Genomic DNA, 232,500 nt, shown 5'->3' with positions numbered 1-232,500 from the left:
GCTCCAAGTTCCTGCAGCTGTATTAGCAGTGCTTTTATTTGGTTGGATTCTTTTTCTTTCACTGTTATCCACTGCTGAAGATCATGGCTATTAAAAGGAGTTTTCTCATGGGCTTCTAGAAGTTCACTTAGGATTTTTATATCTGCTTTACCTCCACGGATTTCTGGCAAGATGGACCCTAGTTTTTTCATGAAATCTTGCTTGTACTCAGTGCAGAATTTCTGAAAGTCCTGAACTCGATCATGAAATGTGTCGCATGCTTTTGCCACTGTGTCTTCCATCAGGTCACCACATTTCATTGAAGTGACATTTAAATTCTCAATCACTGATTCCACAGCTCTAATGAGATGTGTAGAGATGTGTCTTTGAAGTTTGGCTGCTTTTGAGTGCAGTTTAATCAGAGGATAAAGCCACACTTTAACAGGAACTGCATGTTCTCCATTTTCTCCAAGCATCTTTGGAAGATCATTGTAAAGCTTCATAGCATCCTCAAAGGTTATTGGATTAGAAGGCAATTTGAAATCACCATAAAATGTACAATTCAGTTTTTTCATTTCAGCCTTCTCATTTTCATTCATTGTTACGTCTACCTTTAACCCAGCAAAACAAATGCTCTTCAGTTTCTCAACTTCCATATTTACACTTCCATGTACTTTTGTTTTCTCCTCAGAGACATTCACCTCTTTATCAAATACAAAATGGGCACCTGCTCCATATAGAACTGCTATAACCACATGTGTTGCTACATCATGATCAAATACCTCATGGTGGCCGATTTGACTTTGTGCCAGATGGTTCATAGTTAACTGCTCGAACTTGGTGGTTGTTCTGTAGTTCAGAGTCAACCTTTGTTGTACGAATGACTTTTTAGTGTCATTGAAATATTTGGCTGCACCACTAAGATTGACATTTCCTCCCAAAAGACTCAGTTTCAGTTCACCATCAACATTTAGGGACTTTGATTTTTCCTCAATTGTGTCTGAAGTTGTAACTGTGAACTCTGTGTTATGTTGTGAACTAATATATGTGTTTTGCACCAGCTGCTCTCGATCCCAAAGTGTCATTCCTGTAAGCATTAAAAAGAAAAAAAATTATAATTATTATATTTTTTATTATTAATATAATATATATATACACATACACACACATATATATATATATATATATATATATATATATATATATATATATATATATATATATAGCAGGTAAAATAAGTATTGAACATGCCACATCACCATTTTCTCAGTAAATATATTTCTAAAGGTGCTACTGTTAACAACCTCTGCAATCCACACATGGAAAGATATTTGTAATAATGTGAAATGATACACGGAAAAAGTATCGAACACATGAAGAAAGGGAGGTGCAAAAAGGCATGGAAAGCCAAGACACCAGCTGAAATCAATCAGTAATTAGAAAGTAATCCTTGTCGGTGCAAATTAATATCAGCTGGTTCCGTCCCAACTGATGGCCTATAAAAAGGTGTCCCATTACCATGGTCTCACACAAGAAACATCTTAGGATGGGTAAAAGCAAAAAGAGATGTCTCAAGACCTTTGCAGCCTTATTGTTGCAAAACATACTGATAGCATTGGTTACAAAATGATTTCAAAATGTCTGAAAGTTCCATAAGCACTGTTGGGGCCATAATCCAGAAGGGAAAAGAACATCATTTCATCAAAAACCGGTCACAACCAGAGGAGTCTGACAGAGGTGTGAAAAGAATTATCAGAAGAGTTGTCAAAGAGCCAAGGACTACTTGTGGAGAGCTTCAGAAACACCTGGAATAAGCAGGTGTTTATTCCAATTGTTTTAAGAAAACAATGTCATTTATTCAACTGCCAAGGACTGTATGCACCCTCGCCATGCAAGACTCCATCGCTGAAGAAAAAGCATGTTGAAGCTTGTTTAAAAGTTTGCTGCACAACATTTGAACAAGCCTGTTAAATACTGAGCGAATACAATCTGGTCAGATGAGAGCAAAATTTAACAAGGCTGAACATTTCAGCAAGACAATGATCCCAAACACACAGCCAAGAAAACTCTCAGTTGGTTTCAGAGAAAGAAAATAAAGCTGCTAGAATGGCCCATCCAATCAACAGACTTGAATCTAATTAAAAATCTATGGAAAGAACTAAAGATCATAGAAGAGGCCCACTGATCCTTCAAGATTTGAAGACTGTTTGTGTGGAAAAATGGGCCAAAATCACACCTGAGTAATGCATGCAGCTAGTTTCTCCATACTGGAGGCATCCTGAAGCTGTCATTACCAACAAAGGCTTTTGTAGAAAGTATTAAATACATTTCAGAAAGCATGATCAATACTTTTTCCCTGTGTCATTTCACATTATTAAACATAATTTATGGACATCTATGGTTTGATTTCTTTGCATGTGTAGATTCCATGGTTACCAACATCTGGTGAAAATTTCATGTAAATAGCACCTTTAGAAATTTAGACGCTGAAAAAAATGGAGACATTAATACTTATATACTATATATATGTGGGTTTATAGAAATACTACATTATATTGTTAAATGTAGTAGAGCTGAGAAACTATAATTAAATATTGTTATACCTGGTATTATTGCATCATTTCTGCAGTCGTACAGCATTCCCAGTTGAATTGGCCTTCCCAACGCTGCAGTTTCTACTACATTTTCTTTTACACAAGCCATGTTCAAAGATGCTGAGCATTTGACTTTTAACTTCAAATCAACCTTTAAAAAAAAAATTGTAAGAAAAACAAGTGTTAATTTAGACATAAAGACATTTAGACAGTTAATTTAGATAAATTATTTTAAAATAAAGAAAAACACATTGCACACTCAAAAGGGATTCATTGTATTTTTTAATACCTGTGTATTTTTTCCCACTTACTTATGCTTCAGTCATGTTTGGGTCTTCAGTCACTCATTAGTTCAGTCACTCATTAGTTTGTAACAAGTGTTTATAATGTGCTTAAACATTATTTTTTGGAAATGTGTAAATTATGTGTAATGTACAGAAATGTACATGAAATGCTGTTTTTGTTTTATAAAATGTTTTGGTTTTTTTTTGGCATTTTTATTTTGCTAATTTTGTCTGCATGTGATGAATGTTCCTAAATGTTCCACTTAAATTATTTAAGGAAGCAATTCAAATATTTTTCTTAGTAAATTTAGTTTAAAAAAATAAACAAACAAACAAATAAGAAATGTAAAAAATACAATAACCCTGTTGTTCATCCCATTTTCTTAATTGACTTATTTTCTCTTGCATTCTTTTCACTTTCATATAATATATAAAACATTATATAACATAATATTCAAACATGACAGAACAATTATTTAACATCATTTCCTGTTACTATTTGTACACAGTTGGATCACATTTATCAACATCTTTCTTATTCACTTGCCTGGTCACCACCCACACTTCCCCTCTGTTCGTACACTTCCTCTGTGGCCACAAAATGTTATACGGAAAATTCTTTGTATGCTGTAGCATTGAGATTAACACTGCAAGGCAAGGTTTAGATAGTATTAATATCACTTTTGTCGAATATATCTGTTTTTTTCTCAGAAACACACACATACCACACCCATAGCCATCCCCTAAAGATTTTATAAATGAAAACAATGAGATACACTCCAGCATCATTCCTTTGTGTATTCCATGACCATAAATACCAGCAATATTCAGATATTGACTTACGCAGGCATTACAGTAATCCAAAACCTACAATTTCAACTTTGCAGGAAGTTAAATGTTGTCCCTAGAAACATTGGAATCTTGTTTGGCTATTAAAGTATATCTTAGGCCATCTTAATATACTTAGTATTATATAACACCACTATACAGCATACAATGATATATAGTATATCAGTATATCACACACACACAAACACATATTTAGCCACACACAGCAAACTTACAGTATGTGTTTCCTTCAAACTGTCCTTCAGACTGTGCACATCTGAACATCTGTATCTTTCACTTTCATTCTCAGTGTCTCGTGTTTGTCACCATGGACAGAAAACATGGCCGCCATGGACTCCAACTCCCAGCAACCATCAGCACTTCCACACACTCAGTCACTGGAATATAATTATGATTTTTTTTTTTGTTTGTTTCACACTACAGAGAAAAAAGTGATGTATTTTTATTGCAGTTTTGTTACTAGAGTGTGCATTGAGATTCCATGTGTTCCTAATTTTGCCAGTGATAACTTTTTTTTTTATTGTTATTAATAATAATAATAATAATAATCATTAAAGCCTTATTAACAGCCAGCTCTGAGTAATGTTAATTTGATAATAGCCAGACAGGGGTTCTTCAGGAGCAAGGTTATGTTTTTTTTATTGTGCATTCTTAGTAATATCAATCAAACTGGAGTTGGGTTGTTTTAATTAAGTAATAATAACTCAAAATAACACAGGTAACTTACAAAATTAAAGTTCATTGAAAGTATGTTTGTTTTTTTTTATCAAAAGTCTCAAAGAGAGATAACTCCAACAGTCATTTTTTGGCAAAAGCAGATAACTCCACATTTCATCTTTCAGAGTTAAACAAAACCAAGCATTGCATTTAAGTGCAATGTTTAACATTCTTTAACTTCAAACAAGTAGTTTAGGTAAAGAGCAGTAAAAATAGACTATTAATACGAACTATTAAACATTGTCAGCTGAGGAGATTACTCTACAATGTAGACACCTGACAAACATTATTGTTGTGATTACATGCAATACAGGGAGCTTTTCCCTCACCACTTTAACATGCTGCTTTAGCAATGTTCAGTGAAAAAGTTTCAGCTTTTCAGGGGGGGGGGGACCTCGGTAATGCTAGGAGGGGGGAAGGTACCGGGTCGGCCCCATCCTCTAGGAGGATGCCGAGGGGAGAGCGGACTGGTGTCCGGAGCAGATAGAAAGAGCGTGCGGCTGAACAGGGGGTGAGGAAGCGATGTATGGAGTTGTTGGGTGTACAAGTTATGAGGGAAGGGAAAATAATATAATGGACTAATTGGGCTAAAAAAGAGGGTTTAATGGACTGCAGATGAAAAGTGGAGCAGAGTGCTTGGTGTGTGGAAGGCGCGTCTGGAGCATGGTCCAAACCGAGAAGGTTGCAGCCTCTGGACGCGTACCCAATGCTCTACCGCTTTGCCAAGCGAACCCAGAAGAGTCTCTCGTGAAAATGTACAGAAGAGGTTCAGGAAGCTGCACCGGCACGCTGCTGAAACTCTCGTGCACAGCACACTTACGATATTATCTCTCGGAGTGCTGCACGCTCTGATACAAATTACCATGCTGAGACTTTAATGAAACCTTTCTTAATATGCCTTTGAGAAATTACCTCTCAGAGTGCCTAGCGCTCTGATACAAATACCGAGAAGAGAATTCAAGGGATGTCTTTAGTAATCCTAGACTTCTAGAAATGACCTCTCGCCGCGCTATGCACTTTGATACAGCATACCACCCTAACTCTAGCACAGGCTATGTCCGCATGCGGAGTGAAGGAATTCTGAGGTTTAAGTAGCAACGCGTGCAGGTGCCGGGCATTGCGCTAATTGCTGGCACGTGGCCCGGAGCGTACTAGTGGCCGGGGGTTTGCCTGAGAAGGCACAGGTGACGTTACAGATATATTAGTTTCTGTTCACAAACAACAAGGGCGCTTGTTGGCTTCTGCAGTAAAACGTGAATTTGTGATGCCTTGAAAGTGGACAATACCGGCTTTTTTGACAAAACATGTTAGGGTTCAGATCGTGCTATATGTGGAGATTAACTAACAACAGTCAGTTCATTTTTTGTAAATATGACGTTTATTGCTTTTCACAAATTAACTCTTTATATATATACACACACACAGTTGTGCTCAAAAGTTTACATACCTTGGGAGAATGTGTGCCATTTTTTTTAAAGAAAACATGAGTGAGAAGGCAAAACAAATTCATTTTATATTATTAGTTGCTATGCACAACCCCACATATGTGTTAGCTAAACTTCATTTGTATGCTGATAGATATGGCCAGAGATTCTCTTTTGAGCCTGCTCGAAATTAATCTAGTTCCAATCTCAGAAAAAAAAATCCTTCTTTTGTGAAAGTGCATGTGGTTTCACATTCCAGTGACTGTAATCAATTTAATCAATTTAGGTGAAATCAATTAAGGCCTAATAATGTTAAATGGTAACACCTGCTCTGTAAAGTATAATTAACACTATTATTTCATTGTGGCATCAGCACACAAGCTCAACCTGTCAGAGAATTGGCCCTACCAGCAGGATAAGACCCAAAGCATACAGCGCGAGTGGTCAAGCAATGGTTCAGGGACAACAACATAAATGTCCTGGAGTGGCCAAGTCAGAGGCCTAACCCAATTGAGAATTTCTGGAGAGAGTTGAAGATCCAGGTCAGGGCTGGGAAGCCTTCCAATCTCCATCAACTGGCTTCATCAAGAGGCTTTTGCGAAGCAGACCTGTAGAAATCTTGAAAAGACCTACAAGAAGCGTTTGCAGGCTTTCATTAAGAACAAAGGCCTCTCTATTGATTATTAAAACATTGTAAAGGGTATTAATAATTCTGAACATGGTGATTTTTGAATATTTGTCAATAAAAACGCATGAAATGTCATATTTCTTGAAATATCATGTTATTTTTTTTTTCATTTGTTTGTCACATATTAAATATATGAATACATTAAAACTCAAAAACTCAAAAAATTTAATTGCAGCAACTCAAAATGGTACTCAGTAGTTTGTATGGCCCCCACATGCTTGTATGCATGCCTGACAACGTATGCATTACTGAGCTCCTGGACAGTCTGAGGTGCAACCTGGAAGCTTCGAATGGACCGAAACATAATGTCCCAGAGATGTTCTATTGGATTTAGGTCAGGCAAGTGTGCTGGCCATTCAATGGTATTAATTCCTTTATCCTACAGGAACTGCCTGCATACTCTCACCACATGAGGTCAGGCATTGTTGAGCACCAGGATGAACCCAGGACCCACCACATTAGCGTTTTGTCTGACAATGGGTCCAAGGATTTCATACCGATACCTAATGGCAGTCAGGGTGCCATTGTCTAGCTTGTAGAGCTACCTCCATGGATATTCTTCTCCAGCCCATCACTGACCCACCACTAAACCAGTCATGCTGTATGATGTTACAGGCAGCATAATGTTTTCCACAGCTTCTCCAGACCCTTTCATGTCTGTCACATGTGCTCAGAGTGAACTTGCTCTTCTCTGTGAAAGCACAGGGTGCCAGTGGCGGACCTGCCAATTCTGCTGTTCAATGGCAAATGCCAATCGAGCTTCACGGTGCCAGGCAGTGAGCATAGGCCCCATTAGAGGATGTTGGGCCCTCAGTCTGTTTCTGAATGTTTGGTCAGAGACATTCACACCAGTGGCCTGCTGGAGGTCATTTTGTAGGGCTCTGGCAGTGCTCATCCTTTTCCTCCTTGCACAAAGGAGCAGATACCGGTCCTGCTGATGGGTTAAGGACCTTCTATGGCCCTGTCCAGCTCTCCTAGAGTAACTACCTGTCTCCTGGAATATCTTCCATGCTCTTGAGACTGTGCTGGGAGACAAAGCAAACCTGGCAATGGCAAGGATGTGCCATCCTGGAGGTGTTGGACTGCCTGTGCAACCTCTGTAGGGTCCAGGTATCGCCTCATGCTACCAGTAGTGACACTGACCCTGGCCAAATGCAAAACTAGTGAAAACCAGTCAGAAAAGACTGTTAACAACAGTCACATTAACAATTCCCTCTGATACTTAACTGACCAGATCAATATCCCAGGAGTTTAATTGACTTGATGCTATACTCTTATTACAAAATGTTCCTTTTATTTTTTTAATGAATATATACAGTGGATATCACTGCATTTTTAGAGAACAACCTACAATTTCCTAAATTTTAAGGTCACTGCTTAGTCATATTTGAAATTATCTAAACAGATTTTATGAGTTAATTACATTTAGAATAAAAAAACTTCAATTAAACCTCCCATTTATTGGTGTTAATTTGGCACCTGGTGCTAATTTCTTTAATTATCTGACAAACCCTATTTAACTGGCAGCCTAACTTTCCAGCTTTCACTGACTTTGCAAGACGGTGAGCCCTTCTAAAGTGACCAAAACCCTCCAGCAGCAGGTTGTCTGGATGAAGGCCAAAGAGATGGACATTAGGTTCAACACTGAAGCTGGGATTGCTCGGCAGTTCAGTGCTGAACAGAGTAAGGATCTGTCTCATTATACAGTGTCATTATACAGCAGTTCCTTGAAGCTGAAAGATAGATAGATTGATAGATAGATAGATAGATAGATAGATAGATAGATAGATAGATAGATAGATAGATAGATAGATAGATAGATAGATAGATAGATAGATAGATAGATAGATAGAACTTTGTCATTGCAAAGTACAGGTACATAGCAACAAAATGCTGTTTAGCATCTACCAGAAGTGCAAATAGTAGAAACTGTGCAAATGAACAAGTGCAGAAAAATATCTAAATATGTACATCGATAAATAAGGCTAAAGTGTGCATAAATAATGTTAGAGTGTGCAAAGAGAGGTATGTGCAAGTAGTATTTATAGCAGATAAAGTGTCAGGTGTAAATTATAATTGTGCAAAAAAGTGTGCATTATGTACAATATATGTATAACAGTAACATATAATATACCCTGTATATAGAGATAGTATATAGTATGTATAAATATAGTATATATAAATGTATATAAATAGATGGCGCCGGTGAGGTGGACTGCCGTCATGACTGCTCCGACCCCTTTTTCTTTGTTTCTGTTTTTTAAGTTAATCTACAGTACTTTTAAACCAGCAAATTCTTCTAAATGGAGTGCATTGGGTACGATAGAGATACTCTTATTTCTATTGGCATACAACGTACTCACAGTTCGACATTTTTCACTCCTCCAAGTTTTCTGACGACACCTTTGTGGTTGGATTGATCTCCGACAACAATGAGACGGCCTACCTGGAGGAGATTAAGACTCTGGAGGACTGGTGCCAGAGGAAAAACCTTTACCTTAACGTCAGCAAGACTAAGGAGCTGATAGTGGACTTCAGCAAAAAGCAGGAGAGGAATTACCAGACCCCTGTGATCAACAAGAGCCCAGTGGAGAGAGTGGACAGCTTCAGATACCTCGGTGTTCACATCATGCAGGACCTGTCATGGTCCTGTTACATCAACACCGTGGTGAAGAAGGCCCAACAGCGTCTCTTCCACCTCAGACGCTTGAGAGACTTTAGACTGCCTGCTAAGGTGCTAAGGAACTTTTATTTCTGCACCATAGAGAGCATCCTGTCGGGATGCATTCGTCATGCAGGACAGACGAACTCTTCAGAGGGTGGTGCGATCAGCTTATATATACTATATTTATACATACTACATCATCCGTACAAAGCTCCCTGACCTGCACTCAATCTACAACAAGCGGTGCTGGACCAAGTCCAGGAAGATCGTGAAGGATCTTAGCCACCCCAACAATGGGCTTTTCTCACTGTTGAGGTCAGGGAAGCACTTCCGCTCCCTGAAGGCAAACACTGAGAGACTTCTTCCCGCAGGCTATAAGGTCTCTCAATCAGAACTTCACATAGGACTCAACTGATTAGACCTACTATGCTCCTACACACGTGTTGGAAACTCAAACCAACCACACCGGACATTTGCACATTTGCACATTACAGGACTGTGAACACAATACAAAAACATAAACATGTGTTGCACAGCCTGCTCCCGTTTACACACAAAGAGGACTTATGCACATCTGCACTTTAAAGATGGAAAATACCACTGCTCTCATCACCTTATTCCACTTCGTGACCACCCCGTACTGCTACTATTGCACACTACACACTATTCACTTTATATAAATTTGCATTACATTTTACACTTCCTATACATATTCTATTTTATATACATATTCTATATACATATATACCCTGACTTACTTTATTTATGTTTATTATATTTGATTCTATTTTCATTATATTTTATTTTTACCTACTGTGAACTTGTTGTTTTTATATTTTATATTTCGTATTTTTCGTATAATTCATATTTTTATATTTCGTATTTTTACATTTTATACTTGTCTTTTTTTCTGTCCTTATTCCTTTTTCTTTTTTTCTTTTTCAAGGGTCAAAACAGTCGTGTAAGCATTTCATTGCATATTATACTATGTACGATTATGTATGTGACAAATAAAATTTGAATTTGAATAGATAGACAGATAGATTAAAAAAAACTAGGTGTAATCTATGAAGTGGACAATATGTACAATTAATTATATTACCCAGTGAAAAAATATTATATTATAACAGAATGTGCAGGGTGGAGCAGAACTGTAAAGTGATAAGTGTAGTAGGACATGAGAGTCCTAGTGGTGTAGTGTAGAGTTCAGAAGATTTATGGTTGAAGGAAAAAAAACAAAAACAAAAACTGGCCCTAAACCTGTTGGTTCTGGTGTGGATGGACCTGTATCTCTTCCTAGATGGAAGGAGGTTGAACAGTTTATGACTCAGATGGAAGGAGTCCTTGATGATTTTGTGTGCTCTGCGCAGACCTCTACTGTGGTGAAGAGACTCAGTGGCAGGTATTTGGGTGCCAATGATGCGTTTGGCGGTTTTCACAACCCTTTGCAGAGATTTCTTTTCACACACTGTGAAGCTGCCATACCACACTGTGATGGAGCTTGTCAAGATGCTCTCAATGGTGCAGCGGACTTTCTTTCATTGAACTTTCTTTAATCTTCTTAGGAAGTAAAGATGCTGTTACACCTTCCGAACCAGAGTTGAGGTGTTCAGATGCCAGGACAGATCCTCAGAGATGTGGATACCCAGGAACTTAAAGCTGGAGACATGCTCTACTTTAGACCTGTAGATGTAAATAGGGGAGTGTCTGCTGTTGTTGGATTTCCGGAAGTCCACAATGAACTCTTTGGTCATTAAAACGTTGAGGGTGAGGTTGTTCATGGAACACCATGCTGACAGTCTTTGGATGTCCTCCCTGTACATTCATCATTGTTGCTGATTCGGCCAACAACTGTGGTATCATCTGCATACTTGATGAAGACGTTAGAGTTATGTTACGGAACACAGTCATGGGTGAACAGGGAGTAGAGCAGTGGGCTCAGCACACAGCCTTGTGGGACGCTGGTGTTCAGGATTAGGGTTGAGGATAAGTGATTACCCAACCTTACAGACTGAGGTCGATTTGTTAAAAAGTCCATAATCCAGCTGCAAATAAATGTGCAGATACCCAGGTCACTGAGCTTAGTGATCAGGATGACTGTATTAAAAGTCGAGCTGAAGTCAATGAACAACATCCGAATGTATGTATTGTTATTGTCCAGGTGGGTGAGAGCTAGGTGAAGAGCAGTGGAAATAGCATCTTCTGTAGACCTATTTGGGCGATAGGCAAACTGGTGTGCATCCAGTGTTGGGGGGAGACATGCTATGAGGTGACTTCGAACCAGGTTCTCAAAGCACTTCATAACAATGGGGGTGAGTGCAACAGGGCAGACGTCGTCCAGACACTTCGCAGAAGAACGCCTTGGTCAAAGCGAGCAAAGAAGTGGTTGAGCTTGTCTGGGAGGAAGGCATTGCTGGTTGGTAAAGACTGTATTGTTGGTTTGTAGTCAGTGATGGTCTGGATGCCTTTTCACATGCATCTGGGGTTGGAGTTGCAGTGGAAGTACTCCTTGATATGCAGTTTATGTGCATGCCTGGCTTTCCTAGTGCCCCTTTCAGGTTGGCCCTGGCTCTGCTGTAGTTCTCTGCATTGCCGGATTTAAAAGCAGCATCTCTTGCTTTCAACAAGAGGCAGACCTCAGAGTTCAAATTCAAATTTCAAATTCAAATTCAAATTTTATTTGTTACATACATATACATACACAGTACGACATGCAGTGAAATGTTTTTCACAACTGTCCGGCATGTAAACATTTATAAAAAGTATTGAGAAAGAGATCCATAAAAAATAAAGATAAAAATAAAACTAGAGTATCTTAAAAGTATAAAAATAGAAAATAAAGTAAAATAAAATATAATATAGATAAATAGCGGTAGATATATTTAGAATAGATAGATATAGCGGCACTGTGTGCAGAGCCATCACAATATATATATATATATATATATATATATATATATATATATATATATATATATACACACTAACAAAGTGGTATACACACATATATACACATAAATGCAGACATGAACATGATGGGATGTATGTGTATATGGCATATATTGAGGTGATCCTGTGTTTATCATTAAAGTGTCCATGTGCTGGAATAATTGTATAAAGTGACTTGTGCCAGTCCAGTGTCAAAGTGTCAGTTTGTGCAAATGTGCGAGGTTGTGCAAAGTGATGAAAAGTGATGAAAAAAGCAGAGAGAGTTTCTGTGTCTGTATCAGGTTCTAGGTGTTTCCTGGTTCAGACTCCAAATGGCCTGCGGGAAGAAGCTCCTCCTCATTCTCTCTGTGTTTGCCTTCATGGAATGGAAGCGCTTCCCTGAACGCAACAGAGAAAAGAGTCCATTGTTGGGATGGCTGAGGTCCTTCACAATCTTCCTGGCTCTGATCCAGCACCGCTTGATGTAGATGTCCTGCAGGTCAGGGAGCTCGGTGTGGATGGTACGTTCAGCTGAATGCACCACTCTCTGGAGGGCTCGTCTGTCCTGCATGGTGCTGTTCCCGAACCAGGAAGTGATGCTACCCATCAGGACGCTCTCAATGGTGCAGGTCTAAAAGTCTTTAGGTGTAAATAGTCTTCCGCTGATCGTGGTCGGTTGGTATAACCGCTCCTGCTTTATACTGAAGTCCACTATTAACTCCTTAGTCTTGCTGTTCAGGAGTAGGTTGTTCACCTGGCACCAGCTCTCCAGGTTTTTAATCTCCCATAGGTAGGCCGTCTCGTCGTTGTTTGAGATCAGGCCCAACACAACAGTGTCATCAGCAAACTTAATGATGGTGGTGGAGTTGGAAGTGGCCACACAGTCATAAGTGTACAGTGAGTACAGCAGGGGGCTCAGAACACAACCTTGAGGAGCTCCAGTGCTGAGGGTGATGGAGGATGAGGTGTGTTTGCCCATCCGTACGGCCTGTGGTCTGTCCGTCAGGAAGTTGGAAATCCACTGGCACAGGGGTGTGCTGAGACCTAGGACCTCCAATTTAGAGGTGAGCGTGGAAGGAATTATGGTGTTGAATGCTGAACTGTAGTCCACAAACAGCATTTTTACATAATTCCCTTTTCTGCAGTCCAGGTGGCTTGTTGTTGTGTGAAGAAGGTGTGAAATGGCGTCCTCAGTGGAGCGGTTTTGCCTGTAAGCAAACTGTAGCAGATCCAGTGTGTCTGGTAGTGATGCAGTGATGAAGTCTCTGACCAGTCTTTCAAAACACTTCATCACTACTGAAGTCAGGGCTACAGGGTGGTAGTCATTGAGGCAGGTGGGCTGGGGTTTCTTCGGGACAGGAACAATGGTGGACTGTTTGAAGCATGAGGGGACTGTAGACTGTTTCAGGGAAAGGTTGAAGATCTCGGTGAAGACCGGTGCTAGCTGGTCAGCGCACGCGTTCAGAACCCGACCTGTGATGCCATCTGGTCCTGCTGCCTTCCTCATGTTCACTGTCCTGAATGTCCTCCTCACGTCATGCTCCGAGATGGTGAACGCGTTAAGCTCACCGGCTCTCTCAGCGTGCATGCTGTTTGTGCCGCTAGCACTGCTAGCGTGATTGGCTGCAGCCTCAAAGCGAGCATAAAAAGTGTTTAGCTCATCTGCCAGAGAAGCATCCACATTCCCCATTCTGGAGGAAGGTGTTTTATAGTCCGTGATGGTTCTAAGTCCCTGCCACAGGCTCCTAGAGCCGCCATGTTGGAATTGCGACTCTAGTTTCTTTGGGGCCTTACAACATGTATTGTGCAAAAATACAATATAGCAGCAGTTGAGGTAGTGCAAAATAGAAATAAACATAAATATAAATATAGCAGCAGATGAAAAACACAGGGGTTGAGGTAGTGCAATGAGTATTGAACAATATAAGTTATGTGTGTGTGTGTGTGTGTGTGTGTGTGTGGCCACACAGGTGAGAAAGAGAGAGAGAGAGAGAGAGAGAAAGAGAGAGAGAGAGAGAGTGTGGGTGTGTGTATGTGAGTGTGAGAGACAGAGAGTTATGTACAGTTCAGTCCTGAGTGTGTGTGTGTGTGTGAGAGAGAGAGAGTTTGTACAGTTCAGTCCCGGTTGTTGAGGAGCCTGATGGCTTGCAGAAAGAAACTGTTCAACAGTCTGGTTGTGAGGGCCCAAATGCCCCGGTACCTCTTCCCAGATGGCAGGAGGGTGAAGAGTGTGTGTGAGGGGTTTGTGGGGTCATCCATAATGCTGTTAGCTTTGCAGACGCAGCGTGTAGTGTAAATGTCCTTGATAGAGGGGAGAGAGACTCCGATGATCTTCTCAGCTGCCCTCACTATCCGCTGAAGGGTCTTGCGATCCGAGGCAGTGCAATTCCCAAACCAGGCAGTGATGCAGCTGCTCAGGACACTCTTGATGGTCCCTCTGTAGAACACGGTCAGGATGGTGGGAGGGAGATGGGCTTTCTTCAGCCTCCTCAGGAAGTAGAGGCACTGCTGGGCTTTCTTGGTGATGGGGCTGGTGTTGAGTGACCAGGTGAAGTTCTCTGCCAGATGAACACCAAGGAATTTGGTGCTCTTGACGATCTCCACAGAGGAACCATTGATGAACAGCGGAGAATGGTCACTCTGTGCTCTCCTGAAGTCAATACCCATCTCTTTAGTCTTGTCGACATTCAGAGACAGCTTGTTAGCACCTCCTCTCTGTAAGCTGACTCATCGTTCTTGCTGATGAGACCCACCAAGGTCGTATCATCGCGAACTTGATGTGGTTGGAGCTGTGCATTGCTGCACAGTCGTAAGTCAGCAGAGTGAACAGCATGGGCTGAGCACACAGCCCTGAGGAGCTCCAGTGTTCACTGTGGTGGTGCTGGAGATGCTGTTCCCGATCCGGACTGACTGAGGTCTCCCAGTCAGGAAATCCAGGATCCAGTTGCAGAGAGAGGTGTTCAGGCCCAGCAGGCTCAGCCTCTCAATCAGCTGCTGAGGGATGATTGTGTTGAATGCTGAACTGAAGTCTATGAACAGCATTCGTACATATGTGTCTTTACAGTCCAGGTGTGTGAGGGCAAGATGGAGGGTTGTGGTGATGGCATCGTCCGTGGAGCGGTTAGGACGATACGCAAACTGCAAGGGGTCCAGTGAGGGTGGTAGCTGTGTTTTGATGTGCCTCATGACAAGCCTCTCGAAGCATTTCATCACGATTGGTGTGAGTGCGACGGGACGATAGTCATTAAGGCAGGAAACCATAGACTTCTTTGGCATAGGGACGATGGTTGTTGTCTTGAGGCACGTTGGGATGATGGAGCTGCTCAGTGAGATGTTGAAGATGTCAGTGAAGACATCTGCCAGCTGCTCTGCACATTCCCTGAGCACTCTGCTAGGAATGTTGTCTGGTCCAGCAGACTTCCGTGGGTTAACTCTGCATAGAGTTCTCTTCACGTCAGCCGTGGTGAGACAGAGCACCTGGTCGTTAGGAGGAGGCATTGTCTTCCTCGCTGTTGTGTTGTTCTGTGCCTCAAGTCAAGCGTAGAAGTCATTCAGCGCATCTGGAAGAGAGGCGTCACTGTCACAGGCAGGTGAAGTTGTCCTGTAGTTGGTGATCGCCTGGATGCCCTGCCATATGCACCGGGAGTCACTGCTGTTCTGGAAGTGGCATGGATTCTCTGGGCGTGTGCGCGCTTCGCCTCTCTAATGGCTCGGGACAGTTTGGCCCTTGCTGTTTTTAAGGCCACCCTGTCCCCTGCTCTGAAGGCGGAGTCTCTCGACTTCAGGAGAGCACGCAATTCTGCAGTCATCCACAGCTTCTGGTGGGTTGGCCCTTATGTAAGTGGCGGGAATAAGATGTTGGAAGTAATAGAATCATTGAGCTGTGTTGCTCAGAGAATACTAGTATTTTGGAGGGGTGTTTTTGTGGCCACACCTAGGGTTGTGCTGTTATGTGTGTGTGAGTTATGTGTGGTTATTTTTTCCCCCTCTCTTCTCTCTTCTGTCTCTCTTACTCAGTCTTCTTTCCTCTTTTCTCCCATTGCAGAAAGCAATACAGTCTCCAGTCTCCTCAATCAGACAATTCATTCTAGATGATTGCTGACACTGCAAGTATGGGTAAAGGTGTATGCCTGATATCATGGAATACCAAGGGAATGAACATGGCCATTAAGGTCGGGAAGGTAATGACACAGTTGCAGCATTTGAAAGGGGGTATTGTATTTTTACAGGAAACACATCTTAGAACATCAGAAGTAACGACTTAAAAAAGGTTGGATGAGTCATGTGTTTCATTCCACATTTTCTACTAGGGCTAGAGGGGCTGCTATAATTATTAGTAAGACTATACCGTTTGAGCCAGCACAAACTATTGAGGACATTGATGGTCGTTATGTCATTGTGTCAGAACCTTCCAGTGGTTCTAGTTTCGATCTATGCCCGGAATTGGGATGATGAGCAATTCTTTATTAACCTCTTTGCTAAAATCCCAAACAGAGACAGTCATCACATTATGATAGGTGGCGACTTTAACCTGGTGCAAGACACAAGCCTTGATAGGTCGTCATCTATACAAATTAATATATCGAGTTCTGCTAAAGTAGTGCTTAGTTATTCATCCCATTTAGGAATTTCAGACCCCTGGAGGTTTAAAAACCCCCACAGCAAAGCTTTTTCCTTTTATTCTCCCCCACATCAAAGCTTTTCACTGATTGACTTTTTTCTGATTGATAATAAACTGCTACATCTGGTTACCGCCAGTGAGTACCACCCAATTGTTATTTCAGATCATGCTCCCACGTCACTTGATATTAATTTCCCACTTAGTGTTGCTTACCCACCTCTGTGGAAATTGGGTCCTTATGTATTAGTGAATCACGAGTTTAAGAATTTTGTTGCCAATCAAATTAGTAACTACATTGACTTCAATGATACACCTCAGGTTAGTAGTGTTTTTTTATGGGAAGCTCTTAAAGCTTTTGTTCGAGGTCAGATTATTTCACTTCACACTTGCGTAAAACTGAAAGGGTTAAAAGGCAGGACATTTTAGATAAGATCTTGGAACTTGATGAAGCATATGTGGTCTCCCCCTCCCCCACCCTTTGCAAAAAGCGACTTGTATTACAATCGGAATATGACTGCTTGATGACTCATGTTGTAGAGAGACAACTACGACAAACCAAGCAGCGTTTTTTTGAACATGGCGATAAGGCGGGTAGACTCTTGGCTCAACAGGCTCGTGCAGCTAGTGCCTCTAGATTAATTCCAAGAATTATTTCTTCTAGTGGCAATCTTACAGCAAACCTGGCTGTCATCAACAAGGCTTTTCTAGATTTCTATATTAACCTCTATACCTTCAAGCTCAGCGATGATCCATAGCCCCTTAAACTCATTAAATTATCCCAGAATTGACAAAGACACAGCTATGAAATTAGGCAGCCCCATTTCTTCTCAGGAGGTTCAAGAGGCCATTGGACTGATGCAGAATGGGAAATCCCCAGGCCCTGATGGGTTTACAGTTTAATTTTATAAGGCATATTTGGATTTACTCGTTCCAATTCTGGTAAGGATGTATAATGATTCTTTTCAAAAAGGTAGATTGCCACCAATTCTGTACATGGCCTCCATATCTTTGCTCTTGAAGAAAGATAGGGACCCCACTTATTGTGGCAGCTACCATCCAATTTCCTTGTTAAATGTAGATTGTAAGATTTTAGCTAAAGTTCTCTCTCTTCGCCTCCAGGATATTAGGCCATCCATAATTTATTTGGACCAGACAGGCTTTACAGTGGGGAGACATTCCTTCTTTAACACTAGAAGACTTCTCAACATTATTTTCTCCTCCTCATCCTCTATTCCAGAGGTTATGGTTTCATTGGATGCGGAGAAAGCGTTCGATAGGGTGGAGTGGGATTACCTGTTCTTCGTGTTGGCTTTGATCCTAAATTCATTTCCTGTATTCATCTTTTGTATGCTTTCCCAACTGCATCAGTGCACACCAATGGTGTTCGTTCTTCACCCTTCTTGCTCCAGCGAGGAACTCGTCAAGGGTGTCCATTTTCTCCCTTGTTATTTAATATAGCCATTGAACCTTTGGCTATTTGGCTTCGCAGCCATGATGCATTTAAAGGCATCATCCGCCATGGTCAGGTTCATAAACTTTCCCTTTACGCAGATGATTTGTTGTTGTACATCTCGGACCCAGTGGCTTCTCTCCCTCCAATATTGTCTGTTTTGGACCAGTTTGGCTGGCTGTCAGGATATAAATTAAATCTTCAAAAAAGAGAGTTATTTTGTATTAATCAAATGGCTGAATCTCTTCCTCTTTCTTCTTTCCCCTTTCAGTTAGCTTCAGACGGGTTCAAATATCTGGGCATATTTGTTACTAATTCACTTAAAGATTTGTTTTTTAAAAATTTTATACCACTTTTGGACAAATATGGCAAGGTGGAGGACCTTTTCCTTATCTTTAATTGGCCGTACAAATCTCATTAAAATGGTTATTTTGCCAAAATTCTTGTACCTTTTTTAACATATCCCAGTTTGTATTAATAAATCCTTTTTCGTTAATTTGGATCAACTATTGAATAGGTTTCTTTGGAGTAATAAGCCGGCTCGTATTAGAAGGTCAGTTTTGCAGCTTCCCAAATCTGAAGGGGGTTTAGCACTCCCTAACTTCCGGTTTTACTTTTGGGCATGTATATCAATACATCAATAAATTACTCTATTGGGTTGGCCATAGAGGTTGTGCTTCTAGCCCACCCTGGGTATGCATAGAGATATCTTCCTCTCGCTCCCTGCTTTCTAATATCTGTTCTTAGCTTCCTCTCGAGTTACATAAAATTTTGAGCAACCCTGTAGTTTTTAACACTATTAAGATTTGGCTTCAATTCAGGAAACAATTTGGTTTACATAAAGCTTCAATACATATGCCAATCTCAAATAATCATTTATTTCCCCCGTCCCTTTCAGATCATGTTTTTAATATTTGGGCAACTAAAGGTCTTTCTACTTTGAATGACTTGTATGAAAAAGAAGTATTTTCCTCTTTTTCTTCTCTGTCAGTTAAATTCGATGTCCCTAATAGCCATTTCTTTTGTTTCCTTCAGGTGAGGCACTTTATTCAGAAGCTATTCTCCTATTTCCCAAATCCGCCCCCCGAATCAGAAATTGATTTAATTCTCACCCTTGACCATGGTCAAAGGCGGCTGATATCTGCTATTTACGGTAAAATAGTTTCCTTTACATCAACTTCACTTGACCCCCTTAAACAAACCTGGGAACAAGATTTGGGTACCAATATATCTCAGGACCAGTGGAAGAATATTCTTAGTTTCATTCATTCTTCATCTATCTGTGCAAGACATGCTCTAATACAATGCAAAGTACTTCACTTAAATATTTCCTAATAGAAGTGATGCCTTTAATAGATGCAAACAATCTCCAGCGGATCATTTACATATGTTGTGGTCTTATCTGATGTTAATGGACTACTGGTCGGAGGTCTTCAGAACACTCTCACAGGCCCTTAATATACAGTAACTATTGTTCCCAACGCATTGACTGTCCTGTTTGGCCTTGCCCCATCTTCAGTTACATCAGTTGCAGCACGCTGTGTTATGGGACCTTTGTTGTTGTATTTGTTTCCTGATTTGTTTTTTGTTTTTTTTCTTTTCTACCAGGCATCTTGTGTCATTTTGTAACTCATGTAACACCTTTTCATATGTCTACAAAATTTAATAAATAAATGGGTAAAAAAAAAAATAAAACACAAGACATGGGGCAGACTAACCTGATAACAAAGACATGACGATAAACAACAACAAAAGTAACAATGACCGACAAAAGTATCCCTATATATAGGGAAGAACATTAGGGCTACTGGGGAACAGGTGACACGGTGGGAAATAAGAACATTAGGGAAGGTGTGGCACAAAATACATAGGGAAAACACACAACAAAGCAGGCTCTGTTGATTCACCTGCCAGCACTCCCTCCAGGTCTGGCAAGGAACTGTCCAGCTATTCCTGACATAATGTAATAAAATAGTTTTCCTTGGAATCTCTATGTAGTTTATAGACACACACTAATATACATTTTTATATTATCTCTGAGTTATGTACGCTATATATTTCAGGTCATAAATACGACCCTATTATTTTTTAGCTGGAGCCAACTCTTCTCACATGTTGCTGTTCTGTGAATCCTTACCATTGATGCCAAAGACTATGAAGTGGAGAGGATCTGTATATTATTTATGTCATTCACTTTATTATCTCCAGTATAGGTGCCCATGGTAAAGAGCAAGCCATCATATAGCATAACAATTATGTAATTAACTGTAACTACATTATCCACAAGACATGGCTAAAGATTTGTTTAGCATCAGTATAAACATGATTTAGTGATTTGTTATTTTTTTTTTCATGGGTCATTTAATTACTCCAGTAGTACTGTATATGGTTCAGTCAAGTTGTTATGTTTTGATTTCTTGTGATGCTTCACCTTAGTATTTTTGACTGGCATCACAGACAACTCAAATAATTTTCAAATGTTAAATGTTACAAACACATTCTCTGTCCATTCAACTTTAAATATTGTTTGTTGTGGCTTCTTTATTTTTTATATATGAGGCGGCATGGTGGGTGGGTTAGCACGTTTGCCTCACACCTCCAGTGTCCTGGGATCGAGCTGTACAGACAATGAAAAAAAAAAAAAAAATCAAATAATACCAGGAAATTATTTATTATAATATCCCATACACTTGTATACTGGTATTGTAAGGATCATCACGGTTACCTGACTCATTATTTCCAAACTCTTAGGGGAGGATTCTAGCCTTATTTATTTACTTACATGTGACATAGTTTTACTTATTGCTTAGTTGTTTAAACTTATTTGCTCTTCATATCGATGCTATGGTCTTTCTCATTCACACTATTGTCAGGAACAACTGGACAGTTCCCTGCCAGGCCCAGACAGGGCGCTGGCAGGTGAACCTTGGAAGCCTGCTTCTTTGTGTGTCTTTTGTGTTACGCCCTTCGCATTGTTCTAATCTTGATTGTGTCACCTGTATCCCATAAGCCCTAATGTCTACCCCTATAAATAGGGATCCTTGTGTTTGTGTCCATGATTGTTACCTGTACCGTGGTTTTTGTCTGGGTTTTGTTTAAGTTCCATGCCCGAGTTAAGATCTAGGTTTTGTTCTTGTTTTGTTTACCATGCCATGTCTTGTGTTACGTTTGTGTCCCTATGTCATGTCTTAAATGTAACAAAAGCAGTGCTTCGTTGAATCCTGTGCATGGGTCTCATTCCCCCATGTGCTGGCGTGTGCACACACACCACGGGCGTCCGGGTTCGAGCCCCGCATCCCGGACGTTACAACTATCTTATTTATTTCTGTTAGTTCAATCCCATTCCGTACTTCATGCACTGTATCACGTATCCTAGTATATAACTTGATAAACTGAATAAAATGTGAAAATGATCAGGGTTTTTTATTTTGCATGTTTAAAAGGAGTCCAATTCCAGAGCTTTATAGCATTCAGAGGTAAACCTGTATGTTTTCCAAAACAGGGTAAAGGAGAGTGGAAATAAAGAGGCTGTTCTCTCTAACTGATGTTTCTTTTTTTATATATAATTTAGATCCAGTTCATAAAGAGTTTACATTGATGAAAAATGTAGATTGGTATCTGATTCACGGCTCTCACTCAGCTGTAAGGAGATGTTTCCTTTGTCCAGCTCCTGAGTGAACAGACTCACTCTGCCCTTGTAGCCTCTCCCTTCTGTCACCTGTCTGTTCTTATAGAGACAAACACAGTGTGTCCCCTTAAATCGGATCTCCATGTCAATCGCACTGATTTCAGGAGACAGACTACACGAGAACGTGACTGCTGAGCCAAGCTGAACCCGTTTATCTTGGTGGCAAAGGAGTTTAAACTCGGCTGTGTGAAAAAGACAAAAAACAACACTCACACACACTCACACACACACACTAGCTTAATCAAATTTTTTCTCTGATATAAAATCTCTTATTTTAATTAACAATGCAGGCAGAAAACGATCACATTATAGCGTTCAAATTTTAATGTGTCATTGAACATGGATGTTTAGCATTTCAAAATGTCTTGAAGTGATCTTAAGCTTCAAATGTTTCTGTAAATTCTTGTTAATTCTTGCATTGTTATTTCTTCCTAATAAAACACTCTTAACTACACATTTTTGGGGTGGGGTCAGGGGCTTATTTAACAGGTTTTACTTGGAACTGCAGTCTGTTAGTCAGTTTGGATACTGAGATTAAGAAGCTGTCATATCTATGCATAGAAATGCTAATGTTGGAGTTGTAATGTGTTTAATATGTCATTGAACATTGATGGTTAAGCTGTTTAAACTATTTTAAAGTGCTCTTCAGCATCATAGGTTTCTCTAAGTGCTTGTTATTCCTTGCATTATTATTTCTTCCTAATAAAAGTGTCATAATTTTAATTTTAATTCTTAATATTAATTTTAACAGATTTGTAAGTAAAACTTACTCAATAAAATTTAACAGGTCAAGTTACATGTACTTATTTGGTTTGTTAATTTTACTTAACTTAGTTAAGTAGATTTACTATTTACTTTTCATATGTGTGAAATTTACTTGAATAATGTTCGTGACTTGCAAAATAAAAATTGAGTAAACTATTGAGTTTTATTTTTTTCAGTGTACTTTTTTCTGTGATGTTTTAAGGCAATGTCATAAAATGATCAGCATGAGTATTATTTTAATTTCACACATCAATAACTTGCAACAATTGGCAAACTACCTAAAAGGGTGCATCATCATTATCATCATCTTGAGCAAATCAAATGTACTGATATACAAAAAGCATGACTACTTCTAGTTAAAGAAAAAAGAAGTTTTGTACTTTATCCTGGTCTGGGTTGTTGTGGATCCAGAGTCTGTCTTGGGAACATTGGCAACAAAGCAGGAGAATTCATCATGGATAGCACACCAGATCACAAATTTACAAATTTCTTTGCACATTTTAGCATAGCCAGCCCACCTACCTACCTGCATGTTTTTAGACAATTGGAGGAAACCCGAGGGACCACACTCAAACATGGAAACAACGTAAAACTAAACTCAGCACATACCGCAACCCAAGCTAAGCATCAAACTGTGAACCTTGCACCAAAGTTTCCTGTTGCACCAAATGCCACAGTTTCATTCATTTATCTCTCTCAAATGGTGGGAAATGTCAGATTCAAACTTCTACTCTGACTTGATAAGAATTGAGCATATTTGAAGTCTTTCCTTGCTGCTTTGCTAAAAAAAATCTTCAGACTGCAATTGGCCACATGCACTATATTGTCTATTTTGCCTTATACAATATGTTGTCAAGTCAAAGTATAAAGTATAATTTCTCAATAAATATCGGTTTGGGCATGACAGGAAGTACACAGGAAATAATGTTTGAAGTGTCGATATCCATTTCCATAAAAATACTTCACTGCCTGTGTAACCTCACAAATAGTATTACCTATTTGTTACCATAAAATTTCAGTAATCAGGGTCAAAATGATTGAAATCTGGACTGGATTAAATTTAATGATGAGATAACAGCAGTTCTTAACTCTCTTGTACATCAACTGTGCCATTTAATGTTTTTATTCAGTACGAAGTAAATTGTTTTATTTTGAATCAGCAACACGGCAGGCCTAATAGGCTTATTGCAAGTTCAAAGTCTCTAAACCAGTCAGCTTTCAAGTTAATTCAGCTTTATTTTTATAGCATATTTAAAAAAACAGCAATTGATTTAGAAAAAAAAAACTAGTAACAAAGAAATGAAATTTAGATTTTATAAAGATTAGATAAAACAGGGGGGTAAAAAACAAAGACATCAATAACAAGGACAAAAACGTAAACAGATGATCAAAAGTCCTCAAGGTCTCGAATGCCGAGGAGAATAATGTTTAGCTGCTGAATCTAAAATGCTGTTGTGATCTTCAGTCTTATCCTGGTTGAAGTGCAGAAAGTTGTATGAAAGCCAAAATGCAATGTCCTATTCATGACCTGTGTTACTTCCTCTGCTCCGATAACTCACAGCGGCAGGGTAGCAGTTCGTTAATTCAGTGTTCGAAAAAGGATGAGACAGACAAAGTTAGCCGATGCATGCCATTTTACTTCCCGCTGTGGCAGTTGAAATTGTCAGGATACAGCTCAAAATTTACTCCGGGGTGGAATAGCTGACATGAACTCTTATAAAACAGCATACAAGCCTTTTTTTCCTGCTCTCCAAAATAGTTGAAAACGCGCACACACACCACACATTGTTCTGCACTTCACTAGCCATAAAGTGTATATAAACTGTATATAAGCAGATTTAACTAAAGCATATTTACTGTGAAACTGTTTGAAAAACAAGAACAAGTGTGATATGTTTACATTTTGTATTAATTAGTTTCAGTTCAGGTTTCAAATCTAAACTGAATGTTTTTATTGTTTAAAACTTTTACTGTAAATTATTAAAAAGTACTAAACAGAGTTTTTAAAAGATTAACCAGTGTCTGTGCTTAGCAAAAAGTCAGTAATTTTTCTGTCATGCAATTTTTTTGTAGTATGATAAACAGCAGTTTTATTTAATGCATCAGTGAGAAGCGAGAGAACAAAAAAAGCAGCTGAGGAAACAGCTGGTAATATTTTCTAGAGTGTAATTGATAACAAGAACTTGTTAGACAGAAATAAAAGCAAATAAGTGTATATGATTTATTTTTGGAAAATAAGAAAAATTTAATTGTTGCCAAAGTTTTGCAGTACAAGGTGCTTTTATAAAAAAAAATAAATAAATAATAAGCTTCACCGTTTAACAGTAACTGTTTAACAGGAGGCTGCATCACACCACCTCATCATTGAGTGTGTTACTCTTGTACTGAACTTCACCTTGATTCTCTCCATGGTTTCTGCAAGGAAAAAGAATATGTTATTACAGTTAATACTGTACATATATGAAACATGAATATCTATTATTGCACATAATATATATTAAAATTCTAAATAAACACATCTGCAAACACACAGCAAAAGGCACACCAGATTGAGAACATATTACTGATCTTACTGTTTTGAGCCATTGAACAACTTTGCACATAGCCGCTTTATTCTTCTCGCATTTACGTAATCCATAATCCTCGCTGAACAGACAGTCAACTGCGATCGTCTTGTCTCTGGATACAGCTCTTCTGCTCTCTGGTACAACACACTCTGGATCATTTGTACAATGGAGAACAACTAGAACAGCAGGTTTGGTATCTGTGAAGTCAAAGAAATGAATTTGAGCTCTGAAGCCTGAGAATATGCCGTCACGGTCCAAAGTTCTTAGTAATTTTCAAGAGAACTTAAATGAAAAGGTACGTACATGATCACGGTTAGGGCAGGGTTTAGGTTACTGATTACAGCTTTTATGGCACCATAAACCCTGAATATTTTTAAAATTGCTATACATTTTACAGAAAATATACAGGAATTTACTTGCACTTCTGATTTACCTGTATTTTTGTGGTCGGAATTACCTGATTTTTTGTTTAGTTGACACAGTGCTGCTTCAATTTCTGTTCCAGCTCGGGAAACCACAGGACAGAAAACCATAATGAATTTGAACTCCTTGTCTTTATCCACATGCATTAGATTGTCTATTTGTCTATGGAGAAGTTTCAAAAACTCCTCATGTGTATCTTGAGTGTTGCCAGTCTTGATGGTGATATATTTCCTACACAAAATGAGTTAATCGTTACAGCCTTTGGAAATTATTCAACAGCGGCATTATATTATATAGATCTGATCTGATCTGACAACATAAATATTCATATAAAGAGAAAAACATATCGTCAAACTAACAAACACAATGGTCAATGTGCTATAGACCAGGGGTGTCCAATCTTATTCACAAAGGGCCAGTGTGTGTGCAGGTTTTCCTATTTATCAAGCAGAAGCCAAACCTGATTCCACTTGTTTAATCAGTTGATCTTGGCCTTCGTTAGACTCGGGTGTGGCTTGCTGCTTGGAGTGAAAACCTGCACCCACACTGGCCCTTTCTGAATAAGATTGGACACCCCTGATATAGACCATTCAAAGCACTTTACCTTTTTTTTAAAAATCCGAACTTTTTATGTTCCTTGGCTTTTCTGGGCTCTTGCTGATCAGCTTTTGTCGTCTCTGCTTGTTTATTGTCACTTCTATCTTGACTACCTTTTCCTCCACTTTGGACATTTTCTTCATCATTTTCTCCTTCCTTAACATTGTTTATGGTTACTTTGCTGCTCTGATCCCTTGGTTCTATGGCTTTCTCATCGACCTGGCTTTTCTCCTTTTCACACACTGCTGTGGCCTCATCTGCTTGTATATTGTTTTCTTCTGGTTTATTGTTCTTTTCACCTTGATTTTCATTCTTCTGTACCTGTTCTATGTTCACCACTGTGTCTTCTAAATTATCGATTGTTACTTCACTTTTTTTTCCTCCACGTTCTCCAGTATATTGCTCTTTCTCTTGGCCTTTCTCCCTTTGTTTCCCCTCCATGTCTTCATCATGCTCTTCTCTTTTTTCATTCTGTGGGCATGGCTCCTTACAAGACTGTTCTTCACTTTTACTGTGACCTTGCTTTTCCTCCTCCTGACTTTTCTCCTTTTCAGACTGTGCCATCATCCCATCCACTGCTGTATTTTGTTCTTCCGGCTTGTCATTCTTCTCACCTTGACATTCATTGTGTACTGGATTTGTGTTATCGTCCTCGTTTTTTACACCATTTTCTGTTAGTCCGCTTTTCTTTTCTTCTTGCCCATTGTTTTTCTCCAACTGTTTCTGCACAGTGTCTTCATTTTGCTCTGTATTTTCCTTTTTTTGATTTGTCAGGCCTTGGTCCTTACAACACTCTTTGTGTTCCCTTTCACCTTGAGCTTGGTTTCCTACTTGATGAACATCCTGGTTATATTTCTGAGATTCTTCTGTTAATTGGGATATAATTTTGTCATTATAAATTACAAGTTAATAAACAGAAGAAGTCAGTGCTCATAAGCTTGCACTAAATTTATAATTTTATAAATTTATATATGGTAAACTTTAACTTTGGGCAAATATAAAAGGTTAATAAAAAAGATTTAGAATGAATGTAAATGTTTTTATTGTTTGATCATTCTCTTTATTTACTAATCCTTACAATTTTTTTCCCTTAAAATTTTATGCCTGAAATGTTTTTATAAATTTTATTTATTTATTATTTAATAAGTTTCACCTTAAATTCAAATATTTACATCCACCCAACCCCCTAATCAACCCCCACCTTTCTATTTTCAGTGTCTAGTGATTTTGACAGATCAGCTCCCTTTTGTACTGTTTTGGAATTTCAATTCTCATTAAAAAATAAATTTATCAGATTAAACCTTCTAAAATGTAACTGTTTCCTAAGATGGGTTTGTGCAGTTTTGAATGAATAAATAAATGATTTCTACATTTCTACAAGCTCAAGAGTCTGAAGTAAAAACACATTAACATTCTAAGTAAATATGTGATGGTGTTTCATTGTACATAATAAACTGCCTGTAAAAATGTCACTTACTTTGATGTTGACTCTGTGGCTTGTTTGAAATACCCTGTAAAATATATATTCTAGGTCAATTCTAGCAAGATCAATACTGATGCTTATCACTACTGTTATATGTAGCTGTTATATATAGAGCAAAACTATTACCTTTACTGTATATATGTACACTGCATTGGGAATGAAAATTAATCTACAGAGACATGTAGAAGAGAAGAGAAGAGAAGAGAAGAGAAGAGAAGAGAAGAGAAGAGAAGAGAAGAGAAGAGAAGAGAAGAGAAGAGAAGAGAAGAGAAGAGAATCTTTACCTCAGGATGCAGCCAGTTTGTTAATTTGGACAGTGCTTCATTTTACTACATTCCAGTAATCCCAGCTCTTCATTGAACAGACAGTCGACTGTGATTGTATTCTGTCTCTTTACTGATCTGCTGCTGTCTGGTACAATATGCTCCGGATCAAATGAGTGATGAAGCACCACCACAACTGCAGGTTTGTTACCTTTTCGTGAAAGCGTTTGTAAATAAGAATCATTTAACATTTTAATTCACACCTTATTAGTCACAAGCACAATATCAAAAGAAAACATCTGGAAAAACCATGGTCCCAGTCCCAAATTTTCACCATAATTAAGTCATTTAGACCAGCGGTTCCCAAAAGGGGGGTCCCGGCCCACAACTCTGTGGGGGGGTCGCATCATATTTTGAAAAGTGTTGAGCAGTGAGTATTAAGGAGAACGATCATATTACATTAGCTAATTTTATCCATGATCCCCTGGCTGACCAAAAAATGGACAAATTTGTAATTCGTCCTCCACAAAAACGACAGAGTCCCACTGATTTGCCTACAGCAACTGATAGTAATGACTTGGTAATGAATACCAAGAGAGTTACCTGAACTATGGTTTTATTTCATTTTCTCATAGCAAAGAGTCCCTGCCCCAGCCACAGTGCATTATCTGCACCAAAGTCCTTGCTAATGAATGCATGAGGCCGTCCAAACTAATAAGACATTTGCAGACAACTCATCCCCAATACCGCGACAAGCCCAGGGCATTTTTTGAGTGCAAGGCAAAAGAGTTGACAGACTCCCAAAATGAGATGAGGGAAATCACAGCTACTGACAAGAAACCTTTAAAAATATCGTATACAGTTGCTAAAAAAATCGCCAAAGCAGCATACAACTGCAGAAACTTTAATTTTGTAATAGCCTACGTTCATTCTTTTTTTCCTACACGCCAGTGAAAATACGGATATTTTTGTTATTGTATTTCAAATAGGGCCAATTTATAGGCTACTCCTAGGCTTACGTTTTTAAATTACAAATGGCCTGCTGATGTTTTTGTTATTGTATTTTCAATATTATATATAGGCTATTATTTGTGCATAAACATATCTGGTTATAGTAATAAACATACCGTTTGTTTGAAAACATATTTTTGTCATCCTTGCTGCAAGCCTACAAGAGCGATAATATCATTAAATGTGAAGGGGGGCCCTAAAATATTTTCTTGGGAAAAGGGGGGTCTCAGACAAAAAATGGTTGGGATTTAAACAACTGTCTGAACTCAGCAATTCAACACACAGAAAGTAGAAGATGTTTCACACATTGCACACTTTCACTTTGAACAAACATAAAAGGTAAATAAATGTTAATGAGATTCAGAATGCAAACAAGATAACTTATTTCTTATATTCCATAATCATGTAATTATTCCCTTTATTCTTTCATCTAATTCATGCATTTATATATGTTGCCGTTTGTCTACTTTTCCATATAACTATACATTTGTGATCCCACACTAATTCATGTTGATTAACAGGAATTTACTGAAATTATGAGGGTCGTACCTGTTAAGCTGTTAACCATCTTCTCTGCTGTTTCAATAATAACATCAGGGCAGAAAGCCATAATGAAATCACAGTCCTCTGGCTTCTGCACATTCTGCAGACCTCGTATTAGTTCCTGAAATTTCTGTTTTATACCCACAAGAGGTCCTAATGTGCTTCCAAGTGGAACAGTAAAATATTTTAGAAGAGGCTGCGTCTGCATCTGGTCACCTGTGTGGTCATGAGCTAAATATGTTAATCAACAGAAATGTGAAAGAATGAATTTAAGTAGCAGATGTAACCTGGCACCTGTACTCCATCCTAAATAAATAAAATCAATGTCCATTGTTAAAAGCACTATTCAAATAAAACTGAATTGAATTAAATTTACCTTCAGTGCACGAGGGTGTCCTCTGTACCTAATGAAACGAAACAAAGTTTTGAAAAAAGTAAACAAAGTGTATGGTTGAATTTACACTCTGAGAACCTTTTTTTGTTCATGTTGAGTTTTCCTTGCATTGTCAAATCTTAGTTTTATGTTATTAGTTTTATGTTCTTTTCATCAACAGACAATTAAACATGAAAAATGTAAAAAAGACAATTATTATATATAAATGCTATATTAATAATTATAGGTGTAAATATATATGTACTTCACTTTTAATAACATCACTGTTGAATTCTTTTTTTGTTTGTTTATTTTTAAAATGTGGAGTCCACTATCGTTAATCTGACAAACTCAGACAACTGTTTTAAACATAGTATTATTATATGGTCATATATAAACTGGTAACATATAACAGACATAGTATTGTAGCCCAAATATTACAGATGAACTTGTAAGATTAATTCACTGACAATACACACAGACACATGCACACATACACACACACACACACACACAGTTTCAACCACACACAGTTTATGGATGTATGCATTGTAAGAAATTAGATATTTAGCTTTTACAGTACACTGTCAAATTGGATATAAATTTATGTAAATTTATGTTTAGTAAATTTATGGATATACTATCCATAAATTCTTTGCTAATCTGGAAAAAATTTGATTTCATTTTAAAATCTTACCTGTACACCTGTAGCAAATGAGTGGGGGTGTGTAACTTTACTTGTTCTTTCTGTCACAAGAAAATACAGAATATTTTACCACCTCATTTAAAATGAAAATGCATGTATACAAATGGTAAATACATGTTATATTCTCCTAGCAAAATTACAAGGAAAAAACAATATTAATAAATTTTATCAGAGAAAACAATATTATTTTATTAAGGTTTTCCCTTGGTATATTTGGAACATTTTTCTAAAAAATTTTATACATACCAATCACCTGCTGGGTCGATTCACTTGTAGCTGCCTCCAGCTCCGTCTTGCTTTTTACCACAGACTGTGTTACATCACTTTCAACCATGTAGTCCATTGTTCCTACTGCTGCACATTTTATTTCATAATCAGTGCCTTCTTTAAGATTTGTCAGTGTAACTCTATCTTCAGTGACAGTCTGAGATTTCCAGTCAATCTCTTGTTTCATTTTGTAAAGTAGTTGCCTCTTCAGTGTAGCAGCACATGAAGACCTCAGCTGTACTGTTATGCTGTTATCTGTGACACATTCAGTGACTGGACATGCCGGCTTTGATGGAGGAACAAAACAGGTAGCTTCACTGCATCCATTCTCATACATAAGGATACAGGAACAGGGTTTATCTGGTGTTTGAGGCACACTCTCTACAATAAACTTCATGTTTTTGTTATTTTTATTTAAAGTGATCAAATCCTTAAAGATTTTCAAATTTTTCCTCATGCACATGAGCTCCTCAGAGGTCCATGATTTTTCCTGAAAATCTTCACCAAGTGTATTTTCACTGGGATCGTTTGTTTTTGAAGGGTTCAGGTAGATCTCTTGTTTGGTCAGGAGAGGCTCTGGGTGATGAAGACAGGTAAAAGTGTAAGAAACCAAATTCTCCACTTTCAAGTCTAATAGATATTTGTCTCTGTCAGCATGGACCTCTGCTCCAAGTTCCTGCAGCTGTATTAGCAGTGCTTTTATTTGGTTGGATTCTTTTTCTTTCACTGTTATCCACTGCTGAAGATCATGGCTATTAAAAGGTGATTTCTTATGGGCTTCTAGAAGTTCACTTAGGTCTTTTATATCTGCTTTACCTCCATGGATTTCTGGCAGGATGGACCCTATGGACCCTTCATGAAATCTTGCTTGTACTCAGTGTAGAATTTCTGAAAGTCCTGAACTCGATCATGAAATGTGTCGAATGCTTTTGCCACTGTGTCTTCCATCAGGTCACCACATTTCATTGATGTTTCATTTCAATTCTCAATCACTGATTCCACAGCTCTAATGAGATGTGTAGAGATGTGTCTTTGAAGTTTGGCTGCTCTTGAGTCCAGTTTAACCAGAGGATAAAGCCACACTTTAACTGGAACTGCATGTTCTCCATTTTCTCCAAGCATCTTTGGAAGATCTTTGTAAACCTTCACAGCATCTTCAAAAGTTGTTGGATTAGAAGGCAACTTGAAATCACCATAAAATGTACAATTCAGTTGTTTCATTTCAGCCTTCTCATTTTCATTCATTTTGAAGTCTACCTGTGCCCCAGCGGAGCAAAGGATCTTCAGCTTCTCAGTGGCAATGTTAACTCCTCCCTTTACTTTTCTTGTCTTAACAGACGAATTCACCTCTTTATCAAATACAAAGTAGGCATCCGCTCCATAGACAACTGCTAAAACCACATGGGTTGCTATATTATAATCAACTACATCATGGTGGCCGATTTTTTTTTGTGCCAGATGGTTCATTATTAACTGCTCAAACCTGGTGGTTGTTCTGTAATGCAGCGTCAAGCGTTCTTGTGTAAATGACTTTTTAGTGTCATTGAAATATCTGGCTGCACCACTAAGCATGACATTTCCTCCCAAAAGACTCAGTTTCATTTCACCATCAACTTTCAGTTGCTTTGATTTTTCATCAATTGTGTCTGAAGTTGTAACTGTGAACTCTGTGTTATGTTGTGAACTAACATATTTGTTAAGCTGCAGCCGCTCTCGATCCCAAAGCATCATTCCTGTAGGCAATTAAAATCAAATATATAAAAAACATTTATTATATATATAAATGTATCATAAGCAACATTTGTATATTCAATTAAACAGAGATCTGAGTCACAATAATTGTTATACCTGGGACTATTGCATCATTTCTACAGTCGTATAACATTCCCAGCTGAAATGGCCTCCCCAGGGCTGCGATTTCTATCATATTTTCTAGTACAGAAGTCATGTTTGAAGATGCCGACTTTTGGACTTTTAAATTCAGATCAACCTTTAAAAATGAAAAATCTGTAAGAAAAACGTGCAATTTGAGACAATACAAAAAGAACAACTTACTAACTAAAAAAGGATGAATTTGTAATTTTTTTACTGCCTGTGTATTTTTTCCCCACGACAAAAGAAAAAAGGAAAAAACTCCCACACTAGTTTGTTCTGAGTCCTTATAATGTGCTATTTATTCCTGCAGTGGAATTTTCCTGAAATAAATTAATTATTTAATGAAACATTTAAAAACAAACAAACAAGCAACAAATTAATTCATTAATCCTAATATATTGAAATGCAGTTAAACGTCATACACAGATCCCATTTAGTAAGATATTTCATATCCAGATGATGTAAAGCTCATTTTAAAGTAGCACATATATTTGCAGTGTTAAATGTGCAGTTTTTTTAAGGATTGTGTATAAAAAAAATTGAACTGGCCTGCACAAAGACAGACCTCAACCCTACTGAACACATTTGGGATGAGCTAGAATCCATGGGATGCTTTTCACTTGACATCTGTCACAGGCACACCGGACCCGACACCTCGCCAGCGCACTCATTCTCCTGAGTATTGATCTAGATCACCTGCACCTCATTAGTTAATCACCTCTACCCCCCTATTTAAGAACACTTCCTTCACTTCATCCCCGTCTGGTCTCGTTTGTGACACCGACTCGCGGCAACGTATCCTTACGTTAGCTTCAGCCTCCGCGCTATTCAGTCTAAGCCTATTCACCCTAACTGCCTTTTTTTCCTTCTCCTCATATTCAGCCCTATTTCTCCTCTTCCCGTTACCATTTACTTCCATGCACGGCGTCTTTTTCTCCCCTCAGCTCCGATTTCCAGAGCACCACTCCTACAGCTGAGTATACTCCTCTCTGCATTCCGCCTTAATAAACACACCCCTCCCGGGGTTTTGATGCTCCATTGTCTGTTCGCTTCTGGTGTCTTTATGAAAACATCCTTTGTGCCCAACCTCACTCATGCTCTTGTTGCTGAAGGGCCAAATCCCAATACTATATTCCAAAGTCTAATAGAAAGCCTTCACTAGAAAAGTGAAAGCTGATAAAGCAGCAAAGGGGAAAATGCCCCATACTAATGCCCATGGACCCCCACAAGTTGGTCCATTTCCTAGTTGCTCCATTCCATAAGTTGTATTTCACCTAGTGGTCAAAAATAGAAACTGAAACAAGTGCTAATAGGCATTAGTAATTTTCTTTCATGTTGCCTCATGTTCACTTTATGAACATTTTCGGTGGAAGAGTGTTGATAACAGGGCTGCCAGAGTGGGCTGGGTTATATTAGTCTGGAGCCACCGGAATCATGTTTCAATAAATTTGCAAACACTGAGAGAGCCCTGACCATGTGACCATTAATACCTGCATTACACAAAACCTACAATTTCCACTTAGCAGAATGTTTCATGTAGTCCCTAGAAAGCTGGAATCCTGTATGATTACCTAAATATATCTTAGGCCATCTTAATATCCTAAGAATTATATAACACCACTATACACCATATAATTGAATATGGTCAATCAGACATAAAATAGTTAACATGGTTGTAAGTGAGCGTTAAAAACAGGAAACACTAGTTACTTCCTGATTAAAGAAAATCAGAATTGTTCCATATTAGAATGAAAAAAAGGTAAGCCAATATCAAACACACACACACACTTAGCCAAACACAGCAAACTTACAATACGTGAGTCCTTCAAACTGTCGGCCAGACTCTGCAAGAATCCCTGTACTTTTCACTTTCATTCTTATTCATGTCCTGTGTTCTCTCTTAACCCTCTCACTGCCAGCTGCATATCAGCTTATCATCTTAAATTGCCTTAAACAATAAAACTACAGTTTGAATTCTTCAATTCTCAAATTCAAATGTTTCCTTTTTGCATTTATCTGAACCAGATATTTTTATCTGAACCAATTTGTAATATCTTGTTTCATCTAAAGGTTAAAAGGGAGGAAGTATTTACAGAAGGGTAAACAAGTATGATTCAATTCAGTTCAATTTTATTTGTATAGCGCTTTTAACAAAGAGCATTGTCTCAAAGCAGCTTTACATGAGAAACCACATAAGAAAACAACAAACATATGAACAGACAAACAGACAGACAGGCCTAGATGTTATCCCAAGTGAGCAAGCCTGAGGTGACTGAGGCGACTGTGGCAAGGAAAAACTCCCTTAGATGGTATGAGGAAGAAACCTTGAGAGGAACCAGACTCCAAAGGGAACCCATCCTCGTTTGGGTGACAATTGTGTGATGCCGATACAGCATGTGTATAGTGTTATGAAAATCAATAAGGAGGTTGTTGTCCATGGTGCTGCTTGAATATCCCAATCCTCACAAGCAGAACCCGGCTGGAGCTGGTCCATCTCCGGATGCCACTGGAGCCGGCACAGTCTCTGTATGCCTCGGGATGGGTAGAAGAAGGGAAACAATGGAACAGCATTAGCGTAGCTGCTGTTCATAATATTAGCAGTACTAGCTGAATGTGCATTTTATCAGATGTACTGGAGTGCAAGGTTATGGGAAGTGTTAGATGTATGCCTGGCTAAAGAGATAAGTCTTTAGTCTACATTTAAACTGGGAGACTGTGTCTGAGCCCCGAAGACTGTCAGGAAGACTATTCCAAAGTTTTGGAGCTAAATACAAAAACGCTCTACCCCCTTTTGTGGACTTTGATATTCTGGGAACTACTAGAAGTCTGGAATTTTGTGATCTTAAAGAGCGTGATGGATTGTAACGTGTTAGGAGACTGGAGAGATAGGTGGGAGCTAAACCAATTAGAGCCTTGTATGTGAGTAGAGCTAGTTTATAGTCCATTCTAAACTTCACAGGTAGCCAGTGCAGGGATGATAATATTGGGGTTATATGATCAAATTTTCTTGATCTGGTAAGAACTCTGGCAGCTGCATTCTGGACTAACTGTAGCTTGTTTATTGAAGATGCAGGACAACCACCTAGTAATGCATTACAATAGTCCAGTCTGGAGGTCATGAATGCATGAACTAGTGTTTCTGCATCATGATCCAGCAGGGTACACCCTGGACAGGAATCTTTTAAAGCTCTGGTATTTAACTTTGAGTAATCCTGTTTTCTTTCTCTTTTTTTTATTTTATGTTTTAGTAATTTATCCTTTCACTACAGGGAAGTATAGAAATGATCAATGTATCACATTTACATAATCACAAAAGTGATAGTACTGAATACATAAAATTATGAATAAATTCAAACAAAGAAACAGATTTTAATACATTTGACTTAGGTAAATCCTACACATTCCCTTTATAAAACTATTATTAAAGTTCGAAACAGAACAGAACATAGGTTAATTAAAAACAAAAAAAAAAAAAACAATCCCACCACACAACATTAATGATCCAATTCTTGCGGGATGTCACTTACTAGTGACTGTCTTTATTTTATCCATTTAAACAAAATCTGAAGGTGTAGGGGAAATACACTCAATCATTCCATAGTACTGAAAACAATTGAGACTTAAGTCTTAGAGCATAGGTTAGCTTCTCCACTGAAAAACTTTCATGTACTATATCCACCCAGTGTTCAAGAGTTGGCGAAGCTGGCTGTAGCCACTTTCTTGTAATTGCTTTCTTACTTGCTATTGTTATGATTCTGAACAGATATTTGTTTGTAAAATCACTTGAAGTCAAACCCAGGTAGATCACTTCAAAACTGAAGGGAATTTGAATCTTAAAAATAGTTTCTAGACATTTATGTATTTTACGGCAATATTGGTTAATAGAAAGGCAGCTCCAGAAAATGTGGAAATGATTTGCCTTGTCCACCCCACAGCCTCACCAACAACTGGATCTGTGTAACTCTAGAACCAAGCAATACCCCTCCACGCAAACTCTCTCCAGAACAGAGAATGAGTAGTTTTCCATTGTGACTCCTTCCCACTCCTCTACTGAAAGTTTGAGGTTGCCTTCCCGCTCCCATCTCTCCTTCATATATTGTGTATCTACCTGCTTAACTTGCTGTAGCCCATTAGACAACTTTGAGATAACATTTTTACAGATATCTAATTGGTAGGCTAGAAAAAAAAAAACTTTTGATAGCCCATCTTCTACTTTCTTGGATGCATGTCCTAAGGTATGTTTTAAATAGTGACGCAATTGGAGGTATCTATAAAAGTCTTGGTTCTCTAAGCATCTGAAAACTCTAAAGTTTCCCCTTTTTCATAAATGCCCAATAGGCTGTTAAGCCTTTAGTCGTCCATCTTTTAAACCTTTTGTCAGTTTTGTTGGGAACAAACTCAGTGTCATAGGCACACCAGCGCATCAGCATCATAGAATCTTTCAAAATGCCTAATTTCATTACTTTCTTCCAAACGTTTAAGGATACATTTAACCAAGGATTATTTGTAGTTAATCTCCCAATCTGTAGTATCTGTAGTACATATCCCAATGCTGCCTGAACAGGAACCTCTTGAGATATATTTCTATTTCCTTCCATCTAGATTGATATGCCAAGGTACATAAGTATACTAAAGGTTTTATCTGGGCAGCATAATAATAATCTCACATACATGGCAGTCCCATTCCCCCCTTTCCCTTTGATAGCTGAAGGGTTTTAAATCTAATTCTGGGTTTCCTCCCATTCCGAATAAATCTTGAGAATATTTTATCCCATTCTACAAACTGCTGCACTGTATATTCACTGGCAGAGATTGAAATAAGTACAGTAATCTTGGTAAAATGTTCATCTTGATTGATTCCACCCTTGGGCTCATGCTTAGAAAGGGGATAAGATTCCATCTTGTTATCTCTCTTTTAATCTTTAATATCAGGGGGGTAAAATTACCTTTAAATAATTTTGATATGACTACTTCCAAATATTTCACTGATGCTGATTCCCAGTTGAGGCAAAAATTCTTGGTAATGAGTCCAGGTGGCTTATAGTTAAAAGTAAGAACCTTGGTTTTCTGTATATTCACCTTTTAACCTGAAAAGGATCCATAAGTCTCAAGAAGTGACTGAGTTGGTTGTTTTAAGTAAACTAAAATGTCATCTGCAAAGGCAGCCACCTTATGTACTCCTGTCCTTATTTCTATACCTATAATTTTGTCATTCTGTCAGATCCATTGGTTAAGGGGCTCTATGAATAGGGCAAATAGAATACTAATAAAGCTTCAACATTATTTTTAGTTATATAGCTCATAATATGTAAAGAGTGCCTAATATTATCTTGAGTTTGTCTTTATCTTTTGATCCTGTCTGATCTAGATGAATAATCTCTGGGATAATTTCATCCAACCTTCTAGCCAGAATTGATGTAAATAGTTTGTAATCAACATTTAAGGTCTAACATTTCCACATTCAGTTTTATCTCTACCTTCATTTATAACTGAAATAATTGCTTCCTTCCGTAAAGGAGGGACCACCCCACCTTTAAACATCCAGTTGAAGGTGTCAAGTAGCATGGGGGTCAATGATTCTCTAAGGGTTTTGTAACATTCGGAGATAAAGCCATCAGGCCCTGGAGACTTGTTTACCTTCAACCTCGTAATAGCAATGTTCAATTCCTTTGAAATTGGAAGAGGAATTGAAACTGTTATTTCAGTTGATAACTGAAATATTATACAGGATATTATAATATCCTGATAATAATAATATTATACAGTTATTTCAGTTAACAGTCTCTTATTGTTTTCTGCAGAAACTGTGGGTAGATTCAAGGTGTCAAGAACCCCTATCCCCTGAGAATCATCATCTATTTGCTTCTATTTGATTTTTGTAAAATATCTCAAAATGTTTAAGAATTTTATTCAAGCCAGTTTTCTATTTTTCTGGTAATAGGATTGCGAATCTTGTAGATCGATTTATCTGCCTGTTGTTTACGTAATCTATAAGCCAAGAGTTTGATAGATTTGCCTCCCACTTCATAATATTTTTGCTTGGTAAATATAAACTTTTTCTGTATTTCTTGCATGTACAAATCATTCATTTCTTCCTGCGTCTTTTTAATCTCTTTTTTCACATCAGAGTCCAAGTTTCTCATATGTTGTCTTTGTAACTTCTCTAAATGTTGCTGTAATGTATTGAGTCTCTCCTGCCTAAACCTTTTGAGTAATGAAGTGGTCGCAATAATTTTACCCTTCATCACAGCTTTACATGCATTACATTTATCATTATTTTCCAAGTACATCAATTAATGTATTTGGAAAATAATGTAACATTAATTTCTGTCTTCAACTGTTCTTTAAGCCCATTTAAAATGCTAGAGTTTAATCTCCAAAGCGTAACCCTTGCTTTGTTATTCAAGTTGAAAGTCATATAGACAGGGCTATGATCCGAGATATCTATTGTTCTTATCTCGCAGCACTTGACCCTATTTCTGTCTTTACCAAAAATAAAAAAATTAGCCAATTGTGGAATAAACCGAGTGAGGGGAAGAAAAATGGGTATAGGTACGACTAGACGGATTAAGATCTCTCCACACATCCATGACCCCCAGCTCTTTCATAATCCCATTAATTTTCTTACATACAGGCTTGGGTTGAGTTAAACCACTTCCAGAAGAATCCAATCAGGGGAAAGATTAAAATCTCCTCCACAAATTCTAATTCCCTGTGAATTTGTAGCCATTAAATCAAATATATGTTTATAAAAAGACCAATCTGCTCCTGGAGGAACATTGAGGAGAGTAATAAAGGAGTTCTCTATATTTCCTATAATCATAACGTATCTACCGTCCTTGTCTATGATAGCAGATATATGTTCGAAGTTTATTTGTTTCAATATTAATATTGCCACTCCTCTCTTGTGGCCAGATTTATAAGAAGAGGAGAAAATATGTTTGTAGCCTGGCCTATTCAGTTTACTGTGTTCCACCTGTGAAAGATGTGTCTCTTGTAAGAAGCAATCTGGACTTTATCCTTTTTTAGTTTTGCAAAAATTTTGCTTCTTTTAATTGGATTGCGCACCCCGTTCACATTAAAAGATATCACCTTAATATTATTTAACATAATTTCTCATTAACACACAACATAACCTGCATCAAGTCCGACAATTTAGAAAATGAGCAAACCTTCCCCATTACTGCAGTGAACAGCAGTTGAACACTCCGGACCCAATTGAAACAACAAAGAACCATCAACAAAACAAAAACTTTAAGGACTTCCAATAAAGAGGTCTCTTCATTGACCTCGAGTGAGCCATAACAGAATGGCTCTGAGGGAAAACCTTCACGATGCAATAGGGAAGGGCCCCCTAAGCTGATCACCTTGGCAGTGCAGCTTGTGCTGTCTAATGTCTGAATATCAAGCTAACTTCACCGCGGTCTCTACTTATTGGGGACAGTCACTGTCATGTAGTGCTCATTCACAGAATCATAGTAATTCACAGAAGAAAACATTTTACTGAATGGAGGAGAACCGGTGATCACAAGAGGACATGGGGGTCAGTGACTGTCTGGTCAAACACGAATTTAATTTGATTGTGTAAGAATAATGCATGCATTACTTTTTTCACCAACAAACAAATAAATACTCTCTGCAAACAATACATGTGTCTGTTTAATAATTAATCATTTAAAACATACAGGTCATTGGAATTTGCACTGGTCTGAAATGGTTTCGATTTAATTTTCTGTAAGTTGACCTTTTTTAAGTTTTCCAACATGGGAACTTCTTGAGGACTTGTTTTTTTTTTAGTTTGTGTTTTTAAGAGACAAAAAAAAATTTTCTAGCTGCTATAAGCTGCTTTAAGAACATTTTTTGTTTTTCACAGAATAACAGGCAATAATTAGAACGTTATTGATTCATTAGTAAAAAATTGTTAGTGATGACCAGGTGCTGTGGTATAGGAGAAGAAAAACACTTCAAGATGTGCTGTTGTAAGAAAATAGAGTGATACTAACAGTAACTCTGTTTCCCGTCACACTGCATCATATGACTTGTCATTAATATAGCAGTATGCCCCCTAGTGTTTCATTCATGTAATATTCATTTTACCTAATGAAATGAAACAGCCTTTATTTGTCACATATACATTACAGCACAGTGAAATTCTTTCATCACATATCCCATCCTTGGAGGTTGGGGTCAGAGTGCAGGGTCAGCCATGATACAGCGCCCCTGGAGCAGAGAGGGTTAAGGGCCTTGCTCAAGGGCCCAACAGTGGCAACTTGGCAGTGCTGGGGCTTGAACCCCTGATCTTCTGGTCAACGACCCAGAGCCTTAACCACTTGAGCCACCACTGCCTTGATATGCTATTGCATTAAATCATAACACTCTGCTTATTATTATTATTATTATTATTATTATTAATATTATTATTATATATTTCATTTATTATTTATATTTATCATAAAGTACAATACATTGTCATACATTGCAGGAAGAACAGAGAGAGCCACCAATAAACAGTACACATGGAGTAAGTGTAGATCATTATATAAATGTAAATGTAAATCATAACGCAGGTTAGTCAGTTTTACATAATTAAGTCTTACGAGTTCTAAACATAATGGTGATTTATTTGTTATGTGTATGGGTAGTACGTTGGTCAGTTCTTCTCCGAAAGATCTTGAGAAGAAACCGAGGTCTTCAGCGTCTGGAAGATGGCCCAGGCATGACGTGGCCTTCTCTGGATCCATCACTCATCTTGTTTTATTTTTTCTATACTCGTTTAGATAAATACAAATAAAAGCCAATGTCACATCTAAAGCATATGGTTAATATTTTGTCTTTTTTACTCTACTGCTTATTCTTAGATTTATGTAATAATATCATATTCATCTCACATCTTTATTTATTATAAGAAGTACTTACAAAGTCACCTACTGTCTTTGAACCAGTCGAGCGGCCTTGCCACTTCCTTTCTGAATAAATCAAAATTCATAGATGTATTAAAATGTTATGTACTCATGTTTATCAGTAGTTTTCAGAAAATAAAGGTTCAGGTGTTTTTCCCTGAGTATGATATTCCATAATGAATATGTTCAGTAATGATCACACATTGTGACCACAAAATATTAATCTTTGTCTAAGTGAAAAGTCATTAATGACCTCAATTAAAAAAACAAAGCTGTAGCCAGACCTTTCTCAAAAAATGACATCAATCAATTTAATTTGTTTTAATTTGTAATTTGTAAATTTGTAAATTTGTTTTAAAAGTTTCCAATGTACTTACATTAGACATAATTCCTTTACTTATCATTGGTAATGCCTGTTTACCAAAGAAAAAAAGAAAAAAATAATAATAATAATTATTATTATTATATTAATAAATTCTGCAGTGTATCAAATCAGGTTCACCAATGATAGGAAAGTTGGGAGATGTTCTGCAAAAAATACAAATAAAAAGAAAAACCTCACCTCAGGATGCAGCCAGTTTGTTACTTTGGACAGTGCTTCATTGTTTTTACTACACCTCAGTAATCCCTGATCTTCATGGAACAGACAGTCGACTATGATTGTGTTCTGTCTCTTTACAGATCTGCTGCTGTCTGGTACAATAAGCTCTGGATTAAATGTGTGGTGAAGCACCACCAGAACTGCAGGTTTGTTACCTTTTGATGGGAAACATTTGAGTTTTAGTGAAGCAAACATTTCTTATATAGTAAACTTTAACTTCAGGTAAATATAAATGGTTAATAAAAACAAAGATTCAGAATGAAGGTAAATGAGGATGTGTCATATTTTCTTTCATTGTTTGATCGTTCTCTTTTTTTCTCATCCTTACAATTCTTTTTCATCCTTAAAATTTTTAAATATTATCAATTTTATTTATTTATTGGAATAATGAGTGCTTTACCTGCTTGGGTACTGAGCTTCTTCACTGCTGCTTCAATGTCAGTTCCAGCTTGAGAAACAACAGGGCAGAAAACCAGAATGAAATCAGACTCTTCCAAATTCACCACCTTCTGTAGATGTAGTATCACTTTATGAAGTTCCATCTGTATATCCACATGGTGTCCTAATGTCTTTCCAGTTACTAAAGTGAAGTATTTTAGGTGAGGATCCTTCATTATCTGCTTAGCAGGATGGTCCTGATCTAAATGAATAATAAATTGCAGAGAAACACCAAATCATCAGTCACCAACATAATATAATTGATTCCTGAAACTATTTTAACTATACTGAATGATTCAGGTTAATTATTGAGCAATTAAAGTACCCACTCATATTTCATGAGGCTAATGGTAAAGATTAAAATTGATGAAGCACAAAATAAATTAAATGTGTGGTGGTATTATATCCTGCTGTGTGTTAAAATGTGACTTACTTGGACGTTTTCTTGGTATCCTTCCTGAAATTTCCTGTAGAATATATTGTTAGAACATTTTCAACTGTTTTTACCATTTTAAAATCTAAAGATTTTTCCTATTTAATTTTTTTTGTAAAATATTAAAATCCCCATGATTTTAGAAAAAAAGCAACCTCACCTCAATCCAGTTTGTAACTTTGGACAGTGCTTCATGGTTTTTAGAACATGTCAGTAATCCCTGACCTTCATGGAACAGACAGTCGACTGTGATTGTATTCCGTCTCTTTACAGATCTGCTGCTGTCTGATACAATATCCTCTGGATCAAATGTGTGATGAAGCACCACCAGAACTGCAGGTTTGTTACCTTTTGAGAAAGACATTTGATCATCATTTCTTCATCATTTCTTCATCATTTCTGCATCAGTTAATCAGTCACTCTAAAATGTACTTGAACTGGAAGAAGAGCTGATAATCCAGTTTAGACTACTGTTCAACAGAGCTATACACTTTTGATTCCACATATATGTTAAATAGCAGGACTTTATTGGAATAATGAGTGTTTTACCTGCTTGGGTAGTGAGCTTCCTCACTGCTGCTTCAATGTCTGTTCCAGCTCGTGAAACAACAGGGCAGAAAACCAGAATGAAATCAGACTCTTCCAAATTCATCACTTTCTGCAGACCTGTTCCTTCCTGAAGTTTCCTCTCTATGTCCACATCATAGCCTAATGTCTTCCCAGTTTTTAGAGTAAAGTATGTTAGAGGAGGATGCTTCATCTTCTGCGCGACAGTATGCTTGTAGTCTAAAGAAAAATATGAATTTCAGAATGCAGAGAAACATCACATTCTCAGTCACCAGAGCATAATATAATTGGTTCCTGGGACTATTTAGCTGTATTGCATGTTTAAATATAGTGAAATATTTTAGAAGAGGATGCTTCAACAGTGGGTTAACAGAATGGTCATTGTCTGAGGAAACATAAATTACAGAATGCACAGAAACACCAAATCATCAGTCACTATAGCATAATAATTAAATAACTCTAAATAATTAAAATACATGTCTATATTATACCCAACTGAAACCTCAGCTTAAATTAAAACATTTACACACCCACCCAAAATACCTCATCTATCCCTTTTTTCAGTATATAATGATTTTGACTGATGAGCTGACTTTGTTACTTCATGTTTCCTAAGATGGGTTTGTTCAGTTTTGAATGATTAAATAGATTTCTACAAGCTAATTACTCAAGAGTCTCGTGTTAAAAACACACAAAACCTATAACAAGTAAATATGTGGATTATTTATATATTAGATATAGATTATTTATATTTATATGGGCATTTAATCTTCATTTTAACAATATGGAAAGATTCAAGTAATATAACTTAACAAATAAAACTAAAGAAAAGTCATTTTTTAAATGATCTGTAAAATGTCAATGAGTGTATGTTTGTGTACCTTTGTCCCTGTGTGGACTTTCCTCCTAACGTTCCACTAATCATGAAAACAGCAACAATCAAGAACCCGGAAGTGTCCTTAATCATTCCCAAATATCAAGGATGCGCTAGAGACCTGGACATTTTACTACCCCCGAGCCATGTCCGTCCCTTTTGTCTGTCTCTGTCCGGCAGTTTTTTTTTATTTATGTATGTATGTACGTCTGCACACCTTCACAATAATGTGTTGGAGATACTGAGTTAGCTGTTCACCCTCAAAAGTGTCAGCTCACGTAATAAGCCATGGACTCCTGAGTATTTATTTACTGAAGTCAGATGTAAAGCAGTGTGCTTTGTTTGTGAAATACAGATCACTGTGTTGAAGGATTACAGTTGGAATCTCCACCACGTGACTAAACACTCAGAGAAACACAAGAACCTGACTGATGCAGAGCGGCAGCAGCAGTGCGGTCAGTGAAAGGGACATTCCTGTGTCCCAATTCAGCTACTTATACTACGCACTAAAAGTGGGAGGTGTGTCCCAAATCACATACTTATGCACAATTCTGCACCATTTGTAGAATAAACAGTTTTGTGTCCACACAGAAAATTCCAACAAATAAACGTCCACTTCAGGAACCTGGATAATGCAGTTGTTCAACCAAACAAAACATATGTGTGGAAATTTGGACAATCACGTGGCGAAATAGGGGCGGGGCTACCAGGCACTAATGAGAAGAAATGTATAGATAGCCGACGACACTCCAATGGATAAGACATCTTAAAGTCATTTAAATTAGTATTCATACGCTGTAGGATTTTATTTTTTAACATTTCAAAAAAATTCACTGCATTCTGCTTAAGCTAATGGTGTCGCCTTACTTGTGTTTGACGTTATTTGACATTGACTAGTAAAAAAAAAAAGTGTGTATATAGTTGAGTGTGTTGCATTATACACTTCCGTAGTAAAAAAATCTTTTTTTGCTGTTCAGTATTTCTTTAATCATTATTCCTTATATAATTTATACTATACAGATTAATTTACCATTCCCTTGACTTATTTTTCCCCATATCATTTACACCTCTCTAAAAAGCATCTAAAATTCAGTATAACAAACCATCACAATACAACAACTACCTCGTACAAGGAGCTGTAGGCATTATCAACTGAAAAAGTATGGTTATGGTAAGGTTATTGATTAGTTAGTACAGATTGTTAGTGGTGACCAGGTGCTGTGGTATAGGAGAAGTTCAGGATGTGTTGTTGTAAGAAAACAGAGTGATACTAACAGTAACTCCCATCACACTGTATCATACCACCTGTCATTAATATAGCAGTATGCGCCCTAGTGTTTCATTCATATAATATTTATTTTACCTAATTAATATATGTAATTGCATAAAATCATAAGTCTGCTTATTATTATTGTTCTATATTTTATGTATTCCTTGTATTTATCATAAAGTACATTACATTGTCATACATTGTAGTAAGAACAGAGAAAGCCACCAATAAACAGTACACATGGAGTAAGTGTAGATCATTATATAAATGTAAATCATAACACGGGTAAGTCAGTTTTACATAATAAAATATTACAAGTTCTAAACATAAGGGTGATTTATTTGATCTATGTGTATGGGTAGTGAGTGGGTCAGTTCTCCTCCGAAAGATCTTGAGAAGAACTGTCACATCTAAAGCATATGTTTAATATTTTGTCTTTTTTACTCTACTGATTATTCTTACATTCATGCAATAATATCATATTCATCTCACTTTTTTATATTTACTGTATCTTTATTTATTACAAGAAGTAGTCACACAAGAAAACACCTACTGTCGCTGAACCAGAGAAGCGGCTTTGCCACTTCATTTCTGAATAAATCAAATTTTATAGTTGTATTAAAATGTTATGTACTTTATGTTTATCAGTAGTTTTCAGAAAATAAAAGATTCAGGGGTTTATCACTGGCATAACGGCCAGGTTAATTTAATTTAACTTAAAGGAATTAAAAACTCATCATACTCACTGAGTTTGTCAGTTGGGCCAATCTTTTCAGGATTTTCTTCAATCTGCAAACACGCAAAAAAGGGATGAACACTAAAACCTATGATAGCTATATAACCAACAACACCCATCACATGTGGGTGATTTCTACAGATCTTTTAAATACAGACATTTTTGTCCATAAAACACTTCTTTATTATAATTTACATCAGCTGAGTTAGTATATTGTGGCCACATGGAGATGGCATTTCATCCTAGAAATGACACATCTAGCTATACTAGAGATATTAATGTTGCCTCAACAGCAGATTCTGATATATGGTAGGATTTTTCACCTGTTCACACCAAAAATGGAGGAGACCATGTTCTGAGTATGATAGTGCATAATGAATATATTCAGTAATTATCTTTGTCTATGTAAAAAGTCATTAATGACCTAAATGCAAAAAAAAAAGCTATAGCCAGACCTTAATCAAAAATAGTACATCAATTTAGAAGCTCTATAGTGTTTTAAAGGTTTCCAACTTATTTACATTCGACATTATTCCTTTCTTTATCTTTGGTAATGACTGTTTACCAAAGAAAAATATATATAATAATAAGTATTATTATTATATTAATAAATACTGCAGTGTATTGAATCAGATTCACCAATAATAGGAAATTTGGGAGATGTTTTGCAAATTTGGGAAATGCATAAAAAAAGAAAAACCTCACCTTAGGATTTAGCCAGTTTGTAATTTTGGACAGTGCTTCATGGTTTTTAAGACATGGCAGTAAACCCTGACCTTCACGGAACAGACAGTCGACTGTGATTGTATTCCGTCTCTTTACAGATCTGCTGCTGTCTGATACAATATCCTCTGGATCAAATGTGTGATGAAGCACCACCAGAACTGCAGGTTTGTTACCTTTTGAGAAAGACATTTGATCATCATTTCTTCATCATTTCTTCATCATTTCTGCATCAGTTAATCAGTCACTCTAAAATGTACTTGAACTGGAAGAAGAGCTGATAATCCAGTTTAGACTACTGTTCAACAGAGCTATACACTTTTGATTCCACATATATGTTAAATAGCAGGACTTTATTGGAATAATGAGTGTTTTACCTGCTTGGGTAGTGAGCTTCCTCACTGCTGCTTCAATGTCTGTTCCAGCTCGTGAAACAACAGGGCAGAAAACCAGAATGAAATCAGACTCTTCCAAATTCATCACTTTCTGCAGACCTGTTCCTTCCTGAAGTTTCCTCTCTATGTCCACATCATAGCCTAATGTCTTCCCAGTTTTTAGAGTAAAGTATGTTAGAGGAGGATGCTTCATCTTCTGCGCGACAGTATGCTTGTAGTCTAAAGAAAAATATGAATTTCAGAATGCAGAGAAACATCACATTCTCAGTCACCAGAGCATAATATAATTGGTTCCTGGGACTATTTAGCTGTATTGCATGTTTAAATATAGTGAAATATTTTAGAAGAGGATGCTTCAACAGTGGGTTAACAGAATGGTCATTGTCTGAGGAAACATAAATTACAGAATGCACAGAAACACCAAATCATCAGTCACTATAGCATAATAATTAAATAACTCTAAATAATTAAAATACATGTCTATATTATACCCAACTGAAACCTCAGCTTAAATTAAAACATTTACACACCCACCCAAAATAGCTCATCTATCCCTTTTTTCAGTTTATAATGATTTTGACTGATGAGCTGACTTTGTTACTTCATGTTTCCTAAGATGGGTTTGTTCAGTTTTGAATGATTAAATAGATTTCTACAAGCTAATTACTCAAGAGTCTCGTGTTAAAAACACACAAAACCTATAACAAGTAAATATGTGGATTATTTATATATTAGATATAGATTATTTATATTTATATGGGCATTTAATCTTCATTTTAACAATATGGAAAGATTCAAGTAATATAACTTAACAAATAAAACTAAAGAAAAGTCATTTTTTAAATGATCTGTAAAATGTCAATGAGTGTATGTTTGTGTACCTTTGTCCCTGTGTGGACTTTCCTCCAAACGTTCCACTAATCATGAAAACAGCAACAATCAAGAACCCGGAAGTGTCCTTAATCATTCCCAAATATCAAGGATGCGCTAGAGACCTGGACATTTTACTACCCCCGAGCCATGTCCTTCCCTTTTGGCTGTCTCTGTACGGCTGATTTTTTAATTATGTATGTATGTACGTCTGCACACCTTCACAATAATGTGTTGGAGATACTGAGTTAGCTGTTCACCCTCAAAAGTGTCAGCTCACGTAACAAGCCATGGACTCCTGAGTATTTATTTACTGAAGTCAGATGTAAAGCAGTGTGCTTTGTTTGTGAAATACAGATCACTGTGTTGAAGGATTACAGATGGAATCTCCACCACGTGACTAAACACTCAGAGAAACACAAGAACCTGACTGATGCAGAGCGGCAGCAGCAGTGCGGTCAGTGAAAGGCACATTCCTGTGTCCCAATTCAGCTACTTATACTACGCACTAAAAGTGGGAGGTGTGTCCCAAATCACATACTTATGCACAATTCTGCACCATTTGTAGAATAAACAGTTTTGTGTCCACACAGAAAATTCCAACAAATAAACGTCCACTTCAGGAACCTGGATAATGCAGTTGTTCAACCAAACAAAACATATGTGTGGAAATTTGGACAATCACGTGGCGAAATAGGGGCGGGGCTACCAGGCACTAATGAGAAGAAATGTATAGATAGCCGACGACACTCCAATGGATAAGACATCTTAAAGTCATTTAAATTAGTATTCATACGCTGTAGGATTTTATTTTTTAACATTTCAAAAAAATTCACTGCATTCTGCTTAAGCTAATGGTGTCGCCTTACTTGTGTTTGACGTTATTTGACATTGACTAGTAAAAAAAAAAAGTGTGTATATAGTTGAGTGTGTTGCATTATACACTTCCGTAGTAAAAAAATCTTTTTTTGCTGTTCAGTATTTCTTTAATCATTATTCCTTATATAATTTATACTATACAGATTAATTTACCATTCCCTTGACTTATTTTTCCCCATATCATTTACACCTCTCTAAAAAGCATCTAAAATTCAGTATAACAAACCATCACAATACAACAACTACCTCGTACAAGGAGCTGTAGGCATTATCAACTGAAAAAGTATGGTTATGGTAAGGTTATTGATTAGTTAGTACAGATTGTTAGTGATGACCAGGTGCTGTGGTATAGGAGAAGTTCAGGATGTGTTGTTGTAAGAAAACAGAGTGATACTAACAGTAACTCCCATCACACTGTATCATACCACCTGTCATTAATATAGCAGTATGCGCCCTAGTGTTTCATTCATATAATATTTATTTTACCTAATTAATATATGTAATTGCATAAAATCATAAGTCTGCTTATTATTATTGTTCTATATTTTATGTATTCCTTGTATTTATCATAAAGTACATTACATTGTCATACATTGTAGTAAGAACAGAGAAAGCCACCAATAAACAGTACACATGGAGTAAGTGTAGATCATTATATAAATGTAAATCATAACACGGGTAAGTCAGTTTTACATAATAAAATATTACAAGTTCTAAACATAAGGGTGATTTATTTGATCTATGTGTATGGGTAGTGAGTGGGTCAGTTCTTCTCCGAAAGATCTTGAGAAGAACTGTCACATCTAAAGCATGTGTTTAATATTTTGTCTTTTTTACTCTACTGATTATTCTTACATTCATGCAATAATATCATATTCATCTCACTTTTTTATATTTACTGTATCTTTATTTATTACAAGAAGTAGTCACACAAGAAAACACCTACTGTCGCTGAACCAGAGAAGCGGCTTTGCCACTTCATTTCTGAATAAATCAAATTTTATAGTTGTATTAAAATGTTATGTACTTTATGTTTATCAGTAGTTTTCAGAAAATAAAAGATTCAGGGGTTTATCACTGGCATAACGGCCAGGTTAATTTAATTTAACTTAAAGGAATTAAAAACTCATCATACTCACTGAGTTTTTCAATTGGGTCAATCTTTTCAGGATTTTCTTCAATCTGCAAACACACAAAAGAGGGATGAACACTAAAACCTATGGAACATACTAGAGATATTAATGTTGTAATCAGCAGCAAATTCTTAAATAGGATTTTTCACCTCTTCATACCAAATAATGAAGGCATATTCTGAGTATGATTTTCTATAATGAATATATTCAGTAATGATCACAAATTTACCACAAAATATTCATCTTTGTCTAAGTGAAAAGTCATTAATGACCTCAATGTAAAAAAAAGAAGCTGTAGCCAGACCTTTCTAAAAAAAAATGGCATCAATCAATTTAGAGTCTCTATAGTGTTTTAAAAGTTTCCAATGTACTTACATTAGACATAATTCCCTTACATATCTTTGGTAATGCCTGTTTACCAAAGAAAAAAATAGAAATATAATAATTATTATTATTATATTAATAAATTCTGCAATGTATCAAATAAGGTTCACCAATGATAGGAAAATTGGGAGATGCAAATTTGGGAAATACAAATAAAAAGAAAATCCTCACCTCAGAATGCAGCCAGTTTGTTACTTTGGACAGTGCTTCATTGTTTTTACAACATCTCAGTAATCCCTGATCTTCATTGAACAGACAGTCGACTATGATTGTGTTCTGTCTCTTTACAGATCTGCTGCTGTCTGGTACAATATCCTCTGGATTTAACGTGTGATGAAGCACCACCAGAACTGCAGGTTTGTTACCTTTTTAATGAAATTTGAAAATGAGAATCATTTAACAATAATTTTAATTCATAACTCATCAGTCACAAGCACAGAATTAGTCCCAGATGGTCATAGTCACAGATTTTACCATAATTAAGTCATTTAGACAACTGTCTCAACTCAGGGATTCAACAAACAGAAAGGAAAAGATGTTTCACACATTGCACACTTTCACTTTGAACAAACGTAGTGAACAAAAGATAATCTTAATTCAAAGTTTAATGAGATTCAGAATGAAGACAAGATAACTTATTTCTTATATTCTATAATCATGTAATTATTCCCTTTATTCTTTCATCTAATTTATGCACACTGATATGATGCCATTTGTCTACTTTTACATATACGTTTGTAATCCCACAATAATTCATGTTGATCAATAGGAATTTACTGAAATAATGAGTGTCTTACCTGTTAAGATGTTAATCATCTTCTCTGCTGTTTCAATAACAACATCAGGGCAGAAAGCCATAATGAAATCACAGTCCTCTGGCTTCTGTACATTCTGCAGACCTGGTATTAGTTCCTGAAATTTCTGCTCTATACCCTCACAAAGTCCAAATGGGCTTCCAAGTGCAAGATTAAAATATTTTAGAAGAGGCTGCTTCTGCATCTGGTCACCTCTGTGGTCATGAGCTAAATATGTTAAACAAAAGAAATGTGAAAGAATGAATTTGAGTAGCAGATGTAAAGTATATTACAAAACATATACACGTTCTTCACAACTTCAACTTTTAAAAAATAAAAAATAAAAATGTATTTTAAAATGTATTTTAATTGTAAAATAAAATCTATAGCAGTGTTTTACAAAGATGATGTGTGTAAACTTCTCACACTCACACCTCTTTCTTTATTTTCAGTGACGGACAGATGACTGACTTACACAGTTACAGACTGGAAGTAAAATACTGATTAAAAACAAACATCTGGTATCATTCACATGGATGACAGTTAACCACTTTTTGTGTATTTAGTACTCAAAGCTGTAAGTTTCAAATCTTCATATAAGAGCAAAATACAACTTTGGAGGAGAAAAAAATGTAAATGTAGCCTCAATCAAGGGCTGTTTTTAGTATATTTGTAAAAACCACCTCCAGAAAACAAAATGACAACCTTTGAGGTGAAAAAAATGAAAACTATGAATGACATTACATACCCATTGTCAGCTTCTCAGATACGGGCGATTTCTCAGAATAACTTTACTTTCACTTTTGTTTCTGAGCTGAGACTGTTGGGTTGGGGCGGGGGGGGGGGGGGTCAATGAGTGTTTGTTTGTGTACCTTTGTCCCTGTGTGGACTTTCCTCCAAACGTTCCACTAATCATGAAAACAGCAACAATCAAGAACCTGGAAGTGTCCTTAATCATTCCCAAATATCAAGGATGCGTTAGAGACCTGGACATTTTACTACCCCCGAGCCATGTCCGTCCCTTTTGTCTGTCTCTGTCCGGCAGTTTTTTTTTATTTATGTATGTATGTACATCTGCACACCTTCACAATAATGTGTTGGAGATACTGAGTTAGCTGTTCACCCTCAAAAGTGTCAGCTCACGTAACAAGCCATGGACTCCTGAGTATTTATTTACTGAAGTCAGATGTAAAGCAGTGTGCTTTGTTTGTGAAATACAGATCACTGTGTTGAAGGATTACAGTTGGAATCTCCACCACGTGACTAAACACTCAGAGAAACACAAGAACCTGACTGATGCAGAGCGGCAGCAGCAGTGCGGTCAGTGAAAGGGACATTCCTGTGTCCCAATTCAGCTACTTATACTACGCACTAAAAGTGGGAGGTGTGTCCCAAATCACATACTTATGCACAATTCTGCACCATTTGTAGAATAAACAGTTTTGTGTCCACACAGAAAATTCCAACAAATAAACGTCCACTTCAGGAACCTGGATAATGCAGTTGTTCAACCAAACAAAACATATGTGTGGAAATTTGGACAATCACGTGGCGAAATAGGGGCGGGGCTACCAGGCACTAATGAGAAGAAATGTATAGATAGCCGACGACACTCCAATGGATAAGACATCTTAAAGTCATTTAAATTAGTATTCATACGCTGTAGGATTTTATTTTTTAACATTTCAAAAAAATTCACTGCATTCTGCTTAAGCTAATGGTGTCGCCTTACTTGTGTTTGACGTTATTTGACATTGACTAGTAAAAAAAAAAAGTGTGTATATAGTTGAGTGTGTTGCATTATACACTTCCGTAGTAAAAAAATCTTTTTTTGCTGTTCAGTATTTCTTTAATCATTATTCCTTATATAATTTATACTATACAGATTAATTTACCATTCCCTTGACTTATTTTTCCCCATATCATTTACACCTCTCTAAAAAGCATCTAAAATTCAGTATAACAAACCATCACAATACAACAACTACCTCGTACAAGGAGCTGTAGGCATTATCAACTGAAAAAGTATGGTTATGGTAAGGTTATTGATTAGTTAGTAAAAACTGTTAGTGATGACCAGGTGCTGTGGTATAGGAGAAGTTCAGGATGTGTTGTTGTAAGAAAACAGAGTGATACTAACAGTAACTCCCATCACACTGTATCATACCACCTGTCATTAATATAGCAGTATGCGCCCTAGTGTTTCATTCATATAATATTTATTTTACCTAATTAATATATGTAATTGCATAAAATCATAAGTCTGCTTATTATTATTGTTCTATATTTTATGTATTCCTTGTATTTATCATAAAGTACATTACATTGTCATACATTGTAGTAAGAACAGAGAAAGCCACCAATAAACAGTACACATGGAGTAAGTGTAGATCATTATATAAATGTAAATCATAACACGGGTAAGTCAGTTTTACATAATAAAATATTACAAGTTCTAAACATAAGGGTGATTTATTTGATCTAGGTGTATGGGTAGTGAGTGGGTCAGTTCTTCTCCGAAAGATCTTGAGAAGAACTGTCACATCTAAAGCATATGTTTAATATTTTGTCTTTTTTACTCTACTGATTATTCTTACATTCATGCAATAATATCATATTCATCTCACTTTTTTATATTTACTGTATCTTTATTTATTACAAGAAGTAGTCACACAAGAAAACACCTACTGTCGCTGAACCAGAGAAGCGGCTTTGCCACTTCATTTCTGAATAAATCAAATTTTATAGTTGTATTAAAATGTTATGTACTTTATGTTTATCAGTAGTTTTCAGAAAATAAAAGATTCAGGGGTTTATCACTGGCATAACGGCCAGGTTAATTTAATTTAACTTAAAGGAATTAAAAACTCATCATACTCACTGAGTTTGTCAGTTGGGCCAATCTTTTCAGGATTTTCTTCAATCTGCAAACACGCAAAAGAGGGATGAACACTAAAACCTATGATAGCTATATAACCAACAACACCCATCACATGTGGGTGATTTCTACAGATCTTTTAAATACAGACATTTTTGTCCATAAAACACTTCTTTATTATAATTTACATCAGCTGAGTTAGTATATTGTGGCCACATGGAGATGGCATTTCATCCTAGAAATGACACATCTAGCTATACTAGAGATATTAATGTTGCCTCAACAGCAGATTCTGATATATGGTAGGATTTTTCACCTGTTCACACCAAAAATGGAGGAGACCATGTTCTGAGTATGATAGTGCATAATGAATATATTCAGTAATTATCTTTGTCTACGTAAAAAGTCATTAATGACCTAAATGTAAAAAAAAAAGCTATAGCCAGACCTTAATCAAAAATAGTACATCAATTTAGAAGCTCTATAGTGTTTTAAAGGTTTCCAACTTATTTACATTCGACATTATTCCTTTATTTATCTTTGGTAATGACTGTTTACCAAAGAAACATATATATAATAATAAGTATTATTATTATATTAATAAATACTGCAGTGTATTGAATCAGATTCACCAATAATAGGAAATTTGGGAGATGTTTTGCAAATTTGGGAAATGCATAAAAAAAGAAAAACCTCACCTTAGGATTTAGCCAGTTTGTAATTTTGGACAGTGCTTCATGGTTTTTAAGACATGGCAGTAAACCCTGACCTTCACGGAACAGACAGTCGACTGTGATTGTATTCCGTCTCTTTACAGATCTGCTGCTGTCTGGTACAATATCCTCTGGATCAAATGTGTGATGAAGCACCACCAGAACTGCAGGTTTGTTACCTTTTGAGAAAGACATTTGATCATCATTTCTTCATCATTTCTTCATCATTTCTGCATCAGTTAATCAGTCACTCTAAAATGTACTTGAACTGGAAGAAGAGCTGATAATCCAGTTTAGACTACTGTTCAACAGAGCTATACACTTTTGATTCCACATATATGTTAAATAGCAGGACTTTATTGGAATAATGAGTGTTTTACCTGCTTGGGTAGTGAGCTTCCTCACTGCTGCTTCAATGTCTGTTCCAGCTCGTGAAACAACAGGGCAGAAAACCAGAATGAAATCAGACTCTTCCAAATTCATCACTTTCTGCAGACCTGTTCCTTCCTGAAGTTTCCTCTCTATGTCCACATCATAGCCTAATGTCTTCCCAGTTTTTAGAGTAAAGTATGTTAGAGGAGGATGCTTCATCTTCTGCGCGACAGTATGCTTGTAGTCTAAAGAAAAATATGAATTTCAGAATGCAGAGAAACATCACATTCTCAGTCACCAGAGCATAATATAATTGGTTCCTGGGACTATTTAGCTGTATTGCATGTTTAAATATAGTGAAATATTTTAGAAGAGGATGCTTCAACAGTGGGTTAACAGAATGGTCATTGTCTGAGGAAACATAAATTACAGAATGCACAGAAACACCAAATCATCAGTCACTATAGCATAATAATTAAATAACTCTAAATAATTAAAATACATGTCTATATTATACCCAACTGAAACCTCAGCTTAAATTAAAAGATTTACACACCCACCCAAAATAGCTCATCTATCCCTTTTTTCAGTATATAATGATTTTGACTGATGAGCTGACTTTGTTACTTCATGTTTCCTAAGATGGGTTTGTTCAGTTTTGAATGATTAAATAGATTTCTACAAGCTAATTACTCAAGAGTCTCATGTTAAAAACACACAAAACCTATAACAAGTAAATATGTGGATTATTTATATATTAGATATAGATTATTTATATTTATATGGGCATTTAATCTTCATTTTAACAATATGGAAAGATTCAAGTAATATAACTTAACAAATAAAACTAAAGAAAAGTCATTTTTTAAATGATCTGTAAAATGTCAATGAGTGTATGTTTGTGTACCTTTGTCCCTGTGTGGACTTTCCTCCTAACGTTCCACTAATCATGAAAACAGCAACAATCAAGAACCCGGAAGTGTCCTTAATCATTCCCAAATATCAAGGATGCGCTAGAGACCTGGACATTTTACTACCCCCGAGCCATGTCCGTCCCTTTTGTCTGTCTCTGTCCGGCAGTTTTTTTTTATTTATGTATGTATGTACGTCTGCACACCTTCACAATAATGTGTTGGAGATACTGAGTTAGCTGTTCACCCTCAAAAGTGTCAGCTCACGTAATAAGCCATGGACTCCTGAGTATTTATTTACTGAAGTCAGATGTAAAGCAGTGTGCTTTGTTTGTGAAATACAGATCACTGTGTTGAAGGATTACAGATGGAATCTCCACCACGTGACTAAACACTCAGAGAAACACAAGAACCTGACTGATGCAGAGCGGCAGCAGCAGTGCGGTCAGTGAAAGGCACATTCCTGTGTCCCAATTCAGCTACTTATACTACGCACTAAAAGTGGGAGGTGTGTCCCAAATCACATACTTATGCACAATTCTGCACCATTTGTAGAATAAACAGTTTTGTGTCCACACAGAAAATTCCAACAAATAAACGTCCACTTCAGGAACCTGGATAATGCAGTTGTTCAACCAAACAAAACATATGTGTGGAAATTTGGACAATCACGTGGCGAAATAGGGGCGGGGCTACCAGGCACTAATGAGAAGAAATGTATAGATAGCCGACGACACTCCAATGGATAAGACATCTTAAAGTCATTTAAATTAGTATTCATACGCTGTAGGATTTTATTTTTTAACATTTCAAAAAAATTCACTGCATTCTGCTTAAGCTAATGGTGTCGCCTTACTTGTGTTTGACGTTATTTGACATTGACTAGTAAAAAAAAAAAGTGTGTATATAGTTGAGTGTGTTGCATTATACACTTCCGTAGTAAAAAAATCTTTTTTTGCTGTTCAGTATTTCTTTAATCATTATTCCTTATATAATTTATACTATACAGATTAATTTACCATTCCCTTGACTTATTTTTCCCCATATCATTTACACCTCTCTAAAAAGCATCTAAAATTCAGTATAACAAACCATCACAATACAACAACTACCTCGTACAAGGAGCTGTAGGCATTATCAACTGAAAAAGTATGGTTATGGTAAGGTTATTGATTAGTTAGTACAGATTGTTAGTGATGACCAGGTGCTGTGGTATAGGAGAAGTTCAGGATGTGTTGTTGTAAGAAAACAGAGTGATACTAACAGTAACTCCCATCACACTGTATCATACCACCTGTCATTAATATAGCAGTATGCGCCCTAGTGTTTCATTCATATAATATTTATTTTACCTAATTAATATATGTAATTGCATAAAATCATAAGTCTGCTTATTATTATTGTTCTATATTTTATGTATTCCTTGTATTTATCATAAAGTACATTACATTGTCATACATTGTAGTAAGAACAGAGAAAGCCACCAATAAACAGTACACATGGAGTAAGTGTAGATCATTATATAAATGTAAATCATAACACGGGTAAGTCAGTTTTACATAATAAAATATTACAAGTTCTAAACATAAGGGTGATTTATTTGATCTAGGTGTATGGGTAGTGAGTGGGTCAGTTCTTCTCCGAAAGATCTTGAGAAGAACTGTCACATCTAAAGCATGTGTTTAATATTTTGTCTTTTTTACTCTACTGATTATTCTTACATTTATGCAATAATATCATATTCATCTCACTTTTTTATATTTACTGTATCTTTATTTATTACAAGAAGTAGTCACACAAGAAAACACCTACTGTCGCTGAACCAGAGAAGCGGCTTTGCCACTTCATTTCTGAATAAATCAAATTTTATAGTTGTATTAAAATGTTATGTACTTTATGTTTATCAGTAGTTTTCAGAAAATAAAAGATTCAGGGGTTTATCACTGGCATAACGGCCAGGTTAATTTAATTTAACTTAAAGGAATTAAAAACTCATCATACTCACTGAGTTTTTCAATTGGGTCAATCTTTTCAGGATTTTCTTCAATCTGCAAACACACAAAAGAGGGATGAACACTAAAACCTATGGAACATACTAGAGATATTAATGTTGTAATCAGCAGCAAATTCTTAAATAGGATTTTTCACCTCTTCATACCAAATAATGAAGGCATATTCTGAGTATGATTTTCTATAATGAATATATTCAGTAATGATCACAAATTTACCACAAAATATTCATCTTTGTCTAAGTGAAAAGTCATTAATGACCTCAATGTAAAAAAAAGAAGCTGTAGCCAGACCTTTCTAAAAAAAAATGGCATCAATCAATTTAGAGTCTCTATAGTGTTTTAAAAGTTTCCAATGTACTTACATTAGACATAATTCCCTTACATATCTTTGGTAATGCCTGTTTACCAAAGAAAAAAATAGAAATATAATAATTATTATTATTATATTAATAAATTCTGCAATGTATCAAATAAGGTTCACCAATGATAGGAAAATTGGGAGATGCAAATTTGGGAAATACAAATAAAAAGAAAATCCTCACCTCAGAATGCAGCCAGTTTGTTACTTTGGACAGTGCTTCATTGTTTTTACAACATCTCAGTAATCCCTGATCTTCATTGAACAGACAGTCGACTATGATTGTGTTCTGTCTCTTTACAGATCTGCTGCTGTCTGGTACAATATCCTCTGGATTTAACGTGTGATGAAGCACCACCAGAACTGCAGGTTTGTTACCTTTTTAATGAAATTTGAAAATGAGAATCATTTAACATTAATTTTAATTCATAACTCATCAGTCACAAGCACAGAATTAGTCCCAGATGGTCATAGTCACAGATTTTACCATAATTAAGTCATTTAGACAACTGTCTCAACTCAGGGATTCAACAAACAGAAAGGAAAAGATGTTTCACACATTGCACACTTTCACTTTGAACAAACGTAGTGAACAAAAGATAATCTTAATTCAAAGTTTAATGAGATTCAGAATGAAGACAAGATAACTTATTTCTTATATTCCATAATCATGTAATTATTCCCTTTATTCTTTCATCTAATTCATGCGCTCTGATATGATGCCATTTGTCTACTTTTCCATATAACTATATATTTGTAATCCCACAATAATTCATGTTGATCAATAGGAATTTACTGAAATAATGAGTTTCATACCTGTTAAGATGTTAATCATCTTCTCTGCTGTTTCAATAACAACATCAGGGCAGAAAGCCATAATGAAATCACAGTCCTCTGGCTTCTGTACATTCTGCAGACCTGGTATTAGTTCCTGAAATTTCTGCTCTATACCCTCACAAAGTCCAAATGGGCTTCCAAGTGCAAGATTAAAATATTTTAGAAGAGGCTGCTTCTGCATCTGGTCACCTCTGTGGTCATGAGCTAAATATGTTAAACAAAAGAAATGTGAAAGAATGAATTTGAGTAGCAGATGTAAAGTATATTACAAAACATATACACGTTCTTCACAACTTCAACTTTTAAAAAATAAAAAATAAAAATGTATTTTAAAATGTATTTTAATTGTAAAATAAAATCTATAGCAGTGTTTTACAAAGATGATGTGTGTAAACTTCTCACACTCACACCTCTTTCTTTATTTTCAGTGACGGACAGATGACTGACTTACACAGTTACAGACTGGAAGTAAAATACTGATTAAAAACAAACATCTGGTATCATTCACACGGATGACAGTTAACCACTTTTTGTGTATTTAGTACTCAAAGCTGTAAGTTTCAAATCTTCATATAAGAGCAAAATACAACTTTGGAGGAGAAAAAAATGTAAATGTAGCCTCAATCAAGGGCTGTTTTTAGTATATTTGTAAAAACCACCTCCAGAAAACAAAATGACAACCTTTGAGGTGAAAAAAATGAAAACTATGAATGACATTACATACCCATTGTCAGCTTCTCAGATACGGGCGATTTCTCAGAATAACTTTACTTTCACTTTTGTTTCTGAGCTGAGACTGTTGGGTTGGGGGGGGGGGGGGGTCAATGAGTGTTTGTTTGTGTACCTTTGTCCCTGTGTGGACTTTCCTCCAAACGTTCCACTAATCATGAAAACAGCAACAATCAAGAACCCGGAAGTGTCCTTAATCATTCCCAAATATCAAGGATGCGCTAGAGACCTGGGCATTTTACTACCCCCGAGCCATGTCCATCCCTTTGTCTGTCTCTGTCCGGCAGTTTTTTTTTATTTATGTATGTATGTACGTCTGCACACCTTCACAATAATGTGTTGGAGATACTGAGTTAGCTGTTCACCCTCAAAAGTGTCAGCTCACGTAACAAGTCATGGACTCCTGAGTATTTATTTACTGAAGTCAGATGTAAAGCAGTGTGCTTTGTTTGTGAAATACAGATCACTGTGTTGAAGGATTACAGTTGGAATCTCCACCACGTGACTAAACACTCAGAGAAACACAAGAACCTGACTGATGCAGAGCGGCAGCAGCAGTGCGGTCAGTGAAAGGGACATTCCTGTGTCCCAATTCAGCTACTTATACTACGCACTAAAAGTGGGAGGTGTGTCCCAAATCACATACTTATGCACAATTCTGCACCATTTGTAGAATAAACAGTTTTGTGTCCACACAGAAAATTCCAACAAATAAACGTCCACTTCAGGAACCTGGATAATGCAGTTGTTCAACCAAACAAAACATATGTGTGGAAATTTGGACAATCACGTGGCGAAATAGGGGCGGGGCTACCAGGCACTAATGAGAAGAAATGTATAGATAGCCGACGACACTCCAATGGATAAGACATCTTAAAGTCATTTAAATTAGTATTCATACGCTGTAGGATTTTATTTTTTAACATTTCAAAAAAATTCACTGCATTCTGCTTAAGCTAATGGTGTCGCCTTACTTGTGTTTGACGTTATTTGACATTGACTAGTAAAAAAAAAAGTGTGTATATAGTTGAGTGTGTTGCATTACACACTTCCACGGTAAAAATAATAATCTTTTTTTGCATTTCAGTATTTCTTTAATCATTATTCCTTATATAATTTATACTATACAGATTAATTTACCATTCCCTTGACTTATTTTTCCCCATATCATTTACACCTCTCTAAAAAGCATCTAAAATTCAGTATAACAAACCATCACAATACAACAACTACCTCGTACAAGGAGCTGTAGGCATTATCAACTGAAAAAGTATGGTTATGGTAAGGTTATTGATTAGTTAGTACAGATTGTTAGTGGTGACCAGGTGCTGTGGTATAGGAGAAGTTCAGGATGTGTTGTTGTAAGAAAACAGAGTGATACTAACAGTAACTCCCATCACACTGTATCATACCACCTGTCATTAATATAGCAGTATGCGCCCTAGTGTTTCATTCATATAATATTTATTTTACCTAATTAATATATATAATTGCATAAAATCATAAGTCTGCTTATTATTATTGTTCTATATTTTATGTATTCCTTGTATTTATCATAAAGTACATTACATTGTCATACATTGTAGTAAGAACAGAGAAAGCCACCAATAAACAGTACACATGGAGTAAGTGTAGATCATTATATAAATGTAAATCATAACACGGGTAAGTCAGTTTTACATAATAAAATATTACAAGTTCTAAACATAAGGGTGATTTATTTGATCTATGTGTATGGGTAGTGAGTGGGTCAGTTCTTCTCCGAAAGATCTTGAGAAGAACTGTCACATCTAAAGCATATGTTTAATATTTTGTCTTTTTTACTCTACTGATTATTCTTACATTTATGCAATAATATCATATTCATCTCACTTTTTTATATTTACTGTATCTTTATTTATTACAAGAAGTAGTCACACAAGAAAACACCTACTGTCGCTGAACCAGAGAAGCGGCTTTGCCACTTCATTTCTGAATAAATCAAATTTTATAGTTGTATTAAAATGTTATGTACTTTATGTTTATCAGTAGTTTTCAGAAAATAAAAGATTCAGGGGTTTATCACTGGCATAACGGCCAGGTTAATTTAATTTAACTTAAAGGAATTAAAAACTCATCATACTCACTGAGTTTGTCAGTTGGGCCAATCTTTTCAGGATTTTCTTCAATCTGCAAACACGCAAAAAAGGGATGAACACTAAAACCTATGATAGCTATATAACCAACAACACCCATCACATGTGGGTGATTTCTACAGATCTTTTAAATACAGACATTTTTGTCCATAAAACACTTCTTTATTATAATTTACATCAGCTGAGTTAGTATATTGTGGCCACATGGAGATGGCATTTCATCCTAGAAATGACACATCTAGCTATACTAGAGATATTAATGTTGCCTCAACAGCAGATTCTGATATATGGTAGGATTTTTCACCTGTTCACACCAAAAATGGAGGAGACCATGTTCTGAGTATGATAGTGCATAATGAATATATTCAGTAATTATCTTTGTCTACGTAAAAAGTCATTAATGACCTAAATGTAAAAAAAAAAAGCTATAGCCAGACCTTAATCAAAAATAGTACATCAATTTAGAAGCTCTATAGTGTTTTAAAGGTTTCCAACTTATTTACATTCGACATTATTCCTTTATTTATCTTTGGTAATGACTGTTTACCAAAGAAACATATATATAATAATAAGTATTATTATTATATTAATAAATACTGCAGTGTATTGAATCAGATTCACCAATAATAGGAAATTTGGGAGATGTTTTGCAAATTTGGGAAATGCATAAAAAAAGAAAAACCTCACCTTAGGATTTAGCCAGTTTGTAATTTTGGACAGTGCTTCATGGTTTTTAAGACATGGCAGTAAACCCTGACCTTCACGGAACAGACAGTCGACTGTGATTGTATTCTGTCTCTTTACACATCTGCTGCTGTCTGGGACAATAAGCTCTGGATTAAATGTGTGATGAAGCACCACCAGAACTGCAGGTTTGTTACCTTTTGAGAAAGACATTTGAGTTTAGTGAAATAAGAAAGCAAACATATATGGTAAACTTTAACTTTGGGCAAATATAAATGGTTAATAAAAACAAACATTCAGAATTCAGGTAAATGAGGTTATGTCATATTTTATTTAAATGTTTGATCATCCTCTTTATTTTTTCATCTTACAATATTTCATCCTTAAAATTTTATGGCTGAAAGTTTTTATAAATTTGATTTATTTATTGGAATAATGAGTGTTTTACCTGCATGGGTACTGAGATTTTTCACTGCTGCTTCAATGTCAGTTCCAGCTCGTGAAACAACAGGGCAGAAAACCAGAATGAAATCAGACTCTTTCAAATTCTGCACCTTATTCAGATGTGGTATTTCTTCCTGAAGTCTCCTCTCGATGCCCACATGATATTCTAATGTGTTTCCAGTTATTAGAGTGACGTAATTTAGATGAGGATGCATCAACATCTGATTAGTCTGATGGTCCTGATCTAAAGCTATATAAATTGCAGAGAAACACCAAATCAGACACCATAGCATAATATATTTTATTCCTGGGACTATTTTAAATGTATTGCATTATATAGGCTAAATATTGAGCTAATATTTAGCCACTAGAATTTCATGAGGCTAAGAGAGATTCAGATTGATAAAGAACTAAATAAATTAAAATACATGTCTATATTATACCCAACTGAAACCTCAGCTTAAATTAAAACATTTACACACCCACCCAAAATAGCTCATCTATCCCTTTTTTCAGTTTATAATGATTTTGACTGATGAGCTGACTTTGTTACTTCATGTTTCCTAAGATGGGTTTGTTCAGTTTTGAATGATTAAATAGATTTCTACAAGCTAATTACTCAAGAGTCTCGTGTTAAAAACACACAAAACCTATAACAAGTAAATATGTGGATTATTTATATATTAGATATAGATTATTTATATTTATATGGGCATTTAATCTTCATTTTAACAATATGGAAAGATTCAAGTAATATAACTTAACAAATAAAACTAAAGAAAAGTCATTTTTTAAATGATCTGTAAAATGTCAATGAGTGTATGTTTGTGTACCTTTGTCCCTGTGTGGACTTTCCTCCAAACGTTCCACTAATCATGAAAACAGCAACAATCAAGAACCCGGAAGTGTCCTTAATCATTCCCAAATATCAAGGATGCGCTAGAGACCTGGACATTTTACTACCCCCGAGCCATGTCCGTCCCTTTTGGCTGTCTCTGTACGGCTGATTTTTTATTTATGTATGTATGTACGTCTGCACACCTTCACAATAATGTGTTGGAGATACTGAGTTAGCTGTTCACCCTCAAAAGTGTCAGCTCACGTAATAAGCCATGGACTCCTGAGTATTTATTTACTGAAGTCAGATGTAAAGCAGTGTGCTTTGTTTGTGAAATACAGATCACTGTGTTGAAGGATTACAGTTGGAATCTCCACCACGTGACTAAACACTCAGAGAAACACAAGAACCTGACTGATGCAGAGCGGCAGCAGCAGTGCGGTCAGTGAAAGGGACATTCCTGTGTCCCAATTCAGCTACTTATACTACGCACTAAAAGTGGGAGGTGTGTCCCAAATCACATACTTATGCACAATTCTGCACCATTTGTAGAATAAACAGTTTTGTGTCCACACAGAAAATTCCAACAAATAAACGTCCACTTCAGGAACCTGGATAATGCAGTTGTTCAACCAAACAAAACATATGTGTGGAAATTTGGACAATCACGTGGCGAAATAGGGGCGGGGCTACCAGGCACTAATGAGAAGAAATGTATAGATAGCCGACGACACTCCAATGGATAAGACATCTTAAAGTCATTTAAATTAGTATTCATACGCTGTAGGATTTTATTTTTTAACATTTCAAAAAAATTCACTGCATTCTGCTTAAGCTAATGGTGTCGCCTTACTTGTGTTTGACGTTATTTGACATTGACTAGTAAAAAAAAAAAGTGTGTATATAGTTGAGTGTGTTGCATTATACACTTCCGTAGTAAAAAAAATCTTTTTTTTGCTGTTCAGTATTTCTTTAATCATTATTCCTTATATAATTTATACTATACAGATTAATTTACCATTCCCTTGACTTATTTTTCTCCCCATATCATTTACACCTCTCTAAAAAGCATCTAAAATTCAGTATAACAAACCATCACAATACAACAACTACCTCGTACAAGGAGCTGTAGGCATTATCAACTGAAAAAGTATGGTTATGGTAAGTTTATTGATTAGTTAGTACAGATTGTTAGTGGTGACCAGGTGCTGTGGTATAGGAGAAGTTCAGGATGTGTTGTTGTAAGAAAACAGAGTGATACTAACAGTAACTCCCATCACACTGTATCATACCACCTGTCATTAATATAGCAGTATGCGCCCTAGTGTTTCATTCATATAATAATTTATTTTACCTAATTAATATATGTAATTGCATAAAATCATAAGTCTGCTTATTATTATTGTTCTATATTTTATGTATTCCTTGTATTTATCATAAAGTACATTACATTTGTCATACATTGTAGTAAGAACAGAGAAAGCCCACCAATAAACAGTACACATGGAGTAAGTGTAGATCATTATATAAATGTAAATCATAACACGGGTAAGTCAGTTTTACATAATAAAATATTACAAGTTCTAAACATAAGGGTGATTTATTTGATCTATGTGTATGGGTAGTGAGTGGGTCAGTTCCTTCTCCGAAAGATCTTGAGAAGAACTGTCACATCTAAAGCATGTGTTTAATATTTTGTCTTTTTTACTCTACTGAATATTCTTTACATTCATGCAATAATATCATATTCATCTCACTTTTTTATATTTACTGTATCTTTATTTATTAACAAGAAAGTAGTCACACAAGAAAACACCTACTGTCGCTGAACCAGAGAAGCGGCTTTGCCACTTCATTTCTGAATAAATCAAATTTTATAGTTGTATTAAAATGTTATGTACTTTATGTTTATCAGTAGTTTTCAGAAAATAAAAGATTCAGGGGTTTATCACTGGCATAACGGCCAGGTTAATTTAATTTAACTTAAGGAATTAAAAACTCATCATACTCACTGAGTTTTTTCAATTGGGTCAATCTTTTTCAGGATTTTCTTCAATCTGCAAACACACAAAAGAGGGATGAACACTAAAACCTATGGAACATACTAGAGATATTAATGTTGTAATCAGCAGCAAATTCTTAAATAGGATTTTTCAACCTCTTCATACCAAATAATGAAGGCATATTCTGAGTATGATTTTCTATAATGAATATATTCAGTAATGATCACAAATTTACCACAAAATATTCATCTTTGTCTAGAGTGAAAAGTCATTAATGACCTCAATGTAAAAAAAAGAAGCTGTAGCCAGACCTTTCTAAAAAAAAAATGGCATCAATCAATTTAGAGTCTCTATAGTGTATTAAAAGTTTCCAATGTACTTACATTAGACATAATTCCCTTACATATCTTTGGTAATGCCTGTTTACCAAAGAAAAAAATAGAAATATAATAATTTATTATTATTATATTAATAAATTCTGCAATGTATCAAATAAGGTTCACCAATGATAGGAAAATTGGGAGATGCAAATTTGGGAAATACAAATAAAAAGAAAATCCTCACCCTCAGAATGCAGCCAGTTTGTTACTTTTGGACAGTGCTTCATTGTTTTTACAACATCTCAGTAATCCCTGATCTTCATTGAACAGACAGTCGACTATGATTGTGTTCTGTCTCTTTACAGATCTGCTGCTGTCTGGTACAATATCCTCTGGATTTAACGTGTGATGAAGCACCACCAGAACTGCAGGTTTGTTACCTTTTTAATGAAATTTGAAAATGAGAATCATTTAACAATAATTTTAATTCATAACTCATCAGTCACAAGCACAGAATTAGTCCCAGATGGTCATAGTCACAGATTTTACCATAATTAAGTCATTTAGACAACTGTCTGAACTCAGGGATTCAACAAACAGAAAGGAAAAGATGTTTCACACATTGCACACTTTCACTTTGAACAAACGTAGTGAACAAAAGATAATCTTAATTCAAAGTTTAATGAAATTCAGAATGAAGACAAGATAACTTATTTCTTATATTCTATAATCATGTAATTATTCCCTTTATTCTTTCATCTAATTCATGCGCTCTGATATGATGCCATTTGTCTACTTTTCCATATAACTATATATTTGTAATCCCACAATAATTCATGTTGATCAATAGGAATTTACTGAAATAATGAGTTTCATACCTGTTAAGATGTTAATCATCTTCTCTGCTGTTTCAATAACAACATCAGGGCAGAAAGCCATAATGAAATCACAGTCCTCTGGCTTCTGTACATTCTGCAGACCTGGTATTAGTTCCTGAAATTTCTGCTCTATACCCTCACAAAGTCCAAATGGGCTTCCAAGTGCAAGATTAAAATATTTTAGAAGAGGCTGCTTCTGCATCTGGTCACCTCTGTGGTCATGAGCTAAATATGTTAAACAAAAGAAATGTGAAAGAATGAATTTGAGTAGCAGATGTAAAGTATATTACAAAACATATACACGTTCTTCACAACTTCAACTTTTAAAAAATAAAAAATAAAAATGTATTTTAAAATGTATTTTAATTGTAAAATAAAATCTATAGCAGTGTTTTACAAAGATGATGTGTGTAAACTTCTCACACTCACACCTCTTTCTTTATTTTCAGTGACGGACAGATGACTGACTTACACAGTTACAGACTGGAAGTAAAATACTGATTAAAAACAAACATCTGGTATCATTCACATGGATGACAGTTAACCACTTTTTGTGTATTTAGTACTCAAAGCTGTAAGTTTCAAATCTTCATATAAGAGCAAAATACAACTTTGGAGGAGAAAAAAATGTAAATGTAGCCTCAATCAAGGGCTGTTTTTAGTATATTTGTAAAAACCACCTCCAGAAAACAAAATGACAACCTTTGAGGTGAAAAAAATGAAAACTATGAATGACATTACATACCCATTGTCAGCTTCTCAGATACGGGCGATTTCTCAGAATAACTTTACTTTCACTTTTGTTTCTGAGCTGAGACTGTTGGGTTGGGGCGGGGGGGGGGGGTCAATGAGTGTTTGTTTGTGTACCTTTGTCCCTGTGTGGACTTTCCTCCAAACGTTCCACTAATCATGAAAACAGCAACAATCAAGAACCTGGAAGTGTCCTTAATCATTCCCAAATATCAAGGATGCGTTAGAGACCTGGACATTTTACTACCCCCGAGCCATGTCCGTCCCTTTTGTCTGTCTCTGTCCGGCAGTTTTTTTTTATTTATGTATGTATGTACATCTGCACACCTTCACAATAATGTGTTGGAGATACTGAGTTAGCTGTTCACCCTCAAAAGTGTCAGCTCACGTAACAAGCCATGGACTCCTGAGTATTTATTTACTGAAGTCAGATGTAAAGCAGTGTGCTTTGTTTGTGAAATACAGATCACTGTGTTGAAGGATTACAGTTGGAATCTCCACCACGTGACTAAACACTCAGAGAAACACAAGAACCTGACTGATGCAGAGCGGCAGCAGCAGTGCGGTCAGTGAAAGGGACATTCCTGTGTCCCAATTCAGCTACTTATACTACGCACTAAAAGTGGGAGGTGTGTCCCAAATCACATACTTATGCACAATTCTGCACCATTTGTAGAATAAACAGTTTTGTGTCCACACAGAAAATTCCAACAAATAAACGTCCACTTCAGGAACCTGGATAATGCAGTTGTTCAACCAAACAAAACATATGTGTGGAAATTTGGACAATCACGTGGCGAAATAGGGGCGGGGCTACCAGGCACTAATGAGAAGAAATGTATAGATAGCCGACGACACTCCAATGGATAAGACATCTTAAAGTCATTTAAATTAGTATTCATACGCTGTAGGATTTTATTTTTTAACATTTCAAAAAAATTCACTGCATTCTGCTTAAGCTAATGGTGTCGCCTTACTTGTGTTTGACGTTATTTGACATTGACTAGTAAAAAAAAAAAGTGTGTATATAGTTGAGTGTGTTGCATTATACACTTCCGTAGTAAAAAAATCTTTTTTTGCTGTTCAGTATTTCTTTAATCATTATTCCTTATATAATTTATACTATACAGATTAATTTACCATTCCCTTGACTTATTTTTCCCCATATCATTTACACCTCTCTAAAAAGCATCTAAAATTCAGTATAACAAACCATCACAATACAACAACTACCTCGTACAAGGAGCTGTAGGCATTATCAACTGAAAAAGTATGGTTATGGTAAGGTTATTGATTAGTTAGTACAGATTGTTAGTGGTGACCAGGTGCTGTGGTATAGGAGAAGTTCAGGATGTGTTGTTGTAAGAAAACAGAGTGATACTAACAGTAACTCCCATCACACTGTATCATACCACCTGTCATTAATATAGCAGTATGCGCCCTAGTGTTTCATTCATATAATATTTATTTTACCTAATTAATATATATAATTGCATAAAATCATAAGTCTGCTTATTATTATTGTTCTATATTTTATGTATTCCTTGTATTTATCATAAAGTACATTACATTGTCATACATTGTAGTAAGAACAGAGAAAGCCACCAATAAACAGTACACATGGAGTAAGTGTAGATCATTATATAAATGTAAATCATAACACGGGTAAGTCAGTTTTACATAATAAAATATTACAAGTTCTAAACATAAGGGTGATTTATTTGATCTATGTGTATGGGTAGTGAGTGGGTCAGTTCTCCTCCGAAAGATCTTGAGAAGAACTGTCACATCTAAAGCATATGTTTAATATTTTGTCTTTTTTACTCTACTGATTATTCTTACATTCATGCAATAATATCATATTCATCTCACTTTTTTATATTTACTGTATCTTTATTTATTACAAGAAGTAGTCACACAAGAAAACACCTACTGTCGCTGAACCAGAGAAGCGGCTTTGCCACTTCATTTCTGAATAAATCAAATTTTATAGTTGTATTAAAATGTTATGTACTTTATGTTTATCAGTAGTTTTCAGAAAATAAAAGATTCAGGGGTTTATCACTGGCATAACGGCCAGGTTAATTTAATTTAACTTAAAGGAATTAAAAACTCATCATACTCACTGAGTTTTTCAATTGGGTCAATCTTTTCAGGATTTTCTTCAATCTGCAAACACACAAAAAAGGGATGAACACTAAACCTATGGAACATACTAGAGATATTAATGTTGTAATCAGCAGCAAATCCTTAAATAGGATTTTTCACCTCTTCATACCAAATAATGAAGGCATATTCTGAGTATGATTTTCTATAATGAATATATTCAGTAATGATCACAAATTTACCACAAAATATTCATCTTTGTCTAAGTGAAAAGTCATTAATGACCTCAATGTAAAAAAAAGAAGCTGTAGCCAGACCTTTCTAAAAAAAAATGGCATCAATCAATTTAGAGTCTCTATAGTGTTTTAAAAGTTTCCAATGTACTTACATTAGACATAATTCCCTTACATATCTTTGGTAATGCCTGTTTACCAAAGAAAAAAATAGAAATATAATAATTATTATTATTATATTAATAAATTCTGCAATGTATCAAATAAGGTTCACCAATGATAGGAAAATTGGGAGATGCAAATTTGGGAAATACAAATAAAAAGAAAATCCTCACCTCAGAATGCAGCCAGTTTGTTACTTTGGACAGTGCTTCATTGTTTTTACAACATCTCAGTAATCCCTGATCTTCATTGAACAGACAGTCGACTATGATTGTGTTCTGTCTCTTTACAGATCTGCTGCTGTCTGGTACAATATCCTCTGGATTTAACGTGTGATGAAGCACCACCAGAACTGCAGGTTTGTTACCTTTTTAATGAAATTTGAAAATGAGAATCATTTAACATTAATTTTAATTCATAACTCATCAGTCACAAGCACAGAATTAGTCCCAGATGGTCATAGTCACAGATTTTACCATAATTAAGTCATTTAGACAACTGTCTGAACTCAGGGATTCAACAAACAGAAAGGAAAAGATGTTTCACACATTGCACACTTTCACTTTGAACAAACGTAGTGAACAAAAGATAATCTTAATTCAAAGTTTAATGAGATTCAGAATGAAGACAAGATAACTTATTTCTTATATTCTATAATCATGTAATTATTCCCTTTATTCTTTCATCTAATTCATGCGCTCTGATATGATGCCATTTGTCTACTTTTCCATATAACTATATATTTGTAATCCCACAATAATTCATGTTGATCAATAGGAATTTACTGAAATAATGAGTGTCTTACCTGTTAAGATGTTAATCATCTTCTCTGCTGTTTCAATAACAACATCAGGGCAGAAAGCCATAATGAAATCACAGTCCTCTGGCTTCTGTACATTCTGCAGACCTGGTATTAGTTCCTGAAATTTCTGCTCTATACCCTCACAAAGTCCAAATGGGCTTCCAAGTGCAAGAGTAAAATATTTTAGAAGAGGCTGCTTCTGCATCTGGTCACCTCTGTGGTCATGAGCTAAATATGTTAAACAAAAGAAATGTGAAAGAATGAATTTGAGTAGCAGATGTAAAGTATATTACAAAACATATACACGTTCTTCACAACTTCAACTTTTAAAAAATAAAAAATAAAAATGTATTTTAAAATGTATTTTAATTGTAAAATAAAATCTATAGCAGTGTTTTACAAAGATGATGTGTGTAAACTTCTCACACTCACACCTCTTTCTTTATTTTCAGTGACGGACAGATGACTGACTTACACAGTTACAGACTGGAAGTAAAATACTGATTAAAAACAAACATCTGGTATCATTCACATGGATGACAGTTAACCACTTTTTGTGTATTTAGTACTCAAAGCTGTAAGTTTCAAATCTTCATATAAGAGCAAAATACAACTTTGGAGGAGAAAAAAATGTAAATGTAGCCTCAATCAAGGGCTGTTTTTAGTATATTTGTAAAAACCACCTCCAGAAAACAAAATGACAACCTGTGAGGTGAAAAAAATGAAAACTATGAATGACATTACATACCCATTGTCAGCTTCTCAGATACGGGCGATTTCTCAGAATAACTTTACTTTCACTTTTGTTTCTGAGCTGAGACTGTTGGGTTGGGGCGGGGGGGGGGGGTCAATGAGTGTTTGTTTGTGTACCTTTGTCCCTGTGTGGACTTTCCTCCAAACGTTCCACTAATCATGAAAACAGCAACAATCAAGAACCTGGAAGTGTCCTTAATCATTCCCAAATATCAAGGATGCGTTAGAGACCTGGACATTTTACTACCCCCGAGCCATGTCCGTCCCTTTGTCTGTCTCTGTCCGGCAGTTTTTTTTTATTTATGTATGTATGTACGTCTGCACACCTTCACAATAATGTGTTGGAGATACTGAGTTAGCTGTTCACCCTCAAAAGTGTCAGCTCACGTAACAAGCCATGGACTCCTGAGTATTTATTTACTGAAGTCAGATGTAAAGCAGTGTGCTTTGTTTGTGAAATACAGATCACTGTGTTGAAGGATTACAGTTGGAATCTCCACCACGTGACTAAACACTCAGAGAAACACAAGAACCTGACTGATGCAGAGCGGCAGCAGCAGTGCGGTCAGTGAAAGGGACATTCCTGTGTCCCAATTCAGCTACTTATACTACGCACTAAAAGTGGGAGGTGTGTCCCAAATCACATACTTATGCACAATTCTGCACCATTTGTAGAATAAACAGTTTTGTGTCCACACAGAAAATTCCAACAAATAAACGTCCACTTCAGGAACCTGGATAATGCAGTTGTTCAACCAAACAAAACATATGTGTGGAAATTTGGACAATCACGTGGCGAAATAGGGGCGGGGCTACCAGGCACTAATGAGAAGAAATGTATAGATAGCCGACGACACTCCAATGGATAAGACATCTTAAAGTCATTTAAATTAGTATTCATACGCTGTAGGATTTTATTTTTTAACATTTCAAAAAAATTCACTGCATTCTGCTTAAGCTAATGGTGTCGCCTTACTTGTGTTTGACGTTATTTGACATTGACTAGTAAAAAAAAAAAGTGTGTATATAGTTGAGTGTGTTGCATTATACACTTCCGTAGTAAAAAAATCTTTTTTTGCTGTTCAGTATTTCTTTAATCATTATTCCTTATATAATTTATACTATACAGATTAATTTACCATTCCCTTGACTTATTTTTCCCCATATCATTTACACCTCTCTAAAAAGCATCTAAAATTCAGTATAACAAACCATCACAATACAACAACTACCTCGTACAAGGAGCTGTAGGCATTATCAACTGAAAAAGTATGGTTATGGTAAGGTTATTGATTAGTTAGTACAGATTGTTAGTGGTGACCAGGTGCTGTGGTATAGGAGAAGTTCAGGATGTGTTGTTGTAAGAAAACAGAGTGATACTAACAGTAACTCCCATCACACTGTATCATACCACCTGTCATTAATATAGCAGTATGCGCCCTAGTGTTTCAGTCATATAATATTTATTTTACCTAATTAATATATGTAATTGCATAAAATCATAAGTCTGCTTATTATTATTGTTCTATATTTTATGTATTCCTTGTATTTATCATAAAGTACATTACATTGTCATACATTGTAGTAAGAACAGAGAAAGCCACCAATAAACAGTACACATGGAGTAAGTGTAGATCATTATATAAATGTAAATCATAACACGGGTAAGTCAGTTTTACATAATAAAATATTACAAGTTCTAAACATAAGGGTGATTTATTTGATCTATGTGTATGGGTAGTGAGTGGGTCAGTTCTCCTCCGAAAGATCTTGAGAAGAACTGTCACATCTAAAGCATATGTTTAATATTTTGTCTTTTTTACTCTACTGATTATTCTTACATTCATGCAATAATATCATATTCATCTCACTTTTTTATATTTACTGTATCTTTATTTATTACAAGAAGTAGTCACACAAGAAAACACCTACTGTCGCTGAACCAGAGAAGCGGCTTTGCCACTTCATTTCTGAATAAATCAAATTTTATAGTTGTATTAAAATGTTATGTACTTTATGTTTATCAGTAGTTTTCAGAAAATAAAAGATTCAGGGGTTTATCACTGGCATAACGGCCAGGTTAATTTAATTTAACTTAAAGGAATTAAAAACTCATCATACTCACTGAGTTTTTCAATTGGGTCAATCTTTTCAGGATTTTCTTCAATCTGCAAACACACAAAAAAGGGATGAACACTAAAACCTATGGAACATACTAGAGATATTAATGTTGTAATCAGCAGCAAATCCTTAAATAGGATTTTTCACCTCTTCATACCAAATAATGAAGGCATATTCTGAGTATGATTTTCTATAATGAATATATTCAGTAATGATCACAAATTTACCACAAAATATTCATCTTTGTCTAAGTGAAAAGTCATTAATGACCTCAATGTAAAAAAAAGAAGCTGTAGCCAGACCTTTCTAAAAAAAAATGGCATCAATCAATTTAGAGTCTCTATAGTGTTTTAAAAGTTTCCAATGTACTTACATTAGACATAATTCCCTTACATATCTTTGGTAATGCCTGTTTACCAAAGAAAAAAATAGAAATATAATAATTATTATTATTATATTAATAAATTCTGCAATGTATCAAATAAGGTTCACCAATGATAGGAAAATTGGGAGATGCAAATTTGGGAAATACAAATAAAAAGAAAATCCTCACCTCAGAATGCAGCCAGTTTGTTACTTTGGACAGTGCTTCATTGTTTTTACAACATCTCAGTAATCCCTGATCTTCATTGAACAGACAGTCGACTATGATTGTGTTCTGTCTCTTTACAGATCTGCTGCTGTCTGGTACAATATCCTCTGGATTTAACGTGTGATGAAGCACCACCAGAACTGCAGGTTTGTTACCTTTTTAATGAAATTTGAAAATGAGAATCATTTAACATTAATTTTAATTCATAACTCATCAGTCACAAGCACAGAATTAGTCCCAGATGGTCATAGTCACAGATTTTACCATAATTAAGTCATTTAGACAACTGTCTGAACTCAGGGATTCAACAAACAGAAAGGAAAAGATGTTTCACACATTGCACACTTTCACTTTGAACAAACGTAGTGAACAAAAGATAATCTTAATTCAAAGTTTAATGAGATTCAGAATGAAGACAAGATAACTTATTTCTTATATTCTATAATCATGTAATTATTCCCTTTATTCTTTCATCTAATTCATGCGCTCTGATATGATGCCATTTGTCTACTTTTCCATATAACTATATATTTGTAATCCCACAATAATTCATGTTGATCAATAGGAATTTACTGAAATAATGAGTGTCTTACCTGTTAAGATGTTAATCATCTTCTCTGCTGTTTCAATAACAACATCAGGGCAGAAAGCCATAATGAAATCACAGTCCTCTGGCTTCTGTACATTCTGCAGACCTGGTATTAGTTCCTGAAATTTCTGCTCTATACCCTCACAAAGTCCAAATGGGCTTCCAAGTGCAAGAGTAAAATATTTTAGAAGAGGCTGCGTCTGCATCTGGTCACCTCTGTGGTCATGAGCTAAATATGTTAAACAAAAGAAATGTGAAAGAATGAATTTGAGTAGCAGATGTAAAGTATATTACAAAACATATACACGTTCTTCACAATTTCAACTTTTAAAAAATAAAAAATAAAAATGTATTTTAAAAAGTTTTTTAATTGTAAAATAAAATCTATAGCAGTGTTTTACAAAGATGATGTGTGTAAACTTCTCACACTCACACCTCTTTCTTTATTTTCAGTGACGGACAGATGACTGACTTACACAGTTACAGACTGGAAGTAAAATACTGATTAAAAACAAACATCTGGTATCATTCACACGGATGACACTTTTTGTGTATTTAGTACTCAAAGCTGTAAGTTTCAAATCTTCATATAAGAGCAAAATACAACTTTGGAGGAGAAAAAAATGTAAATGTAGCCTCAATCAAGGGCTGTTTTTAGTATATTTGTAAAAACCACCTCCAGAAAACAAAATGACAACCTTTGAGGTGAAAAAAATGAAAACTATGAATGACATTACATACCCATTGTCAGCTTCTCAGATACGGGCGATTTCTCAGAATAACTTTACTTTCACTTTTGTTTCTGAGCTGAGACTGTTGGGTTGGGGGGGGGGGTCAATGAGTGTTTGTTTGTGTACCTTTGTCCCTGTGTGGACTTTCCTCCAAACGTTCCACTAATCATGAAAACAGCAACAATCAAGAACCTGGAAGTGTCCTTAATCATTCCCAAATATCAAGGATGCGTTAGAGACCTGGACATTTTACTACCCCCGAGCCATGTCCATCCCTTTGTCTGTCTCTGTCCGGCAGTTTTTTTTTATTTATGTATGTATGTACGTCTGCACACCTTCACAATAATGTGTTGGAGATACTGAGTTAGCTGTTCACCCTCAAAAGTGTCAGCTCACGTAACAAGCCATGGACTCCTGAGTATTTATTTACTGAAGTCAGATGTAAAGCAGTGTGCTTTGTTTGTGAAATACAGATCACTGTGTTGAAGGATTACAGTTGGAATCTCCACCACGTGACTAAACACTCAGAGAAACACAAGAACCTGACTGATGCAGAGCGGCAGCAGCAGTGCGGTCAGTGAAAGGGACATTCCTGTGTCCCAATTCAGCTACTTATACTACGCACTAAAAGTGGGAGGTGTGTCCCAAATCACATACTTATGCACAATTCTGCACCATTTGTAGAATAAACAGTTTTGTGTCCACACAGAAAATTCCAACAAATTAACGTCCACTTCAGGAACCTGGATAATGCAGTTGTTCAACCAAACAAAACATATGTGTGGAAATTTGGACAATCACGTGGCGAAATAGGGGCGGGGCTACCAGGCACTAATGAGAAGAAATGTATAGATAGCCGACGACACTCCAATGGATAAGACATCTTAAAGTCATTTAAATTAGTATTCATACGCTGTAGGATTTTATTTTTTAACATTTCAAAAAAATTCACTGCATTCTGCTTAAGCTAATGGTGTCGCCTTACTTGTGTTTGACGTTATTTGACATTGACTAGTAAAAAAAAAAGTGTGTATATAGTTGAGTGTGTTGCATTACACACTTCCACGGTAAAAATAATAATCTTTTTTTGCATTTCAGTATTTCTTTAATCATTATTCCTTATATAATTTATACTATACAGATTAATTTACCATTCCCTTGACTTATTTTTCCCCATATCATTTACACCTCTCTAAAAAGCATCTAAAATTCAGTATAACAAACCATCACAATACAACAACTACCTCGTACAAGGAGCTGTAGGCATTATCAACTGAAAAAGTATGGTTATGGTAAGGTTATTGATTAGTTAGTAAAAACTGTTAGTGGTGACCAGGTGCTGTGGTATAGGAGAAGTTCAGGATGTGTTGTTGTAAGAAAACAGAGTGATACTAACAGTAACTCCCATCACACTGTATCATACCACCTGTCATTAATATAGCAGTATGCGCCCTAGTGTTTCAGTCATATAATATTTATTTTACCTAATTAATATATGTAATTGCATAAAATCATAAGTCTGCTTATTATTATTGTTCTATATTTTATGTATTCCTTGTATTTATCATAAAGTACATTACATTGTCATACATTGTAGTAAGAACAGAGAAAGCCACCAATAAACAGTACACATGGAGTAAGTGTAGATCATTATATAAATGTAAATCATAACACGGGTAAGTCAGTTTTACATAATAAAATATTACAAGTTCTAAACATAAGGGTGATTTATTTGATCTATGTGTATGGGTAGTGAGTGGGTCAGTTCTTCTCCGAAAGATCTTGAGAAGAACTGTCACATCTAAAGCATATGTTTAATATTTTGTCTTTTTTACTCTACTGATTATTCTTACATTTATGCAATAATATCATATTCATCTCACTTTTTTATATTTACTGTATCTTTATTTATTACAAGAAGTAGTCACACAAGAAAACACCTACTGTCGCTGAACCAGAGAAGCGGCTTTGCCACTTCATTTCTGAATAAATCAAATTTTATAGTTGTATTAAAATGTTATGTACTTTATGTTTATCAGTAGTTTTCAGAAAATAAAAGATTCAGGGGTTTATCACTGGCATAACGGCCAGGTTAATTTAATTTAACTTAAAGGAATTAAAAACTCATCATACTCACTGAGTTTGTCAGTTGGGCCAATCTTTTCAGGATTTTCTTCAATCTGCAAACACGCAAAAAAGGGATGAACACTAAAACCTATGATAGCTATATAACCAACAACACCCATCACATGTGGGTGATTTCTACAGATCTTTTAAATACAGACATTTTTGTCCATAAAACACTTCTTTATTATAATTTACATCAGCTGAGTTAGTATATTGTGGCCACATGGAGATGGCATTTCATCCTAGAAATGACACATCTAGCTATACTAGAGATATTAATGTTGCCTCAACAGCAGATTCTGATATATGGTAGGATTTTTCACCTGTTCACACCAAAAATGGAGGAGACCATGTTCTGAGTATGATAGTGCATAATGAATATATTCAGTAATTATCTTTGTCTACGTAAAAAGTCATTAATGACCTAAATGTAAAAAAAAAAAGCTATAGCCAGACCTTAATCAAAAATAGTACATCAATTTAGAAGCTCTATAGTGTTTTAAAGGTTTCCAACTTATTTACATTCGACATTATTCCTTTATTTATCTTTGGTAATGACTGTTTACCAAAGAAACATATATATAATAATAAGTATTATTATTATATTAATAAATACTGCAGTGTATTGAATCAGATTCACCAATAATAGGAAATTTGGGAGATGTTTTGCAAATTTGGGAAATGCATAAAAAAAGAAAAACCTCACCTTAGGATTTAGCCAGTTTGTAATTTTGGACAGTGCTTCATGGTTTTTAAGACATGGCAGTAAACCCTGACCTTCACGGAACAGACAGTCGACTGTGATTGTATTCTGTCTCTTTACACATCTGCTGCTGTCTGGGACAATAAGCTCTGGATTAAATGTGTGATGAAGCACCACCAGAACTGCAGGTTTGTTACCTTTTGAGAAAGACATTTGAGTTTAGTGAAATAAGAAAGCAAACATATATGGTAAACTTTAACTTTGGGCAAATATAAATGGTTAATAAAAACAAACATTCAGAATTCAGGTAAATGAGGTTATGTCATATTTTATTTAAATGTTTGATCATCCTCTTTATTTTTTCATCTTACAATATTTCATCCTTAAAATTTTATGGCTGAAAGTTTTTATAAATTTGATTTATTTATTGGAATAATGAGTGTTTTACCTGCATGGGTACTGAGATTTTTCACTGCTGCTTCAATGTCAGTTCCAGCTCGTGAAACAACAGGGCAGAAAACCAGAATGAAATCAGACTCTTTCAAATTCTGCACCTTATTCAGATGTGGTATTTCTTCCTGAAGTCTCCTCTCGATGCCCACATGATATTCTAATGTGTTTCCAGTTATTAGAGTGACGTAATTTAGATGAGGACGCATCAACATCTGATTAGTCTGATGGTCCTGATCTAAAGCTATATAAATTGCAGAGAAACACCAAATCAGACACCATAGCATAATATATTTTATTCCTGGGACTATTTTAAATGTATTGCATTATATAGGCTAAATATTGAGCTAATATTTAGCCACTAGAATTTCATGAGGCTAAGAGAGATTCAGATTGATAAAGAACTAAATAAATTAAATGTGTTAGTATTACATTATACATAATGAACTGACTGCAGTAATGTGACTTACTTGGACTTTTTCTTGGTGGCCTTTCCAAAATGTCCTGTAGAATATATTGTTAGAACATTTTCAGCTGTTTTTGACATTTTAAAATGTAAAGATTTCCCTATTTCATTTTGTTGTAAAATATAAACATCACAATGATTTTAGAAAAAAAAAAAGAAATCCTCACCTCAATCCAGTTTAAAACCTTAGTCAGTGCTTCATCATTTTGAGAACATCTCAGTAATCCCTGACCTTCCTTGAACCGACAGTCGACTGTGATTGTATTCTGTCTCTTTACAGATCTGCTGCTGTCTGGTACAATATCCTCTGGATTTAACGTGTGATGAAGCACCACCAGAACTGCAGGTTTGTTACCTTTTGATGAAATTTGAAAATGAGAATCATTTAACATTTATTTTAATTCATAACTCATCAGTCACAAGCACAGAATTAGTCCCAGATGGTCATAGTCACAGATTTTACCATAATTAAGTCATTTAGACAACTGTCTGAACTCAGGGCTTCAACAAACAGAAAGGAAAAGATGTTTCACACATTGCACACTTTCACTTTGAACAAACGTAGTGAACAAAAGCTAATCTTAATTCAAAGTTTAATGAGATTCAGAATGAAGACAAGATAACTTATTTCTTATATTCCATAATCATGTAATTATTCCCTTTATTCCAACAGCATTGTGGCTGACCCCACACACCCCTCACACACACTCTTCACCCTCCTGCCATCTGGAAAGAGGTACCGGAGCATTCGGGCCCTCACAACCAGACTGTTGAACAGTTTCTTTCCTCAAGCCATCAGACTCCTCAACACCCGGGACTGAACTGTTCTACACTCTCACACACACACACACACTCTCACTCAGGACTGAACTGTATATTAACTCTCTCACACACACACACATACACACACTCTCTCTTGACTGTGTGGACGCACACACACACACACATAATTTATATTGTTCATTACTTACTGCACTACCTCTACCTGTCATCCGCTGCTATAGTTATATTTATGTTTATTCTATTTGCACTACCTCATCTGCTGCTGTGTATTTTTGCACAATATTTTTGCACAATACTTTTTTTTATTTTTTACATCATTTCACTTTACCTATTTTATTTCACTTACATTCCAGTACACATTCTTTTATTTCTTTTCTGCGCTAAGTGTCCTGTGTTCTTTTGTGTTGTCTTTATTGTATTTATTGTCTTTTTTGCACTGTCTTGTCTATGCTCTGTTTGCACCTAGCTGCACACTGTGCACTTTACGTGGCTAAGACAAACTTCTGTCCTAGCTCTGTGGTGGTGTTTGTTGTTTTGTATTGAACTTGTTGTTGTATGTTTATGTAGCACCAGGTCCTGGAGAAACGTTGTTTCATTTCACTATGTACTGCGCCAGCAATATGTGGTTGAAATGACAATAAAAGCTTCTAGAATCTTGAATCTTGAATCTATTCTTTCATCTAATTCATGCACTCTGATATGATGCCATTTGTCTACTTTTCCATATAACTATATATTTGTGATCCCACACTAATTCATGTTGATCAACAGAAATTTACTGAAATAATGAGTGTCTTACCTGTTAAGATGTTAATCATCTTCTCTGCTGTTTCAATAACAACATCAGGGCAGAAAGCCATAATGAAATCACAGTCCTCTGGCTTCTGTACATTCTGCAGACCTGGTATTAGTTCCTGAAATTTCTGCTCTATACCCTCACAAAGTCCAAATGGGCTTCCAAGTGCAAGAGTAAAATATTTTAGAAGAGGCTGCGTCTGCATCTGGTCACCTCTGTGGTCATGAGCTAAATATGTTACACAAAAGAAATGTGAAAGAATGAATTTTAGTAGCAGATGTAAATTACATTACAGAAAATATAGACATTCTTCACAACTTCAACTTAAAAAATAATAAAACCTGGTGATGATGTGTGAAAACTAAAATCTCACACTCACACTTCTTTCTTTATTTTCAGTGACTGACAGATGACTGACTTACACAGTTACAGACTGGAAATAAAATACTGATTAAAAACAAACATCTGGTATCATTCACATGGATGACAGTTAACCACTTTTTGTGTATTTAGTACTCAAAGCTGTAATCTTCAAATCTTCATATAAGAGCAAAATGCAACCATGTAGAAGGAAAAAACATTAATTGTAGCCGCAGATATTTATTTATTTATTTATTTTTAAATCAAGGGCTGTTTTTAGTATATTTGTAATAACTACCTCCAGAAAACAAAATGACAACTTCTGAGAAGAAGAAAAAATTTAAACTACAGCTATTATATAGTTACATTAAAAAGAATGACATTACATACCCATTGTCAGCTTCTCAGATACGGGCGATTTCTCGGAATAACTTTACTTTCACTTTTGCTTCTGAGATGAGACTGTTGGGGTGAGGGGGATGGAGGGGGGCGGTGTCAAGGAGTGTATTTTTGTGTACTGTACCTTTGTCCCTGTGTGGACTTTCCTCCTACGGTTCTATTAATCATGAAAACAGCAACAATCAAGAATCCGAAAGTGTCCCTAATCATTCCCAAATATCAAGGATGCACTAGAGACCTAGTCATTTTTACTACCCCCGAGCCATGTCCATCCCTTTGTCCGTCTCTGTCCAGCCCACGTGAGGTCAATCAGAAATTAGAAATCAAATGTATATAAGTGTACATCATGCATGCAATACTACTGCATTGCTTTTATTTTGAAGGCGACTGATGTATTTTATGTGTGTGTGTGTGTGTGTGTGTGTGTGTGCGCGCGCGTGCGTGTGTCTGCACACCTTCACAGTAATGTGTTGGAGATACTGAGTTAACGGTTAACCCTTAAAAGTGTCAGTTCACGTAACAAGCCATGGACTCCTGAGTATTTATTTACAGATGTAAAGCAGTGTGCTTCGTTTGTGAAATACAGATCACTGTGTTGAAGGATTACAGTTGGAATCTCCACCACGTGACTAAACACTCAGAGGGATGTGTTCATGCAGGTAAACGCATGCGGGACTGAAATGAGACAAAATGGCAGGAGTTATAAAGGATGGTTGTCCAAATCTGACGGGAAAAAAATGTCCCTTTTGAGGCGGATGCAGGACTGAAATGAACCCTGAACAGAAACTGGAATTTTTACACCGGAGCTATGGGAATTATCAACTGAAAAAGGATGCGCAAACCTACTGGTAATAGTAGACCATCTGCATGCCTTTACGATACTCATTTCAACATACTGTGATTTGGGACACTAATTCCGGGCCTGGAACTGGTCATCTCCATCTCAAGAACTGAACTTCATGTCACCAACAGCGTCTCTACTTATTGGGGACCGTCACTGTCATGTAGTGCTCATTCACAGAATCATAGTAATTCACAGAAGAAAACATTTTACTGAATGGAGGAGAACCGGTGATCACAAGAGGACATGGGGGTCAGTGACTGTCTGGTCAAACACTGGAATTTAATTTGATTGTGTAAGAATAATGCATGTATTACTTTTTTTCAGTGTATATATAATCCAACAAACAAATAAATACTCTTTACAAACAATATATGTGTCTGTTTAATCATTAATCATTTAACACCTACAGCTCATTGGAATTTGCACTGGTCTGAAATGGTTTCTATTAATTACAATTTAAAAAAAAAAAAATAGTTTTATATGGTAAGATTTTCTGTAAGTTGAACTTTTTTAAGTTTTCCAACACGGGAACATCTTCAGGACCTTGTGCTTTCAGGTTTTTCTGGATTAGTTTGTGTTTTTAATTTCAAGAGGCAAAAAATCATTGTTGCTGAAATCACTTTTTCTAGCTGCTATAACCTGCTTTAAGAACATTTAGTATTTTTCACAGAATTACATGCAATAATTAGAGTGTGTTGTTGATTAATTAGTAAAAAAGTGTTGGTGATGACCAGGTGCTGTGGTATAGGAGAAGAAAAACACTTCAGGATGTGCTGTTGTAAGAAAACAGAGTGATACTAACAGTAACTCTGTTTCCCGTCACACTGCATCATACGACTTGTCATTAATATAGCAGTATGCCCCCTAGTGTTTCATTCATGTAATATTTATTTCACCTAATTACTGCATGTATTTGCATATACTGCTTATTATTATTATTCCACATTTCATGTATTCCTTATATTTATCATAAAGTACAATACATTGTCATACATTGCAGGAAGAACAGAGAGAGCCACCAATAAACAGTACACATGGAGTAAGTGTAGATCATTATATAAATGTAAATGTAAATCATAAGGCAGGTTAGTCAGTTTTACATAATTAAGTCTTACGAGTTCTAAACATAATGGTGATTTATTTGAGTTATGTGTATGGGTAGTACGTTGGTCAGTTCTTCTCCAGAAGATCTCGAGAAGAAACCGAGGTCTTCAGCGTCTGGAAGATGGCCCAGGCATGACGTGGCCTTCTCTGGATCCATCACTCATCTTGTTTTATTTTTTCTATACTCGTTTAGATAAATACAAATAAAAGCCAATGTCACATCTAAAGCATATGGTTAATATTTTGTCTTTTTTACTCTACTGCTTATTCTCAGATTCATGCAATAATATCATATTCATCTCACATTTTTATATTTACTATATCTTTATTTATTATAAGAAGTACTTACAAAGTCACCTACTGTCTTTGAACCAGTCGAGCGGCCTTGCCACTTCATTCCTGAAAAAAATCAAAATTCATAGATGTATTAAAATGTCATGTATGTTTATCAGTAGTTTTCAGAAAATAAAAGATCCAGGGGTTTATCACTGGCATAATGCCCAGGTTAATTTAATTTACCTTAAAAGAATTAAAAACTCATCATACTCACTGAGTTTTTCAATTGGGTCAATCTTTTCAGGATTTTATTCAATCTGCAAACACACAAAAGAGGGATGAACACTAAAACCTATGGAACATACTAGAGATATTAATGTTGCATCAGCAGCAAATTCTTAAATAGGATTTTTCACCTCTTCATACCAAATAATGAAGGCATGTTCTGAGTATGATTTTCTATAATGAATATATTCAGTAATGATCACAAATTTACCACAAAATATTCATCTTTGTCTAAGTGAAAAGTCATTAATGACCTCAATGTAAAAAAAAGAAGCTGTAGCCAGACCTTTCTAAAAAAAAATGGCATCAATCAATTTAGAGTCTCTATAGTGTTTTAAAAGTTTCCAATGTACTTACATTAGACATAATTCCCTTACATATCTTTGGTAATGCCTGTTTACCAAAGAAAAAAACAGAAATATAATAATTATTATTATTATATTAATAAATTCTGCAATGTATCAAATAAGGTTCACCAATGATAGGAAAATTGGGAGATGCAAATTTGGGAAATACAAATAAAAAGAAAATCCTCACCTCAGAATGCAGCCAGTTTGTTACTTTGGACAGTGCTTCATTGTTTTTACAACATCTCAGTAATCCCTGATCTTCATGGAACAGACAGTCGACTATGATTGTGTTCTGTCTCTTTACAGATCTGCTGCTGTCTGGTACAATATCCTCTGGATTTAACGTGTGATGAAGCACCACCAGAACTGCAGGTTTGTTACCTTTTGATGAAATTTGAAAATGAGAATTATTTAACATTAATTTTAATTCATAACTCATCAGTCACAAGCACAGAATTAGTCCCAGATGGTCATAGTCCCAGATTTTACCATAATTAAGTCATTTAGACAACTGTCTGAACTCAGGGATTCAACAAACAGAAAGGAAAAGATGTTTCACACATTGCACACTTTCACTTTGAACAAACGTAGTGAACAAAAGATAATCTTAATTCAAAGTTTAATGAGATTCAGAATGAAGACAAGATATATCTATATATAGACTAATTCATGTTGATCAATAGGAATTTACTGAAATAATGAGTTTCATACCTGTTAAGATGTTAATCATCTTCGCTGCTGTTTCAATAACAACATTAGGGCATGAAGCCATAATGAAATCACAGTCCTCTGGCTTCTGTACATTCTGCAGACCTGGTATTATTTCCTGAAATTTCTGTTCAATACCCTCACAAAGTCCAAATGGGCTTCCAAGTGCAAGATTAAAATATTTTAGAAGAGGCTGCTTCTGCATCTGGTTACCTGTGTGGTCATGAGCTACAGATGTTAATCAATGGAAATGTGAAAGAATGAATTTTAGTAGCAGATGTAAATTACATTACAAAGAAATATACACATTCTTCACAACTTCAACATAAAAAATAATAAAACCTGGTGATGATGTGTGAAAACTAAAATCTCACACTCTCACTTCTTTCTTTATTTTCAGTGACTGACAGATGACTGACTTACACAGTTACAGACTGGAAATAAAATACTGATTAAAAACAAACATCTGGTATCATTCACACGGATGACAGTTAACCACTTTTTGTGTATTTAGTACTCAAAGCTGTAATCTTGAAATCTTCATATAAGAGCAAAATGCAACCATGTAGAAGGAAAAAACATTAATTGTAGCCGCAGATATTTATTTATTTATTTATTTTTAAATCAAGGGCTGTTTTTAGTATATTTGTAATAACTACCTCCAGAAAACAAAATGACAACTTCTGAGAAGAAGAAAAAATTTAAACTACAGCTATTATATAGTTACATTAAAAAGAATGACATTACATACCCATTGTCTGCTTCTCAGATACGGGCGATTTCTCGGAATAACTTTACTTTCACTTTTGCTTCTGAGATGAGACTGTTGGGGTGAGGGGGATGGAGGGGGGCGGTGTCAAGGAGTGTATTTTTGTGTACTGTACCTTTGTCCCTGTGTGGACTTTCCTCCTACGGTTCTATTAATCATGAAAACAGAAACAATCAAGAATCCGAAAGTGTCCCTAATCATTCCCAAATATCAAGGATGCACTAGAGACCTAGTCATTTTTACTACCCCCGAGCCATGTCCATCCCTTTGTCCGTCTCTGTCCAGCCCACGTGAGGTCAATCAGAAATTAGAAATCAAATGTATATAAGTGTACATCATGCATGCAATACTACTGCATTGCTTTTATTTTGAAGGCGACTGATGTATTTTATGTGTGTGTGTGTGTGTGTGTGTGTGCGCGCGCGCGTGCGTGTGTCTGCACACCTTCACAGTAATGTGTTGGAGATACTGAGTTAACGGTTAACCCTTAAAAGTGTCAGTTCACGTAACAAGCCATGGACTCCTGAGTATTTATTTACAGATGTAAAGCAGTGTGCTTCGTTTGTGAAATACAGATCACTGTGTTGAAGGATTACAGTTGGAATCTCCACCACGTGACTAAACACTCAGAGGGATGTGTTCATGCAGGTAAACGCATGCGGGACTGAAATGAGACAAAATGGCAGGAGTTATAAAGGATGGTTGTCCAAATCTGACGGGAAAAAAATGTCCCTTTTGAGGCGGATGCAGGACTGAAATGAACCCTGAACAGAAACTGGAATTTTTACACCGGAGCTATGGGAATTATCAACTGAAAAAGGATGCGCAAACCTACTGGTAATAGTAGACCATCTGCATGCCTTTACGATACTCATTTCAACATACTGTGATTTGGGACACTAATTCCGGGCCTGGAACTGGTCATCTCCATCTCAAGAACTGAACTTCATGTCACCAACAGCGTCTCTACTTATTGGGGACAGTCACTGTCATGTAGTGCTCATTCACAGAATCATAGTAATTCACAGAAGAAAACATTTTACTGAATGGAGGAGAACCGGTGATCACAAGAGGACATGGGGGTCAGTGACTGTCTGGTCAAACACTGGAATTTAATTTGATTGTGTAAGAATAATGCATGTATTACTTTTTTTCAGTGTATATATAATCCAACAAACAAATAAATACTCTTTACAAACAATATATGTGTCTGTTTAATCATTAATCATTTAACACCTACAGCTCATTGGAATTTGCACTGGTCTGAAATGGTTTCTATTAATTACAATTTAAAAAAAAAAAAATAGTTTTATATGGTAAGATTTTCTGTAAGTTGAACTTTTTTAAGTTTTCCAACACGGGAACATCTTCAGGACCTTGTGCTTTCAGGTTTTTCTGGATTAGTTTGTGTTTTTAATTTCAAGAGGCAAAAAATCATTGTTGCTGAAATCACTTTTTCTAGCTGCTATAACCTGCTTTAAGAACATTTAGTATTTTTCACAGAATTACATGCAATAATTAGAGTGTGTTGTTGATTAATTAGTAAAAAAGTGTTGGTGATGACCAGGTGCTGTGGTATAGGAGAAGAAAAACACTTCAGGATGTGCTGTTGTAAGAAAACAGAGTGATACTAACAGTAACTCTGTTTCCCGTCACACTGCATCATACGACTTGTCATTAATATAGCAGTATGCCCCCTAGTGTTTCATTCATGTAATATTTATTTCACCTAATTACTGCATGTATTTGCATATACTGCTTATTATTATTATTCCACATTTCATGTATTCCTTATATTTATCATAAAGTACAATACATTGTCATACATTGCAGGAAGAACAGAGAGAGCCACCAATAAACAGTACACATGGAGTAAGTGTAGATCATTATATAAATGTAAATGTAAATCATAACGCAGGTTAGTCAGTTTTACATAATTAAGTCTTACGAGTTCTAAACATAATGGTGATTTATTTGAGTTATGTGTATGGGTAGTACGTTGGTCAGTTCTTCTCCAGAAGATCTCGAGAAGAAACCAAGGTCTTCAGCGTCTGGAAGATGGCCCAGGCATGACGTGGCCTTCTCTGGATCCATCACTCATCTTGTTTTATTTTTTCTATACTCGTTTAGATAAATACAAATAAAAGCCAATGTCACATCTAAAGCATATGGTTAATATTTTGTCTTTTTTACTCTACTGCTTATTCTCAGATTCATGCAATAATATCATATTCATCTCACATTTTTATATTTACTATATCTTTATTTATTATAAGAAGTACTTACAAAGTCACCTACTGTCTTTGAACCAGTCGAGCGGCCTTGCCACTTCATTCCTGAAAAAAATCAAAATTCATAGATGTATTAAAATGTCATGTATGTTTATCAGTAGTTTTCAGAAAATAAAAGATCCAGGGGTTTATCACTTGCATAATGCCCAGGTTAATTTACCTTAAAAGAATTAAAAACTCATCATACTCACTGAGTTTTTCAATTGGGTCAATCTTTTCAGGATTTTCTTCAATCTGCAAACACACAAAAGAGGGATGAACACTAAAACCTATGGAACATACTAGAGATATTAATGTTGCATCAGCAGCAAATTCTTAAATAGGATTTTTCACCTCTTCATACCAAATAATGAAGGCATGTTCTGAGTATGATTTTCTATAATGAATATATTCAGTAATGATCACAAATTTACCACAAAATATTCGTCTTTGTCTAAGTGAAAAGTCATTAATGACCTCAATGTAAAAAAAAGAAGCTGTAGCCAGACCTTTCTAAAAAAAAATGGCATCAATGAATTTAGAGTCTCTATAGTGTTTTAAAAGTTTCCAATGTACTTACATTAGACATAATTCCCTTACATATCTTTGGTAATGCCTGTTTACCAAAGAAAAAAACAGAAATATAATAATTATTATTATTATATTAATAAATTCTGCAATGTATCAAATAAGGTTCACCAATGATAGGAAAATTGGGAGATGCAAATTTGGGAAATACAAATAAAAAGAAAATCCTCACCTCAGAATGCAGCCAGTTTGTTACTTTGGACAGTGCTTCATTGTTTTTACAACATCTCAGTAATCCCTGATCTTCATTGAACAGACAGTCGACTATGATTGTGTTCTGTCTCTTTACAGATCTGCTGCTGTCTGGTACAATATCCTCTGGATTTAACGTGTGATGAAGCACCACCAGAACTGCAGGTTTGTTACCTTTTGATGAAATTTGAAAATGAGAATCATTTAACATTAATTTTAATTGATAACTCATCAGTCACAAGCACAGAATTAGTCCCAGATGGTCATAGTCCCAGATTTTACCATAATTAAGTCATTTAGACAACTGTCTGAACTCAGGGATTCAACAAACAGAAAGGAAAAGATGTTTCACACATTGCACACTTTCACTTTGAACAAACGTAGTGAACAAAAGATAATCTTAATTCAAAGTTTAATGAGATTCAAAATGAAGACAAGATATATCTATATATAGACTAATTCCTGTTGATCAATAGGAATTTACTGAAATAATGAGTTTCATACCTGTTAAGATGTTAATCATCTTCTCTGCTGTTTCAATAACAACATCAGGGCATAAAGCCATAATGAAATCACAGTCCTCTGGCTTCTGTACATTCTGCAGACCTGGTATTAGTTCCTGAAATTTCTGTTCAATACCCTCACAAAGTCCAAATGGGCTTCCAAGTGCAAGATTAAAATATTTTAGAAGAGGCTGCTTCTGCATCTGGTTACCTGTGTGGTCATGAGCTAAATATGTTAATCAATGGAAATGTGAAAGAATGAATTTTAGTAGCAGATGTAAATTACATTACAAAGAAATATACACATTCTTCACAACTTCAGCATAAAACATATAACATTATATCCTAATGTTGTTTCAGTTAATAGAGTGAAGTATTTTAGATGAAGATGCTTCAACATCTGCTTAGCAGGGTGGTCCTGATCTAAAGAAACATAGACAGAATCCACAGAAACACCAATTCGTCAGACACCATAGCATAATGCAATTGATTCCTGGGGCTATTTTAACTGTACTGCATTATTCAGGCTAAATATTGAGCTAATATTTAGCCACTAGAATTTCCTGAGGCTAAGAGAGATTCAGATTGATAAACAACTAAATAAATTAAATATGTGTTAGTATTACATTATACATAATGAACTGACTGCAGTAATGTGACTTACTTGGACTTTTTCTTGGTGGCCTTTCCAAAATGTCCTGTAGAATATATTGTTAGAACATTTTCAGCTGTTTTTGACATTTTAAAATGTAAAGATTTCCCTATTTCATTTTGTTGTAAAATATAAACATCACAATGATTTTAGAAAAAAAAGAAATCCTCACCTCAATCCAGTTTATAACTTTAGTCAGTGCTTCATCATTTTGAGAACATCTCAGTAATCCCTGACCTTCCTTGAACCGACAGTCGACTATGATTGTGTTCTGTCTCTTTACAGATCTGCTGCTGTCTGGTACAATATCCTCTGGATTTAACGTGTGATGAAGCACCACCAGAACTGCAGGTTTGTTACCTTTTGATGAAATTTGAAAATGAGAATCATTTAACATTAATTTTAATTCATAACTCATCAGTCACAAGCACAGAATTAGTCCCAGATGGTCATAGTCCCAGATTTTACCATAATTAAGTCATTTAGACAACTGTCTGAACTCAGGGATTCAACAAACAGAACGGAAAAGATGTTTCACACATTGCACACATTCACTTTGAACAAACGTAGTGAACAAAAGCTAATCTTAATTCAAAGTTTAATGAGATTCAGAATGAAGACAAGATAACTTATTTCTTATATTCCATAATCATGTAATTATTCCCTTTATTCTTTCATCTAATTTATGCACTCTGATATGATGCCATTTGTCTACTTTTACATATACATTTGTAATCCCACAATAATTCATGTTGATCAATAGGAATTTACTGAAATTATGAGGGTCGTACCTGTTAAGATGTTAATCATCTTCTCTGCTGTTTCAGTAACAACATCAGGGCAGAAAGCCATAATGAAATCACAGTCCTCTGGCTTCTGTACATTCTGCAGACCTGGTATTAGTTCCTGAAATTTCTGCTCTATACCCTCACAAAGTCCAAATGGGCTTCCAAGTGCAAGAGTAAAATATTTTAGAAGAGGCTGCGTCTGCATCTGGTCATCTCTGTGGTCATGAGCTACAGATGTTAATCAACAGAAATGTGAAAGAATGAATTTTAGTAGCAGATGTAACTTACATTACAAAGAAATATAGACATTCTTCACAACTTCAACTTAAAAAATAATAAAACCTGGTGATGATGTGTGAAAACTAAAATCTCACACTCACACTTCTTTCTTTATTTTCAGTGACTGACAGATGACTGACTTACACAGTTACAGACTGGAAATAAAATACTGATTAAAAACAAACATCTGGTATCATTCACACGGATGACAGTTAACCACATTTTATATATTTAGTACTCAAAGCTGTAATCTTCAAATCTTCATATAAGAGCAAAATGCAACCATGTAGAAGGAAAAAACATTAATTGTAGCCGCAGATATTTATTTATTTATTTATTTTTAAATCAAGGGCTGTTTTTAGTATATTTGTAATAACTACCTCCAGAAAACAAAATGACAACTTCTGAGAAGAAGAAAAAATTTAAACTACAGCTATTATATAGTTACATTAAAAAGAATGACATTACATACCCATTGTCTGCTTCTCAGATACGGGCGATTTCTCGGAATAACTTTACTTTCACTTTTGCTTCTGAGATGAGACTGTTGGGGTGAGGGGGATGGAGGGGGGCGGTGTCAAGGAGTGTATTTTTGTGTACTGTACCTTTGTCCCTGTGTGGACTTTCCTCCTACGGTTCTATTAATCATGAAAACAGCAACAATCAAGAATCCGAAAGTGTCCCTAATCATTCCCAAATATCAAGGATGCACTAGAGACCTAGTCATTTTTACTACCCCCGAGCCATGTCCATCCCTTTGTCCGTCTCTGTCCAGCCCACGTGAGGTCAATCAGAAATTAGAAATCAAATGTATATAAGTGTACATCATGCATGCAATACTACTGCATTGCTTTTATTTTGAAGGCGACTGATGTATTTTATGTGTGTGTGTGTGTGTGTGTGTGTGCGCGCGCGTGCGTGTGTCTGCACACCTTCACAGTAATGTGTTGGAGATACTGAGTTAACGGTTAACCCTTAAAAGTGTCAGTTCACGTAACAAGCCATGGACTCCTGAGTATTTATTTACAGATGTAAAGCAGTGTGCTTCGTTTGTGAAATACAGATCACTGTGTTGAAGGATTACAGTTGGAATCTCCACCACGTGACTAAACACTCAGAGGGATGTGTTCATGCAGGTAAACGCATGCGGGACTGAAATGAGACAAAATGGCAGGAGTTATGAAGGATGGTTGTCCAAATCTGACGGGAAAAAAATGTCCCTTTTGAGGCGGATGCAGGACTGAAATGAACCCTGAACAGAAACTGGAATTTTTACACCGGAGCTGTGGGAATTATCAACTGAAAAAGGATGCGCAAACCTACTGGTAATAGTAGACCATCTGCATGCCTTTACGATACTCATTTCAACATACTGTGATTTGGGACACTAATTCCGGGCCTGGAACTGGTCATCTCCATCTCAAGAACTGAACTTCATGTCACCAACAGCGTCTCTACTTATTGGGGACAGTCACTGTCATGTAGTGCTCATTCACAGAATCATAGTAATTCACAGAAGAAAACATTTTACTGAATGGAGGAGAACCGGTGATCACAAGAGGACATGGGGGTCAGTGACTGTCTGGTCAAACACTGGAATTTAATTTGATTGTGTAAGAATAATGCATGTATTACTTTTTTTCAGTGTATATATAATCCAACAAACAAATAAATACTCTTTACAAACAATATATGTGTCTGTTTAATCATTAATCATTTAACACCTACAGCTCATTGGAATTTGCACTGGTCTGAAATGGTTTCTATTAATTACAATTTAAAAAAAAAAAAATAGTTTTATATGGTAAGATTTTCTGTAAGTTGAACTTTTTTAAGTTTTCCAACACGGGAACATCTTCAGGACCTTGTGCTTTCAGGTTTTTCTGGATTAGTTTGTGTTTTTAATTTCAAGAGGCAAAAAATCATTGTTGCTGAAATCACTTTTTCTAGCTGCTATAACCTGCTTTAAGAACATTTAGTATTTTTCACAGAATTACATGCAATAATTAGAGTGTGTTGTTGATTAATTAGTAAAAAAGTGTTGGTGATGACCAGGTGCTGTGGTATAGGAGAAGAAAAACACTTCAGGATGTGCTGTTGTAAGAAAACAGAGTGATACTAACAGTAACTCTGTTTCCCGTCACACTGCATCATACGACTTGTCATTAATATAGCAGTATGCCCCCTAGTGTTTCATTCATGTAATATTTATTTCACCTAATTACTGCATGTATTTGCATATACTGCTTATTATTATTATTCCACATTTCATGTATTCCTTATATTTATCATAAAGTACAATACATTGTCATACATTGCAGGAAGAACAGAGAGAGCCACCAATAAACAGTACACATGGAGTAAGTGTAGATCATTATATAAATGTAAATGTAAATCATAAGGCAGGTTAGTCAGTTTTACATAATTAAGTCTTACGAGTTCTAAACATAATGGTGATTTATTTGAGTTATGTGTATGGGTAGTACGTTGGTCAGTTCTTCTCCAGAAGATCTCGAGAAGAAACCAAGGTCTTCAGCGTCTGGAAGATGGCCCAGGCATGACGTGGCCTTCTCTGGATCCATCACTCATCTTGTTTTATTTTTTCTATACTCGTTTAGATAAATACAAATAAAAGCCAATGTCACATCTAAAGCATATGGTTAATATTTTGTCTTTTTTACTCTACTGCTTATTCTCAGATTCATGCAATAATATCATATTCATCTCACATTTTTATATTTACTATATCTTTATTTATTATAAGAAGTACTTACAAAGTCACCTACTGTCTTTGAACCAGTCGAGCGGCCTTGCCACTTCATTCCTGAAAAAAATCAAAATTCATAGATGTATTAAAATGTCATGTATGTTTATCAGTAGTTTTCAGAAAATAAAAGATCCAGGGGTTTATCACTGGCATAATGCCCAGGTTAATTTAATTTACCTTAAAAGAATTAAAAACTCATCATACTCACTGAGTTTTTCAATTGGGTCAATCTTTTCAGGATTTTCTTCAATCTGCAAACACACAAAAGAGGGATGAACACTAAAACCTATGGAACATACTAGAGATATTAATGTTGCATCAGCAGCAAATTCTTAAATAGGATTTTTCACCTCTTCATACCAAATAATGAAGGCATGTTCTGAGTATGATTTTCTATAATGAATATATTCAGTAATGATCACAAATTTACCACAAAATATTAATCTTTGTCTAAGTGAAAAGTCATTAATGACCTCAATGTAAAAAAAAGAAGCTGTAGCCAGACCTTTCTAAAAAAAAAATGGCATCAATCAATTTAGAGTCTCTATAGTGTTTTAAAAGTTTCCAATGTACTTACATTAGACATAATTCCCTTACATATCTTTGGTAATGCCTGTTTACCAAAGAAAAAAACAGAAATATAATAATTATTATTATTATATTAATAAATTCTGCAATGTATCAAATAAGGTTCACCAATGATAGGAAAATTGGGAGATGCAAATTTGGGAAATACAAATAAAAAGAAAATCCTCACCTCAGAATGCAGCCAGTTTGTTACTTTGGACAGTGCTTCATTGTTTTTACAACATCTCAGTAATCCCTGATCTTCATGGAACAGACAGTCGACTATGATTGTGTTCTGTCTCTTTACAGATCTGCTGCTGTCTGGTACAATATCCTCTGGATTTAACGTGTGATGAAGCACCACCAGAACTGCAGGTTTGTTACCTTTTGATGAAATTTGAAAATGAGAATCATTTAACATTAATTTTAATTCATAACTCATCAGTCACAAGCACAGAATTAGTCCCAGATGGTCATAGTCACAGATTTTATCATAATTAAGTCATTTAGACAACTGTCTGAACTCAGGGATTCAACAAACAGAAAGGAAAAGATGTTTCACACATTGCACACTTTCACTTTGAACAAACGTAGTGAACAAAAGATAATCTTAATTCAAAGTTTAATGAGATTCAGAATGAAGACAAGATATATCTATATATAGACTAATTCCTGTTGATCAATAGGAATTTACTGAAATAATGAGTTTCATACCTGTTAAGATGTTAATCATCTTCTCTGCTGTTTCAATAACAACATTAGGGCATAAAGCCATAATGAAATCACAGTCCTCTGGCTTCTGTACATTCTGCAGACCTGGTATTAGTTGCTGAAATTTCTGTTCAATACCCTCACAAAGTCCAAATGGGCTTCCAAGTGCAAGATTAAAATATTTTAGAAGAGGCTGCTTCTGCATCTGGTTACCTGTGTGGTCATGAGCTACAGATGTTAATCAATGGAAATGTGAAAGAATGAATTTTAGTAGCAGATGTAAATTACATTACAAAGAAATATACACATTCTTCACAACTTCAGCATAAAACATATAACATTATATCCTAATGTTGTTTCAGTTAATAGAGTGAAGTATTTTAGATGAAGATGCTTCAACATCTGCTTAGCAGGGTGGTCCTGATCTAAAGAAACATAGACAGAATCCACAGAAACACCAATTCGTCAGACACCATAGCATAATGCAATTGATTCCTGGGGCTATTTTAACTGTACTGCATTATTCAGGCTAAATATTGAGCTAATATTTAGCCACTAGAATTTCCTGAGGCTAAGAGAGATTCAGATTGATAAAGAACTAAATAAATTAAATATGTGTTAGTATTACATTATACATAATGAACTGACTGCAGTAATGTGACTTACTTGGACTTTTTCTTGGTGGCCTTTCCAAAATGTCCTGTAGAATATATTGTTAGAACATTTTCAGCTGTTTTTGACATTTTAAAATGTAAAGATTTCCCTATTTCATTTTGTTGTAAAATATAAACATCACAATGATTTTAGAAAAAAAAAGAAATCCTCACCTCAATCCAGTTTATAACTTTAGTCAGTGATTCATTGTTTTTACAACATCTCAGTAATCCCTGATCTTCATTGAACAGACAGTCGACTGTGATTGTATTCTGTCTCTTTACAGATCTGCTGCTGTCTGGTACAATATCCTCTGGATTTAACGTGTGATGAAGCACCACCAGAACTGCAGGTTTGTTACCTTTTGATGAAATTTGAAAATGAGAATCATTTAACATTAATTTTAATTCATAACTCATCAGTCACAAGCACAGAATTAGTCCCAGATGGTCATAGTCCCAGATTTTACCATAATTAAGTCATTTAGACAACTGTCTGAACTCAGGGATTCAACAAACAGAAAGGAAAAGATGTTTCACACATTGCACACTTTCACTTTGAACAAACGTAGTGAACAAAAGATAATCTTAATTCAAAGTTTAATGAGATTCAGAATGAAGACAAGATAACTTATTTCTTATATTCCATAATCATGTAATTATTCCCTTTATTCTTTCATCTAATTCATGCGCTCTGATATGATGCCATTTGTCTACTTTTCCATATAACTATACATTTGTGATCCCACAATAATTCATGTTGATCAATAGGAATTTACTGAAATAATGAGTTTCATACCTGTTAAGATGTTAATCATCTTCTCTGCTGTTTCAGTAACAACATCAGGGCAGAAAGCCATAATGAAATCACAGTCCTCTGGCTTCTGTACATTCTGCAGACCTAGTATTAGTTCCTGAAATTTCTGCTCTATACCCTCACAAAGTCCAAATGGGCTTCCAAGTGCAAGAGTAAAATATTTTAGAAGAGGCTGCTTCTGCATCTGGTCACCTCTGTGGTCATGAGCTACATATGTTAAACAAAAGAAATGTGAAAGAATGAATTTTAGTAGCAGATGTAAATTATATTACAAAACATATACACGTTCTTCACAACTTCAACTTTAAAAATAATAAAACCTGGTGATGATGTGTGAAAACTAAAATCTCACACTCACACTTCTTTCTTTATTTTCAGTGACTGACAGATGACTGACTTACACAGTTACAGACTGGAAATAAAATACTGATTAAAAACAAACATCTGGTATCATTCACACGGATGACAGTTAACCACATTTTGTGTATTTAGTACTCAAAGCTGTAATCTTCAAATCTTCATATAAGAGCAAAATGCAACCTTAGAGGAGGAATAAAAATCTTAATTGTAGCCTTAGTGTTTGATTTTTTTAGTATATTTGTAATAACTACCTCTAGAAAACAAAATGACAACCTTTGAGAAGAAAAAAAATAAAACTATAGCTATTATATAGTTACATTAAAAAGAATGACATTACATACCCATTGTCTGCTTCTCAGATACGGGCGATTTCTCGGAATAACTTTACTTTCACTTTTCCTTCTGAGATGAGACTGTTGGGGTGAGGGGGATGGAGGGGGGCGGTGTCAAGGAGTGTATTTTTGTGTCCTGTACCTTTGTCCTTGTGTGGACTTTCCTCCTACGGTTCTATTAATCATGAAAACAGAAACAATCAAGAATTAGGAAGTGTTCTTAATCATTCCCAAATATCAAGAATCCACTAGAGACCTGGTCATTTTACTACCCCCGAGCCATGTCCGTCCCTTTGTCCATCTCTGTCCAGCCCGCGTGAGGTCAATCAGAATTAAAAATCAAATGTAAATAAGTGTACATCATGCATGCAATACAACTGCATTTATTTTTATTTTGAAGGCGACTGATTTGTTTTATTTGTGTGTGCGTGTGTGTGTGTGTGTCTGCACACCTTCACAGTAACGTGTTGGAGATACTGAGTTAACTGTTATCCCTTAAAAGTGTCAGCTCACGTAACAAGCCATGGACTCCTGAGTATTTATTTACTGAAGTCAGATGTAAAGCAGTGTGCTTTGTTTGTGAAATACAGATCACTGTGTTGAAGGATTACAGTTTGAATCTCCACCACGTGACTAAACACTCAGAGAAACACAAGAACCTGACTGATGCAGAGCGGTCAGTGAAAGGGACATTCCTTCTTTTTTTTTAATTATTTCATAAATAGAAAAAAAATACAAAGACAGTATAAAACATGTGAAACTCGTATGAATACAACTCATCAATAAGCCAGGGGAATACAAAAAATAATGAAAGAAAAACAAATAAATTAAAAAAAAGACTAGAATCATATATAAATTTGTAAAAATAAATAAATAAATAAAAACTTACATATGTTATATGTGTTCACAGCTTTTTTTGATTAGTGCAAACAACTACAGATTCAATATACTGTTAATTATTAACATTCAGCTAAAAAAAAAAAAAAAACTGGGCAGTTTCTTCACAACTTTTGATTTATGAATATAGAATTTGGTCAGAATTAGAATCAAGTTAATCTGAGAGCAATCATTCCTTCCAGTGGTAACAAAACTAAACAAGCATTTTTCCACTGTAGTGTAAACTGGGGGTAAATGTTATCAATAATAATAATTCCCTAGTGATGATGAAATGAAGCTTTATGAAGCAACGAGGCTTTCCACTCAACTGTATCGTAAATTGGTTCATTACTCGAAGCTTTTCAACACAGTGCACAGTAGTGACATCTTGTGGTCAAAACGTTTAATAGCTGCCGTTGGGCCCCTGAAGAAGCAGCCATTTTTGATTTTTACATGTAATAAATCAACGACTTTGTGCTCTTAAAACAATAAAGGCAATAAAAATTATTATTGTTTCATGTGTCAGTGTTGATCTACCTACACTTTATATGAATAAATTAATCTATGAATGAATTAATGAAAGAACTGATAAATGGGAGGCATGTGTAGGCGTATATATATTATCAAAATAAACACATTTATTGTAGTATGGTCAGCTGAAGTGCTTGTAAACTGGGCAGTGAGGTGCTTGCTTGTACACTGGGGAATCTTTTATTAATTGTGGAATGGAAGACATTAAAGATTTTTATTAAAGAACAGAACTTGTTCCACTGTGCTGGGGCTAAGTCTATTTCTGTTTTTATTTATTACTTCCCCTGCCTTTAAGAATATTCTCTCACATGGGACTGAGGAGGCCGGAGTGTACAAAAATTCCAGGGCAAGGTGATGAAGAATTGGATAGACAACCTTTTGAAGAGCCTTCTATAAACACTGTAATAGACAAACAATAAATGACTAACTTGAAGTCTTATACCTTGGTTGCTTGTAGCTGTTGGTCCATCTTCTGAAGACATGTTCTGGTGTTTAGCTCTGAAATGGATCAACACTGACGAGGCGTTGTTAATAAATGACAACTGTTGAGAAAAATTAAGCACTCAACCTAAAGAAGAAGCCCACTTTTTTAATGATTACATGTAATACTTCCATATAAATTTTGTAATATTTTAGATGTGTTTATAACATAAACACATCATATCACATTGAAATTGTAACATCGGACCTGGCATTGAGCCAACAGAGGGAACAATCTCCCACGACGAACACTTTCTTCCAGGTTTTTAGCCTTCTTAAGCTGCGTGTTTGTGACGCCACAACGCAAAGTATTGTTCTGTGAATTTACCAAGCCGTGCTGGTTTACTGCCATGTTGGATTTTCTGTGTATGGGCCCTATCGTCACGTTTATTGGGAATACGAGTTTCGGTTTCGTTTGCTGTGGGGACTGTTTTTGACCCTTTGCCTTGCCCATTCGGTTTTTGTCTTTGTATTTTCGTGTCTCCTCTACATTAAAGATTGGGCTCATGGATCCTAAACCCTCTGCCTCGGGCCAGTCATTACAGAATATGTTACAGAATACTCCCCCCCGCTCCTGTTTTAGCTACCCCATGTTGTGAGCCTTTTTGGATTGCGCTTCCTGAAAAATTTGATGGCTCCATGGACCGATGCTGAGGCTTCTGAGGCTGAGTCTGAAAATTACTTCGCGCTCCAGCCCGATACATATCAGGAAGAGACTGCCAAATGTGCCTTCCTCCGCTCACTGCTGACTGGGAGAGCACTGGACTGGGCTTCTGCAGTTTGGGATCACGATCCTCAGGTAAGGTCTTCCATTACCTATTTTGCGGGTCTGCTAAGGGAAGTTTTTGAGTATCCAGCAGGGGGTCAAAACGTGTCTGTCCAGCTTTTGGAATTATGCCAAGGGGCTGACTCGGCTGTGGATTACGCCATACGTTACACTGTTAGCGGTGTTTCGAGAAGGGCTACATCTGTCGCTGCAGGACGGAAATGCTGTGTCGGGACACCAACGTATCCCTCTTCATCTACATTACCAGCACTATTTGGCTGGATAACTTGCTGCGACAACATCGAGGCCCATGCAGCTGGGCCGAATTTCGCCAGAGGAGCAACAACGCCGCGACCGCCTGAGGCTGTGTTTTTATTGTGGCGGCTGGGGACACAGAGTGGCGGAGTGCCCGGAGCTACCCACAACATCTAAGGTGTGAAATTTGCATCACTCCTCTTTGAATCTACCTGTAAGGCTGTATGTTGAGCACATGTCCTATGTTGTCACAGCACTGACTGACTCGGGGCCGGCCGTCAACCTAATCGACCAACGTCTTGTGGAGAAACTCAACCTTCCCACCATTCAGTGCACAACCCCTCTACGAGTGACGGCCTTAGACAACCAACCCATCGGGGAGGGATACTTGACCTGCCAAACCATCCCTCTCACTCTGCAGATCGGGCTGTTCCACACAGTGTCATCACTCTATGTTATCTCTTCCCCCAAGAACCCTATTATCCTCGGTTTCCCCTGGCTTCAGCACCATAATCCCAATATATCCTGGAAAGAGGGCACCTCATTGTATTAAGAATTGTTTCCAGAACCCTGTATCGTGTGCTTGTTTCACTACGTCGGTGGAAAGCCCAGAGGGAATAGGAGTGGCTAACATCCCCAGAGAGTACAATGACCTCAGCGAGGTGTTCAGTAAGCAGAAAGCCTTTGGGCTTACCAATGCTCCAGCTGTGTTCCAAGCCTTTATCAATGAGGTATTTAAGGACTTGTTGGACAAGTACGTCATCACCTATATAGATGAGATATTAATATACTCCCCCACCTATCAGGACCATGTGCAGCATGTCCGCACTGTACTCACATGCTTGCTGCAACACCAGCTCTATGTCAAGGCTGAGAAATGCGAGTTTCACTGGGACACCATCACGTTTTTGGGGTACGTGATTTCCCGAGGGGGAGTGGAGATAAACGCGAGCAAAATAAAAGCAGGGTGGGACTGGCCCGAACCTGCCACAATATGGGATTTACAGTGTTTTTTGGGATTTGCTAACTTCTATCGATGATTCATATGGAATCATAGTATGATCGCAAGCCCCCTCACCTCCCTTTTGAGAGGGAAACCCAAGAGACTTTCCTGGACCAAGCAGGATAAAGCGGCATTCCAGCAATTAAAACAGCAATTCACAACCGCACCAATTCTCCGCCACCGGGACCCTAATCGTCCCGTCGTAGTTGAAGTGGACGCCTCCAGTTGTGGAATACGGGCGGTCCTATCACAACGCCATGGGGACCCTGGGAAATTACATCCGTGTGCGTACTTTTCTAGAAAGTTGACCACCTAACATTATCTTACTTGGTGATTTTAACATTCATGTGGATGACACTGTAAATGAGCTCACAAAGGACTTTATGTATTTATTTTTATATTTCTGACCCACTCAAAAGGCCATACACTGGACCTTGATTGTTGCTCAGGTGTTACACCTTTTGACTGTGTTGCATCTGAGTTGCCTATATCAAATTAATCTCATTCATTGTTAATGTTCCACTATACAAATCTCCTCAGCAGCACTCAATTTCCTTCAGTAACTTAAAAAACATTGATCCTTTCACTTTGTCCACTGTAATCAAGAATCTTCCAGACGCAAGCTCAAGTGTTCTTAATTACAGGCATTTATTAACATGTTGCACCACCAACCATCTTAACATGCCGGATCATGCCAAATGCCAATGACAATGCCGTGAGATCTCATTGGCCACGTTAAGTCAAGGGGAGGTAAAATTTCAATGGTTAGGTCTTCACAGCAAAAATATCTTCCAAGTGCAGCTAATAGTTTCACAACAGCTTCGAATATAAACAACAGTTTTCTCTATTTTTGATATTACGGAGCACAGGTAATAATGACCCCCACCGAACACGGTGGCAAAACAATTAGTTCCTCTTGAGAAATGAAACAAGCATATGATCTCAACAAACAAACAAGGAATTTATCAACGTAAATTATTCTTATTTTTAAATCAAATACTTTAAGAATTAATTAACTGCAACTAACTCAGATAGCAGTTACAGTTTATTTTATTTATTTATTTATTTATTTATTTATTTATTTATTTTTACTAGTATACCCTCATTGAGGGCTGAGCCCCCCTTAAATGAAAATCCTAGAATCTCCCCTGGGTAGCAGAAAGCCAGAAGAGCTAGTCAGTACACAGTTATACAGAGTTGTTAATGCACAGGCTGAACAGATGAAAACGACTTCTAAAGTATTTCGAACAGCTTACAAAGAGGCAAAATGCAATAGACCTGCCCATGGATTCAAGCACGAAATAGATTGACAAGAGATAAATGGCTTCAACTTGGGGCGTATCTTACATTGTAATGTAAGATACGCCATAATTATAATTAATCTCATCTCATAATTAACATAATTAATATCTCAAAATTAGCCTTATTATTGACGAGGCAACAAGTTTATATATATATATATATATATATATATACACTATATTGCCAAAAGTATTCGCTCACCTGCCTTGACTCGCATATGAACTTAAGTGACATCCCATTCCTAATCCATAGGGTTCATTATGACGTCAGTCCACCCTTTACAGCTATAACAGCTTCAACTCTTCTGGGAAGGCTGTCCACAAGGTTTAGGAGTGTGTTTATGGGAATTTTTGACCATTCTTCCAGAAGCGCATTTGTGAGGTCACACACTGATGTTGGACGAGAAGGCCTGGCTCTCAGTCTCCGCTCTAATTCATCCCAAAGGTGTTCTATCGGGTTGAGGTCAGGACTCTGTGCAGGCCAGTCAAGTTCATCCACACCAGACTCTGTCATCCATGTCTTTATGGACCTTGCTTTGGTCACTGGTGCACAGTCATGTTGGAAGAGGAAGGGGCCAGCTCCAAACTGTTCCCACAAAGTTGGGAGCATGGAATTGTCCAAAATGTCTTGGTATGCTGAAGCATTCAGAGTTCCTTTCACTGGAACTAAGGGGCCAAGCCCAGCTCCTGAAAAACAACCCCACACCATAATCCCCCCTCCACCAAACTTTACACTTGGCACAATGCAGTCAGACAAGTACCGTTCTCCTGGCAACTGCCAAACCCAGACTCGTCCATCAGATTGCCAGATGGAGAAGTGCGATTCGTCACTCCAGAGAACGCGTCTCCACTGCTCTAGAGTCCAGTGGCGGCGTGCTTTACACCACTGCATCCGACGCTTTGCATTGCACTTGGTGATGTATGGCTTGGATGCAGCTGCTCGGCCATGGAAACCCATTCCATGAAGCTCTCTGCGCACTGTTCTTGAGCTAATCTGAAGGCCACATGAAGTTTGGAGGTCTGTAGCGATTGACTCTGCAGAAAGTTGGCGACCTCTTCGCACTATGCGCCTCAGCATCCGCTGACCCCGCTCCGTCAGTTTACGTGGCCTACCACTTCGTGGCTGAGTTGCTGTCGTTCCCAAACACTTCCACGTTCTTATAATACAGCTGACAGTTGACTGTGGAATATTTAGGAGTGAGGAAATTTCACGACTGGATTTGTTGCACAGGTGGCATCCTATCACAGTTCCACGCTGGAATTCACTGAGCTCCTGAGAGCGACCCATTCTTTCACAAATGTTTGTAAAAACAGTCTGCATGCCTAGGTGCTTGATTTTATACACCTGTGGCCATGGAAGTGATTGGAACACCTGATTCTGATTATTTGGATGGGTGAGCGAATACTTTTGGCAATATAGTGTATATATATATATATAAACTTGTTATATATATATATAAACTTGTTATATATATATATAAAGCAGCCATCTTGGATCCAGTCCTGAAAGGGACGTTCCTGTGTCCCAATTCAGCTACTTATACTACGCACTAAAAGTCGCATACAAATCGCATACTTCTGTGCCATTTTGTAGTATAAATAGCTGCGTGTCAACACTGAAAATTCCAACAAAAAGTCGTCTAGATCAGGAACCTGGATAATGCAGTTGTTCAACCAAACAAAACAAATGTGTGGAATTTTGGACAATCACGTGGCAAAAGAGGGGCGGGGCTACCAGGCGCTAATGAGAAACAATTTATAGATAACTGACGACAGTCCAATGGATAAGACATCTTAAAAATGTCATTTAAATTAGCATACACTCTAGGATTTAATTTTTTTAACATTTTTGAAAAATTCACTGTATTCTGCTTAATGTCTCCATATAGTTAAGTGTGTTGCATTACACACTTCTGCAGTAAAAAAAAAAAATCTTGTTTTTCATTTCAGTATTACTTTAATCATTATTCGTTATATAATTCATATAATTCATAATTTTAATTTACCATTCCCTTGGTACCATTTATTTTTCCCCATATCATTTACACCTCTCTAAAAAGCAGTGTGCCAAACCATCACAATACAACAACTACCTCGTACAAGGAGCTGTAGGCATTATCAACTGAAAAAGTATGGTTATGGTAAGGTTATTGATTAATTAGTAAAAAATTGTTAGTGATGACCAGGTGCTGTGGTATAGGAGAAGAAAAACACTTCAGGATGTGCTGTTGTAAGAAAACAGAGTGATACTAACAGTAACTCTGTTTCCCGTCACACTGCATCATACGACTTGTCATTAATATAGCAGTATGCCCCCTAGTGTTTCATTCATGTAATATTCATTTTACCTAATTAATACATGTATTTGCATATACTGCTTATTATTATTCCACATTTCATGCATTCCTTCTACTTATCATAAAGTACATTACATTGTCATACATTGTAGACAGAACAGAGAGAGCCACCAATAAACAGTACACATGGAGTAAGTGTAGATCATTATATAAATGTAAATCATAACGCAGGTTAGTCAGGTTTACATAATTAAAGCTTACAAGTTCTAAACATAACAGTGATTTATTTAGGTTATCTGTATGGGGAGTGAGTTTGTCAGAAAACTCTGACATCTTGAGAAAAAAACGAAATCTTCAGCGTCTGGAAGATGGCCCAGGCATGACGTGGCCTTCTCTGGATCCATCATTCATCTTGTTTTCTTTTTTCTATACTCGTTTAGATGAATACAAATAAAAGCCACAAATAAATGTCACATCCAAAGCATATGTTTAATATTTTGTACTTTTTTTTTTTACTTTATTGCTTATTCTTACATTTATGCAATAATATCATTTTCAACTCACTTCTTTATATTTACTATATCTTTATTTATTACAAAAAGTAGTTACAAAAGCAAACACCTACTGTCTTTGAGCCAGTCACGTGGATTCGCCAGCTTCGTTTCTGAATAAATCGAAATTCATAGTTGTATTAAAATTTTATGTACTCATGTTTATGAGTAGTTTTCAGAAAATAAAAGATTCAGGTGATTCTCACTGGCATAATGCCCAGGTTAATTTAACTCAAATTAAATAAATAAACAAAATTTCATACTCACTGAATTTTTCTAATTTGTCATGCATTTCATCAACCTGCAAAACATACAAAAAAGGGTTGAACACTAAAACCTATGGAAAAACAAAACACATCAACTGTGGGTAATGTCTACATATCTTTTAAATACAGACATTTTTGTCCATAAAACACTTTGGTATTATAATTTACATCGGCTGAGTTAGTATATTGTGGCCGCAGGATAAGATAAGCATGGAGATGACATTTCATCCGAGAAATAAAACATCTAACTACACTAGAGATATTAATGTTTGTCTCAACAGCAGATTCTGATATATGGTAGGATTTTTCACCTCTTCACACCAAATAATGAAGGAGACCATGTTCTGAGTATGATTTTCCATAATGAATATATTCAGTAATGATCACAAATTTACCACAAAATATTAATCTTTGTCCCAATGAAAAGTCATTAATGACCTTAGTGTAAAAACAAAGCTGTAGCCAGACCTTTCTCAAAAAAATGACATCGATCAATTTAGAGTCTCTATAGTGTTTTAAAAGTTTCCAATGTACTTACATTAGACATAATTCCTTTAGTTATCTTTGGTAATGCCTGTTTACCAAAGAAAAAAATAATATATTATTATAATAATAATAAATTCTGCAGTGTATCAAATAAGGTTCACCAATGATAGGAAAATTGGGAGATGTTCCGCAAATTTGGGAAATACAAATAAAAAGAAAAACCTCACCTCAGGATGCAGCCAGTTTGTAACTTTGGACAGTGCTTCATTGTTTTTACTACATGTCAGTAATCCCTGATCTTCATGGAACAGACAGTCGACTGTGATTGTATTCTGTCTCTTTACAGATCTGCTGCTGTCTGGTACAATAAGCTCTGGATTTAACGTGTGATGAAGCACCACCAGAACTGCAGGTTTGTTACCTTTTGATGGGAGACATTTGAGTTTAGTTAAATAAGAAAGCAAACATTTCTTATATGGTGAACTTTAGATTTTGGCAAATATAAAAGGTTAAAAAAAAATGAATGAATGAATGTAAATGAGATTGTCATATTTTCTTTCATTGTTTGATCGTTCACTTTTTCATCCTTTAAATTTTATGCTTGAAAATGTTTGTAAAATTTATTTATTTTTTGGAATAATGAGTGTTTTACCTGCTTGGGTACTGAGCATCTTCACTGCTGCTTCAATGTCAGTTACAGCTTGAGAAACAACAGGGCAGAAAACGAGAATGAAATGAGACTCTTCCAAATTCACCACCTTCTGAAGACGTGGTATCACTTTCTTGAGTTTCATCTCTATTTTCACATCATGTCCTAATGTCTTTCCAGCTATCAGAGTGAAGTATTTTAGGCGAGGATCCTTCATCATCTGCCTAGGATGGTCCTGATCTAAATAATTATAAATTGCAGAGAAACACCAAATCATCAGTCACCAGCATAATATAATTGATTCCTGAAATTTTTATCTATATTGCATGATTCATGCTAATTATTGAGCAATTAGCCATTCATATTTCATGAGGCTAATAATAAACATTTAAATTGATAAAGCACAAAATAAATGAAATGTGTGGTGGTATTATATTATACTGTATGTTACAATGTGACTTACTTGGACTTTTTCTTGGTATCCTTTCTGAAATGTCCTGTAGAATATACATTTTCAACTGTTTTTAGCATTTTAAAATGTAAAGATTTCCCTTTTTTTTGTAAAATATAAAAATCACCACGATTTCAGAAAAAAAAAAATCCTCACCTCAATCCAGTTTATAACTTTGGACAGCGCATCATGGTTTTTAGAACACGTCAATAATCCCTGATCTTTAGAGAACAGACAGTCGACTGTGATTGTGTTCTGTCTCTTTACAGATCTGCTGCTGTCTGGTACAATAAGCTCTGGATCAAATGTGTGATGAAGCACCACCAGAACTGCAGGTTTGTTACCTTTTGAGAAAGACATTTGATCATCGGTTAATCAGTTACTGTAAAATGTACTTGAACTGGAAGACGAGCCGATAATCCAGTTTAGACTACTGTTCAACAGAGCTTTACACGTTTGATTCCACATATATTTTAAATAGCTGGACTTTATTGGAATAATGAGTGTTTTACCTGCTTGGGCACTGAGTTCCTTCACTGCTGCTTCAATGTCAGTTCCAGCTCGTGAAACAACAGGGCAGAAAACCAGAATGAAATCAGACTCTTCCAAATTCATCACTTTCTGTAGACCTGTTCGTTTTTTAAGTTTCCTCTCTATGTCCACATCATAGCGTAATGTCTTCCCAGTTATTAGAGTAAAGTATTTTAGAGAAGGATGCTTCAAGAGCCGGTTAACAGAATGGTCCTGATCTGAAGAAAAATAAATTACAGAATGCACAGAAACACCAAATCATCAGTCACTATAACATAATGTAATTGATGCCTGGGACTATTTTAACTGTATTGCATGTTTCAGCAAATTGAAAAAAAAAAAAAAACTCAAAGTAATTAAAATACATTTATTATTTATACATTTCTATTTTACCCTACTGAAACTTTCACCTTAAATTAAAACATTTACACACCCACCCAAACAAGCTAATCTATCCTTTTTTTCAGTATATAATGATTTTGACTGATGAGCTGACTTTGTTACTCCATGTTTCCTAAGATGGGTTTGTTCAGTTTTGAATGAATAAATACATGATTTATACAAGCTAATTACTGAAGAGTCTCAAGTTAAAAACACAAAAATCTATACAAGTGAAATATGTGGTGGTGTATCATTGTACATAATAAATTGCCTGTAAGAATATGACTTACTTTGATGTTGACTTGGTGGCTTGTTCGAAATGCCCTGTAAATTATATATTATAGGTCAATTTTAGCAAGATTGATGCTTTCCTACATTTTTCAGCTGTTATTTTCAGAACCAAAATTATTAAATTTAATGTATATATGTACAGTACACTGCACTGTTAATCAAAATCTATCTGCAGAGTCATCGTTCAAACAGAAAAGAAAAGAAAAGAAAAGAAAAGAAAAGAAAAGAAAAGAAAAGAAAAGAAAAGAAAAGAAAAGAAAAGAAAAGAAAAGAAAAGAAAAACTTTACCTTGGGATTTAGCCAGTTCACAGATTGGCACAGTGCTTCATGGTTTTTAAGACATGGTAGTAAACCCTGACCTTCATGGAACAGACAGTCGACTGTGATTGTATTCTGTCTCTTTACAGATCTGCTGCTGTCTGGGACAATAAGCTCTGGATTAAACGTGTGATGAAGCACCACCAGAACTGCAGGTTTGTTACCTTTTGAGAAAGACATTTGAGTTTAGTGGCTTCATCATTTCTGCATCAGTTAATCAGTCACTGTAAAAAACATTTTGAACTGGCACAGGAAGTTAAGCTCTGTCACTGTTTATTTTGTATCACAAGAAAACATGGGGGGGAAAAGGATGTTTTCAGCTGGAATTAATTCAATTACTTCCACTCTTTAGCAATTCCAGAAAGAAGTAAGCAAATGTTTCTTATATGGTAACCTTAGACAATTATAAAAGGTTAACAAAAAAAAACCTCAAGGTTGAACATGATAAATGAGGTTGTCATATCTTCTTTAATTCTTTGATCGTTCTCTTTATTTTTGTGACACTTCCACCAGCTGTGTCCCCCCCCCACCCCAAGAGGAAACCCTTGCCTGAATACTCATGTTACACTGGTCTAAAGTATTGTTTGCTCACGCTACATACCAAGCCATTCATTGTTCTTTGTTCTATTGATTCACTGTGTTTATGTTTAATGATTACTGTGTTTTTGTCTTGTGCTTTTGGTTTCGTTTTGCTCTTCATGTTTTGGAATCTTTGCTTGCTTTTTCCAACTTTGTTTGCTGGACTGTTTTCTGTGTTCTTTTATCAAATTTAAACACCATGTATGTATTCCACTCCAGCCTGTGTCCATCTCCATGTCACAATTTTCTCAATCCTTTTTCATCCTTAAATTTTAATGCATGCTAATTATTGCAAATTTTAATTATTTATTAGAATAATGAGTGTTTTACCTGCTTGGGTACTGAGCTCCTTCACTGCTGCTTCAATGTCAGTTCCAGCTCGTGAAACAACAGGGCAGAAAACCAGAATGAAATCAGACTCTTCCAAATTCAGCACCTTCTTCAGATATGGTATTAGTTCCTGAAGTTTCCTTTCTATTTCCACATCATGTCCTAAAGTGTTTCCAGTTAATAGGGTGAAGTATTTTAGAAGAGGAGTCTTTAAAATCTGCTCAGCAGTATGCCCGGAATCTAAAGAAAAATAAATTGCAGAATGCACAGAAACATCAAATCATCATTCACCATTGCATAATATAATTGATTCCTGGGACTATTTGAACTGTGTTGAATGATTCAGCAATACAGTTAAATTACTCAGCAGTGAAAATAGCCACTATTAGATCATGAGGCTAATAATAAAGATTAATATTAATAAATAAAGATTAATATTAATATTGATAAAGCACTAAATAAATTAAATATGTGGTGGTATTACATCCTACTGGCTGTGACAATGCGACTTACTTTTACTTCGTTTCCATTGCAACAGGTCCTGTAGAATATATTGTTAGAATTATTTCAACTGTTTTTGCCATTTTAAAAATGTAAAGATTCCATATTTTAATTCACCATGATTCTAGAAAAAGAAAATCCTCACCTGAATCCAGTTTATAAATTTGGACAGTGCTTCATGGTTTTTAAGAAATGTCAGTAATCCCTGACCTTCATGGGTCAGAGAGTCGACTGCGATTGCATTCTGTGTATTTACAGATCTGCTGCTGTCCGGTACGATACGCTCTGCATCATACGTGTGATGAAGGAGCACCAGAACTGCAGACTTGTTACCTTTTAAGAAAGACATTTAAGTTTACTCACTTTCATCATTACATCATTTTTACATAATTTAATCAGTCACAGTAAAATTTACTTAAACTTGCAGAAGAGCCAATAATCCATTTTAGACTACTGTTTAACAGAGCTATACACTCTTGATTGTATTTTTTATTGGAATAATGAGTGTTCTACCTGCTTGGGTACTGAGCTCCTTCACTGCTGCTTCAATGTCAGTTCCAGCTCGTGAAACAACAGGGCAGAAAACCAGAATGAAATCAGACTCTTCCAAATCCATCACTTTCTGCAGACCTGTTCGTTCCTGAAGTTTCATCTCTAAGCCTACATCAGGTTCTAATGTGTTTCCCGTCATCAAATTGAAGTATTTTAGACGAAGATGGTTAGCAGGATGGTCTTGATCTAAAGAAATACAAATTGCAGGGAAAAAAACAAAGCATCAGTCACCAAAAATAATGTAATTGATTTCTGGGACTATTTTAACTGTATTGCATGATTCAGACTCATCATTAAGCAATTATAATAGCCACTCATGAGGCTAATAATAGAGATTAAACTCGAAAAAGCACTAAATAAATTACATATCTTGTGGTATTACATCCTACTAGCTCTGACAATGTAACTTACTTGGACGTGTTCTTGGTATGCTTCCTGAAATGTCCTGTAGAATATATTGTTAGAACATTTTCAACTGGTTTTACCATTTTAAAATGGAATGATTTCCCTATTAATTTTGTTGTAAAATATAAAAATCACCACATTTTAAAAAAATCCTCACCTCAATCCAGTCTGTAACTTTGAATAGTGCTTCAGGGTTTTTAAAAAAAGGCAGTAATCCCTGACCTTCATGGAACAGACAGTCGACTGTGATTGTATTCTGTCTCTTTACAGATCTGCTGCTGTCTGATACAATATCCTCTGGATTTAATCTGTGATGAAGCGCCACCAGAACTGCAGGTTTGTTACCTTTTGAGAAAGATATTTGATCATCATTTTTTCATCATTTCTGCATCAGTTAATCAGTCACTGTAAAATTTACTTGAAAAGACAATAATCCAGTTTAGACTACTGTTCAACAGAGATTTACAGTCTTGATTCCACATATATGTTAAATAGCAGGACTTTATTGGAATAATGAGTGTTTTACCTGCTTGGGTATTGAGAATTTTCACTGCTGCTTCAATGTCAGTTTCAGCTCGTGAAACAACAGGGCAGAAAACCAGAATGAAATCAGAATCTTCCAAATTCTGCACCTTATTCAGATGTGGTATTACTTCCTGAAGTCTCCTCTCGATGCCCACATCAGTTATCAGAGTGAAGTAATTCAGATGAGGACGCATCAACATCTGATTAGTCTGATTGTCCTGATCTAAAGCTATATAAATTGTAGAGAAACACCAAATCATCAGACACCATAGTATAATATAATTTATTCCTGGGACTATTTTAACTGTAATGCATTATTCAGGCTAAATATTGAGCTAATACATAGCCACTAGAATTTCATGAGGCTAAGAGAGATTAAATATGTGTTAGTATTACATTATACATAATGAACTGGCTGCAGCAATGTGACTTACTTGGACTTTTTCTTGGTGCCCTTTCCAAAATGTCCTGTAGAATATATTGTTAGAACATTTTCAACTGTTTCTGACATTTTAAAATGTAAAGATTTACCTATTTAATTTTGTTGTAAAATATAAAAATCACAATGATTTTAGAAAAAAAAAGAAATTCTCACCTCAATCCAGTTTAAAACCTTAGTCAGTGCTTCATCATTTTGAGAACATCTCAGTAATCCCTGACCTTCCTTGAACAGACAGTCGACTATGATTGTATTCTGTCTCTTTACAGATCTGCTGCTGTCTGGTACAATATCCTCTGGATTTAACGTGTGATGAAGCACCACCAGAACTGCAGGTTTGTTACCTTTTGATGAAATTTGAAAATGAGAATCATTTAACATTTATTTTAATTCATAACTCATCAGTCACAAGCACAGAATTAGTCCCAGATGGTCATAGTCACAGATTTTACCATAATTCATGTAATTATTCCCTTTATTCTTTCATCTAATTTATGCACTCTGATATGATGTCATTTGTCTACTTTTCCATATAACTATACATTTGTGATCCCACACTAATTCATGTTGATCAACAAGAATTTACTTAAATAATGAGGGTTGTACCTGTTAAGATGTTAATCATCTTCTCTGCTGTTTCAGTAACAACATTAGGGCATGAAGCCATAATGAAATCACAGTCCTCTGGCTTCTGTACATTCTGCAGACCTGGTATTAGTTCCTGAAATTTCTGTTCAATACCCTCACAAAGTCCAAATGGGCTTCCAAGTGCAAGAGTAAAATATTTTAGAAGAGGCTGCGTCTGCATCTGGTCACCTCTGTGGTCATGAGCTACAGATGTTAATCAACAGAAATGTGAAAGAATGAATTTTAGTAGCAGATGTAACTTACATTACAGAAAATATACACATTATTCACAACTTCAACTTAAAAAATAATAAAACCTGGTGATGATGTGTGAAAACTAAAATCTCACACTCACACTTCTTTCTTTATTTTCAGTGACTGACAGATGACTGACTTACACAGTTACAGACTGGAAATAAAATACTGATTAAAAACAAACATCTGGTATCATTCACATGGAAAAAAAAGAATGACATTACATACCCATTGTCAGCTTCTCAGATACGGGCGATTTCTCAGAATAACTTTACTTTCACTTTTGCTTCTGAGATGAGACTGTTGGGGTGGGGGGGGGGCGGTGTCAAGGAGTGTATTTTTGTGTACACTGTCCCTGTGTGGACTTTCCTCCTAACGTTCCACTAATCATGAAAACACAAACAATTAAGAACCCGGAAGTGTCCTTAATCATTCCCAAATATCAAGGATGCACTAGAGACCTAGTCATTTTTACTACCCCCGAGCCATGTCCGTCCCTTTGTCCGTCTCTGTCCAGCCCACGTGAGGTCAATCAGAATTAAAAATTAAATGTATATAAGTGTACATCATGCATGCAATACTACTGCATTGCTTTTATTTTGAAGGCGACTGATGTATTTTATGTGTGTGTGTGTGTGTGCGTGTGTGTGCGCGTGCGTGTGTCTGCACACCTTCACAGTAATGTGTTGGAGATACTGAGTTAACGGTTAACCCTTAAAAGTGTCAGTTCACGTAACAAGCCATGGACTCCTGAGTATTTATTTACAGATGTAAAGCAGTGTGCTTCGTTTGTGAAATACAGATCACTGTGTTGAAGGATTACAGTTGGAATCTCCACCACGTGACTAAACACTCAGAGGGATGTGTTCATGCAGGTAAACGCATGCGGGACTGAAATGAGACAAAATGGCAGGAGTTATAAAGGATGGTTGTCCAAATCTGACGGGAAAAAAATGTCCCTTTTGAGGCGGATGCAGGACTGAAATGAACCCTGAACAGAAACTATAATTTTTAGATTTATAGGTTATTACATTCAACCAGACTACAGTGTATTTGTTCAAGCCCAAGACAGACTGGATTTGGAAAACATTAAACCTATTATTAATTTTTTCCTATAAATCAGTTGCTGGTCTTTGACATTCTTTAAAACATACACATTTTCAGTATTGTTTTGGTGAAGTATGTTACGTTAAGGATAAAGTAAAATAGTGATGTAATTATTGACGTTTCTATTTATTTTATTGCTATTTTTAACCTACCCCACAATCAAAACCATATCATCCATCCATTTTCTAGCATTTGTTAACATACAGCACACTGATTTACACAAATTTGTTTCATATTGGATTTATAAAACTCTATTTAAAGTACGTATTAATATTTATTAAAGCCTGTTGTTGTAAAGAGAAGAGAGCAGAGACCTTATGTGGTGCTGTAGGGTTTAAAAAAGCAAAACAATTCCAAACAACAGGCGCTAATGTGATAAAATTTTCTGGATAGCCGACGGCAGTCCATTGTACAAGACTTCTTACAAATGTCATTTAAAGTAGCATACACGTTGTGTGATTTTATTTTTCAACATTTATTTATTTTTCAACATGCTTAAGCTAACAGTGTCGCATTACATGCATTTGGGGTTATTTGACATTGACTGGAAAACAGCATAGATTTCTGTTTAGTAAACAAAAAATATTGATCAAATATTATGTATAATTTATAATATGCAGAAATAGTGTTCATACAGTAGAGTGTGTTGCAAACATTACACACACTTTCACCGTAAAAAAAATTGCATTTCAGCATTTTTTCATTCATTATTCTTTAAATAATTTATACTATATAATTTAATTTACTATTCCTTTGATTTATTTTTCCCCCATATCATTTACACCTCTCTAAACAGCATCTAAAATGCAATGCAGCAAACCCTCACAATACAACACCTCCCTTGTAATAAAGAGCTGTGGGAATTATCATCTGAAAAAGGATGCGCAAACCTACTGATAATAGTAGACCATCTGCATACCTTTACGATACTCATTTCAACATACTGTGATTTGGGACACTAATTCTGGGCATGAAACTGGTCATCTCCATCTCAAGAACTGAACTTCATGTCGCCAACAGCGTCTCTACTTATTGGGGACAGTCACTGTCATGTAGTGCTCATTCACAGAATCATAGTAATTCACAGAAGGAAACATTTTACTGAATGGAGGAGAACCAGTGATCACAAGAGGTCCTGCTACAGGAAATTCCTGTCCTGCTACAGGAAATTCTTGTTACTGAGAAACGCCCATGGTTTCCACACACTATTCAGTTCTTTGTGTTATGTCTCAATGACACAAGCATTACTGCCCCGTATTGTGTCTTCCTCTTATACAGAATTCAGGACAAATCTGTTTCATATGCTGTTTACAAAACAATATGAAGTTATAGAAGATATACGAGATCATTCCTAGTCTTGAAGGAAACTTTTTCTTTTGATGATGATGTAAATGCATCAAATATCAATCGACAACAAAGCTGAGTTACAAATAGCAGCCACATCAGAACAGGGGTCACAGATACAATCTATCAACAAACTAAATCATGCACAATTCCATTCATAACATCATATAATTGAACCGATTTAGGCTTTTCTGGAAAAGTTTATCAGTGAGACATACTTTAAGAAGAAAATATCAAACTTGGGTGTGACTGTAGAAGATTTTGGACTTCTGTTTATAACATTTATACAATAAAACAATCCTGTATTAACATTTATACCTTTATATGACAAGTAACACATTGTTTAACATAACTTTAAAGGGTTTGGATACTGAATATTCTGATCATTTCCTTCAACCTCAGAGGAACATTCTAAACGCAGTCGCGTGGTTATTACGAAACGCGTCTGATTTGTCCTGTTCGGGTCGCCGTAGCGGGACTTCATGAAAATGGCGGAGAAGAAAATTGCAGGTAGGTGTGTTTATTTATTTATTTTATTTTATTTTATTTTTTTTGTTTATTTGTTTATTCTTTTCGAGCTGCTGTAGATAACATGGCTTCTGTACTCTGTGTTATAAAGCTCTGTTAGCTCGCTAGGCTAAAGAGTATTCATACTGTAGCGGACTTTTTCTTCTGGCTAAAAATGCTACTCCGTTAGCTAGCGTTAGTCAGGTTGTTTAGCTAGTACTAATGAACTTTAAACGCTAGATGAATTAGCAAACTATTTGAAAATAATAATAATATATAAGTTTTTATCGATGCAGGTGACATGTTAATTAATGTTTGTGTTTCTTCAGTGCGCTCTCAGGACCCGGGTCAGAGGCGCGTGCTGGATGTAGCGACCCGGCAGCGGAGGCTCACGCGGCAGCTCGAGGCGCTCGAGAAGGACAACTTCCAGGATGACCCTCAGTCCAGCCTCCCGCCGCCGGTCAAGCGCCTGCCGCATTTCGACGAGAATGACGAACCCGGTACAGATGCGTTCACACTGCTCCGGTTCTGCTTCTTAATATGACTAGAAACACACGTTCCCAGCGCACGCTTCCGTTTTTATTCCGGTGAACCTCCCACACAGGTTACTGTGGAGCAGAGCTGTTGCTTTGTTGAAATGTTCACGATATGATAACCTGATCTAAGAATCACGGTTTCACGATTTTACTCGAACGTTTATATTTATAAACGAACACACAAGATTGTAGTGAAAATATTTGTGTGCCCAGTTATTTATGATGAATCTCCACAGAAGCCTTGTGTATGTGAAGTATTTGTAGTACTAAACACAAAGTTCCCACTGAAAAAGAGCGTTTCAGACAAAAGTCCATAAGTAGGTGTGTAAGCAGAGAGTTTCTGAGGCCGTGTCCACACTAATACGTTTGCATATCCTTCTATCCATTTATTTTTCGGCTCCGTTAACACTGAGACGCCGTTTTTAGTCAACGAAAACGTCTCTTTTTGAAAACGCTCTCCAGAGTGGATGGATCTGAAAACGGCGTGTGGACTGTGTAAACGGAGGCTTTCGAAAACGACGGCGCATTTTAAGTCATGTGACCAACTCACCAATACATTCTCGCACGATTTTGCGACTTTATACTCTCGTGTTACTCGCAGCAACAACTCCGCCTCACTATCAGTCCATTTAAAAAACTCTCTGCTTTTCCTCGACGTATTACTGTGACGTTTCAAAGAGCCTCTTCTTCTTCTTTCGGCTTTTCCTTTCGGGGGTCGCCACTGCGAATCATCTCTCTCCACCTATCCCTATCTTCTGCATCCTCAACACTTCCACCCACTAGCTTCATATACTCTTTTTTTGACGTTTGAAAGAGCCTGAAAATAAATAAACGGAGGGAATTATGCAGGTCGAAGCGTCATAGGTTTTACTCACACGCAGTACATCGGACATTTCAGTGTGGATGACCCACTTTTGGGAAACGATTGAAAACGATAATGTGGGACGAAAAAGCCATTTTCCAATTTATCTGAATAAGTGTAGACGTAGCCCGAGGTTGTAGAAAAATTAGAAAATAGTACAAATCATCTGTAGTCAAAGTCTAACATTCATTCCTTAAGTTCTAGGAGCGTAGATAAGCTTTATGTTTCCTCACTTCATTCCCTCTTAACAACAACTGGTGATGTCACCACAGTTGTCAGTAATGTTTTGTACATTGCTGTTGATGTGTCACATCACCGGAAAAGAGAAATCCTCTATTCAAATCGTAGGAAAGTCCTCAAAAAAACGATCATCCAGTGTTAACTTGGTTTCTTAGAAAGTATAGCTGATTCACAGGAAGGACAATAAACAACGTCTGTGTTGATGGAGTGATGGGAACTATTTCGATTGTAATGTCTTTGTTTTTTAGTGGCTCTACACAACAAATCATTCACTCTTAATTTGCATAAGGCAGATTTCCAGTCATATGAATTCTAAATAAAGTACTGTTTCCCCACCCAGAGGACATCTGTAGAAATGATCATCAGATTGTACAAATCTGACAGATGGCAGTGTCTGCATGAGTTATGTCTGGTTCTCACACTAAAAATGACATTCTACTACAAATGCTGATGCAGTAATATAAATAACTCATTCCCAGTCATGTGTTGGCATCTGTTCGCTTATTAGATCTCGTAGATGTGTAACCTCTCTTCTTTAACTTGACACGTCTGTGTTTTGTATTGTAACTCCTAAGGGAAACGGAGGAAGAAGACCAGAGGCGATCATTTCAAACAACGCTTCCGGAAAAACTTCCAGGCCCTGCTTGAGGAGGAGGTGAGGCTTTGCACACAAGCTCTACCCTATTAAATCCAAACAGAGTTAATAATAATCAGGTACCTACATTGAGTTGGAAAAGGTTTGGGACTGAATTCTATAGGAACATGAACACCAGAAATCCACTGCAGAGTTCCTTTTCCTACTGGACACGCTCCTTTCTGCCATCTTTTTGCTGGTTTATATTCATTCTGTCAAAATTCACATTGTTACAGGATGACGTAATGGCAGAGTTCTCGTAAAGGCTTGTGAGCACAGAGCTAAACACCATGCTGATGGTGGCAACCTGACAGCGCTAATTAATAACATGCTATTAGTTAGAATAATTAAACACACTGGTATATATCTATATATAAACATTGTCATTACTACAGTACTAGATATATTTCTGAAAATTATGTTAACTTCTATAGTGAAAAGGGAGAAAATTATTCTAAAGATTTAATTCTGGCTACATCACAGGAGCATCGCTGACATTTTATTTTTATTTCAAAATAAATATATATACACTGATCAGGCATAACATTATGACCACCTGCCTGTCCCCCTTTTACTGCCAAAACAACCCTGACCGATTGAGGCATGGACTCCACTAGATCCCTGAAGGTGTGCTGTGGGATCTGGCACCAAGATGTTAGCAGCAGTTCCTTTAAGTCCTGTAAGTTGCGAGGTGGGGCCTCCATGGATCGAACTCACTGTTCATCAGTCGAACCATTCCTCCTTTGTGGCACGGCACATTATCCTGCTGAAAGAGGCCACAGCCATCAAGGAATACTGTTTCCATGAACATGTACATGGTCTGCAACAATGCTTGTATAGGTGGTATGTGTCAAAGTAACATCCACATGGATGGCAGAACCCAAAGGTTCCCAGGAGAACATTTCCCAAAGCATGACCTGTCTCTGCTGGCTTGTTATGCCTGAGTAGTGTATATGGTTGCTTGAAGTCGATATGCTAAAATGTTATAGACAGAACAAAGCACTTTTGGTTCCCACTTTATTATCTAAACGTAAATAACAAGCTGTCTCTGTTGAAAGAAAGGATGAGTATAGGAATCATTTGAGCAATTAAAGACTGACATGACAGGAAAGGAAGATGGAGGGTTGGAAGACAGAAAATTAAAAATGAAGAAATTCCAGAAATGAAGTGATTTGAGGGATGCAAGAAATCATATATGGATAGAAGAGAATAAAGGAAAGGGATTACATATTAGCTGTAGGGGAAGAATTTATTTTCTTTTAAGAATTATTTACTTTCTCTATCCAGGACTTGAGTGTGAGCGAGGGTCCGAACTATCTGACCGCATGCGCCGAGCCGTCGAGGTTTCCTCAGCGTCACTTCTGTGCTGTGTGCGGTTTCCCCTCCAACTACACCTGCGTGTCCTGCGGAGCTCGCTACTGCTGCGTACGCTGCTTAGCCACACATCACGAGACCAGGTAACACACACAAGATTATTATGTATGAAACAACGACGTGATCAGAAATATTAGATATGGCAGGGACTGTCCATGAACAGAGTTTTATTTATATAGGTAGTGCAAGGCTTGCATATGTTTTTGCTACATTTATGTCTCAAATTTGACACAACTTGCTCTCAAACCTTAAAATATAAGTCTGTTTCAGGATGATCTTTCTCTGTGGTTCTCGGGGCTCTACCCTGATTTTTTTTTCTTTTTTCTTTTTTTAAATCAGGTGTCTGAAGTGGACCGTGTGATCACACATACTCAATGGTTGAAATTCCACTTCACCCTCGATCATAATCTGTTTGATGGGCAACAGTGCTGATGGTCCGAGGATCCTGGCGTTTAAAGTTTTCAAAGTAGGAGTATGTCCAGAAGAGAAACCCAGGTTCCTTCGTGCCGTTTGGGATCGCGCAATGGCACGATGACTGCAGCAAGAAAGCTTGCAAAGTAATCGTGAACAAAAAAAAAAAAAACTTTGAAACGATCATCTCAAATGCCAACGGTAGCGTCCCTCATGCTCTAGAAAAGCCATGCAGCTGGACTGCAGCTTCACAGGATCAGATTTTCTGCAACACCACTAGAGTTGGTCGTTTCACTCTCAAAACCCTGCAGAGACATTTTGTATTTGTGCAAGGCTGGATTAGCTTCTCTGAAGAAATATTTATTGAACTGTATTTTACGCTTCAGTTTCTCACACTGTCAATTTCCTTCTGTCAGCAACAACTTGTTTTGTACACAGCAGAATGATCTAATGAATAACCTCCAGTCTTTTTCCTTAGACATACAGGTATGTAGACAGTAGGCAAGCTGTAGGCCCGTTAGAGTAAACTTTTAGTTTCAGGTTTTGCCTTCTTACTTTATTGGTGCGGAAATAACTCCAAATATAAATAAATACTGGAAAAGCATGCTTGTTTGTATTCACATAATGTTATACCCTTCTGCAGGCAACATATGATGAACTTTGCCAGACAAGAAGATTTGAGCAGGCTTAAAAAAATATCTGGAATTTTACCACAAAATGAGACGCGTGTTTGTTTTGTTTAAGTTACGCCTGTCCACCTTTTTAAACTTTGTTTTTGTTGGAGCACAAAGCAGAGTTCACCTGGATGTAGTCGGTGTAGGTCTGTGTCTGTTATCATGGTGAGTGGCCCAAGTGAGTCTTAAGAGCAGATATGTTTTTATGGTCAGTTATTTTATTTATTTTGTGCAGAGCAAGTCACATGTAAGCATAATTGAACATAAGCATAAAAAAGACAACATAGTGCACATCTTTTCAGTTCCCAAAGCTCAGTCTACGAAGTTTAAACATTTTTTAAAAAATATTTAATAGCATCGGAGCAAGAGCTTCTGATCATGATATCTTTCAATGGTGAATACAATTCATGTTTAATATTACATTTATATTTATATACTGCACATCAAAGCACACCCACCAGTGATATGCCTTTATGAATCATTTACATTAAAGTCATGTTAAAAACCACGCAGTTACAAACTAGACAAAAGCAGTGAACGTCATTTTAAAAATCAGCGATTTACAAATTTTACAGGATTAAAATTCAAAATGTACGTGTGTGTAGTATTCAGATGAAGCGTATCTGGTGCGTGTCGGCCAGACCGCAGCTGATTTTGTGCGCATGGAAGAGTTCGGATAGAGATTCCATGTACAGATTGTGATAGTGGGCCACCTGCTGTTCGGATGGATTGCATATGTGAGGCACAGAGATGGGGCTTCCAACTAAGACAGAGAGGGCAAGAGAGATCATTAAGCATGAAGCATCGCAGGCAGCTATGCTTTTTAAAACATGTTCTGTCCAACATGTACTGCAGAGTGCGAAGAAGCTTTAAGCTCTTCAGACTGGATTACTTTCACATGAGGAAGTGAGTAATACAGTCATTATCAGAGTATCTCTGGGACTGTAGTCCTGTCTGAATCTGAATCTTTCTTTACAGGCTGTGTGTGCATCCGACTGGAAAGGTTTCACAGTATTTTGGGTTTTATTTAATGACCAGAAAATTATAACCGCATAATCAAAGACAATCTAGGAAGCAATCCTTTTTCCTTCCTATTGATTTCCTAGCAGAACCTCAGCCTTTATGCATATATATATTACGGTCATATGGTCTACTGATGATCAAGCACAGCCATGATCCCAGAAACAATGCACAATTTGTAGTAATATGAGATTTATTTAGAACTCCTGGCACTACATTGTGAAGACTTGTACATCTCTATGGTTTATCCAGAGTGCAGTTATCCAATGTGAATTAAACTTCTTGCAGACACCCTCCGCAATGTCACTGAACACACACGGGAAAACTAATTCTGTCCAAGCAGAGCTTTAAACATGCAAAGAGAGAACGCCATTGCTGTAAGGTGAACGGAAAAGCTTCTCTGCATCAACATACCCAAACTTGAAGTCAGAAAGAATGTGACTATACAGGTTGCACTGTGTTGTTAGACTTACCCACAGTAGTGACAGGTCTCCTGTAAGGCAGGAGCAGCCAGCGCCCCCCAGTGAAAAGGCATGGTGCAAATCCCATCACCCGCTTAAACAGAGCTTGAAGCTTACGGCCTACGCTGCCCTCGGACAGCAGCACCTGTGGAAAGAGCTCGTTCTCCCCGAACGAGTACACAGGAACCAGGTCAGCGCTGAAAAGACAACCAGGATTCATATACTACTGTTAATAATATGTAAAGAATAAAATGTGGAGGTATGATAGAAAAGCAGTCGGCGATGCAGTGCTGTGATGAAGCAGAGTTACTTGAGCATTAATCAAGCGTGAAGGAAAAGTTTTCCGGACCGGAGAGTTTTCTCAGTAAAATGCTGCATCAGCAATTTCATATTATAGATAATATGACGTGTGACCTCCATAACTAACTTGTTTCACAGGTATTCCACAACATTGAACGGATAAAAAACTATGACTGGTTTTCTTGAATGAAATCTACCATGTTACCATTTTACCATGTTATAGTGAGAATAAAACACTTTTAACACTAACCCTGCTTTTTTGTGTCAGATCTCATCACACCATTACTCTGATGATTATCTTCCTGTCACATTGTGCCCACAAATAACCAAATAATGTGCGACTTGTGAGATAACTTCTCAGATGAACACAAGTTGAAAACATTAAAAAATCTATGCATTAAATAGCAAGATCTCACTAGAAATTAGAAACCTAAAGGAAGTTCCTTGCTATTTCTAAACAGAGATATTCTAACATGTCATTTAATTATAGCACAGTAACTTATGATTTGATCCTAGGCCAGTGGTGACACCAGTATGACTCTCATGAGGAAGTTATATTTCGTAATTCTAAAAGATTTCTGAAACAGGGAAGACGACTGAATCAAAGTGAGTAATCACTGTAATACATCCCTTTAAAATGCGTGTAGTTTCTTCATGATCTGTATTTCACATTTGGCCTTGTGAATTTGTGACAAAAAAAGTGACTTGTGTATTTTCTCTCCTTACCCGTTTTCCAGAGCGAGACGCACAAAGCCTTTCCTATGCTTCATGACCACGGTGTTCACTCCGGGAGAAGAAGCTAGTGATTCCTCAGCTCCTCCGACAATGATGACCACCGCATTGCCCACGCCGGCTCGACTCAGCATGTACTCCAAACTTTCTTTACTGACCGGCAATATTCCTGAGAGAGAGAGAGAGAGAGATTTGTTAGAGTCTTGGAGGAATTTCCCCTTTCTTCCTTTTCTTTTTTTCCCCCCTATTATTTTGATTTCTTTAATGCATCTTCCTGTTAAACACTTACACCATTAATGAAATCTGTGTTTATTGAAATATAAACAGATTGCACACAGGAAGTAACTGTATTAAAAATTTTAGTAAAGTGTAATCACATTTTCTGCACGTGTTTTGCAGAAACACCGGCTTTTACCAGCTTTTGGGGTTTGTACTCATGCTTGTTGTTTTCATGTCATTAAAGACACAGCAAAATACATGATGGTATCACATAGTAATAAGTGTGTGAGATAAACAGTGGTAAGTAATTGGGCTTGCGGTGTGTACCACATTCTATTTCATGTCTATAGACTTTATACACTATACTATATGTAGTATGACCACTGCAATTCATTCAAATTTCCTTATCATGGTGTCTCATCATACCCCTAGTGTGAATTAAATGCTAGAATGCACACATGCACTGACCTGCAAACATGAGGTATTCCCTGAAGAGAGGCATGCGGAAGATGCCGGCGAGCATGGCCAGAGAGGCGCGCATTCCCGGGAACGCCTGCGCAAACCCGCCGGCTTCCGTGCTGAAGCAGGAGACGGCGCCTATGCTCATGATGCCATGCGGGTGGCAACCCAGAATATAGTTCCTACTGGGACTCAGCTCTGCAGTCTTCACCAGCTGAAAGGGAGAAAGATTTGATTTGTATAACGAGAATATGCAACCATCATGAGGCTACAGCATGCGGAGTTTCTGTTGTAATCTAATAATATTTAGTGTGATGTACATGAAATTCTGAAAATTCTATTCAGAATATTATTTTTTTATTGAACAGTAAGATTTTTTTTTATCTGTTTAGTAGCTGATGATGATATAATGAAGAAGAAGAACTGAGGGCACGAAGGCTTAATTATCGCCACACATACATTACAGCACAGTGGAATTCTTGTCTTTGCATATGCCAGCTGAGGACGTTGGCGTCAGAGCACAGGGGCAGATATGACACTGTACCCCTGGAGCAGTATTCAGAGGGTTAAGGGCCTTGTTTAATTGCCCAACAGTGGACCTTTGTCATTCTGGGGCTTGAGCCCCAATCCTCCGATCGACAACCCAGAGCCGTTAACTGCTTGAGCCATTGCTATCCCAATGTTGTTGACTTAAAATTTTATCTCTAATGAAACTAATACAACTCTTGAATAATTAGAATAACAGCCCATACAAAGGCTCTAAAATGGCTTGGGGGGCAGAAATCAGGAATAGTAGTGGAAATGGAGGCCAGGTCTAGATTACCTTTACGGGGAAGTAGTCTTTTAAATGTTTCCACACTTTCCAGTTCCTCACAAACTCAGATCTTCTACCGCCTGGTTAAAACACAGAGATGCAATCAGCATGGGAACTTGGACAGTTTTGTATGTAATTTTAGTCATCTGAATGAATTCAGTCTTATAAGATGGCTTCTAAACAAAAATAAACAGTTGAAAAAAAAAAAAAAAAGCAAGGTGAAAGAATAAGACCATTACAAGTGTCCTGAGAAAAGAATAACCGGAAAAGATTAACTTCGCCATGTTAAAGGAAAAAATAAAAATAAACTAATAACAAAGGACGTTTTTATTATTTGATGCGATCACACCTTCCAACACTTTCGGCAGACACTTTTTTTGTATTGTTTAACCATCACAGTTACATTAAAGTGCGGCATAAGCAATGAGAAGCCTGACTCCAAAGACTGGGAAAAAGTTTTTTAAAAATTTTCACACAGAATGCATAGTCCAGGATGTGTTGAGTAAACAATCATGTAGTTTATCATGGAAAGCGGAAATGTGAGAATAGCCTGACTCATGAAAAGAGGTGTGTTACGATTAGACAGTGTATGCTGACAGTTCATGTGTGTGTGTTTGTTTATGCGGCAAGGAAGTGATTATGTGTGTATGTAAAAACCTCTCTCAGGTGTGTTCCAGTCAAAGAACTGCCAGGTGAAGTACAGAGTGGGAATCGGCCACAGCGAAGTAAACATCAGATAAAGCATCAACACCAGGCATGACACACCTAAACAAAAATATTATCTTAAATAATTAGCATCTTAGAATTAGACATTACACAGCAAATTTAATCCAAATGAACAGAACTGATAAAGAAGGCATGAGCTGCACGCCTGAGTACTGTATCTCACCCACAAGCAAGAAGGACAGCACAAGCTGTAACACACTGATATCCTCAATGAACAATTTCCATTGTGATTTCTTGCTGTTCTCCCCCATCTCCTCAACTGCAGCAACTGAGAGATAAAGAGACATTTAACACACAAACATCCAAACACAATAAACATAGTCATGTGTCAGATCTGACGAAGCTCCACAGATGAGCCGTAAAGGATCTTGAAAAATTAAATTTTCCTGTTTCATAAGCGGCCATGAACACACTGGGCTTTAGCGTTTAACGCAAGAGTTGGGAAACAAATCAACATTACAAAATTGTACCCTTTACCCAAAATGTAGCTGATTAACCAACTTGTCTTTGGTCTCTAATGTTTCTCTGGTGAATTAGTTAGTAATGCCAAACTTGCTCATGTGGTTTCTGACACTGTGTGACATACTGATATCTACAATAATGGGCTAAAAACTATAGTAGCAGTAGCAGTAGTAATCCTAAAGGTGGAAATCTCCTCAGCAAATCACTCCATGCAACAATCAGATTATTGATCATTTTTCTTGTTTACATTATCAGCATGCCTCCAGCACTGTTGTCTAGTTCAAAGCCAGACAAAGTGATTTTCGTGAAAACCTGGCAGAAAACTGAATACTATGTTTAATTTTTCAGATCTCATGAAACATTTTACGTACAAACAGGATCACTGAGCCGAACGATGCCATTGATTATGACATGGAGTTTGTACCTTGCTAAACCGGAGGTCTTCCTTTACTCACCTGAACCATCCCTAATTACCTCTGATCCGTACACGTGGATGTCACTTCATAGTGCGATTGATTCATCGGACTAACCTCTGCCCGAGTATGTTATCATATCTGCCAGCACGATTGACCTTCTCACCTTGTGCAGTGCATTTGAGTATGATATTAGGTAATACATTCAGATAGCAAGTCGTTACACACTGCGCTCACGTTTACTGAAATACTTAAAACCATACATTTGTATGCATTCTGCTTGGTTAGAAAACACACACAGGAGACACAACATGCATTCTTCTTAAAAAAGAAAACACAGATAGGAGACACAAAAGAGATAGGTTAACAAAACAGAAAAACGAACCAGGATGTGACAGAGGATACGTGAATAAGTATGAGTGAAAGCAAAAAAAAAAAAAAAAAGACAGATAGAGACAAAGTACATGTGAGAAAAAGTAAAGGGGAGGGCAATAAGAAGAAGTGATCAAAACTGGGAGACAGACAGAATGTAGGGGGTCTGAAGCAATAAATGGAAAGCTGACAGACAGACAGACAGACAGATAGACAGATAGATAGATAGATAGATAGATAGATAGCAAAGGCAAAATAAGATAGAGAGAAGTAAAAGTGAGGGAAAGAGGAGTGTGTATACCTGTTCCATTCATGTCTCTCCGGTGGGTTGGTATTGTGGAAATCCCTGCACTTCACTGCTCGTTCAGCTGATCGCTTGGTGTCATCCCCGCGCGCGCCTCTCTGCACTTTGATCCACGTGCAGCAGATAAGAGAAGCTCGCACCGCAAACCGCCGCAACTTCCACACACACCGGAACCGGAGAGCACTCGGTAAACCTCCGACTACACACCTCGCGCCGAGCCAGGAGTGTCATACTGTTGCTGAAATGAAGACTGAAATCATGTCTTGAGAAGTTCTCGGTCATTAGTAAACATAGTGCTAGGGTCAAACGCGTGCCAGGAGGAAGCGCTGGTCCGAAAAAAAAAGGAAGTAGGTCGCGAGCGCGCGCGGGCATGGGCGTGGCCAAACAGCTCCTGGCGTTTCAATGAGTGACCAGTTGCACGTACAGTGTATGGCAACATAATATGACATATACAAACTGACCATAGAATAAACCTCTCGAACATGTAGTTAATTGTTTTGTCTTAAATGCAAAATTCTTCATTCATAAATAAAGATTTCAAATGGCACAACTGTCTTTCCCCCTTGTTTACGATAGACATGAACTCACTGCTTAAATCCCAAATAATTCGATTTCATAAGAGGAACAATAGACTTTTACAATTCTATGACATTTTGTTTAATTGAAGAAAACGTGTCTCTTAGTATTAACTCTCAATGTTTGTATCACGTGACTGTCCTCTTGTGTCTTTGTCCCTTGTTGTGTACTATTGTGTTTTCGAATCTGTATTGTCCTTTGTTTTTCCTTTTCTGTAATTATTGTGTATTTTGTATTGTCATTAATGTATATTGTGACTGTAATTGATGCCCATTGTGTTCTATTTCGTATTGTTTCATATATATACGTATATATATATATATATATATATATATATATATATATATATATATATATAAAGGAGTAGTATAAAAGAATAAATATAAAAAGAAGACAGTATAAAAGAAATAGAAGAACAAACAAATCAGAATGGGAAAAAACAGAACGGAATAAAATCCAAACTGAACATAGATAGATAGACAGACAGACAGACAGACAGATAGACAGATAGATAGATAGATAGATAGATAGATAGATAGATAGATAGATAGATAGATAGATAGATAGATAGATAGATAATTTATTCATCCCAATGGGAAATTTGCAGACTATAAGAACAGACTGGAACCACCAAAATAAATAATAAAACATAACAGAATTTTAAAAAAAACTATAAATAAATAAATGTATTATAAAATAAATAACAAAATAAAATACAAATCAACAAAAATAAACAGAATAAACAGTATAGAATAAAATCAAATAAACAGAATAGAATAAAACAAATAAAATAAAACATGAAAGAAACAGGATAGATTATCCATTGTAACATAACAGCAGAGAAAAAAAAAATGAACAGAATAAAATCCCACCAGAACTACCACAAGAAAACCTAGATAGATGGAAACACAGCAAAGAATGGGCAAACAAACAAACAAACTAGGAAACAGGAAAAACAGAAAACAAGAAAGCAGAAACGAGAAGAGAAGGAAAAAGGGAACATTAGAACCATATTGACAAACAAACCAGAACAGAAGAGAATCATATGAAACATCAAAACAAACACAAAGCAGAAAACAGAACAGAATCAGTGGAACCTGAAATAAACAGTGAAAAACATATGAACAAATAATTAAGAATAATAAATAATAAAAACAGAATAGAACCGAACCAAGTGGAGTTAAGATGGGATGCTCAGCAGGGGGAGCCAGATTTCCACTGGTCACCACTAAGAACCAGTTTCTATAAGATTGTCTAGGAATTATACTTTCTAATGAATATAAGTGAAGAGTTAAAGGAATAAGAATATTGTATATATTAGTTATTTGTGGCTATTTGAATAACTTTAGCTGTATTTGTTATTCCTTAAACTATATGTACAACTCTCTCTCTCTCTCTCTCTCTCTCTAGCTCGCTCACTCGCTCACTCGCCCTGAATGCACATTATGTGGCCTAATAGGCTCCTAAAAGCTTTCTTACAGCCTATTAAATATGGCTCTTACAGCCTTTTAAATATAGGCTAGGATATAATAATTACTGTAGTATGCACTGTATACATTACATTTTTATATTTTTCTTTCAGTGCTGTAGGTAACATCAAAATAATGACATACACCCAGGCTAATTTAATAAGAAACAACAAATTGGCCTAGGCAGTGCATTGAAAATATTTATTACCAAGAAATAACTCTAATAGTTACCAGTGTCTGGCTTCATCTTTAATGCATTTGTTAGCAATATTCTGTTGATGCAATATTCTGGCCATGCATTCAAACACATAGTACTTGGATCTTTAGCACACAGGGGAAACTTATAAAGCAGAACATTTTGTCTTGAGTTTTAGCTTTACTGGAGCATTAATTAATACCATGCATCAGAGAGCATTCCAATTACAAATACAGTGGCTTAATTTTTTTCTGCCTCTCCACCTGGGATGTCCTGGCATCCAAAAAGAGATTGCCCCTGCCCCACCAGAGAGAGGTGTAGAGAAAAATCATATACAATTCACAAAATAATCTAAATATTTCCAAATCTGATTATGGGAGTAATTTGCACCAACCAGGCATAACATTATGACTAATATTGTCTTGGTTCTTTTGCTGGCAAAGCAGCCCTGACCCATCCTGCACTGTGTATTCTGACAGAACCAGCATTAACTTCTTCAGCAATTTGAGCAACAGTAGCTCGTCTGTTGGATCGGATCACACGGGCCAGCCTTCGCTCCCCAAGTCCATCAATGAGCCTTGGCCGCCCATGACCCTGTCACCGGTTCACCACTGTTCCTTCCTTGGACCACTTTTGATAGATTCTGACCACTGCAGACCGGGAACACCCCACAAGAGCTGCAGTTTTGGAGATGCTCTGATCCAGTGGTCTATCCATCACAATTTGGTCCTTCATCAAACTCGCTCAAATCCTTACGCTTGGCCATTTTTCCTGCTTCTAACACATCAACTTTGAGGACAAAATGTTCACTTGCTGCCTAATATATCCCACCCACTAACAGGTGCCATGATGAGGAGATCATCAGTGTTATTCACTTCACCTCTCACTGCCCAGGATGTTATACCTGATCGGTGTATGATCACATAATATATATATATATATATATGAAAAATATGCCCTACACGTCAAAATAAAATTAACAGTGTGAGAAAATAGTAAAAATTAAACTTACAAACTTATTAAACACATACATGAAAATAAACAAATATTGTACAAATCGCATGTGAATAAGAATAAAACATGTAAACACCACATGTGAAATAGAATTTTATTATTAAAATTGTATGTAAAAATTAATCTTGTACAAATCACATGTTTGTGTAACATAACATGTGAAAATGAATGAATAATGTGAAATAATAGGAACTATGTGAAATCACAAGTGAAAAGAACTGAATCATGTATAAACATTACACTGGAAGAGAAATCATGTAACTATCATGTGAAAGTGTATGAACTGCATAAAAAACATGCTTTCATAAGACATCATAAAGACATGCTTCTTGCGAATGTGATGTGTCTAAAAACCATGTGTTAAATTTCACGTCAACCATGTCCTTATTAACATATGACTAAATTCAAATGCTCATTTAAAAAAAAAAAAAAGGTTAGCTAATTTCAGCGCCAATGAGGCCGCAAAACATTATATTGTTACTTAAGAGTTAATTTGGGATTCAGTCAAAGCAACAGAACATATCCTATATACTGATATGTGCCGGAAGCTATACTTTCAGACTATATAGACTTTATCCAATCTAATGCTTTTAGTGACCTTACTTTTACATAACACATTAAATAATTTTTGTACGATTTAATTATAATTCAATCATAATGGAGTATATATAATTTCGGGGTAAAAAATTAGTGTTAAGACGATTTAACAAAGTTAATTAAAAAAAATCTCATTTCACGAACATGTCTGTGTTATTGTCTCATAAGGTGTAAGAGCCAGTCATTGTTTTAATATGCAAATGTAGACCCTATAACACCAGGAACTGGGGTGAGTGTATACACAGATCAGGCATAACATTATGACCTCTGACAGGTGCCGTAAATAACACTGATGATCTCCTTATCATGGCACCTGTTAGTGGGTGGGTTATATTAGGCAGCAGGTGAACATTTTGTCCTCAAAGTTGATGTGTTAGAAGCAGGAAAAATGGCCAAGCGTAAGGATTTGAGCGAGTTTGATGAAGACAAATTGTGATGGCTAGACCACTGGATCAGAGCATCTCCAAATCTGCAGCTCTTGTGGGGTGTTCCCGGTCTGCAGTGGTCAGTCTCTGTCAAAAGTATCCTTTAAGTCCTGTACGTTACGAGGTGGGGCCCATAGAGTCTAGGGTTAGTCCATGCCTCGACAGGTCAGGGCTGTTTTGGCAGCAGAAGGGTGACCAACACAATATTAGACAGGTGGTCATAATGTTACGCCCGATCGGTGTATAGTTTTCTAATTTATATCCATCTTCAGCTTCATCTGGATAGTGGTTACTCCAGAGGGAGCGTGTGAGCCAGAAATAGATCATGAATAGGATATTAAGTCCATCAGCAGTTAATATACTGGCGTGTTTTGTGGGAGAACGGAGAACCAGGAGGAAACCCACACAGACACGTAGAGGACATGCACAGAAATTCCACATGGACTGTATCCAGAGCTCAGGACCAACTCAGGGACCCCAGAGCTGTGATGCAGCAAAGTTACCTGCTGCGTCACCACGCACGAACAAATAAATAAATAAATAAATAAATAAATAATCTGGAGTTCCTTACTGACCCTGATGTGTCTTAACACAGCCATATTTGGGCATAAACGTTCTGCGCTGTGCTGGACTGCAGTTTTAATTCAGGTTGCACCTGATGATTCAGGTGTACCGCATGTAAGTCATACACATTTCCAACTAAACATGAGTCAGATTTCTGAAAAATGTTTTCTAACGATTAATTATACCAAATGTTTAAGGTTTTCCCCTAATGCTTATAAACGCACTAATAAGCAACACTGAACAGGGGTTCAGTTAAGGTGCTGCGTGTGTGTGTGTGTGTCTGTGTGTGTGTGCCCCTGACGAGAAAATAAAAATAGACTGTCTGACATCGAGGGGTGTCTAGACATGTCCTCCGAGTGTGTATAAGAACGAGAGAGATAGAGAGACAGAGAAATCGAGAGAGAGAGAGAGAGAGAGAGAGAGAGAGAGAGATGGGAAAATAAAGATAGTCCGTTTGATATCGCGGGGTGTCCAGACACGTTCAGTGTGTGTGTGTGCGTGCGCGCGCGTCATCAGGGGTTGGGGTTTCGGCGTGCGCGCCCGCGCGCTTTCTCCCGACGCCTCGCACTGCTGACCGGCGGATCGCGGAGGAAACCTGTCACATCGGCGCGACGAGTCAGTCAGCGGACGGACGGAGACCGGGGAGGATGGAGGAGATGAGGGCGGGCTCGTGCACGAGGTGAGCGCAAACAACAGCGGTGTACCTGTTTAGCATGGCGGAGCAGATGAAATGTCCTTCGGTGTAATAACGAGAAGAACAAAATGTATTATTGTTATTGTTAATATTATAGCAATAAAATAAAAGAAATGACGTGCGAGTGACGGGAACGAGACGTCTTCTCCTCCGCGAGCTCCTTAAGGAAGAACTGCGACATTAAAATTCATGTTCATGCAAATTCGCTGGTTTGTCGCTTCTGCTTCATCTTCTCCTTCATTCATCGCTGCGAAAAGCTGCGCACGGGAACGCCGGTACGTCACGAGACCACCGTATATTCAAAACATATATTTAACACGCTGATGTTTATCTTCGGGGGTTTTTTTTCGTGTGCTGTTTTTTTTTCTTACGCAGTGAAGTGCAGCGCGGATACCGGAGTGTGTGTGTGTGTGTGTGTGTGTTTTCGTGAACGGGACTGTTGTTTACAAAACGCCGCCGACCCACAGACACCGAGACGTCTCCTTATTCTGTCACAGCTTATTATTATTATTATTATTATTATTATTATTATTATTATTATTATTACGTTTGTCTTCATCCTTTAAAAGGCGATGTCGGTGTCGGTGTGAGCATCCCGCCGTGGATTTGTTGTGATTTTTTTTGGCCTCTGCATTAAAGTGTGTGAGTGCGTTTTATTTCCGCGCATCATTTCATTAATGGGTTTTCATTTTCATGAGGGAGTGAAATACAGCCACGGGACGTTTTTATGGTCGCGAAGCTCGTTGTGGTGAAATTCTAGCGGCTTTCATATCGATTTGTGTATGAATATAAGGTTACAAACATGCACGCGCGCGCGTGTGTGTGTGTGTGCGCGTTGGGGAGTTGTTGGGGTTTAGAAACATGAGCCACCTCGGAGGAATTCACTTGACACTCGTTTTTTATTCTCATTTAGCCATAATTGTGTCTGTGGTTCACGTGGATGCGCGCGACTGCTGCGTAAACACCTTGCGCGAGCCGTTTCTGTCGTGACTGCCCGTGTGTTATTTTGCCTTGCTGGAAAAAAAAAAAAAAAACAAGTCAGCTGATCATTCCCGCGGATATTCAGCCTGAAAACCCGACAGCGGTTGTCGGTAGCCGTAGCGGAGTAAACACAGCGAGCGTCTCACCGGTCCGGTGTTGTTTATTCGAAAGGGGAACGCGCGTAACGCGTCTCCGCCAGTTACGTGTCGCGCGCGTTCTCAGACTCGGTGCGTCAGATTAAAACCCGTCAGAAAGACGTTTCAGTTTTATTTTGCGTTTGATCGTGTCGAGTGTACAGAAACTGAATGGGCGTTACGTCGGCGTTCCGCCATGTTCTGCTCGCGCGCCGTCTCGCCTGCGTGAAACGCGCGTTTCAGGAGTCGGGGTTGCCAGATTGTTGACACTGTTTCCACTTCTCCTTCCAAAATGTAATTATCTTGCCTATACTGTGAATGCTTGAACCGGACAAATAGCCTAGATGTATATAATCAACAAATTAAGAAACCAGTAATCAACTAAATTAAACCAAATTATTTCGAATGAAGGTGGCAATCTGTTAATATAAACAGGGTACTAACCTGTACCTTTCCTTGTCAGCAATACATCTTTTATGTTCTTTTACGTTAGCATATGAAGTCTAATACATGTCGGTAACTACACGTACACGTACTCAAGATTGCCACCGTGCTATCATGTGGTCATTCGGCATGTCGCTTGTGCAGGTCCCCAGTGATTAATGCAACACATCTTCATGATGAGATAACAAAGTAAAAGGTGGAGTCAGTGTGTGACCTCAACTTAGATGAAAGCTAACATCATGTCTCGAAAATGTTGTATAACCCTTGTACTATAGATTCAGCTTGTTTTCAATTTTAAAAACCTCCTTAAACCTACTGAAAGGTCTGTTTTGAGCACAAGTCTTGTGTATTTTCTAGGGTACTAAAATATTTCTGAATGTACCTTTGAAGCAGATCATGACAACAGCAGCAAGTTTTAAAGAGAAATGGAGCTTGTCAGTTTGTTTAAAGTTACCACTTATGAAATCACTAAACAATTTGACAGAAGGACATAGATGTTTTGTTTCTGACATGCCATCTGGTGGACGCCACTATTTAATCCTGCAGATGTACATTACATATGCAGCTATGTGAACAATGCTGCTCGCATAGCAGCTGCATGCATGCGCATACACATGGCGAGAGTCAAGTATTTGCACCCTTTCAAAGTTAATTGAAGTAGGCCTTAAGATCAAATTCACTAACACTTTTAGTCACTGCTTCATCGTTGTCATGGTTTTGATAGAACCAGAAGACAAGGCATAAAGCAGGAACACACTCTGAATAGGAAGCCAGTCCATCTCAGGGCACAGGACACACCTTGGGGAAATTTAGTGTAGCCGGGTTGTTTTGGGAAGTGGAAGATGAAACCCAGACAGATATGTGAAGAAGATGTGCCACAAACCTTTTTACCAAGTGTGTGCAATTGATTGGATGAATGTATAACATGCTGTTGTTCATAATATGGTCTTAATCTGCCTTGTAGTTGCTTGCATACTTGTCCTGTGAAGGACATTTTGTGTTACTTTTACGACGACAGCTTTGCATGGTACTTTGCATTAAACGTGGGCAGTTTGGGAAGATCTCAAAAAACAGATATGTCTTTATTTATAACCAAGCCTTTAGCAAATCTGTGTATGAGACTTATTTAATTTGGACTAATGCACTAAATCAAAGAGCAGCTAATGAAGTGCATGAATATCAGACACATCATGATGATACAGAACCCATGTTACTTTTATAATAATGTTTTTTAACCTGGAGTGGAAAGGTGAAGAAAAATGGGATTGTGCCAGTGGGACATGTCTCAAGGTTTAACACAATATACCACAAAACAGGCTACTGTGGAGAACTCTATGGATCGGGTGTGTTTTGGAGAGTTTATTACGGAAATTCCTTCAGATATAATATTGTTTTTTTTGTTTTTGTTTTTTTGTTTTGCCAAATCGTCGAGCTTTCCCAGCTAAAAAAAGTGTATTAATATGTTTGCAAAATTCCCAATCTGGCAACCGGGAATTGGCACGCGGGCATCGAGCTGTAGCCTACTATTGCGGCCGCTTGTCACGCTCGCGACGCCGTCGTGGAATGAGAAAGTGGGCGTGGCCGTGCGCGGTTCACGCGCGTGTCTGTGTCTCCAAATATGCATTAAATGTTGAATATCACATACAAAAAAAAATCCTATACCTCACGTAGTAAGGTTTACGTCACGGCAGTGCGGTAGTAGCATGGACATGCGGTTTGGAGGGTTACCATGGCGACCGGTGAGCACCGATGGTGACGTGCTGTTTTGACGCGCTCGAGCCGGTCATCGATAAATCATGATGATGCAGGATAAATGATGCATGAGATATGATGCAGTATTGACGCACTTAGACGGACAGATTGGTTGTTTATATTAATTACATAGATGAATGCATAATGCATTGGGCTGAATTTGTATTATATCTGATTTTGGCCTTATCTGTTTAAGAAACAGAATCGATTATGAAATTCAAGTCATGTCACGGTGGATCATCTTAAAGAGTGTGTAAGCGTGTGTGCGTATATGGAGCACTGGCTTGTGTAGAGACGCTTAGATCGTCCACTTGTTCGCTGCATGTATCACAGAGTAGCCATTGATTTCTGGAGGCACACTCATGCTGAATTCTGCAGCACCCTCATCTTAATCATTCATCATTCTCAATCTCTCTCTCTCTCTCTCTCTCTCTTCCTCTCACACACAAGCGGCTCATTCACAACCAACGCGGACCTGCAGTGCCTTCTGTGTGATTAGTAGCTCATTTGAAAGAGGAAGAGAGGGACTAAGTGTAGGAGACTGGGGTGGATAATAAAGAGAAGCTGGGATTTGAGGGATTTCAGGTGAAGGTGTGCAAACAGGATGAGAGTAGAGACTCAGTATTTGGAAGGTGAAGCAGCAGGTGCCAATCAGTAAGAGTGATGGGGGGAAATGAGACAGAAAAGAGAGAGAGAGAGAGAGAGTGTATATGTAGCAGCCTAAAGAAAATATTTACCCAACGTTCACACTAGCAAGTGACATCGTTTGTAGTTTGTATCTTGTGGACATGACAAATGGTTGTACCTACAGTATACAGAGCTTCTAAAGTTAACTGTGCATCTATCTGTTTTCTGTACCATTTCTTATCCTCATGGGGAAACTACGCTGGGCACAAAATGGGGGACACCCTGGATGGAGCCAACCCATCTTATGGAACAATTTCAACCAATTTAGACAATCCAATACCCAGACAAAACCCTCCAAAGCATGGGGAGAACATGCAAACTCCATGCACACAGGGTGGAGGTGGGAATCAAACCCCCAAACCTGGAGGTACAAGCCACCATGCATTGCTTTGTGCCAGCTTCAATGCAGGAAGGAATTGAAGAATAGAGCCATAGGATTGGTCTGAGGAATCGTTCAAGCCAAGTGTTTGGATTTCTTGCTTTGTGAAAATCTCATTTCAAATGTCACTTGTGCTGTCGCTGAAATCGCAGCTCCATCCATGAGATGGAAACACAGAAAATAGGCACCTGTCACTTTGTTGCTAGTGTGATTGCACAATACAAAGTAAAAGTCTTGCCTTCTGACGAATCGTTCGAAGCAGCCGTAGCTATGACAGAAAGAGTTCAAAGTTATCCTACCATTTTAAATAGCTAGTGAACTAACTTACATTTGTCACGGGAAAATCCGAGCGGGATTTCAGAATCACTGTCTATATTGGACGTCATCCTCTGTTCTCAAAAGTGATTGGTTCGGTGTTCTTACATAGTAATTTGCATGAGTTACACCATTTCTTATACTTTCATAAAATAAATAAATAAATAAATAAATAAGCTTTAGCATTTACATACTATGGCAACTCAAGAGTTAGCAATATTACTTCTTGTCATTCCCACAAAGTGTGCTGTAATTAAAATTGAAATTTAGCTAGAGAGAACGAGAGAGAGAGACAGAGAGAGAGAGAGAGAACGAGAGAGAGAGAGGGATAATGGTGATTAGACTTTGACAAAAAAGCTCATCTTTAAAGGCTCGCCTTTCGAGTCTGTCTGCCTTCTCACTGCGTATTTCTCGGGAAACCCAAATTAAATTATTGAATTTTGTCGTGTATGCATGTTTTTTTCCCCCGTCTATACACCAAGAGAGAAAAGAAAATAAGGCTGAAAGGGAGAGATGAAGCGTGATTAGTGGAACAAGACAGAAGGAGAGATAAAATAGGAATAGAGAGAGAGAGAGAGGGTAAAGGATATAAATACAATCAGGTGTCTTCCTGCCAGCATAGTATTCAATTTACTAAGCATACGTTTATATGGACAGACCCGAGATTAAGCTTTCAATTCCGATACTAATTAATTATAATTATTTTATCATTTGTGTATCAGTAAACATGCTAAGACTGCTGGGTTTAGCTTGTTTACTTGCTGCTAGCTGCTTCGAACAACTTTCAAATGGCTCGTGATGTCAATCTAGGGACTATATCTTGCTATGCAAAAGATAATACAGGATAAAAACATGCCTAACTGAACATACCAAGCATTTCAACTGCATAGCATTTGTAAATAAACGCAAAATGAAACAGAATGTAATATCTGGCATCGCTAGCTAAAGGTAGAAAGAAGAATTTAGAAAGAAATTTAGCTAGTCAGTCTGTCAATGAGTGCCAGCTCTAGGAAGAAATTGGGGCTAGTAGATTGCTAGCTAGAAGCTGAGTGTTAGACAAACTGGTAAAAATATTCAACTTCTTTGTAATCTATTGATAAAATCAAGCAAAACACACCATTAAGTAGCTAGCTAGTAGCTCAGCTAATATTAATAACCATATCAAACTGTCAGTGTGTTAAACTTCCTAATTTCTATTTAGTAACATTTTCGAATCAGCTAAATGGTATATAGTTAGCATGGAGTCTGACTTTCACATTCATGTGTGATTTCAGAGTTGAAACTGATCGAGGCAGCAGGTAAAGCATGTTTTTCGAGGCTAGGTTTGTAGCATGCCAGAGACAGCAATCATGAATGTTTCAGAGAGAGCTGTAACCAAATATAAACGATAGTGAGCAAGAGAAAAATGTCATTAAATATTAAATCTGTTGGTTGATTTCGGATCACGTCTGATGTGCTAAAAGTACAGCAAAGTGCTGTCGGCTTGTGTTGTGGTTGTGCTTGTGCTGAGATAAAATACCTCTGTGTAGTGTATCATCTTACCTCAGTGACACGGAAAGGCATGCTATTGTGGGAAGTACAGTATGTTGCTAAGCTAATGCACAGCCTGAGGAATGTGTGTGACAGATATTACGTTCCCTAAACACGATAATTCGACTAGCGTCTTCCCACAACAATGGTTTATTGTATTATGGCAACATTACATTAAAAAAATTAATTTTTATCCGTTATTAAAGCCTTGAAGACAGTGCTGTGGTTGGTAAGATGATATTTATCCCGGTGTAATCTTTCAGCTAGGATAAAAATAATTTTCAGTTCGCAATTATAGACAATTTGCTGTGGTATAAGAGGAATAAAACAATTAAAACAATGCTGTAATAAGACATTTATCCCATTAAGTCATTTGACTGATTGACAGCACATCCTGAAGCGTTTTATTTCCTTACATATTAAATTTTCCTGCCTAAAGACAAGCTGTCACAAATCGTCCCAGTAATCCGTGCTTCCTGAGCAACACTGTCCTGAATGGAACATACTGTTATACGTCATATAAATTATTAGCTTCAGAGACCTGAGTGCACTGTACAGCCAAATGTATGTGGTCACTGGACTCTCACACATAACTATTGCCACACAAGTTAGATAAAACAAGATTGTATAGGATACACAAGTTGTTCACTTTACTGGACATGACATGACACGACAATGCCCCTGTGCACAAAGCTAGCTCAATAAAGACATAGTGTGGAGGTTAAGGTTTCACTGGAAGAACTCCTGCACAGAATCCTGACTCTAGCCCTTTTGGGGATGAACTCGAACTGGAGCTTCCTCATCTGACATCAGTGTTTGATCTCACTCATAATATTGTAGCTGAATGAACTCAAATCCACACGACCATGTTTCAAAATCTAGTGGAAAGCCAAATAATCCCAAGTGATTGGAGTGTATCACAACAGCAAAAGATTAAATCAGGAATGGGATGTTCAACAAAAACATACAGTACACTGCTGTTCAGGAGTTTGGGATCACTTGGACATTTCCTTGTTTTACAGTTATACACCAGTGCCTCACACTCCTTTTCTGGTCTATGAAGGGATTAGATGACAGCATGGTAGGATAGGTTCTTCCCATGAAAAGAAAGAAAGTCCAGGCCATATTGAGCCTGTAAACAAACCCACAACTCCTGGTGATACTAATAGATACTAACCCAACCTAATGAAGGCCACTTTTATTGCTCCTTTAATCAGGACAACATTTTTCAGCTGTGCTAGCACAACTGCAAAAGGGATTTCTAATAATCAATTAGCCTTATAAATTGATTAGCTTGGATTAGCAAACATTACATGAGCTTGAAACAGAAGACTGATGGTTGCTGATAAAGATAATGGGCCTCTGTGCGACAATATAGATCGTTCTTTAAAAATCGTTTTTCGAAATGGATAAAAATTGCCTTTTCTTTGGAAAACAAGGACATTTCCAAGTGATCCCGAACTTTTGAAAGGTAGCGTATGAGCGTTATTGTGAAGTGTCCACAAGCTGTATCTACTGTCTATATGATACCGTCGGAATTATCATATATATCAGTTCCTACAGATAAAAACTCCACATGATAAGCCCTTCTAGGTGGAAGTTTGACTTGCTATCATTCTGGCAGAGGAAGAGACAGTTTCAACTGGTAAATCTTTGTTTCTCTAAACAGTTACTTTTAATAACCAGCAATTAGGTCACTGACGCTGGCCTATATCTCTAAAACAGAAGGAAGTAGCTCAGGCTAGTAACTGGCTAACATCATAATAACACTTTATAACTATGGCTTGAGACAAGGGGAAAATATACACATAGCATTAACGTCTAGAAAATAATGAAGAAGCTAGTGTGTGTGTGTGTGTGTGTGTGAGTGACAGGTGGATTTATAATTAGGCTACTTGAGTGCTTTGATGTATTTTTCCCCACCGTCATCGATATGTGCACTTGTCCTTATACGAACTCTGCACTCGTTCTCACACACGCACACACACACACACACACACTTCCTCTCTCACAATGTAGGAAGTAATAATCAAATCATCAATCCCAGTCCATGCTCAGAATACACTGGAAGAGTGCAGTACGTCAGAGTGTCTTCCTGAGTGTTTAGAAGTGTGTCTGGTGACTCTTAGTCACATCTCTCTCTCTCTCTCTCTCTCTCTCTCTCTCTCTCTCATACACACACACACACACACACACACACACACTGTCTCTCTCTTTCTGTCTCTCTCTTGCTCTCTCTACTGCATGTTTAATCAAAAGGGGATGCCATCAGGGTGCGGATGCCCCATCTGAGGAAAATTTGCAGCTGTGTGTGAAGACAAGGCTGCCCATTGGGTGTAGTGTATTCATGTATGCACACACACACACACACACACACACACACGCAATTTAAATATTCTGCATGAAGATCACACAAAACATTCATCTTTGCTTTTGAGTATTTTGTTCATGCATATAAGTGTGTGTGTGTGCATAAACATGTCTGTATGCATGACACACATGTGCATGTGTGTATGCATGTGTGTCTCTCAGTTTTTGCGTTTGCATAGTTCCTCGTGTGGGCGTGTTAAGCGCATGCGCATGTGTGTGTGCACATGTGTACAGCGTGTTGCTGCGTGTGCATGGCATGCAGTGTGTCGCCTTGCTTACTGCTGAGTCCTGTGAATAATGGCCAAGGACAGAGTGGGAAGAGAGGAGGGGGGTGTGAAAGGAAAAGAAAGGTCAATGAGTGCTTCTGTGCATCTGTGCATGCAGAGAGAGAGAGAGGGAGATAGAGAGAGCGAGGGAGAAAGAGAGAGATGGGAGAGAAGGAGGAAAAGGAGACAGGGAGAGAAGGATGGAGGACAGGTGGAGGGCTCTGTATTCTGTCAGCTTGCAGAATCAGACACAGAGCGGATAATCCACGGTGACGCTACAGCCATTGTTACTGTACCTGGGAGCAGTGGGTTTGAGGTCAGAGCTCACCTCTACCTGGCAGTGTGCTGCAGTATCCTACACACACACACACACACACACATAATTAGTAGCAGTGGTGTGTGTTATCACTGCAGCACACACATGCACACACACACACTGCTACTAATTAGCGGAGTGCGGTGTACTTGGACCCACAGTGTGTATATATTAGCGCCTTTTCACTGGACAGTATGTTATGGCAGGACACGGTGACAAAGTCTGCGATCTCACATTTAGTCATGATTTTCGCTGGCACGTGAGTCGCTCTGTAACCGACCGTCCTGAATAATGGTTCCAAGCCTTTATAGTGGAAAGTAGCCACAGCCCCATCAGAATGCTGATGGAATTCGATATTATTTTTCAGCGTGGCCAAATTTGCATATTCATGCAAACGGCATGATCATTCGCATAATCAGAATGTGTTTACAAGGGCAAGGAAGAATTTCTGAAGATGGTTTGAATAGAATAGAATAGAATTACAATTTTTATTACAATAGAATAGAACAGAATTATATTAATAGTATAGAATACATAAGAACAGATATATAAAAAAAGAATAGAGTTTTATCATAACAGACTATAACAGTATGATAGTAAGAGAAACAGACAGAGTTTGATCAGAATAGAATGTAATAGAATTGTTTTTTTTATTATAGTAGACTAAAACAGAATTATAGAAATAGTATAGAATACATAAGAACAGATTTATAAATAAAATAACAGAGTTTGATTAGAATTGAATAGAGTAGAATAGAGTTACATCATAAGAGAAAGAGAAACAGACTTATATAAAAGAACAGTTTCATCAGAATAGAATAGAATAATAGAATTGTGGGGGGGTTTCCACCATAATAGAATAGAAACTCTATAGAATAGAAATTCTATTACATTAGAGTAATTCTTGAATTACATTAATTCTAATAAACAGATTTGTTTTTTTGTTTTTTGTAAAGAATAGAGTTTAATCAGAATAGAATAGAGATTTGATCAGAATTAAATATAATGACAGACTGGAATAGATTACAATGTACTTAAAGAAAAGAACAGAAATTTTAATAGAATCTTTAAAGAAGAATTTCTAGAAATTTTAGTACATAGAATAGCGCTTTATCAGGACTAAATATAAATTTGGAAGTAGAAAATAGAGTTTTATCAGACTAGAATACTGTTAGAATACTAGAATACTAATAGAATAGAGCAGATTTATAGAATTGAATGAAGTTTTATCATGAGAGAATATAGTAATATTATAGTAATAGAACAGAAGAGATTACCACTGACCCACTGAAAACAATCAAGTTGGATAAAAAAATATATATAATTTCTTAAAATGGAATGGAATTAACATAACAGAATAGAGTCAAATAGAATTAATAATAGGATAGAATAGAATGTCACTTTATCAAACTGAATATACCTTTATAAGTATAGAATAGAATAGAGTTTCATCAGAATGGAATATAACAGTATTATACTGACAGCATAGAATAGATTTGAACAGAAGAGAGTTTTATCACAAGAGAATAGAATATAGCAGTGTTATATTAATAGAACGGAATAGAATAGATAACAACAGACCTGCAGAAAAGAATAGAATTGTGTTGGAACATTATATATTGGAACAGAGTTCTTCATGTAGAGGAGAGTAGAATAGAATTTTATCAGAAAACTGTAGAATAGAATACTTTTTTTTTTATCAGAATAGATTTGAATAGAATTTTACCAGGATAGATTATGGATATATTTATTTCTATCAAGAACTCAAACGACAAAAATGCAGCCGTGGTAGAGAGCAGATGGGAAATGAATTGAATTCTACACACATGCAGGGCAGCCGCTAATGTCTGCGCAAAATATCCCCAGATTTGTCACTAGGCTCTCTAGATTTGTCTCACTAGGCTTTTTTTAATTAAGTTGCTAAAGGGGTCTGAAGTCACCATATCTCTAGTGACCATATCTGTCCTCTTAATAGAATTTTTACAATCTGCTTTTTAAATGAAGTAAAACTGGAAGTTTTCGTCTCGTGTTAATGGTTCTCGCCGCGAGTCAATTTGAAACTCGGCCAAACAGACGCAACGTTTCAGCTACATCAGTGTCCACAGCAGCCATTACATGTAACACACAGGAGCCGTAATGCAGCCGGCCAGCGCCGAGTCTCTTTATTAGGACATAACTGAGAAGAATGGTCCAAATCCACAGCTGGGGTCAAAACTGAGGCACCGGCTGCCGGGTCAGACTGAGGCAAATCCTAGCTTGTGCTTGTATAAGGGCACTTTCACATATGCAGGCAGGCAGGTGGCATCCTCGCAAATCCCCTGGCTATTTTATAACATGATATGATGCAGTCAAATTCTAAAAAAAGGACAAATTGTCGCCTTGTCAAATGAGTAAATAGTGCAAATTTGATATACGCTTCAGAGCATCAATGTCTGACACGGGAAATCTTGCCATTCATTCATTCACACACACACACACCTGTCACTATTAGTTGCAGTAGCTTTAACGCGGTCCCATCCGTCTGCATTGTCTGTGTCTCTCTTGTCTGTGCGACTCTGACGGTCTTCATTTGATATTTTACAGCGCGATACTCTTAAAGCTGTAGACGCTTCCGTTCACTCTCAATGAGTAACACAAAACACACTGCAGACACCCACACACACCTACACACATCCACTCTTCCTTCTTTCTCTTCCGCTGTATCATTCTTTCTTTTTTTTTTCCTTTTTTTTCCCGTGCCCACAGTCCGTAGCTTTCTATTAGCATGGCTGAGGAGGAGGCCAAGATCTGCAGTAACCCCCTCCTTCCTATACACACTCATACATCACTATCAGGCTCACACACATATGTTCCCTGAGCAATGCTGCAGCCTTACGCACACAGCCGGACCTCAGGGAGACAACGCATGTACTGGTATGTTATGAGGCCAAGTGTGTGTGTGTGCGTGCATGCATGCAGCACTTCATTCTTCATTACAGTGCAGCTGTCATGCCAGGATAAGCAGCTTGACGCAAGTGCAGGGTTTATTTAAACCAAAAGGAAGTAAAGATTTATTTTTTTAGCGAAGTCCAAACTTCTTAATCCAAAATCATTGGCCACTTTTATGCTATAGGCGACTTTGTACGGTTTAAAATGACTCAGTGTAGCTCATCTATCGCAACGGACAATTTTAGCCCCCCGTCTCCCCATCCATAAATGGAAAGGGTCAGGCTACAGTCTGTAATTGTACACCTAGAAAGTGTAGGCCTATATGTGTGGTGGGGTGGGAAAACCCTTCAGACATGACTGTGGTTGAATTCTGGAAAACAGCCAAAAACAAACCTGATAATACACGCTGCAGGGCCAAAAGTATGTGGACACCCTTCCATCACACCCATATGTGGTTCTTCATCAAACTGTTGAAGCAGACGGTTGTATAAAATGTTTTGGAACGCTGTTATGTTTCAGTTTCCATTCACTGGATCCAAACCTGTTCCAGCATGACAATGCCCCCGTGCACAACGCCCCTGAGCTGAGTGTGTTAAGGCCAGAGTGGAAGAACTCGAGTGTCCTGAACAAAACCCTGACAAAATTTGGGATGAACTGGAGCACCGACTCCACCCTAGACCTCCTCACCTGATATCTGATGCTATTGTAGCTGAATCCTCACAGTCACGCTCCAGTGGGTTCTATTCAACAAGCACATACGAGAGTGTTATAATCAGGTGTCCACAAACGTTATCAGGCACCATAGAGAACATTGGAGTGTCTGTTTCATGAATACGTTAAAACTCCATGGTAATATTTTTACTTAACTTTGATTAAGTGTCAGTCACGTCACTAGCTGAGTGAGATTTCTTCACACTCTTCGTGAAACTGTCTGTCAAAATACCCATCATGTCCCTGAGCCATCATACAGAAGAGCGCTTTAACACTCCGTACAAGATAATGCTTTAAACCACAGCTGAGATCTCAAATCTGATTGGTCAGAAGACGTGGCTTAATTTTGTCTAACCGCACGACTCTGGCTGTAACATAAACGAAAAAAAGGTTTTGAACGTGTGCAAGGTTTTCCCACTCCACCACACACTTATTGAGGAGGTTTACTTGATACAACAGCTGAGAGTTTTCACTTTTTTTTTCTTTCATTCTCTGAATCTCCTCCATCTCCAGAATCCTCACCTGAACCGGAAGGTAACGCATGCTAATTTTCAAAATTAATTATAGCAATTCTGGCGCAGTTATCAGGGTTCTGTCACATTTTGACACGCTTTTACAGTTGTGTGTGGTTCAGGCACGTTGAACACACATGCAAGCACAAACACACACACACACGTTCATATTATTTCACCTACCCCCACATATATAATTCCTGTCATCATGAGGACTACAAAACCCGGGTGTGTGTGTGTGTGAGATAATGCAGCAGTGCACTTTGCTGAGTGCACTCACAGGAAAAAAGAAAACTTACAGCGAGTGTGTGAGGTCATTATTTGCTTTTGTCTATTGCATGATAATGAAGCTTGTGTGGGCTTATGTATATGAGAGTGTGTGTGTGTGTGTGTGTGTGTGTTTTAAAGTCAGCACTGACGTCTGTTGAGTGTCAGTGAGTGGGCTAAAGTATGAAGAAAAGTGTTTAGACGTAGACACACAGACACAGACACACACAGAGTCAGTGACTGAAAACCTTCAGTTCAGATGTGCAGCTTGGCAAACGAGAGAGAGAGAGAGAGAGAGAAAGAGAGAGAGAGAGAGAGAGAGAGAGATGGAGAGGGAAGCAGGAGGCAGACAGTGTTGCTAGGAGACCACACACGGTGGCTGGGGTGAGAGACTCGATTTCACATCACACCGCCATTCCTACACACACCCCTACCTCCCTCTCTCTCTCTCTCTCTCTCTCTCTCTCTCTCTCACCCTCTCTCTGTCTCTCTCTCTCACCCTCTCACACACATGCTCTCTGTCTATATATATATACATCTCTCTCTCTCTCTCTCTCTCTCTCTCTCTCTCACTGTCTTGCTCTTAGTCTCTATCCTTGTTTCTTTTTTTTCCTTTCTCATCCTCTTGTTATCACGTCTCCTTCAGACTTCTCTGTCATTCCCGCCTTCTCAGTGTGTATCTCTTAACACGGATTTCTCCTCCTCACCCATCATGGATTCCCCTCTTCTCTCTCACTCTTATTCTTTCTGTGCACTCCATCTCTCCTGTTGGAAAGAGTCTCTCTTGCTCTCGCTCTCTGTCTTACTCTGTGTGTTTTTATTTCTCCCTCTCCCTATAGTTCTCTCTCCCTCTCTCTAAACTGATTTCTCCATCTCTCTCTCTCTCTCTCTCTCTCTCTCTCTCTCTCTCTCTCTTTCTTCCACTTTGTTTCTGTCTCTCTCCTATTCTTTCTTCTCTCTGTTGTTTCTCTCACTCCACTTTTGTTTTCTCTCACCTTCTTTCTTTTCTCTCTCTCTCTCTCTCTCTCTCTCTCTTTCTCTTTCTCTTTCTCTCGCTCTCTCTCTCCATCTCTCTGCATGCTGTCACTCTGCGCTATACTGTTTTCCCACTCCAGACTGACAGTAGACCAGTCACCACGACAACAGCCAGGTGCAGTGTGAAAGCATATGACAGGGAGGGATCTCTCTCTCTTTCTCTCTCTCTCTCTCTCTCTCTCTCCAACACACACACACACACACACACACACACATACATGCACACAGATGCACAGCTGGTGGCTTTTAGGAAGAGTCAGAAATCCCCTTTCCAAATCCTCCAAATCCTCCAAATGAACAGTTCAAAGATCATTAAAAGTCTGTAACGAGGAAATGGCCAGTGTGTGTTTACGGGTAGAAAATGGTGCCTGTTTGTTCGGTGTGCACATAAACCACTCAACCGACTTCAAATTCAAATAACATTTTAATAGACATTCACGGAAGGTTCAAACTTCAAAGTATTTCATTTCCATATGTTTCAGATCACTGAAATGACCCATGTGTAGGTCATACCTCTGAGGTCATCATTTTTATTTTATTTTTTTTTTTTTTAGATCTCCTTCCCGTAAACAATTTTCACTCTTAGAAAATTTCAAACTCTTAAGTGTTTGTCTGTTGTATCTCCGGGGGGGACCATCAGTACTTCACTATCATAAAGCAGAACCCTTTTTATGAGGCTAAGAACCTGTAATTATCCTAGGAATCATAAAAGTGTGTACCAAAGACCAAGACTAGCCAAGGTTAGCAAAATTTTTATTCACCTGCCAGGTTCTAGGTATTGAAAAAAAAAAAATTAATTACCATTAATTTGGAGTTTGGAGCACACACTTATGCAGAAAATGCACACAGCTTGTTCTTCAGTGGTTCTTGTGGGGTTTATCCGATAGTTACATGCTCTCAGCTTCCAAAATGGCTCTGCTTACTGATAAGGAAACCCTCCATAGTAGGATTCCTCTTAGGAGCATTGTACAAACAAGCGATCTAAATTTTTCTCATAGGGTAAAGTTTAATTGTCATCTCTCCAAACTTCTTATGCATCCGATAAAATACCCCAGCAGATCCTAATCGAAAGAGAACTCCAGTTTTTCACTCAGCAAACTGAAAGTGCTTATCAAAACCACCAGATCCCAACATCTCCGGTGAAATCACTCTTGACTGTACTCGATGGAAGGCTTGAGCATGGCGTGTACGTAATAAGGTCAGGAGTTTGTTTTTGTGCAGGACAACATGACTTTTCTCTATCTTCTAGTCACACGGTGATTTGCATCTCATGCAAAGAAGGAGTCACTACATCTACTTCTACTTTATTCCACCTTATTGATTATACCTTAAGAGATGGAAGGTTGTAGTGTTTTCCACACGGTCCACAAGGAGTGTAGTAAACACCGGAAACTGTCGGCTGAACTTCAAGAGAAGGTAGCGGTCAAAGTAGTGGAACAAGTCATTGTGAGTTACAATATATTTATTAGAACGTATTACAACATATACACTCCTCTTCTTCTTCCTGTTCTGTATACTGTGGTACATTTAATATAATGTACAAGGATTTTGAAGGTTTAGCTAATATAATGCTTTTATGCTACTTTTACGATAGAATTTTGTTATTCAGTTTATGCTAGTCTGAAGAAAACAAGTGCTAGTCATTTTTATGTATTTGTATTCGTTAGTTGTGGAGCACTTATGGATGTGAGATTTGTGCGGATATTGAAAGATTTGGAGTTACAAAACATCTTGACTGCCATTGATGCACCCACAAGGTTTCTCAACATTTCTATACTGAACCCTACAAGAGTTCCAAGTTGCTTAGCTAGAAACCATTCAACTGCTCTGAACCCTCAAGGTGGAACCCTTTTTTTCTAGGGTACCAAGCACCAAGACAATTTAGCTCAATTTTAATAACCTGACAGATGTTAAATATTAAGAAGAAAATAATTACTGATAAGAATAATAATGAATAATTAGACTCTTACCATTTAAATAGCTCTATTTGGAGCCCTTACTGTTAGTGATGGCAGAGGTGGCATGGCTTCACAGCAGATCCATGATTCAATTCTGAGCTTGTGGAGTTTCTTATGTTCCCCCCCATGTCCACATGGGGTTCTTTGGTTTCCTCCCATCTCTACAAAGCATGCCAGAAGGTGAATTGTTTACTCTAAATTGTGTGTGTGTATAATATTCCTAACTCGCTCCTAGTTCCCCAGAACAGGTTTGGGATCAGCTGCAATCCTGATGAGGCGAACGAAAGAAGAAAACGAAAACTAAAACGTGAATTTCAGACGAAAAAAAGGTCCAGAGATATTTCAGTGTTTCATAAGTACATTATGCTCTAACTGTTAGTGAGTTGTATCTAACTGACCACCTCACCTCCTGACATCCTCTCATATCCTGTGTGTTTGCATGTGTGCATGAATGTTGGACTATCTGTAATGTGTGAAAGGCCCACGGGTGTATTTTGAATTAATGTGTGAGTGGGCAATGCATACATCTGCATATATGAAGTGTGTGTGTGTGTGTGTGTGTGGATGGGTGTGTTTGGCTTTTGAGAGAGAAATAAAAAAGTAAGAATGTGTATAATACTGTGTGCATTTGTTACAGATTTATTCTCCACCATTCACTCCCCTAACCATACACTGTGTCGTGAGTATTGTGTGTATTTGAGGGTGTGTGTTGGTGTCTGCCCTGTCGCTATAATTGCACTCCGCGTAACTGTAATTGCTGAGTTGTCTGCTCCAAGGAAGAATAGTAGATGAATACAGTGTGGCTGAAAGCAGCACTGATGTACTGAGACCGGTGCAGAGAGAGGATGTGAATGGCTACTGAGAGTAGTAGTCTCAAGGAGACATCAACAAATGATTTGTATATATATCAGGCTAACCAGTGTACATTACATCACAAGTCACTTCTTTTGTCTTTTATGTTACAATACAGAACTCCACAAAGAACCTCTGGCAATTATGATGGGCATATTATTCTAGCATAGAATAGCCATAGTATGCTAACATGTTTGTACTGATTGACTGACTGACTGACTCAGGTTATCTGTACAGGTGGTATAAACCTAAAGCAAACAAATAACACAGTTGGGTTACAAGGACCGCAAAAATCATTTCTCGCCTAGTCTTGTTGAGGTACAGTCTTTGATACAGTAATAGAATAGATCTCAGGTAGGGTAGCAGATCTCTGTGTTTGATAAAGTAGTAGATCTCTGTGTTTGGTAGATCTCTGTGTCTGGTAGAGTAGTAGATCTCTGTGGTAGAGTAGTAGATCTCTATGTCTGGAAGAGTAGTAGATCTCTGTGTATGCTAGAGTAGTAAATCTCTGTGTTTGGTAAAATAGTAGATCTTTGTGTTTGGTAGAGTAGTAGATCTCTGTGTATGCTAGAGTAGTAAATCTCTGTGTTTGGTAAAATAGTAGATCTTTGTGTTTGGTAGAGTAGTAGATCTCTGTGTATGCTAGAGTAGTAGATCTCTGTGTATGCTAGAGTAGTAAATCTCTGTGTTTGGTAAAATAGTAGATCTTTGTGTTTGGTAGAGTAGTAGATCTCTGTGTATGCTAGAGTAGTAGATCTCTGTGTTTGGTAGAGTAGTAGCTCTCTATGTTTGGTAGAATAGTAGATCTCAGTATTTGGTAGAGTACTAGTGCTCTATGTTTGGTAGAGTAGTAGATCTCTATGTCTGGAAGAGTAGTAGATCTCTGTGTATGCTAGAGTAGTAAATCTTTGTGTTTGGTAAAATAGTAGATCTCTGTGTTTGGTAGAGTAGTAAATGCCAGTGTTTGGCAGAATAATAGATCTCTGTGTTTGGGAGATTAGTAGATCTTTATGTTTGTTAGAGTAGTAGGTCTCTGTGTTTGGTACAGTAGTAGATCTCTGTATTTAGTACAGTAGTAGACCTCTGTGTTTTGTGGAGTAGTAGATCTGTATGTTCAGGAGAATAGTAGATTTCTGTGTTTGGTACAGTAGTAGACCTCTGTGTTTTGTGGAGTAGTAGATCTGTATGTTCAGGAGAATAGTAGATTTCTGTGTTTGGTACAGTAGTAGACCTCTGTGTTTTGTGGAGTAGTAGATCTGTATGTTCAGGAGAATAGTAGATTTCTGTGTTTGGTACAGTAGTAGACCTCTGTGTTTTGTGGAGTAGTAGATCTGTATGTTCAGGAGAATAGTAGATTTCTGTGTTTGGTACAGTAGTAGACCTCTGTGTTTTGTGGAGTAGTAGATCTGTATGTTCAGGAGAATAGTAGATTTCTGTGTTTGGTACAGTAGTAGGTCTCAGGGTTTGGTAGAGTAGTAGATCTCTATGTTTTGTGGAGTAGTAGATCTCTGTTTGGTAGATCTGAAGATTTCTATTTTGTGAAGTAGTAGATCTCTATGTTCTGAATAGTAGTAGATCTCTGTGTTTGGTGCAGTAGTACATCTCTGTGTTTGGTAGAATAGTAGATCTCTGTGTTTGGTGCAGTAGTAGATCTCTGTGTTCGGTAAAGTAGTAGATCTCTGTGTTTGGTAGAAAAGTAGATCTCTGTCTTTGGTAGAGTGAAACTATGTGTTTTCTAGAGTAAAAGATCTCTATTTAGTACAGTAGTAGATCTCTGTGTTTGTTAGAGTAGTAGATCTCTGTGTTTTGTAGATTAGTAGATCTCTATGTTTTGGTAATGTAATAAATCTCTGTGTTTGGTAGAGTAGTAGATCTCAGTGTTAGGTAGAGTAGTGGATCACTATGTTCGGAAGAGTAGTAGATCCCTGTGTTTGGTACAGTAGTAGATGTCAGTGTTTGGTAGAGTAGTAGATCACTATGTTCGGAAGAGTAGTAGATCTCTGTGTTGATTACTGTAGTAGCTCTCTGTGTTTGGTAGAGTAGTAGATATCTATGTTCAGAAGAGTAGTAGATCCCTGTGTTTGGTACAGTAGTAGATCTCAGTGTTTGGCAAAGTAGTAGATCTCTGTGTTTGATAGATTAGTAGATCTCTATGTTTTAGTAAGTAGTAGATCTCTGTGTTCTGTAAAGGAGCAGATCTCAGTGTGTGTTAGAATAGTAGATCTCTGTGTTTGGTAGATAAGTAGATCTCTATGTTTTGCAGATTAGAAGATCTCTATGGTTGGAAGAATAGTAGATCTCTGTGTTTATTACTATAGTAGATCTCTGTATTTGGTAGAATAGTAGAAATCTATGTTCAGAAGAGTAGTAGATCTCAGTGTTTGTTAGAGTAGTAGATATCTGTGTTTGGTAGAGTAATGAATCTCTGTGTTTGGTAGATTAGTAGATCTCTATGTTTTGTGGAGTAGTAGATCTCTGTGTTCGGTAGAGTGGTAGATCTCTGTGTTTGGTAAAGTAGTAGATCTCTATGTTTTGTGGAGTAGAAGATCTCTATGTTTGGTAGAGTAGTGGCTTTTCATGACCTCAGAAATAGTAGACCTTTTTGTTGAATACTGAAGAAATTGTTACATTGAAAACATTAAAGGTGTATCATCAGGACATGCCAGAACCGGACAATGATGAAATAAAACAGCACAACCCCCTGACCAGGTAGATATGCAGGACGAATGAATGAAAGTTGTAACTGCATCACATTTATCTTAAGGCACAGTGTGTTTTTCTAAGCTTCAAACCTCATTTCTGACTGCTCACATGCACATGAATGAAAGTACAAAACCCTCTTGCGTGTGCAATTTTCTTCTTGCATCCTGTGGGATCCGAGTCCATCGCTAGTCTACATCTCTAGTCTGAACCAGATTACTGTGAAACAAACATCTGGCAAGCTGGCGAAAAAACAGTGAATAGTGAGCTTTTGTATTCGGCCGCATCATTCTATAGCATAAAAATCATCTGACAAAGTTATACAAGGTATTACATTTAAGGAATTTAAGGGTGCCAGTAAATTGATTAATCCTAAACAATAAAACTAACGTACCAGAATGGGTTTTATTTTTTTATTTTTTTATTTTTTTCTTGCATGTGCAAGGCTATATTGTCTTTGGTACAATATGAGGTCTGGTGTAATAGCAGAGGCTTTGTACCTTTTTTTCTAAAAATTGGCACAGATTTGTTTAATTGGTACAGTAAGTTTGCGGTATTGCTTTTTATCCTAGTCACAACTCTGATCTGACCCAGTTTCCAGTATTTTGACTTACAGAAGCAATTTCAATGAGTTATTATGTAAATATTTTTTTCTCTCTTACTGCTTTAGTGGTGGGACAAAAACATAGGAGGCTATACATATCTCCTCCAGAGTTTATATATGCACACACATTTTCACACACAATCAGCAACTCTCTGGTCTTACAACACCACCACCACTACCACCCCCCTCCTTCCAGAATAGCACAGCAGCTGACAGCAGTGTCCTTCTCAGCCAATCAGAGCTCTTGCTTTCACTAGTTAGTGCTCAAACTCTTCGCACTCTGTAGCATATCTGCCTCACAACAAGGCTTTCTCTCTCTCTCTCTCTCTCTCTCTCTCTCTGTGAGCTCCAACTGACAGGCCGCATTAGGAACTACAGATTCAGACAGGCACAGCAAGGGCAGCCCCTGAAACCTACAGCCAACCCTGCTTGCTCAGATATTCTTCTTCTTTTTTTAAGAGAAAGAGAGATGGAGAGCGAGAGAAAGGGAGTCAGGCAGAAAGATAGAAAGTAAACATGAGCATCTCTCAGAATGAGATGGAGATGGAGATATAAGTTAATTATGGAGATCTAGAACAGTGATGGAGATGATGACAGAGATCAAGATAGAGTGCAGTAGTGATGGAGAGCTAGAGCAGCAATGATGGAGATGGGGATATACAGCATCAGTGATGGAGACACTGATAGAAATGTAGAGCAGTCAGGATGGAAATGAGGATAAAGAGTAGCATATCCTGGTCAGGATCCACGGTTTAAATGCGTAGTTTAGGATGTAATGTTGAAATCTAGTGATCAGAGCCAGAACCACAGGCAGAGTGTGATGCAAATAGTTCAGTGATGTTTGAAATATGAGTGTTGATGATGAAGACAGTGATGCAGAGCAATAATTATGGCAGTGATGATGAAGATAGTGCTTCCAAACACTAATGAATGGAGATGCAACTATATAACAGTGACAGAACAAGAGGTGTCTGTGATCTCAGATCCAGCTGTGGATTTAATGTTTAAGACCGTTTGCACAAAAAGAGCTTTTTTATTTTAATTCCATGTCATTATTTGAGACACATAGGTATTAGCCATTATACTGCAGATTCATTATGAAGTGAGATATTTTATTACAGTCTGTTTGAATCGTATACATTGCTATTAGAAACAGAATTTCCTGCATATGGTGCAGTTTGGCGTGAACTGGTTCGCTCGCCGTTGTGTCGGTTTTTGGTCCCTTACCAAGTTTAAGGTTACTGATGGTGCTTAAAGCTGTTTGGCTTGTGCGTGGGTGAATAAGGCCCTACTGTTCAGCACTTCGCTGTGGAGAACGTTCGGTGACTCACACATTGGCTTCATTCAGCGATGCTACCTACATGTCCTCGATGTTCAGGAAAAAGTTCGAAATTGCATTGTGTAATATTCCTGCGCGATGACTGCTGACCTTTCTTACACATCTTCCCATCTTCTCTTTCGGGAAATGCTTCAGGATGACAAGGCGCAAGACCACAAGACAAAGAACTGTTTTTTTTTCCCCCTCATGCACCGTCTCTTATTATTCATATTGATTTCTAAGCTCTACAGAGAATTCAGGTTGACTGACGGCTGTTATTTTGTTCTTGCGCCGACCCCGAGCAATTTATTATGTGTGGTTAAAGAGAGCAAATTCTTTGTGTATGTCTTTTTCTTTTAAATACTTTGTAGTGCTGCTGATCTTTATCCCACTCACCACAGCGAATTTCTCATATGTGAAAATTTGGCTGGTGAGGCAGCACTGATTCTGATCCATGCACGCATTCAAATTGGACTCCGGATCACGGTATATAACGAATGACTAATCACATGATGTGTTTACTTCCTGTGAGAATAACGGTTATGCAAAGGCACTAATCATCGTTTTATCATCTTCAGAGCTGTTGATCTCTGACTGCATAATACTTCCTTTAATCAACACAATGTTTTGTTGTTTTGGGTGGTTTTTTTGGCAGGGTTTATGAATAGGTTCATATTTAAAGAATTATTTCTGACATTTACATAATTTATATGCTTTCCCACATGTAGGAGATCAGCCAAGATTTGGTTGGTGTCCATATTAGAAACAATGTTAATTTAAAGCTAAATTTGCAGCCAGTAAGGGCAAGTATCAGTCCTGCTGTTCTTCTGACCAATCAGAATCAAGAATTTAACAAGCAGTGGTTATATCTACATGTCACCTCATAAATGCTTTCCTTCATTTTTAGCGAATCCTCAGGCACTAAACAATTTCTTTAATATCCCTTTTTCTCTCTAACAGGTAACTGAGGTGGGGCAAGTGGCACGTAACCCCCCCCTTCCCCTGCCTCTCCTTGGTCTTCTATACCATGAACTCTGGCTCTGCCCAGGATGTGGCGGTGGAGCATTTCCTGCGTGACATAGAAAGGCGGGGCCAGCGGTTGCACTGCGCTGTGATTGGCTGTGAGGAGGCGCCTATCCGTGGCGACATGAACCTGCTGTACCGCAAGAGTCGACTGGACTGGAGACACCGAGATCAGGAGGGCAAGAAGAGGTGAACATGCCCAAGCTATATAGATTCAGAACTGAAAGGAAAAGGCAGCAGCTCAGAAGGAGAGATCGTCTTTCATATTTCATGCCAGGCCTCTGAATTGTATCCTCCTTCCACGCAGGACAGATAGCAAGAGAAGAAAGTGTAGGAGTATGGCCTATATTCCAGGGACAAGCTGGCCCTTTGGTGTCCCAGTAGATCAGAAATGCACTCACATACGCACACAAAACGCTTGTGTTCACATACACACTCACACACACACAGTCTCTTACGCACAAGCATTAAACAGTTAACTAGTTCTTCACAAAGGTACACCTGCACTGTCATATTTACCCCCAGTATGTTTCAGTCAGGAAAAGGTTATTAGCAGGAGATGATTTGTGAAACAAATTTTGAAGGTAAGGTCAAATGACAGATGATTTAAATGAGCAATGAACATGTTAGCACTGGAAAAATCCTGGTTAGATTTCTGCTCAAAAGTTGACCGATCTCATTATAAAAGGTGTCTAATATTTTCACACAGAAACGAGTCTACATTGGTCAGTTACTTAGCTAGGTAGTTTAGACTAACTATGTAGTTTCAATAGCCTAAATATTTTTAGCCTTATCTCTTCAGCTATATGTTTTTCCTCCAAATCTATTCATTCATACATTCGTTATTGGAGCCTGCTGTTGATTTTCAGGTAAAAAAACGCCAAAGGGGATAGCTGTCTTTATGCAGCTTCATGTAGTTTTCAAATGTTGCTGCTGGAAAAGAATTGTTCCACTGTGAGTTAATTAAATGTAATGTAGTTACATGAAGTCTAGTAATTATGAGAATTAATATAGGTTTTGTTAAGTGTGTGATTTGACACAGACCGGGGAAATCTGGTTAAGCTAATGCTTATAGGTGAAGATCAGCATTAAGTGATCGTTTGTATTCATCCGGCTGGTGACTTCTATAGTGTGTGTGTGTGTGTGTGTGTGTGTGTAAGAGCCATGTGTGGGAGATGTTCTGGATTCATGACACATAGAGAGCTCACATCCCATCCTGACCTCAAAAAAACAGGCCCGCTTTTAGCTGCCTCTGGTGAAACCTCACACACACGCACACACACACACATATGCGCTTGACACACAAAGTAAACTCCTAAATGAGCTCTTTGATGCATGCTTGGGAGCACAGCATCTATTCACACATACTCTCTGTCTTACCCACTCCACACAATTATACACACACACACAAATGCATAGGCCTAGTAACCCCTTATACGACCACACTACCTTTACCTCTTTCTATGACACACACACACACACACACACACTACAGGAAACAGGCTGTTCACTCGTTCTCTCATCCTCCCACTCCTCCTCCACTCAGTCATTCCATCCTCCTCCGTCCGGCTGCTGAATTTAAACAGCACCATTTTGCCCATTCATCTATCCGTATAGTTGTACATTCGTCCACTTATCCATTCGTTTAGCCATCTATCTGTCTATCACCAGTCTTCATTCTGTCCTCATTCATCACAGCTATATTTAAACAATTCATCTGTGGAAACAATTAAAACCCTCCATCTATGCATTCATCCATTACTGATCCATCTGTTGATCCATCCATCCATCCATCCATTTGTCCACTCACCCATCACGCTTATTTCTAATCTATCCATCTGCCCATTCATCCATCCATCTATTCATCCATCCATCCATTACCATTATTTCTAATCCATCCATCTGTTCATCTATCCATCAAGCCATCCATCCATTACTCTGCCCATCTGTCCATCCATCCATTTACCCAACCAACTATATATCTCCTTAATCTATCCATCAATTCTCCCCTCAATTCCTCATCCATCTTCTATTCATTCATGCATCAAGCCAATTGTTTGATTTTCATCCATCCATCCATCCATCCATCCATGTATTCATCCATCCACTTATCTTCCTTTACTTCATGTATTCATGTATTAATCAGTCAATCCTCTATTCATCCATCCATCCATCCCTATTTTCTCCCTGTCTTACCATCCATCCATCCCCCTTTCTCCTATCTATCCATTCTTCCTCTATCCATGCATTCCTACTACTACTCTTCTATTCACATAATACCCTTTCACTTCCCTAATCACTCCCCTAAATCCATCCATTTTTCCTCCCTTCATGTATTCTTTCATTGATCCCTCATACCATTGTCCATCTATTAATTGATCGTTCTATTAGTTCATCCGTACTTGATTCCATCCATCCATCCATCCATCCATCCATCTATCTCTCTTACATCTGTTCCCTCTTTAACCTTTTAATACCGCATTATGTCATTTTTATGGACCATTAATTAATTCATACGATATCAGTTCTGCTCACTTTAAAACAATCATCTTCAAACGCTCAACATTTAATGTCAGCAAAGTAAAGTAAATTTTCTTGAGCCACCTCCTCGCATCCTTCTCTTCTTCCAAGCACAGTCCCCCTCTATAATATCACAGCTTTGTGCTGCCTGAAATGAAAAGAATTTAGCTGAGAACTGGCTTTTGAGCTATAGAAAAGCGCAGCATGCTGAAAAATAAGGCAGTGTGTTGGTGGAAAGGCATTAAACTGTTGTGGGAAGTCAGTCTGACCTACTGCAGATCACAGATAACACACACACACACACACACACACACAAGCGCTACTATCAGGTGCCAAGAGGAGAATTTCACATTTAAAGAGCAGGAAGAGATACCGTCCAAATTTACACAATGTTGTGCGTTGCCTACTGTTTTTGTTTAAGAAGCAGCTTGTAAGAAATGTCACGCATATAAAATGCTGTGACATTAAAACAGAGCATACAGCGGTTTTGCGTCCCTCCTTTGGGGAAGTGTGTGAATGTGTGTGTGTGTTTCTAAATATGACTGAGTGCAGTGTGTGTCTGGTGATGGTAGTGTTTGTGTACCGTCACACAGGCGCCTGAAGCGGGGCCGTCTATGTTGCCTGTGTATTGATAGGTCCCACTGTGTGTGTGTGTGTGTGCGTGTGTGTGTGCGTGTGTGTGCATGCTCGACATGTGCTGCCTGTGCATGACCCCACCCCCCCTTTTCTTCTGCCCATCTGTACCCAATATTCACCAGTCAGAGAGAAAGATGAAGAGAGGGAAATAGAAAGAAGATGAGAGAGAGAGAGAGGATGATATTGAGAATGAAGACAGAAAAAGAATGGGTGTTTTCTGAATATAGAAACATGCCTCTCAAAATGGAGGCCTGAAAGGCAATAAAAGGGAAGAAAATAAAAATCCCCAAAAAAGTGACACACCCATTGAAAAAAAAATGCAAAAATGCTTTATGAGAATGTGAGTGAGCATTATCACTTGTGTCTCATGTGTGTGTGTGTGTGTGTGTGTGTGTGTCTGCATGTTCCATTGATGAAAGCATGTTGCCTTGCCAATATGCTGCTGTGCCACACCTAACAAGCCAGACAGGCAACATTTGGCTGTGTGTGTGTGTGTGCGTGTGTGTGTGTGTGTGTGTGTGTGCGACTACATGCCAGACAATGTGTACATGAAATTATATGTTTGAAAAAAAATTATTGGTAAACAACAACCAAACGGCGGTCTAGTTGCCGTGGTAACAGATGGGTCCAGTGTTTGTGAGGAAAGGAGTTTGCTGCAGGGAAAGATGGAGGGAACAGGGGGACATGCAGAGAGGAAAAGAGGGATGGAAGGAATGGAGCAGTATAAAGAGAGAAGGATGTGGAAAATGGGTGGATATGGGAGAGAAACTTAGAGATGAGAAGAAAAGAGAGAAAGTGGATGGATGAAAGGATAAGGGGGAGGATGGGTGGATGAGAAGAAAAGCACAGAGAGAGGAGCAGAGAGAAAACAAGTGGATGAAAGGATAAGGGAGGCAAGTGGTGGGATTAGAAAACAAGAGATGAATGAGTGGATGAGAGGAGAAGGGAGGAGAATGGTGGATAGATGGATAATGTGGGGATATGGATGGATGCAAATGAAGAGAGGAAACTAGGTGGAGAAGAACAACAGAGACCAAAGTGTATTTCTCACTGACTAGGCTGCACAGCTTGTTCTTATCACACTGTCAGTAAACTGGAGATTACACTACACAAGCCAAGTGTGTGTGTGTGTGTGTGTGTGTGTGTGTGTGTTATTCAGGAAGGAAAAGCGCAGAGGTGTGTGGGAACAGGGAGTCCAAAATGAAATTGACTGTGATATATTTAAAACACATTTTAGGTGCAGAAGTGCGGAGTGAGGGACACAGTGTGGAAGGAAATAACAGGAAGATGATACTGTAAATGATGGTGACTTTTATAGAATCTGATGGTTATTGAGAGAAATGTTTTCCCCCTCTTTCGGACAGCTGTAAAGATGCCTCCTCGGCGACGGTGGGGAAGGTGCGCGACCTGGCATCGTTCCGTCGTCATTTCCGCATGGGCTTCATGACGATGCCCGCATCTCAGGACCTCTCGCCGCATTCCTGCGCTGCTGCCATGGCGCCACGCTCCCAGTCATGCCACGCCGTGGGTACTGGTGAGGGAGAGGGCCTTGAAAATGGCGACGACCCTGACTCGGATGCTCAGATGCCCTCTCACGCTGGACGATGCCCCCCAGCTAAGCCCAAACGTCACCCGAGCACCCGCCTGAGCTCCACGCCACAGCAGGAGCACTCAGTCCGTGGTGGACACGCACCACCTGATGCCCCTCCACCTCCACCACCCCAGCATCCACCCAAACACCCTGAGAAGAAGAATGGTGAGTGCATGAAGACTGTGTGTGGACTGAGCTGTTTTTCAATATTCTTAGTTTCTGGGCAAGTCCCTGTTTTTGTTTTATGCAAATCGTATGCAAATTCTTGATGTTTACGTTGAGCATGAGGCAAAAGTTCAGCAGCACAATGAACATGAAGTTGGTCTTTATTGTTTAACCTTATTTGGCTTGTCAACACAAATTTGATGTTAACATTAATGTACCTTTTTCACCCGGCTGCTTGCAGAGTTGCCAGGTTTAAATCCATTTTTTTCATTTGTTGCAAGTGAGATAGCAAAAAAAAAGCATATAACAACACTGCAGAGCCATTCCTCTATCAGTCTTGTTGACCCTGATATGAAACTGAAGGATAATTCTGTGAAGGTTGCTTTTTATGTGTCCACTCCAGTGCTTTAATTAAAAAGATCTGAAAGATGCCTTTTGTCTACACATACATCATAACTGGCCATGGTTCCTTGATTTGCATGATCAACACAAAGAAAGCAAAAGAAGCAAAGAAAGAGACTGACAAGAGACAAGTCAAGAAGGTCCCTTTATACCCTCTGATTTATTCTTTACAGATTGTGTTACATTCTCCATCCAGAGAGTCAATAAAAGTTAGCAAGTTGTGATGAAAGCAAAGAGAAAGTCAATAAAACCAAAAAGTACCATTTTTTATTATTGAACTGCACTGTGGAGTATCTGAAAGTGAATTTGTAAAGAGTGTCCTGCCATTTTGTAACACAAAGTAGATACATTTGGTCTTTGACAAATCTTTAACAGGCTGTTAATGAAGTCGTAAAGTCCGCAATCACATAGAAATGAAAAAAAAATAGACATTAAAGCATTAAAAGGCATGTTTAAAGCTTCAGAATTAGTAAAGCTGAATCTACAGCATATGAATTGTTTAAATAAGTAACATATACAATAATACAAAGTAACCAACACTTAGTAGGATTCTCTTCCACTTGAATAATTCATAGTCCATTTGTGGCTAAGATAATTACTTCAGTTCACACAGTAAAAAAAAAAAAGGCTTCTTGTTGGTTTCTTCTTCTAATCACACCCTCTTCTGTCTCTATAGCAATGAAGAAGTCAGACTCTGGTGAATTACTAGGCAGGAAGGTGCCTCCCCAGAAACCCAAACGGAGCCCGAGCACCCAACTGTCCTTTGATGCTCCACCCCCTCGGCTTCCACCACCAGCCACACCCCTGCCATTCCAGAGTGCCGAGAGCACCGGTGATGAGGAGCCTGTATACATTGAGATGGTGGGTCAAGTATTCACCAGAGAGACGCCTGGTGTGCCAACACCATCAGCCACAACACCTGATTCTGACTCAGATCCAGGCGAGGAGGCTATCTATGAAGAGATGAAGTACCCAGTGGCTGATGATGCCCACCAACGACGCCTCCCACCCAAGCATGAGCGTGCCAAGTCATCAAAATCCTACACATCCTCCTCTGTCTCTTCATCCTCCACATCTTCTTCGCTCCCTCGGCCCTCATCCTCCTCACCCTCCTGTCCTTTGCCATCCTCTAAGCCTAAATCTGCTGTCTCCATCTCTCACTCTTCCCCCTTACCTTCATCTTCCTGCTCTGCCTCCTCCACACCTGTACCTCAGCCTCTCTCATCCTCGCCACACCCTCCTCGAGCCCCTACCCCCTTCCTCCTACCAGGCACCAAATCAGAGTCAGAGATTGGATCCAGCAAGATTCCTGCACCTTTCCCCAACCTGCTTCAACACAAGCCACCTCTGCTGGCTTTCCCGCCCCCAAAGAGTGGCTCTTCCAAGATGGGCTCCAGCAGCAGCCCATCACCAGCCAGCCTGCCACCCACCATTGGCACTTCTTCTTCAAAGGATGCAACTGGTGGAGACAAGGAAAAGGAGAGGAAAGAAGGGCCAGCACCAGGCCTACGAGCCCGGAGCCACTCAACACCTTTGCCTCCATCCTCCAAATCTTCCTCACCATACTCACACCATCATCACCATCACCACCCACACCACCGGCCCTCACACTACCACCACTATCGCAAACCTGAGAAAGAGTCCAGTAAGACCTCACAGGGTACCTCGCAGACCTCGACACAAACTCAGACACAGGCCAAAGAGGGCAAGTCCGTCAGTTTTCTTCTGAAGTCAGACAAAGCTGAGAGGGAAAGGGAGCGAGAAAGAGAACGAGACCGAGATCGAGACCGTGAACGAGATCGAGACCGTGAACGAGATCGAGACCGTGAACGAGATCGAGACAGAGAGAGGGACACTCCAGTCACACAGTCGTGCAGCCAAATTGATACGGCTGCCTCTACTGCTGCCACCACAACCACTAGCCTTCCTTCAGCATCATTGTCTTCATCCACGTCATCAGGAACACAGTCTACATCCTCAGCATCACAGAGGCCTCCATCTCGCTCAGTTCAGCGTTCACACACTCCTCACACACACCTCCCGGCCTATAAGCCCCCACCTGCAGACAGCCCTCTGCTTTGGACATACCCATCTGCAGGATTTCGTCGGCCTCCAGCTTATGACAGCCTGCGGGCTGGCACACCAATGCCCTCCTTGCAGCCAGAGGGTAGTACCAAGGCTGGGAGCACCCATGTCCCACATGCCAAGGCGGGGTTCCTGCCCTGGGATGCCAGTGGGAGTGGCCTAGGCTTCACTGATGATCAGGCCTACTGGCCCATGCACAGAAAGCTCTCCTTCAGCCATGGCAGCAGAGACACAGAGAGTAAGAGACTGGGTGGAGGGAAGGTGGAGTAGTAGATAGAAGATGAAACAGAGAGATGAGGGAAGCAAGTGTCAGAGAAAGATATCTGGGTGGAAAGGAAATAAGGGAGGAAATTGAAAATGGATGCATTTAGATAGTATATTTTCATCCAATAGCATTCAACTTCCAAGAATTATACATGGAGCACGAGTTTCATGACTAACTGTGATCTAAAAGTGATCGATTAAAGTAGCTAACTTACACTTCATACACCTTAAAAAGATTTGCATGATTTTTTATACTTGCTTTCCAGTGAGCTCTTGTGTACAAATTCACAAATTGTGTAATAATAGGCGAATGAAAACCAAACTGTGGACAGAGAGTGAGGGAAAGGGAGGGAGTAGAAGGGAGAAATTGTGTCAGCATTAACAGCAGGGGTGCCAAACTATAATCCTGGAGGACTGTAGCCACTATACTGTGCTTTAGGATTTTCCCAGAACCAACACCTGAGTTGGTGATTCCTGGCTTCCCCAGGATTTGAGGATGATATGTAAAATGTGGTGGGGGTTGTGTGTAGCAATAAATGACCTTGATATTCTACTTGCATTTTTTTAGAATTGTTAAACGCCCCATCTTTACTTTAATGTAAAACACCTTAACAAGACCAAAGTAACATGTTCTTTCTTCATGGTTTGTAGAAGAAGAAGGCCGTGTCTGGAACGGCAGTACGGATGCTCTGTTAAGAAGAGACAGAGAGGACGCTGGGGGTAGTAGTCGGGCTGGAGGAGTTTCTGGAATCCCTGTACGGGCTTCAGGAAGAATTGGACACAGTGAGAGTCTAGCGGGGGCAGATGGGCCACCAGGCTTAAGAGTAATGCCTCGCACAGGACTGCCCCTTCCATGCCAGACCTTCCCTGCCTGCCGCAATGGAGGTCATTTGATTTTATTAAAGTATTAACTATTCATATCCAGAGAGCCAATTACTACTGAATAAAAATCTGTATAAATGGTGAGCAGTTGCTCTAGTAATATGCACTAGAAGGAGTTTGACTTTTGATGGAGTGGTTCTTTAGTTATTCTAGAAACATTGTGAATTTTAATATAGACAAGTCCTTGGCCCAATTATATACAGAAAGTAGAATTAGGCCTTAAGGATCGACTTGCCATGGCTTTTTGAAAGCAGACCAGAAAACAGTAGACATGCTGAATATTCCACCAGGGGGCCTGTGAGGGTTTTATTGCTCATTACTTGCTAGGGTTATAAACACATTACATGGTTCTGCTGATCCTGAGGCAAAAAATAGGATTGAATAGGACCGAAGTGTGTGTGTGTCTGTGTCTGTAAACAGAGCTCGGACGGCTGGGCAGATCATCTTCCACATCTGGAGTGAAGCAAGCAGGAGGGGATGTTCAGAGACAAAGTAGTCTGCCGGCTAGAGAAGCTCTCACCCAGGTAACTTTTGCTTTTTAGCAAAAAAGGAGACAGGGATTTGCATGCAGTTATAGGGGAGGGGTGACCCCAAAGGTGATTTTCTTTTTCCAGTAACAACAAGTTCCAAAGTGTTATTCTTCAGCAATTTGTCGATGATTAAGGATAAATACACACTTATTAAAGAACAACATTTTTATATATAGTTACATTTACATGGTATGACATATTTGAAGCAAGTTATTCATTATGTCCGCCTCTTTTTTCTGTCTCTCATTTTGAAGCCGATATAATGAAACAAATCCATGGGTGAAAATTAAGATATAGTTTTTCCTCCATTACAAAAAGCTAGATCAATGGAAAACTCTGAAAGAAAAGAAAATACATTTCTGTGAAGTATCTCTCATAAGTCCCTGTGTAAGTTGTTACTGTGGAAACCATAACGCATAACGAGCACATAAATAAATGCAAAGCTGTGATTTGCATTACACAGCCGGCATTACTATCAGAGCTGCCATATAAAAAAAAAAAAAAATCCACACCTTCTGACTAATCACATTTAAGAATTCAGCATATTCCCTATCGCTACCTTTAATAAAGGTTATATTGCCGAGAGCAGGCAGGAAATGAATGCTGAATACATGATGAGACTGTGATGCATGTGTGATCACATCGTTACCCCAGACATTTATGGTATATGGCATCGGTATTCGGTGTAATGAGTGCTGAACGCAGTAGGTGGTACAGGATGAGATTCTCCTGATTCTCCAACGTCCCCACCCAAACGTGTCTGCAGAGGAGACGAGCAGCGGGTGTGCAGCTGTGGGTTCACCGAGTCCAAAGAGAACGAGGGAAGCATACAGAAAGACAGAGAGAAAGACAGGAGCTGCATTGGGATAGAAAGGGAGGGAGAGAGAGAGAGAGAGAGAGAAGAAGCAGGCAGCTAGAGGGAGAGAAAGGGTGTGTAGTGACGTTGGCGTAGTGTGTGGGTGTGTCTGCGGTGTAACAGGCAGACGGTAAATACAGATGATCAAACATAGACACGGCTATTAAGCTTCCGTCCTTTTTATTTTCGATGAATGTTGATACCTGGCATCTGCTTGAAGAGAACACGGTGTGTGTGTTTGTGTGTGTGGGTGGGTGCATTACAGTTCTACAGCAGCTCTACCTGGTGTTTTGACGATTCTGCTGCTTCTTCTTGCTTTTTTTGCTCCTTTCCTTCTTTTCATGTGCCGCCGTCTCTTGGCAGAAGCTCAGATGCTGACGCAGACGCAGTGTGTGTGTGTGTGTGTGTGTGTGTGTGTGCTGCATAGCCAGACTGTGTGCTGATTTGACCTTCCGTCTTGCAGCAGGAGGGGTAGGACTGGGGGAGGCTGTGCAATACCTCCATCTGCTGGCTGCGTGGGAAACAGCAAGACTTCAGTTGCGTTTAATCCTGACTCAGTGTGTGAAGGTTTATGAGGTCAAAAGGTCACTGAAGTCAGAAAGCATGGGTTGCACCATCACTCCATCTCTACCCCCCATGTCTCTTTGTTACTTTTGCTTTGTTTCCTTTATCTCTTTTTATTGCTTTCTTTCCTTTTTTGCTGTCTCTGTTAGGTGAATATCATCAGAGTTATGCACATATATCAAAAAGTTAAAAAAATAGGGTTGGTACATTCCTAATCTCTGTAATGCTGATGAAATCTCGACTCTGATTGGTCAGAAGGTGTTGATTAATTAGACAGAAAGGAATGGAAAAACTCCAGGGAATGTTTATATTGGACAGCTCAACATATCTTCATTCTTTCTTTCCACTCCTGTCTTTAACTCTGCAGTTGCAAGCTCTCTCTCAGGCGCCCTGCAGTCCCTCTCTGGCTCGTGCTCAGGCTCAGACCTTGACTCAGGCTCAGGCTCAGTTCCACCTGCAGCAGCTCCAGCAGCACCACCTGCAGCTACAGTTCCAGCACCTGGCCCAGCTGGCAGCACAGGCTCAGGCCATGCCAGGGACAGGTAGCACCTCCGCCGGCATGACAGCCAGCACAGGCACGATGGGCACATCCACCCAGCGTGACGGTAAGCTGCTGGAGGTGATCGAGAGGAAGCGGTGTCTGTGCAAGGAGATCAAAGCTCACCGGCGGCCAGATAAGAGTCTGTGCAAGCAGGACAGCATGCCCATCCTGCCCAGCTGGAGGAAAACGCCCGAGCCGCGTAAGACAGGCACACCGCCCTGCCAGAGACCGCAGGCCGTGGTGTGGGACACAGCTATCTGACAAAGAAAGAGAGGCCGAGAGACTGAAATACACTGATCTTGCCACTTTATTAGGTACACCTAACTCCATTCACCTGACATTTTATCACGTAATCCTACCATGTGGGGGTATAGCGCAATACATTCACAATATGTTTAGTGTTTCGTTGAAGCTCAACGTCAGCATGGCTTTTTTTGTTCTCATTCATAAATAATATTAATATAAAATATTAATTTAATGAGATGCTAAAGAGATGATATTGCTTGAGCATTTATTATTTTCGCCTACCTAACCACCCCTCCGATTTTCGAACAAATTCTTAAAAATTTTGTATCCTAATTTAAACCCCCATGACCACCACATGTCACATGTTTGGCGCTCAAGCTTCATTTCTGACCAAACGAAAGTGTTTTTGGTTTGTTTTTGCGTCCCACAGGATCCCAGTGACGATGCACTGAAAAATAATATCAGACAACGTGCCTCCTGTTTGTACTTACATGTGCATCTATCTTTTTGTTCTGTCCTATCTATTCGTATTAGGTGACATCCCAAATTTGTAGATATAAAGTTACTGACTGTAGCCCATCTGTTGCTATGCACCAAACCTCAACAACACTGCTGTGCCTAATACACTTACCACCGCATCACACCTGTTGCTGCTGTCCCCGAGAAGATCCACTACCCTAATAAGATCTTCTTCTTGGTCATCCTATGGTTTTTATTTAATGGACAAAGTTCGAGGGAGGCTGATACATTGAGCCAGAATTAACGCTACAGTTAGTAACTTTATTTCCTACGAAACGCCGTTATATGGTATGGTATGGGTACGTGTACATGATGAAATGGCAACCGAGTGTAAATACAACAGAGATGTACCTAATAAGTTGGCAAACAAGTGATACATGTGATATCTGCAAGACAGAAAGTTTAAAGGAGGAGAAAGAGGATGGAGGGAATATTAATAATCTCAGACTGACAAGGAATCTGTGAATGTTAAAAAAAAAAAAAAAAGACGGGTGTATTATAAAAAAATGTAGAGTTCGTATTGTATATCTCTGGGGTTTTGTTTTTTTTTTTGTTTTTTTTTGCTTTGTTTTTTTGGGAGTTGGGGGCAGGGAAATGGAGGGGTGATAATATCACACAGCGTTTTATGTGCCATATAAAGACAATATATACATAAACACACGGGAGAGACACGTTTCAGTCGGGACTCTCTTTTACCTACCATGCCTCATCGCGACTACTAAGAGAACTACACTGAGTTTACAGGCTTTTAAAAAAAAAACAACAACAAACAAACAAAAAAAAAAACACATACTGGACTTCTAACACAAACGTTTGGAGCTCTCTATACATGTTCTTGAGCGGATGGAGAATTTCTCCAGCCAGGACGATGGAGGGATTAAAAGAAGACGAAGATGTTTGACACGTCACGAAGGACACGGAAATGCAGCCGGGTGATTCTACATTCCAGGGAGGAGTGTGTTTGGGTGTGTGTGTGTGTGTGTGTGTGTGTGTCTGGAATGTGGATATGGAGGACAGGACAGACCTAAAATGAAAGACCTGGAAAGCGATATTTTGCTGTAGATGAGCACATAGTGTGTATAGAATTAAAACTAGTCAAATTCCAAGGGAAAAAAAACATATACACACCGACACAGACCAGAAGGTATCATTCAAACACACACATGCACTCAGTACATACTTACACTGCTTAAGCAAACACACACTCTCTCACACACACCAGAATGTACATTTCAAACACACACACACATACTTACACTGCTAAATCAAAACACACACACACATTGTAAAGTATGGAGGTGTGTAGTGCTGGTGTCGTTTGTATACGAGTGCTTATTTGCCGGGTTTCTCGTTACATTGATGTTATTGATCGAGCGTGAAGGTGACCAAGTCTCGGGTGCGGCTTGATTTGTTTATACTACCTAAGAGTTAAAAACGCAAAAATCAACGATTCTCACACGCTCTTTTTGACTTTCGCAGTAGCTTTTTCCGGAAACTGTAGTGCAATCTGTTCACGCAGATCAGAAAAAGAGCTTCATCACATCGCGCACGCTAAGCAGCAAGACCACGGATGTCCACTTTAGATGCGATGGAGACGTCAAACGCACAGATTCCAGATGGGAGTCTCATTGCTTAGCGTACTTACGTAATGAACAGGATAATAGACGGGAACGAGAAGCTAGAGGACGATTAAAGGAAAACTTCACTGTTTTTTTTTAACTGCATCTCTAGCCGACGTATCTGCACACGAGGCTTTGTGAAGATATTTCTTTCATAATCCAAGTCCTTTGTTGCTGAAGTATAATGATTGAATTGATTTCATTGGTGGGTAGCATGTATGCCTGACGCCTCTGGGGTCGGGGGTTTGATTAGTGCCTCTGCCTCTGCGTTTCCGTACCCAATCCAACAACATGCTGATTTCTAAATTAAACATATTGTGTGCCCAGTTTTGGGTTGGAAACCCATCCAGGGTGTCCCCTGCCTTGTGCCCCATGGCCCCTAGGATATCCTCCAGACTTCCTGTGACTCCATGTAGGTACAGAAAGTGGTTACATATTTGAAATGTTTATCGATATAACTCAAAGGCTTCTCTTAATTTTGAATAATTGAATTACAATTCATTTCAAGTATTGAACAAAAAGCTTCATTTTTGCCCGAACAAGGAATTTGTTTGTCTATGAAAATCAAACAGACAGTTGTGTCGGATGGAAATTCGACCCGAAAAGCCCTGAAGTATTCCTTTATCATCAGATATAGCCATGCTGAAACCCACAATCTTATTTCGATCTGCTCGGTTATGGTTTGGCATTTTCACGATTCCGACAGACTCGTCTTTGTAAATGAATCGGTTCTCGTCGTCATTTTCCGTGTCTGGCATCAGTGCTTGTGTCATTTGTTTACTTAACCCAGACCTAAAGTGTAGATCGGCACCTTTGCGTGTTTCAGGATGGCGTAAGCAAGGTCGGATAATCTGTATCGCGATGGATCTGCAGACTGGATCCGTGACTCGGATGTATCGTGTATCATATGCTAGTCCATGTACATAAGTTTAAAGTATTATTGCCTCTCCATATCAGTGACAGCGTCATCATGAGTGTCGATCGTATGGAATTGTGACAGAGATTCGTTTGAGGTTGGTTAAGGTTCCATCACTCTTACACGCACGCACACACACACACACACACACATACACAGACAGACACACACACACACACAGGCTCTGCCATTCATATCAGACACTAAGAGGCAAACCAAGATCAACTTCTGTCCCTTTGCTGTGTGGCCTGGATGATCACTCACGCTCCTCAAACGAATAAACAAAATGCTGGAACTAACCGCACAATACAGAAACGACAACAAAGAAATGCGAAAACCACACAGGATGTGCTAAAATAAACACACAAGGGTACGAAATTGTAAAATAGATATGTAAAACTGTATTGATTATGTAGCAAATCTTTCCACTTTCATACTTGTAATCGACAAGTATACTGTAGCATACGATGTATAAAAAAAAAAAAAGTACAAGGTGTTTAATTGTTTTATAAAGGAATTTAGTAGTTATATCTGTGGCAACCTGTCTACACTGTACCGAATGGTTTGGCCCGTCGAAATGCAAGCCCTCTTACTAAAGGCACGGTCACAGACACAACAATACAGTATCTCCTGCTAGAATTATGCAAGTCCCTTTAAAACAGGTCTACTTTTACTGCTTTTTTAATCTATTTGTTTATTTATGTACAGGAACCACCAGCCCAGTTTGGTCACTGTTTGGATATTTTGGAATACTTTTGCTGCTATTGAATTACTACTGCTGTTATAAATAGTTTGTCATATTCCTCACTACTGGTAACAGTTCTCTTATTATACCTCTTCCTCTTTTTATTTTGCTGCATTTGAACGTTCCTCTGTTTTTTATTTCCTCGAGGTCAGAGTAGAACGGAGTTTGGCCTATCTAGTGACGAGTAGATCTTTCCGTGATTGTACTATGGCACGCAAGTGGGTTGTTTGTTTTGTTTTTTTTTTTGTTTTGTTTTGTTTTCCCGTTATCTTCTCGTGGTTGTGTTTAAACTTTGTCGTTTCTTTCTAAACAGTTATCACCAACTTGTACAGTTTTCACTTTATCAACACTACTGAGAAACGGAAAGGTCACGTCGCAGCGTCGTCAACGCCGTTACCGTCTTCATGGTGTCATTATGGTGTCGCCCTGGTGTGGTCATGGAGCTAGCATAACGTTACTGTGTTTCTATGGTGTCGATCATGGTAACACCATTCGAGTACTTTTTAGCCTGATGTTGTCATGGTGTTACAGGGAGGTTACATCATGATGTTCCAATGATGTAACAGTTCTGTTTCTAGCAATCACAGTAATGCCACATGGCCCATTCTGTTATGGGGGCATCTCATGGTGTTGCCTTGAGGTTACTGAAGTGACATCATGATGCTACTGGAAGGTTACTGTGCTGATATTACGGTGTCACCATAATCTTTCTAACAGTCCTGGTAGCACCATATGACCTGGTTGGCCACTATGAGTACTTTATCAGTGCCCTTGTGTCACCATGATATCATCATGAGGTCAGAGTGGTGACATTATAGTGTTACTGTGGTTACATCATGGTGTTCCCCTGCCATGTTACCATGGTGTTGTTGGCAATCATGGTTAACACCATACCACCCACAACGAGTGCAACCGCGAGGTTGCTCTGGTCTCAGCATGACGTTCCTGTGGTGTCACCATGGTGCTCTCATGACTGTTCCACAATGTCGTTGACAATCACCACATGACCCAGATGGGTACTATCAGTACAATCTCTGTCAAACAGGAAGCAGAATCACAACAGAGGAAGTAGAGGGCTGGTGCAATGCATGCTGGGAGTTCTCAAAGGATTCCAACTTAGAGAAGGGTTGGGCTGTGTCTCGGTCTGAATAAACTGTGCCCAATTTGTACTTCAAATATACTAAGTAATCATCTAGTTACAATTTATTACAATGAAGGGGTAGAATTAATGATAAAAACTAGTTTACAGAAGCTGTCGGCTTTGCGTGTCTACTTAAATGGTGGCCATATTATGAGTGCCATAATATATTGATATGGTAAGATACGATGTACCTTGGAAATCACTGTAGTGCTATATTTGCATTGATATCGTCATGAAATAAATTTTATATGATGAACTGAACACTTGTGTGACTTGATGTGTCTCGGAAAACAGACGTCCTGCTTAAGCTCATGAACCTTGTTTAAAAGTGTCACATAATATGAATGTCCCTTTTGCTTAACATTAATAACAGCGCATCAGTTACTTTACTGGCAGTTACATCACTGATCTCCCTTCCAAACCTACCACATATTTCTCCTGCAACTCTTCCCTGAACCACAAGGGGGCATCACGTCTATTGTATTCCTTTAGCATCACCCAGAGAGACAGAGATTACCTTTGGGACAGCTGTTTATAGATGAAACTGCAGAGACAGAGGCTTTTGCTGTTCCAAATCAGCACAAACTGTTGAGTAAAGTCAGCTCTGCCTTTACGCTTGCATTGACTTAGTATTAGTACTCAGATCCCTTAAGACTTTCTGCACACTTTATTGTGCTGTTGGTTTAATGAATTACCTGCTGCTGTTTTAATGATCAAAAAAATCTCATTTTGATATGTATTCAGACCCTTTGTTGAAGCACCTTTAGCAATAACAGCTTATCATCTTGGGTATGTTTCAACAAACATTGCACATTTGTATTTAGGCAGTCGCTTCCTTTCTTCCTGGCAGATCCTCTTCAGGTCAGTCAGATTGGCTTTGGGGCATCTAAGAACTGCCATCTTCAGGTCTCTCCACAGATATTCTATGGGGTTTATATCAGGACTTTCACAGGGCCACTCAAGAGACTTGTCCTGAATCCACTCCAGCATGGTCTTGGCTATATGATTTGGGCCTTTGTCATACTAAAAGGGTGAACCTTTGCTCCATTATGGTATGTTTTCTTCAGGGACCTGCATTCGCTGCATTCATACTTTAATCAATTCTGAACAATAACCCACCTAAATAACATTATACTGCCACCACCATGCTTCACCCTAGGGATTATATTAGATAAGCATTATCTGGTTTTCACCAGATAGCAGTTGTAGTGCTTGTAGGTCAAACAAAAGAGTTTTTGTCTCATCAGAACAGAGAGACTAGAGACTAGATTGACCCCCTGAGTCCTTTATGTGCCTGCAATATGGTCTTCACAGATGATTGGGGTCTGTCTAGTCACTCTATCATAAAGCCCTAATTGATAGAGTATCTGAGACCTTTTGGCAGGTTCTCCCATCCCTGTGGAGGACCTTCAAAAGCTCTGAAGTGGTCGTTAGGTTCTTGGTCACCCCCCTGACTATTCTAGTCTGGTTAATCTGTTTGATCAGACTACCGGCTTTGGGAAGAATCCTGATGCTTCCATTCCACAGGACTGAGCCCTCTGCTTCTGAAAGTAGTCAAAGCTTTAGTATTTATTTTATACTATTTCTCATCACAGTTTGATCATGGGGGTCTATAGAGAAGTCCTTGTTCTTAATGGTCTGAATACCACTGTATAATAATATCCTGCCTTTCTAGAGGGGGTGCATAGAGATTGTCATTATTATCATGTCTTTCTGACAATGTTGTCACAATTGAATAGCACCACTGATCTAATAATAAAGCTGTCAGTTATACAGTGATCCTCGTAGTAGCTACATAGGCTGTTTTTTATGCTACATTTTTTTTCTAGCCTTCTGTGCTGATATGGAAGTAAGCAGCTCTACCAGTGTATACACTGTAACCATAAGAAAGCTACCATCAATTCGTAGCTAGTACAGGTTAAGTAGTTGTTATTATTATTAATAATAATTATAACGAGTATTATAAGAGATCTTTATCTATCTGTATTTACATTCAAGGCTATTTATTTTTGTCCTAAATTTTTGTTTTTCTTGTTGCCCCTGGAGAGAGATTGAGTGTTTAGAGCTGCTATTATGTGATAACAGAAACTTGTTTCATTGATGATTAACGACTTTAATCATCCTTTATATAATTAGCCAGTGTTTAATCACCAAGTTGCTTGTATGTTAACGAAAGGGATATATTTTTGGGCATCACCTGAAATTCCGCTGGCTAACCCTTGAATGAAACCAGTACTCAATTAGTCTGATGTACAGTACTCTTTGCTAAGTAAAATGTTTGCTAGGTAAAATGAGTGAGGGATGAGTGGATCGGGTTCATCTGCATTCAGAAGCTTCAGAGGGATCAAGAGCTCAGTAAGGGGGTCTAGGGTTGCAGAATCTACCAAAAGGGCCAGCTTCTTAGCTGCCACCGAACTCTAGAGTACGCTCAAAAGCAAGATGTGATCCCTGTGATAGTGAAAGTTCAGTGAACAGTTCCACAGAATCAACCTTCATAAGGATCAACCAAATCATTATGATGAGATCAAGGTTTTGCTTTTCAGTGTGGCACATTTGTTGCATGTCACTACTGAAGAGTAAAAAATGTGTACTGCATTCACGTTGTTGTTTTTTTTGCCATTGTTACTGCTTTTTGAGCTGGCATGGAAGCTTCTTCACACCGTAATTAACCTGCCGTCACTACCTGTATGCTCATATGAATACAATTACAGGCTAAAAAAGACACAATCATGCATCTTGGCAATTTGTCAATCAGATAAATCCCCTTGTGAACGGTGGCATGAGAAAACTGGATAGTTTTGCTGGAATGGTTATGCTGGGAAAGGAATATAATTTCTTCTAGACTTGGACTCACTGACTTTCAGTCAACTGTGTTATCCTCGTCAGGGTCACCAGCACAAAGCAGGGCAATTTATCACAGCCGATACACCTTCCAGGATATTTTTTGGTAACGTGAGAAACGAAACCAGAGAACCCAAAGGAAACCCACGGCGAGGGAACGTTTCGAGAATTCCCATGCAGACAGTACCATGAGCTCAGGATTGCACTGGGAATACTGGTACCATGAAGCAGCAACCTTCTGCACCACCATGCTGCCTTAGCCTCAGACATGATCTGAACGAGTGATAATAAGGTTGCAGGTCACGTTTTCTTGGTGTTGCTCAGTCATTCGGTAATGCTCATACGTACATACTGAGTGCTCTCGATAGATGCTTAGAACAGGCTAGCTGCAGTGTACCGGGATACAGAAGTGCTCCATTTGGAACACAGCCATACACTCGGCTGATTGGTCGCTAAGGGGCGGAGTCAGCACGGCGCACGGCTCGGTGATTGGCCACTGGGAGGTAAATCGGCTTTGCGTTGGTTCACATGAGGGGTGATCTTATTTTCTTCTCTGAGAGGAGGGGGTCGAGTTGTGAAGCGCTGAGAGGCAGATCGACGGCGGATTTTTTTTTTTGTCTTACCGCAGTGTCGGCACTTTTTTTTTTCCCCTGCACTGCACCGCTCTGCGGATCGCCCCGGGCTGCTGTCGGCGCATGCGCATTGCGATGAGATAACGAGCCGGCCACGGAACTTCCCTCCTCATCCATCCTTCTTTTTAATTTTTTTTTTCATTTTTATAATCTAATAGGCTGTGATCTCTTTGAACGTGCCTAAAGACTCATTCTCATTCGCCTGAGATTAATAGATAGGGATCTAATAGCGGAGATCGGGTTAACCCTTGCTCTGCTTGAATAGCTCCTCTCTACCGGTGCTTCATTCGCTTTCTGTGTGTGTGGGTGTGTGTGCGTGTGTGTGTATGTGTGTGTGTGTGTGTGTAAGCGTTAAACCTCAGGCTTTAGTTCAGTGACTGCATCATTCTAGCATCAAATAGCAAAGAAAATGGCAAAGGACGGCAACAAGAGCGGATGGAAAGAGTTCATCTGGAACCCGAGGACCCGCGAGTTTTGCGGGAGGACCGCAAGTAGCTGGGGTAAGAACCGCATTACCTCCATGTAGGGATCACTGACCATCATTAATACCTTTTCACACCTTATATAAGATTCTCATGTATTTTCTTTTTACACATACTTGGTTCATATCTCTAAATAGCATCCATCCATCCACTTTTGAATTGCATTTGTTATATATATATATATATATATATATATATATATATATATATATATATATTTTATGCTTGGACTAATTCACAATTAGCTTGCTTGATGTGTTTTTCTCTATGCATTGGTCATCTGGGGACTCGAAAGGTCTTTCAAACAAAACAAAAAAAACATGCTTTAGAGGAATATCTAATACTAGACAGATTGTGGGTTGCAGAGACAGGAACCTCTGAGGATTAGCTACAGATTACTGCAGCCCGGCTTACATGGCACATCATCATGGTGCTGAATTAAATGCCAGAGTTACACTCGAATGTGTTCTCAGCATGGGGGTCAGTAAATGGGGGGGGGGGGGCTAGGGACAATTCCCAGTAGACCTGCAGCTCAGGAGGACCCTCCCTGGACTGTGAAAAAAAGATTTCTTTTTGCACCCTGGTTACTGCTGCAACACTGTAGCTTATTGAGGGTGTTACAGTTTGATGACTGGGTTGAAAAATGTCAGGGTTTCCAGAATCAGGACATATTTGAATCACCGGTACTGTAGCCGAATTCTTTCTTATTGTGAATGCAGCATCACTGATTGCAGCATAGACACAAAAGGGCTTACAGGTCTAACCACTGACTGTCAGTTATGACGGTAAGCGAATACCAAAATGGACTGGACTGGCTTACTGTCCAACCGGTCCATTTGAAATTCTGACTTTGCAAGCACAAGATATGACACACATGAACATTTTTTGCTGCAGTACTTGCTCGCTAGTATGTAGCCTCCATTCAAGTGCTAACATGAATGCAGCCAAACCCCCAGTGTCTCATCAACACTTAGTGTTCTTGGGTCCACCTGGGAACATCTTCGCACTACAGGTGTTAATTCAACACTGGGGATTTTGCTGTTTACCTTGAAAACGCGTTTGTACGACAGCCAAGACTGACAGGGAGGAGTCTGTAACGTTAGAACAGGGCCACTGCTTAGGACGTGTCGATTAGCTGCTCTGTATAGGAGAAAGGCCTTGGGGTTGGCTAGATTGAATTTAAGTAACAAAAAAAGAAAAAGAAAAAAAAGATTAGAGTTGGTGGAGTCTTTATAGACCACTATTCAGCTTTTGAAGGCGTTGTCTGCTTTCACGAGAGCATATAAGAAGTAATCCGGCTCTAATAGACCCTTTTTCATCAGCAGGATGGTTTAGACTATTATTCAAGACACCAATTGTGGAATAAATGAATTATTATAAATGGATTAATTATAGATCTATTAGGAGATCTTGGTGCATTTGAGCATGTCATATTACTGTAAATTGGAGCAGAAAGAAAACGGCTTTGCCTATTATATTTTACACTATAATTTGTGGTAATGACTGATAATGCTACTGTTTTATTATTATTATTATTATTATTATTATTATTATTATTATTATTATTAATATTATTCCCTTGTACTAGAGTCATTAAATGAACTCCAGTGCCAGGAAGACTTATGTATTATGTATGTTTCCCTGGTCAGGAGACAGGCAGAGACAAAATGGTCGTCCTTATGACTTTCCCTCCTGCTTAAGCTTCTGTGTTCTATGAGGCTCTTTAATGATTCTGTTTCTAGCCTGAACGCTGGTATTCTTGGCCTCATTAGAGTTTGTCCTCATTACTTGAGCTTAAAGATAACCTGGGATCTGCCTCACAGGCTTACCTCAGGAAATCAAGCCCCGGTGTCGAGGCGATGCTTGGTTGTGGACAGATTCCGCAACTTGCCGGTCATCTCACGTAGAATAAACGAGTCAATATTTGCTAACAGGTTCTGACAAGGCTGCTGGGAAATTTGCAGAACAGTATAGAAGACACTCATTATCATGATTCTTAAGACCCCATGGTGGTCGTGGTCTGTCTTATGATGCCATTGGTAGCCAGTGAAATTAAGCAAGGTTAGTTTAGTTTAGTTGCCCAACAATGATAATCACTCAAGGTTTAGAATCCCAGCGTTGCAAATAGACTAACATTCATTTTCATTTAAATCATATTTACCTTCATATATTCTAAAAAAAAAAATTGTGATCTATTTCCCTTAACCCAAGCCCTGAAGAATTCTCAAATCTGATTGGTCAGAATGTTTTAGAACATATTTTTAAAAAATATATCTCAGCAAGTGATATTGGTTAAAACTATTTCTTTGAGATATTTTACTTGTTTCAATTTCAGCTTTAAATTTTCGTTTTCATTTTGCTTCTTTCTAAACATAAGTGCTTGCATTAAACAAAAATTGTCTGAAAACAGAATTTTAAAAGATTTGTAATTAGTTACAGCATCTAGAAATGATCTTAGAGTAATATAAATTTGAGAAATAAGATTTGATTCTATTTAGGATCTTTTCACCGACATATTTGTCATTGTTTCAAAAAATATTGCTGTGGTGAGTTTATGTTTATGGAAGGAGTCTCCAGTGTCAGCACTTTGTAAAAGCTTTCTGTCACAAGGAAAGTCTTCAGGAGAGATTAATTCATGGTTTTGTGTTTTTTAGTATCATCTTACTTTCAATATAGAGTCTTGTATTCTTTCTTATTTTATCTATTTGGCATAGAGTTTGATCCAGTGTGAAAGTCTGTCCTTAGCAGGTACAGATGGTATTAAGGTCGTTACCCAAAAGCTCTGTTCATTAAGCATATTGATCAGAATTGGAGGAATTGCCAAAGCGCCAGCTCTGAGTTATGGGTTTGTGTCCAGTGGGATTGCAGCATATCACAACATTGGCTTTCAAAGTGTCCAGTAACACTCATGAGAGCTGTTACAGGCTCCACACACACATACACACTCCATCTGCTGCTTCACACTACATTCATACAGTGTGTGTGTGTGTGTTTGTGTTCATTCATACATATTATTTATGTATGTATCATACTTTTTTTTTTTTTATCTTAGGCCATCAATAGACAGATATTGTTGTTGCTGCTTGTATCGTGTTGCTTCATACAGATCAGAGAAGAACGGGTCACTTCATTTTTCCCCTCTTTGTGCGCCGACCGGATCCGTGAGCAACCCCTGCAGCAGCTGTGAGCTGAGCTCACGCACGTGACTGATGTCTGATTGAATCAATCAGCTTTGAGGAGCAGAAAGATCTAAAGACGTCTGTGTGTTTGTGTTTGCTTTAATTCAATTAATCATGCGCGGCTCAGATCTTTGTCCTCCTCTTTCGGCTGAGCCGTCTGATTAGAGCGGTAACAGAGAGTGCAGAAGGCATTCATCAAGAAGAGACAGAGAGAGAGAGAGAGAGACGGGTGTCAGAGAGTCTGTTACACTGCAGTGACACATTAGTGCTTATAAACAGACAAAGACAACGGGAAGATGAGCTTATCTGAAACGCAGGGCTATTTTAGGTCACAGCTACAGAGATGCATTTCTAAGACTGAAGATACTGTTCTGTGTGTGTGTGTGTGTGTGTGTGTGTGCTGAGGAGTGTCTGCTTAAATTACTGTACACACACAAATACTTCATAATAATGCTTTAGAAGCTTTTCAACACTTTAGTGGCTTAGAAAGAAATAAATCACTTCGGGTCATGCTGTTGTGGGGAAATAATCAACGGTTACAGGATTATTTGATTAATCATTAATATATTTATCTGATTATAGTCGCAATTAATGGTGTCCACAAAACAGGTTAGTTTCAGAGGTCACTTATGTTAAACCATCTATAAAAAGTCGTTTGCTCACTCACCTAAGGAAGAAGAAGAGGAAGATTGTCATGTTACTGAGAAACTACAGTCTATAAACAGCAGTAGTATATCAGTGGTTAAGACGTGGGATTAGTAATCAGAAGGTTGTGAGTTTAAATCCCAGCACCTCCAATCTGCCGCTGTTAAGGGCCCCTGAGTAAGGCCCTTAACCTTCAACTGCTCAGGTGTATAAATGCTGACCCTAGAGGTGTTTCATCTTCTCATCTGAAAATTAAAAACAGGTCATAATACAATACGCATTTAAAAGCCATTCCCTGACATCATTCTTTACATTTTTTCTCCCCAATAACTAAAAGTCATTGTTTAGGCTCTCAGTTTTCCAAATAAATGTCACATTCTTCTCACGGCTTTATTTTCTTGTTGTTGGTCTCCACACAAAGTGTGTAACTGAAGCTGAGAGCATAGCCTCCCGCCATCCTCATGCTACTGATCAGTCAGTGAATGAGAGAGAGAAAAATAGAGAGAGCGAGTGAGTGAGTGAGTGAGTGAGAGGAGGAATCTGATATGTTGCACACAGAGAGAGAAAGAACGAGAGACAGACAGAGAGAGAGGGTGAGAAAGAGAGACAGACAGAGAGAGAGCGAGAGACAGACAGAGAGAGAAAGGGAGAGAGAGAGAGAGAGAGAGACAGGGAGACAGAGAGAGAGGGAGATAGAGAGACAGGCAGAGAAGGGAAAGAGAAAGAGAGACAGACAGAGAGAGAAAGAGAAGGGAAAGAGAGAGAGCAAGAGACAGACAGAGAGAGAAAAGGAGTCAGAGAGAAAGAGAGACAGACAGACAGACAGACAGAGACGGGAAAGAGAGACAGACAGACAGAGAGGGAAAGAGAGAGTGAGTGAGAGACAGACACAGAGAGAGAGAGGGAGAAGGAGACAGACAGACAGAGATGAAAAGAAAGAGAGAGCGAGCGAGCGAGAGGCAGCCAGAGAAAGAGAGAGGGAGAGACAGACAGACAGACAGACAGAGACGGGGGGAGGGGGGGTCTGTTCAAACCCATTGTGCATCCCTGGGTGATGTCGTCTGTCTGCAGCTCAGATACTGCATTGTGCTCCACAAGTACAGCTTCCACTTTCCTGTTTTTTCCACACAAGCTCCAGAGAATTCAGGGCGTTGTACCAAAGTGATGTTTTGAATCGAGTTACTAATGTATGAAGTAATAATGCATGAAGTGATGATCGGATTTCTACCACAGCAGCATCTTTTACTGCCACAGCAACTCTCGATTCTGATTGGTCAGAAAACGATGCATTTCCATTCGTTGATATTAAACACATGCATTCGGATTTCTGTAGTAACAACCTACACAGGGACTTCATATACATTATACATAATCTTAATAATAAATTGTATAAAACTCAATGAAGAAGGAGTCTAGTGTCAGAGGTTAGTGTCAGTGTCAGAGGTTAAGAGGGATTGTGGATTAACTGGAACACAATGCGCTCTTAATTCTTTTAATGAGAGAAAGCAGAGATCCTGTTGAGGGAGCCACTGTATCTAACTGCTCAAATGGAAGCTATAAGACCTAACTGGAGAAAAAAAACCTATGACGTCTCCTTCATTAATAAATTCCAAAATGTAACTTTGGGGCAGTAACTGCATCAAAAATCACTGGTGTGTTTTCTTCTTTAGTTGCTTTATATGCTGTCATTATAGTTACACACTTTAAAAGCGATCTAGTTTTATTCCACTTTATTACTTTATTCCTTACATGAAATACATGAATGATTTTGTCTGCAGTGGTCAAAGACCGGAAATTAGTCTTGTAGTTGACCAGACAGTGTGAAAAAAAATCTGAATTAGACCAGTTAGCTACGCTCATCACTATGGAACTTATAATGCATGTGTTACATCACACTTCTATATCAAGATCTCATTGATATTTAACCGAAGTTATCATCATTGCCGAAACAAATCAAATTACTCAACACCTTCGGATTGCTGAAGATTCCATGTGATTGTCGGAGGAGGAGCTAATGCTTATAAAATGCTCTCGAGGTTTATACATGCTGATGGAATTTCCTTCATCAATTTATTTTGCTGACAGAGGAGTAACCGCTCTGAACCCCACCCCACCCCATCAGCAATCAGGAAACAGTCAAGCGCGGGTTTATAAGAATTGATTTTTCGTCTTATGCGTTAGTGTCCGGTTGAAGCGCAGGAGGAGTGCGTACTTGTCTTTACACAATTTTATTATAGTTCATTTGTTTAAATTTAATGCAGGTTGTTTTTTTGTAGTGATTTGAGGTGTTTTGTTGCCGTTTAGGAACAGCTTCATCCGCTTGTTTTGCTGATTTAAAAATCCTGTTGCATCATTGACTGCAATGCGGTCTGGAATTCTCCTCAGTCCTGATGACTCAGAGTTCTTTCAGAACTTTTAAGTGCGAGTTTTGTCAATACTTCTTCTGATGACATGAAGCGAAATTCCAGAAAACTCAATGCAACAAGCCGAATAAAAACAAAACCATAAAACGCTCGCGGGATGTTTGTTGTGCTCTGCTCAAGTTCTAGCTGGAGACTAGCTTCCGTAAAAAGCTTAACTGTACGCCTCTTCACAGGAAACGTCACCTTTTAATCAGATTATTATTAGCCGTAGATTACCCGGAGCATCCGCCGTACCTGAATCAGCTGTTACTATGGAAACAGTGGCGTATTAAACCGAGCGTATTAATGTAATGCTGTGACTTATTGCTGTCAGAGCTGCTGTTACTAATGAAACTCGAAATTTTTGAGTGAAAATTTCTGACCAATCTGGTTGAATAATATTTGATATACATCATACCACATAATACGTTCTTTATCCCAAAAAATTGTTTGTAAACGATCGCTCAATATAATAAATCAATACAGTAACTCTTTACAAAATTTTAACTGATATTTGATCAAGGAAAATTGGTGAAAATTTCTGATTGAGTTGGACAGATTTGCACAAGAACTAAAAATTAAATCTGCAGGCAAATATTAAGCGGATGCATGTATTAATATTTATACTGTATATAAATATGTATTCTAATGTGTGTTTGCTTTCACAGGCCTGATCTTTTTGTTCTACGTGGCCTTCTATATCTTCCTGGCCGGGTTATTCAGCGTCACTATCTATGTCATGCTCCTGACCCTCGATGATAATAAACCAACCTACCAGGACAGGCTTGCTACGCCAGGTAACATGCACTCTAGTAGAATTAGAAGGAAATATACTCATAACATGAAAAATGTTGTGAATGCAGACGTACTTTCACGTGGAAGTGAACCAAATTGTTTCTCCTTCATTTAAATATGGACAAATTTTCCATCAGATTACATTCTTTGGCAAGTTTAAGTGTGTAAATAGACTGCGATCTATAATTGAAGGCTGCTGTATGGCTCCTAAGTGGTATTTTGTCCTAACAGGACTGTGGGATCTGTATTAGGTTCAAACAGACGAGCCGACTGTGTTTGAAAACATTGCTTTTGACTTGTCACCCAACCTGTGGGTCAAATTGGTGGGTCAAATTCCCATGGCCTCAAGCAAATGTGACAGAGGAATGTCAGCAATGCTCTGAAGAGCAGGCTGTGAAATGATTTGGAGGCTAGTGGGGGTGGGGGGGGGGGTTTGGGGGACACACTAAACACAGTATTGGTTGAGATTGGTGGTGAAATCTCTGATTAGAGATTTTAATCCACTTGCTAGTTCACTGGAAGCTCCAAACATTTTTCCAGGTTTCATCTCTAGGCTAATTATATATTATAAGAACGTATGGTGACGAACTAGTTAGCTAGTTTTAAAACGCAAAAGTACATGACTTTGCAGTTAGAGTGTCCATAATCTGTTTCCTTACTGCTAAACGTTTTCATGACAGACATCAAAAAACATTTAGATGATTGCGTCATTAAAGAAACCTGACGCTATCTGTTTTACCGCTAGAGGATGTACCTGTTTAGCATGTTTCTGAGCTGATTCATTGATGTAGAACATTCTAGATTAACCGTATGATGTTTTTCATAGCGAGTCTCATTTGTGACACAGTTTTCCTGTATAAACCCAAATATCATGTTTCCTCAAGTTAACTCTAACACTAGAAATTGAGATTTAGCTACGATGAGATGCAAAATAATAAAAACTCTCTCTCTCTCTCTCTCTATCGGTTGGTAGGCATGATGATCAGACCTACAGGTGAAGATCTGGAGATCATCTACAACAAGGAGAACACCGAGAGCTGGGAGTCATTTGTACAGGCACTGAACAACTTCCTCTCACGTAAGTCTCTACTGCTGTTCAGTCCGGTATCATTCATTCACTCGTTCACCAGGTAGCAAATAGAAAATGAGGCAAAAACAAACAGTTTTTATTGTGGGGTAATAAGTTGAACAAAACAAAATGGCCACTATTTAGTTTTTACAGTGACTTCAAGATGGCCCTGTGCCTCTCTTTCTCTTTCTCTCTCTCTCTCGCTCTCTCTCTCTCTCTCTCCTCTCTCTCTTCCTTCCTTTTTCTTTCTTTCTTCCCCATTCTTTCTTTCTTTCTTTCTTTCTTTCTTTCTTTCTTTTTGAAATGTCAAGGTCAAAATATTGTTTTTCTACTCACTACTAAAAATTTTTCGTGATATCGTCTGTTGTTTGGTCAAATTTGATTGGTCAAATTTTTTTACAGCTGATACCTAATTTCTTTAAAAAAAGATCTTGTGATGTAATGATGAAAAATTTGACCATGACATGAACCATATGAAACTGATCAAGAAGACGTAAAGCGACACATCCTGCTTTTTAGACTGATTAGCGGACTTGCTTAGCTGACGTTTTTGGTGGATACATTGGTTATTACGGTGAATTTTGACAGGTTCGGCTGCTGTTATACTGTGATAAATATTGTTTAATCACATCCTGAAATTCTTAGTTGTTTCACTAGCAAACAGCTAGTCGGCTTGCTATGTGCTATGTCTCCCTCTTTGTTTTAACTTCTATTCTGTACATCAAGAGCATTAAAAATACATTTTTCCTTAGGAAAATAACTGTGTATTAATAGGTAAATGTCTCTCCATATGGCTACTAACCGCTCTGATCCTGTGCCTCTGCAGCCTACAACGACTCAGTGCAGGAGCAGAATAACGTGGAATGTACCCCAGACAAGAACTACATCCAAGAAGACAGCGACAGTGTGAAGAACATCCCTAAGCGCTCGTGCCAGTTCAAGCGCAGCTGGCTGGATGAGTGCTCAGGCCTGAATGACCTTAGGTTCTATGGCTACGATGTGGGCAAGCCGTGTGTTATCATCAAGCTCAACCGGGTAGGAAAGCAAAACTGTGTGATGATGATAATGATGATGTTGTAAAATCTCCATGCACATATAATCCTGCTGATTTTAGGAGTGACTGAACACTACAGGGTCGACATTTCAGGCTCAAATGTAAGGGGACAGTGGTGGTTCAAGTGGTACAACTTAGATGGGATACGCAAAGTCAAGAATACCAATGTGCTATAATGTATGTGTGGTGATAATAAAGGCGTTTTACCCTCAGTAAGATATAACTAATACAATGCAGAAGTGAAAAACAATTTATGTTCACTTAGATAGAAATTGCATTATACGACTGATGGTTTATGGACAATCAGACATACATATGTGGTTCTTCCACAAACTTTTGCCACCAAGTGGGAAACACACAACTGTACAGAATGTTCACTGTAGCTAAGAGGATCAGACCTGCTCCAGCACAGCAGCACGTAAAAGCACACAGTGAACGATGTAAAGATGTTCCTTGCCAAGTTTGGAGTGGAAGAGCTTGAGCGACCTCAACCCCACTGAACACCTTTGGGATGAACTGGAACACGGAGAGTATCTGACCTCGCTAATGCTCTGGTGGCTGAATGAACACAAATCCCCACAGCCCAAAGCTTTCCCAGAAGAGTGAAGGTTATTATAACAGTAGAAAGGGGATTAAATCTGGAATAGGATGTTAGACAGAAGCGTGAATTTGATCTCCACTTGCTCTTATTTTGTGACATTTTGGGTGAATTGAAAATTATAAAGCTTTTTTGTGGTTAAATGTGGTGGGGGGTTTTTTTTGGACCTCTTAGACAGCTCAAATGATAATATCATTATACACTACATGGTCTAGTAATGATACATGTGGAAAGCGACCTGCTTACCATCCATTATTCAGCAGAGCTGGTTTAGTCTTCTAATGTGACTCACCTTCACTTTTGGTTGACTCTCTCTCTCTCTCTCTCTCTCTCTCTCGCTCTCTCAGGTGATCGGTATGTTGCCAGGGAAGAACGGCCCAGCGCCGTCTGTTAGTTGTGGTCCCAAGGTAATCCATCTCTCTCTTTTGTCCACTTTTTTTTTTTTTTTACCCTAGGCGTCTTTTTGTTTCTTTCAGCAATCAGGATCTATTTCCTATTAAACTTTTATTAACGCTGTTCACACAGCAGACTAATTGATAGACTAGCTAAAGGTAAAATTGTTTCCTTTCATCTCATAATCGATCAATGATCTATTCAATTAATGTATATTTCCATGCATGGAGAAGATGATGGATCAGGGATGGTATGGGGACAGAAGGCTGTACAGGGTTAGGACTGAGTGTGATTGGGTTTATGGTTTCACTACTGAAATACACACCATGGACGTTAAGTCTAAAGGTATTAAGTTATGTTTTGGGTTTAAAACGCTTAGTTGGAAAGTACACCAGTGCGATCAAAGCATATCACTGGCTTCGCTTTGGAGTCAAATTCACGTCTTGAAAATATTACAGTCGTTACAACAGCTGGAAGCTTCTACCTGGAGGTGTTCAAAATATTTTTCGGACATGAAAATCAAGAACAAACTGACCACCCTGAAAAGTCGCAGTGGCATAAACTATATTTTACATTAGAAATAAAACCCTTGGGTCTTGAGAATGATACATTTACTACTAAATAAGCTGATTCTTTTCTGAAAAATGGAAATAAATTCTCCATATTCTCCATAATCCACACCAATTTACTAACTCTAGCATTATTTCATGCAATTTTATTCTCATATCATCCTATTTATCCGTTTACAGATAGATTTATTGTTGTGGCAGCAATAAAAATACAGCTGTATTCCTTCTTAAAATACTGTATATAATATTGATTTGGCATCAGTGTATGGAATCATACAGCAGTTTCTACTGTCATATGAAATATGAAATATTAGCCACACATATGTTTCCGGGTTTTTTTCCACAAGTCCTACATAAATGTTTTTTTTTTTTTTACTTGTGTTTATTTTATTTATTATTATTTATTATTATTATTATTCTTTGTCACCCCATTCTTTTTCCACCCATTGTCTTTTCTTAACCTGTCAACCTCAATAACTGACTGTTCCCTTTTTTTTTCCACATCACTTCAACCATTCATTCGTTTTCTTCTTGTTCTCCGCTTGAAGAAATACAAAATCAACTTAGACGAGTGGGTAAGCGCAAGAGAAATAAAGCAAAAAAACGATGTAGAATTAGACATAAGGTGTCTAAAATAGAATTATTTTGTAGAAGTAGATGTAGAATTAGCACATTTCAGAATTGGGAAGTTGTATGTAGTTAAGAAGTTGTGAAAGAATTGTAGCTCTGGATCGGTGATGGAGTCATTTTATATCAATGGCTGTGAGAGTCAAAGAGAAGAATTTTTGCGTAGTTTTATTATTTCTGGTTCAAAACACAAAGAAAGTCATAGCAGGATGGACGGGGTTGCGTCTCTACAGACTAGGTAGAGAATATTGACCGAGCTGCTTGTTATTTCCCCTGTTCTTTTATTCTGTCCTGGATGAAATTTGATGGACTGTCCTTTCCTATCAACTCTCTATCGTTCTCTTTCTGTTTGCTTCTTAACCTCTTGCTCTAGGGTGATGACGGAGACAAGATGGGGAACGTGACATACTTTCCTGCCAACGGCACCTTCAACCACATGTACTTCCCTTACTATGGCAAGAAGGCACAGGTACATGCCAGAAACTGTACTAATGATATCCGACGTTTATTAGTCATGTACATGAAATGCTTTTTACGACTGTCCAAATATGAAGTCAGATATGGAATTTAAAAGTAAAAATAAAATTAAACGGAATTAGGAAAAATAAGTAGACAGAATAATACAAAAACAGCATATGAATATTGTAAAATGACAGTTGATGAATGTGTATCTGGTGAAAAGTAAAGAATCAGAAAAGTCTTTTGCTCCTTTTAAACCGCAGCAATTTTTATTAAGAAAACAACATGTTTGTAATCTGTGTCTATCCGTCATTATGTTGAAACCAGTTCCCTGAAGGGAATATTAGACAGCAGTGGCGGGCCGTACATTTCTAATTTCTATTTCTAATAGAAAAGTAAAAAAGAAATTAGTCTACAGTATTTCACACCTCACACGGAATAGTCCATTTTATTACGGTTACTTTTCTCAAAAAAGACATTCTTGATGCTGTATGCAAACTGCAATCTCCGGAGGATGCAGCATCCGAATGAGACGCAGCAAATATAGAAACACTGTAGATGGGCGGGTCGCTGCCTCTGACTACTCCAACTATCCAATCAAAGGACGGGAAATTGCTGACGTAATCGTATGCCTGCTAGATGGCCCCAACTCGAAATCTGATTGGTTAATGTAACAATTTCACTGCCACTTATTTTAAGCTTTGGGCGCCTGCACTATTGATTCTGTAGGCCTTAAGGCAGATTTCTTTCACCCTGGCAACACATGATGTCATCCACTAGCTGAAATATGATTGGATAAATACTCTTATCATAAATATACACTACTGGATTCAGCACAACCAAGAGAAAAGCTATGAAATGTAGAGAATAGACTATTGGGAATAATTTAATACACATTCATGGAAAAATATCTTAAATATATTAAAATGCACATCAGTGATTCAGATCACTGCCGTTTAGGCCAGCAGAGAAGGCCTTGCTGGCCCTAATGGCTCACCACTGTTACACAGAATATACGACAGAAATGATTGTTATACTACATAAATGCTGATACTGGACACCTTCCACAACCCTGATTGGTCATTAAGAATGGGTGGGAGGGATAGGGACGCTGACTTCCCTGTCAGTCACAGCAACATTGGCCAATCGTGTGTGTCTGTGAGATTATGTATGCGGAAGAGGGCTGAAAGTTGACAAGTGTGTTGTCAACTGGCTGGCTTTCCATGTGTCAGAGGATGCACAAAAAGGGTGGAGCGGTCTGGTGGGCGGGTCCAAATTCAAAATGCGTTCTCATTTAATACAAAGAAACATCAGCTAGTAACTGTCACTCTCCGCCACAGGTGAACTACTCTCAGCCTCTGGTGGCCGTCAAGTTCATGAGCCTGACGCTAAACGCCGACGTGAACGTGGAATGCAAGATCATCGCCGGCAACATCCAGTCTAACAACGACCGCGACAAGTTCGCCGGCCGCGTCTCGTTCAAGCTGAGGATCAACACGAAGAATTAGTTTGAAGGGAGTCTGTGAAGTTCCTTAGACGCTCTTGTGTATACACATAGACATCTGCTTTATACGCACACACACATAGACCATTCACCACACTCAGAGACAAACACACCACTCTCATACGATCAGATGTGTCATCAAAAATTTGTGCGTGTGTGTGTGTGTGTGTGTGTGTATACACTAAGTGTTTCCAAGTATTACTAGTTTAATCTGAACATGAGAAATCTATTTATACTGCATGACTATAATGTAAAAGAAACATTCACGATGGAAAGCAGTGAGGATTTGATGGAGAGGCGGAGAGGTTGTGATGGATCGGGTCACGTGACTCAAAATGGGGCAAAACACCGATTTACGGAAGCGTACAATAAACGGAATCGAGAGCAAGGGGGTGCTTAAAAAGTGTGAGTGGAATTTTACTTGCTAACGCCGTTTTTCTGCATGTGAGTGTGTATGAGTGTGAGTGTGTGTGTATGAGAGAGCGTGTGTGTGTGTGTGTGTGAATTCTCTCCTACGCTTACACACTAACGATACGTATATTTTCTAATTAACTTTAAAGATTATACGGTGTATCCTTCCACCCAGAAATTCCTCAAATATTAATAAACAACAATATTAATAAATATTAATAAACTCTTCGTAATACAAATAAACTGGCCATTTTTATATCTGTAAAAATGCTTGTGCACCTTTTCAGCCACACAGCTGCACCCTAGCAACGACTTCAGTCGGAAAATACTCGTCTCTGATTGGTCAACAGGTGCAAGGCACCGCCCACTGAAGCGACCCAAATATCAGTAAAAATCTACTTTCGTCATTGTATCTCTCGTGTATCGGCTGCGTGTCTCGATGTTTGTATTTACGCGTTATAACTAGATCCAGACGCCAGACATTATATTGAAAAATAATATATCTGACACTGTTGTGTCTAAAATGGTGATAAATAAATAAATAAACAAAACCATGGCACGGTTTCTGCGATTCGCCCTCATTTTATCATCACTGCTGACGTCACGCACACGTTCTCCACCCAGCATGCCTCATTCACATGAGGTGAAGCTTCTTCTGCTTATTTATATATATCTCTAAATGTATAAATAAGTGATATATTATAGTTTTGCATGTATAATAATGTATTTCACGTCGATTTAAAGAAAAGAAAAGGAAAGAAAGAAAGAAAGAAAGAAAGAAAGAAAGAAAGAGACGATGCTGGCGTTTGTATTGATTTGCACTTGGTCTTGTTCGTTGACGTTTGAGTGTGTGGGAGTGTGTATATGGTTTCATATGCCACTAAGTGTGTGTGTGTGTGTGTCTTTACCTTGTCCTCATATTTTCTTCTGTCTTACATATTTTTGGGAGCGTTCACTCTCCGTGAATAGTCGAGTGGTAGACATTGTTGAAAAGTACAAAAGTAGAGTGTCTTAGGGTTTTGTTTTTTTCATAAATAAGAAATCATTTCACATATAAAACAAACAAACAAACAAAAACAGCTTCACTAATCTTTATCACTGGGTTTTTTTTATTATTATAATTTTTACTCGAGCCGAGACAACTGAGTCTGTTTTGTCTCACTTCCTTTTTGCTCTTTGACGGGGCACACACACACACACACACACACACACACATACACACACATATGGTATGTCCTCCAGCAGATCAGATATGTGTGCTCTCCATCTACCTGCCTAATCTCTTAATCTGATTGGATAATCCAGGACAGGATGTCATCCCTCCATCCCACCCCCCACCCCCCTTTTTTCTTATATTGTCTTTTTCATCTTTCAAATGATCTTTTCATCTTTTCTTTGCTTGCTTACTTACTCTCTTTCCTTTTTCTTTTTGTCGTTAATTGCATAATGTCTTCTTTTTTCATTTTGTTATTTCATGGCGAACTTCTTGAACTCTTTGTGTGTGTGTGTGTGTGTGTGTGTGTGTGCTGCTCAGCACCTTTTTTTGTAAATTTTTTTGCCCCTGTACCTTGCCGTTCTTCTTCCTGTCTTTCTGGCCATTCCTTACTGCTGTAATTGTGTGTGTGTGTGTGTGTGCTGGAGGCAACTCCTGTGCTCTCTCTCTCTCTCTCTCTCTCTCTCTCTGATGCATATTTAATACCTCAGTGGATAGCTGATCTTTCAGACCACAGGGGTCCAAGTCATAAATATTCATGAGCCACAGGTTTCGTGTTGCATATCATTACCTGCGTCTCTCACAGACATTCCATGCTGGCGTATTATATAAAAAAAAATAATAATAATAATAACAATAATAATTCAAACAAATACAGCACACGTGACCACAAGGTTTAAGATCTAAAAAAAATTAAAAAATAAAAATACTACCTCCTGAAACGGAGGAATCAGATGTCATGATCTGCGTCATTTCTTTTTTTTTTTTTTCGGAAGTGATTTCGTTCGCCCCCTCCATGGATCACTGAAGAAACCGGATCGTCAGTGTTACTTGCCGCCATTTCACAGCTAACAGAACAAATATCTATTTGACAAAGGTGATGCGTTGAAAAAGCAATATTCTGCGGCGTATTATCTTTTCGGATTGCCTTTTTGAGTTGGTCAGAGTGTAGCAATATGAAATGTAGTATATTATAGGCATTATAGATAGATAGATAGATAGAAATATATATATATATATATAAAAAATATTATTCTATGTACATCTGAAAAATAATACATGGTTTGATTGTGTGGCAATTTTATTTGATTTTTTTTCTTTCCAAAAAATATATATATATATCTATAACAGTGTGTATTTTTACTCTTGTTGCTTTCTCATTTGAAAAGAAGAATGTAATGCTATGGAATGTAAAATAATAAAGAAAAAATGTTTAACGCTTGAAATTATTAACCAAATAAAACGCGAATTCAAGAGCTACATGGAAAATTTTGAACGCTCCGCTGTGCGTTGTATTTTGTGGTGGAAAATGTTCGTACATAAGTACACACACACACACACACACTGACATTTTCTGCTAAGAATATTAGATTATTAGACTTTGAATCAGTTTATATTAACCTATTTAATCACAATCCAGCCTGACTTTCACATGACATTACTATAATCTCTGTGTCTCTCTTTCTCATTTCATTTTGTCTGTGTACAAATGACAATAACACACACACACACACACACACAGACAGAGAGAGAGCTAGAGAGAGAGATTAGGGCGCATTAAGCGTATTTGGGAGTCTAAAATAGACCTATCACAAGCAGGTGACAGACATTTACACACACACACACACACACACAGAGTGCTGTCACTAGCCGGATTTTATCATGTTGTTGTGAAATAAACTTCAAATATCATCCCATGCTACAGACTCTGGGCTAAATTGTCGTTATTAGTGTTTTACGAAGAATATTTGCTTTTAAAGATCTTTGATATTCATATTTGATTTTTAAGATCAGATTCAGTAGAGCAGGAACCACTCCACATTAATGAAATGAAACAGCCTTTATTTGTCACATATACATTACAGCACAGTGAAATTCTTTCTTCGCATATCCCATCCTTGGAGGTTGAGGTCAGAGCACAGGGTCAGCCATGATACGGCACCCCTGGAGCAGAGAGGGTTAAGGGCCTTGCTCAAGGGCCCAACAGTAGCAACTTGGCAGTGCTGGGGCTTGAACCCCTGATCTTCCGGTCAACGACCCAGAGCCTTAACCACTTGAGCCACCACTGCCCCCAAATATTCTCTTGACTATTCTGATTAGTTTTCGATCACATCTTGAACTAGAACAGGTTATATCTTCAAAAATTGTGCATGTGCATGGTGCAAGATGCATGCTGCGCTTTAGTGGAGCTAATTGCACCTTCTAGTGGAAAAGTTCAGCTTCTACAATCCCTGGGCGCGGTTCTCCCACAACCAGCTCTACCACTGCACACAAGGTAGCGGAAACCAGAGCTGTGTGCTGTATAGAATGTAATTTGCAGGAGTGTTTCGGTGAAGTAGTAGATTTGTTTTTGTTTCTTATTTGTACAAATAACCTAAATCTGATCAAAAAATTTGTTTAAGTCATGGCGTCCACACAATTGTGCTACATAGCTGAGAAAATCCATTCGGAAAACTGCATAACAAAGATTTTTGTTTGCATTGACATGGCCTTCTTGTTGGCCGTTTTATAGTCCAAACTCCAAACAACCCTTCTCTCCATCACAGTCTGTTACATTAAACATGGCTGAAAGCAGTAAGCACGCAGCACAGACAGATGACTCCCCTGTGAGCAAAAATCGTTCTGTGCTTTGAAAAATTAATGGTAAGAAATGCAGTGAAACCAGAGAAGTTTATTACCGGTGAAGGAGACGGATTTGGATGGATACATTGCCTTTGGACATGTATGTAAACACATATCTGCTACACATTTCTGAACTGGCCAGTTTTACAATATGACATATAGTGGGTTCTGGTGGTAGAGCTGCTGTGGTTGCATTTGGTGGAACAGAGGGTGTCCTCAAAGAGTGAAAGAAATCATCCAAATAGTTTTGAAACCAAGTTCAAGAATACACCTTAAGGTCATAAATACACCATATGAAAGTAATATGTGGACACCTGACCATCACAGCTATATGTGCTTGTTGAACATCCCATTCAAGATTTAGACCCTCTTTACTGTTATAATATCCTCCAGTCTTCTGGGAAAGGCTTTCCACCAGATTTGGTTGGGATTTGTGCACATTAAGTTCATCAGGCACTAATGTCAGGTGAGGAGGTCTGAGGTACAGTTTGTGTTCCAGTTCATCCCAAAGGTGTTCAGTGGGGTTGAGGTAAGGGCTTTTTTGCAGGACACTCAAGATCTTCCACTCCAAACTTGGCAAACCATGCTTTCATAGATGTTTGCTTACAAAGCCAAGAATGGACCAGCACCCTCTTATCTCAAAGCTTTTTATTACTCCTCACACTGCAGCTTGCTCCCTCTGATCTACTAGCACTGTTCAACTGGTCCCACCATCTCTCAGGGTAAGAGTTTGGCATACATAAAGACTCTTCTCTGTTCTGGCACCGAGGTGGTGGAATGAACTTCCCGTAGATGTCCGTACGGCCAAGTCACTGACCACGCCGGATGAAGACCTACCTCTTCCTGAAACACTAAAACTAGCTCTTACTTTCTCTGTTTGCTTTATGTATTGTTGTATGTTAAATAAAAAAAAAAAACCTGCCAACCTCCCCTTTAGGCTGATGGAATCCTAAGTCTGTGACCTATTGAACCAGTGTTAATGTATTAATTGATAGAGACTTCAAAGCACTCTTGTACATTGCTCTGGATAAGAGCGTCTGCCAAATGCCAGAAATGTAAATGTAAAAGGCTTAGCACCAAGTTGTTAACAGTACTAGTGATTGATGATTGTGTTTATCTATGCGTTTCAGTGTGTGCTGTCTGTGAAATCACTCAGGCCAGAGTCCAAACTGTCTTTAGGTATCAGTATGTTGTAAACCCTGATATGATAAAAAAAAAAAACCCATGACCTAATGAAAGAAAGAGCACCAGACCTGCTAAAAAACATGACTTTTCAAAAAGGGCCTGTCAAATATTTACTAAACACTGACTTAATGTAGGACATTTGTGACAAAGTGCATTCATTTGGAATTGCTAGCCTGTATGAGAGTCCTTAGAGTATAATTAGCATGCTGGGCATGCTTATGGTATTGCTAGCAAACTGTACATCCATACGTTATCACTAGCATCACAGCATGCTGACTATACCATACGGACTAACAGGATGCTAGCAACACCATAAGGATACCACACTTATGGCTCCTTGTGGCATGCATGGCTAGCATGCCTTGTGCCCTTATGGTGTTGCTACCATACTGTTTGTCCTCATGGTATTTCTAACCTGCTGTGTGTCCTTATGGTACTGTTAGCTTGCTGTGCATCCTTATGCTACTGCTAGCATGCTGTGTGTCCTCATGGAACGTTGCTAGCATGCTGTGACATTATATCATCATGGCATCACTAAACTGCTGTGCTTTTGTATGGTATTTACCAACATTGCATGCAGTTCCTGGACACCTTGTTATATTGTTGATATATGTCCAAACTCCATGTCTTTAGGGTAGTGCTAGCATATCATATTCCACCAGTGCCACTTGAGTCCTGTCATAGACTATCTGGATGGCTTTGACCACTCTGTTCAACAACGCTGATGCCTCTGCCTGCGTTCTCACACACATCAGTTTGTAGAAGAACCGTCTCTCAGGCATTGCTACGAAAGCTAGCTCCGCCGCCTTCTTCACCCACCAGGAGTGGTGCTGAGCCAGCGTGAGTCGATAAGCCTCTCGACAGAGCTCAGATGGACTGTGCTCCATCATTTCCTTCTTTTTGTCAGCCAGGCTGTGTAGAAAGAGCTGCAACCAGAGGAGAGCACGATGGAGGCGCAAAAGAGTCCTGCAACCTGATTCCGTCAACCGATCAAAGTTCACGAAACCCCGCTCCAGCTCTGCTACGATCATGGAGCGCACTGAAACATATGCACCATGTGAGGCTGAAGCATTTCTTCCTTGCGGATTATTCTCCTCCTCCTCTTTTTTGGCAAGCTTGCGGATAATGGAGGTCTTTGTCTCAATTTCCTGGGAGATTATACCCACCATAGGTCCCAAGGTCTCCATGAACCTAAAAGCAAAGACCAACATTTCAGAGTAAAACAATGGAAAATTGGACCAAAAATGTTGGTGTGATTTTTGCTTGTTACATGCTGAGATTATCCAGTATTCCAGTGTTCTACTGTTAGTCCTACAAAAAGTTTTGGTAAGTACCTCTGGGGCAACCCTACAACTGGGAATTTCTCATGAGAATGTTCTTTAGGGAGCTAAGACCTCTTAGAATATCTGAGGAACCTGAAGAACCCTATTTCTCAAAAAGTTTCTTCAACCTGTTTATGAACCTAATAGATGGAAGAATTCTACAACTGAGAAGTCATTTAGGATTTCAAGAAGTCTTGACTAGCCAAAGAATCCCCTAAGGAGCCTGAGGAAATCTAGAAAATATCATGTTTCTAATGAGTCAAATTGAACCCCTTTAGAAAACTAAGAATTCTAGAAAACTAGCCAGAGATTCTCTAAGTAACCTGATGAACCCTATAACAGAGACTTTCTCTAGAGTACATTTTTTACAAACAGGTACTTGCTAGTATTATGTGCTTTCTTACTTGATGAGCTCATCCCAGCTGGCTAGGTATGGCTTTAGCAAAACATCATTGGTTGACACTGGTGCAGCCTGCAGATGCATCAGCAAGTAAGCAAACTGGAATTTCTGTCCCGGACATACCTCCAGTGGAGGCGGGTTGTCTTCTGACCAGGTGTTACTCCCGTACAAACTGGTAGACTAAGAAAGCAAGTGTAATAGGTCAAAGAGCAAAGTGAAGAAAGTGACAGTTCTGAGTTTCTCGTATGGTGAAGAAGCTCATTATAGAAGACAGCAGGCAGTTTATTCACAGAAATAGACATACATGTTCTTCTGTAATGGAATCCTTTCGGCAGTTTTCCCAGTAATGATCTAAACCACCATCTATAAAAAAAAAAAAAAAAAAAGGACAGTAGGAGTATACTGCAGGAGATTGCGTACTAACAAGTTCTGGAAAAGATTCATTTCTCATCTATCATAAACAGAAGCTTAGGTAAACTTTCCACGTGATAACATCATATACAGGAATAATTCAGGCAGGATAGGGTTAATCATTACCAAGGGCAAAGAATGAGCTCTTCTAGTCCAGTCCCAAGGTTCTGTTTAAACCACCAGACAAATAACAAATAAGTTGGAATCGTAAAATATTGGCACCTTCTCATTCATATATAATGATGGTTTTCAAAATTCCTACTGAAGAGTGACACCTGGAACGTGGAGCAGGAATGTACGAACAAACCTAAAAAAATTACCATTCATATGAGCATGGAAGATGAAAACATAGCCATTAAGGATGATTATGCCAGTAATCTTAAATACACACACCCACAATGACTAAATGCAGGATTTTGGACTTTGTGTTGTTATAATAAACAGGCAAAGCAGGGCACTAGTTGTTTCTGCACTACAGTACACTACACTATGGCACAGTATTGTACAAGAAAAACTGTAGAGACATTTTTGGGGGGAAAATATAGAACATGTCTTATCTAAGGTCCGTATACTCGTGACTGTTAGCGGAGTGTGTTTTTAGAGCCCTCTGCTGGATATGAAGTGAATTGCAACTGTATTAAAATGATTGATATTTTGCCTTCCCATTACTGCAGATGACCCCAACCTTTTTTTTTTTCTTTTCTTTTCTCTTTTTGCCTTTTTCGCCTCATTTTACCTTCAATTCCTGGGCACAGGATTCTGAAATTAGTCAACTAGGGATGTCTGTTGTTTAGTAATTTCATAAAACACGTTTACTTGTGAGATATCTTTAAAATGATGTGATTATTAGACATGTAAAGACACTTTCAATCCTTACATACTCCACCTTAAACAAAAGAGAAGAGATCTTTTTGAAAGAAAAAGTGACTGGAATGCCAAAATGAATGACTTGGAAGGCAAAATTAATAGTGTGGAAGATTGTTCATGCGGAGAGAATTTCCATGTACATCATGCGTACCTGAGTGGGAAAACAAAAGGTACAGTATTGTTGTTTGCTTGTTTTGGTTTGGTTTCGTTTCTTTTCAGCCTTTACATGTGTGTAGTACCAGTTTGTCCAGCATTGTTCTTATTATGCCATTAATGAGAGCTTGATAATAATGATAAAATGAATGAGCTTCTGATAGATATTATATTTCAAGCTCGCATTTAATACCACTGTCAACAGTCACTGATTAGCACTTCTGATTAAATCCTAGCATATATGGGTTAATTATCATATCATTTTAACACCACGCAGAATGTACTTACAGAGCCATAGAGAGAAAAGAGAGATGATGATGACGATGACAGCCAAAGTGGCTCTTCCTCTCACTCCCATAGTGCCCTGCTGTTTTCCGTCTCCTTTACAATATTTTCTTCCATATACACATGCTCACCGGCTGGTCCATCTCCGAGATCTCTTTTTAGATTTTTTTTCTACTTTCATCTGGTCTTCTTGTACTTTGTGGTTGGAAATTAGTAAAGCCTATAAAGATGAAACAAAATTGTACTATTTGCTGGTATAGATGCCTGGTTCTGCTCTTTCTACTTCTCCTCACAGTGGACAGCTGATTTATGGACTCTCTCTCACACTCATGTCAGGTTGCTCAGTCTGTGGGTCCATAGATTAGTTATGTGTAACCAATTGCTGCTTATAAGGCAATGTCCTATAGCAACCCTGTTTAGTGCACATGATTACAAACGCTATTAGTCTGCATCGCCTCGAGGAGATCTCACCGATAAGAATTTTGTCACGTCATATTCTCCTGACATGTCACGAATAGCAGAACCCGGTGGCCCAAGAGGGCAGGGAATGGGGGTCAACATGCCCCTTGGAATCAAACAACAAATGGACAATAAAGGCAGAACAAAAAGCATTTTTTAATAATAGCTGGAATGTTTCTGTAGTAGGAAATTCAGTAAGAAGCTGTGTTTATTTTTCTTGTAAATTTTTCTATTTAGTTTACATATATTCTACATGTACTTGTACTGCCAGGAAGCCACCTTTGGACCTTAATCTTCGACAACTCAGCCTGATGTTTGGATTGTATCTGGTAAATGAAAAATCAATAAATGAATGCAATAGCAAAATTCAGAGCCTTGTTCTAGACTTTATACCAGATTCCATTATTTTATACCACAATGCTGTTGATTCTAACAGGTCTTGGATAAGGATAGGATGTTTTCAGGCGGGGGGAGGAAACCGGAGAAGCAAAAACATCCAAATGCGTACCCGTAAGCGTCATGTTTCTGTTACTACGTTCCATCAGTACACTGTGCAAGCCGACAGACACAGCTGTTGTTTCCTTGGCTACTCTACCCAAGTGTCATTAGATCTAACTGGAGCACTAGATGAATTCCTGACATCTCCATCTATACTGCTCTATAAATACTAGTGGAAACCGAGACCCTACGGTAGAGTAACCGTAAACTCCATGTCCGGCTCTTTGACTATTCCCCATTCATGTAGGTTGATTTGAAGTTCAATAAAACGTTTTGCAATATTTTTCACACTGACTGGTAGAAAGTCAACTCTGCAATCTAGGTGAATGTCCCAATTATACTCAGACCATTGCACTACTTATGGAATGAAGCATACTGATAAATTACATCTGAACCTTCTGAATGTCTGAACAGTATCAGATCTAAGATTTCCTGGTCCTATATTTCTCAGCTGTTTTTGTTTGGCTCTAACTTATTTTTCTTGAACAACATTAGACGAAAAAAAGTTAAAAATAGGACATGTTCTATAATAAATAAGAAATCTTAGCAGTGTTGTGAGAGGAACAACACACTTCAGGATTCGTCCATCCTGGGAACCTGGAACCTATACCAGGAGTAGGCTCTTAGAGGACTCCCTGGACACGCTGGACAGGCTGCCAATCTGTCGTACACACACTCACACCACAGACATTTTAGATATGGAACCTACAGTACATGTCATTTCGACTGGGGGAGAAAACCTGAATACCCAGAGGAAACCCCTAAAGTATTAGGTAATCAAGAATCGAACCTCCAAATCATTTTTCTTTAACATCATGCCCTTTACATGAAATGTATTTGGAAAAACTTCTTAAAGCACATTCATTTACATTCTACAAACTGTAAGACTACATATTATTATTATTATTATTATTATTATTATTATTATTATTATTATTATTATTCCATTTAATGCTTTTTTCTGCACATTGTCAAAGCTTTAATTATGCAGTCAGACAGACACTCACACACATAAATATACACCTCCTGTGCCATTGACCCTGGCAGTCAAAGTGCTGGTTATTTATATCGTACTGGGTAAAATGGACAAGAGCCTTGCAGCCTGCTCTCCACTCCATCAGGTAACTTTGCTCTGATTCTTTATGAAAGATCGCACACTAACAGGACCTTTTGGATTCGCTGTCATGCTTTAACACTGCGGTAAATGTGGCAATATTATTTAAATGTAAATAATGTATAATGTCAATATTCTTCTGTCCTAAATATATTATTAGTAGTAGTAAAGCATATGACAACGTTTTTCCATTATCAGCACTATGACGTCTAGGTATCAAGCTGAAAGCGGGAAATAACGATCCAAGGTTTCATCTAATGATGGCCCCGATGATGAGGGGCCAAACCGAGGGTTGACTTTAAGAGCTGTGCCAAGTGTGGGAGTGTAACCCGAGCCGAGCTCAACAACAGCTGAAGCTCAGGAAGGGCAAGGAGCCACTCAGACAGAAGTGCTCTTGGTGTTCCTTTCTTACAAACTCTCACTCGGGTGTGCCGAAGGTGGCGATCAACAAAGTGTGGCGATGGCGGCCCGGTCTGTTTGGGCATGTTTGGTTGTGACTGTGCTTGTCTATACAGTATCGCAAGGTAGGTGTGGATTTTTTGAATGCAGAGCCTATCTGTAATGTCCTGTCTTCCTTTCTCTCTAGTCTACCTTGCTACTACTTTCTCTTCTGTCTCTCTTGCCTCTGGTCCAAACTTTTCAACAGCTAAATCACATGCTGAACAGTTGTTACTGTTGCTTGCAGGTATTGTAAAACTCTGATGTGTTGGAGAGAGTCCTAGAATGGGATCTCTATTTTAGATCATCTCTATTTTAGACCATTTTGCCTCTCCAGCTGTCAGAATAGTATATCCTTCGCTAGTGGTTTAGTTTTTTTGATGTTCGCTATGTAAGGAATAAGTCTCTTGGTGCTCTAGGGAAGTAATCTAGTCTCTAGTCTCCAGGAAAGTAATAAACAATGAGGTTAAAGTGAATGTCATCTTTTACCTTTTACATTTTACTGGATATTTTATCTTAGCAGCATATTTTATTCCATATTAGGAATATTATATCTATATTTGGCTTACATAACAGGAGCACACGTTTTACAGTAAATCCCACAAAGTCACAAAGCACTGACACTCACAAAAACTTCCATTCAGTGTTCTCCATACAAATCCCCGTGCAAGTGGTTACTATAGAAACAATAATGTATTAGCATGAGCATGTTAATACAAACCTGTGATTTGCAGCTGCACTATGAATCGAGATCTTAATCAGAACCCAGAATTCAACAGAGCTGTGGTTTAGTAAACAGGAGAAACTCTCTCTCTCTCTCTCTCTCTCTCTCTCTCTCACTTGCTCTCTCTCTCCAGTCAGTGCCAATGAAGAGTCTAAGCTCATAGCAGATATTTTTAAGAATTACAGTAAGAACATCCGGCCAGCGAAGCACCCAGATGACAAGGTGGATGTTCAGGTCAAACTCACCCTCACCAACCTGATCTCCTTGGTAACAACCTATTCTTGATATTAAATACCAAAGTCGTAAATGTAAACGTTGTTTTATACATGAACAAGATGGCAAGATCAATAAACCGGATACTTTGCAGTAAAGGTATAGTCAGTGGTTTTAGTCAGCATTGGTTCAAATTTTGGGCAGCAGGGTGGCTAAGTGGTTAGCACTGTTGCCTCACTGCAAGAAGGTCCTGGGTTTGAATCCTGGGTTTGAACAGGCAGGGGCCTTTCTGTGTGGAGTTTGCATGTTCTCCCTGTGGGTTTACTCTGGGTACTCTGGTTTCCTCTCACAGCCTGAAAACATGTACATTAGGTTGATTGGTAATTCCAAATTGCCTGTGTGTGGTTGTCTGATTATATATATATATATATATATATATATACACTATATTGCCAAAAGTATTCGCTCACCTGCCTTGACTCGCATATGAACTTAAGTAACATCCCATTCCTAATCCATAGGGTTCAATATGACGCCGGTCCACCCTTTGCAGCTATAACAGCTTCAACTCTTCTGGGAAGGCTGTCCACAAGGTTTAGGAGTGTGTTTATGGGAATTTTTGACCATACTTCCAGAAGTGCATTTGTGAGGTCACACACTGATGTTGGACGAGAAGGCCTGGCTCTCAGTCTCCGCTCTAATTCATCCCAAAGGTGTTCTATCGGGTTGAGGTCAGGACTCTGTGCAGGCCAGTCAAGTTCCTCCACACCAGACTCTGTCATCCATGTCTTTATGGACCTTGCTTTTGTCACTGGTGCACAGTCATGTTGGAAGAGGAAGGGGTCAGCTCCAAACTGTTCCCACAAAGTTGGGAGCATGGAATTGTCCAAAATGTCTTGGTATGCTGAAGCATTCAGAGTTCCTTTCACTGGAACTAAGGGGCCAAGCCCAGCTCCTGAAAAACAACCCCACACCATAATCCCCCCTCCACCAAACCTTACACTTGGCACAATGCAGTCAGACAAGTACCGTTCTCCTGGCAACCGCCAAACCCAGACTCGTCCATCAGATTGCCAGATGGAGAAGCGCGATTCGTCACTCCAGAGAACGCGTCTCCACTGCTCTAGAGTCCAGTGGCGGCGTGCTTTACACCACTGCATCCGACGCTTTGCATTGCACTTGGTGATGTATGGCTTGGATGCAGCTGCTCGGCCATGGAAACCCATTCCATGAAGCTCTCTGCGCACTGTTCTTGAGCTAATCTGAAGGCCACATGAAGTTTGGAGGTCTGTAGCGATTGACTCTGCAGAAACTTGGCGACCTCTTCGCACTATGCGCCTCAGCATCCGCTGACCCCGCTCCGTCAGTTTACGTGGCCTACCACTTCGTGGCTGAGTTGCTGTCGTTCCCAAACACTTCCACGTTCTTATAATACAGCTGACAGTTGACTGTGGAATATTTAGGAGCGAGGAAATTTCACGACTGGATTTGTTGCACAGGTGGCATCCTATCCTAGTTCCACGCTGGAATTCATTGAGCTCCTGAGAGCGACCCATTCTTTCACAAATGTTTGTAAAAACAGTCTGCATGCCTAGGTGCTTGATTTTATACACCTGTGGCCATGGAAGTGATTGGAACACCTGATTCTGATTATTTGGATGGGTGAGCGAATACTTTTGGCAATATAGTGTATATATATATATATGTGGCCCTGTAAGGGACTGGTGACCTGTCCAGGGTGTACCCCTGCCTTTTGTCCAATGTGCACTGGAATAGGCTCCAGCAGATCCCTGTAACCCTAATTAGGAATAAAGCGGGTATAGAAAATGGATGGATGGTTCAAATTCTTTCCATCAGTGCAAATACTGCTTTCAATTTAAGAACACATGCCCGAACAATGCTAGTGACAAAGGAAAGCTTTCTAAAAATATTTGCACAATTAATTGACAGGCAGTATTGGTCCTGATTGGTTAGAAATTGAGGCACATCCTTTGCTTTTATTGGCAGCTTCTATAATATGATGAAAACGTCTACATAAATCTCAACACTTTTTTATACAGGACTGCTGACTCCACCTTTACGCTGCAAACAAATCAGGCTGCTGTACATATTGTTGGTTTTGATTTCATTTTTTGAGTCATTCACACTGGTTATGATACAAATATCTGGATTTTTGACAGAACGAGAAAGAGGAGACGCTAACCACCAGTGTATGGCTCGAGATCGTGAGTAATGAGTCTCTGAGCATGTCTTAAATTGATTATGTCAATATGATTTGAATTAAACAATCAGGATACGTAGCCTCTAACGTGCATAGTTAAGGTACACATCTAGCCTTTTTCCAAAATCTTTCCATTGTATGCTTTCGCATTATTTTCATACTCTCCCGGCTTCAGCAATGGAATGACTATCGTCTAACATGGAACACCTCAGAGTACTACGGCATCGATATTATCCGTGTACCCTGCACCACTGTGTGGCGGCCGGATATAGTGCTGGAGAATAAGTGAGCCTGTCGTCTAATTCTTCCCATTTTTATTTAGCAAAGTGAAAACTGGACATCCCAATCTTTTTGTCCTCTCTTGCCTTTTCTTTGTAGCATCGATGGGAATTTTGATGTCGCGTACTATGCTAACGTGCTAATCTCCAGTGATGGCTCCGTGTACTGGTTACCCCCAGCCATCTACCGCAGCACCTGCGCTATAGAGATTACCTACTTCCCATTCGACTGGCAAAACTGTACGCTGATCTTCAGGTAGGTACAATGAAGCAACATTCTACCATTCCAGCCCTATACAGATGAATAAGTTTGAAAATTCCAAACATCTGTCAAATTAGCAATCAACAGAATGATAAACGTATTGATGTCTCGGCTGTATTTGATAGGTCTCAGACATACAGCGCTAACGAGATCAACATAATCTTGGCTATTGATGGCGACACCAACATGCCCATTGAGTGGGTGGAAATCGACCCCGAGGCCTTCACTGGTAACATGAACATACCCACTGATCATTTTAGCTACTGGCATTTTACATGTCCTGGACCTAGATATGAAACTGTTCTAGATATTTATCCAGTCACACGTTAACACCAGCTCACCCTCAAGCTAATCATGTGTCTGTGCAGAAAACGGTGAGTGGGCTATCAAGCATCGGCCGGCACGCAAACTTACCAACCCACGCTATTCCCCGGATGACCTGGAGTACCAGGAGGTCTACTTCAACCTCATTATCCAGAGAAAACCCCTCTTCTACATCATCAACATCATTCTGCCCTGTTCACTCATCTCCTCACTCGTCGTACTGGCCTACTTCATGCCTGCTAAGGGTGAGAAAGGGGGGGGTATGGGGGGCTTAAATAGTTATTTCTGGTCCTTTCTTTTTTCTTCTTGCTTCATATTTCTTTTCTATTCCTTTCTCTGACTCCCTTTCCAGCGGGAGGACAGAAGATAACCGTGTCCATCTCCGTCCTCCTGGCTCAGACTGTCTTCCTCTTTCTGATCGCTCAGAAGGTTCCAGAAACATCTCTCTCTGTACCTCTTATCGGAAAGTGAGTCTCTCTGTGTGAATATCGGGTTTGTTTTAGCCCTTTTGTTCAACATGGGGCATCTGTATGGAAAAAGAACTTTTCCAAAAACATTTATTGACTGGGTATTCATTTCTGTGCTTTGGAATCTTCCTCTCAGGTACCTGATCTTCGTCATGTCTGTCACTACGCTCATCGTCACAAACTGCATCATCGTTCTGAACTACTCCTGCCGGACCCCGAGCACACACTCCATGTCTCGCAGACTCAAACATGTATGTCTTCACTATCTGTCTTATTTGGTACATCTGTATGATACAGTATGTTGCTGTTCTGTTTTTAAAGTAACTTTTTTTGTCATTTGTGTTAGATTTTCCTGGAGGTGATCCCTCGGTTCCTGGGTATGACCCCGCTGGTGGACGAGGGAGAAGAAGCTGCAGGGATGGATGGAGTAAGGGAAAGGAGACGCAGCTCATTTGGCCTGATGCAGCGGGCGGAGGAGTACGTGTTGAAGCAGCCACGGAGCGAGATGATGTTTGATAAGCAGAGAGAGAGACATGGGCTCACACGATCGTTCGGTACACACTTCTATTCAGATCACCACTTAGTATTAGACAGACAGACTGACTGAGTGACTTACTGACAGACAGACAAAAGGATGATAGCAAGAAATAATACATGGTGGGAAAGATGACTCATGGACAGACAGACAGACAGACAGACAAATGGATGATAAAGATGATCATAAATATGAATGATGGACAGATAGGAGGACACAGACACACATGAAAGATAAAAAGAAAGAAAGCCAGATCACAGACAGACAGACAGATGAATAGATGATAAGGTCATAAATATGAATATGTATAGACAGATCGGAGGACAAACACACACTTGAAAGATAGAAAAAGAATCAGATCACAGACTGACAGATAGATGAATGGATGATAAAGACAGTCATAAATATGAATACTGGACAGATAGAAGGACACAGACACACAGGAAAGATGGAAAGAAAAACAGATCACAGACAGACAGACATATAGAAGGAGAAAGCAGTCACACATGAGAAAGAAAGAAAGAAAGAAAGAAAGAAAGAAAGAAAGAAAGAAAGAAAGAAAGAAAGAAAGAAAGAAAGAAAGGAAGGAAGAAAGAAAGAAAGATAGATAGATAGATAGATAGATAGATAGATAGATAGATAGATAGATAGATAGATAGATAGATAGATAGATAGATAGATAGATAGATAGATAGATAGATAGATCACAGACAGAAAAACAGACAGATGAATGGATGCTAAAGACAGCCATAAATATGACTGATAGACAGACAGATAGGAGGACACAGTCACACAGGAAAGATAGAAGATAAGACAGATCACATACAGACAGACAGATGAATGGATGATAAAGACAGTCATAAATATGAATGATAGACAGACAGACCTATAGACAGATAGGAGGAAGCAGTCACACATGAATGATAGATAGAAAGAAAGACAGATCTCAGACATAAAAACAGACAGATAGGAGGACACAGTCACAAATGAAAGATAGAAAGAGAGACAGATCACTGAGAGACAGACAGGTGATATAAAGAGAGGCAGATGAATGATAGACAGAAAAATGGATGAAAGGCTGACAGGTGGATGATTAACAGACAGACAGGCGACAGGTAGAAAGTCAGACAGGATAATGGATGGCAGACAGACAGACTGAGGGAAAGACAGATAGATATACAGACAAACACAGAACAGAAACACAGTCAGATAGATGGACTGTCTATTAACAGTCAGCTAATTTTGGCAAATAAAGTAAAGCTATGCAACTATGCAAAAGGGAACAAAATAACAACATTTACCTCAGATGTGTTTGTAAATTACTAAAAAAGAGGCAGTATATAGCTAAACTGCTGGGTGTGTGTGCTTGTCTCCCTCTAGTGGACGCTATCGATGTGAGCACCACGGCCAGACTGTACAAAAGTTTGGCGCAAGCAGCACCAGAGATTAAAGAGTGTGTGGACGCCTGCAACTTTATAGCAGAGAGCACAAGGGAACAGAATGACATTGGCTCTGTAAGTGTGTGTGTGTTGGGGGGGGGGTAGTGTGTGTGTGCGTGTGAGGTACTATGGACCATTTTGTTATATTCATGATATTATATTTTGTGCTTCTATGATCTTTCTTCTTTGTTCTCGTCCTCAGGAGATGGAGAGCTGGGTGCTGATCGGCAAGATGATCGATAAAGTCTGCTTCTGGGCGGCCATCTTGCTCTTCTCCATCGGAACGGTGGCCATCTTCCTCATGGGTCATTTCAACCAGGTGCCCGAGTACCCTTTCTCCTGGGAGAATAAAAAATACATTCGTGAGTAAAGGGCGAGCTGTTCCTGTCTGCTGATGGTCTCACAGAAAAAGAGAGGTCGAGAGAGAGAGACCGAGACAAGGAGGAAGCACAAGCATTCTGTCCATCATATTAGCATTTAATCATGCTAATACTAGAGGTTTTTGGCATGAGGCCACCTCAGAAACGCATACTAACCACCTTACACTGCAAGACCCATGCAGAAACAGAAGGTTATGCCTCAAAGCACATTTTACTCATTCTTCTGTGCCAACACATATACTCCACCTAGCAAAACAATGGTATCATTTTTTTTTTTATCACACAGCATTTCAAGGTGCAGTTCAAAAGTGTTTATACAGCTGAAATAGTCACATCGTTTCACGGAGAAAAGTCTGAGCTAAAGTGTTGCCTTGCAATGAAGTTTGTTAGTTATTTTGTTAATATATAGATAAAGCATTTGTTTACATTTTTCTGGCCCTGAAACGAGCTCTTCCACCTCATCACTTCACCGCATCGTTTTTTCAGCTCACGAGCAAGACGTAATTTGAATAGAGAAGACAGGCTTATGGTTGAGGTTCGAGAAGGGTTTAGAAAAAAAAAAAAAAAAAAGGGCGCTTAAAATGACAGACCGCTTCTTTAAAGTGTGATGATGTGCCCTGGTCATCTTTGTTGAACTGATGGATGAAGTGTGGCTCATTTGTTGTTGTTGTTGTTGTTTTTTTGTGATGTATTCCATAAAGCTTAAGGTGTTTTTGAAATCCTGTCATTTTGCTTTTACAGTGCTTCTCCACGTGTTTACTGTATTTATCTTACTATTCTGTAGTAGCAGTGATTAAATTGTTTAAGTAATTTAAACAGATTTATTTTTTAATATGAGTGTGGGAGAGTTTTATTATTCCTGGCATACCGTAATATTTGACTTTTAGTGCCATATGATCTTAAATTTGGTGAAATGCGTATCAATTTTGACTCATTTGGAGTATGACCAGCTTGTGAAGTTTATATAAAAATGTAAAATCGCGCATGCGCGAAATTGCGACATCTGAACATGGGGCGCCGCTGTTCCGGTATTTACGGTAAACCTTTCTTCAAGTTCGCCTACGTCGAGGGTGAGAGCAGCCTGTCTCCTGCCTGGGTGTAGCGATGGAAGTCGGAAAGTTTGAAGACTCCGGGAATGACCATGGAGCCTGCTAATGGTTGACGGATAGAACTGCTCTCTAATCTCGGCTCGTACATTGCTGGAGGTGAGTAAAAACGGAAGGAAAAGTTCCTCCCGGCGCGTGCGACAGATGAAAGAAAGCGAACACGCGATCCCTTTCTCCGAAATTTTTTACCGTACCTGCTGGTGCTTCTAGGAAACAGTCCAACAGGCTGTGTTTCTGTGGATTTAAGCGCCATGAGCTAGGTCTTCATTCCTTTAGGCGTGAAGGTGCGGTGAGGTCCATGGTGGGAGAGGAGGAGAATGGGCGGAGGAAATGAATGAGGGGTTTCGGTATCCGTGGAAGAAACTTGAGAAGAATGTTCAGCGCCCTCAATCCAGCGGAGTGATGCAGTTCTCAGAATATAAATAAATAAATATGTAAACAAAAGCAACAAGCGATCAGAAGGATTGCAGGGCATTCTGGATGCCTGGTTTAGGGGGGGGGGGGGTGATTAATAGCTGGACAGCACTCAGGTTCGAGATTCCGAAGTGACGTCAGAGGCGCTGCCTAGGAAGCATGCATTCAAAACAGGTCCAAAACATCAGGAGGGTACTTTAGTCTTGGGGGGGGGGCAAAAATATTAATCACAAGGAGTTTCTTGTTCAAGCCTGAACAAGAAATCACGTGGATTAGGCTTCAGTGAAGTTGAATGAATGAATAAATGAATGATCACAATACATGAAGATACAATCCCAATGGGAAAAGGGCGGAAGAGCACTCTGAATAGTTACCCATCCTTATTATGTAGGTTTGATCCTGTGAACCGACCGATGATCTAATTAAACTTCAGCCAGATTTCAACATTACGCCTCTGCTGTGCATTCTTGTTAACGTGATGCCTCAAGAACCAGTTGTGAAGATGTATGTGGAATCTTAATTGCAACCAGGAAATGATTTCATTTTTGGAATCGATCCAAGCGGGGTCAAGGGCACAGCAAGGTCGAGTGTGAGAGACTTGTTGCTGGTCGAGTGCGTGCACGAGTATTACCTGTTATTACACAGGAGCAGCAGGCTTATAAGGCATCCATGTCCGTAATAAGATCCTTCAGTGTATTTACTTTTCTGGTAACGTGCAAAAGTGATACAAGATGATAAGTTATATTTACTTTCATTTTAATGTCATGTATGATATATGATTCTTGAAATATATTTATATGATATGTTTCATCAGTTTTTCCAGAAACAAAAAATATTGTAGAATTATTTTACCAGTGTGAATTTCTTTTCAAACACTATATTATGTGTAAATTATATATGCTGCATACATCAAAATACATTTCTTTGAGTCTATGCTTTCCTTTCTAAAAAAATAAAAAAAATTGGTGAGCAAAAAGTCATGTAAAAGTGCAAAAAAATTTGTTTTAAAGTCTGCTTCCTTTGAGCTAAAAAAAAAATAAAAAAAATTGAAAAACACAAAAAAAAAAAAATCCATAATGATCCCGACAAACCACGCATTCGAGGTTCATACCGTTTAAAGCTCTGATATCCATATAGGAAAAAGCGTTGCCATAGCGATTGCATTCGGGGAGGCCACCCACATGCGAAGTGTGTTTAACACACACACACACACGCACACACACACACAGTAATGTGCACTTCTCTTTTCAGTTCCTTTCCTCTTTCTGGCTTTGTTCTTTTTTGCTGATTTACTTCTTTCCTGTCTTTATCCCTCCCTCCCTCCCTCTCTCTCTCTCTCTCTCTCTCCCAGTTCAATTTGCCTAAGATTTTGACTGCAGACTTAAAGATTGCAAATGTTTGCACACGTGACAAAGACGTATCGAAGAGTGAGCCGGCTTTGTGGTTTTGTTGCCGGCGGTTATAGGAAAATAATCACTGAACTTCATTTTAAGTCCATTGTTTCCATAACAGTATGCCCTGGAGAGTTTTTCTTTTTTTATTCAATCTGTTTATAGTCACACGTTATGTTGTGGAACGTCTGCGTCAGAGCAGCTGTAAACAATTCTTCTTTCACAAAGTTCTCTCCAACTCGGCACGACGCCGGAAACTCTTCTCCGAAACGTCTTCTTACGGCTAAATTAACATATATCTTTGTTCATTGAAATAAATAAATAAAGAAATAAATGTTTTAGATCCTGTGTGTATCCCTTGTGTAAGCTGTTACTATAGAAACGACCGAGGCGATGTGTTTTGTCTTGGAACTATAATGTTAGAGTTAAAAAAAGCAACACCTTCTGTCTAATCAGAGGGGTGGCGTAATAATCAGAAATGAACCAGAGAAAGGGAATTCCTTGTTACTTGTGAGCCGTGACGGAAATGACAAACCTCACGTCTCTTGACTAATCCAAAGCACTCTGTGATTTTTTTAGCCTTCATCACTTCCTCTCGACTGGAATAAATTATTTAATTGTGCGAAAAGTTTAGGTCTCCGGCTTCTCGCTAGCTGTATCTCAGTCAGATTGTATTATGGGAAGTTAGCACGGGATTCCTCCCGAGAGCGTTCCAGTGATGGACTGTTTGTGCTCTGTGTGTTGTGGTCTCCGGAAGACACTGTATGCGGACGTTGAACGCGTATTGACTTGCAAAGTGGATCTTTGCCTGTACATAAACAGCATCAGTGAGGCAGCGGGTGGATCTGGTCATGTGACCTTTTGGGGCAAACACTGACCAGTTTTTTTTTTTTTTTGCATGCAATACAATAAATAGCACAATTATATACATCTCTCTCTCTCTCTCTCTCTCTCACTACACAGATTCACAAAGGAGATGTTTTATCTTTGACCCATCTACGGTCATGGGCAAAGGTTTACCTAGCCTGTTAGGATTCACAGAGGATGAAGCCTTCTATTGCTTTGACACAAGCAACTTAAGCTTATTAACGTTAAAAGACAAACTTTAATGTATCCTTCTTCAAATCAGGTTTAGACGAGTTAATACCTCCAGGATTTGTGATTTTACGACCATAGAAATAACCCAAAATCTAGCAAACTCCGTGATATTCAGAGGAGTATCAGAAATTTGTCTGCAAATTCAGGCCGTGTCACGTGATGGAATTGCATGTGTGCCTTCAGTGTTCGGAGTTCTTGAATCCTGTGCTTGCAGTTTCACTCATTCAAATAGCTGAATTGTAAAAAAAAATAATAAAACAAAAAAATACTCAAAACGTTGCACGTTTTGAAAAGCTACGGCAAGATGAAGATTTTTATTTATTTTTTTTAGCCAAAACAACTCCAAAATCCTGGATTCCTGGAAGACTAGCGGGATCATGGCATATAATCTCTTTAAATTTGCAGGACAAAGACTTTTATCCTTTTTTTGTGGTTGAATTTGGTCTAGGAATCGTAAGACACATTTATTCGGTTTTATCAGCAACGGCAACAAACCATTATAGACGTCTATAATGCCGTAGACGTCCCAAATCTGGATCTTCAGAGAGCACATGATTGTGTAAAACTCCGTTCCATGATTCTTTCTGACATTCATGTGATTTTTCTTTCTCTGTTAAAGCATGCAGATCGATTTGACGACTAAATTATACCGTTTCCTGTCACTCCGAACAGGTTTATATTTAGACCACAGCAAGCAATTTCAGTGTAATTACCTTCAATCCCTGCTTTTTTCTTTCTCTTCCCCCACATGATTTCGCTTTTTATGTATTCGAGAGTGTGGACTGTAAACCACAGAACCCACATGACCTTCCTGATGAGCCGTTTGTGAAATATGAGACGCGACAGCGCGTTCATGTCGTCTGTGGCACCGTGGTCAGAGGACAAATTCCTTTTTTCCAGTTCCTTAGAAATAGGGGAAGTACATCCTTACCAGTACGACAAGCTCCACTTTACTTCATCACGAGAATTAAAAGCTTGCCAGGATTTTGTTCCCTGAACTAATTCAGTCCTGTTTCGTTCTTAATCGCTCTTGTTTTCTTTTTCTCTCCCCCAGAACTAGGTTGAACAGCATTATCAATGCCTGCCATCTCAGATAAGGAATTTATCTAGCTAAAATTTCACTGAAGAAAGTAGTGACAGCTAGCTGACTATGGGAAAAAAATTAAATCAATTAAACTTTAAAAAAAAAAAACTATGCTAGTTCAAGTTTAGAAATAAGGCTTTATTTTTATGTTGTCTTTCTGTGCGATTCCTTCCTCTTTCTTTATCTTAGATCAGACCGGACTCATCACGGTTGCAGGTTTTAATGCTAGTCATGAAGCTGTTGATTTTAGTGCTTGTGGTTTTTAGTTGCTATTCTAAGTAGGTCATCTGGTACCACCGCCAGTTTTAGTGTTTAACACGTTTACCTCGTAGCTTCGGGGTCAGGGGTTTGATTGCTTCCTCTACCCTGTGTGAATGGAGTTTGGGGATTTCCACATGGTATTTCCTTCTCTAATCTGATGATTAGCATCACTAAGTTGTTCATAGTGTTTGAATGGGCGTGTGAGCGTCCAGGCTATCCCTCACCTTGCGCCATGTGTCCCTGTGTAGGACGAATGGGTGGATGTGTACCGTTGGGTATCTTTTGATTTTCTCTGCCATATCAAACGCTGAGCTCCATGCAAACGTTCGCTTGTCCGTTCGTATTTTCCGATTCCGATGTGAAGGATTGTAATGTATGTATAAAGTGAAGGAAATGTCTGATGTGTTCTGGTGCAAGTATGACTTGACGCATTAGACGCATTGTTTTTTGTTGATTTTATAGTGCAATTAAAGGGCTAATTTGGGGGAACATTTAAGGAATGAATCATGCTGTTACAGGACATCAGCGGCAGGGTTTCCCGATGCTGCCTGATCTGAAACACTGTGGTTCCACTAACAGCACAGAATCTGCCATTTTTATTTCTTTATATTATTCTTCTAGTTCTTATACTACCTCTTTAATCCGGAAATCCCCATTTCAGGCAGGAAGAATGTCGAGGCAAATCTGGTCATCCACACCTTTCCTTTTTCACTCGGCTTGCCAGCTTCCACCTCGTCCAGTCTATCCCGCCTTCTCTTGTTTCCATTTTTCCACCTTTACAATAGTGAAGTGCAGCTAACAAGCAGCTTCTCCAGCGCACATATACAAACATGCCCTCTTTTTGTTTCCACATATACACGCGACACGCCCTGTTTGTGGGGCTTTTGGATGGTGTACGTGACGTTCCTGTTCCCATGCTTGTCACAGGTATAATCAAGTAGCATGCCCTGGGCCTTTGAGGTTGTAATTTGTAATCATTGCCTTCCAGGTGATTAAGTAACTCCCGATCCTTTTCGAGTCTCGGTCATGACTGTGCATTTTATTTGGCAGGTCTGTTTGTTGAGTTTGAGTTCTGTTTTATTTTGCCATGTTGAATTTGTTGTCAGAATTCGTTTAGTTGAATTTGTTGTTTTTTTGTTTGTTTGTTTACTGTTTTGTCTGAGATTCATCATATTTTGGTTCCATAAATTGTTTCCTTTTATCCCTTTTGTTGTTGTTTTGTTGGGCAGCACGGTGGCTTAGTGGTTAGCATTGTTGCCACGGTAAGAAGGTCCTGGGTTCGAATCCCGGGTTCGAACAGACAGGGGCCTTTCTGCCTTTATGTTCTCCCTGTGCCTACGTGGGTTTACTCCGGGTACTCCGGTTTCCTCCCACAGTCATGGACATTAGGTTGATTTGGTCATTTTAAATTGCCCGTAGGAGTGAGTGTGAGTGGGAGTGGTTGTCTGTCTATATGTGTGGCCCTGAGACTGGTGAACCTTTGCCTTTCGCCCAATGTGTGCTGGGATAGGCTCCAGCAGACCCCCGTGACCCTAATTATAATAAAACGGGTATATGTGGATGGATATTGTTTTGTTTTGTCTGAAGGTTGTTATATTTTATTTCTATACCCTTGTTTTTGTTTTGAGAAATTGTTTGTTTTATATTATTGTTGTGTTTTATAATATTGGGCTTGTAGGATTTTGGTTGTTGTATGAGGTGAAATTGTTGTCGTGTTTTGTTTGAGGATCGAATTTGTCAACTTTTATTCCCAAACTTTGTCGCAGTTTATCTGAGAATTGTAATTATTGTTATTTACTGATTTTTTTTTTTTTTTTTTTTTGGTGTTAAAGTTGAGTTGGTTGTTTGAAGTCGTCCTGGTATTTTGTCTGCTGTTGTGTTTTGTCTGAGGGTTGACTTGATTGTTCTATTTTATCGTTATACACATGTGACATATTACCAGTTGTTTTTGTTGTTTGCTTTTTTTGACTCACAAAAATGGGTTGTAGTTCTTGCTTATGTTTCTACGTAAAATTAAATTTGTTTATGGATTATGTTTTTTTTTTTTTTTTGTATACTTTTGTATGCGGTGTGTCCTCTAGGGGTCAAAACTGCTGAGCTGCATGCTGTCGAGTTTACTTTCTCATGATATTTTGTTTTATTTATTTGGTTTATTAGGTGTGTTAAATTAGGTGTGTGATTAGACTGTTTCGTCCAGAGATTAAATTCATTGTTTTGTTTGTTTGTTAGTCATTTTTTTCCATCTTATCTGAGAAGTTTTTAAACTGTTTTTTTCTCTCAGTCTATTGTTTATAGTTTATAGTATTCTGTTTATTTTGTCTCAGGATGGTATTTGTTGTGTGTTATTGTTGTTTTGTGGTATTTTGTTTGAGGATTTGTCTTGTTGATGGTTAAGTATTGTGTCAACAACTATTTGTTTGTCGTACACTATTCATGTTTTGTCTGCGGGTTTTCTGATGAGAGTAAACTTCATGGTTTTTAAGGTGTTCCGCCTCCGCAGGTTGGTTTGTGTAGTAGATTTTTTTGTACCTTTTAAACACATCCACTGTCATCCAGTCATTATAGAGTCATATGATATGACGTACCCCACGTAAGGGTGTGTACACGTGAGTCAGCAAGGCTTCACTTCTTTGTTGATCCCTGGATACATGTACGGTACACAAGCACACACAGGCACGTTGTTTCTCAGACCTGACCACTCAACATTTCTGGAACTGCTACTTCATTGGTTTCTTTTGCTCATTTTATGTCCCTTAAGCAGCACAAGAAAGTGCTTTGTGGACGTCTGGACGTAGGCGGTCGGCGTGCTGGGGCCTGGTTTCCTTTGCTGAATGCTGGGTTTTTTTACATATGAGAATTTGAAACAAATCTGAATTGATCTGATCCCTCTAGTGGATGAAATCGGTTTGACAGTTTCAGAATAAATTCATGCCGCAGTCTACAGCAGGGGTCATCAATTCCACACAGGACACTTTCCTGCTTCTGTAAATAGATAAGTCTGAATCTCAGCAGGTAATTATTAGGAATTAAAGGTGCGCTGGAATTAATTAATCCTTGTGATGGCTTATTTTATTGGCCGAAAAAAATAATATAGTTTTTGCAATACATTTGCACAATTCATTTAAATATTTCCTGCAAATTCATGAATTTCCCAGAAAATTAATTTTGAATTTAGAAAACTGTGAAAATTTGCAAATAAACAGAGGGAGTGTGGCAATATTTTGCACTTTCTCACTATTTCAACGTAAATAAATCTGTCGTGTTAACTCATTTGTTTAACAAAATATATATCACGTCTTTCACATTTTAAAAAATGTGAAAATTTCATCTGATGCTAATTTCCGTGCACAAAATAAATAAATATTCATTAAAAGCAAACAGGGAAGAAATTCAGGTAGATTTGTCTAATAATTTACTTTTTGTCTCGAGTTGCTGGTGGTGATACCGTTTCCAATAACAAATTTTATATTTAATAAATAAATAATAAGTAAATAATAACTATTTTCTTAGCAGATTTGGATATTTGGACCCTGTTTGTGCAGGATTTTAAGTGGAATAAAAAGTGCAGAATGATGGGATTATTTTTTAATTCTTTGGAAATGGAAAAAAAAAATATTAGAAAATGCTGTTTATACTTTATGCTACAGCTTCGTCTGGAGTTTAATATTTTTAAAACAAAGACTGGTGAATATTAACAGCACAGTAATGCTATAATCTGCGGTCAGTAAACGTTTCAGATCAATCTCGCTCTTGTGCTGCTGCTTCCTTCTTCTTTTTAAACCCGGTGGATCGTGGTTCTGAGGTTTGTGCGGCGCGGCAGGGAACATTTCGAAAGTTCCCACCCACAGAAACTCGGGCTCGTGGGTCGCTGCATCTTTTTGGCTGAAATCCTTCATCTTACTGCTTTAAAAGAAGAATTTTTTTGGCAGAACAGCCAGAACTGGAAGTCAGGAATGTGGGAGGATGCGTAGTGAGTGAGACCAGCATGACTGGTGCTATTGTCTAAATTAAACCCCCTCCACTACCACCTACACACACACACACACACACACACACACACACAGGATCAGTGCACTTCATTCTTTCCAAAGATACAGATACTGGACCTCTGAACAAGCATCAAGACACCGGCATCTAAAAGCTCAGCGCTATTAAATTCTCAACTCTGATTGGTCGACAGGTTTAACAGTAACAGGTCCTATACAGAACAGTCGTGCTTCGTGTCTTCATGTCAGGCTGCATCACACCACCTCGTTGTTTATTCTTGACATTTTATTCTGGTGTTATTTTAGGCAGGATTATATTCTACTCCTACTCCACTAAACTACCGACTCCATTTCTTTCCTTGCGTCGTCTCTAAATCCCGTCTGTGCGTCCGAACACACCAGCTCGGCTCAATGCCCCGCAAACACGTCTCCCTTGCTGTCAATCCATCACATTCCTCTTATTGTACCCTGTTCTGTAAACCAACCCTTCCTAAGACAAACTCACTGTGCAAACTCCATCCGCTCGATAACACACACACACACACATACAATATACTGCACCACACGCAGCCATATAGCCACCCATCCGCATTCCCTGACCTTAAACCTTCAGCATGCCAGCTTCCTCTCGTGTCAGTTTAGTAGAGATTCTTTCTCAGCTCGGTGTAGATTGACGGATGAAGATCGATAACAGGGCCGCGTAAAGGTCAAGTGTGTTGTGCAACACACTGGGAGTGTACCATTTTTGGCTCGGGTGTGCGTCTATCACGTTGGTTAAAACAACGACGCTTGTTTTTTTTTGTTCCATGTGATTAGTAATAGTAAGACATATTAACTAAGAGCACATTTAAATGTCACTGAAACAGTTTTTCTGTGTTAGAAAAACAGCGTACTTATTTTCTTACTTTCCTTTCTTTTATTCCCTTTTCCTTCCCTTTACATCCTTCCCTTCTGTCGTTTGTTTGCTTTCTTCATATTCTCTTTCTCCCTTCCAGGCTTCCGTCTGTGGTTCTTTCCTTACTTTCCTTGCATCTCTTTACTTCCTTCATGTCTATACTTCTTCTTTCCTTTCCTTTCTCCTTCCTTCCTTTGTCACTCACTGTCTTACTTTTTTCACTTTCCTTTCTCTTCTTTTTCCTTCCTTCCTTCCTTCTTTCCTTCCTTCCTTCTTTTTTCTTCCTTTTTTCTGTTTCATTTCTTACTTCTTTTACTTAACTTCTTATTACTCTCTTCCCTTCACTTCCTTTTCTTTCCTTTCCTTTCCTTAATTGTCTTGCTTTCGTTTCTTTCTTTAAAAAAAAAAAAAGACAGAAATGTCTTTCCCCTTCCTGTTGCCTGTGTCACACCAATGTCCCCTTTCAGCACATAGGCTATGAAGGTATTTCACTGATTTTCATTTGAAAAATTCATATTGACTTCTGAACTAAAAGTCGTACCGACTTTCTGCTTATCTGCTTTAATTATTTTTTAGTGTGCCTATAGATCTGGTAAATATATAGATAAATAAAGTCCTGTTTAAGTGCCGCACTTCTAATATAAAATCCATTTCACATTATTCATGCACTCGGGTCATTTATCTTGGAAGCTTATTATTTATAAATCCTCACAAGGCTTTGATAACTGATTTCAGTCTTGGCTAAATAACCAGAACGGGCCGCAAACAATAAATGGAAGTCGTCAGGCGTGAGATGATGATGTACTAATATCGAAACTAAACTGAATGCCACTCCTTTACTTTGTGTGGTGTTATGCTGCCCTGAACGAAACGGTCCTTTACACAGATAATATTTACAGTAGAACCTCAAGGTCACATCCGATAAAAAGCTGGCGAGAGCTGCAGTGTGGGGGGCTTTTACTTTTGCTTCCAAACAAATATGTTTGTATGACAAATTTCATGAAAGATTAAAGACTAAAGTGTGTGTGTGTGTGTGTTTGTGTGTGTGTGAAGGTCAGCAGCATCATGGCTCACGATGACGACTGCGTGTGTCTAACCGATGAACAGCTCAATTCCATCAGAAACAACCATGGTGAGAACACACACACACACACACAATTTTCCACTGAATGAAAACCCCAATGTTGTGAGATTTAAAGCATGACAAAGAAATAAGAAGAAAGTTTGTCTGGTTTTTATTTGCTACACACTAGACATACAAGAGATACAAAAATAAAACAGTGAATGCTATATATTGAGAGCAGGTAAATATTTCAGTCTACAAAGCAGTAAAAATATCTGATAAATTACTAAATGCTCGTTTGCTAAAACCAAGGACTATTGAAAGTGTTCATCATCATAAAATACAGATCGATAAGCAGGTAAAAGACTCAAAGTTTATAATTTGCAGTATTGGCAGAATGGTTGAATGGACAATATGTTGTTGTTGTTCTTTCGGCTACTCCCTGTCCAGGGTCACCACAGCGGATCATTTGGTCCACATTTTTTTTTTTGATTTGGCACAGGTTTTTTTTTACGCCGGATGCCCTTCCTGACACAACCCTCCCCCTTTATCCAGGCTTGGGACTGGCACTGAGGGTTAACTCTTTAGTGCCTGGGTTAGCTTCCTGGGTTAGCTCCTGGTTAGACCACCAGGTGGCTGTTGATTGGACAGTATATCAGTTACATATATCAGTTATGTAATACTTGATTTTTATGTATATAAAAATATATCAATAAATATCTCATTTGTCAGATACATCAATGCAGAAAATGTAATTTATATGTGGATATTAAGATCACTTTTTTTAAAGAGTATATGGTTGAATGGTGACAGAAGATAAATATTTACAAGTGAACGAAGGATAGTAACATGCAGGAATTGTAGTTTAGCAGATTGTCGAGCATTCCCTGGCCCAGTGACCATACATCCCACATGTATAGCACTCGTTCGGTCCGACCTCTGCTTCCCCTCCAGGTCTCCTGCACTTAGCTATAGTGTGGCCTTCCCTGCAACAATTCCTGCACTTGTTATTCCACTCTGCTGCCATTAGCATCCTGTCAACAAGCATGGACCTAGCCAGCAAGTCGGCGTAGCTTTTGGGACACGTGAACCCTAAGGTCTGATAGCTCTTTGCGGCTTTCTCTATGACATTATAGAGAAAATGCAGGTCGTTCCTGTCCGGCTCTGTGTTGTCCACCCCGAAGGAACAGTACAGCTTAAACTTCTCTTGAATATAGGTCTCAAATGTTTCGCCAGCTTCCTGCTTCCGGTAGTAGTACTTCTCAAAGAGTTTGGTACCTGGCCCTAGAGCTTCCGAGACGCACTTCCAGAGCTTCTCCAACTGTCTTCCCGTCTCCACATGGTTGGAAAAGTCTGTATCCTTCAAGGCTTTGTTGACGAATTTCTCTGCAATTATCTGCCAAGCTTTCAGAGGGCATTTTATTTGGACGAGTTCAAAGACACTCTGAGGAGCCACTTCTCCTTTGAGGAGCCAACTCTTTATCTTGGCCCAGAACTCATAGTTGGAGTTGTCGTACTCTAAGTCTGGAAGTTCTGCAAGGAGAGAAAAAAGCGATCTCTGCAAGCTGGACATCACCACCGGTGGACGTCTTAAGAGACTTTTGGAGTCATCTAGGGTTGCTTTATAATTAGAAATCTCGTCTTTCAGGTCCTCTTTTTCTGCTTCCTGTACCTGGACTCTTTGCTTCAGCAAGGTGATTTGTTTCTTTTGAGAGTCTGTCTTGGACTTAAGCTGTAACACCTCACTGGATATTTCAGACATCTGATTAAATAACTGCGTGTTTTCTGCTTCCTTTTGCAGGAGTTTTCGCTTCAGCAAATTGATCTCTTCTTCTTGAGACTTTGTTGTATTCTCCAGCTGTAGCGCTTTGTTTCGGAACCTGTCCAGGTGCATGACTACTGTGGGATAGTGAAAAGCCATGATGCTCATTGCTATTTTGTTCTTCTTTTTACCCTCTTTGTACTGTATCCACCAAGCGTAGATATCAGCAGGGGTTCCAGTTGTGGGGTACGTGCCCCTCTTTTCTTTAGCCAAATGCTTCAAGGCAACCTTGCTTCCATTTTCTGTTAACCAGTCGAATAAGATCATCTCTTCTGGCATCGGTTGTTGAAGCATGGTGAAGTTTTTTTCAGCCTGAAAAAGAACTGCGTCATCCTCTTTTCTTTGAAGGACTGAAGACTTACCACACATATACCTTTAAGTGTACATAACTAATTATCCCAGATCTCTAAAGAATTAAAACAGCAACTAAACAGCAGAATTTATTTTATATTGTCGCGATACGAACATGTAGAGAAGTCCGGGTGTTTACGAGGACAGCGCTGAGTAAGCGATTTCAGTTAAACAAGACCACGCATGAGGCTTTGCCACAATGGTTTAGAGCCAACTGTTAAAGGAAACAAACCTTCCTACTTCTGTGTAATGCACAATATGCTCTCTGAGAAATAAAGAAAAAAAAATTCATTTTTTAACACTTACCCAATCGAACACGTCCCTCCAGATGTGTTAAGCTCCACTTAAAAGACTCTCAGCTGGATGGAAATGAAAAATAACTGACGAAACTAGACTTCTTTCAGTATGAGTGGGAGGTCAGGCTCCACCTTAACCGGGCTTTTATAGGTCGGGTAAAATTTGTTAGACTGCAAAGTGAGGCACTATTTGGGGGTAGGGTGCACTCTGAGCCGTAAACTATTCCTAACTCTCGTTCCTCCAACGATGCACGCTCCACAAATTTCCCCCGATGGTCCTTTCCTTTCGCTGGTAGTTTTTTTTTTTTGGTTCATTAACAACCCCTCCACCATATTAGAGCTGAGTCTCCTTTAGTGAAAGTGAAGAATAATCCCCAGAAGCCTCGGAAGTGGAGGCAAAGGAGTTTAGGTGAGTATTACAGCCGGAGAGAACGTGAAGCAATACTCTCTGTTTTATTCAAGTGAGAAACAACAGGACTTGCTTTGTACCTTGACAAGAGTTTCCTATCTATGAGACAAAACAGAAACATGGTATCATGCATTCTCCAAGGTCTCAGGGGGAGATATGAGGGATGTCCGCCGATGCCAGAACAGTGGCCTTGGCAAGCTCAAGCGAAGGCCAGTTACATGCCAATGAACCAAATGGGAGTTTTTCACACCTGCATCCTGACTGAAAGTTTTTCATGTTTGCTATCTTATACAGCTTGTGCGATGGAGCAGAATTCGTTGAAGCAAGACCAGTTTTTGTTTTTAAGTTGGCATGGCTTTCACAATAGAATCCGTTGAAGTACCAGGATTTTTCACACACAGTAAACTCTGGAATGGTGTGAAAATTAAAACCAAAACAAAACATGATGATGGAAACAGTTCTGCCTTGTTAATGAGAGAGGTCAAAGGAGAGACCGGTTCAAGCTGACTGGAAATCTGTGATAACCTCAAATGACCACTATTTACACCTGTGATGAGCAGAAAAGCATCACAAAACACACAACACCCACAAACCTCAATAATCGGAAAATCTAGGGGAAATACTGTATATGTAAAGTGAAACCGGTACAATGTCATTTGCATACACATGGGCTAGACGTTTGATGTATTAGGAATATAAGTTGCTGTGATCTGTGCTGAGCTCGTGATGTCTTTTGTTTATGACCTGATCTTATGACCGTGATGTCCTCTGTTTATGACCTAGAAAAATGTGTGGCACTCAGAGACACTAAACAGCTTCCTCTTATCGTCTATCCTAACATAGATAACCTTCTTCAGTAATAAACACGTCAAGCACCACCTTTGCCTCTACAGATGTTGCATTTAGTTTCTGTTCAATTTTTTTAGTTTCTATAGCTTCTCTAAAACCATGTATAACCATGTGTGTGTGTCTCTGTGTGTGTGTGTGTCTCTGTGTGTGTGTGGCTCTGTGTGTGTGTGTCTCTGTGTGTGTGTGGCTCTGTGTGTGTGTGTGTGTCTGTGTGTGTGTGGCTCTGTGTGTGTGTGTGTCTCTGTGTGTGTGTGTCTCTGTGTGTGTGTGGCTCTGTGTGTGTGTGTGTCTCTGTGTGTGTGTGGCTCTGTGTGTGTGTGTGTGTCTGTGTGTGTGTGTGGCTCTGTGTGTGTGTGTGTCTCTGTGTGTGTGTGGCTCTGTGTGTGTGTGTCTCTGTGTGTGTGTGGCTCTGTGTGTGTGTGTGTGTGTGTGTGTCTTTTTCAGAAGAACGTGAGTTTTTCGTGGTCCATTACCTGAACGATCTAAAGGAAAGGGGCGTGTCTTCACTGCTTCATAATACGCCCATCACATGCAGAGTGGAGAACACGGAGAGATATACCACTCGCTCCAAGGTGTGTGTGTGTGTGTGTGTGTGTGTGTGTCTACAACAGTGAAGCATTTGAGTCAAAGTGCTGCAGCAGCTTAAATAAACCATTGTCATGTCATGTTCTACATACTGTACACAGAACTGCTTTCTATCTATCTATCTATCTATCTATCTATCTATCTATCTATCTATCTATCTATCTATCTATCTATACACTTATCTGTCTGTCTGTCTGTCTGTCTATCTATCTATCTATCTATCTATCTATCTATCTATCTATCTATCTATCTATCTATCTATCTATCTATCTATCTATCTACACTTATCTGTCTGTCTGTCTGTCTATCTATCTATCTATCTATCTATCTATCTATCTATCTATCTACACTTATCTATCTATCTATCTATCTATCTATCTATCTATCTATCTATCTATCTATCTATCTATCTATCTATCTATCTATCTATCTATCTACACTTATCTGTCTATCTATCTACACTTATCTGTCTATCTATCTATCTATCTATCTATCTATCTATCTATCTGTCTGTCTGTCTGATCATTTGTGTTTTGTTTTAAACATCTGTGCCTAGACTTTTGCACAGTTGAATATATTGTGTAATATATATATATATATTTTTTAAAAACTATAAAGCATAATTATAAAGTTTAATGCTTGTTGCGTGTTTGTGTGTGTGTGTGTGTGTGTGCATGTGTGTGTGCATGCAGGTGCGTGTTTGTTCTCTGTATACAGTGCGTCTGACCCATGGTGAATTCACCTGGACCATAAAGAGGAAGTATAAGCATTTCCATGACCTGCACCGAGACTTGTACAAGCACAAGATGATGCTGCAGTTCCTTCCACTCGGGAGGTGAGAACACACACCCACACACACACACACACACACACACACACACACACACACACACACACACACACACACACACACACACACACACACCCACACACACACACACACACACACACACACTCAGCATTACACGATAATTACTCAACGTTAGGCTTCTTAAGTTCAATGTAGCATTTTACTGTAGGTTTAAGTACAGAAGTCTAAGTTTAAGTGTGTGTGTGTGTGTGTGTGTGTGGGTCAGGTTTGCCATTCAGAGGCAGCAGCTGGAGAGCATGACAGAGGAGATGCCCTCTCTGCATGGTACTGAGAGAATGGGCAGGACATCCAGCAAACCGGTACACACACTTATTATATTTTACATGAGTTTATTTTGCTGTAGTTGATTTAGTGTTTTGATGAAAGCCCTGGACAGTGAGATGAAGCTTCTTCTAATCTATCAGCAGATATCACTTATATTCATATATTCATATACTGTATCTTCTGTACATTATAGAGTCTACACATATATTTATTTATATTGTTTTATTCTTCACATATACTATACATATATATATATATATATATATATATATATATATAATATATATATATGTTTACCATTTTAACTTTTTTTTCCCTATTTTTCCCTACTTCTTAACTATATCCCCTATCTTTTCATGTCCACACATTTTCTTTCTTTCTTTTTTTACTCTTTCCTCTTTCATGTAAGACAGTCGTAAAAAGCATTTCACTACATGTCGTACTGTGTATGATTTCGTATGTGACAAATAAAATTTGAATTTGAATTATTGTATTAGTTTAACTATACATACACCGAATAATCAGATTATCAGACTAAAATCTCTGTGTGTGTGTGTTTGTATGTGTGTGTATATGCATGTGTGTGTGTTTTTTGTCATTGTGTGGGTATATCTTTGTGGTTGTTTGTATGGGTATGTGTGTGTATATGCACGTGTGTGTGGTTTGTATCATTGTGTGTGTGTGGGGGGGTGTATGGGTGTGTCTGTGTGTGTATATGCACGTGTGTGTGGTTTGTATCATTGTGTGTGTGTGTGTGGGGGGGTGTATGGGTGTGTCTGTGTGTATATGCACGTTTCTGGTTGTGTCATTGTGTGTGTATGCACGTCTGTGTGGTTGTTTGTATGGTTCTGTGTGTGTGTGTGTGTCTGTGTGTGTGTGTGTGTGTGTGTGTGTACTACAGAAATACCTGGAAGAGTATCTAAACAGCCTTCTGGAGAACTCCTTCTGCAAGAACTACAGTGGCATGGTGAACACACACACACATATACAAAACCATACAAACAACCACACACACATACACACAAAACCATACAAACAACCACACACACACACACACACAGAGAATGATTTTACTGAACTGTTACTTCCTCATGCTCTTAGCTGGAATTCCTCGGAATCAGCCCTCTGTCCTTTATCAAAGATCTCGGACCCAAAGGCCTGTGAGTATGTGTGTATGTGTGTATGTGTGTGTGTGTATGTGTGTGTGTGTGTGTTTGTGTAAATCAGCTCAGTAAACAAGCAGCTAGGAAGTTTCTCACTTTTCTGGAATCTCTCTCTCAGGGAAGGATTTATTCTGAAGAGATCAGGAGGTCACCGGATCCACGGCCTCAACTGCTTCGGCCACCATCAGTTCTGTTTCCGCTGGTCGCAGCGCTGGCTTGTGGTCAAGGATTCCTTTCTGCTTTACATGTCCAGGTCTCTCTCATTCTCTCTCTCTCTCTCTCTCTCTCTCTCTCTCTGTCTTACACACACACACACACACACACACACATTGTACTCTTCTCATTTCTTTTCTATTTGCACCTATATTACCGTATGTTCTCTGCTGCTCTCTTTCTTTGTCGTAATCATATTCCCGCGTCTTTCACACGTGTCGCTGCATTTCTCTCTCTCTCTCTCTCTCTCTCTCTCTCTCCCCCTCTCTCTCTCCCTCCCTCTCCCTCCCTCTCTCTCCCTCTCTCTCTCTCTCTCTCTCTCTCTCTCTCTCTCCATCAGTAAAAGTCTCAGCTGCTTTCATCTTTGCTCACGGTGCAGTCTCTGTGTAAAAGGCTGAACACTGATGATGGTATAACTCAGTAACTCATTAACTTTATTGCTTCCATTCCTTCATCTCTCCATATTTATATCCCGTATTTCGGCGTATGAAGGATTTTATTAACCATGGGCTCGTTTTATTTTTTTCCCTGACCTCAGAGATCCAGGCCTGGTGTCCTTCGTGCTGCTCTTCGACCCCGAGCTGAAAGTCCTGGTGGATCGGCGCTACACCGACACGAAACACGGCGTGTGCATCGAGAGCGTCAGCAGGTGCAGTGGAAATTCATTTTCTGGAAAAGGAAACATTCCGACATTCATGAATTATTTGTTTTGTTTTGTTATTGTTAGCTTTCATTGAGGACAAAGAAGTCAGTCCCTTATCAGCATGTTAACATAATGCCACCTCCTGTCTTTATCATCATCATCATCATCATCATCATGACAAAATAAACACCAAAGTGGAAATACAGAGCAGAAATTCACTAGATGGAAAAGATTAGGATTACTTAAAATGAAATCTGGCTTCCAGACCTCTGAGACGGCGCACAAAGTCGTCATAGCAACCAGCAAACAATTGAAAAGCTGATCAGTATTGTTTTAGGTAAAAAAAAAAAAAGATTTAATGAAATTTTAATTAATACAAACAAGATCATTCTTTTTTTTTTTTTTACTGATAAAGTGTGTCAGGAGTTATTGGGATAGTTCCTTGCCAGACCCCTATGGAGTCCTGGCAAGTGGTTTATTTGTGTGATTACTATGCGGGCGGTGCCAAGCCCTTCCCTAATGCACGTTCCTGCTTTCTCACCTGTCCCTTGTTTTCCCTTAATGTGCTGCTCTATATACAGCTATGCAGTTCATAACAGATATGAACGCTATTGAAAACCTCTGGAATGTCATGAAGAGGAAGATGGATGGTCACAAACCATCAAGCAAAGCTGAGCTGTTTGCCTTTTTGCAAAAAGAGTGGTATAAACAGTAATGTGAGAAACTGGTGGAGAGCATGGAGCCAAAACACATGCAAATCGGGATTATTCCACTAAATACTGATTTCTTAATGTTATTTAGCCGAAGCATTAACACAATTTGTTTACAAATGATTTGCATTTTGTTTTATCTGAGTTATTAAAGCTCTGCAAATATACTGCATGATCTTGGGTTATTTTGATGTGTTGTCATTTCCTTTAAATATACACTCTCAATAACAATAGTTATATTTTGAATTTAGGAGAAATATTGTCACAAAAAATGAAACAAAACTGTTCATCTCACCAATACATGAACCTGGAAGAAAAAAAACAGAAGAATTTGCAGTGGTCTCTTATTTTTTTCCAGCGCTGTATATTTGTCCTGCTGTCCTGATTGGTGTCAGTCGTTATGCTTGTGTGTCGAAGTAACAGTGTATGTGTGCATTAAGTCCGGACGCCATGTTATCTAGATTCTGTGTTATAGTCATGCTTTGGTTTGGTTTTTAGTTTAGTTTTGTTTTTAGTTTAGTTTGTTTTTTTGTTTGTTTTGTTTTTAGTTTAGTTTGGTTTCGTATTTAATTTAGTTTAGTTCTTAGTTTAGTGTTTTGTATTGTTTTTTTTTGTTTGTTTTTAGTTCAGTTTGGTTTAGTTTAGTATTTATTAAGTTATTTATTTATTTTTATTTTAGTTTAGTTTTGTGTTTTTTTTTTTTTTTTGTGTTTTGTCTTCACGTTTTCAGTCTCATTGTTTTGGTTGTTTGACCAAATGTAGCAGATTTGTTCTAATCATTGTGTGTGTGTGTGTGTTTGTGTACAGAAAGCTGATCATTAAGTGCAATAGCTACAGGCAGGCCCAGTGGTGGAGTCATGAGATCCGGCGTCTGTCTGAACGCTGTGATTTTCTCCAGACTCACCGCTTTGACGGCTTCGCCCCGCCCAGACCCGACACTCTCACCAAATGGTGTGTTTTTTTTTTTTTATTATTTCACCACATACATACACCTCCATACATATATAAATATGAAGTATGTGTTTGAACTACTAAAACAGTGCAATACAAGGTACATCTGCATGTGTGATTTTATAGTTATGTAATCCAGAGGAACCACAACCTGGAAATTTACCACCCAAATAATCTACACTAGCAAAATTGATATATACTGTTTATACATACATACACAGTACTGTGCAAAAGTCAGGCAAAGAACTGCTGTGAAGATAAGATGCCTTCAAAAATGATGAAAGTTTCTACTTTTAATAAATACTTTAAAGAGCAGTAAATGAAAAAGGTGAACATTCAGAGCGATGAGACTTGGTTTAAAAAATAGTCCCAGGTACAGATTGTGCTGTTTTATAAAGAAATTATGAAGAACGTTTTATAAAGCTTGCAGGGTTTCTTTTTTTTTTTTTTTCTGGCCATTTTTCAAAACCAGCCCCAGATCTTCTTTACACATCGTTATGTTTTAGTGTCTGCTTGTTATACAGTGGAACCTCGGCATATCGGTGCTCTCCTTTACAAATTTTCACCTTAGGAACTGAAATTTTGCAAAGAAATTTGCATATGCAAACAAAGCATTTTTGGCATAGGAACGAACTGAATGCCGGCTAAGTTGCGTGTACGTCCGAGAGCCGTTCGGAACTTGTTAGCGTCAGTGGAAAGCCAAGCGAACTGAAGCGAGTTGACAAATTTTACAATTTGCAAGAGTCAACCCACGATACCATCGTTGTCTTCAGCATGCGTTCAAAAGCTAGGTGATTTTTCTGGCGTTTTTGTGTTGACAGATTGGTGGTGTGGGTGCTCTGTTCTATTTTTAGCCCAAGCTTGGTGGCACGACTTCCTGTGAGGACCCTTGACATGGAATGCTTGGCTTGGGTCAGTTCTTTGTAAGCAGCCAAACAGTTTAAATACGCTTCGTATTGGGAATATTGCTAATATTTTTGGGCAGCTGGAACGGATTATCTACATTTACATTATTTCTTATGGGAAAATTCATTTCTCAGTACACATTTTTGTCTTTAGAACTCGCCTCCAGAATGAATAAAATTTTTATGCCGAGGTTCCACTAGTGAAAGTACTGTACTTTGTTAAGTTTTTGAATTACAGGAAGAATATAGTGCATTTTCCAAACTGCTGAGGCGAATAGACCAGTAGTATAAAAATTTGGCTGCAGTTTATTTCAAATAAATAAAACAAAGCAAGCTCTAAATGAACCTTCTGAATGTTCCCCATGTTAATTATTTAAAGTTTCCAAAAAATAGTCTGAAATACCGGAACGCTGGAGTCTGATGAATAAAGATTTACAGGTCCATTGTGTTCAGGTCTGGCTCAGTATCTAGCTGTCATATGGCTTTAAATGAACCTCGGTGGTGCAAAAAAAAAAATGCTTCATCCAATAAGGCAGCAGAGAAGATGATGAAGCGTTTAATGAAAAGGGAATACAGTTGGATCTACTGGGATAGATTTTAGAGTTTGTTGCTCACAAAGGCGGCAGTATGTCAGAATTTTCCGACAAAAAGACACTGCTACCATTCAGTCTCTGAAGCACAGTGACAGATTGTGACAGTCCTGGTCAGGCAGCGTTTGTCTGCCAAAGATGTAAGGAATCCGGTGAAAAATCAATAGGATGACATACGCCAGGGAGCTAGAAGTCTGCCAACAGGACACTTTTATCAAAATGGCTTCATTCCTGAGCTGAATGGAACAGATATATATATATATAAAAATGCACCGATCAACCATAACATTATGACCACCTGCCTAATATTGTGTTGGTCCCTTTTGCTGCCAAAACAGCCCTGACCCATCGAGGCATGGACTCCACTAGATCCCTGAAGGTGTGCTGTGGCACCAAGATGTTAGCAGCAGATCCTTTAAATTGTGTGGTGGGGCCTCCTTAAAGGATACTTAAAGGACTTATAAGACTTAAAGGATACTTTTAATGGATACTGACCACTGCAGACCGGGAACACCCCACAAGAGCTGCAGTTTTGGAGATGCTCTGATCCAGTGGTCTAGCCATCACAATTTGGCCCTTCATCAAACTCGCTCAAATCCTTACGCTTGTCCATTTTTCCTGCTTCTAACACATCAGCTTTGAGGACAAAATGTTCACTTGCTGCCTAATATATCCCACCCACTAACAGGTGCCATGATGAGGAGATCATCAGTTATGCCTGCTCAGTGTATACAGTCTTATTCACTTCACCTCTCAGTGGTCATAATGTTATGCCTTATCAGGCTGTATATTATAAATCCTTCACATGATTTTATTTAAGCACGCACTTATATCATTTCATAAAACGAGGGAGGAAGAAGTGACTCTAATATAGAAGCTCATGTCTTAATATCTATTTAACCAGTTAACCCACTGTTTAATTACTAAAAATGCTGAAAATTCAGAATATTTCACATTTGTTTTCAAATACATAAGACATTACAAACTATTTAACACAGTATCCTCTTGCATATGTTCTGTTCATGATGATGGCCTGAGTGATTGACAGATCTGTTGACAGGTATGTGAACGGGAGCGGATATTTCTCTGACCTGGCAGATGCACTGGAGAATGCGAAGGAGGAGATCTTCATCACCGATTGGTGGTGAGCATACACACACACACACACACACACAGGGGCATGTTAGACCCATGAGTCTAGTTTAGTTTTATGTTATTGTTGCCTTACTTCAGTGCTGAGAATCTATAGTAATTTTAATTAAAATGTCTGTAAATCAGCCTGTTGGGAAATGTACCGTTTTTAATCTGATGATTGCTGCTGAAGTCTTTTGTGCATTATTTTGTGCTCTTTCTATTAAATTGACGGCTCTGGACCATCCATGTACAATGATTTTTGTCCTATCCACTTTTTAATTGGTTGAAATTCCTGAGCAATGAGGTCTGGCTGCCTGACTCATCCCAGCATTGATTTGCAGTGTCTTTGTGTTCTTTCTCTCCCTGTTTGCTCAGGTTAAGTCCCGAAGTTTACCTCAAGCGTCCTGCGACAGGGACGTACTGGCGTCTGGACCAGATTCTCAAGCGCAAAGCGGTAAGCAGCAGAAAATTAGATTTTTTTTTTCAGCATGGAGATGAAAACATGAACGAATAAAATCAGACTTTTGAATGAGTCCTCAGTGTGTGTGTGTGTGTGTGTGTGTGTGTGTGTTGGGTTTTCAGGAACAAGGAGTGAAGGTGTGTGTGCTGTTGTATAAAGAATTAGAGCTTGCCTTGGGCATCAACAGCGACTACAGTAAAAGAACCCTAATGGGTCTGCACCCAAATATCAAGGTATGAACCCTACACCAAGCACACTACACCTCATAGCTTGACTCGTTTTTGTAGTAATGCTAAATTTCTTGCCGTGTTTATCCGTCTGTCGCCTAGGTGATGCGTCATCCCGATCACGTGGCCTCCGTCATCTTCCTGTGGGCCCACCATGAAAAGATGGTGGCCGTCGACCAATCAGTGGCCTTCGTAGGCGGGCTGGACCTCGCCTTCGGGAGATGGG

The 232,500-nt window shown here is 38.2% G+C and overlaps 12 protein-coding genes across 22 annotated transcripts in view; 5 read left to right on the top strand and 7 right to left on the bottom strand.

Moving 5' to 3' along the window:
- Positions 1-3,995, bottom strand: part of LOC131348259 (verrucotoxin subunit beta-like) — a 6,597-nt gene extending 2,602 nt beyond the window's left edge. The window contains exons 1-4 of the mRNA XM_058383052.1: positions 3,922-3,995; positions 3,405-3,504; positions 2,583-2,724; positions 1-1,066 (exon numbers count right to left, since the gene is read on the bottom strand). The exon at positions 1-1,066 is cut by the window's left edge and continues 680 nt beyond it. Coding sequence (XP_058239035.1) covers positions 1-1,066; positions 2,583-2,682 — 1,166 coding nt within the window. The 5' untranslated portion in view covers positions 2,683-2,724; positions 3,405-3,504; positions 3,922-3,995. The remainder of the gene's footprint in view (positions 1,067-2,582; positions 2,725-3,404; positions 3,505-3,921) is intronic.
- Positions 3,996-23,992: 19,997 nt separating this feature from the next.
- On the bottom strand, positions 23,993-32,932 carry LOC131348293 (cilia- and flagella-associated protein 251-like). 2 transcript variants are annotated; one of them, XM_058383110.1, is made up of 7 exons: positions 29,546-29,807; positions 28,007-28,196; positions 27,717-27,750; positions 26,247-27,105; positions 25,677-25,873; positions 25,226-25,416; positions 23,993-25,067 (listed from the first exon to the last, which is right to left on the bottom strand). In XM_058383110.1, exons 4-7 carry the CDS (start codon positions 26,804-26,806, stop codon positions 25,044-25,046), a joined length of 972 nt encoding a protein of 323 aa, XP_058239093.1. In that variant the 5' UTR covers positions 26,807-27,105; positions 27,717-27,750; positions 28,007-28,196; positions 29,546-29,807; the 3' UTR covers positions 23,993-25,043. The 2 variants fall into 2 exon arrangements, 1 of the variants encoding a protein (XP_058239093.1); XR_009203905.1 differs by lacking the exons at positions 23,993-25,067; positions 25,226-25,416; positions 25,677-25,873 and adding exons at positions 30,610-30,659; positions 30,865-32,618; positions 32,734-32,932 and having other exon boundaries at positions 26,393-27,105; positions 29,546-29,943.
- Positions 32,933-39,912: 6,980 nt separating this feature from the next.
- On the bottom strand, positions 39,913-87,479 carry LOC131348232 (uncharacterized). Of its 7 annotated transcripts, none has more exons than XM_058382994.1 (29): positions 87,111-87,478; positions 82,037-82,261; positions 80,622-80,809; positions 80,459-80,492; positions 63,835-64,080; positions 63,390-63,583; positions 62,694-62,736; positions 59,818-60,042; positions 59,186-59,379; positions 59,006-59,041; positions 58,637-58,679; positions 55,729-55,965; positions 55,334-55,527; positions 54,639-54,681; positions 51,761-51,985; positions 51,135-51,328; positions 50,955-50,990; positions 50,586-50,628; positions 47,680-47,916; positions 47,285-47,478; positions 46,590-46,632; positions 43,682-43,918; positions 43,293-43,480; positions 43,133-43,166; positions 42,662-42,901; positions 42,223-42,416; positions 42,038-42,073; positions 41,689-41,726; positions 39,913-41,523 (listed from the first exon to the last, which is right to left on the bottom strand). In XM_058382994.1, the coding sequence occupies exons 1-29, from the start codon at positions 87,112-87,114 to the stop codon at positions 41,505-41,507; spliced, it is 3,864 nt and encodes a 1,287-aa protein (XP_058238977.1). In that variant the 5' UTR covers positions 87,115-87,478; the 3' UTR covers positions 39,913-41,504. The 7 variants fall into 7 exon arrangements, with proteins under 7 accessions (XP_058238977.1, XP_058238978.1, XP_058238980.1 ...); XM_058382995.1 differs by lacking the exon at positions 87,111-87,478 and adding an exon at positions 82,784-83,168; XM_058382997.1 differs by lacking the exon at positions 50,955-50,990 and having other exon boundaries at positions 87,111-87,479.
- An 18,026-nt stretch (positions 87,480-105,505) lies between these two features.
- Positions 105,506-113,709, bottom strand: LOC131348252 (uncharacterized). Its single transcript, XM_058383039.1, has 20 exons — positions 113,528-113,709; positions 113,367-113,400; positions 112,934-113,161; positions 112,565-112,752; positions 112,414-112,447; positions 111,964-112,188; positions 111,596-111,783; positions 111,463-111,490; positions 110,950-111,189; positions 110,011-110,204; positions 109,722-109,755; positions 109,032-109,268; positions 108,676-108,863; positions 108,532-108,565; positions 108,072-108,308; positions 107,647-107,840; positions 107,472-107,507; positions 106,935-106,968; positions 106,742-106,780; positions 105,506-106,542 (listed from the first exon to the last, which is right to left on the bottom strand). Exons 3-20 carry the CDS (start codon positions 113,130-113,132, stop codon positions 106,520-106,522), a joined length of 2,352 nt encoding a protein of 783 aa, XP_058239022.1. The 5' UTR covers positions 113,133-113,161; positions 113,367-113,400; positions 113,528-113,709; the 3' UTR covers positions 105,506-106,519.
- Positions 113,710-117,106: 3,397 nt separating this feature from the next.
- Positions 117,107-121,452, top strand: znhit1 (zinc finger, HIT-type containing 1). The gene is made up of 5 exons (XM_058383133.1): positions 117,107-117,214; positions 117,541-117,711; positions 119,425-119,504; positions 120,771-120,940; positions 121,197-121,452. The coding sequence occupies exons 1-5, from the start codon at positions 117,187-117,189 to the stop codon at positions 121,216-121,218; spliced, it is 471 nt and encodes a 156-aa protein (XP_058239116.1). The 5' UTR covers positions 117,107-117,186; the 3' UTR covers positions 121,219-121,452.
- A 443-nt stretch (positions 121,453-121,895) lies between these two features.
- mogat3b (monoacylglycerol O-acyltransferase 3b) lies at positions 121,896-128,572 on the bottom strand. The gene is made up of 8 exons (XM_058383104.1): positions 128,222-128,572; positions 126,837-126,941; positions 126,605-126,712; positions 125,957-126,027; positions 125,143-125,347; positions 124,450-124,624; positions 123,436-123,620; positions 121,896-122,705 (listed from the first exon to the last, which is right to left on the bottom strand). The coding sequence occupies exons 1-8, from the start codon at positions 128,232-128,234 to the stop codon at positions 122,551-122,553; spliced, it is 1,017 nt and encodes a 338-aa protein (XP_058239087.1). The 5' UTR covers positions 128,235-128,572; the 3' UTR covers positions 121,896-122,550.
- Positions 128,573-133,499: 4,927 nt separating this feature from the next.
- Positions 133,500-173,293, top strand: LOC131348240 (neuronal tyrosine-phosphorylated phosphoinositide-3-kinase adapter 1). 3 transcript variants are annotated; one of them, XM_058383020.1, is made up of 7 exons: positions 133,500-133,744; positions 156,779-157,030; positions 161,362-161,753; positions 162,832-164,478; positions 165,156-165,389; positions 165,807-165,910; positions 167,704-173,293. In XM_058383020.1, the coding sequence occupies exons 2-7, from the start codon at positions 156,846-156,848 to the stop codon at positions 168,136-168,138; spliced, it is 2,997 nt and encodes a 998-aa protein (XP_058239003.1). In that variant the 5' UTR covers positions 133,500-133,744; positions 156,779-156,845; the 3' UTR covers positions 168,139-173,293. The 3 variants fall into 3 exon arrangements, with proteins under 3 accessions (XP_058239003.1, XP_058239005.1, XP_058239004.1); XM_058383022.1 differs by lacking the exon at positions 133,500-133,744 and adding an exon at positions 133,765-134,034; XM_058383021.1 differs by lacking the exon at positions 133,500-133,744 and adding an exon at positions 149,698-149,832.
- Positions 173,294-176,554: 3,261 nt separating this feature from the next.
- On the top strand, positions 176,555-191,515 carry atp1b2b (ATPase Na+/K+ transporting subunit beta 2b). The gene is made up of 7 exons (XM_058383118.1): positions 176,555-177,036; positions 183,913-184,041; positions 185,013-185,117; positions 185,935-186,143; positions 187,108-187,167; positions 188,723-188,818; positions 190,149-191,515. Exons 1-7 carry the CDS (start codon positions 176,946-176,948, stop codon positions 190,314-190,316), a joined length of 858 nt encoding a protein of 285 aa, XP_058239101.1. The 5' UTR covers positions 176,555-176,945; the 3' UTR covers positions 190,317-191,515.
- Positions 191,516-193,761: 2,246 nt separating this feature from the next.
- On the bottom strand, positions 193,762-200,949 carry gltpd2b (glycolipid transfer protein domain containing 2b). Its single transcript, XM_058383117.1, has 4 exons — positions 199,185-200,949; positions 197,770-197,828; positions 197,470-197,645; positions 193,762-196,934 (listed from the first exon to the last, which is right to left on the bottom strand). Exons 1-4 carry the CDS (start codon positions 199,252-199,254, stop codon positions 196,373-196,375), a joined length of 867 nt encoding a protein of 288 aa, XP_058239100.1. The 5' UTR covers positions 199,255-200,949; the 3' UTR covers positions 193,762-196,372.
- Positions 200,950-201,618: 669 nt separating this feature from the next.
- On the top strand, positions 201,619-209,332 carry chrne (cholinergic receptor, nicotinic, epsilon). The gene is made up of 12 exons (XM_058383071.1): positions 201,619-201,776; positions 202,548-202,681; positions 204,808-204,852; positions 205,024-205,133; positions 205,227-205,382; positions 205,514-205,617; positions 205,757-205,957; positions 206,065-206,179; positions 206,316-206,430; positions 206,526-206,733; positions 208,095-208,228; positions 208,356-209,332. Exons 1-12 carry the CDS (start codon positions 201,713-201,715, stop codon positions 208,521-208,523), a joined length of 1,554 nt encoding a protein of 517 aa, XP_058239054.1. The 5' UTR covers positions 201,619-201,712; the 3' UTR covers positions 208,524-209,332.
- Positions 209,333-209,580: 248 nt separating this feature from the next.
- pld2 (phospholipase D2) overlaps positions 209,581-232,500 on the top strand; it is a 34,845-nt gene continuing 11,925 nt past the window's right edge. The window contains exons 1-14 of one of the 2 annotated variants that reach the window (XM_058383026.1): positions 209,581-209,738; positions 219,822-219,900; positions 224,006-224,130; positions 224,836-224,978; positions 225,220-225,313; positions 226,180-226,245; positions 226,380-226,438; positions 226,560-226,694; positions 227,193-227,303; positions 228,815-228,958; positions 231,514-231,597; positions 231,963-232,041; positions 232,170-232,280; positions 232,377-232,500. The exon at positions 232,377-232,500 is cut by the window's right edge and continues 74 nt beyond it. In XM_058383026.1, the coding sequence (XP_058239009.1) occupies positions 219,834-219,900; positions 224,006-224,130; positions 224,836-224,978; positions 225,220-225,313; positions 226,180-226,245; positions 226,380-226,438; positions 226,560-226,694; positions 227,193-227,303; positions 228,815-228,958; positions 231,514-231,597; positions 231,963-232,041; positions 232,170-232,280; positions 232,377-232,500 (1,342 nt within the window). In that variant the 5' untranslated portion in view covers positions 209,581-209,738; positions 219,822-219,833. Of the gene's footprint in view, positions 209,739-219,821; positions 219,901-224,002; positions 224,131-224,835; positions 224,979-225,219; positions 225,314-226,179; positions 226,246-226,379; positions 226,439-226,559; positions 226,695-227,192; positions 227,304-228,814; positions 228,959-231,513; positions 231,598-231,962; positions 232,042-232,169; positions 232,281-232,376 lie in introns of both variants that reach the window. The other variant, XM_058383025.1, reaches the window with a different exon arrangement.
- Positions 220,003-222,776, bottom strand: LOC131348283 (uncharacterized). Its single transcript, XM_058383095.1, has 2 exons — positions 222,311-222,776; positions 220,003-221,965 (listed from the first exon to the last, which is right to left on the bottom strand). The coding sequence occupies exon 2, from the start codon at positions 221,945-221,947 to the stop codon at positions 220,697-220,699; it is 1,251 nt and encodes a 416-aa protein (XP_058239078.1). The 5' UTR covers positions 221,948-221,965; positions 222,311-222,776; the 3' UTR covers positions 220,003-220,696.

Source organism: Hemibagrus wyckioides, linkage group LG28 (assembly GCF_019097595.1).
Source record: "Hemibagrus wyckioides isolate EC202008001 linkage group LG28, SWU_Hwy_1.0, whole genome shotgun sequence".
In the NCBI taxonomy this organism is placed as follows: Eukaryota; Metazoa; Chordata; class Actinopteri; order Siluriformes; family Bagridae; genus Hemibagrus; species Hemibagrus wyckioides.
The sequence above is the reverse complement of the archived record's forward strand: the minus strand, read 5'-3'. Positions and strand labels throughout refer to the sequence as shown.

What these genes read in the sequence shown, in the direction of transcription:
- LOC131348293 (XM_058383110.1), bottom strand. Translation starts at nt 26,806, where the DNA reads ATGATGGCACAGTCTGAAAAGGAGAAAAGTCAGGAGGAGGAAAAGCAA. An exon ending in TCAACTAAACAAAAAATCAG is followed by an intron (nt 25,417 to 25,676) that starts GTAATTCCGACC and finishes TTGACTTCACAG; the next exon opens with ATACCAAACCTGCTGTTCTA. An exon ending in TTGTTCAATGGCTCAAAACA is followed by an intron (nt 25,068 to 25,225) that starts GTAAGATCAGTA and finishes TTTTCCTTGCAG; the next exon opens with AAACCATGGAGAGAATCAAG.
- chrne (XM_058383071.1), top strand. Translation starts at nt 201,713, where the DNA reads ATGGCGGCCCGGTCTGTTTGGGCATGTTTGGTTGTGACTGTGCTTGTC. An exon ending in TGTCTATACAGTATCGCAAG is followed by an intron (nt 201,777 to 202,547) that starts GTAGGTGTGGAT and finishes CTCTCTCTCCAG; the next exon opens with TCAGTGCCAATGAAGAGTCT. An exon ending in TGGGCTCACACGATCGTTCG is followed by an intron (nt 206,734 to 208,094) that starts GTACACACTTCT and finishes GTCTCCCTCTAG; the next exon opens with TGGACGCTATCGATGTGAGC.
- LOC131348252 (XM_058383039.1), bottom strand. Translation starts at nt 113,132, where the DNA reads ATGTTGATGCGTCCTCATCTGAATTACTTCACTCTGATAACTGATGTG. An exon ending in GATGCTCAGTACCCAAGCAG is followed by an intron (nt 107,841 to 108,071) that starts GTAAAACACTCA and finishes TCCCATCAAAAG; the next exon opens with GTAACAAACCTGCAGTTCTG. An exon ending in TGACAAATTAGAAAAATTCA is followed by an intron (nt 106,781 to 106,934) that starts GTGAGTATGAAA and finishes CGATTTATTCAG; the next exon opens with AAACGAAGCTGGCGAATCCA.
- LOC131348283 (XM_058383095.1), bottom strand. Translation starts at nt 221,947, where the DNA reads ATGCTTCAACAACCGATGCCAGAAGAGATGATCTTATTCGACTGGTTA.
- LOC131348240 (XM_058383020.1), top strand. Translation starts at nt 156,846, where the DNA reads ATGAACTCTGGCTCTGCCCAGGATGTGGCGGTGGAGCATTTCCTGCGT. An exon ending in ACACCCTGAGAAGAAGAATG is followed by an intron (nt 161,754 to 162,831) that starts GTGAGTGCATGA and finishes CTGTCTCTATAG; the next exon opens with CAATGAAGAAGTCAGACTCT. An exon ending in TGGCAGCAGAGACACAGAGA is followed by an intron (nt 164,479 to 165,155) that starts GTAAGAGACTGG and finishes CATGGTTTGTAG; the next exon opens with AAGAAGAAGGCCGTGTCTGG.
- LOC131348232 (XM_058382994.1), bottom strand. An exon ending in CAAACTGGCTAAATCCTAAG is followed by an intron (nt 46,633 to 47,284) that starts GTGAGGTTTTTC and finishes GCGTGTTTGCAG; the next exon opens with ATTGAAGAAAATCCTGAAAA. An exon ending in AAGTTACAAACTGGATTGAG is followed by an intron (nt 43,167 to 43,292) that starts GTGAGGTTGCTT and finishes TATATTCTACAG; the next exon opens with GAAATTTCAGGAAGGATACC.
- mogat3b (XM_058383104.1), bottom strand. An exon ending in CTGGAACACACCTGAGAGAG is followed by an intron (nt 126,028 to 126,604) that starts GTTTTTACATAC and finishes TGTTTTAACCAG; the next exon opens with GCGGTAGAAGATCTGAGTTT. An exon ending in GAGACCTGTCACTACTGTGG is followed by an intron (nt 122,706 to 123,435) that starts GTAAGTCTAACA and finishes TCTCTGTCTTAG; the next exon opens with TTGGAAGCCCCATCTCTGTG.
- znhit1 (XM_058383133.1), top strand. Translation starts at nt 117,187, where the DNA reads ATGAAAATGGCGGAGAAGAAAATTGCAG. An exon ending in GGCGGAGAAGAAAATTGCAG is followed by an intron (nt 117,215 to 117,540) that starts GTAGGTGTGTTT and finishes GTGTTTCTTCAG; the next exon opens with TGCGCTCTCAGGACCCGGGT. An exon ending in AGGCCCTGCTTGAGGAGGAG is followed by an intron (nt 119,505 to 120,770) that starts GTGAGGCTTTGC and finishes TTCTCTATCCAG; the next exon opens with GACTTGAGTGTGAGCGAGGG.
- gltpd2b (XM_058383117.1), bottom strand. Translation starts at nt 199,254, where the DNA reads ATGGGAGTGAGAGGAAGAGCCACTTTGGCTGTCATCGTCATCATCATC. An exon ending in TCTTTTCTCTCTATGGCTCT is followed by an intron (nt 197,829 to 199,184) that starts GTAAGTACATTC and finishes TTTTTTTTATAG; the next exon opens with ATGGTGGTTTAGATCATTAC. An exon ending in AGCTGGGATGAGCTCATCAA is followed by an intron (nt 196,935 to 197,469) that starts GTAAGAAAGCAC and finishes CTTTGCTTTTAG; the next exon opens with GTTCATGGAGACCTTGGGAC.
- atp1b2b (XM_058383118.1), top strand. Translation starts at nt 176,946, where the DNA reads ATGGCAAAGGACGGCAACAAGAGCGGATGGAAAGAGTTCATCTGGAAC. An exon ending in ACTGAACAACTTCCTCTCAC is followed by an intron (nt 185,118 to 185,934) that starts GTAAGTCTCTAC and finishes GTGCCTCTGCAG; the next exon opens with CCTACAACGACTCAGTGCAG. An exon ending in TTATCATCAAGCTCAACCGG is followed by an intron (nt 186,144 to 187,107) that starts GTAGGAAAGCAA and finishes TCGCTCTCTCAG; the next exon opens with GTGATCGGTATGTTGCCAGG.